This window comes from Centruroides vittatus, unplaced genomic scaffold, assembly GCF_030686945.1.
Source record: "Centruroides vittatus isolate TY-2023 unplaced genomic scaffold, ASM3068694v2 contig_19, whole genome shotgun sequence".
Taxonomy (NCBI): Eukaryota; Metazoa; Arthropoda; class Arachnida; order Scorpiones; family Buthidae; genus Centruroides; species Centruroides vittatus.
In genome coordinates, this window is record NW_027121169.1 from 3,954,758 (window position 1) to 4,243,115 (window position 288,358).

Genomic DNA, 288,358 nt, shown 5'->3' on the forward strand with positions numbered 1-288,358 from the left:
CTCGGTACTCGACCGAACAATCACGACCCTCTAGAACAAATTTTCGATTAATAACAAATATTTTTATCTTAATTTTGTCATAAGTAGAAAAAATTTCTGTGATAAAAATGACTAACTAATTTAAAAATGAAATGAAACGTTAGTTTCGTCGTCGGATGGCCCTTTTCTTAATGCCCCGGAAGCTCCCTTGGGATTAAGAAAAGGACAACCCGACGACAAAGGAGTCAAGTGACCCAATGTACGGGCATCCCTGTTAGCCAGTCAGTTTGTGGATCAGTAATGAGCCCATCAGTGGCAAAGTGGATAAACCACTGAAAACTGGTAGTTGGTGGTGGGTTGGCGCCTCTCCAATGGCTGGCCACGTGAAATTTCCCGAGTTTTCTTCGCGTTTCTAACACCTAGATAGTGGCCAGTTTCCCACAGAAAATCCTTCCGGAAGGCATCCCCTAAACGGATCGTCGTAATGATTCAATAAAGGAATGATCCAATAAAGAAAAATAATTCCTACTCTTTAGGATTAGTTTCCCTTCTAGAATTTTAATAAAGTTAAAATATCAATTGTCAAATTTTTCAGTTTTTTATTGGCAATATATTATAATGCAGTTGTTAGTTTCACTCTAAATCTGACAATATTGCACTCTGGTCAATATACATTCCAATTAATGAAACTTTGTTAACTGCTAAATTGTAATAAATCACTTAATTAAAACGAGACGATTAGATATAAACTATTATCAATGGCATAATTGTTCGAAATTAGCAAAGCATAAAAGTTTTTAAGGTACACATTCCCGAACAATGAATGTTATTGGCATATAATTGGCATCATTAATTTCTTAGCAATAAGTTTCCAACCAGACAAAAGTTTTCACCAAGTGCTAATATTTTCTATTTAATTCCGCTTCAAAAACTTGAAAGAAAAATGAATTTTTAATTTCTAGATTAAGTAGGTGCTAATGATATATTTATTCCCATACAAATATATAATTGAAATCTGCTTAATATGTCATTTAAACTCGCTTAAAATATAATAAAACCAACATAATTTCTTCACAATTTATAATTTAAGAGATTTATTTTAAAAGATTTATATTCTTATGTATTTATTATAGTATAATACACGTACTATACACGCAAGACCAAGACAAACCTAACGCATAGAATACACACTCCACACACAAAACACATGCTCCACACACACACACTCACACAACACAAAAAGATAGTGTAAAATTTCATTTTAAATCTTTATTTATTTTTAAATATAATTTAAAATGATACAATTACAAGTTTAGAAGTGATAAATGAGATATTTTTAGACAAAACAACAACCCTTTATGTACTGTATTTCGACAAGTAAAACGACATTTATTATTGTAATCATATCAATGTAAACTGTATATTGGAACATAATACTAGATACACCGAAATATATTATTTAATATAAAAAAACAGGAGATAGAATTGTTAACGAATGTTTCTCTAGTTTTCTTACAAGATGAAAACAGAAAAGGAAACTAATAAAAGAAGTTTTTGCTTAATTAATTCGCTAGTATCAATTCGTATATTTAATAGGAATGTCTAAAAGTATACGAGTGTCCTTGGCCTTCTTATAGAGCTATTCAACCATTAAAAATGTCATGTAGAATTTCGTTTTCCACCCAGACTTGTCCAAATTTTCTAGTGTTCACTTTTTGTCAGCCACTACGCACAGAAGACTGTAAACAATAGCTGATCAAAAAATCTTTACGGGGGTTGCAGATAGGAAACGATAGAGGTATCCGACTTTAATCGGGAAAATACTTAGAAGGGGGTGAGTTGCATCTTGCATACCTTCTAAATCTACCACTGACTACATAGAAGATTCATTGGGTCATAGTGGTTTCCCGTAGTGGATAAGTGAATGTCGAACAGTTCGGGAGCCGTCTAATTGAAAAGTGGTATTTCGGTGACATTTTTAGAAGGTGGCTGAATGGCTTCTCAAGATCGGGATATCTAAAATGTTCTTTTTTTTTAACGTTCTGCCCGAAGTAGCGAATCGATACTAGCTTTCGAGGAAACCTTCTTATTTATTTTATATTTTTTAAGTATACAAATTAATGTAATTTAATACATTTTAATGTAGTGTAATCATTTATTTTTGTTTCGTGTGTTTTCAAGGCACACTATTATACGTAACTCGTATGTTATGTTATATCATATATTATCATAGCGACGAACGAACAAAAATTGAGTTTAATAATTATCTCATAACAAACATAACATATATATATATATTATATTTTAAATAGGTATATAATTACGTCACTTCAGACTGCAAAACACTTGTAACAGACTGTAAAACACTTGTAAAACTTGGCTTTATTTTACGTTTTGTGTTCTTTTATGTTATTAATTCTTGTCGTTTATTGAATAGAATAAGAGGAGCATAAAAAATAATCTAAAAATTGTTCTATTTAACGCTATTGTATGCGGTAGAAAGTAGGAATGTTTATAACACTGTTTTAATTGTTTCTTGATAGATTATTTAAATAATTGCATTGTATTTTAATTCGTTTAATTCGATTTATTTATTCCTCATTTACGGGATTAGTGACGTGAAGAACGAATGAAAGACGGGGAGACGTGAAGAAAGTTTTATAACCATCGATCGTCACTTTCCGATGACGTCGCATCACCTAACCAATAAGAAGGCGGTCGTGTTTGACATCACATCCAATAGTACCAGCTGGGGTGAATGAAATAAACGTCGACAGTGTTTACGGCAGCAGAACATGAGTAAGAACCGAGGATGATGTTTCGAATGTGTTTATGCATCTGGCTGCTAACAACCGTAACCGTTAAGGGGGAGGACGAGAGAAATACGGAAAAAACTGTGACGGAGACTTCCGAAAGTCCCGTTATCAAGACGATAACTTACGCGGACAATAACGAGGATAGAAAGTACGAATCTTCTGCCTCCGGTAACCAGCACCGCTTTCAAGTAACCACCGTCGACTTTCCACACGTCTCCACCCCTTTCATCATTTCGCTATGGATAGTCATTGCGGGTCTTGCCAAAATAGGTAAGCTTTTGTTTTTCTCTAGACACTTCCTCCCCCCGCTTGTACAGTAATTTCGTCACCGTCGGATCGAAACGAGCGCGACGATGACCCGAAAACAATCCGCGCGACCTTGCCTTAGAAAATAAGCGTTACGAAAGAAACAAAAAACACGAGGGAAAAAAATCGGTTTAGGTAGGGGTAAACAGGTTTTATTCCACTTTAAAATGGCCCGAGTTACGAGCATAACTTGTTTATACTCTAATATTATAACGATAATGGCCATCACTTCTTATGCAAACGTATTATTGTATCGATCGTCGTGGGGGGTGTAACGTGTACTTTTGTCTCCGGTGACCATCCACGTGCGTGATACTTCACGGTCACGCTATAGTCTTAGGTGACTGAGAGCATTAAAGTCGAAAGTCTCCGTGTTTTACTTGAGAAATCGGAAAGTTCCGACGTGTTTACCGCTTCGAATTAACTCAAATTATCTTTTAGAAGGAAAAATTTCTACCCTCCGACTACAATAGAAAGTGCATGCAAATTTACGTGATGCCGATTTATTAGTATTTGCGCTCGTTACTATCGTTACGCTCGACGAGATCTTCGAAAAGAAAAGTCTCCCCTTTTTTATGTATTGAAATTATTGGAGGTAAAATTTCTACTCAAAAAGCGAGGAATTTCTAAGGGGGTGGTGGAAGGATATCTTGTGTTTACTCCTCTAGCCAACTTTCTAAAGTTAAAGTGGCTTATGTAAATTTAAACTGGGTTAGTTTCGAACGAAAAGTGAGTTTCTGGAGTGTTAAAACTAGATTAATCGTTTCTATTTTTGAAGTATTTCCGTACAGTTTCCGCGCTGTCGCATGCCAGCTTCGATATACAGAATTACGGGGCGCGTAAACGGAATTATGCCACTAAACTGCGAAAAAAAATTCGCGTACGAAATAAAATAAATGACGAAAAATTATATCCCCCGCTATAACGCAATTTATCAAATGGGGAAAAAAAGGCGAAACGAGTTTTTCGTGTCCTTATTTCTCGAAATATGCGAGTTAAGTAAAGCATTCGCATAGTTTAAATTGGAGTGCAAGGGGGGAATATAGGTGTAGTAAACTTCGTTGTTTACTTTGTCAACCGTTGTTAATATTGACATTTAACTCGAATTGGATAATTGCTCTTTCGATTTCTTTAACGTGTAATCCTGTTGCGAAAATGTCGATCGTAGGTGTTACCATATCTAATATTGTATTATTTTAATTATTCGGTTGCACGCCTGAACCAAGTTAGCTGCTATATCTGGATAAAATATCCTTTGCGTAATTAGCTTAATTGCCCAACGAAGAATTATTATTAAATGACCATCGCAGGTCTAATTGTCTGACTAGTATTTAAATTAGTTTTTGTAATCCTTCTTGTATTCCCGCTCTTGATCGGTAAAAGGTAGTGTCTTCGCTTCTAGAGGGCGAATTTTATCTTAGTTTTCGGTAAACAAGCATCTTCTGTTCGTTAAAGCTTAAAAAATATATAATTTAAGACGTAAAATTTGTAAAAATTTACATAAACGTAACTGATTCTTCTCGTAAGTCGCACGTATGGGAAGTTACGTAAAACACTAGCCTACTGTTTATCGATTATTTACGTAATTTTAATTGTTACCGAGTAACGATTGATTACGATTTATGCAATAGTTTGTCTGCTTCTAATAATTAATAGAGTGATTAGAATGGGAGCGAAGTATACTAAGTTAAAGTGCATCGGTTTCCTGTACGGTGCAGAGAAAGCCTATATATATATATATACGCATTTGTGTTCACTCGGCACGATCCGGCTGTTCAAACTTTGAAAACGTATGTTTTATTTAATTAGTTTGTCGTATTGGCCGACGACAATAGCTTCCGTTTATCAAATTCTATGCACCTTAGGTCAACGGTTATCTCTCGATAAATAATTTAAACGTGTGCCTTGTTAGAGAGTTGAACTCCTTATTTTTCTATAGAATAAACGCTTTCGCTCCACTAATAAACCGGAACTTTTTAAACTTTCGATGATAAAAAAACCGGATTAACCTAATTTTAAATTTTATAACGAGTTAGGAGGAAAAAATGGGCATTTTTCTTCACTTTTAGAACTGTTTTTGTAATTAATAAAGAACGTTTTTGCGTAGAATCTCGAGTGTAGCCTTCCCGTTTTCTTGATAGTCTTCTCCTTAAAAGTGTATGGCTTTAGTCAGCGTGCTACTTAAATTATTGAGTAAATAGCAAAGTTTCTTTTTACATAACCTAAATAATTTTAACGAAATAGCTGGAGAAAAAACACTAGAAAGCGAATTTTCTTCCATTCCCTCCGCAGCTTTGTAGGCCATAATACGGGCTTATCCGTGGAGTACTGTCGGCTCCTTTGACAGAAAAATTACAAGAGAAGCAGAATTAGATTTACTTTTTTACATCTCCTGTTGAAATCAACAGTTAAATATGCTAATTGCCCAGTTAGAAATTAGAATTATCGTTTACAATTATTTATAATATAAAAAAAAAAACAAAGTCGATCTTTACTCAACATTTTATTATTTTATTTTATTGATTAAACGTGAAAATTGCGTAATTTCTAAGAAAAAAATATTTCGGCAAGTCACTCAAGCGATGCTAATTAAGCGTTGAATGACTAGAAAACGTGACATTTCGGTCGGATCGACCACAGGAAAAAAAAGGAAAATAAACATCTCCGGTTGATTGTTGTCTCGCCTTTGTCGAAAACAATAAATCAGAAAGGTGCATTAATTAATTACGTGGGTAAAACTACCTTTAGAAATCGATGGCCTCTTCTAAACGAGCAATAACTACCACTCTCCCAGTCCAGCGCTTAATAAATAATAGCAATTTTAGTATCGAATTCTTCACATCTTTTGTTTTCCTGTCGATGATGAGGGAAATTCTGTTAATTTTATCGCACTTCCTCCGTCTTTTCCGACCTTCTTTTCTACTAAAATCTGTTCTAAATTGTGCCTGTATGCTTTCCCTCCCTAAAAATAAGCTGTGGGTGGCTAGAAAAATCGTATGAAAAATCGAATTTTTAAAGGGATAATTTTAAAATATTGACAACCAGAAGGTAACACCTCATATTAGTGTGTGTTAGAATTGTGGTTAAGGAGGAATACTTTTGTTTAAAAATTATCGTATCGTACGCGGGTTATCTGTGTCTAAGACAAGGCAGATTATATTAAATTGCAATTACAAAACTAGCACCTGTGAAGAAATAAGCTGTTCTATTAGCGAGGGATGTAAGACGAAGCGGGTTATGCAAAGATTTTATTTCAGTTCTAACAGTGTTCTTCTGGTTATAAGTACAAAAAATACTTATTTCGTTTTCTGGTAACCTTCAATGAAAGGAAGTTAAAGGGAAAAATATCTAAGAACTATTTTTTTTACTTGTTAGTGCCTATTTATTTAAGAATTTCGAAATGTAGATAATGGCAGAATATTTTTATTCACACAAATTTTCGTAAATGGTACAATTACGAGACGTATTTCACGAATACGCCAATTATTTGATCTGTGGAAATTAACCAGTTAAGCAGTTTTTATGCAGGAAATACAGAAAAAACCCCCAAATTTTTCTGCATGTTCGTGTATGTGGGGAGGGACAGGATTTTGTTTTCACCCAATTCGAAGCTTAATAACTCCTGCGCCTTTTGTCGAAAATTTCTGAAATTTTGCAGGGAGGTTCGCGTATTAGGGGCATCGATGTTATTAAATTTTGGTGGTTAAAGGTCGACGGGGTGGAGAGATAGAGAGAAGTAACTTCTCATATCTCGAATAGAATTATACTTAGCATTTACAATTTTTCTCGTAAAACTTGTCTCTACGCTGAACATTAAGCTTTTTTTTTATTTTATTTTATAATAAAATCTCAAAAGATGGCGCCGTACATAATTTTTACTATTTTGCCGGGAAAGTTACACAACTCTGCTGGATTTTTTTTAATGTTTAGATTTCAGAGATGTAGTTCTGTATTATAAAGGGTCACTTAAACGATTGTTGCTCGTGTTGAATACTTTAAAAAGATGTAAAGATTATTTAACTGCATTCAGATTTAAATGTTATCTTCTCGATGGCTATCTCTCTCATTGTTTTCATCGTTGAACGTATTCTTCTTTCGGAAACGATACTAAAAATATTTGTTTCTACACGCTCTGATTGATAATTAGATCTGTCGACCCTCGTGACTCTCTACCACTATTAAGAACGTGAAATTGACAAAAAGTACTATTGACTCTATCTGTATCTTGCCCTATGCACTACATTTATTTAATGTCTTTCTGAAACACGTGGACTTTTCTTAAGAAGAAGTGGGACGAATGACCCAACGTTCCAGAATTGGGGACGAAGATAGTTTATTCTTTCTTTCTACGTGGGGGTTTGAAAACAAATTACTCGAATAGAAATATTAATTACGGAAAAAACCGTGACTTTTCTTTTATAATTATTGTACATCTTCGATTCTCTTGCCTCGATTGAAGGGAAAGTGGCGCAATCATTCATTTGTGATGCACTTTACGTCCCGTCGTCTTATGCATTACACAGCTTTTAATCCCTACGATAGACCTAATTCTTGACACTTTAATGAATTTCACAACAAATAATTTCCTCTTTAACAAAGTGAAAAGGCTATTAAACGTGATTAATTATCCGATTTTAACGCGGGGATGGAAGAATGGGCAAATCTTTTCGTCGTGATTCGCGTAAGGTTGCTGCTAAAAAAAATTGTTTTAGATAATTTCCTAAGAGAACAAAGGATCTTTTCCTATGAGAAACGTTCGATTCTGTGTTCCTAGAACGAAATTACAAATGCTGTCATTTGTCACTCCTATAAAAAGTTTACAATTTGAATAGGTCTACGATCGATAGTGGTCCATTTTATCTGTTTGGCTCAGTGATTTTCTATTTTTTGTGGACAGCGAATACAAAAACAAAACAAAAAAAAACTGCCGCGGACTAGTGAATATCACGTCACTTACCTCAGGTTATTATAATACTATTATATAGTAATTTTATCTTTCTTGAGTAGGGGAGCATTCGGAGAACCGCAGTTAGATTTAAAAAGTTATTTCTCTGTAAACATTAAGAAAATATGTTGAGCTTCGAGATAACCGCATGCATGTGTCACGAATCCAGTTAAAACTCAAATTTTACGCATAAAAAAATGAAAAAAATGTTTAACGAAATAAAATCGTTCACTTTCGAAACGTCTACCGTATTACTTAATTTTAACAAAGAACCTTTTAATTTAGAGCCATAACAACAAAAATTCTTGATCGTGTTTACCCCATATTTAATTTAGAAGTTGTTTCGTGAGAAGAGAGAATTTGGAAGAGCAATATTCTTGTCCAACTCGCTTTTTGTTGAAAGTTTCACAAAGTAGGTTACGATATCAATATTTAAATATTTAGGAATGAATCAATCTACTTTCGCAAGGTAAAGTCATTTCAATTTTATTAGAAATTTTATATGATCTAATTCGATTTTCTCAGAAAATCAAAATAGAAATCAAAGTTAACCTTGGGGTGTATTGAGGTTTATTGATAAATTGACAATTAAAGTGTATGTTAGAACAGGTCTTATCACATAGAGCCAGCTTGAAAAATGGTCTTATTGATCCTCGAATGATAAGATGTGTTATCTTATATTTAGAGTCTACGATAGAGCTTTACATTGAATCATTCGTGGATCAATAAGACCACGAATGATTCAATGTAAAGCTCTATCGTAGACTCTAAATATAAGTTAATGGTGAGGCTCAATGTAAAGAGAAATATATACGAATATATTTCTCTTTACATTGAGCCTCACCTTTACGTTCCCTGTGAAAAAGCCTCACGTTTACGTCTTCTCTGTGATAGCACCTTATGGAGCATTTACGAGGGTTCCAACATTTGTTACAAATTAAAATTACGAAAAAAAAATTACAAAATATTAAAGTAGAATTTATAAAATACATTGTTTCCAAACGAATTATTTCAGTAATTTGCGCAATATAAAATTCATTTCCGATTATTTCAACTAACGGTATTAAAAGAAATCTTTTTTCAAGACTGCTTTAATTAACTCGTAGGCATACCCTGTCACGACCGGAGGCCTCACCCTCTTAGGGCCTTACCCGGTCGCTCGTTATTAATATTTTTCTTCTATATTAATACTTCTATAATTTCCGTAAAGAAATTAGGCCGGGACCTCAAAGTTGCCTAAAACTGCCTCGTTGTTTTCTAGCGAGATATCTAAATTGGTCTCGATAAACAAGAAACGAAAACAAATATGTTCTATTATAAAAAGTATAAATAGTTATTACTACGCTGAGCCCAAATGAGGTAATGTTTTTAACCAATTAACCCGAATTTTGGGGCCTTTCTGTGCTCCTTTTGGTCTTCCTCTGTTTATATCTACTGTTATATGAATTAAAATGGTGTAGGGAAACAAAAATAAGGCTAAAAGCTTGGCAGAATTTCACATCATCGAGTTAGGAAGTATATATTTTAACTAATCTTCCTTTAATCTTTACGATATTTTTACTACTAAAGTTTCAAACAATAGAAAATATAACTGATATTATTTGAGTACAACGTAACATTCGTATACTGCAACGTAATATACTGAGGGGGGATGCCTCTCGAGAGGACTTTCTATAGGAAACTGGCCCTATTTAGGTTGTTACACGTGAAGAAAATCCGGAAAACTGCACACGTGACCAGCCAGTTGGATAGGCGCGATAGAAAATAAAAGCAGGCGAGATACAGGTACTGTGTATAAAAAGAGATGCCAGCTGATGATTTGAGTATTGGAAATCATAAAAATGTAGAAGAGTTATAGTTCTGTATCCATCGTTGAGACAATTCTAAGTGAAAAACTCGTTAAAGCGACTATTAGATTTGATGTATTTTCGTACAAAAGCCGCTTATTCTTCATACAATATAAGTACAGTATAATATAATTAATTTAGGGAAGGTAAACCTACAACACTGAACTGATTCCCGCTTTAAATTTTCTCATAATTCGTAATGGAGGAGGAAAGAAATAACCTTTTACAATAGTTGTGAGATAACGATAATTTCGATGTAACTCGACAGGACCAATAAAAATTCCTCATCTGACCTTGACCTGCGTCGTGTCAGCATCGGACACGTGAACTAGAAAGTTGAAATGGGTGGAGCTCGTCCTACTTTTCTAACGCTCGTATCAGGTATTTGCGCAAACCGAACGTCGATTATGTTCAAGACAATGAAAAGGAAAATATTCACATATTTACATTTACATAGAGAAAGAGTATGTGAAGGGTGATTAAATATAGAATTTCTGTTTGATGCTCGCTTTATTGCTTTAATTCATTTAAGAGCACTTCGTTTAAGTAAGGTTTTATTTTCTTAAATTTCTATATACAAGCAGTTATAAGATTCTAAATATAGGATGACTTATTATATAGGCTTAGTTACGTGTAATTTTATTGTTTACAATCACACTACAGTAATAATTCGTGTATAAACAATGGACAAACAACTGTTAGCCACAATGTTTTTCTTGGATTGATTCACGAGTTATTTCCACGGAGATCAAGAACCCCCCGGTTGGATCACGTGAATAACAGAAGAAGAAAATTGAAAATCCAAACTCGTTATTCTTGTCGGGAGAATCCGTTCCATCTTCTCCAAGTAAAATGAGACTAACGATATCTCCGTGAGATCTTCAGTTAACCCAATTTCCTTCCTTCACGAATAAGGACCTATGCGAAGTCCGTGGAGTGGGATGTCACTAAAATTGCACGCCATGGCGGTTACGTTAATTATTCACATTCTAAATATATAATGTGGGAACGACATTCGTTGGGCCGTTACTAGAACAGAGTGTAAAATGGGTGAACGACCACGTAAGACCTCTGCCAAGTTAGTAGTTACTCGGGTCCGTGCGGTATATGCGTAACGCTAATTCGTTGCATGCCGTAACCGATGATAGACTAGCTAATTCAGTCATGAATTTGACGTTTGGTAATTGAGTAAGAGAGAGAGGATTAATTGAGGAATGATGTCGACAGCACGTTCCTTCTCTTTCATCCCTCCACGACGCCCCGGGTTAAGATTAATTCGATAGAAACAAACGTTAGAGGGAGTGTAGACAATTAGAAAAATGCTAAATTGTAAAGCTGTAATGTTCTTGATAAGCTCTAAAAATTAATAAAGCGTTTCGATCGTTTATGAAATTGAAGGTGACTCAGCAAATGGCGAATTAATTGCACCACAACGAACTGTGGTACATGTTGGTGCATAATAATCTTCGAAGGAGCTGTCAACACAGACTTTTGTTCGGTCTCTGATCATCTTCTATTGTTTATGAAATATTTACTCTATAATTAACTCTAATCATGACGTAACTAACTTTAATATTACTCTTTCCTTCAGGCTAGCTGTAGAGGTTTCTCCACCCGGATCCTTCATCCTAATTGTTTTTTATATACATCTCCCATTTAAAATTACCTTAAAATATTAAAATGTACGATGTAATGAACAGAATTTCACGAATAATTGTATATTAACCACTTTAAATTCTTTTAAAGTATTAGTAGTTTTGAATGGACGAGTGAAATGCGGCATTATTTATTACTTTTGGAATGAAATAAATATTTTATAATTGAATTATTTAGCATTTCTAAGAATTCCTTGTTCTGTTGATAATTAATTGTAACTAAATAAATAATTTATTCGATTTGAAAATTCACCGTTTTCCTTATAATTTCCTAAATGATGAATAAAGTGACTCACTGGATTTGTCTATAGAAAATCACTTTTGTCTCGTTTAAAAAATTGTGTGGCATTGTATAACACCGTCATTAATTACGCTATTGATTAATTTTTAAGTCAGCTTTACGTAATTATGCAATTTAACCTTGTCTAGTGTATTATTTCTTACGAATTGTCTGTTTCCTGGAGGAACACGTGAACATGCAAATTTAGTTTGTCACGTTTCGGTTATATTTGGGAATTCGCACATCCTGTACGTTCGAAATATGTAAAAGAATTCGAGTTAAAGTGACAAGTTCAAGTTTTCTTCACGGAATGACCTTCTACATGATGTTTTTCCTTGTTGAAGATTTCCACTTTAGTACGAATATAATAATTTTCTCTCACTTTTATCGAATGAGGAAAACGTTTCTGTTGTTTTTCCTTTGCATTTTTTCTTTCTTAATTAAAAATTTCAGTTATTAGTTAAATTTATTTTATTTAATTGTACGTAAAAATGAAATTGGGATTAAATTGAAATGAGAAATTATGAAGTTTCGATGAAGTCCTTATAAAAAAAATCCAGCAACGAGTTGCATAACTTTTTCGGCAAAAACGTTAAAATTGTGTGCGGCACCATCTGTTAAGCGATTATATTTTGAAATCTTTTATATAATTAAAGATTATAAAATGTTAAAAAGCTTAATTTTTAGGGTGGAGGCCGGTTTTACAAAAGAGATTGTAAATGTAAGATCCGACCCCACTCGAGATATGACACGTAACTTCCTCTATCTCCCCACCCCATCGACCTTTAATCACCAAAATTTAATAGCATCAATATGTCTAATACACACATCTCTCTCTGTAAAATTTCACAGATTTTTGACTAAAGGTAAAGGAGTTATTAAGCTTCAAACTGGGTGAACAAAATCGTGCCGCCTGCACACCGTATCACATACAGGAAAAAAATATCCAATATTTTTTGCATTTCTGGACGTTTCAAGGTCTCCCGAGTCCAAAAAATGTAGGAATCTTGGGGCTCATTTTTTGCCAGATTACCTTATTTCCCCGTATTATATATAACTGTGGAGAAAGTAAAAACGTGAAGCAATAAAGTCGAACTATTTTGATCGTTAACGATAAGGACGAGTTGAAGAACATCCCATAAAACTATTAATAATTTCACACGCATTATTCTAATGAAATATTCTATTTTTAGGGAAAGTTTGTTAGAAAGTTAATGAATAGTCGAGTTTACTTTTTTAAATTCGATCGTTTAAAATTTTATTTTTTCGTGTTGTAATGTCCTTACCTAATTTTCCAAGAATAAACAATTACGCAAGTCTATTGTTGTTCGATTTATACAATTCTTTTAATTAATTTTACATAATACACTTACACGGGTAATTATTTTTATTTACGAAAAATATGTCGATTAGAGTTAAAAAAATTAATTTAAAATCGATAGATTTTAAGAAAGAAAGAGCGTAAGAATTATAGGCCCACCGACAATTAGTTTATGGTCCCATGGTATGAAGAGTCCTGGTTCAATGATTATTTGTAGAGCTCTACAAAGTTAAGTTTTGTTAAGTTATATTCTATATTTCTATATGGAATAATTGAAAATATGTTGTAATCAACCGGGCCTTTAAGTTCTAGCTATTAGTTCGATCCTCTACCGATGCTCGTTATTAGGCTTATATAACAATGGATTGCAGAATTGATGGGACGAGGCAACACAACACACGGGAGATATGCCTGCCGGGAAAATTATCTTTGAAAATCTGGCCCCTATTTAGGTGTTCGACACGCGAAAACACCCGGAAAACTCCACGTGGCCAGCCTTGGTCGGGCACGAACCTGCCACCAACTAGGAGTATTCAGTGGTTTTAGCCACTCGAGCACGGATGCACCCTCTGTTCATATAAATACATATAAGATAAACGGATGTATAACACAAGAAACTAACGGCTGTACAGTACCTTTTTTTAGGTTACGAAACTTTAAATTTTCAAAAATGCCATCTTCATTTAAAAGTTCGTTTTTTCTCGGATATCCAATTAAAACCGTCGGTTCTGGTCCGAAAATAGATAAAACGATTGCAATAAAATACATGTAGATATATTGGAAACTTCACTTTTAAGATAGTTTTATTATTAATTAGATAGAAGGCAGCCAGTACAGAAATAAGAGATTAATAGAACATTAGTCTATCAGTGAGATACTCGTATTGGCAGACATCCAGAGAACACCTCTGTAAAAAGTTCAAACAATTTCGGTTCGATTTGTTAAAGAAACATCTGCCTCTACCTTTCTGTGCGACTAACTTTGCATTTCTTTCATCTAAAATCATATTTTACCTACGTTATGGGTAGGTTTTTTAGTTTAAAATTTATGACTAAATAGCTAATGTTTTGTCTGAGTAAATGCATTTAATATTTTATGCTGAATCAGAAAAAATAATTGTAATACTTCTCGTAATTTTAAATTTAGTGTTAGTTGATATCTATGTAAATATAAAAAGACAACTTGGCTTTATTTTGTAAAATTTTAGTTCCTTAAAAACGTTTTCTTGGAAATCCGTTTGGTTCTTCTACTAGGCCTACTATAATTTCTTCTACTGCTACTGCCTCCACTTTAATTTCTCACACTATTTCAACAGTATACGTTTGTTAATCCGGCTCTCAATAATCAGGAATTCTCTGACAGTAATACGGCATGCTAGTATTATGCGCGCATGTAGCCTTTATGAATCGTGTGTATACAGTACGTGCCTAGAAAGTACATATTTTATGCGCATGGATTATTTGTGGGTTGACTTTGTGCAAGAATGCGTTCAATTAAAGTTTTTGCACAGTATAAACAGTGCTCTGTAGGGTTTTCAGACTGATCAAAGAGCGTGCGTAAACAAATCGGAAGCAGACAGGCAGCGGGCGCTAGTACGAAGTGTATAGCAATGTCTGAAAAAATGCAAAAACGTTCGTTAATCCCTCACCATTGTCTCCTGGACTCGTGATATCTTTTATTTAAATTTATATCATGCGAAGCTTTTTCCACAACATTTGATACTGAACAATGTTCAGGATCTTATATTCTGGGTATTCACAAGAGTATATTTGTGCGTATCTGAGGGTCGTTTAAAAGCCCAAGACTAAAGTAAAATCAGCAACGAGTTGAATAATTACCCCGGAAAAAATTTAAACTTGTGTATGGCGCCATCTGTTATGCGATTTTATAAAATTTTACGAAATAATATGTTTGGTACCGTGCGAATCCGGTTTACACAGGTTTTACAGTAGATATAATTAGGCCTTATGATAAAAGATTTAGAATTATTGTAGTCGGTGTCGAAACAATTTGTTATACTTATAATGAGGGGAAAAACGGCAGTACTCAAGTAATATACGAGATTCACCGCGTATAAGCATATAGAAGCTTTTATTATGAATAAATATCGTAAAATATTTAAAGCGGACACGCCTACTAACGGATGTGTGTCTTTAGACAATTATATGAAATTATGCTGACGATATCCTTTTAAAAATCCACAAAGAAATGTTAATTTATTTATATTTTTCCTCAAAGTGCACGCAGTAAAACCTGTCCCGAAACCTGCCAAACCGGAAAAATATTCGGTATTGCGCGATTCCGGCATAAGGAGGTTTTACTGTAAATTCTAATTTTCGATTTGAACTTAAGTATAGCATGCTCGGGTGTTAAGCGTGGAAGTTAACTCAAATTTTGATACCTCATCGTTGAACTTTGAACTTTTCTGTCATTCATTCGATTATATCAATATATTAGAAAAAGCTATATCCTGATTATACAGTGGCCCAAAAGTCAGATAAGTGTGTTAAGCCGGTTCCAAATGCACTGTACCCGTATACCTGAATAGTGCGCCTGTTCAGATATACAGGTGTACTTTTGTGTACCCGGCCTGAAAGATATACACTAGCTTAGTTTCATCAAACTAAAATTAAAACTAAGACTTAAATATTTGAATACGACGACAAATTAGTCTTTATAGTGGTTAACTGAGTTTGGGCCACCCTGTTGATTTTCCTTGACCTTTTTGAGAATACTTTTCATTCATTTCGAGTGTTATAAAAGTGTTATGAACTATACTTACGTAAGTAAACAAAGGAAAGTTTTTCTATCGAGTTTTCATCTTTGTTCAACAGAAAAGGAACAAGTTTCTTTGTATTTAACTGGATTCTTTTTGCTTGTTCTAAAAAACTTTTTTCTAGGAAATGACAGGAAACGAGCTCCTAGAACTTTTCGGTCCAATATCCGTAATCGATCAGTCGTTCTGAATGTTTTAAAACTGATCAATCGGATCGATTTTCTTCGATCTTTCCTAATTGCTCAGCTGATAAACTTAAGAAAACAATTTTGCCTTCGAAAATATGTTATAAATTTGTTAATCGAGTTATAACTTAAGTCGCTCGATCGAGCGATCGGTTTTTATCTAAATTCAATCGAAAAATGAATAATCGAAACGAATATTTTCTGATGTTGGCGCTTGCTTCAAGTTTTCAATTTCCCTAAAGAAGTGGATGAAACTTTAAAACAAGAAATGGGTACAATGGAATTCAGACTTTCTGGTAAGATTGGACAGATTGGTGCATCCTGCTTCTTGAAGAAGAAATTGCAAGAAAAACAGGAAGAGGAAGACCCAGGTGACGTCAAGGAAGAGAGCTCTTACATTGTTCTTTGTGGTCTGTGGGCCCACCAGTGGCCAAGCGGTCTTCGTTCCCTGAACACTGGGAGTTCGGTCGTGGGTTCGTGGAGTTTTCCGGGTTTTCTCCACGTCTGTAACGCCTAAATAGGGACCAGTTTCCCTTAAAATGACCATCCCCCTAAGCAGATCGCGTTGCCATAACTAAACAAACATTGTGGTCTGTGAAAATTAACTTGCTCTTACCAAATCGTGGGCAGAGATTCCTTCCGCTTACAGGAGTTCTGAGGGATGCTCGTGGTTGATGCTGGGCCCTCGGCCACTTAAAAAAGCCCCACATATATATTTTATCATAAAACACGGAACCGGTTTTGTCTAGGGTTGGTGGGCAGCACGTTACTTTCGTAGCCCACGTGTTACTTAGCACATTACTTTCCTCAATACTTGGATGGAGGAGAGAAAAAATTATTGGGTTTTTTAATATTTTAAGACCTAAAATAAATAATTTTTTGTTAATTTCGATTTTTCATAAGAATACAAATGTCCGGTTTCACAGGAGACGAATTTAATTAATTTACATTTTGATAACATTTTCCATTCCAACCTTTATGTAAAAAATGAATAACGAAGTAATTAAAATATTGCAAATTCATATTTTTAATGAAGGATGACACACAAATATGTAATTTATTATTAGTTCTGTGACACAGTTTTAAAATTCGTAACCAAATTTAACATTAATTTATGCTATTTAAACGATAAATTATTTAAATAATTATAATCTTATGATTGATTATTCTTTACAAGAATCGAGATTATTTTCGAATGAAAAATAGTTTGAGGGGTTTTAAATATCAGAAAGGTTAGGTGAATTTCTGTGTAATGAAAGAAATAATACTGTTCAGGTTGGATATAATTAGATACGGATTATTATTATTATTATTCTAATCGATAGAGCATTGGAATAGACAGGCAAGAAAGAAGACAAATTATTTGTTAATTTAACAACTGGATAGGTTGATTGATTGAAGCTCACCAGTTGTCTGATCGCGGGTTCGAGTGCTACCAACGGGCTGTCCACGTGGAGTTTTCCCGGTTTTATTTACGTTAGTGCACCTAGAAAGGGATCATTTTTCCATAGAAAGTTCTCTTGTGAAGCATTCTTCCTCGGCAGATCGGCCATGTGTAACCAAATAAACCAAACCAATTGAGCATTTTTATGTAGCTTAAAAGCCTTATACATTATATGTATATGCATTAGAAATATTATAATAAGATTAATTTTTGATAAACATCTTCAATTTATATATTTTTAGCTTATTTCTACGTTATCTACTTCTAGAATGGCTCCTACTTATAGCACACTATCCGTGTTCTGTACAAGAGCATTCGAGGAATATTTCGTTAATTTCTGGAAGAAAGTGGATTTAAATAACATACGCCACGAAATCGATGGTATAAATTATATTTATAACATAATAAATATTTTACAAGTTTGTTGTTACTTAAAATCCCTCTTCATCGCATGATATGATATGTTTTGTTTTGTTTGTATACGACATCGCGACGTGGGCGATCTGCCGAGGAGGTGCCTCCCGGGAGAACTTTCTATGGGAAACTGGCTCCTATTTATGTGTTACAAACCTGAAGAAAACCCGGGAAAACCTCATGTGGCCAGTCCGTTGACTAGGGGCGAACCCACTACTAACTATCAGTGTTCAGTAGTTTAATCCACTGATGGGCTCTGAAGTTTTATGAAAAATATATTTTTTCGTGAAATTTAACAAAAGTTATTGGTATTAATTAAAATCGTACCATTTTTTTTTTTACTTTTAAACAAAATAATATATAACAAAAGGTACGAGAGGGTTCTTTATACCTCCTTCCTTCACACTATAGAACCAAACAGAATCTACACAATTAATCTTTAAATATATATATATATATTTATTTATAAATAATATTTATATTTATTATTTTAAATTATAAATATTTAATATACAATATTAAATATTTATAATTTAATATTATATATTATATTTATTTATTAAAATTTATTCGTGATTTTAAATTATTAGAATTTATATTTGTTCATTTGTAAAGCAAAATAAGTTTTTCATATTTATTCATTCACGCGAGTCATAGTTTATTTATCATCATCCTTTCAATGGCCTTCATTATTCTACTACACTGAACTTGCTGTTAAAATGCAAACACTACCGTTATTCAAATTAGTAGTGACTTGCCCCCGTGCATGATACTTTTCCTTTAGGAATACAATCGTGTCGATCATCTATCTAACACCTCTGGGGGGGGGAATTTTTGAATTGAAACAACGGGAGTTATGATGTGCGTCGAAAGTTCGTATATAGTTAATCGGGACCTTCTGCCCCTAAGGTTTCCATATCTGATCTCGTCTTTCACCTATCTAACTCCGTTCTCGAGATTAAAGAAAGACAGACAAACGGATGGACGACAGTGGAAATTTATAGGTCTAAATTGCAGCCCAATTAAGTCTAAACGACAAAAGCATCGCCTCTAACCAGCCTTAAGCACAACTTTTGACACCAAACAGCAAATGTACTTGGTCTAATGAAAGTTTCTAATTACAAAGTTACGCTTCTGTACGACCGTTTAACAGTGTTTTAACCGTAACTTAACTATTGTCGATTATTCGGAGCGGTCAACAACCATGTCACGGTCGTCCAGAAATAGATCTTTAAGTTTCCAGTGTTTATAATGACGTTTCCTGCTTTCACTTTAGTCTAGAATCTTGGCAAATTTAAGATTGAAATTCTTTGCATATTTTATCAAGTTAATTTTACTTGTACTGTACATTCGGAATTAATTTTATTTCCTTGTGCTGTTCATTAACTAATTGGGAAAGCGTGAATGATAATGAAATGGGAGGTTATTTAAAGACTGCTATAAAGAGAATTATCGGCTTTTTCAAAATTAATTGTCACACTTAATAAGTATTGACCCTATATATGTGTCTATATATATACAAAGGAAATACAATGAAGTATTTGGGTGTGTGTGTGTGCGTGTGTGTATATATACACACACACACAGTATGTAAGGTACTGTTTTCTTTGTTAATCTATTTAATGTTGTATCTATATGACAACGCATCTTACGAGGAGGTATCTCCGCAGAGGACTTTCTATGGGAAACTGATCCATGTTTAGATATTACTAACGTGAAGAAAATATGGAAAACTGCGCGAACCCGCGACCACTGATGAGGGTGTAGATCCTACATTTTTATATTATATTTAAAGGGTTCGATACATGTATTACACGATTTAAATATTAAAATAATTGGAAACTAGCGAGCAAAATCTTCGTTCTTGATAACAAAAACACTTGAGACAAATACTAATTTGATTACTGTTTAAATAATCTTAATTCTTATCGTTGAAAGATCTCCCGGGAGGCTTAAAACTAAATCAAAGCAATAGGGCCTACATAAAATATTAAACCAGTGCGATACTTTGAGTAGTTAAATTAAGCTAAAATATTAATATTCAAGCATTAACTTCTAAAATAATTCTTCCTGTAGAAGATGAATAGTCGACATTCATCGTTAATCTTGTGGAATATGAATATTTTAACGAGAAACGGACACGTGTTTTGAAAGCCGACACCTCTAGTATTGCACTTGCCGAGTGACATCTCATTCTTTCAGATTATAGTTTATTTTAAATTAGAGTTTTTAAATATATATATATATATATATATTGCAATTATTCACCGTTTTTTTTCGAATTAACAAGGCATAGTAAATTATTCAAGTAAAGCGTGGCATAAGTCATTATCTCGAAATAAATTACAATTTTTCCCTTTTGCTTTTTACAGAATGAATAATGATAAAAAGTTTTTTTCCCTCTTTCCTTATAATGTGCTGATAATTAATATTCTATATTTGATTAAATGTAACTATAAAGATTTCGTTAAATTTAATGTAGAGTAGTAATTTTGCCTGTAACCGTTTGTATTCAGTAAAGTTCAAAGGTTAAATGGTTCGGTTTCTTTATCTATGGCAACGAGGAGGAGGCCTTTCTGTGGAGGAGACAGGCTCCTATTTAGGCGTTAATCTGCAGCATATTAATTAATTACTAGTTAATGCAGTAGCTTGCAGGCTAACTACTAGTTAGGGTAGAGAGTAACGGGCCGTATAGCAAATCAAATTATATTAAAGTAAATTGAACAAAAAAATATATATATATATATATATATTATAGAGGCCCTATTTCCTTGGGTCTAGTGAAATTTGCTCCTTTTGCACCTCACTGTCATACCTGGCTACGTAAACACGCTAGGTAATTGTGGCTATCCACTAACCGATTACTAGTTAACTAGTAGGCTATTCGGTCATTCACAAATACCCCAATTACGGGGAGGTTCGACCCTGGATGGGGTCGACCGGCGTATGTGAAGTTCAGGAAACGTTGACAGTTTAATAATACATTTTATAATGTAAAATAACTGTTGGAGAATAAATTCTTTCCCTTCAGTTCTGTTCGAAATTTTTTTTAGTTTTTGTTTTGATACAGTTATTGTTTTCTCACTCGGATTAACCGGAATGCTATACAAATATTCAATAGAACGTTTAGAAAATGCTCGGTCCAGTGCCAACGAATAGACAAACATTATTTACGATTTATCAAAGGGAATCGGATCGTCACGCTAAATTATCGAATATATTCAAAATATTGGGAAATTCAAAATAAATAAAGTATTATTTTAACCGTAGAACTTCCGCATTTACTTAGATCCAATGTATAAGTTGGGTCGTGCACACACCCATCGTTGGCCTAGTGGATAAAACCAGTGAACACTGGTAGTTGATGGCGGGTTCGCCCCTGTCCACGTAGAGTTTTTCGGGTTTCCTTCACGTTTTTACACCTAAACAGGGCCAGTTTCTTATAGAAAGTACCCGAGAGACATCCCCACGGCAGATCGCTCACGTGTCGAGTCGCGATAAAGAAATACATCGAACCAAACCCACTAAAACTGGATGACCAGGAATTTTTTCGTGGGCGTTCGGTCCCGGATTTGTCGAAATCCCCTTCCTCACCACCCGGTCGCCCCTATCGTGGGTCTGGCCGAATGCACTACAGATGTGGGAAAAAGTCCCTCTTAGTACCTGCAGAAGAAGGGGGCCCTAACAGGACTTTTACATCGGGACAACTTTACATTATTTTTTTGCAAGTGATCTCTAGGGCCTCTCGGAGGTCAAAAGAATGATGTGGACCACTTATTTTTACCAGGCCTCAGTGCGCTAACAAACAAAGAAAAATATAATAGAATGAATTCTTTGTAGAAAAAAACATTATTTTTGGATCCAGTAATTGGGTCAAATGACTGTTAACTCCACTGTGATAGAGCCTGCCTATATTTGTGCCTATGTAGAATATAATACCGAAATATCCATCTATTTATAATTGTAATTAATTAAAATAGCATTTTTCTCGTTAACAATTAAACAAATTAAGTATTTATGCACAAAATCTTTAAAATTATAACACGAGAAAGAATTCAAATTCAAGGTAAATACATTATTTCCAACAATTATACAATACATAAATAGTTATTTCAGGAATTTTTTTTATAGTTGATAATTTCCCTTCTGATACAGGATACATTTTTTTTCCTGGTCATATTTTAAGAATGTAAACTCCATTATACAAAATGGTAAAAACAATTCTTTTGGTATAGTGCCGTGGAAAACTTTATTACATTATGGACTTAATTTTAAATGACAAAGGAAAAACATCCGTGATCATCAGTGTCTAGTGGATAAAACTGCTGATGTCGTGGGTTCGAACCTGGCCGAATGGCTGAAGTTTTCCAAGTTTTCTTCACGTTAGTAACATCTAAATAGGGCCAATTTCCCTACAGAAAGTCTTCCCGAGGCATCTCTCGCGGCACATTACGTATACAAACAAAAAACAAACAGAAATGTCGGTATTCTTGTTTCCTCTGTTTCATTACTTTTTAAAGCCTTACTCATGATATAATTTAATTACCAGCTTACCTGATAGGACAGGCAGAGGCAGAGGGAGAGTTGAGAGAGAGAGTTGACAGGAGCGTTGTATAGGAAAAAAGGCTAATCAGTTATATTTATTTATTTATTTTCTTTCCTGATTTAATTGGCACGAGGGTTTGTGTGAAAGAATAAGAAAAAACTGGTTTAATTCGATACAAATTCAACTTGCCACGTAATAATTTAATTCAGCAAAACGTTAACTCGTTAAATAATTGAAAGGACGTCGAGTTAAATGTAAAGTTTTAATGAAAACTACTTTAAAATTTCATAAATTTATATAAAAAATTTCAAAAATAACGATTTATTTTGCTTATTTTTACTCGCGGAAAAAAATTAGCGATAGTCTCCGCCTCCAATCATGTGAGAAAACAAAGGTGTTGTTCTCTATAAAAGGAACCCTATTGTTTTCACAATTGTAAAAATATCCGCGTATTTATTTGTTTTTATTTCGTCTGATAAGAATAATAATTCGTGTCCTGTTAACTTAAACGAGCCGCTAGTTTATTTTTTTTTCTCCTCACCCTGTTTACAAAATACTAATGAGCTCGATAGTTTAACTCTATATTTTACAACATATAAGCAGAGTTTTTGATAGTTTCTGTGTATTTTAGCTATCAAATTTACGGAAATATTGTAGGAAAAAAACATTATATTATCTCCTATTTGCATAGGTGATGATGATATGTTTTTACTATATTTTCAATTCCCTAGCCGAAAAATACACGATATCTATCAATAACCAGACAATAAAAACATTAAGGGTTTAAAAATTAAATTTCTATTAAATTAATACACGGTAGCCCAAAATTCGGTTAATTATCGGCAAGGACATAATTAATGGTAAAAGAAAAATACCTTGTTTAAACTCAGTTGCGAGTGTACTTGAAATGTACAGAAACAAAACACGGTTAACTGACATCCTATATATTTGAGGTGTTGTTAGCCTGTTCGTGGAAAAAATAGCTTATAATATATGTATTTTTGTGTACAAGATTAGTCAGTACACGAGGAAGGGAGGACATCTGCGTGATTGAGATACATAAACAATGACTGAACAGAACTATCTGTACCTTTGTATAGATACTGTATACAAGGGCGTCGCCAGCCAATGGGCCAGGGGGGACAAGATGATATAAATTGATAGAGGATATGAATTGTATGTAGGTAAAATAAAAACGATTCATAAATTTTAAGAAGCTTAAAAAGATTATTTTAATTAAAACATAATCTTCTCGGGTTTTTCGCGCGGGAATTATAAATCGGGCAATAAATGACTTAGCATTTAAATAATTTTTTTCGCATGTCTAGGGAGGGGCAACTGCCCCTCTGCACCCCTCTTGCGACGCCCTTGACTGTATACGAACTATATGAAAAAAATACAGGTATTGACTGCTTTCTGTGTACTTAGTTTTGGCCCACTCTGTATATCACGTAACTTCCGCTTACAAACCGTTGTGCATCGGCTCCGTCGGATAACATTTTTCCTGTTTCAAAGTTGTGGTTGGATAAAGTTTTGGTGGATCCGTCTTGAGTGTTTTCTTAGTTTCTATACAGTTCTAGTCGAATTCTTTCCGATTATCAGTCTAATTGTTTCTTTTGTCCTCTGGTTTCCACAAAAGATTCATTTCATGTTCGCTCTGTCTTGGAGTACTTCTCGTAAAACTCGCCCACTCCTTAGAACTAATAGGAACCACGGCGACAGAACCCGAAACAAAAAAAAAAAAAAAAAAAATTGGTGATTGATGGCTTTAAACTCATTGCTCCTGCAGTTATGGATACTTTTATAAGGTTTATATTCTACGAAACATTCTATTCGAAATATTTAGTTTAAGGAATATCTTTTAAAAAACGTATACAGTACAAATCTCGTGTAATATTGGCACAGAGCATAGGATCTTATTAGTATCGAGTCTATATCTGTACTTTCTGAAGCCCGAAAAGGATCCGTCATTCAATACTGGTCGCGGGTTCTCACCTCTTCTTTCCATAAAAATCCCTCTTGGGAGGCATTCCCTCTTGGCATATCTCTCACATATTGTGTTGCCTCATCCCATTAAATCACATTAAACTGAGGCCCGAAAGCTAAAGACCTTAAGGTTATGTTGCCTATGCCTAAGACATCGCTGCTTAAATATACTGTATTCGTGCAATTAAATCAAAGCGTGGACAACACGAAATGCATTATTTTTAAATATTTGATAGGAACTAAGAATAGCCTGGCGCTTTTGTTTTCTTTTATTAGTTAACGAATTATCAGTTAACTAAGAATATTTTACGATTAAGAAAACTGCGGTAAGTGAGAGACGTGTGTAACTTTTAAAAACGTGTTACTAGAAATTGTATTGATGATCTCCTGTTTTAAAACAGTTAAAACAGGAGATCATCAACACGGTTAAAACCGGGTTTTGGGCCTCCTGTATTGAAATTTCTATATCTTTATTCGTTTAATTTGAATAAATTTCGAGTTTCTTTACTTAAATCCCATGAAATTTCACGTTTTAAATAAGGTTACGCGTGTTGATTTCCGACCATCTGTTGGCCTTCTGTTCTGAGATGAGGTTCACCCGAGAGGTTCTTTGTAACTTAAGAATCTATTTGTGAAAGTTAACCATGCTGTTACATTGGTCTGTATTAGAAAACTAGTGATTGAATAGAGCGTTCTAAAACAAAAAGCTCGCACCTTTTAATCAAAAAGAATTACGATACGAGACGTAAAAGAATCGCGCTAACAGAAACGTGACGAAAGTGTGAGGTAATACAAACTTGTTTCGAACGAACTCGTACCACGTGATACCCTCTACACGTTCGTGTTATCTCGAGAATCGCACCAGACTACAGACGTAGAATGCCTCTGGCACAAATCTGTATCTTATATCTCCGTTAGGCTTTTATTAATGCACTAAAGAGAAAATTATCGTTACAAAGTAATCAGCAACGAAGGAAAAAAACCTGTTTGTTACCTGTTCGTTAAACCTTTATGTACGAGAAAAAACTGAAACCTTATCGGTTTCAGTTTTTTTTCTCGTACAGTCAAGGCAATCACTTTGCTGAAATTTGAGAGAAACAAGTAATTCCCTGAAGATAAAACTACAGAGAAAGCTTATACTTTAAATTAGATATGAATTTTGTATGATTTATGTATAAAACAGTTAATTTCAATCGGAAATTTTAAAATGTATGTTTAAATTTGTATAAATATGATCAGATTCAACACAAAAAACGCGTTGTATGCATGTATCACTTCACTATCTACAAGGGATAACGTTATCTTATACTTGAAATGTTTACGAAAGAACTTATGCATTATTTATCACCCATCAATTTAATGGTGACAGTGATTTTCACCGGAATTGCCACTTATTAATTTGTTTAATTATTTATAAGTTTGAATTATTCATTTTAAAACGAAAAAAATCCGGAAATTAAAGTAATCTCCCTTGTCGAGTTGAGAGTTTACGGTGTAATTCCTTTCTGAAAAATGTTAGTGTCACCAACAGGCCATTAAGGAGTCAATAATAGTCAATTCCTTAATGGCCTGTGGTATACGATTGTTAATTTTTTAGCAGCGATTTTTTCAGAAAATAATCTGAGACTGGAAAAAAAAATCCAGGCAACTGAATCAGGTATGATTTTCCCAGAAGAAAATGCTAAACCAGAACGTGTCATAGAAGTTTAAATCTGTTTCGGTTGGTTAATAATCGTTTCGGTTCGGGTGTTCTGCGGCGGTGTAAACATTTCTCGAGACTACTGTCAAGAAAAATACCTAAAAACTAATCCCAAAAGTAATTTTAAGTGTAATTCGAATTGGGCGTTTTGATAGAAGAAGATATCTTAAGCGGAATTATCACCAGTCTTTCTGAGCTTTGAACACCACAGAAAACTGTAAGCCCTATGAATATTTTTGTAAAAACATAAATTATATGTTATTTAGTGTTGTTTTTGCCATCTTTAGAAAGGCTTTTTGAAATGGCATTAATTATAAAGTAAAATATAGTGCCATATACATGCGGGCATCTACGGAATACTTGAGAACGTATCTTTAAGAAGGGCTTTATTTTACCTTGAGGAAAAGGGTGTTTCTTTACAATATCTGTTTAATTTCCATATATAACTCACTAGTTTAATAGTTAACGATTTTAGTGAGTCGTTAAATGAGCAAAATGCTTATCAATCGAAGCGAATCGACAGTTTTTTTTTCAGTTGAAAAATGAATCTTCTAGTGTAATTTCAAATATGACCCAGAGATTTAATGAATTTTCAGCGAACTTTTCGATTGTTTATCAATGTAATTTCGAAAATCGCCACTACTACATACGCGAGTATTCCGTTTTTTCACTGTTTGAACACTGTAACTGTAATTTATGTTACACGGTTACGGCTAATGAAATTATGAGTAATCGACCATAATGCGTTGAAGATGGATGGGAATACTCGGATTACTCTTCGCTCCGAGGATTTGGAATCTTCTATTATTTGAGTAAACAGAGTATATATTCAACTTTCCTCTGATATTTCTTTTCCTAGTGTTATTAACTAGCAGAGAGATCGGAAGAAAATTCTTTATGACGAAAGCTACTTAAGAAAAATTGATTAGGAATTACGGCAATGGAAAATTATTCTACAAATAAATAATTAAATGAGCTATTCAGTGCGTAAAGCTGAAAATTGTTTATTTAACACTTTAAGAAAAAATTCGACATTATTGCAAAAGTGCTGAGTCCGATTTATATTTAAAATTAAGTGGAAATAATCTTATAAACGATAGAAAAATGTAGATATGACGACAGTGTTATCAGCGATGATGATGATGATTGAATCATTAATAAATATCAATCGTAATCCTCTCTTGTTTTTACCCGCAACCGACCCTTGTTTAGTTCATCTCCATGGCTTTTTTCAATTTTCACACCAGTGGTCGAGTAGATAAAACTAGTAAACAGTAGTAGTTGACCCCGTGGCGGTAGGAATTTTTCGGTGTTTCTTCACTGTTTCTAAGAGTTAAATAGAGACTAACTTTCCGTACAGGAGTTTATTTACGTGTGTAAATAATGGCTAGTTTCATATGCAGGAGTTTCTTCAAGTTTTTAACACCTAAATAGGGGCCAGCTTTCTGCACACGTGTTGGTTGGTCTTTCGTAGACTGTCTTGACAAATCCCCTCCCTCGATAAATCGTTGCTTTTTCCCATACAATTATTATTACAACTTTCCATTAATTTTTAGAAAAATATAAACATTAATAATAATTAATTTTAATGTTTGTTAAGATTATGTTTCTGATACCATTTTATTATACAGCAAGCCATGTAACATTAATCTGTGTTAAGTAGAGATTAAATATGTTTTAATGTTTAGCAACACAAAATAGAAACAATGAGATTTAAATCCATTTTTTAGATTAATCATGCACGATATTTTATTTATAGTAAACCTCAATATTCTCTCTCACTGAATAATTAAATTTTTATATAACACGAAGAGCTTAAATATAGTTTTAATGTTATTTTTACTCTGTATGTAAGTCTTACAGTATTTAATTAATTACGGTATCTTGTTAAAGATATTTTATAAAAATTATAACCTTTGTAACGCCTAAATAGGGGCGAGTTTGCCATAGAAAGCCCTCGGGAGGCATCGCCCCTCGTCAGTGTGGCATTGCCATAACCAAATAAATCAAACCTCTAGGCATAATTTATAACTCTTTTGCATTCATTTTGCGACGTCAATTTTTCTGAATATTTTGCTGCATAAGAAGATTAAAAATGTAATTCTTTGCCAGTTGATAAATGTATTCTCCTTGTTTAAATAAAATTTCAAGGAATTCTAGAAAGTAGTTTTACATGCCAGACCTACGTGTAAAAGACTATTAATGTAAATTCTGTATTTTCGCATACTCTTGTTATGCACAGATAACCATTCGAATCTACAAAGGGATGGAAACGACGGTAGATTTATTATATTAAATTTTTTTCCGTTAGAAATAATACCCTATCTAATCACGAAAATATAGAAAAAATTATTTTTGGAATTATATTTGATCCAGATATAAAATTTTACGCTTGAAAAATTACTCTTTATTTCGCATCTTTAACCTTTAAAATGTGATTACGCTCCGAAATTTGCGCATTTTAGGAAAGAAAAAAGAGGCCAGGCATTAAAAATAAATTTGTATTTAAAAAAATTATTTATTGTGACATCGTCACAATGCCGAGCTGCAATTTTTAATCATATTTTTAATGTATTTAATTTAAAATATATGCTCTCCACCTCAAATTAGTAGCGGCTTGCCCCTGTACACCATACTTTTTCTTTAACAATAGAGTGGTGCCGGACATCTATCTAACACCTTTCAGGGGAAAATGTTTGAATTGAAATAACTTGAAAGAGATGCACTTTCATTGAATTAAACACCGAAACCAGGCCCGTTTCGTGCAATTTTGCGGATATATTATACGGATACAGATGTAGAACAATAATATTAGTTACGAGCAATGAGACCTGGTGTGTCCTTACATTACCTTCGCTAATTTTCAAACACTCTTTGCGTTATATAATAATATATTTGATATAATTACTCGAAAGTTGACTTTATTTATGAGGATTAATCGTGAGCGAAAGCTTTATAAATAGATCGATTGCAGTTATTTTTAACAATTTCTCTTTATTATTACAAATACATTTTAATCAATCGACTTTTACTTACAATACTTATGAAAATTAATACAAATTTCGTATCTCGAGTAACTGTAATTACCATTATTATTATTATTAGATGATTGTCAGAATTTGTTTTCTATATACATAATTAATAATAATGATAATATTTCATAACTTGTAATTAATTCATAGCCTTGAAGTATTGTTTTCGAAATCCTTTCCACGCGTTATTAAATCTTTGTCATCTGTGATATTAATGAGAAGTTCCGTTAGTTTTTATTTTCTCCATGCAAGAATTTGTGTATCGTGGATAAGAGGTTCTAATTTCTTTCTTTATTATATGATTTAAATACAAATTATAATGCAAATCCCAATACTGAACAGTTTGTCCCTGGTTCGCGCCTAACCAAATGGTTGGCCTCCGGAGTTTTCCGGGATTTCTCCACGTGTAGAACACATTCACTTACTGTATAAGTAAGAAATAATTCAGTAATTATTAAATAAATAAGTGATGGATGCACACAAAATAATTATACTTCCGGTTGTCTTCTCATATAATATAATTTCTGGGAATGGCAAGTGACGAGTGAGCGTTGAGAAATGGAACATGATATACGTGAACACGCACAAGAAACAGCCTTGCGAAATCAAAACAAATGATTAAGTTCATAGAAGTGTGAAAGATTAAATTAGCAATTTAGGAATCTTTCCAAACTCCTTATTTATTTATTTCATAATAAAACGTTCTTAGTATCGTATAATATACTGAAGGAAGATGGTAGTTGGTCGTGGGTTCGCATCTCGCCAACGTGGCCACGCGGAGTTTTCCGGGTTGTATTTACGTTTGTAACACGTAAGTAGAGCCCAGTTTCTCGTAAAAGTCCTCGCTGTGTGTCGCGAAATGAACAAATGAAGTGGTTAAGACGTCAACCTATCGCTCTGGGTTTCCAGAATCGATAACTAGGTGGGCAAAAAACCCCAGAAACTATTTGGGATATATCGGGCCTCTTCTCTCACCACTGTCCATTGTTGGCCTGTCCGAATCCACGATGGACTTGAAAAATGGCCCATTTTACTACCCGCTGATGGAAAGAATAAAAATAACCAAATGACTGTGGGTGGCCTGTCCAATTATTTTAACAAGACTGTAAGTGAACTGCACGATTAAGCATCGAGAAGATATAACGTGTTAATTTTTACGTTTCTGTTGTTGTCTCGGACCCACTGACGGACGATAAATTACGACTATTAAAATGGAAGGCAACCCTTGATCATTCCGAGACCCGCAATTGTCCTATATTTGAGGAACTAAAATTAAAAATTTTATATTAGCATATACAATATACTTTTCATTCATTGTTCGGATACAGCCACGCAACACGTGGGCGATTCTTTCCGGGAGGGCTTTCTATGATAATTGGTCTCTATTTAGGTGTTACAAACGTGAAGAAAACCAGGAATCTCCAGCAAACCCATCATCAACTACCAATTTTCAGTGCTTTTATTCGGCCACTAGGGGCCCTACTGGTGTTCAGTGGTTCTACCTACTGCTAGTGAACCCTTATATTAGTGTATTAAGTGTACACAATAATTATACAATAATTTTATCCACTTATAGACATTTTGCGGGTTAGATTAAAAAAATAAGATGTCACTCTATTCGAACTATTCGCAGCCAATCCAAGGAGTATGGGATTCGATCCCTGATACCTCACAATAACTATTATGTGACATGGCAATTCGTAAACTACGAATTGCCATGTCACATAATAGTTATTGTCACTTAATAGTTATAAATTTATGTTTTAATTAGAAGTGATGAAATCAAGTCTATGAATATTGAGCATTCGAATTTCCTTCAAGATACTAAAGAGTAATAAAGAACAGAAACAAAGCAATACACGAATAAGTATTGCTTTCCCGGGTCTGTTATACATAACAGAAGGGGGGATCATTGTTTGATCGATCGCCATACTTTTCAAGATTTTTACATTTTTTGGACTCGTGGGACCTTGAAACGTCGAGAAATGCAAAGAAACAGTTGAGGGTTTTTCTGTGTGTATGGATATTAGTGTGTGTGCAGGGGCACGATTTTGTTCATCCTCTTTGAAGCTTAATAACTCCCGTGTTTTTTGACAAAAATATCTAAATTTTAGCGGGGAGGTTTGTCAGTGGTTAAAGATCGAGAGGGTAGGGAGATACAGGGGGTCGTGGTGGTCGTAATTAAAGTACCTTTATTAACGATATTTTGAGTCCAAATGCAATCAAATCTGGTATGGTGGCATTTCAAGACTTAAAAGATTCTTCAGTAAGAAAAAAAAAAAACTGTAGGCCTACCAAAACTTGCTACTACAGCAGTTTCAGTACTTCAATTAGCAAATATTTCTACGAGATACTCACGCTATTCAGAGAATTTAGGGATGCAAGGGATATTATTCAATATGATCCTCAATCTGAACATGTAAAACCGGAAGACGATGAACAATGTGTTGAGTAGCCAACTGTAATCGATCTTCTATGATAGTACCACACTGCATGTGAGAAGTATCTTTCGAAGCCCCCAAATTTGCGTCATGTCGATGTACCACACTTTTCAAATATCCTCCACAAAACTCCTGCTTTTGGCTGCTTGCAGTGCCAAAAGTACCGTAGTGACGAGTTTTGGTAAAGCATTTTATGGTAACGTACTTTGCATGTTCTAAAGTGTTACGTACCAAATTTTGTTGCATTTGGACTGCTAAAATACCCCCCTCTAGACAGCGAAATGGAGGTTCTTTAATTACGATCACCCGGTATGTAAACATTTTAAGCATCTTACCGTTCAATTTCAGAAAGTAGGTCTTCATAAGATAAACAGACACTGACTTGTGAGTTATTCTCAATATGAAGATGGAAAGAAGCAGATCTTAATCGATCCTAACCGTTAAGAAACAATTTTCCATCATCGTGTCTATCCTCATTTCCTAATTAGTAAATATATAATACACACAATGACCCAAAAGCCAGTTAAACATTGTAAAGATCAAATTGCTGTTTAATTTTATAATCAATTTTTAAGGGCGATAAAGCCTGAGTGGCTTCAACAAGCTGCCTTAACCTTAATTACATCGGGTGTTCGCAATATATTTGCAGTTATCCAGGAAATTCTGTTTGTGTTATTTTCAATACGGTCTTTAACTGCTTATGCAAACAGTATCGAACAGTCACGCTATTTGTAACTGTTTGCAAATACCGTATACATACAAGGACGTTTACTTGTCGCGTGTTCCACTTTCTTAACTAACTTTCGCTATCTGCTTATGTATCGGATCTGGTTACTTGGCATTTGTTTTGTATATTACATAACGTAACTTATAAATCCGAATAAAGAGCGGCCTACTAGTGCCGAGTGGATAAAACCACTAAACACTGGCAGGTGGTCATGGGTTCGAGCCTCACCAATGGGATGGCCACGTAGAGTTTTCCAGATTTTCTTCACGTTAGTAACACCTAAATAGGGGCGAGTTTTCTGTAAAGGTATCTCCTTTCGGCTTGGGTTTTATTTGGTTATGGCAACGCGATACATGGACGACCTGCTGAGGGGACACCTCCCTGGAGGCTTCATGGGAAACTGACCTCCTATTTAGGTGTTACAAACACGAAGAAAACCCGAAAAAACCCACGTTGCTAGCTCGTTGCAAGGCCCAAAATCACATCTAACTACCAGCGTTCATTATTTTTATCAACTTGGACCCTGGTGGGTTGTTCCCTCGGTAAATCGCCTAAGTGTCGCGTTGACGTATACAAACAAAACAATACAAAATTGAATAAAGATTACTTGTATCCAAGTTATATAAATTCTCTTAAATAGCTGCATAATAGGAAATTTGTTTCAGTTGATCATTAGTTCCAGAGTTCTTTAAAAGTCGAGAGAAGCCGGGGCCACTTAGCTTATAAGGCCTATAGCATATTAATGATTTATACTTAAAATACAAGATCATCATGAAAGGGAATGAATAATTTATAATAAGAGATCATTTTAAATATTACGATTATTAATACAATGATAAAACGTTTCAACACATTTAAATTGCATTTAAACACCTAAACGGGCCAGTTTCCTCCATAAAAGACCTCCCGGGAGACATTCCCCTGACAGATTGCCCATGTGCCACGTTGCAATAACCAAATAAACCATACTTGAATGATCATTGCTCGAATATACTTTCTGATAGTTAAAGGGGGGTTGTTATATACTAAACTATTTTCTTTTGCAGCCGATGCGTGATAAACGAATACAATGAGTCTTCATACATCACAATTGAGTAAGAAAAAGAACTATAATTTCTCCTTTCATCGGCTATTATGCGTTTTACAAAAATATGTGTCATTGATATGGGGTCAGAACGGATCGATTTACCCCGACTCCTCGATTCTTTTTTTAAAATTAATAAGTTCAAAAGGTCGGGTTGTGTCACACTACGATTTAGACCAGGTCAATATTATCTTACGTGATCGGTCGGACAATAGACGTAATCCACTTTTGCGCTCCAATTCCACTTTCCTGAGTAACATTCGAACTTCACCCATTTTACGAGAAATGAGGAAAATACGGAAAATTCTACCTACTTCTCGAAAATGGGTGAAGTTTTATGGGTTTCGAACCCGAAATCAGAAACTTTCAAGGATAAGTTTGTCAAAAAATAAAGACTTATCTTCAAAATTGTATTCTTTTACATTGAAATTCGGTATATATCCAGTTACATTTTTGCTTACTTTTCATTTGAGAAACGGAAAAAGTGTCTTTTATGACACGTTCTCTTATTCCTCGTTATAGCGTTTTCGTTATAACGCGATTTCACTTTAAGCGGTACTCTCTTAGAACCAATAAATTGCATAATGCGAGTGATACTCGCAATTTTTGAGAATAAATAAATAAAATTTTAAAAAACTTTTCGTTAGGCTATTGAAAAAAGTAAAGAGTAAGACAATTATTTACAATACTTCCCTAAAATATCAATTTTATTATTGTTTATTAATAATAATAATAATAATAATTGTTATTATTATTGCATAACTAAGATAATAATAATGTTGTAATACTCGTTAAAGTATATAACAAACGTTACATTTATTTCAAAATAAAAAAAAAGGAAAGTATTTAGGTGGAAGCTCACTTCCTTGTTTTTATGTTTATTACTATTCGCAATTGTTTCAATTAAAAAACTATAATGACGATGTCAATTTGTAATACACTTACAAAATGTCAAAAATCAGACAATAGTTCTTGTATTTCAATAGGAGGATACATTGTATTTCATACAAACTTAACCCGTGTACAGTAGCAGAATTTGTAATATACTTACACCAGAATTTAGTAATAACTCCTGTGTCTTTTGCGGAAAATTGTGTATTATGTGGATTGACGCTGTTATACTTTGGCGATTAATAATCGAGGGGGTTCATCTGCCATCTCGAGTGGGGACAGTTTGGCTTATTTGGTACGGACGTGGCGATCTGCCCAGGGAGATGCCTCCTGAGAGGAGTTTTATGGAAAACTTCCCCCTATTTAGGTGTTATAAACATAAAGAAAACCCGGGAAACTCCAATGGACTGGCCCTTTGGCTCTGGCGCGAATCCACGACCAAGTACTAGTGTTTAATGTACTAATCAGCTATTGTTGGGCCGATTTAATGAAGTTTTTATACGTTACAAGTATTAGCCTTTACAATTTTTTAAAATTCGTCTCTATTCTCGAAATTAAGCTTTTTTCATTTTATAATAATATTATATTTTATTTTTAAAACTTTTTATAACAGATGGCATCATACGCAATTTTCAGTGCTTTTTGCCGGGAAAGTTACGCAACTCGTTGCAGGAATTTTTGTATTTATCATTGCAGATATTCAGCTAAGAAACTGATAGTCTGGCTCACGAAAAAAATAAAAAATAAAAAATCAGGTACACATAACTCGTTATTACTATAAACGAAAGGCTTTTTTCGGGGCATAAAAAACTGACCTGATCTTATTTAAATACCATTAATCAGATTTTATAATTTCTGTAGCAATATAATAGTCGATATTGTGAAATTTTGTAGTTTATTCGGTTAATAGGCTCCATTTAATAATCTGCCCTTTTTTTTCTTTTTCTTTTTTAATTTCTAAGTATTTTCGACGTTTCTTTCGTAGTTTCGATAGTATTTATTCGTATTATTCTTCGAAAATAATTAATTTCCTTAGTGTTTGAGTAAATATTTATTGTAGGTTTATAGAAATAATAATAAAGCGTTTGTAATTATATAAGGGTTACTTACAATAATACGCACATCTTAAAAGCAGGAATATGTATTGACTATTCACGTATATTTAAGTAGACATATACACATGCATATTTGAATAATGCTGAATGCTTAACATTATTTATGGTTTGGTTTGGGTTTATTTGGTTACGGCAATGCGACACTCCCGGGAAGGCTTTTATGAAAAAATGGCCTCTATTTAGGTGTTACAAACGTGAAGAAAACCCGGAAAACTCCACTCGACCAAACCCGTTGGCCAAGCGCGAACCCACGACCAACTAACGGTGTTTTTATCCACTTACACGGTGTTGCCCATCGGTAACGGAATTCGCTAGGGCGAAGAATTCGGATCCCTCCCTCTTTTTTGATAGAGATAATCACAGTTACGTTAAAAACCGATGTAGTATTACTTTATCGTTAACTTATTTTTTTTTTGAGACAATTCTGGTCCACTAGTAGCCGAGTGGATAAAACCACCGAACAAGTCGTGGGTTCGCACCTCGCCAACCGGCTAGCCACGTGGAGTTTTCTGGGTTTTCTTCACCTTTGGCGTAAAATAAGTCTGGTGAAATGTCACGTTGTTATAGCCTATATACGTGTGTAATGTTAAACATTATAAGCATATATGCAAATGTCATATTTATGCATCGCGACGAGGTTTTTCCAATTAAATATTTGCGCTCTCATTGCATGAATATGCAATATTACACGCATTACGGTGCACGAAATAGCTTATATGAAATATTGGACTTTTTCTGTAACGTGTTCAGTATTTGTGAACGTAGCGCTTGATTGCACGTAGTAATCGTTCACGTTTCATTTAATGCACATATTTTTAATCAACATGAATTAAATTAAGAAGCTTTTCGAAGAGTCCGTGGTAATTTATGCAGCTTTCTAGAAATCTGCAAAAAGGGTCTAATGAAAGATAAGAGGGATACAGAGAGATCCGTAGCCGTTTTTTTACGTTTATAAAACGTTTTTATACGTTTATTTAACTCTAACGTTACTTACACTTCCATTTCTTTCATCTGACATAGACCCTTCCAGTTCGTACAGACTCGTGTCTACTCTATCGCAGCGCGGACTATAACAGATTTTAATAATTAAAAAAGCATTTTAATCAATACATATTGCATATTTTCATATAGTTCTTGGATAATTTTACAGTCATTAATGATATTATTATAATTACAGGATTTCAAGTGACTCCAAAATTATCGCATCTCTGTCCAGAAAGTTGTCTTCTGATCGTAATCGGAGTAATTATCGGTCTCCTTCTATTTTACACGGGATTGACCAAAGTTGGACCCTTGACTCCGACCATCTTTTTCCTCTTCTTGCTTCCACCCATAGTTTTAGATGCGGGTTACTACATGCCGAATCGCATGTTTTTCGATAATTTGGCAACTATTTTATTATACGCCGTGATCGGAACTGTTTGGAACGCCATCACCATTGGATTCTCTCTTTGGGGACTCGGACTAACAGGCTTGTACGGTGTACAAATGCCTCTCCTGGATACTATTCTGTTCAGTTCCATTATATCGGCGGTGGATCCCGTGGCCGTTCTTGCTGTTTTCGAAGAAATTCAAGTAAACGAAGTGCTCTATATATTGGTTTTCGGGGAATCGCTTCTTAACGATGCAGTCACTGTGGTAAGTATTCATTTATTTCCGTGTACGACCTCTTGTTTACATATTTATATCCACGTAAAAGAAATAGCATTAAGCAGAAATTACTTGTTATACCGCAATTATTTTTTTAAGTTCTGCGCGATGTACAATAGGGGATACTGAAGGAATCCTGGATAAATTTTAGTATTGCCACGAGACCCGTTAGGAAAAAACCTACATCTCTTTACATTAATTGATATTCCAACCTGTTGTCTACTGTATGGTTTATGAGATTAAGAAGTCTAATAACTTCTAATATAAAGCTAATATCAGCAATATTCGCCGGATACAACCTCTTATTTTTGTAACCACCAAAGAGGAGTTTGTGGGCAAATAGACAATTTTATTATTTACCAGACCGACGTTTACCAGAGTTCAAGAACCACTCAGAAGACAATTTTAATTCGCAGATCTTTATTTATGTGTATTTTCGATCGGAGTTTGTACCGATCCCTCCTCAGTATATGTGTACTCTGCGACAATTTTGATTTTTCTTAGTAACCTTACATCATCGACGTTAATAACTGCAAATGATGCTGTGATAAACATTCGCGGAAAGAGTAAATCTTTCGGAAACCACCAGCTTTCAGATGCACGAAACGTGACAGATAGGAATCGTCCCGCAATACGACAGTGCTGCCAACTTTTTAGTTTTACACTTTTTCGTTATCTCCAGTTTCCCCTACATGTCCATATCCATGTGCATCGTTGCTTTAGTGAGGGTCTATGTTTAATATACGAAGGCTATTTTTTAAATAAGGTCCGTTTTTTAATAAGAAGAAAAATACTGTAAATATCATTAAAATATATTTTTTTCCATATTCTACATACTTTTATCTACTTTTCTACATAATTTCCATTTTGTTTAAACATTTGTCATACCGCTCAACAATTTTTTGAATTCCGACTTCAAAGAAATCTGCCGCCTGTCAAGAAGCCCAATCCACGACTGCAGTTTTCACTTCTCCTTCGTCGTTGAAATGTTGACCACCAAGGAACTCCTTTAAGTATCGAAACAAGTGAAAATCACTGGGTGCAAGGTCTGGACTGTGTGGATGATCGTATCGCGTCAAAACGATAAAGCACTGTTTAATCTTTTTGTTTTGTGATTGTCAGAAAGCAGTCTTGGAACGCACCGACAAAACAATTTTCGATAATTCAGTTTCTCCGAAACAATGGTATACAAAACTGATCTTGAAATCTGTGGAAATTCAATTGATAACGTTGAAATCGTGAATCGTCGGTCCTCTCGAATTTTGTTATCCACATCACGAATCAAATCTTCAGAAATCAGAGAAGGTCGGCCAGGGCGTGGCTCATCATGCACATTAACTCGCCCATCCTTGAACATTCTTACCCATTTTCGAACTTTACTGTCACTCATAGCATTATCACCGTAAACTTCACAAATCTGACGGTGAATTTCCGCTGCTGCCAAGTTTCTTGCATTCAAGAATCGAATAACAGATCGTATCTCACAGTCGGCGGAAGACTCAATTTTCTTAAACATTTTAAACTTCTACAGCTCAGCATACAGACAGACGATATGGCTGCAAATGGCGTCAAAACGCGCGCCAAGCTTACTCGGAGCAGAAGCGCATGCATACTGCCGTGATTGCGCATTATTCTCACTTTCATTCACAAACGGACCTTATTTAAAAAATAGCCCTCGTACATTTCTTTGCAAAAAATATTTGTATAGCAATTTGGAAACCTGCAACTAAGGTTTCTCAAACGGGATCCCGGTTGTTTTTTAACCCGGGAAATATCCTGGGAAATTCCGCAAACTTCTTAAAAATTCACTTTTTTCTTATTTTGTGTTAAGGTTGAGGAAATTTTGCAAATAGAAAGTATAATTAATTCATAAACTGTCAAAATTAATTTGTATTTTTTAATTTTAAACCTACTTATTAGTTTTTTATTAGTTATTTTTGCTCGTTATGGAATGTCACAAATGGTCAATAATCAATACGTAGCTTATTTGCCGCAGGACTCTGAAAATTCTTTACTTGTCAGAACCTGTAATATCTGGAATAATTGTGCTTACGCTGTCTTAATTTTTAACCATGCTCAGTAGCTTCAATAACTGCGTAACGCCAGGTTGTGCAAATTGGGCAAGGATATAAACGAGTACGAAGTCTGCAAGTATGAAGTTTTTCTTCATAAACCTGATTATTAAAGACACATGAACTGCCAAATTATTGGACTGTGATGTTTCTATTAAAACAGTCGAGGTAGACAAATCAAGAACACTAGAGAACAAAAGAAGTACTACAATTTCGAAAACAAACTAGAAATCTTCCAGGCTACAGGTGAAAAATCACATAACATCTGTCTTTTCTTGAATGCATTAAAGACGATTCCACCCACACGGATTGAATCGGAAAGGGCATTCTCGGTAGCGGGACTTCTCATTAGTTAAATAAGAATCAGATCGAGTAATCGGGGTATTGACCACCTTTGCTTTTTAAAATCTTAATACAAAATATTATTGTAAATTTTTATAATATGTTTTATTTAAATAACGAAAATTAGATCAAACTTCTAAGTTAGAAGGTAAGTTCATTATTTTCTTTAAATTTTCAACTCAATTCAAAGACATTTTTGTTGTAAGCATTTTCCAACAAACTTTAATAAATTTTTTCTATTTGTGAACATTTCTACGTAATTCAAAGATAATTTTAAGACATATCTTACACAGCATTATTAATATGATTTTGGAGGTTGCAGAACGTATAATTATTTTTCATTTTTTAAAGTAATTTAATATCATTTGGTTTCAAGATATTTTGTGTATCTTAAAAATAATTAATTCTATCCCGGGATTTCCCGGAACAAGCAAAAGACCGGGAAATGAGAAACCCTATCTGCAACGAATGTAGAAAAGGCAATTAACACATAATTGCAGTTAATAAAGATTAAGAACGCATGCATAATTTGGTTAATGGTTCAGTAGTTGAATTACGTTTTGTAAGGATCTGATAATGATTGCATCGTCGTTGAAATTGCACGATCAATATAAGTACGATGTGTGCCAACCAGTGATCAAACACTGGTATTTAGTCTTGGGTTCGCTCCTCGCCAACGGACTGGCTACGTGGAGTTTTTCGGATTTTCTTCACGTTAGTAACACATTAGTAGGCAGTGCCGTCTTTAGAAGGTAAGGGGCCCTGGGCCAGAAGAATGTTGAGGGCCCCCATGAAGAAACAGAATCAATACTAGATTACAGACCTAGAGGTCGCTGGTGTAGCTAGCACGGGCGAGACCAGTTACGGATATCGTGCTATCACCCTTTTAACATATCCCACAGAAAATCTGTTGACCTTTTTTTTAGCCAGTGAGATTTTTCACCCTGTACTCAACACTTCACACCACGTGTTGGAGGAGTAATTTCAATCGTATTATTAATGGTTTCTTCATTTCAAGTAACCTATTTGTTTTCTTTGTAACTTAATTACTTTCGGATTCAGGAGCCCCTACGACCTCGGGGCCCTGGGCCCGGGCCCCGTAGGCCCTCCCCTAAAGACGGCACTGTAAGTAGGGGGCCAGTTTTCCATAGAAAGTCCTCCCGAAAGGCATGAAAAGAACTAATTTACAGTCAGAGGCCAGATGCCCAGCAATTGAGATGGGAGGCTACCGTTCTTGGGACCCGGGATCGTGTCTGGACGGATCAAAAAACCCCAGGAATTTTTCGGGGAGTGGTCCGTCTGAATTTATTGGCCATTGTTTCTCACCACCCGATCGCTCCATAGTGGGCCTGACTATAAAGGGCTTGCTAAAAAGAGGACGTCTTAGTGCCCATAGAGTGAAAATAGTTTTAAAAAAAAGACCCTAGAAAGAAAAAGGAGTGTATGAAAGATAATTAATCCACTACATTTTCTAGAAATTAAAATTAATACAAGTTCAACGATCTTTATTACAAAAATTTAATACGACAATTTGCCTCCCCAGGTTCTGTATCACATGTGCGAAGGATACGCGGACATAGGCACGGAAAACATCCTACCTATCGATTACGTGGCCGGCGTGGCATCGTTTTTCGTCGTGGCTCTAGGAGGAACGTTCGTAGGAGTCATATGGGGCATTTTAGCCGCATTCATATCTCGTTTCACTCATCACGTTCGCATCATAGAACCTCTCTTCATCTTTGTTTTGGCCTATTTATCTTACCTAAGCGCCGAACTTTTTCGGCTTTCCGGGATACTTGCGTGAGTTTACTTTTCTAAACTTTCTATCGAGAGTTTTTCGAGAAAATTCGATATCCAAGCGTTTTGTTTACAGGTTAACATTCTGCGGAATGACCATGAAAAATTACGTGGAGGAGAACATATCTTACAAATCTCACGTGACGGCGAAATACGGAATGAAAATGCTGGCCAGTTCGGCAGAAACCATTATCTTCTTGTTTCTTGGTGCCTCGACGGTCAACGAGAGGCACGAATGGAACACCTGGTTCGTCATCTTCACCATCATTTTCTGTTCCGTTTACAGAGGATTGGGTGAGTGTTCATTTCCACTCGACAGATCTTCGAAACGCCATTCGTTTAATTGAACCTATTGTATTTTTAGGCGTCATCATTTTTACCGGAATAGCCAATAAATTTCGACTTCATAAAATCGACAAAGTGGAACAGTTCATAATGGCCTACGGCGGTCTTCGAGGGGCGGTGGCATTCGCTCTGGTGCTAATCATATCTGAAGAGGTCATACCCACTAAAGATATGATGGTAACTACCGTCATCGCCGTCATTTACTTCACGGTCTTCGTCCAAGTAAGTGCAAATTCGCATTCGTTTCAAACACTCGAAACGGTGTCTATCAATATATTTTTACTTTGTTAAAGGGAATGACCATCGGGCTTTTGGTGAAAGCGCTGAACGTGTCCAGAAGTCAAAAGATGAGATTATCTATGAACGAAAGGATACATATCAGGGTATAGACACTTTTATTCGAATCATTCGTTTGTACCCGCCATCGTTGCATTAATTCCTATTTTCTTCTTCAGCTGATCGACCATCTAATGGCTGGAATTGAAGATCTGACTGGACATTTCATGGGAAATCGCAAGATAAGAGACAAGTCGGTATTCATTTCTCTTGTAATTTTAAAATGTTATTACACACACAGAATTTAAATTTCAGTTTCGGTACGGCGGAATAAATACTTCGTTGTATTTTACTTTCTCGCCTGTTATGTATACGTAACAAGGGAAAGTATTTGCAAAGTCGAGTGTCTTTGCAAATCTCCATGTTTTGAGACGCCTTCTATCTCCAAAAGTCAAAAGAACGGAAAAAATTCCGTGTGTGTGTTTCGTTTAATATTTAAACGATTAAGAAGCGAAATTTGGCAGGGATGTTTGTGTCTGAGGTGGCTAATTTTGGTGGTTAAAGATCGAGGGAGGTCACGAGTGGGGTCGAACTTATCGAAGATTTTACTGGTTATTAGCATTTACAATTTATTATAAAACTCGTTTCTATCCTCAAAATTGAGCCTTTTGCCATTTTATAATAATTAACAATATAAAGTTTTTATAGTGAAATCTCAAATAAAATTGCGTGTGGCGTCATCTCTTATGATTAAATACGTTTATCTAAGAACTAACAGGTTCTCATGTAAAGAATTCGTGCTGTATCCTACGATGGTATTGTTAGATACAAATTGCAATTAATAAAGGCATATGAACTCGCGGTTAATGTTACCTTAGGTAGCCAAGATGGCGGCTCGTCTCTAATTCCAGCATGGAAACAGTGGGACGCACGTTCTAACCTAACCTAACCTATTCTAATAAATTACCATAATTATTAGCAACCAAATTATTAGAATAGGTTAGGTTAGTTAGAACTTGCGTCCCACTGTTTCCTAGCTGGAATTAGAGACGAGCCGCCATCTTGGCTACCTAAGGTAACATTAACCGAACTCGCTTTCCTATTAATTAAAAACAGTGCGATCGATTTCCAATACTAAACTTTCATAAAAAATCGAATAATAAATCCGTAAATAAAATAGTTTCAGTGATTTATTAAAAGAAACGTATAATTGGTTGGAAAATTTCTGACAATTTTCTCTGCGCTCTTTACAGATTTCGCTACTATAACAACAGATTTATTCGTCCGTTACTAACGAGAGATTCCAAAAGTGCCGAACCGAAGATATTCGAGACTTATTCCAAATTGAATCTAGAAGATGCTATGAACATGGTACAGCAAAACGGTAACGCCATCAACTCCGCCATGAATAATTCCAATCCTTCCTTGGCCATGATCCTCAAGTACTACGAGAAAAATGCCAACAAAGGGTACGTTTATCTTAATTTTGATAAATTAAGCAAACGAATACAGTTCGAATTTCTCTTTTATTACGCGCAGACTGGACGATTATTCTTACACCGAAGAATATTCTCCTTATAACGACTATTCCATCCCGTATAATACGAATTTCGTCAACATAGACTTAGGAGAATTGCATTATTCGCCTTCCAATAAGCATTTGGCGGATGCGGAATTGCATCACATTTTATCGGACGCCATGTTTCAACCCCCGAGAGTTACGGTAAGTTATTCGAATTCCCTTACCAGTTAATACTAAATTTTGAAACTTCGAAATTCTCTCCAACAGAGACGACGTTACAGTCGAAGCGACGTGGAAGAAACCAACCCGGACACTAAATTTCGTCATCAATTAGGCATTAGAATGCCCATGAGGTATTTCGCGTCGGAAGGTAGCAAGAAGAAGAAAAAACCGAGATCGCCGCGCCCCAAAGAATATTCTCAATACCCCTCTTACGGAATAAATCCGGGATTCGAATTCGACGAACCCGTCAAGAACTACAAACACGGTGAGTTTATTTACGACTCATTAAATACCGATAGAACGACACTTTTACCACTAGTGAAATCTATTCCCAATCTGGTACACTTCTGTAGTGTACGAACAATACACTACGGCACCAGATCGCGAACAGTTGAAATGATTTATACAATTACACAAGGGTTACTTAATGGTTCCGTATGATGATGAAACTATTGATCTTTAACTAGAGTTTCCACTAGAGTAGTGTTTCCATAACAAACATCTGAATATCGTTGCAATAGGGAAGAAGTGTCCTGATATTCCTCGTGTCACACGGGATTTTACATCACCTTAGCGAGTCTTGGGTGCATCTTATTCAAGTGCAATCTACTTGAAACTTACGAAGGACCATACTCAGAGGACATACATATCTTCTGGAGCTTCGTAAAAAAGTTAGCAAAACAGATTTATTCGATGGTCGAATAAGTCCAGTAGTTTCAGGAGGAATTATCAAAATGTCAAATCACTAATTTTAAGTGCAGCTTCCTCAAACATATAATCTGTCGTTATAAGTAGTTAAGGCACCCAATAATAGTGCATTCCTTTCCGAACGTTACCGAGAAAATCTCTCTAAACAATATGTAAAGACCTCTTATGTTACTTCTTCTACATCAGGCAAATTATGTTTTTGGTTTCGTGTGGAGGAAGGAATTATTTTATACTGCAATGTTCCCTCTAAGTTTACTTTCCCGACTGTTATATATAAGAGGAAAAACACCCAAGATTTCTACATTTTAGTACTGGAACCCGGAAACGTCGAGAAATGCAAAAAATTAGGAAGTTTTTCTGTATGAATACTAGGTTCTGCGGAATGATGATTTCGTTTGAAGCTTAAATAAAACTTTGAAGCTTAATAACTCCTGTCTTTTATGGAAAATTTCTGAGATTTTGCAGGTAGTATTAGAGGAGTTGATGCTATTAAATTTAGGTAGTCCCTTGACCTTCATCTCGAGTGGGGACGAGACCTATTGATGTTACTCATTATTAGTCTTAGTTTTAAGGGTAGTGGTGAATTTTATTATTAAAAAAATTAAGCTTTTTGCCATTTTATAATCATTATCATCAAAGGTAATTTTAAGCGTTTTCGCGCCAGGAAGTTATGTAACTCGTTGCTTCACGATACAAAAACGTACATGAGCAAACGTTTTTACAAATTATTTTAATTGTGAAACATACAAATAACAAAACACTATTAACTGTAAAATGTAAATTTATTGCTATCTTTATAGAAGTCCATATTTCTAGACGTATCATTAACTAAATGTAATTTGGTTCTCATAACGTGGCTTAAATGATCTGAATTGCTTTTTTGTTAACTGAATTCATAGTGCTAAATCCTCTGTCTGCACTTGTTGCTTGAATTGTTCCCATATCTTTTTTTTTCCCCCTCCGTCTCTCTCTTTCCGCCCCGTGGACACTAAGAGGGCCTCTCTTAGCAAGTCCATTATGGGTTCGGCCAGGCCCAGAATGAGGTGGTGGTGGTGAGGGACGGAGCCGACATATTCGGACGGACCCCTCTCCTTCATAACCTTGACAATTCTCAGATTTAAGAAGTTGGATTTTTTGGGCAACATCAGAAATGCTCGTGCGCATTTGGACGTTTACGAGAAAGAAACGTGCGCTGTTTGCTATAAAAGTCTTGCACGACTTAAATGCACATTGGCGACGTCACTTTAGAGTTACATCACAAGGGCAACGCCTATTATTGAAGACAGTCACGTGACCATAAATTTGTCATTTCTTGAACCACTTCCTTTTCAAACTTACGATAATTGGCGAGTGGATTACGGAATTTATTAAAAATTGTTTGGAGTGATGATGGAGGAAATATGACGACGACAATGCTTACAGAGAAGCCGATCCTTTAATTCAATTTTGAATAATTTGGTGACGCTTCATCAGATAAAAGTTCGGGACACCGTCAACTGGGCGACAAAATAAGAGATGAATAATAGACAAAATACATTTGGTGATTTTTCTAAAGAAAACAAAACTTCTTTTCTATTGATCCGGTAAATTTAAATAATAATTTTTAAGAAACGAGTTGAGTTAAAAGAAATCTCAAAGGATAGTTGAGAGCTGCCCCAAATTAAACTTGACAGGGAAATGTCAAGTTTAATTTGGGACAGCCTGTATATTTATTAATTTTGCGGACTATTTTAGCAAAAACTATTCATCAGAGTCATGAAAGTTTAAGAATGCTTTAATAAGACGATGGGAATTTTTTCTAGAGCAAAAATAGTTCCAAAAACAATCAGTAGATGGCGCTCTTTAGGCTGAAATCGTGCCGTATTGGGTGCGTTCGTTAATACGGTCGCTCTGATGTTTGTAGGCATTTAGGGAACGACGGTGAAAGAAAAAGATGGCGGCGCCCGCACTATCGATAGTATCGTGATGGAGGAATCTATAATTCTAAAATATGAGCTTTTAAAGGCAAAATAAGGGTCCCAATTGTAAAATTTAAACAAAAAAATGAATTATTTGTTGAGAGCATTCAAAATAGCCACGAAAAAAATTCGAAAAGACCATCACGTGCACTGACTTGCGCTCTCACAACTTCTAAATTTTCATTCATAAAACCACATAATGGACCCCGAAACGAAACTATCCGAGCCATGGAAGACGTCATGTTGTTTTCCACCATAAACTACTGCTACAAGCGGCCGTTTTTGCCGTTCGACGACGCCCACTCCGACCGGAATTTAGGAGGGCGTTCCGCAGGAATTTTTAAACGGATGTCGCTCGCGCGGAGTTACGCGGAGGAATAAAAGAACGCACCCATTGACCAGCAAGATCCCTAGACTTTTCAATCCATGCGATATTTGATTATGGGGTTATCTCAAAGACTTGGTCTATCGTGATTCCATAACATCTCAGCAGCACGTCACGTGAGTAACATTCCAAGGCATACATTGCATACAACTGTTGAACATGCTGTTTTAGGCTTTCGGATGGTAGCAGACAATGGTGGTTATCATGTTTTTAGGGCATTAAAAATTGCTTTCTCAGATTAAAAAAAAATATCACCATCATAAGTATTCACTAATCAATTATTTTTCAAAAACATCTTATTTATATTGATTAAATTAATAAATAATAATTATTATTATGAAGATTTCTGCTGTGAGAGCTTTGTAATATAATAAATGTTTTAATAAATAATGATTACTTGCTTAGAAGACTACAGAAAATAATTTTCCTCTTCTAGTCAATGTTTACCTTTATCAGGAACAACAGCCATACAAGATTGCTTGAACATATTCAATATGAAAAATTCAATTGAAATTTAGTGCATATTTTGAAGTTATAAAAGCAATAATTATTACATAATTTAATAGTATATGCAGCAAACAGCATTACTTGTGTCTTTTAGTGTGAACATGTTGCATTTTCTGAAGTAACATTTTTAGTGAAATTGGAAAATAGAGATTTAAATATAAAATATTTAAATCTCTATTTAGTTGATAACAAAAATCCAGCATATAAACTGCTTTAATATTTAATTAACCCTGTTTAAATTACATCATCAAAGCATGGTTTCAGATAAGTACTTGTCTATAGACTGTTTGTGGTAAAGTTTTAGTTTTCTGATAATGTTATTACACAACCTATGTAACTTATTAAACAGAATACATGTTATAATATGTTTGTGGACTGAAAACATACTTTAAAATTTAATAGAGTAATTGAAATTAAAACTTTCAGTCATTTAAATTAATGTTTCATAATAATTGAGAGTAATGTAACACAGTACAAATTCCATATTCTAATGAATAATTATGTTGCTTAATAATTTTATTATAAAATAGAAATATCAACAACTTCAACTTTAGACAATACCAACAAATATACTGTTTAATAAATTTTTAGAAAATATACTTATTTAATTCTCTATAAATTAATTACATTTAGTTTATATGCACAACTTCCCTCATTCAGGAACTTTCTTATCTCTTGTAAACACCATTGAAGGTTTACATAATATATTAAGTTTGTGAGAATAAAATTAGATCAAGAGAAAAGAAAGGTAATTTATAAAAATGTTTGCTCTGAGCTCCTATTTGCAGTTTGCGTAATGCAAAAAATGCATAAGAATATAGAAAATTAAATGTATTTCTATTTAAAGAAATATCTCCAAATTTCTTCTCTAATTTTGCATTTCAAAACTAAATAAATTTATCTTCATACTTTATGTAAACCATTGACATAGGTTTTTATTTTGAAACCTATTTAATTAAAGCCTTTAATTATATGTCACAGTAACCTCTGAATGAAAATAGAATATATTTGAAATTATAAAAGGCATTCCGTGGTTCAAACTGGAAGTACAGTACACAACATGAAATCTATACCATGACCTTGAAACTAAGGACACAAGATCAGGACATAGTGTTTCCTATGGAGCTGCCATATTGAGTTAATCTAGGCCTTGTTCTATATAGAGCTATAATGCACCCTCTATGCTGATTTTTGGAACTAACTCTTTTTGCTCTACAAAAAAATTCCCATCATCTCATTAATCATTTCTGACAAAATAATTAATGATACTACATTACATTGTTCTAAAACATTGCTTTTTCCTAAAGACCATGACACCCTAGACAATTTTTGTGAGAGAAAAAGTCTAACATTGCTCGCTGTAACCAATGAGCATGTATAGATTTATCACCTGAGTACATCTTGTTTACAATACAAAAATAAAAATGGAGTCATCACCCGGTTTTCGTGTACCCAAAAGTTTTGCATTATTAAAAGGATCGATTTTCCACTACATTTATTTATCAAACTATAGCACAAATTGCTGCACAAATGCAATCGTCAATGTGTATTAGCAAAATATTCGTGTGCTGTTAATTTTGCTAATGAATTTGGGAGGAGCTTTAGATACGGTCTCTTGTTATGCTTGTGAATGTAAATTGTAAACTAACAGACTTTTGAGCCATTCTGCGTAAAGCTTAAATTACTAAAAGTGACAAGCCGACGTTTTTCTCTTCAGAAAAAGGAAGATTATCGCTACCTCTTTCGAGCTATCGAGGAGATGACAAGTCGAACGATTCTGGTCCGTGGACCACATTTAAAGCCATGAAACGTATAGAATCCAATTCGTCGTTAGATGATGGAATCATCTTTTCCGTTCCGGAACAAAAAGAGGAGGAGGAGGAAAATCAAGAGGAGAAATGTAAGTTACTAAATATCTGTTTATGATCTCTCTTTTATTAAATCAAACACAAACAGGCAAGCACAGCTGATCTTAAAAATCCACGTCAGATTAGTCATGAATTTTTCTAATCCATCAATATTAGTTAATTGTATTAGGGCAGAAAAAATATGGCAAGGTTATAAATAAACAACAACTAACCCATTATATATAAAGACCAACAACTGCCGAATTATTGGGCTAGCAAATGGCTATAGAAATATTAATAATTTAAGTAAATTTGTTACTAGAGTTAGGCATTAGGCGCCATCTCTTGCTAAATTTAATAATTAGAATTTTAATTAAATAATTTAAATAAATTTAGGCCTAACTGGAAGAAAATGGTCGTACGGTAATCTTATATCAACTGGAAGGGGAGATCGGACCGAAGGTCCGGGTAGCGTAACTGGTAACGTGTCTGCACGGATAGCAGAAGGTGTGGGTTCGAGTCCCGCTTTGGGCCGATTCTTTTCTCCCAGTTAGGCCTAAATTTATTTAAATTATTTAATTAAAATTCTAATTATTAAATTTAGCAAGAGATGGCGCCTAACGCCTAACTCTAGTAACAAATTTACTTAAATTATTAATATTTCTATAGCCATTTGCTAGCCCGATAATTCGGCAGTTGTTGGTCTTTATGGCAAGGTTATCTCATTTCTTTGGAATACTGTGATAATACATAGTTCAAGTTTTAGGACAGATAGGGCAAATTATTTAAAAGGTTTAAAAATAATTGCATTGAGTAAATAAAAATAACCAAATTAGAGAAAGCAAAGGTGGTCAGCAATATGACCATCAAAACTTTAAGGTGACATATATGACCACTTAATGTCGACATAAAAGTTTGTTGGGAATCGTTTCAAGTTGAATCATATTGTTAGTTGTTTTAGTTTCCATCTCTTCTCTTTGTAATTAATACTTATTTTGTAGCCTACTTTGATACAGGATGTACTGTATCAAAAGTTCTAAGTTTTGAAAATTACATTGTATCCTGTTCATTCGAAAATATAACACGTCAGACTGTTTGGGCTGTAATTTGAAAATAATTGTAGACTTATAAATTCCCACTGTTGTCTGTCCAACTGTCTGTCTTTCCTTAATCTTGAGAGCAGTGTTAGATAGATGAAACTCGAGACCAGATATGAAAAGTTTAGTGGCAGGAGACTCAATTAACTATATACAGGAGCAAGACATTACTAATTTGAGATGGACATCATATAGTTTAAATTAAATAAATTAAGAATGTGATTAAAAATTTCAGCCCGGCGTTGTAACGATGTCACAATAAATAATTGCTCGTGGGAAACGCCGGGAGGTAGGACGGAAGTCGGACCTCCTTGTTCTCGGCGAATAGGTCGGCAAGACCCGCCCCACTGTCAAGGATGGCTAATTTTGCGCGATATCCCGACTTGTCGGGATCGGTCAGTTACTTGTCAGGTCGAGTGGAGGAGTGTGTGTGGGGTCGTCGATAAAGAAAGGCAATATCCGTATAACAGGACAACACAGATAATGGTTTATTGGAACATAGGAACTACTACAGAAACGCTACGCATCCCGTCCCTAATCGCGGGAGAGAGAGAGCTCACAATTGTTAGGGGATTCATACCTCTCGGTGATCGATTTTGATCGAGGATGTTCGTCGGACTCGGGCGTTTTCCTGGCGGAGCGACAGGTGGGCGGCAGGATTGGCTTGTCGGCTGAGGCTTCGGCGTCTCGACTTGGCTTTCGAGTCGGATACGGTGTCGCCGGGCAGTTCGTCTTCTTCGGACGTCAGCTCCCCGTTCTTAGAGATCTCCCCCCTATTTATACTCTAAGTCCCTTCCGCCACGATCACCAATCGCGATCGAGGATGGTGACTTGAGTTCCGTGACTCAGGTCGGATCCTGAGAAGGAGGGAAGTGAGTTTGACGGCGGAAGATTGTACATCCTTCGAAACTTGATCGTTATCGTGGATCGCGATCGTTATCTCCCGAGAGGGCTTCGAAATAATTAAAATTTAACATTGGACCGGCCTAATACGGGTCTCACACTCGTACAAATTTAGATTTGTGAATGAAGATCTTGAAACTGTGTTGAACATATCCATAGAATGGCTTAGTGGGTATGGTGCATACTCTGAACAAAGAATTATGCTTTCAGAAGGCTTATTTCAACACAAAATCTTACTAACAGTTACCAAGTAAACCTATTTTGTATGAACTTGTTCAAAGCTTTTGTGAAATCCGGACTCTGGACTGGTTTTTTAGCCAACTCAATCCCCAGACTTAACTGTCATATTTCTTTTATTGGGGATAGAGTTTATGTAAATCAACTTATGCTATTTGGTTGACCTGAAATGCAACATTTCAGCAAGCATATAGATATCATGCCAATACTGTTACAACACATGAATACGTGTCTGCCAGTGGAAGGCAAACTTCCATCACTACCACCAAGCTGTACTTGAGATTTTATTTTGTCCATCCTGTATTTGTGTTTCACAATATAATGAGAGAAATGCTGTAGTTTTGTACTTTTATTTTTTATTCCTAACCTGTTTTGTGAAGATAGGAGGATCAAAACTAATTTCTTAAAATTTAGATGTAGCCTTTAGAAAAATGTAAAAAATTAAGCTTTGAGACTAGTCTAATGACCTTTCTAACTAAGTTGCTATAGCCAGTGATAGGTATAATCCTATCACTTCTCTCTCTCTCTCTGGATCTGATCCTCAGAAAATTTCATAGGTGGTTTGACCAACAAGTAAGTTAAGTTGGACCCATCTCTTGCAATGTAAAAGAGAGCAGACAGAAATTGAAGGTTCTTTGCAATAGAATCAAATAGCACATTATATAGCTGAAGGCCAGCTTACACCATGTATTTCTATTGCCTGAAATAAAACAACAAACAACATTGCTGCTGTTAAAAATTGAGGTCTTATCTTTCAGTTTGGCAATTTTCATTCTTCTCAATTGTGCACTTTCATTCTTCTCAATTGTGATTGCTGCAGTTGGAGCTACACTTACATAAGCTGGATAATTTCTTCTAAACTTGAGCTACGCCTTTACCTGCACTGAAGCTTTCTGCAAAGTGATATATGGTGTTGATGACTGACTTTTTTTTTAATATAGCAAGTTGTCTTTTGTTAGAACATCATTATTCTGATCATTTCATTCCAAGTCAATGAAAATTTCAAACATCCATTTTTCAAAGTCTAATCTTAATCAAAAGTTTTGATTTCTTTTTAACAAACTAAAAATACAGAGTAAATGATACACTAATTTCAAATGTCTAAAATCTTGAACACTGAACCTAGAAGAAAAAAATCATCATCAAGCTGACCAGCATACTGAACATGCTACTTATGTCTTTTCATACCTGTAATTTAGAAATGATAATTTTTAAATAATGTAACATTTAAAATAGAATTACAGACACTATGGCTTCTTCGTTTATACTGGAACAGTTGTCTTATGTAAAAGAAGAGGCAAACTGAACCTAGCACTTCCTTGAAGTAGTCTATATTGTTTGAGTTTTTAGAGAAAAATAGTTTAATGTTGAAAATGCCATATAAGAGTGGATATCTTTACAATTATCCATCATCCACTGAGATTTTGAAGACAAACTTAAAATAAAATGTTAGTTCAAGTACAACAATAATGAGAACAAACTAAAGAATACAAAAAAAAAAAAAAAAAAAAAAAAAAAGACAAAATTCACAGACAGACAATATTCTAGGCTACCATATGTAGTCATTTGCATAACTTACGACAACAGTTTCAATTATTCCACAAACAAAAACAATTCTAAGAATCTGAAACACTTGCTATGGCAAGTGTTTCAGATTCTTAGAATTCATATGATAATCCAGGCAACAGTGTAGGAAGGCACTAAACATGACAGCACCATAGTGCAAGAAGGAGAAAAATCAGTATTGTTAACTTCACCTCATAAAAATGACAATTCTTTGTGTTCTAGGGTTAAATATAGTAATAACATGATTGAGACAAAGTACAAGTTAGTTCACAATGGGAACATTAAAAAACAAATAGTTCATATATTAAATGTGAGATCTAGAAGATTTTCAAAACAGTCAAACAGGTTACATAGATCATTTCTCTGATGAACAAAATTAATTATAAACACATGAATGCATTATCCTAATGAATCTTCAATCATTAAGCTTTAGTTGCTCACAGTTGTCAGGGTTTGATCTACTCTCCCATTCGTTGTTACAAATTTTTGACATTTGACCTGGCATAGTGAGGCACATGACTCCATAAATCACTAACTTTGTTGTTGAGGATGAAGAACAATTGTAATTTAGGTAGGGACAAAGTTTCAAGCCCTACATCAATAGTCACTTGAAAGATAGAATTCTTTCCCCCTTCTCAAGTGACATCTTTAATATTCATGACGAAAGAACATTTTGAAAGAACATTAATATTACCAAGTTGTCTAAAATAATTCAAAATTGCTTTATTATTTTCAATAAAATCCATTCCTAGTAAACAGAGTGATGACACTCCTCTTTATTATAAGAAATCTTTGCATTAATTTTTTCCATTTTTGTATATAATGAAGCCAGAAAACTACCTATAGGTTTACATTGACCATTCATACCAGCTAAAAATAATTTTTCACCATTCCATTTGACATCTGACAAGTGAATTCCTGTAGAATAAACAATATCCTGTATCCATGCAAACTTTGACGTTAATACTCTCTATATTCGCATTTAATTGTGGGAGAATTGTTTTTTCACTTACCAAATATTTTATCATTGTTTTGTATAAGAAGAAATAACAGTCTCCATTCTGTACTATATCCAATTAGTTTAACAGGAGGGACATTCCTTCTGACTTCTGAGATTTGATCTATTATTACATTGGGCTAACTTTAATTTGAATGTAAACACTTCAATAAAAAGGGTTAATTCAAAAATGTTAGTCATAAAAACTTTTTGAATTAATCCTTACTGGAAAATAATTTAAGGCTTTTGATTGAAGTGTTTACTATATCATTCCAGTCCAATAAATGGTGTTTTAATTTGAATGCTTTGGTCATGTAATTTATAATTGTTCTATTCCTGTGTTATACAATTCAGATGTTCTTATTGCTTTGGTTTTGCTATGTAAAATGAAATGTTTGCAATGTAGCAATTTTAATTATTTCAATAAAATAAAGAAAGTGAAAAAAGTTAAATAGAAATCCCACCATTCAATTACTTTAGTTTCTGTGCCTTTGGTTTCCTAGATAAATTTTTCTGTATTCTCGTAACTTTTACATTTTTTTTTTATCAGAAACTTCTTTGACTACTACCACCTTTCAGCTGCTATTCAGAATAGTTAAATATTCCTTAAAATCCAGCAAAATTTTAAAATTGTTTCAAAATTCACAATACAGCAATGTCTACCCAATACTGCTATGGTAATTGAAAACTTAACCACTCAGCAGTGAGCGACGAATATATTCGTCAAAGGTGATCGTGTGGCAGTGATGAGGGACGCATATATTCACTAAATTCTTTTGGGGGTATCGCCAAAAACTACAGCAAAAAAAAAAAAATAAAATTCACATAAAAAATGAATTATGTAACAATAAAAAAAGACTTTTCTTTACTAGACATAACTGTTTACAAAATCTTTTTCCGAAACAGTAATGAGAAAAAACGTGTGAAAAAATACTTTAAAAATTTCCCATATTTCTTCTCCACAACTAAGTGGTAGTGCCACATCTGACTGTTCCACTGTTGAAAGGTTTATACATGTTTTGGAATGATACTTTTATTAAGTTAACATTAAAATCTGGCTTACTTAACTTCAGTTATTTGCAGATAATAATTTTCTGTGGTTACATATGTAGAATTGTGGACACTCCATCCTGACAGATGTTGATTCTCTAATGATATTCATATTACTGAACATGATGACTGTGTCCACTACTAAGAATCATTTATTGTTCCAGCTGACTGCCATTTTTCTTCAAGACACAAGTACAAAAGAAAATAGTATTACTGCTGCTAGTCAGAGGGCTACTACTGAAACTCTAGTCCTGTTTAGACCTTGCAAGATCCAAATTTTAACAAGAAATAGAAACCTTGCATCTGAGTTTGTTACGATATCAAAAGCTTTATTAAACTATAAATGCTAGTATTAGATGTTCTGACTACAAAACTCAAATGTTACAATAAAACTTATTGTTAGTAAAAATTATTGAAGAAAAACCCTTTGCCAAATTAATACAGTAAACTAGTCATTGGTGATAATTTACATTACAAACATGCTTACAAATTAAGCAAAACATTATTTCTTCTGTTTCTACTAACATGTATTTGCAACTATAAATGAAAAATTATTTAATATTTTAGTCATATTAATAAATCCTAAACTAGTGATAGCAATTCCATTCATTATTTAAATCTTACTATGGAATTATGCAAATTAAGCTCTACTCAAGATATGTTACGATAGCAGTTGAGTTTAACACAACTTGACCTCCAAGAGAGGAAAATAAGTATCGTAACTACTGAACACAACTATAAATCAAAAATTCTTGTTTGTTACCTCATATACTTGAAGAAACAGATCACAATTTTATGTTTTCCTTGAGCAAATATTTTCATTGACATTATAGTTATTCTTCCAATAGTTTTGCAGGCTTTTGCTGTAGTGAATGGGCCTCATTTGAGGTATGTAGCCCATTTATCACCATTTGGCACTTGTTGATAGGGATGACCAATCACATACAAGATTTGTGTATTGAAATGTTCCTAGTTTGGCTTCAGAAATCTATCCATTAAGGGTACTCCTGTATGGAATTGCTAACAGAAACACACAAGCCTACCACAAGTTCATACCCTTTGGGATGGGTATTGTTATTGGATTATGCATAAGCAAGTTTCTAGAAATTGTATATACCAGGGGTGGCCAACAAGTCGATCGCGATCGACCGGTCGATCGCCAAGTCAATTTTGGTCGATCGCTAGCGATGTCTTGACTTAATGTATTATATTTGTAACTGAACGCAACTATATGCATGCAGTTATGACTTGACTCATAAGCAGTCAGTGCACTTCGTACTAAAACAGTGTATAAACATAGTGTGTATTTCACACTTCCCCCTCCCCACTTAGACTATGCCTATGACAACAAGTCGATCGCGACACATTTTTACGATAAAAAGTAGATCTTATGGGCACAAAAGTTGGCCACCCCTGGTATATACGATACATAGACATTACATTATAATTCTGTCAAAAGCTTTACTGGCTAATTTGTGCACCAATTATAAATACTGTACTAAATATATTTATATTATTTCATTGATTGCCTGATTAGATTTTCTGGGCTGTCAAAATCACATATGATCCATCAAATGTTTTTGATAGTCACTGTAATAGAATGTAAAGGAAAAAGTGCATCATCAAGTGATTAAACAATTATAAAATATACTAAATTTTCTCATAGACTATTTCAAGAAATCTAAAAATACTATTTCTAAATTAAAAAGGGAATTTGCCAGATTGGACATGTCTCTATTTCACTTAAAATTTTTTACACACAAAACTTAGCCAATAAATAATGAATTTTAACCAAACAAAAATTTCTGACGGAAAATAATTGCTTTTTATCATTCTTATATTATCTATTCTTAATGCTAGACTATAAAGATTTCTCTTTTTTCAGCTGATTCTAGAAGTTCTTCACCCATTCCGGATGCCATGACATTACCATGGAAGCGCGATGAAGACTGTTCTGATGGAAAGTGTGTCAGGAGGCAGCAAGAGTTTCCGTCTTGGGTCCTGAATAAAGATTACATTCTCTATTCTTCTCCCACCCACACTTTTCTGGGTAATCTGGGAAAAAACCAAAAGAAATCTCCTGCCATTTTTGAAATATTCTCCAGGCACAACAAGGCTAAACTCGAAAGAATGGAATCGATACGAGAGACCGAAGACAAAGAATCTCCTGTTCAAGACAGTGACAGGGAGAGTGAGCACTCCTCAAAATCTTGCACGGAGAACCATAGGTTAGATGGTGACAAACGATCTGAAAGAAAAGCAGCCAATAAAGAAGTCGTTCTTGAAGTATCTAATGATGTAGATGAAGACACTAAATTATAGAATGAAAATAGACTATAAAACTTTGATACGTGCTATACTTAATGATGTACAGTGAATAATGTACTGTATAGATTTTTGAAATTAGTTTCTGCCGCATCTTTTTTGGTGGCCAATTCGTCGCGAGAGACTCTTTTGGACATTTTAAGTAGGTTTAGTGGACACAAGGATTATTGCCAAACTTTTTATCTGTTTTGTAGAGCACAAACTTGCACAAGTGTAAATCATTCTATTTATATTACAGAATATCGCGTATATTTAAGCAAGAATTTGTATCAAAATATACAGGCCTATATTTTTTGTAAATTTTAGCAGATGACAATTCTGTATATTATTTATGTGGAATTTTGGTATAAAAAAAAGGAAAGTAGTGATACTCATTCATCTGGAAGGCATGTTATTACATCATCATCACTCTCCATTATTTCTTCATCCATAACAAAAATATCATGTTAGAATTGTACTAAGTGTGTAAATCAAACAGAAATGCTGCTTTTTTAAAAATAAAATGTAAATGATGGAGAAATGTTAATAAAATTTAGAAAATCTTTCCAATCAATGACTTTTTTTTTTGTGTGCAGACAAAAACTATATATTTGGATAAACCAATGGGTCTTATCCAACTGGCATAGGAATAATAAGATGTTTCTAAGTAAAGTTACTTAAATCTTAGAAATAGATTACAATTTTCTAATACAAATGAAACACTTTAAAAGTAATTCAGATAAGAGTTACTTGACCTGAAACTCATTTTCTCTTAGTCTGAATTTGCAGCAGTCATTTTTGACAGCAAACCTTGTCATTAAATTCTGGAATGTAGAATGCAAATATCCCATTTGTGTTCTAATTTCAATTCCATAGTGAAAGGAGTATATTATGCAATTAATACAATATGCAAAGAAAGTTTATTGTCAAAAATATATAACTATAAACAAAAAAGGTAGAAAAAAAAAATCACAACAAACACAGAAGAGTATTTTTCTTTCTAGAAAAATGCTCCTATCATTAATGAGAAATAGTCTATATACTCAAATCTCATTTACACAAAGATTCTTTTCTCCTGAATCATTGCACTCACTTGAATTTGATATGTACAGACTAATTAATATAAAAGCAAGTCACTTCTCATTCTGATTAAAAGACAAGTTCTATAAAATCATCTTAACTAAATGGGCAAAGGTGACTCACACTGAGAACTGCATAAATATAATGAGATAGTTTCTTATGAGAAAGTAGTCAAACTCATGCATATGAAGCATATATATAGAAAATATTCCATTACATTAAGTTCAGTTCAAGCAAAAACTAATGATGAATTGCTAAGAAAGTATGTACAGGAGTTTGGATCCTAAACATTTAAAAATGAAGAAATTCCTGCCAGAAATGGTTTTCTGCTAAAAGCAGATACAAGTGTCTCAGCATGTTGAAACATCCTTCCATCAGCACAATACAAAGCATCAAAATGAATCAAAACAGCAGCTGATCACAGCAGAGTTCTAGTTGCACCAAAAATTAACTTTAATACAATTCATGATATCAGTTGAGAATGAAACATTACTATCAACTAATACTAAACTTCTCTATGGGAAACCATAATATTTGTACAGGGATACAAACAAAAATACAAGACTAGACCAGTGACATAAGACAAAGGAAACTAGGTTAACTTAGTCATCATGAAATATCTTGTAAACAATTGTATATATAGAAATATATCCAATAATGATTGATTAGATAGCATAGAAAGTTGTAAAATGTTATTGAACATGTAATTTTATTTATAATTGACTTGACTGTGCACAACCTATTTAAAACATTTTTAATATGTATTTTGTGACATGATAACTTTCAGATCCCTTGTGTTAATTATAATAGTACATTTATCCCCTCCCATCTAGAAAGTTTGATGCAACAGATGTTAGTAAGAAGTGAAGTATGCATCATTTCAATCTACAAATATTAGTGTATATTGCTGGTGGTTTTAACATGCATAATGCATATTTCAGGCATTTTAATAGGCATACACTTGCACATATATTACAATTTTAGATGCAAATAAATTCACCTCTTAATAATATTTTAGTCATACAAATTTAATAAAAAATTGTGTGTGAGATAAATTAAATATCAATCCATAATTACCATTAGAGACTTTTTCATCAACTAACCATTTCCATAAACTTTATCTTAAACATCAAAAAGAAAATTATCAACTAATGGAAACCAGAATGTGATAATTTTGTAAATATTACTAATAATGGAAAATTACAATATGTGTTTCAATGATATAATTTAATTTTACAGCATTAACATTACAAACATTTAAAAATACATTACATATTTTGTTAACTACAATATATTCAACAGACTTTTAAATTATTTACCATTCGAATCACTGTTTAGAAATCAATATTGGAAACCTTTCCCCTTCTGTACACATAAACCCATGCAGACATCGAAGAACATTCAAATAATTACTGTAATAATTTTTTTTAATGTCAACAAATTTCATTAAGCAAATGAATTAATTAAATACTCTGCTTACCTGTCTTTGGGATCCATTTGACACAAATGAGAAAAAACTTCATCATCAATTGATTTATATAAATTAAGAAGAAAAGACAGCCATTGAACATCCAACAACAAACTGTAAAATTGCCTCACTTCTTCAATGGCACCGTAATCAATTATCTCTGGGATGTCTGGAACTGCAACACAAAATGAAATCATTTTAATTTTACAAAGTTAAATTACAAAAAATGTTCAGAATTGGCATAATTTGATAGAAATGATACTTACACGAATTGTCCCAATGCCAGAGCCACTTTGGCATAAAACTGAATTCTTTAAAGTTTTCACTTTCGTACAACTGACCTGAAAATATATTTGAATTTTATTAAAACAAACTACCATATATTTCTGCAGATAAGACAATAGTTGAGTCATAAAAAAGGCCTCCAAAATCCGGGGTTGTCTTATAGGACAGATACAAAAAAATTAGATTGAAATTTATATAAATTAAAACCATTATAAAAAATGGACAAACCGTAATTATTTACTAGTAGAGAGTAGGGCATGTCCACAAAATAGAATAGTCAAGGTCATTACCCGAATGCCCAAATCAGTGTGAATGTTTGCAACAATAGCAATGCAGGAAATAAAATTTGTTCATTTGAGAAATTACGAATAGGACATATTTCCGTATACGCTATACAGTATTATTATCCAGATGATGATCGCTGAAATTCATAGGCCATTGATAGTTTGGAGGTCGTCTTATAGAACAGATATATGCTAAAACTATAAAACTTTGATGAAAATTTATACCTCGTCTTACCTGCAGAAATATACGGTATATTATTTCTTTAACACTTAGAGTTTAATTTACAATTTTAAAATGTTTTAACACTCATCGTATTGGAATTTAACTGAAAGTTAAGGATGTGTCATTTTGTAGAGCATTTATTATTTATAATGAGAAATTTCAAATCAATATTTTGAAAGTTTAATTTACTTCTGAATTAAAACCCGACTGTCACATGGTATTCAAGTAACAAATGTATTGAATTTTGGCATGTTCTAGTGTTATTTCATTTGGTTGTCAGAATATAATGGATCCGAAGATGGAATTATAGATTCCAACAATGCTAAACCAAAATAAATTATTTTTGTATAACTGTGTAATAATTTGCTGTAACAAATTCCAAATGGATTTTAAAATAGTTAATATAAAGTCTGTAGACAATAATGCAACTGTCAAACTTTTTTCTTATGTATTTTACTTGCACAATATTAAAAATATCAGATATATTGGTTGATAAGTACCTGCACATATCTGTACTATATTATTACAAGTTAAATTTTTATTAAAAATAACTTGATTTCTAAACAGATGAATATTTTCAGATTATAAATAAGTTAATTGTTAATTATTTGATTTGAAGAGAGGTATTTAAACCACCATCCTGGACCTTAAATTTACAATTTTTGAAATTACAAATTGTAAATTTAAAATTCTGGAAGGAACTGAAGTAGAATAGGACTTGAACTCACATCTACTTACCATGCAGATATAAGTATAAAATTAATCTGGTATTTAGATGTGGTTGACTATTAAAATTTCATTATGGTTTCTTAGTACAGTAGAGCATCAATTATCCAAATACCAATCAAGCAAAACATCGGTTAACCGAAAGTGTTCCAGTTTGCAAATCAAATTTCCACTAGTGCTTTGGTGCTGCAGCATTCTCCTTCTCCCTGCCAACCTAAACAGTAGGCCTACTTTAATGTATTACTTTATGTAAGATATGTATTTGTAAGATGTGTAATACAAAATATATATGGTACAGTTTTGTGTTTAATATATTTTTTTGTAAATGATCAGTTATCCAAACAACCCCAGTCCTGAATTGTTTCAGATAATCGATGCTCTACTGTATTCTTGCTTTATATATTTTTTATTTGAATACATCTAAGCATTTCTGTTTCAAATATACAGTAACATTAATCTGGCAAAATCTGATTTCTCACCACACTGGCCCAATATTATAGCAGCAATATACATTAATTCCATTATCTTTTTTGCATATATTGTGTGGGATATGAAAATTGTGTGCAACATGCAGCATTGAAGTTTGCTGAATTTAAAACAGCAACTCTTATTTAGATGATGTACCAATTGATGTCTTGACTTTGCAAACTCCCACTATTATGGAATAGTAACCGGTATATTAGTTGTTTGTAATGGGCAATAAAATTTCTTGACTTTAGAACAGTTTTAGGCAACAAAATCTAACAATTTTAAATTGGGTTTAACAGAAGCCTAATTGTTCCAGCATGCAAAATATTGTTTTCTTAGATACTGCACCGACTTGTATAATGTTTTGACAGTTTGGTTAGTTTTGATATGATATGTTTCTGAAAGATGAGGCCAGAAGCAACTGCAACTGCAGTCACAAAATAACATATGAATCATGTTTGAGACTATAGCGATAGCAAATCTGCAAGTAATGTACAAAGATATTGAATTGGCAGTACTGCACAAGCTCTTACACAAAAAGCTACATGTCAGGAAAACACCATGTTGATGGTTTTACATTTCTTGCCAGATCAGCAGATTTGTGTGGATTGGTGCCATTACATGATCCAAAAATTTAGGTCATGTATTAGGCAATAAAAAGCATGTTTGGTTGTAGCTTATGGTGAAATGTGGATCTGTGGTGACCACTGTGCAACTTCATCACCAGAGGATGCAGTATTGCACTTAGAAACTACTGTCCAGTTGGAAATTAGACACTTTTTGCTTTGTTCTTCTTGTCTTCACTATGTGCATGCTTCAACCTTCAACTCAATCCCTCAACAATCCCTGAACTAGTACCATTTGTGACAGTCACACCTTTACGGTTGTGTGTTGTTACTTTTAAGTTATAAAATAAAAACTTTTTTTATTAGTAGTGAAGTTTTCTAAAAGATTCTAAGCTACTACAGATCTAACATCACAATCAAGAAACAAAACAGTAATTATTAACACTCTGGGATTTCTAGATTAGCCACTTCCTGTGAAAAAAGTCTCACTAGAAGTATCAATTGTCAAATGGTGGCACATTCTTTGGCCAAGGCAATCCTGTCAGAACTGTATGACTACATGATCAAAAGATTGTCACTGTCAATTGGTATGTTACATAGGTCTATCACAAATCTTTAAGGAAATTCATCAAAAGTGGCTAAAGAGTAGACTTTGTGTTCTTCTGCTTTACTACAATGCTTCAGCGTACAATAGCAATGAGGACATCCCTGGTTAAATTAAACATTCAATTTTTTCTATAAATCCAGATCTGGTATCTAGTGACTACTTTATATTCCAAAACTGCTTTGTGGATAGCATTTCCAGAATGCAGAAGAGGTAATGTCTGTCTGCAGAGAGCAAAATGAAAGCATTTTGAAAATTCAGCATTGTGATTACTTCTGTATTTGGTTTAAAAGGATTAACCACTGTCAAGGATGGAACAACAAGGAGTCCTTCAAAAATTAAAAAAAAATCATTATATACAAATTATATTTAACAGTTTGCACCATCTTAAAATTTTTCAAGTTGCTGACATGTATGTATAGCTTTGGCTTAAAAACACTAAGAAAAATTCACCAAAGTTTGGCAATTCTGTATGAAATTAATAAAATATGAGTAAGCTTTAGGCATTCTGACTATAATAGTCAATGTAATAATGAATTTCTAAGATAAAATAAAACAAAATAATAATAATAAAAGTAAAAAAATTTATTACCTAAATCACAATTTTTCCCTTAATTCATTTTCATCTTCCCAAATTTCCATCTTTATTTAGTTAATGGAAGTTATAATTCTTATATAAGAAACAGCAAAAATATTGCATTTTCTAATGAGTTAAAATGAAAACAGATAAATTCTAGTTAAGTTGCAAAATATTTAAGTATTAAACATCAATATTTAAACAAATTTCAAAGTAAGTGGATTAACACTCACAATTAAGCTTCCTTACAACAAATTCTTTATTCTTTAAGGCAGAGTTAAAGATAATGCAATACAGATATTGTAATATATAAATTATATTGCCATCTATCAGGTAGACAGAGAGTGAAGTACAGTAAGACCCCACTTAACGTGGAGGATGCGTTCCTAGATGGCAAAGCACTAAACGAAACAGTGTTAAACGAGGTCATTTTAACACAGAGTAAATGGGAATAGGGAACACGCAACCAAAAATAAACAAATTTTACTTTAATTTTAAGTTATTTTTATATTAATTTGTGTAATAATATATGTTAAATAACACAAACACGTACACAGAAATGTAAAGTTCATTTTTTGTGATGAAGGCCCTGACTTTTCTGCTTTTTTTATTTTTTGTAATAAAATTGTGAAGTTTTGTTTGTCACTGTTTTCTTTCCTTAGGCAAATGTCAGTAGCAGAAGATCCTTCACATCCAAAATGCCTCGTTTTGCTTTTACACTCTTTTCAAAGTCTGGATCATTTGCTACAGTTTGATCAATAATTTCGGTTATCATTACCAAACTTTTACTAAGGAAATCTGTAGAGAAATTTTTTGGGTTCTTTCGTTTTTTGGAATCTCTATTTTCCAGTTCTACGCGAATTCCTTGTTCTACCAGTTCTTGAAGGTCATCATTGTAAGACTCTTGCCAGAAATCTCCAGTAACTCCTCAATATTCTGCTCATCTACATCTCTTAGTCCTGCTGTATCGATTAGGTTGAGTTTGGTCAACCTAACGATACAGCGATAGGTTCTTTTCGTTGAGAATTCGTGGATACCTTCAGCCATAACTTCTTCCACACTTCATTCATGCATTTATCAGTTAATTCTTGCCAAGCGAAGCCGATATTGCCAATGGCATCCATGATGTTATATTTTTTCCAAAATTGCACCAAACAAACACTAGATTTTAAAAAAAGTACACCTTTTTGCCACCTTTTTCTGATTGATTCATGTTTGTAAATAATTGTATTATATACGAATCAATAAAATGCCGTGATAATTTAAATCAGTGTAAATTTGAGCTTTTTTTCTAGGCTTCAAGCAGACCGCATTATATCAAATCAGTGTTAAGTGAGGCAGTGTTAAGCGGGGTCTTACTGTACATGGAAAATTAAATGTCAGAAATAAATATTGGAAGTTGAGACAAGAAATGTCAATGGTCCAGAGAGCAAAAGAAGTTTAACTAGGTGCAATTACTGAAGGGATTAGTACCATATATTTATTTAACAATGAAGTTTCTCATAGTCATAAAACAAAAGGATACATTTTCTAAAAGTTTAGTCTCAAATCTTCCAGCATAATCATTGTTTTTCTTCCAAAAACTTTGAGCTTTCGATCTTGCTTGTAAATTTAATTCTACAGCCCGTTTTAGTCTCTTGGGAATTTCTGGGATACTAAATATGATCAAACACCATGTATAAAAATATATTTTTGTAAATTCTGTACTAATTCTGTAACAACAGCATAAATTACAATAGTTTTTATAGTATAATTACAGTAAATGGTTTTATGACATTAATTAAAATATAACATATAGAAAGTATTTAAATACTCACACAATTATTTCAGATTTACCAATTTTTGCAGACTGAGAAATATTCTTGCTAATATTTGGCATCTGTTTATTTACCGTTCTTTCTGTAGTGGTACATGTTACTGAAGGCTTAAATCCGACAGTATTTAAATTTTCATTAGACTTTTGCAGTTCTGTTTTTAGCTTGACAAACTTACTCCTGGGCAAAACTGCTGTTGTAATATTCTGCTTACTTTTCTGAGATGAAGTAACAGTTTGTGATACCTTGTCACAACTCTTTGATGCACAAGTAGCAGTGAATTCTCTGTTAGATATCTGGAGTCTGTTTTGTTTAACTTGAACCATAGACTTTTTCTGAGAACTCTTAACAGAAAAAACTTCACTCTGTTTATTGTCATTTGTTTTGGTATTGCTACTCTGTAAATTAAAAATCTAACATTATAGTTTATTAGTGGATTAATCCTTCTTTACTAATTACAAGTTTACATTTTATTTTCAGTATACACTAACACACTTAGCAAATTTTAAATGTTAATTGCAAAGTACAATATAGTACAGTAATTGCATGCACTTATGGCCATGTACTGCATTGTACACAAATATTATAAACAAAAAAATAACCATGTGGCTGACACATTAAGAAATAATACTCATATGCTTAGTACAAGTCACAATTCTAATTTTAAAAATATTTACAAACAAGTAAAACAGCAAGGCCATATTTGGGACAAGACTATATCTCGAAGACTCACTACTAAGCGAGATCACTTTAATGCTCACGGCGGGTCTCATTCTCATTTTCCAATCATCTTTAGTATCGCTGGTTTTGAGTGCAATCATTCAAAACTTCGCCGACCACAGCCATGACCACAAGGTCATCCACAATGCATTTTCGGTGAAATTAACCTATCAAATGTTGAAATTTCTCTCCGTTGCATGATCCCCGAGGTTGAATTTTTGTCAATGCAAAAATTTCCCGTTTTTGGAAAAAATAATGGTGGCTATTGTATCGTTCGCCAATTAATTTTTTATTTTGCACAAATGAAATAATATTATATATATATAATAAATAAATATAATATATGTATATATATTAATAAATGTAAAAAAGAAAAAAAAATTCTATTTTGGAAGTTAGTTTTAATATAAAATATATAACGACGTGTCATCTAGTTTTAAAAAGTTCTGATAATGAAACGAGATATCTCCGGTCAATCGGTCAAGGTTAGCACTTGGTGACCAGAAATATGTGGGAATAATACGGGACAGGTAAATGGTAAATGGGTTTTTTTCAAAGATTCGTTTGTCAAAATTCAATTTCACAATATTCGTATTTCCAACTTACCAACGAGCAATGCATGTGCAAATCTCGCACTACTGCCTGTTTGTAGAATGTTCCCATTTTGTATTTTATTGCGTTTCAGTTCTCAGTCCCCTGACAACCTACAAGTCTGTTTTTTTTTTTTATGCACGCACCTAATACTCTGTGCCAAATTTCAACTCCTGACATGTACTCCATCATACCTCTAAGCTGATAAGACAGCAGGCAGTACGATTTTATAAACAAGACATAGTCTTGTCAATAAATGTGTTTGGCTTTAATTGACAGCTAAATGATAATATTTTTGATAGCCCAAAGACAAATTTCAACTAAGGCCCACACAGTGTCATTCTAAAAGGTAACTGACATTAAAAAACATTAAATATGCTATTTTTAGACACTTTACAAAACTTGGCACTGTATTATTTTTCTTTGTAAGACTGCATATTAAGGACACCAACTTAATTGAAAAATGTAAAATGGAAACATCACAAACTTAGTCTTAGCAATGTCAATATTTGTTAAAATTTCAAAATGTATACTACTCAGAATACATAATCAATTATTTGTATTTTCATTTTAAAAAAATGTAAGTTTTAAGTTTTTATTTAAAAAATATTCACAACTATGATAAAAATATTGTATCTATCTATGTAAACAGAAAAACTTTAATTTGAACATCTTTGAATTTATATTCAAGAAAATATTGACAGAATTATTAATATCTCAAATAAAAAGGGAAGAACAAATTACATTCAACCACTATAAATAAATGAGAATATTAGAAAAATCAAAAATAATTTACATACCTTATACTTTTGTTTAACTTTCTTAGCTTTTACAAGAAGATTATCTGTAAATTAAAAATTAAAAAAGTTAAGTAAAAATATTAAATGAAGTAAAACTGAATAAGAATTGTCTTCATTGACACATGTAAATATGAAAAATTTTTGGTGTGTAAAGTCCAACCAATTTGCCAAAAATTTATTCATTAACTTTAACAACTTGTATTTTATAAGTGAATATTGTCTTTAACTCCACTGAGAAAAACAAACTCTTGCTGGAATATCTGTCACAAAAAGGAACAATACCTGTGTGCAGACAATCATTGACGAAACATATCAAAGCATGTCAAAGACAGACCATTATTCATATGGTTTAAATGGTTCAAATGGTCCTTAAACTTCTACTGGAAGAGATAACTTAATTCCAAATTTGAATTGTAAGAAAAAAAAACTGGATGAGAGCCATTACTACTACTAGGTCATTATTATTATTATTATTATTTTGGGTTTAGTGGGTTATACTCGGTTGACACCGGTGGCAGTGTACTATGCCAGACCAAAGTCAAGGCATAGCAACCAAAACAAAACTAAAATTAAATAAGTGTATCAGTGTCTGTATTCAGGAATTTCCTAACAATATGGCATGTATTCAATATAATGGCCTTCTGTAGTGTAATGTATGTATTTCTATTCAATTGTAATGTTCCCAGGCTTTTGTGTAGTGTGTGTGGTATCACACCTGTAGAGGAGAGAACAACAGGTACAATAAGCACCCAATCCATCCTCCACAGATGCCTTATTTCCTGGGCGAGTCCCGTGTACTTGCTAATTTTTTCAGTGCATGCGTTTTGTATATTGTGAGTGTTTGGAATGGATATGTCTATAATGTATGTGATTTTATTGTGTTTGTCAATGAGTGTGATGTCTGGTCTGTTGTGGTAAATTGTTTTATCTGTGATTATGGCTCTGTCGTAGTACATTTTGTGCGTGTTGCTTTCCAATACTGTCTGTGGAATGTACTTGTAGTATGGTTCGTGAATGTCTAATAATTTGTGTTTCTTTGCAAGCTCTTGGTGTATTATATTTGCTACTTGATTATGTCTGTGTAAATAATCTGTCTGTGCCAAGAGCTTGCAACCAGAGGTGATGTGTTGTATAGTTTCTGGCATGATGTGACATTTTCTGCATGTGTCATTTGTGAGTGTTGCATCTTTGAGTATGTGTTTTCTGTAGTTTTTAGTATTTATGACCTGATCCTGTATGGCAATCATGAATCCTTCCGTCTCCCCAAAGAGGCTATCCCTCCGAGCTAACCAGCTGTTTGACGCAGTTTTGTCAACAAAATCATGGGCCAGATCATAAGGATGCCTGCCATGGAGTGCCTTTCGAGCCCACGATTGCTTAATGGTGTCTATGCTTTTTATATGTTGTGTTGTGTCCATATGATGTGAGTGTAAGTTTAATGGTGTGTTATTCGAGTCTGCTAGAGTTACTGCTTTATGTAATTGTGATGTTTCTTGTTTTTTGTAGAAAAACTCTCGCAGTGACTGTATTTGTTTGTAGTGAAGGTTAACTATGTCAATCAGGCCACGTCCGCCATCTTTACGTGGAAGGGTTAATCTTTCTGTGGCGGATTTAGGATGATGTTGTTTATGCTTAGTAAGTGTTAGTTCTTGTTTTCCTTTGGAGTTGCTCAAGATCTGTGTGAGTCCAATGTATAACTCCAAAAGAATATGTGAGTACTGGATGACATATGTGTTTATTGCTTTAACTGTGTGTTTTGCATTTAACTGTGTTCTGAGAATAGCATTTAACCTACTTTGGTATTCTTTAATTAATCTTTGCTTTATTTGTGTATGTTCTGTTAGTTTGGCCTGTTGGAATCCTAAATACTTGTAGAACTCGCCCTCTTCCATGGATTCAATAACGTCTCCATTTCCAAGTGCAAAATCTTCTTTCTTCAGGATTCCTTTTTCTATGTGAAGTGTTTTGCATTTATCTAGGCCAAATTCCATTTGTATGTCCTTGGTGTATGAATGTGTGATTTGTAGGAGTTGATGAAGTTGTTTTTGTGTGGATGCATAAAGTTTTATGTCATCCATGTACATGAGATGTGACAGTGTAAACTGTGTTGTTTTTTCGTGTCTGATATTGTAACCATATTGCGTGTTGTTTAACATGTTGGATAATGGGTTCAGGGCTAAGCAGAACCAGAGAGGACTCAAGGAATCTCCTTGAAAAATTCCTCGCCTAATAAAAATTTGGTTTGTTTGTATAGAAGTGTTATGGACCCTGAGATGTAGTGTTGTTCTCCAGTGCTGCATAGTGTTTTGAAAGAATGCAATGAGTGATGGATGTATTTTGTACATGTGTAGAATATGTAGCAGCCAACTGTGTGGAACACTGTCGAATGCTTTTCTGTAGTCTATATATGCCATGTGTATGTTTCTGTGTTGTCTGTGTGCTTGTCGTAGAATGACTGAATCTATGAGTAACTGTTCTTTGCATCCCCTGTGATTTCTACGGCAACCTTTTTGCTGTTCCGTTAGAATGTCGTGTTCTTCAACATGTTTGTATATTTTGTTTGCAATACAGGATGTCAATAATTTGTAGAGTGTTGGAAGACATGTAATTGGTCTGTATTGTGTGGGGTCTGTGGTATTGTTGTTTTTAGGTTTCATGTAGGTGATGCCCTGAGTAAGAAAATTTGGCATGTCTTGTGGATTGATGATGATGTGTGTTAGGTGTTTAGCTAGTTCCTGGTGCAGTGATGTAAACTTTTTGTACCAGAAATTGTGAATGTTGTCTACACCAGGTGTCTTCCAGTTGTGTGTTCTGTTAACAGTGTATTGGAAATCATGTATGCTTATTTCAACACAGGGCATAGTTGGTATGTTGTGTAAGTTTCTGTTCTCCTCCTCGATCCAGCCTGCATCAGCATTGTGTGTGACAGCACTGGACCAAAGAGAAGACCAATATGTTGTGAGTTCTTCTTCTGTTGGTGTGCCACTGTGCTGTGTATCAGTGTTTGCTTTGTTATTAATTTGTCTGTAAAAGAGTTTTTCATTGTTTGTAAATAATTTATTTTGTTGTTTTCGTAGTGTACATGTTTTGTATCGTTTGAGTCTACGTGCTTTGGCAGCAAGTTTTTGTTTTAGTGTATCAATGTATTCTGTAATGTGTGTGTTGTGACGTTCATGTTTTGTGTGTGTTTTTATTTTCTTGAAAATGTTTTTGAGCTGTTTCCTTAATTTGGGTGTTATGTTGTTTTTAGTGTATTGTGTCAGCCTGCCTAATTGCTGTCTAATGTCATTTATTTGTGTTTCTATTCTTCTCTGCCAGGCAGGCTTGTGATAGAATTGTGTTTTCTGTGTATTTGTCTGTGATTGTACTTTCAGTCCATGGTGTGTCACTACTGTGACTGCCCCAGCATAAACTAATGTATGAATGTCTGCGAGTGTAGAAATTGAATGAATGTAGTGTGGTAGTAAGTGAGTGTTTACATAATTTAGTGTTTTTCCTACTTCCTTCGACGTGTTGATTTTTGGTATTCGTGGTCGTTTGTGTGGGATCTGTGCCTGTATATTTAGTGAGTGTTTCCTGAAATATAAGTGAGAGCGTATTAACTAAATCCATGTCTATGTTATCAGTGATGGATGAGGAAGTGTCTGTAGTATCATTAGTGCTAATTGTTGTATGTGTGTTATTATCAATGCTTGTTGCTGGATTATCCTGACAGGTTACATGATCTTCATTAATGTTAGATGTTTCTGTCTGTTGATGTATTTGATCAGCAACCTGTTGTTTGATAAGTTCAAGTGTTGTTTGTGGAATAAGGTTGTTGTGTATAATTGTTCTTTTTTGATCAACAACCCTTTGTTCGGTGACAGTGAGATGAGGATACTGTTGTGTGAATCTATGGTGTAGTTGTTGTCTGTATGCTGTCATGTTTGTTTCGAGTTTTGTGATCGTGTAGTAAGTACGGATGATAAACTCATTCATTTCTACCGTCCATTTCATCCGTTGGCGTGGTTTTCCAGCCTTTGTGGTCTGTGGATGCATTGCCACAGAAACACCAAGGCTGGGTTGGTTCCTCACATCTGTTGAGGGCATTGCAGTAGCCATGCTTGGGCCGGTGCTGCTTTCGCCACCGGTAACCAAAGGAGACTGTGGCCTATTTTTCGAACGTGAGCCTCTGCCTAACTCACGAACGCAGACCTTGTTAACCCGGGCGACGTCCGAGCCGGTATCACATTTAGATCTGGTTACTACCATGATACATATCTCCGCAGAATGTGGGTGTGTGGTCACTCTTAGCTTCATTTCTCCCCATAGACCTTACTGGCATGGGTGTCCCTACCAGGAGCTTGTGCTCCAGCCTGCATTGCCCTATGGATCAGTAAAATTACTGGGCTCTCCCACCACATCTAGGTGGTGACCATGGGAGAGTTATTATTATTGTTATGTTGGGTTAAGTTAGATATACTCGGTTAACACCGGTGGCTGTGTACTATGCCGGACCAAAGTCAAGGCATAGTAACCAAAACAGAAATTAAAGAAGTGTATCAGTGTGTGTGTCTGTATTCAGGAATTTTCTCACAATATGACATGTATTCAATATAGTGGCCTTCTGTAGTGTGATGTATGTGTTTCTATTCAATTGTAATGTGCCCAGGCTTTTGTGTAGTGTGTGTGGTATGACACCTGTAGAGGAGAGAACAACAGGTACAATAAGCACCCTATCCATCCTCCACAGATGCCTTATTTCCTGGGCGAGTTCTGTGTACTTGCTAATTTTTTCAGTGCATGCGTTTTGTATATTGTGAGTGTTTGGAATGGATATGTCTATAATGTATGTGATTTTATTGTGTTTGTCAATGAGCGTGATGTCTGGTCTGTTGTGGTAAATTGTTTTATCTGTGATTATGGCTCTGTCGTAGTACATTTTGTGCGTGTTGTTTTCCAATACTGTCTGTGGAATGTATTTGTAGTATGGTTCGTGGATGTCTACTAATTTGTGTTTCTTTGCAAGCTCTTGGTGTATTATATTTGCTACTTGGTTATGTCTGTGTAAATAATCTGTCTGTGCCAAGAGCTTGCAACCAGAGGTGATGTGTTGTATAGTTTCTGGCATGATGTGACATTTTCTGCATGTGTCATTTGTGAGTGTTGCATCTTTGAGTATGTGTTTTCTGTAGTTTTTAGTATTTATGACCTGATCCTGTATGGCAATCATGAATCCTTCCGTCTCCCCAAAGAGGCATCCCCGAGCTAACCAGCTGTTTGACGCAGTTTTGTCAACAAAATCCTGGGCCAGATCATAAGGATGCCTGCCATGGAGTGCCTTTCGAGCCCACGATTGCTTAATGGTGTCTATGCTTTTTATATGTTGTGTTGTGTCCATATGATGTGAGTGTAAGTTTAATGGTGTGTTATTCGAGTCTGCTAGAGTTACTGCTTTATGTAATTGTGATGTTTCTTGTTTTTTGTAGAAAAACTCTCGCAGTGACTGTATTTGTTTGTAGTGAAGGTTAACTATGTCAATCAGGCCACGTCCGCCATCTTTACGTGGAAGGGTTAATCTTTCTGTGGCGGATTTAGGATGATGTTGTTTATGCTTAGTAAGTGTAGTTCTTGTTTTCCTTTGGAGTTGCTCGAGATCTGTGTGAGTCCAATGTATAACTCCAAAAGAATATGTGAGTACTGGGATGACATATGTGTTTATTGCTTTAACTGTGTGTTTTGCATTTAACTCTGTTCTGAGAATAGCATTTAACCTACTTTGGTATTCTTTAATTAATCTTTGCTTTATTTGTGTATGTTCTGTTAGTTTGGCCTGTTGGAATCCTAAATACTTGTAGAACTCGCCCTCTTCCATGGATTCAATAACGTCTCCATTTCCAAGTGCAAAATCTTCTTTCTTCAGGATTCCTTTTTCTATGTGAACTGTTTTGCATTTATCTAGGCCAAATTCCATTTGTATGTCCTTGGTGTATGAATGTGTGATTTGTAGGAGTTGATGAAGTTGTTTTTGTGTGGATGCATAAAGTTTTATGTCATCCATGTACATGAGATGTGACAGTGTAAACTGTGTTGTTTTTTCGTGTCTGATATTGTAACCATATTGCGTGTTGTTTAACATGTTGGATAATGGGTTCAGGGCTAAGCAGAACCAGAGAGGACTCAAGGAATCTCCTTGAAATATTCCTCGCCTAATAAAAATTTGGTTTGTTTGTATGGAAGTGTTACTAACCCTGAGATGTAGTGTTGTTCTCCAGTGCTGCATAGTGTTTTGAAAGAATGCAATGAGTGATGGATGTATTTTGTACATGTGTAGAATATGTAGCAGCCAACTGTGTGGAACACTGTCGAATGCTTTTCTGTAGTCTATATATGCCATGTGTATGTTTCTGTGTTGTTTGTGTGCTTGCCGTAGAATGACTGAATCTATGAGTAACTGTTCTTTGCATCCCCTGTGGTTTCTACGACAACCTTTTTGCTGTTCTGTTAGAATGTTGTGTTCTTCAACGTGTTTGTATATTTTGTTTGCGATACAGGATGTCAATAATTTGTAGAGTGTTGGAAGACATGTAATTGGTCTGTATTGTGTGGGGTCTGTGGTATTGTTGTTTTTAGGTTTCATGTAGGTGATGCCCTGGGTAAGAAAATTTGGCATGTCTTGTGGATTGATGATGATGTGTGTTAGATGTTTAGCTAGTTCCTGGTGCAGTGATGTAAACTTTTTGTACCAGAAATTGTGAATGTTGTCTACACCAGGTGTCTTCCAGTTGTGTGTTCTGTTAACAGTGTATTGGAAATCATGTATGCTTATTTCAACACAGGGCATAGTTGGTATGTTGTGCAAGTTTCTGTTCTCCTCCTCGATCCAGCCTGCATCAGCATTATGCGTGACAGCACTGGACCAAAGAGAAGACCAATATGTTGTGAGTTCTTCTTCTGTTGGTGTGCCACTGTGCTGTGTAACAGTGTTTGCTTTGTTATTGATTTGTCTGTAAAAGAGTTTTTCATTGTTTGTAAATAATTTATTTTGTTGTTTTCGTAGTGTACATGTTTTGTATCGTTTGAGTCTACGTGCTTTGGCAGCAAGTTTTTGTTTTAGTGTATCAATGTATTCTGTAATGTGTGTGTTGTGATGTTCATGTTTTGTGTGTGTTTTTATTTTCTTGAAAATGTTTTTGAGCTGTTTCCTTAATTTGGGTGTTATGTTGTTTTTAGCGTATTGTGTCAGCTTGCCTAATTGCTGTCTAATGTCATTTATTTGTATTTCTATTCTTCTCTGCCAGGCAGGCTTGTGATAGAATTTTGTTTTCTGTGTGTTTGTCTGTGATTGTACTTTCAGTCCATGGTGTGTCACTACTGTGACTGCCCCAGCATAAACTAATGTATGAATGTCTGCGAGTGTAGAAATTGAATGAATGTAGTGTGGTAGTAAGTGAGTGTTTACATAATTTAGTGTTTTTCCTACTTCCTTCGACGTGTTGATTTTTGGTATTCGTGGTCGTTGTGTGGGATCTGTGCCTGTATATTTAGTGAGTGTTTCCTGAAATATAAGTGAGAGCGTATTAACTAAATCCATGTCTATGTTATCAGTGATGGATGAGGAAGTGTCTGTAGTATCATTAGTGCTAATTGTTGTATGTGTGTTATTATCAATGCTTGTTGCTGGATTATCCTGACAGGTTACATGATCTTCATTAATGTTAGATGTTTCTGTCTGTTGATGTATTTGATCAGCAACCTGTTGTTTGATAAGTTCAAGTGTTGTTTGTGGAATAAGGTTGTTGTGTATAATTGTTCTTTTTTGATCAACAACCCTTTGTTCGGTGACAGTGAGGTGAGGATACTGTTGTGTGAATCTATGGTGTAGTTGTTGTCTGTATGCTGTCATGTTTGTTTCGAGTTTTGTGATGGTGTAGTAACTACGGATGATAAACTTGTTCATTTCTACTGTCCATTTCATCCGTTGGCGTGGTTTTCCAGCCTTTGTGGTCTGTGGATGCATTGCCACAGAAACACCAAGGCTGGGTTTGTTCCTCACATCTGTTGAGGGCATTGCAGTAGCCATGCTTGGGCCGGTGCTGCTTTCGCCACCGGTAACCAAGGGAGACTGTGGCCTATTTTTCGAACGTGAGCCTCTGCCTAACCCACGAACGCGGACCTTGTTAACCCGGGCGACATCCGAGCCGGTATCACACTTTGATCTAGTTATTACCATAATAAATATCTCCACAGAATGTGGGTGTGGTCACTCTTAGCTTCATTTCTCCCCATAGACCTTACTGGCATGGGTGTCCCTACCAGGAGCTTATGCTCCAGCCTGCATTGCCCTATGGATCAGTAAAATTACTGGGCTCTCCCACCACGACCAGGTGGTGACCACGGGAGAGTTGTTGTTATTATTATTATTGGTGGTGGTGGTGGTAGGTGGTGGTAGGTGGTGGTGGTAGGTGGTAGTAGGTAGTAGTATTCATTATCTGTTATCATTCAACTAAAGCAAAAAAAAAAAAAAAAACCTTTATATCACTGATATCTGTCATACCACATTTGATTTTGTAAAGGTATTATTCATTTTTATAACCTGTTTCTCTCTCTCGTATATACTCAGGAAAATGAATGTGTTTGTTTTTAAAGTGTAATAAATAGTTGTTAAATTTTGTGCGCACATGTGCCACTCCCTGTTCTGATCAAAGTGACATTCATCTTGCCCAAAGACATGTCAATTTTAAAGAGAGGTTTCTATAGGCTATCCACTTGGACCTGATCACGACCACTGGAAATCTCACAAATTCTATAATTTGAACTAGGAATTTTGCTCCTATATTCAAGAGCTCATAAAAATAACTTTTAATATTTTTATTTATTGTTGGAACGTAGTGACGACTAATACTTGACTTCGTGCATTCCTTGTCAACAAAATAACTCTGGAATGAGTTGTCTGATCTTGATGAAATTTTCTTGGACGACTCATCATCACTCAAGGATGAACTGATTAAAATTTCAACTTTCAAAAATAATCCGTTTTTGTAGAACTGGAGATAGGGGTTTTTCTTCAGTATGGATCCTTTTTGAGAGTTGAAATTTTAATCAGTTCATCCTTGAGTGATGAAGAGTCGTCCTAGAAAATTTCATCAAGATCGGACAACTCATTCTAGAGTTATATTGTTGACAAGGAATGCATGAAGTCAAGTGTTAGTCGCTTCCTGCACGCACATGTAGAAGCGTCATCGAGTGGTTGGAAAATATGACAAGCATTAAAACGGTAATTTTGAAAGGTAAATGTTATTGCTAACTAGATACACAACAAGAAATATAAAGAATCTTTATAGAATAATAAATTTTAAAAAGTTTTCTTTTTAAAACATGGAGCAGCAGTGATCAATATTGATGGCTTTATGATCCATTCTTTTTCGTCTTCTTATCGTTAGTACAAAATTTCGATCTCTGAATGGAAAAGCTGCACAGAGATTCCAGATTAAGATGAAGTCACTCAAATTCATCATCATCAATGAAATGTCAATGATTGGTACAAGAATGCTTTACATGATCGGGAGAAGATTGAGGGAGATAAACCCTGAGAAAGATGAGCTGTTTGGTGGATTCTTTGTATATCTGTTTGGTGATTTTCATCAGTTTCCTCCTGTTAAAGATACTCCTCTCTACTCGAGTGTTTTTTACAATGTAATGTCCCAACAAGATAGGGACCTTGTTGAGACATTACATTACATTTGCAGTTGATTCTTTTGAGAAGTTCATTGAACTTAGTAATTCTCATAGACAAAATAGCGCAGATAGTTCCTTCACAGATGTCTTACAACATCTTGCTTTGGGTGATTTCTCTGATACAGATCTGAACATTCTGACGAAAGAAATCGAGTCTATTTATCCAGAGATGAACTTGATCAGTTCCAAACGGCTATATCCAACAAATGAGCAAGTTAAACAAAGCAAGGAAGACTACTTGCAGTCAACTGGGTACCCTGTTGCTTACATAGCATCTGAAAACACTCCAGATATTGCCCTGCCTTTGTCCAAAGATGACTCAGCTCTTGGTCTCTCCAAGTATATGAATCTCTCAGTTAATGCCAGAATCATGCTGAGAGTCAACTTATGGGTGCAAGGAGGTCTCGTCAATGGTTCACTAGGAACTATATGCTACATTACATATGCTCCTAATGCTTGCTCTCCAGCTCTTCCTCTGTTTATTTTAGTGGAATTCATCTATGGTAATCTGTTTCCAATAATCCCATAACACGCTCTTTGAACGATGGCAGTATATTGCGATCTCGTAGACAGTTTCCCCTTACCTTAGCATACTCGATGACTATACATAAATCACAGGGATTAACTCTTCCAAAAATCAAAATAGATATAGGGGAAAAAGAGACAACTATCGGTCTTACCTATGTTACATTTGAGTCGAGTGAAAAAAATAAAGTATTTTTAAAGAGTTACAATAAAGAACTGACTCAGTATTTTTAAAGAGTTACAATAAAGATTGCTACGAGTCAATCTGTAAGTCCAAGGCCCATAGTGATAGACAGAATTTCGTGAGACATTGGCATAGCAATTAATTAATGGCTTATTCTGACCTTATATTTATACCTTTAAATGATCCAATAAAAATCAAATATATTGTTGAGAACGAATGATTCTTTGTTTCTTTTTTCCTCATAATCTAGAAAATAAAGGTGTGAGCAGCTTCGTTCCGACTACACGCTGATACAGCGTTACTTAACTAGTTTTAAAATATTTTTAAAACTATTTTTTAAAATAATTATTCTATTGCATTTACTACAATCTTCTCTCATTTATATTTAATGAAGATCATATAATAATCAAAATGTTTGAGTAAAGTGATGTTTACCAGTTTGTTTAATAATGTTAATAAAGTGAGTTATCCTGAATTCATACTCATTAAATTAATTTGAATAATAAATAACTATTATAAGAAATTCCTAACAGTAAGATGCCAATCTTCTACAAACATTTTCTTATAGAAAAAATTAAGATTTTTCCTATTAATAATAAACTTTTAAGTTTTCTGAAAGTAAAAGCCTGGTGACTTAGTTTCTTTATTATTATTATAATTAATTATTCAATTATAACATTGTTTTAAACATTATTTTAATACATTGATTAATAATAATCAATTAATAAATAATTCGGATTTGAGATAAAAATTATTTTCATTATAACTTATAAATATAGAATGTTAAATTCTAAAATGTGCAAATGATAATTTATCATTATTTTATTCAGAAAATAAAATGGAATCTTAAAGTCTGTTCCAGTACAGTTATTTACCAACAGTTAGGTTATGTTTTGCAAAAAAAGACTTTTGTAAGATTCAAACTTCTTAAAATTTTTAGTGATCAATAATTAATTTTGAATATGGATAGTTTATTCTGAAAATTATTGTATTTAGATTATATATACTAAATATAAATATAAAATCATTTATATTAATTTAATTAATATGGTTAAGAATTTAACTTACCAACTTTATCATCTGGAGAATATTGCTGAATGTTTTCATTCTGATTGGGAACTTGTTCCTCAGTAATTTGAATATTTATCTTCTTAACCCTATTTGAACACAAACACATTTAATTGCTTAAAACAAATGATAAATAGGAAAATGAATGATAATAATAATAATATAAAGGAAAAATTATTATGTATATGTATATACACACATTAATACTTAATATATATATATATATATGCACTAATAATAATATGTATATACAGGGTGAACCAGTTAAATCAATTCAGTGGAATATCTCAAAAAGTATGCATCCTAAAAAAAAAAAAAAAAAAAAAAATATTAACCAAAACTGTTGGACTCCAAAGAAGCAACAAGATGGAGCTATCTGAAGCTATCATTTTCTTAAATAGAAACCTCCATTATTTTTATTGCATATTCTGATTCTTCATAAAAAGTAAACAAACTTTTGTCTACAACATTTTTTTGAAAGATGCGCTAATCAGAAGTTTATACTATCCAGAACCAACAGTTAGGTTATGTTTTGCAAAAAAAGTAAAACCAGTGCGTAAAACATATACAGGGTGCATAGGAAAGTCCCTTTAACCAGAAAATTCTTGCAAACAGAGAGAGCTACAGCTATGCAAGTGAGGTAACGGTATAGTAAAACAACTATGCCCAACCTAATGCAAATGACAGCAGCGCCCCTAGTGGCGTAATTTGGAAGATAGGCAGTGCAAATTGAAAACGAAAACAGATAGAGCAAACTTCCCAATTAGAAAGTTTTAGAGCATCAATTAATTAGTACAAAACGACACGTGGTTCACATGGATAAGATAAATTGTCGCCTGTATACCCAAAAGTGTCCAAAAGCGATGCACACCATTTTGTATGAAGTTTGAAAGGAATAGCTGTAGGTATGAAGAAATACGCACAATTTATTGCATAAAATATGTACTTATGTCAATACAGTTTGATAACATCACACAAAAAACAATGGAAAGGCAAACTGTCACACAGTGATAACATGCTAATGTCGAGTATGTTCAAAAACTTATCACTGTGTGACAGTTTGCCTTTCCATTGTTTTTTGTGTGATGTTATCAAACTGTATTGACATAAGTACATATTTTATGCAATAAATTGTGCGTATTTCTTCATACCTACAGCCAGTGGTAATATTCGAAATATTTAACAAGGGGTTCGCTAGCAGAAAATTTTTCCCTGACAATCACTGACAAACGAAATGGAAGTTTTAGCTAGAAATAAATACAATACCTTTTCTTGTGATATATCTAACAATCAGTGGTGTATTTGGAACGTAACGTGCCCTGGGTGAAGACCAGGTAACAATACTATTTTAATGCTGTCGACCTTTTCTTTTTTTTGTTTTTTAAGCAGAGAGATTCTTAACCGCGAAATGGCACTCCTCCTAATAGGCAGAGGTCATCATATCTCGAAATACATTATCCTTTTTCTTTCGCTGTCCATAGCACAACACGTGTTCCACAGCCATCTTGTATTATCTCGCGCGCGTGAGATTGTGGGATCTCTCTTATGACTGGATCTAGTTTCAAGAACTCTCTTGAATCGATCGCGATTAAACCTCGTTTCGGTCGAAATTGAAACGGTCGAGAGAGATAGCACCAAGACATAGTCCCCGACCTTGCTCACAATCTAGATTGAAATGCTCGGTGCGAACGGGGTATAAGGCCCTAGTTTAGTAGTATTACAAAGTATAATACGTATATTTTAATATATTTAAAAAAAAAAAAAACAAAACCACTGAGAAATGTTCCGTGTGTTTAACAAGGTTTGGGAAACTGAAAATTTTAACAACAGGTTCGGCCGAACCTGTGCGAACCCGCTGAATATCACCACTGCCTACGGCTATTCCTTTCAAACTTCATACAAAATGGTGTGCATCGCTTTCGGACACTTTTGGGTATACAGGCGACAATTTATCTTATCCGTGTGAACCACATGTCGTTTTGTACTAATTAATTGATGCTCTAAAACTTTCTAATTGGGAAGTTTGCTCTATCTGTTTTCGTTTTTGATTTGCACTGCCTATCTTCCAAATTTTGCCACTAGGGGCGCTGCTGTCATTTGCATTAGGTTGGGCATAGTTGTTTTACTATACCGTTACCTCACTTGCATAGCTGTAGCTCCTCTGTTTGCAAGAATTTTCCGGTTAAAGGGACTTTCCTATGCACCCTGTATACTATATATATAGTGCGGTTGACAAATGTTTTTGAGCTATCACTTTGCTCTTCCTCAGGTCAAGTGGTTCCCTGGATAGAGTGTACGTCGTTTAGTGGGATCAGGTGTCTTTCTGGTGAAGCGGGTCCTTCCTGTCATGCGCAGTTGTGTGCTGGATGGAAAGTTGTAGGGGGTTGGCATCCAAAAGGGATTGCCAGGCCTGAGACAGAGTCATCTCCTTTTTCCGGTTAACGCATGTTGCTGCCTGGCTGGTGTTGTAGATGGCCGTGGCCTCCAGCCACCTGAGATGCTCTTGGTGGGGTGTGTTGACTATAACAGCAGCTTTTTCGAACTGCGCCTCTATCTCAGGATCCGACACATATGTGGCCAAAGCTATGGTAAATCTCCCGTGTTGGACATCAGCTTGGTGCTCCCGCAAACGGGTATTTAACGAACGCCTGATTGAACCAATGTACCATAAGTCCTCATTCCATCTGTGGTCTCTGATTGGGATAGAACAGACCCCGGGGAGTCTGGTACGATCGGGGGGGGGGTGTCCTTTTCATTGAGTAGGATACGAAAAATCGTAGGGCATCTTCTGTATGCTATTTGTATCCCATGTTGGCTAGCTATCTTCCTATGTACAGTCTTAAGGTATGGGTTGAATGTGATGGAGACCCATGGAGAAGCATCTGGCTGTGAGTCAGCATTATTATTTGCAGTGGAAGCATCCTCCAGGTGTTGGTAGCGTCTGATTAGGTGGTGTGCAATGGTCGGAAATCTGTTTAATGCGGGCTAATTCTGTTGCTAGGGCTTGCTTGGTCGACGAGTGCAAGAACGCCCTTCTAACTAGAGCATTAAAGGTGGCCACCTTGTAGGAGAATGGGTCACATGAACTGGCTGGTATGTACGTGGGGGTAGCAGAGGGAGTGGTATATGGATGTGTGGATGCTGGGTCCTACAACACTTATTCTAATGTCGAGACGATGGAGTTCCTCCGCACTGGCCTGCTCCATTTCAACTGTCAGACCAAAGGGGTTGTTGTTGATGGTTTGCATGAAGGATGCCATGTCAGGGACCTCTCTCCACATGATAAGAATGTTGTCCACGTATCTTTTATAGAGTAGGAGGTTGGAAGAAAAGGTGGGAGGACCTTATTCTTGAGTTGCCTGATGACCATTTCATGGAGGTCTCCTGACATCGAGCTACCCATCGGTACACCTCTCTTCTGTCGGTAAATAGTGCCGTCAAACTTAAAAACAGAGTTGTAACACATGAGATGGGCCACCTCGAGTTTCTGTTGGTGTAGCACACTGTCTTGAACTAGATTAAATAGAAAATCTCTAAGGGAGCAGAAGACTGGGGGGGAGCTCCATTGAAGGGTACATAGAGTTGAAGTCCAGGACAGTCATAAATCATGGCAGGAAGGGTAGATCATGCAGGAGGCGGATGAGGTCAGTCAGCTTATTTATGATGTGGGGGGTAGTCTTCCAGATGGGGAGTTAGGAGGTTGTGAATTGCTTTCTCAAGTTTATGTGTGGGTGCTCTTACTTTGTCAACAATTGGGCGTAGCTGTTGGCCCACTTTATGCGTTTTTGCATAGGCAAAAAGCCTAGTTACGTCAGGTGAATCGATAACTATGTCGTGTAGTGTTAGGCATTTGGCTGATTTAGAGTTAGCCAGCCATCTAATTTTAGCCTGAATCCTGTCTATTACATCGTCCTTTTCTTTCTCACATATGGTACCATCAATGTACTCTCTCAAGCCCTGCAGGTATGAGCTATGTTTCATGAGGACTAGTGTTTTGGACTTATCGGCTCTAGTGAGAACTACTCCATTCCGTCACATCCATTCTGCTGTACGTCTCAGCTGGCCTCTAAGCTCTATAATTTCCAGTTGTTCTTTAGCTTTTCTGATGCTTATCAAAGATATCCATCTAAAATACTCTTTCTGTGTGTCTGGTAGGGTCTTTATTAGGTGTTCTATGTCTGGGATGAGGTCTCTGCCCCCATCCTTGGGCGGTGAAAGTGCGAAAGTCGGGCCATATCGGAGCACGTCTACTACGAAGGTAAGTGGTTGAATGTTGTCCCAAACGACGAAGGGGAATGCTGGGCGTTGGCGAGTCTTAGGTACTTGAAACTTTAGTACCCAATTCAGCTTCTTGTGGTAACATTCCTGCAGGTAAGCAGATAGGTGTTCGTAGATAGGAACGAATTTAGCATTTTCCATGGCCAGTACGACTGGATGTGTGTGTGGAATAAGGAGTCTTAGGTCACTATTAGTCCTTTCAATATAGTGAAGATCTGCTTCCTGGAAAAAAAAAAAAATCAGAAGTTATAGAAGTTTCAAGTTTCATGTGGCTGCGCCATATCATGCACATGCAAATCTGTGATGTCTGTGAATTTCACTGAAAAAGAAATAATAATACTTAAAAAGATGTTAGGAAGCAATTAGTATTTAGTGGAATCATTCTTTTCATTCAAATAATGAACTGATATAAAAGTAATGCCACATTACGTTAAAACCATCAGGCTTGTGATAAAAAGATGATGTCAATCTTGATTCCAACAAATAATAATTTCCTAATAACTTTTCCAATAGCCCGACAGCCCAATCTTGTGGCCTCTTTGAAGTCTAAATTTTTGGTTTTTTTGTAGGGTGCACATTTTTTGAGTTATTCCACTGGTTTGATTTAAATGGTCCATCCTGATAGTCATCAGAGAGATAAAATAATTTTATCCTGGTATAAAGATCCTCAAATACTGATTATATTACTAATAAAATGACTCAGTTTTTAATTTATCATCTAAAATTAATATTCAAAAATTTCCTAAAAAATATATTACCGTATTTACTTGCTTATAAGACGATCTCGCATATAGGACGAGGTGTGACTTTAAAGATCAAAATAAAGAAAATTGGATTTATTAATACAATTTTATTTTATTTTGTTTAATCACAAATAAAATGTCAAATACACATATATGAACACATTGCCGTGCAAAAATTACTGGCATTTTAAACTTTAAAGAAAAATCTTGTAAAATCAACATAATTTGTTCATGTAAAGCCGGACAATCGGGAACCTTTTTTGCCAATTTTTAACAGTCAAATCCACTTATGAGTTTCTTCAAATTCTGATTTCCTAACAATCATCTGATTTCATGTGGGAATGGATTAAAACTTAAATCAAGCTCCTGTGTGATTTTGGAATTTCAAATTGGAATTCAATTCAAAAGCTTTGCTTTTCCTATTGCTATTCATCTTTACTCCTAACAATACACAAAAACAATTGAAACAACCCAGATAAAATACTTTTGTTTTTTGAACAGCAGAGGGTGAGCATCTGGTAAAAAATGCAAGCACACAATTCACAAAAATTATTGCAAAAATACAAAGAATCCTTTGCTCACCTGTATAGGATGACCTAGGTTTTTGAAGCAGTGAAAAATGGATAAAAACCTCATCTTATATGCAAGTAAATATGGTAAATAGAATGTTTGATACAAAACAAGACATGTAAGGAATTATAATAATGCCAGAGAAAGTACAAATATTCTGGATAAGGAATTATCTCAACTGAAATTAAGAACTGTTAACAATTGGAAATTAGCAAAAAAAAAAATATGAAATTAAATAGTGAATAGCAAATATTGGGTATTAAAAAAGTAATTTAATGTCTTCAAAAAACAACTGGTAAAAGAATAGAGAATTTACAACACTTTGCAGGTTCTGTCAGTCCTCAATCATATTAACTTCTACACAAAATGGAAAAATTTTTCTGTTGCTAATTTATAACCAAACAACAAACATAAATGTATTAAAAACATCAACAATTAAAAACATCAAATGGATAGTATCCATTTCATGTTTTTAAAGAATTCTTTTAAAGAAAAATGTTTTTATAAAAGTAAAATTATTTATATTTATGTTTTTCGTATAAATATAACAAAACAAATATATAGTATTTAAACATGAAGTTAGTATTGTTTAATTTTATTAAGCTGAAATTAATAATTAGTAAAATTGGGAAGTTGAGGTGAAAATTCATTTTTAAAATCTTTACAAATTTTTGAGTTTATTGATCATTCTGTTTGAATATCATTAAACTGATGAAGTCTTAAAATGAAATAGACAGAAGTGCTTTTTACATAAAATATTATCACATTCTGTTTATACAGTAAGGTATATATCACAATGTTGTGATTCCACATATTTACTAAACTCCAAAACATTAGTACTAATGGACACACTTAGTACTAATGGTAGGTTCATAAAGTCAAATGAGTTAAATAAATTACTGACAAGGAATATTTCTTTTAATTTTTCATATAGCTGCACAGTGATGAAATGTAACCAAGCAAAAAATTTTCAGAAATCTGATACATGTTCATATGATCTTTTTTTGCTGAGAACCAATCAGAATTATTAGGATCATCATGAATGTTTTGTATGTTGATGTCCAGCTGTTGGCTCTGAGCACAGGAAGTAAAAGCACCTTTGAAATTCCATAAAATCAGTGTGCAGCTGTGCATGAGAAATGCTGCTGACAAGACAGTCTCAAAGTTCTAGTTTCACTCATTACACATGCTTCAAGTTAATGATATTTCACACAAAACTCTTAAAAAATTCATAAAAGAAAGAGTTCACATTATGAAGAAAATGGTATTTGGCAATAATGACATTTCTAAATTCACTCAAGTGTACAATTGATGGATTAAAAGACAACTTATGAAAAATCTGAGGAAAGCATTTAAGATATGACTATGCTAACAATATTCAATTTTAGCTTTAGAAACAGCCATTTTATAAATAAATTGATCAAATGTCCACCAAAAGATAGAACAACAATGAAGTCATTCTTGTTTAACTAGTTCCACTTTACAAACAAACCCTACATGTATCATATATTATTAATTGATATAATGTTTATAAAATTGTCTTTTTGGTATTAAAATATAATGTGTACTAGAATTTAATGATTTTCTATTCTTAAGTACTGTATTTTCAATATTTGCTTTTATATTGTGTTCATAACATTATGATGCGTATGATAGCACAATTATAAATTCAGTTAATGTTACTTATGGTAGCGAACATGGCAGCTTGTCTCTGAAACAGTGGGGACGCACATTCTAACCTAACCTAACCTATTCTAATAAATTACCCCTATTCTAATAATATTAGCATAAATATAATAAATATATATTAGCATAAATAAAATTACCATAATTATTGCCAATAATTATGGCAATAATTATGGTAATTTATTAGAATAGGTTAGGTTAGGTTAGAACGTGCATCCCCACTGTTTCAGAGACGAGCTGCCATGTTTGCTACCATAGGTAACATTAACCATAAATTCAACCTATTTAATAACATAATGAGCACAAAACAAATGCAATTTTAAATTTACTTGATATCAATCACCTCTCAAGTTTTCACATTATGGAATTTTAATAACTAATTTTTTTACAAATAGCTGGTGAACTGCATGATTTATAAGCTTATAGTTTATTTAGAACTGTTCTACTTGATAAGTAAGTTTTGTTTCCATTTAATTAATAAAATTTCTCAAAGATATATTGTTTACTATTATAATGAAGAAATTTTCTTTTATTTTTACTCTCACATCAGAAATTTATCTGACTAAAGATTTAATAAATGCTCCTGATAATGATATTTCTTTAAAGAATAAATTAATTAGACTAATAATAATTTATTTTACTTACAATTTTTTCATTAAATTTCTGTAATCTTCACAAACATGTTCTACTTTTAATCTTTGAACATCACATCTATACTGTGTTTCATCAATCAGATGAATTATTCTATAATTATAAGAATTTCTTAATAAATTAAACCTATAATAATAAATTTAAATTTCTAGTGTACAAATTTTATTTTATTTAAATAATAATATAAAAATTAAACTGATAAAGTATAGAAAGATTGAAAAGACTGAATAAAAACTAACAACACCACTTATGACAACCTGTATTTTGTGTTAAAAATGCTGATTTTCATCAAATTGACAAAATGATAACAAAATAAAATGCTTGTAAATGTTTAGATTTAAGATTCTTTTGAATATTCCACATCATGTAAAATGTTCATTACAATTATTAAATAATTTTAATCTAAAGGTGGCTCCACACATTCGATACTTGCTGAGTGCCAAATCATTGCCTTTCCCCAAAATATTTGTGATGTGGCAAGCATATATGTACATATATTTGATCACTTGCGAAGCATCAGTTCCTTATGGGAATTAGAAATGTTTGTCTGAGATTTTTTTCTTACAATATACTAAAAAGGAGTGAGAAATACCAGATATTTGTCAAGTGAAGTCACAAGTAAATCATCCACACTACTCTGTATTGGCCAAATGTTTGCTCAGCATTTGGCAAACACAGAATTTGTGGAGCCACTTTAACAACATTCAGCCAAGTTGTTTTAAAATAACTGCTTTATACAATACAGGAAAGGTATGGATTATAATATATGAACCATCTAAAGGATACTGAAATTCCATTTCATTCAGCTAAGAACAAATTAATAAACATCATTTTAAAAATTGTTACTGTCTTCTCAAAGTATTAAACAATTTAAATTTCACTTTTATATTAATATTAAATTTAATTTTACATTTGTTTAAAACAAAACAATTAAAATGGAAATGAGATCATTTTTAGTTGATTAGTAGAATGGTATATAGCAGGCATGGGCAAATGCGGCTCCAAGAGCAGCATGTGGCTCTTTTTGAGATGCATGCGGCTCTTGCTGAAAGTGTTAATTTCTGTTTTTTATTATTATTTTTACAATTTTATTTTTATAATTTTGTGAAAATATGTTTATTAAAAAATTCAATATTTGTTTTATATTATATAATAAAATCGTGCGCCTTACCATACTATTTGCCACGACAGTACAGAACTGCGGCTCCCATGCATTTTGCAATACCTACATTTCGGCTCCCACTGAACTCTTGCTTGCTCACTCCTAGTATATAGTAATATTAATGATTATAAATAAAAAAGCATGAAGCACTTAATAGCATAGTCAAGTCAGGATTCTTATTTTAAAATGTGTATAATTATTTTGGATGGTTATCTTGCAATATTTTTAATGAACTTTTCCTGCTTCTTGATGCATCTAATTGTTAAAAAAGAAAAATCTAATTACTTGATAAATAATCTTTTTTATTGTACCATATTGCACAACTACGTCAATACTTGGGGAGTCAGTGCCTATCTGCCATCTGCATCCTCTAAGTAAATTATACCTTGCTAACCTGATCTGATTACTGCATCCATTCTAGTGTTACATATATATTATAATGTTAGATAAGCCTTTTTTCAAATTCACATCAGCCAGGAGTGTTCTTAACTGTTATGCAAGGAAAAAAAAAAACAAGAAAAGACAACTGAAGACAACCAAAACAAAATGCATACTTTTTCAGCATATTCTTAAAAAATATGATTCAATTGTATTTTCTTAGAAAAAAGGAAATGAATCCAAAATCCTGTGAACCTGTAATGAAAGCCTTACAGACTGCACAGCATTGGTACTGTTGCATATTCAGTCTAACTTCCATTGAATTTGTCACAGACATATTTTCTAACAAAGAAATCTACAATACAATCTCACGTAGAAAGTTAGTGGAACTTGAATCAATTGTTACCACACTGTCTGGTAAAATGTCTTTAATACAGCTATACTCTATTCACTATAACTTTGTGCATGCTTCTGCAAGAAACAGTACTTTCTTAACAATTGTCTCCAGGACTAAATTTCTAATTACTTACAGATGTTCACATTTTTATTAGAACCCCTACTGTTGCTTCTAAACAATAGATAACAGGAAAAAATATATTTTGTAGCATATGGCCATTTTTCATTTCATGCACAAAGTTACAGTGAAGTAGATCCAAGTTGTCAAGGCCATTTAATCTGCAAAGCAACTCCACCAGATTTGACAGCATATGGATATTCTTCCACATTGTTGATTATAGAAAAGTCGAGTTATACCAAATGTTGAAAGGACAATCGAAGGTCTCAACCAGGTCCAAAAAATTACCTCCGACAAAAAACTTTCTTTGCTATACATAAATGTATAGCTAACTCATCCTTAGCTAAAGTACTCAAATTAACTAGGGCCACAATCTTGGCTCCAACTAACGTTTTCTGCATTTCCCAACATGCCAGCATTGGTTTCATAAGTAAAATACTACCAAGCTGCTTTACTAATGTGCCCAACTGCCTACCACTGAAAATATACCTTTGGTTGAATATAAACAAAGATTTATTTTCAAAGCATTTGACGTGTGCATTATGCACCATTAAATTCGTTTATTATTATTATTCACGTGATGACGCAGTTAGGTTATCTGATTAAAAAAAACAACTTTCTTACATATTTCATTTGCTGAATTATAAACGAATTTAATAACGAAATATATAAAAACGTGTACAATTTTGTCCATTTTTAACACCCACGTGTTTATATTGATAAAATCAATTCTCACTTTCTCAAAGTATCCGCCAATTCCATCTTTCCATATTTCAAGTGTTGCCAACTGAGTAAAAAATTACTATTAAATTTATAAAATATTATAAAAAGAATTTTAATTATTCTAATTAACTCGAATTATTTAATTAAATAATTTCAAATTTATTAATTTAGATTAAATTAAATTATTGCTAGTTTTGTATCCTATGTGACTGCAAAATGTGCTTTTAATTACCGGTAATTTTATTTTTTAAAAAGCTTTAAAGCTTAAACCTTTATTAATTTAAAATTACATTAATAAAATTTAATATATAACAACTGAAAAATATAAAAAATTTTATAAAACTTAATCAATATTCGATAAGAAAATACAGCAATGTGAATAACATACTGTTTTAACGGACGCCATTTTATGTCCAAGGAAGAAGTTTCGAAATAATTTTTTTCGAAAATATGATAATTTAACCATGAAATCACAAAATTCATGATTAAAGGGGCTTTGGCATTCTCTAAAGAAAAAGGAAAACAAACACTAGAAAATTTTGCAAAAATCTTTTCATAAGTAAAGTTTATTTCTTTATTACATTGTGTCATGTCCTCTATTTCTATACTACTTATGAATTAGTGGTCACATAAGATGGGAATTTTATTAAATTCGCATTAAAATTTTTTTTATCCGTTCAACTCGGCTCTACCAAAATTTAATTCTGAGTGCGCCACTAATCCATAACATCGAGGTCGGGCTGTATAAATATTGGGGAAACGGGGAAAATGAGTTAGGAAAATTTATCATTGTCGAGTTTTGAATGGATATACAAAATAAGGTGTATTTGTTGTGTATAGTACTCTTTTCTACTTCTAATCTGGTACAAAAAAATATTGGGGAGCTGTGTTTCCTCTATCCCATTTCAATCGACGCAATACTGATGCATCTGTCCGAAAGAATTATATGAAAATATGACGCACGCAAAGTAAATGTTATCTGTATGGAAATATTTCTCTACAGCAAGCAAATCAAATGTTATCTGCTGCTGCGATCGACGGATGGTGGTTGATCGCAATCAGCATTGCTCAGCGATGAAATTTTGCTTTCTCTTGCAAATATTTAGCTACGGAAGCTTATGAAATGTTAAAAACGTAAACAGTACAGAAATTCTTTCACACGATCCACGGTATTTCGATGATTTAAGTATTTTAAGGTGTTGTCTGAAGGACGAAATCAATTCGAAGCACAGAAATCTATAGTTCTTCAGTCAACACTCATGGAAGTGTTAACTGAAGAACTTATTAAGCGTAACATTGCTAGAGCTTCATTATAATCGTCGTCTCTCGTCTTCGAGAAACAGTCCTTACGCTATAAAACGGTAATGACTGTTTCTCTGTAAAGATTGCGAATGATAGAACTACGGTTGCTACTGGAGCTGGACCGAGCAAGCAAGGATAAAGTTATTTCTTGGATATCAATATCCATGTACAAGGGACAAATATTGTGACGTCGGTCTATCGTAAATCGACTTTCATTTCGTGTTACATCCCGGCTTGGTCATGTGATCCCTACCCATATAAAATTGCAGCTTGTAGAGCCCTCATTAAATGTTCATATACCTATTCTTCTGCCACATGGTTATGTGATGATGAGTTGGCACAGGTAGAAACTCTAGCCCATGGATATAATGCATCACTGGTGCGTAGGATAGCTGTTAGACCCCCCCGAACCACTGTAAGGGCCAAATGGGCTACGTAATGATCGCAAGGTTAGAGAGGAGCGTTGCGTGGTAACCTTTCACCCCTCGAGGTCGGTATTTAATACGATAGCCAGAAAAAAGGACATAAATATTACTTATAGGAGATGTCCCACTATTTTTGCTCTCCTACAAATGCGAAAGACCCGCCCAATCGTTCTGCCAAGGAGCTTGTTCGGAAGCCGAGTTATGATACGACAACCGGAGCAAATATGAGTTTAAAATTTTGTTCCTGAACCAAATTGTTCGAAAAAGCGAGGTTTGGTTGTATTCTAGCGTAAGATATTTCTCAATTTTCAATAGATGTCAATTAAAAATGGCAGACGGTAATACACACTTTAAAAAATATATATACATAGAAGAATACTAAAACGTCTTCACTGAAGCGCGACTGTTTGGTTCCTGGTGATTTGGTTCTTTTGTATATATATATATATATATACAAAAGAATACTAAAACATCCTCACATATCCGTCTTGACCAATCACCTGGAACCATATATATATACACATATTACACGGTACATAATGATTTATTAAATAATTTATACAACATTGAACAACTGTTTAAAATATTAATAATGATTTTTATATATTTTAAATACATTGAATACAAACAACATTGGCGTATGCCATAAATACAAGGAGCTCTATAAATAATTAAATTGTCATAAATAAATTAATGCAGATTTCTTGTTATGGTAGTACTTGTTAGTATTCATTATTACAGAAGCTGTAAATTGATATTTTATACAATATTATTGATATTATTTATTAAATAAAGCATTAATGATTACCCTTATATAAAATTTTGTCGTTTACTTAACAGCTCCTACGGAATAACCATTGAAAATATTAATTGGATTATACAGTACTTTATATACCCTCTACCTATTTTGAGAAAAATAAATTATTATTCACTGTATATAAAATAAATGTGAATTGATGATAGAGAATGAAGAGGATGATTAGAGAAGATAATTGTTTTTTAAATTATAGAAAATAATTTAAATATTTTATAAAATATTCAGCCTAGAGGCTATGGCCATTCAATATCTATTGGATATTTTACAATTGAAATAATTTCAAAACATTTTTATGTATTACTTTATGGTATATTAATTGATGCAATTAAATTTTATAAAATATAAATAAAATAAAATAAGAATGCAATAAAAAGCAGCAATCTTGAATTTTACACTTCTTCATTACGAGCAATTGGAAAATTTGGCTTGCAAACTTAAAAGAAATGAAGCAATTTCTTCAAAATACAAAATACTAATTTCTCTTACATTCGCTTTTAAAAGTGCACATTAAAAAAATATTTAAAAAGTTTTAATTAAACAAAGAACGACATTTTTTAAAAAATGGATCAAAAACATGACTTTCTCCACAAGATTCAAAGTTCAACTTTAGAACATCCGATTGAAAATTATGGAATGCTTGTGGATTAATGTAATGTGGAGGGATACTAGAGAAAAGATAAGGTGATTTACAGGAAATTTCGCTTAGTTTTACTTCGTTGCACATGGCACAATAAACATTATCGTATCCGATCCCTCCTATGAATACCGGTGCGTGATATTCTGTACAATTCTTTTCTAGTTCGGAGTTTTGCCACGAATCATAACAGGTCGATATCAAATACGAGCAACGTCGTAAGAGGGAATCAGGAATGTGATAACTTTCGGGGACGAAGTCTAAGTGGCATTTACGAAATACTTTTCTATCATTTGATAGCCACACTCCCCAGCTATCAGCAGTGGGATTATATTGTAAATGATTCTGCAAATATTCTAGATTTAGATGATTATGCGCATGTTTAAGAGGGCAGGTTACGGTTACGGTCCAAAATAAAAAGTTTTCGGTGACGTCGTTGCATACAGCGCAATAATAATTTCTGAAAGTTTCGGCATTGTCTAGGGACGTCACGGGTACTGTAGACAGAGGATCCGAAAGTTCTGAATAATTTTCACACTTTCTTCTCATAGCATCATCATCCCAAGTAGGGAGGCAATGGGTTTTTATATAAATATTCTTGACACATAAAGTCTTATGTTTCTGAGTCGAATTGTTTGAGTAAGGAGAATCGTGGCAGCAGTCTCCATATTCCGGACATTTGGCATCGCATTTGCACAATTTTTTCTCGTTTTGACAACTGTTTTCTTCCTTGCATCTTTCTTCGTTGTTCGAAGGATGAATAGAGTGGCCAAATATTAGAATTTCAAAGGAAATAATGATTAATAAAATTCGTATATCTCGAAAGAAAATCATGGATGCAGGGTTGTTACAAATCTGTAAGGGTAACAAAATATTGAATTTAGTTGATTGTAAATAATTAACATAAGTACACTACATTATTTTAAATCATCACTTATATTATTTATTGAAATTAACGGGGTGAGACAAAAAAAAAAAAAAAAAAAAAAAAACGGATTGAGTTTAAAACATAACTTTTGAACTTAAAAAGATAACTTTAAAATTTTCACGCCAAAAATTACAACATTACACATGTTCAGTTACAGCACATGAGGTTTTCGAACATTCATGAGTCAGTTCGGAAAAATGGCTTCAAAAGAGGACATATTAAGAGAACGCGTTACACAAATGTACTAAAAAAATCGATGATGGAGAACTTTTTAGCCGAAGGGAATAGCAAATCAACTGTGTATAATGTTTTGACGAAGTATAAAATATCTGAAACGTTGGAAAGAAGGCCAAGAAACGGAAGAAAGCCGGTTGTTACGAATGCTAAAAACCAAAGAGCATTGCGACAAATGTTTGACAACAAAGATGCAGTTAGCCAGGTGGAGGCAGCTAAAAGATTCAATTGTCATCGAACATACGTATGTGAGACACTTAAGAAGATGAACATACAGAAAAGGAAGAAAAAGACCCAATAACACACTGCTGAAAAATTGCCGAAATCTGAACGCAATGTAAATGGCTCGTAAGAAATTTTGGACGACGAGAAGGACTTTTCCCTATCCGGCATGCGAAATGGAGCACCTCCCGAAGTGAAGTACAAGTTTAAGAAGAAATACGAAACGAAAATCATGCTATAAATTCTCATTTCATCAATAGATATTTCAAAGCTCTTTTTTAAAGTAGGGATACCTAGAAATCAATGCTGACACGTACCAAAACGAATGCTTAAAGGAAATTCTAATTTTCTTAAGCATCACCAAAATAGCGATTTTACCTTTTACCCCGGCAAAGCTTTGTCTCACTATGCAAATTCGACAAAGCCAAAAACATTTCTTTTGTATCTAAAGAACATAATCCGTCAAATCTGTCACAATGACGGCCAATTGAGGATTTCTTTGGATATTTGGCACAAATAGTATATAAGAAAGATTGGAGAGGAAAAAAAATATCGCACAATTGATCGGAAGAATCAGACTTTAATTTTAAAAAATAGAAATAAAGGCCGTCCAAAGGAGTTGCGAATCTATCAAAACAAGCTTATGATGTAACGCCACTATGGACTATATGATTGTATTCATTAATTATATATTGTACTATTGTAACTAAAATTTCTTTTAAAATGATATAAAGTATTTAGTAGTTATTTCAATTTTCGATAAAATATTATGGTTTAAAACAGTCCAGACTTTTTGTCTCACTCCATTAGTAAATTTATTTAGATAATTGTAGCTTAACAAAATTTTTCTTGGGTACATATATTAGCATTCACAAGTATATCTGGGGGACACGAAACAAGACAATTTTTAAAAACGAATGAAAAAAGTTAGCTAATTCTAAGCTAATTGAGTAACATACTCAAAAAAAAAAAAAAAAAAAAAAAAAGGTATGTGCCTTGTACCTCAGAATTTGCCTCAAGAAACATCCATATTCTCAAAATTGTTTTGTAAAGATTTAAATTTATCGCGGAAAAAATGTAATTTTATTATCTGTGTAGTAGCAGTGAAGTATGGTTCTAGGAAGACTGCTTACGTAGCTATTGTATTCATAGAAGTGTCTCCACGAGCGCAATAGTTATCATTTATGATTACCGCCTGACCTTTCTGTGGGCGATTACTTCTTTTACGAATTTACCCGAAAAGTTAAAAATGTTACTTTAGAGCAACCGAAGAAAATTCGAAGGAAAACACCGCTATATCAAGAAACGATAAAAATGAACGTCGAAACTTGCGGTACCATACTACATACTTCTCGAGGCCTGAAACTCTACGGTCTTGCGAGACCCCTTTTAAGATACTGGAATACTGGAGCAAAGGAATTCCGATTTCTTCTAGCACCCATCCCAAATAAACTACGTGACCTTCATATTTACTACTGTAATATTTACGTAATAAAGTTTCTGATTTGTGTGGTTTACTTTTAGTATCTTATAACTCCTATATTTGCGACTGAATACGATTAACAAGTAAGTTAGAACGTAGAAAAACATTTCTAAGGATTTTGTATGGTTGGTTACGAACATAGACTCATGAGAGTGACCTATGCGTTACAATGGGTGACTCAAATTTTAGTGATGCTGCTGCAACAATTATTGAAGAGTGCTTACAAAATGGTGGGCACGGTATAAATGATGTGCTATTCGATCCCGGAGTTCTCGAAATTTGGCACCAAAATTGTGACGTATTGCAGCACAAAGTCTTTATAATAAACGACTGAAGACAGAATGCTAATTATTTTTTCATGTAGTAGCATATAATTTTGATCGAATCTATAACAATAAACTAAATTTGACATTAAATTTCCTTGCTTTACAAATATTTGAAAACAGTCAAGAGTTTTCCATTATTAATTTAAACATAATTTATTAATTTTTTCTATGTAAATCGATCAAACTCAGTGCTTAAAAAATTCACTATTTTTGTTATAGAATAATTTAATAATCCCAAATTCCTGCTTAGCTTAACTCGTTCTGATGCATCAGCATATTATGTAGTAGCTTTAATCGTCAATGGGGTCAATAGGAATCATTGAGAGGCGAGGCTTTTATTATGAAAATATCAATATTTATATACACTTATTATGAGACAATATTGTTTTTAAGATGCATATACTTGTACCTGTATATGTCTTAGAGACTTTTAACAAATATTTGTTTAAAGTGATTTATTCCTTTGTATTTCTTGTATATTAAGAACAAAACCTTAATTTAAAATTTAGGCTCGGCTTCTGAGACCCAAAATTTTGTAAATTATTTTATTTCTATTTTCATGCCTTATATGTTATAAAATTATTATACACTGTACTTCATATTTTATACCATTAATATATTTTTCTTGATTAATTTTGACATAAGAGAAAATAAACAAAAAAAAAAAAAAATTAAATATACTTACAGATAAACTGTTCTAAAAATATATAAATTGCATATAAAATTTTATTAAATCGTTTATAAAAAGGCAAATAAAATAATTTATATATTTTAAGTGCATTTCTAAGCATAATAATTTTGAATATAAATGATGAATGACCTTATATTTTATTTAAAAAACAATAGAAATCACCCTTTAACTAAATAACTAAACCAAAATTTCCATAAAACTAATAGAAAAACTCCAAATAATCAAAGAAACTCATCTTAAAACTGCAAATCAAATAAAAAATCGAATTTTAAATTTTAAACCTTATTTTTTAATTATTATTTAATAATTTTTAAGTACATAAACATTATAAAATTATAAACGTTATAAATTTCTTACCAAATATTTAACTTTACAGCACTCGAAACAAACTGGAAGTAGAATGAAGGGCAGCAAACAACCTGTTCTGCATCAGCACGATGTGTTGGTCGCTTCCTTTTCCGGTATCCCTGGGGTAAGGTCATTCATTTCTTCAATAACACAGTGAACTTGCTAGTCTATAAACAACTTGATTGTGTTATTGTTACATATCAAAGGCTGTTTTTTTATATTATTGATCAATGATTCAGGTAACAGGAGAAGGAATACATTATATACGTAACGTTGATCATGTGAGAATTAATTTATACAATTTTTCAATACTTTAGTACTTTTTTAATACATTTATAAATAATTTCTGGTGTAATATTTTAAAAATTTCAACTTAAATAGGGAGAAAGATGGATAATTATTATGACTCTCTGCAGGACATCAGTATGAGGAAGTTAAAACAATGTTTATTCTATGGGATTTTAGGCTGTCAGAAGTTTATATAAGGAGGTTAATTTTCTAGAGTTATCCCTCTTATATTATGAAATATTTAAATATTTCATAACATAATATAATATAACCATAATGAATAAGGAAGTGCCTTGGGGAAAATTAAGGCTCTGCTGGTTAATCAATTTATCAATAATTTTCATATTAAACTATAAGAATGCCGTTTACGTAATCATTAATTCATAAGGAAAATGGTATTAAAGATATCTTTAACTAATAATTTATGAACTTGAAGACGTAATCGATTGTATGAGGAAGAACAGAGTTAATATTAACTAAGTAATTAGGATTTACTGTAAAATTGTAAATTGAAGGCAAGTTCTTTTAATTTATTATGATACAGTTTACATGGTATTAATTCCAAATTAACGTTATCAAAAGCATTAGTTTAAAAGAATTAATTGTCATCAATGACAAGAAACTGGTTAATTACGTTTAAATGGAAAAAGAATCGATAAAAAAAACAGATAATTAAAATTAAATAAATTAAAAAGATAATTTTGGTTCATCATTTTACCATTTAATAACTTTATCAGTGGCTTTCATGGTTATTTAGATAGTTATTGTACTTAAATATTTGGATTTTAATATTTAATCTTAAGTAAAATATAAATCATGTTAAAGCAAAATGTTTTATTGCACAAAATTCCTGTTTCACAATATAAAACTTCTGAAATTATAAAATAAAAATGGGACTTTTATTTAAAAAAAAAATTAATTTTTTATGAAAATTGTAGTTAGAAGCACAATAATAAGCACTGAACACATTGATACATGTTCGTTATTGATCGAGATAAAAGTAATCTTACAGATTTTTTTTATTATTATACTTTGTCTTTCTATTATGTAGTTTTAAAACCTATTAAATTATTTTGACACTTTCCTCCCTTAGACACTAACAGAGACAAGTCCATAAAGGGGCAGCCAGGTGGCGAGGAAAGGGACTCGACATATCTTGGCTGACCGCTCCCAAAAACCTCCTGGTGTTTTTCACCCGTCTGGATTCTATCTCAGGCTCTCCAGAACAGTAAGTCGCCACTTTAACCGCTCGGCCATCCGACCAAACGCGACATTACTGTACCTTATATCAGCGATTCTCAACCTTCTTAGCTCCGCGACCCTCAAATAGTAAATATACCGTATATCTCGGCGGATAAGACGATAGTTAAATCATAAAAAAAGGCCCCGAAAATCCGGGGTCGTCTTATAGGACAGATACAAAAAAATTAGATAGAAATTTATATAAATTAAAACCATAATAGTAAAACGGACAAACCGTAATTATTTACTAGTAGAAAGTAGAGTATGTCCACAGAATAGAATATACGATGTTTTTGTGAATAATCAAGGTCATTACCCGAATGCCCGAATCAGTGTGAATGTTTGCAATAATCGCAAGGCAGTGCCGCCAGATGCAAGAAAATAAAATTTGATGTTCATTCGAAAAATTACGAATAGGACATAATTTCATATACGCTATAGTGTCATTATCCAGATAATGATCGCTGATCTAAACTAAATTCATAGGCTGTTGATAGTTTGGGGGTCGTCTTATAGGACAGATATATGCTAAAACTATAAAACTTCACGAAAACTTCTACCTCGTCTTATCTGAAGGTCGTCTTATCCGCCGAGATATATGGTAAATAAAATTAATATTTCGCGACCCCCCACCCAAAGGAATAATAACAGTAAGCCTTATTACTAGGCCTAATTGAAATTTGACTGTAATTATAAATGTAACTTTTGCCACGTCTTATCTCTGTGAAAAGGGTTTTTCGTCTATGGTTGCACTAAAAACTAAATACAGGAATAGTCTTTTATCACTCGAAAACAATTTGCTTTTGTGTGTTTCTAACGTAGATCCACGTACGGAGAAAATTTTAAATGAAAAACAAATGCAACCATCACATCAATTTCTTTTCTTTACACGTGTACCTATTGTAAGTAAAATGTTTATATGTTTATAATAAATGCTTTTTTTTTTCATAAAATGATTTCATTATTGTTTCGCGAATTCCCTTTAATATCACCCCGACCCCCAGGTTGAGAAACGCTGCCCTATATTGACGTTGATGTGCCTCGACACCAATAGTAGTGCACTTTCAGGAAACACGTCTTCAAATAACTAAACTTCAAACCAATTCTCAACAATATTCTAATTAAACACCAAAACCATACTACGTCACACCTTATAATAGAAGTATTTACATAAAGTCTGCGTGTTGTGGAGCTTCATCCCATCAATCTAACTATGACCTTTTCATTTAGCAAAAACCTTTTATATTACATACGTACCGGTACATATTTTCTGTTCTAAATATCGATATTGTTGTTAAATACTTACCTATTCAAGTTTTTATTATCCTGCTGCAACACAGTAATATCAACACGTAACTGCTTATTATTATTTTCTAGAAAATTTAATTCTTCCTCCATCTTATCAAATTAGTAGACAGGAATTCAATGGAACAATGAATCTCTCTGTTAGTTTCTTATTAAATTTCATTTCGTCTGCAAGTTTCCTAATTGTTTCCGTATCATACGCAAGACAAAGATGCTGTTGGGGTGGATGTAACAACTGACCTATCTTTAGCGCTTGTTATTATCAATTAAAATAGATAAATTACCTTATTCACTCGAGTCTTCTTTCTCGTCTCGGTGTGTGTGGATGGATCTGTACATGGCAAGAGTTTGTTCACCCTCTTTGAAGTTTAGTAACTCCTGTGCTTTTTGTCGAAAATTTCTGAAATTTTTCAGGGAGGTTTGCGTATTAGAAGCATCGATGCTATTAAATTTTGGTGGTTAAAGATCGAAGGGATAGATAGATAAAAGGAGTCGTGTGTCATATCTCGAGTAGGGTCGGAATTAATGGAGATTTTACTCGTTACTAGCATTTACAATTATTTTTATAAAACCCATTCCTATCCTTAAAATTAAGCTTTTTTCCATTTTATAATAAAAAACTTTTTATATTTTTAATTAAAGTAAAATATCATAACAGATAGCGCCAGACACATGATTTTAAATATTGCCGGGAAAGTTGAGTAACTTATCGATGAATTCTTTATTAATAGAAGCAATAGTTAGAGTTACGTGTAAGTAAAGTGAGCTAAAATCGTGCAGCTAATAGGATCATAAACAACTTCAGTAGGTTTCTACAATAATTTTAATGTCTTCTATCATTCTAAAAGACTGTGCCAATTAAAACTGTTGGAAAATTAGCATAATTAATAATAATTGATGATTTCATATTACTGTCAACAGATTTAGAATTCTAACTTTGAGCTTTGTTTGACCTTGAAGATTTGGCGTGCTATCCTGGCTATTTCCAGGTAAAAACCTGGAAATAGCCAGGAAAACTCCAAACACATTGCGATGTGCTAAATTGTATAGCATACTGTGCAATTTAGCATAGAAATCTGTGGATTTAAGTACTTAACCTAAACCAATGTCCTTCACTGAGCAGCAGTTGATGCCAACAATGCTATTTTCGCTGCTGCATTGTTCACACCTTTGTTGTATTAGTAGCATTTAATACTAAATTTAAATATGCTACTGTCTAAATATTCAAATTTGAACTAAATTTACATTTTTATTTTATGAAGTTGTACATTAAATCTTAATTATGTTTTATTTCATCAAATGGAAGCAAAATGGCATCATTAAGACTGTCTAATCCATTTCAATATAATTAATTAAAGCCTGTTTTGGTAGTCTAAAAAAGTCATTTCTGGATCAGGAACAAGAACCTTTTATTACGAATCTTCACTTTGTTGAATTTAGCATTAAAAAATATAAAATAAAAGAAAATTTAACTACATTTTAAACTGTTAAGCATTTTCTCAAATTTTTCAGGAGAGGGAAACACACTAATAAAGTAATACAATTGCAAAAAACAGAAGAACAATATATCTTTATTTTCTCTTCCAACAATTTTACTGTCTTGCACACAACATGCATAGACTCTCTTTCAGATACATTAAATACTTGTGTAATAATCTTTAAATTCTTTTCGGTATTTACAGAATTACAAACATATTAGAATGGTTACATCACACATACATTTCAGTTGAGAGAATTTCAAATCTACAGTTGAATAATTTGCATTTATTTTCGTTTGCTTTTGTTTTTGTCTTGATCAATTTACTTTAATTCTTTGGTGATATGTTCATGTTTAGCCTTGTACAAATGACATAGAAAATGAATAATTATTTTACGCATTTTATATACTGTATATTTATATATATAATTTCCATTTGAAACATTTATTTAAGATTTGAAAAACTGTTAATAATGCATTCATTAAGGGAGAAATCTCTTTGCCATTTTTGAAATTCGACAGAAACTGACATACAAATTATATATATATATATTTATATATGTATATATATACACACAATACACAAAAATAACGTACATACATACATAATTTTACATATGTTTGCATCACATCCCTATGCAGGGAGATTTGAGGTTGACTGGATTGTCAAAGAGGGATATGAGATTTACACACATACTTCAAAATCTCCTTCCTTTATGATGATTCATACGGTAAACATGGATCACGTTTTTTGCAATTATTATTATTTTTATTTATTTATTTATTTTCCCACAATATTCGTTTTACTTTGAATCAACTGTTTACCGTATTGCTAAACCGTTAATTCCATCAGCGGGTTGCAAAATCATGTCTCTAGTAAGTCGGTTATTTGACTTGTAAAGCAGGAACTTGTGCGTACATTTGCACCATCCTCATAATTATTTTCCGAACAATTGTTGCTGTAAAATTAATTATATTTCAATTAAATAGGAAGCAAATTCTACAAAGGACTGAATGAATTTTACTTACTACACCTGATCCTATTTGCTGCAGAAAGCTAGAGGCTTGATTTGCTGGACTTGTGCCACCACCAAGTCCAGCACCGCATATGGCTGCAGCAGAATAACGTCTCATACCCGATCTACCCGAACTAAAGAAGTCTACACCTAGATTAGGACTTGTCTGAAAAGAAATTTGCGTGATTTCAAACAATATTTTGTTATTTTCTTTCAATTTTTTGCATGAGATTCATTATGATGATGAACTTACTTTTGTATCCTGCATTGGTTTGGTATTAGAAAATCCAGTAAAAGCGGGAAACGAAACCTGAAAGTAAAGAATTAAACGTATATACGCTTAAAATAAGCATTATATAATATTTTTAGATATTGGTATTAGTTCTCACCACAAGAAAATTACAAAATCCAATAATCTAATCGTTTTATCTACACACAATTTCATATAAATTCATAAGAAAAGTAAATTACAATTATGTGACTTTAGAGGGAGTATAATACTATATAAATTTCTTTAATACAATTTGTGATGCAATGAAATAACAACTAGCGAATCTCGCATATAATTGCATTATTTGCAAACATATTTCAAACTAATGACGTCTTTGTTGTTTCATTAAAATACTAACATACAATTGAAAAACTAAAAGTTCTGAATAAAAATTAAAAGTAAATTACAACGTATATTCAATATGTAACGTGTACATGAAAGACGAATGGGTTGTGATATCTCGTCGCCATGAAAAGCAAATGGTAGTAACTAACAAAAAGCACATTGCACTGCCCAAATATTGCATAATTTGCATTGAAAACTATCTCTATAAAGCATTCAAATATTGATCAGAGTTTTTCATGAAGGCCCAGATAGGATTCAAATTCGGATCAGCAGAACAGTTTGAAATATCATTTCTGATATTTCATCTGTGTAAGTCACATGTATTAAGAGTCGCGCCTGCTTATAATGAATACAATCAACATTTATGCTGATGTCATAAGTTACAAAATCAAACAAATCTTTTAACTGTAAAGATGGAAAGGAATCTTACTTTTGGCGACGAAAAATGGAATCTACTATCTTGTGGTCCCACGCTGGAGTGTCGTCTTACTGGTAACATACCCGCGCTAGGGCCTCTTGATAGGGTCCCTTCTGGGCTACAGGGTGCAATGAGGATTCTAGGAGGTTGGATAGTGTTATCGGAATGCCGACGACCTGGCAAATTAGCTTGAACCCGCAGTAGATTAGAATCAGGTGACGATGACGCTGAGGGAAATAAAATGAATCGGATTAAATTGACATAAACGAGTGGAAAATAAAGGATATTTTAATTTTAATTAAGAAGAAAATTATAGTTTACCGGAACTTGCTGTTCTTCTCACAACGTCATCGACACTAATCGAAGTTCTTCGCGATTCCAGACGAAGAGATGGTGGTCTGTGAGGATAACCAGTTGATTGTTCCATGCTATATTGTAATTGCACTGGCAACCTGAGGGTAATTTCGAGTTTTATCACACAAATTATGGTACAATTTACTATATTTTCTATAAAAACTAATATAGTTACATGTCAGTGGAAGGTATAGAGAGTTTTTCAAGTTTCAACTTATTTCTTTGGCTTTTTGCAACATGTTGAAGCATTTCTTCCAATAATTCGATTAAACTAGTAAACTGCAACATATAAATAAGTTTAATTTTTAAAATCACAAAATTTTCAAATATATATTTTAAAAACACAATAGTATATTTGTGAATCGAAAGATGGCGCTACAATATAAATTTTCATCTTTCCATAGAAAGTACATATTTCATATACTGTTTTCGAGATTATATTTTATAACAATTCATTTTACTCTATTATTAAAAATATTTTATATTAAAATCTAACTTATATAATCAAAATGTGATTAAAATTTTATGATCATGTTCAGTGGTGTAACCAGAAATTTTAGTTTCTTAAGTAAAATATGGTACAGGACCTCCTAGTGGCTACGCGACACAAGGACGATTCTACAGAAAGACCTCCTAGAAAGTCTTTCTGTAGAAAACTTGCCTCTATTTTGTGTTACAAATGTGACGAAAAATTCCACATGGCCAGCCCATCGGCTAGGCACGAACCAGTGCCCAGTGGATAAAACCACTGGGCCATTGGCGAGCCATACATTTTGTTTTATGAAGTATATTAGGTACTAAAATAATATATGCTAATAATATATAGATAAATTCTCATCTTTTCACTGATCAATGTTCAATTCAAATTTAGTTTGAATGTTCTTTGTCACGAATATCAGCTTAATTGGGGTTGCATAATGGCACGAGACAGAAAAACGAGGAAATAAAATTACGGTGCCAAAGCCTCGAGGACCACACATTAGGACCTCGCGGTCTCATGGCTGATTTACAGCCAATATTCTGGTTACATAATTAGATTAATGGGTAATAAATATAGGTTATAATAATAAGTTAAATTTTCAAATTTATGATTTTTGTTAAATATATTTCGTATAAGTGGTGTCATTGGACAACATATACAGGGTGATTTTTAATTCACACAAAACTTTAATAACTTTTCAACTAAATGAGATAGAAATAAAATTCAAAAAGTACTATGTAATACAATATTGAATTATTGGTAAAGAAGTTTTATCCAAAAATGCTTGTTGGGCATAATCATCGTCATGTTCGGTTTATGCAAGATGGTACAAGGTCCCATTGCATAAAGCAAGTGTTTAAAAGCCTTTACAGCATGTTTGAATAGCGTGTAATTGGATTAGATTACGAAAAATATGCCGGTAGTGTCGTGAAGTAATTGCCTTATAGCCCCGACTTGAATCCATGTGATTTCTTTTTTATGGGGCTATCTTAAAGATAGGAGCATTGTGATATATTCTACAACTATTGAAGAGTTGATGGACACGATAAAAAAATAATAATGGTATTTCCAAGAAAGACCTTTATTACCGTTATTGAATGTTTCAAAAATCGGTTAGAAACTTATTGCGAGCGAAGGTAGTCATTTTGAAAACCTAATTTATTAAATGGAAATAAATTCTGTATAATATCCTTTTTGAATTTTATTTTTATAAAATTTTTCTAGTATAATTTTAAAAAAATTCATCTTTATACTGTTCCGTAGAAACAGTGACCAAACCAGGTTCTGAGCACTGTTAAAGCGTAAGATCCCCTTTATGTCATGGGCCCTTACGCGTTGCTTAACAGCGCGTAATAGTAGGGCCACTGATCGTATTTCACGCCACTGATCGTATTTCATTAGCAAGATTTAAATTCATAAATATTTAACTTCAAGTATTAAATTGGCAAACTGAAGCTTATAGAAAAAGGTTAGTATACCGATCATACTTGGTGCAATAATCATCAAAAGAATCTTACCTGATCCAGTTTTAAAACAGGACTTACTACTACTGGAATTAAGGCAGGCATCACTTTAGTTGCCAGAAGATTTACTGTCAAACCGTACCTTTTATCACCGAGCATATGCTTGTAAATTCCTAAATAAAAATTTTAAAAAGATTTATTTTAATCTTATATAAAAGTCATTTCCCGCAGTGTTAACACTTAACATTAATATTAAAATGTCGAGGGATTGTCACTTATTAACTTTTTCCTACAAAGGCTAGGCTGGAGAAAATAGAAATTCTGGATTAATTAATAGTCATAGAAGTTCTAGAGCAGGGGTGGCGAACCTATGGCACGCGTGCCCAAAGTGGCACGTAAGAGAAATCGTCTGGCACGTAATGCATCATATGATTTCTGTCCTTTTCAATCATCCTTTCTGTTTATCACCTGATCATCCTTTTTTCAATCAGAATTTTTACATTTATTTGAATTAAAGCGTATTCGTTTAATTTCTTTAAATATCATTATTCGAAGTCTAAGACTTTGGCACGCATTAACATCTTTAAAGCTAAGTATGCTTACAATATGGCACGCAGACTCAAAAAGGTTCGCCATCCCTGTTCTAGAGCATTTATTTTTTTACGTGGTTCATATAATATAAAAACTGAACTATGTATTTATCTCTAAATGTCTTTGCGAAAGGTTATGGAATAGTTTTAAAATTATTGTAAATTAAAAATTAAATACATTACACAACGAACTGAATTACGTATTAGTGAGTATAATCTTACTAAATATTATATTATTATTATGTATATTCCTTATAATTATACTAAATATACATCATAATGAATACACAGGATTATTAAACTGATAATGTGATATTTATTATACAATATGCCATGATAGATTATTCTATAAGCAAATTAAGTCTTTGTTTGGATTGGATTAGATTGAAGGCATGCGGCAATGAAACATAAACGATCTGCCAGGGGTATGCCTCCAGGTAAGCCCACCAGTGGCCGAGTGGATAAAACACTATGACTAAACACTGATGGTTGATGGATTCGCACCTCGCTAACGGGCTGACCATGTGGAGTTTTCTGTGTTTTCTTCACGTTAGTAACATCTAAACAGGGGCCAGTTTCTTTTACAGAACTCCCGAGAGGCATTCCCTCTTGGAAGATCTCCCATTTGTCGCGTTACCGTAACCAAATAAATAAACCAAGAGACCTGGGAAGACTACAGGAAACTGGACCTATTTAGGTGTTATACAGGTGAAGAAAATCCAGAAAATTCAACGCGACCAGCTTGTTGGCCGGGCACGAACCCGTGACCAACGGTGTAAAATAGAAACAAGTAAAACGGCAAGGCCGTATTTGGGACAAGACTGTGTCTCGGAAACTCACTACTAAGCGGGATCACTTCGACTCTCACAGCGGGTCTCGTTCTCATTCTCCAATCATCTTTGGTATCGATGGTTTTGAGCACGATCATTCAAACTTCGCCGGCCACAGCCACGACCACGAGGTCTTCCACGATGCATTTTCATTGAAATTAACCTATCGAATGTTGAAATTTCTCTCCGTTGCATGACGCCCCAGGTTGAATTTTTGTCAATGCGAAAATTTCCCGTTTTTGAAAAAATAATAGTGGCTATTGTATCATTCGCAATTATTTTTTTATTGTGCACAAACGAAATATATATATTAATAAATGTAAAAAGAAAAAAAATAATTATATTTCGGATGTTAGTTTTAATATAAAATTATGACGCGCCATCTAGTTTCAAAAAGTTCCGATGATGAAACGAGATATCTTCGGTCAATCGGTCACGGTTAGCACGTGGCGACCAGAAATATGTGGGGGGAATAACACGGGACAGGTAAATGGATTTTTTTCAAAGATTCGTTTGTCAAAATTCGATTTCACAATATTCGTTTTTCGAACTTCCCAATCAGCAACGCATGCGAAAACCTCGCCTGTTTGTAGAGAGTGTCTTCATTTTTTATTTTATTTTGTTTCGGTTCTCGGTACCCTCACTACCTACAACTCTGTTTTTTTTATGCGCGCATGATTTGGGCACCTAATACTCTGTGCCAAATTTCAACTCCTGACATGTACTCCTTCATACCTCTAAGCTGGTAAGACATCAGGCAGTACGATTTTATAAACAAGACATAGTCTTGTCAATACGTATGTATTAAATTTCATTTACACATATGAAATTGGTTAAACAAGGGGCTCCAAAATTATCGATTAGAACATCAAGATACGATAACCGAGGTAATACACTAGCCAGTCGTTCTACGAGATCTGACTTCAAATCTCGATTGGAACCTCAAATTTTTAAGGTAAGCATAGTCGTATGTCTAATTAATTGGTCCCCTCTAATGAGGGCTTGAAAACAATTCCGCTTAGTGCTCTAAAGAGGTAAAGAACGAAAAACTAGAAAACGTTAAATAGTTTTGTATTATGTAAAGGCTTATTCAAAATAATTTCTAATTCAAAAGAAAAAACAAGCCTCAACGAGTTGCTTGACTTTCCTGGCAACAACATTTAAAATTGCTGATGATGTCATCTGCTATGATATTTTATTTAAAAACTTTTTATGTTTTTAATTATTATTAAATGGCAAAAAGTTTAATTTTAAGGGTAGGGATGAGTTTTACATTAAAAAGAATTAAATGCTAGTAAGAAGTTAAATCTTCATTAAGACTCGAGATAAGACAAGCGATCCCCTATTTCGCCCCACCCCTTCTACCTTTAACCACCAAAATTTAATAGAATATAATCCTCTCTGGAAAATTTTCAAAGATTTTCGACAAAAAGCACGGGAGTTATTAAGTTTCAAAGTGGGTGAACAAAATCGTGCTTTCCCCAAACGCATTAATATCCATACATACAGAAAAGTTCCCAATTTTGTTTCTTTTTTTTTTTTTTGTATTTCTCGATGTTTCAAGGTCCCGAGCCCAAAAATGAAAAATCTTGAAGGGGTGATTTTTTAACCCATAGTCATACTTTTCCTCTGTTATATATAACAGAGCCAGGAAAGTAAAAATAGATATGTCTATGTATATTCTAAAAGAGTGGAAGTATTACATTCCAAATTAACAAATCGGACTTTATATTACAAAATGAAAGGTTAGAATCGATTTCCAGCTATAGTTTTGATTAGTTTAGTTCATTGCTACAATAAAATGTCAAGCGTTAATTCATTTTAATTGTAATCGAACAAAACTTTCCACTATTTTGATCTAATTTATTATTTTTAAATAGAATATTATAAAAATAATAAAAAACAATTCTTCAAATAAGATACAATTCTGAGAAACACAACTTTCGTATAAATAAGATTTTTAAGCATAAAAGCGGATCTTAGCAATATACTATGATTTAATGCAGAAATTATACAGCATTAATAAGTTTCATTGGTTCATTGGTTAACAATAATTGGCTAGAAAAGTGGTTGTCTGAACAGTGATTGGTGGAGAAAGTAGAAAAACAATTTTAAATCGTATTTAAAATTTAAAATATAAAATATCGTAATTTTTAATTTTATTAATTATTTTAAGAATTGTAAAATGATGTATATAAAATAAACTTTTAAATTTTTTATAATTATTATCTTATATTCATTTCTGAATCCATATATGTTCATGAAAACCAATCCAATATTTTTTGAAAATATAATTTAATATTGATGTCAATCGTAAAGATTTGGCAAAAGATACATTATGATTACATAGCAACAACATGATATCATACGAAAACTTACATCAGTACAATGTATTTTGAATGGATTCGATGCTGTGAAATTGTGATAAAGTAAGAGAATTTTTCGTTAATAAACTGTAATTAAAAAGAATTGTTTTATCTTTAGAATAAGCAATTGAAAACTTTGACCTCAAATTGACGTAAAAGTATGCCTCACCACACACATAAACCTAACAGAAATACAGTATACAGTATATTACATTACAGTTTAGTACAAATTTAATATTAGAAATTAATTTTTGGAATGATTACAGTCAAACCTCGGTATTTAGAACGACTCACTTTTCAAACAAATCGGTTCACAAACAGAATTTCCAACTCATAATTACATTCGGCAAGAGCCGACCATAGATTAGAGAGAGGAAGAGGGTCAACTCCTTCTATTCCTTCTTTATGTTAAAGGGTAAGAAAGTCGATGGCCCGACCAATCAAAGATAAGACTACCGATTCAGAAGTTAGTGGTGCTGAGATTCGTTTGACGTCATTAGACGTCACGACACGAATTATCGATGACGTTGCGTATGTAAATTAGATTTCAATGCGCGTGCGGAAAAGATACTATTTCCGTTTTTCGATGCTTTTTCGGCTTCATTTTTTGTCCAAACAGCATCTATCCCTAAGGTCAATTATAAAATAACGTTGCTCATTATTAAAAAAACAACTAAGACATGGACTCAAATTACAATAAAACTTTGGCTAATCTATTTTCGTTTAATTATATCCGTGTGTTCTTTCCTTTATACAAAAAATAATTATATTTTGAAGTATACATTCTCTTTATATATATATATATATAACTTTGGAACAGCCTATCAATCATTTGCTTTAGAAAAATGATGATGTAAAAAATAACTTTCACAATCTATCATTATTTAAATAATGATAAAGTAGAGAGAATTTTTTTAGATATTTTTGTTCTTTTGATAGTTGGAAGCGGTGTTGGAACTCATCTGTTCCAACGTCGCTGCTTCCAACAAGCAATTTTCAATGTTTAAACAAGTCATAAAAAAATACTTCGTATTTTTAGATATAGTATAATGAAATTTGGAAGTTCCTAGGTTAAAACAGTTTTATTCAACCCTTTAATTTTAATATTTGCTTAATTTCACAGTGCAAGAGTTTTTACAAATTGATTTTCAAAAGTTTGTGTTCTTTTGCTTTCATATGTGAAATTTATTTCATAAAAAGTAAATTATTGTTATAATTACAAACTTTAGGGTTTATTTATTATACAATAAATCATAAGAGATAAAAATAATTCTTACTAATCATTATCTTTCAACAAAATACTGTGTAGTAAATAGCTGCTAATTTATAATATATTAATTCGTATCAGAAAGTTAAATTTGATTTTGAGTCAATCTCACATTTGTGATACATTTTAAATAATTTTGTAAATTTATTAAAAATTTTTTTATTAAAGATCCATTTTATATTTATTTTCAATTATTATTTTATCTTATTAAAGTATAAAACAGACTTAAGTTAGTGTAATTGAAGAAAAATAAGGAGGAAGGAAGATGAAGTGAAAGATATGGGCAGGAGAAAAAAAAAAAGATTAGGAGGAGAATGGAGAACAGGAAAAACAGGAGTGAACGATAGAAAAGAGGATTGGATTGATGGTATAAATCGACGCGACGCACGATTGAGACGATCTGCCAAAAGGGATGGTGTCTTCCGGGAGAACATTATATGGGAAACTGGCCCCTAGAAAATATCTGAAAACTCCACGCGATCAGTTCGCTGAGACAGAGAAGAAAGAGGAAGAAAAAAAAAGAAAAAAAAAAGAAAACAAAGACAGAAAGAGGGGAGGAGGAGAAGGGAAAGAAGGAGAAGTAGTATAGAAGTTCCAGAATTATTCCATGATACATTTATTCAAACAATTTAAAGTATTTCTTAAAAAGTTTTTTAAAAACCTCGCAATTTCTTTGTTTACAATATATATAAAGATAATCAATTGGAACAAAGAAAGAGAAAATATATATATATACAGAAGGATTTTTAGTAATTATCAAAAACAATTTCCTACCCTTTAACAACAACAAAAAGAAATGAACTCTAGTTAATGAAATGATTATATGTCGATGACAAGAGTCGAATCTATCAAAACTCTGAAGTATTCTTTTTATGTGAACGTTCCAATTTTCTGTTCGACGTTCCCACTTTACCACTACAGATAATGACAAATCGAGATATTTTCTGAAGTAATCGAAATCAGAACTATTGACTTAATAAGAAAAGAAAAATAATAATTTATTCTAATATTTTATCATCATCATCATTTACCTTAAAGAAGAATTATATCATAACAATATCGCTAAAATTCCTTACCATTTTTACTTCATGTAATGTTAATAATTTATAATAAATATATGAACTTTTTATGCGATTTAAAAATAAAATAAAGATATTTATAACATATAAATAATGTTTCCTAAAATCAGACAGAAATAATTTCGAAAAAATTTGAATTTTTTAGAAATATAACGATAGAATGCCACTCAATATATAAATTCTAGTTTAAAGAACAGTTCAGAAGTTAGATATCTGTATTCAGAATTTGGAATTACGTAAATAAGAGCATGGTACCGATGTGTCACGTGGTACAAACTTGTTCTTCAACCCATTCACTGAGAAGTTCATACCATGTGACATACTTATCATGTTTGTATTGCTACTCGCGTACTCGAAACTAGGCATTGAAAACTGTAGTTTTCAGCCTCTTTCTTTCAACAGAAATCTTCAAAGAAAGATCACGAAGAAACTATATTTGATCTCTACTCGAATCATTAAGATGAATAAATTCTAATAATTTAATATACAGATAAAGTCATTGGTTCGCTTCCCAACAACGTAGAACCTTTTCCGTAGAACTTTGATTTCTTCTATTAGCAGGATATTAAACCTATATATGAACTTTACTTCAATCCCTTATTTAAATAATGTATGTGCATCCTGCAAGAAATGTCTTTAAATATGAAGAATAAATATACAAGAAGAGCCATTAATCAATGGCACAATGTTATTTTTCTTGGAGTGGATAAAAAATTACAATTTTTATTTAAAACATTATTTATATTTCAACAAATATTTATAATAAAGCGTTAAAGATAATATTTATCTTCGTATCAGAAATAAATGTAACATGTTATATATAATAAGATAAGCCTAGGAGAAAGTGAAACGAGTACCATGGATCCTCGCGAGTTACAGGTTGAGTAAACATGCAATAAAATTAATTACTATATTCATAACAATTATCTATAATTGTTTTATTTTATAAATACGAAAAGTATATTTTTTCTATAAATTATATAAAATTTATATAATACATATAAATAACAGCTATCTTAACGAATACTTTACATTTTCGTAACCAGAGCCAGATTTAAACTTGTGTCCTTAAGTTATAATATATAAGTAGTCTTTCCCCTTTACCATATAAAAATGAACTTGAAATTCTAAACTGTAGCCTCATACAGTGAGGTCCTAAGCTATAACTTGTTTAACTTGCAAGTTAACAATGTTTAAATCCAGCCCTGATCATAAGTTTTATGAAATTTTAGCAACGATATCGAAGTTTCTAGCGGTAAAAATCTGTAATTTATATTTTAAAAATTTAATATTCAAAAATAAAAAAGAAAAATAAACATTTTAAACTGAGAAAAATCGATCAAGAACAAGTTACTTACTTACAACTGGTACAAGAATAATTGGATCCTGTAACTTTGCTTTACCTAACATCGGTAATACTTCGTCCAAGATGTCAGTTTTTTCCAGTTTATCGATAATCTTTTCAACACACGTAAGAGCATTGGCCTGCACCTGAATAATGCAATCTTCCTGAAGTTGTGTCGATAAGGAGAAGATAAACAAGGAAGAAAGGAAATTTAATGTGTGCACAAGCAAAATTTAGCGGTGCAAAAAAAGATTCAGCGAAGAATAACATGCTTTTTTTTATTATAAAAATAAGATGCAAAAATTAGTTTTTTTTCCTTAAGAGAAGATTGGATAAGCAACAGACAGTTTCAGAATTGATAAATAACAAGTCTGATAAGTATCTTAAGAGGTTGCGATAAGGTAAAATGTGCTATAAATTGACATAAAATCATGCAAAAGAGTTTTCTACAATAAATTTAAATGTATTCGGTGAATTATAGCATTTCTGTTCGTTTAGTTGGTATTATGCACACGTTTACATCATTTTTTTTTTTTTTTACATTTGATCGTCATAAAATTGAAACGTTAACGTCAAATTGGCATAAAAATATGCACAATAGGCACAACAGCAACCAAACGAACAGACGTAGCTATTGAGTTTACGCTTCATCAAATGACCAATTAGTTTTGTTGTTTGTTGCATGTCCGAAGCCGGATTGGTCATTTCAAAAAACGTAAACATTATTTAAGTTAAATACTTTTTCTTTTATTTTGATAAGAATTAATACTATATAAACGTTTGAAACAGTTTTAATACATTTTTTAAATTAATAATCGCCAAAATTAATATTAAATATACAGGGTGAACTAAAAGTAGGTGGAATAGGGTTTGTGTTAGGGTTATACAATAACACTGGTATATATTTAATGTGCTTATGGTTAAAAAATTACATCAGAGATGCATTTCAAGAAATTAATACACAAAGATATATGTGCAAAAAAGTTTGTCGAAGAGCGAAACGGTGAAATGTAGACTTCAAAGCTGTGTAAATTGTGATGAACAGCAGTTTGAGCACCTGCGTTGATAAAATTGTATTGTATTAGTAAATATAATTGTATATGTAATCTCAATAAATGTTATCATTTACTGTTCACCTACTTTTGTTTCACCCTGTACGTTTAACGAATTAATTGATAGCGAATGTTTCAACTCTATAACTTTCAGTAGCGATTTTCTGTTGTGCGAGGCAACAAAAAAGTAATGATTTGCGAGGTTCTTTTATACAACATTATATAATTTATAAATCTTATATCATACTATACTTGATACTGTACATGATCTAGGATTCTGGCTACTAACTCACTAGATCCAGTATCGAGTATATTTGTGAGTGTCTTAGGCCTCTAAAAGCCCGAGGACCCGAGCAAAGATCTAGATTGTTTATACCTAAAACTGCCACTGACAACTTTATACAAACAAGTTTTATTTTTCAAATTTAATCGTACTTTTTCAAATTTTAGAATTGAATCTTGAAAAACATTTTAAAAACAGATTAAATTATTGAATTTTCTCGTTATTTAGCATTTCTTTGGTTAAAAAATTACCTTAACTCCCGAATTATTTTCAAATACTTGCTTTGTCCTGGGCAGCACCATTTTTCTAACCGCTGTTTCTTCTAAGTAATCAGCAATTTGAGCTACTGCGTGCAATGCAGCACACTAAAAAATTAACAGAAAAAAATATATTTAATAAATTTCCGAAAAAATTTTAAAGAATTCTCCAACGAATTTCATTTTATTTTCAAAACTTTTTACTTACTTGAATTTGAGGCGTTGTCGAATCAAATGCATTATAAAGCATTGGCAATACTTCAGCTTTTATATCACTTTTCGGTGTTTTACTCATAATAATGTCGAGATTTTCTAATAAAGTTACGGTTGCCTGCGATTTAAATAATATAATTTAATTAAAATTTAGTTATATTAGTGTTAAAAGTTGCAATTATTTTAAGAATTTTATTATTCTCTTAATGGTTGGTTGCCAAGATCGGCTCGCGGGGATTGCAAGAATTTTTGTGAATTGCTAAATATTTCGTGTCGAGAACATTCTAATTTAAAATATAGCTCCATTTATTCACGTTTTATTATCTATAAATTTAAATTATTTAACGTACCGAAGATAAAATCTTATTCGACGATTCTTTTCGAAGAAAATTTGAATATTATGAAGATAAATTGGTGGTTTCTGAATTAAAAATATTAATTTAATAATGATAGTCATCATTAGTCTAATAACTTATTCGCATCATTACGCATTCATAAAACATCGAAAAGTAAAAGAAAAAATGCTGAAAAGACAAATGAATAGAAAGAGAAAAGCTGTGTGAAGACACAAAGATGCCACGTGAAGTTTAAGACACAAATGTAACCACAATGCAAAGAGGAGAAGAGAAACCGCAGTGTGAAGAAGACAAGAAAGACAAACGAAGAAAGAAAAAGACAATAAGACAAAAGAAGAAGAAACGACAATAAACACAATTAAAGAGGACGAAAACTGACAAGTGATGAGAAATGTCATGAATAGTCAGGCGATTTGAAGAGGAAAGCCAGATAAAACGAATCACAGGAATTGTCTGAAGACGATAGGAAAATTATGAAAATAAACACACAAAAATGAAACGGTAAAATTTACCTAAAAATTAATTATATATATATAAATTAATTATAATTAGCATACTAGAGATTGTTTAGTTGCTGATTCACCATAAGTTGGCAACTAAACAGTGGCACCTGCAGACTATACGAAAAGGGCACAAGCTATACAAAAGAGCATATACATTATGTAAGAAGCTTCAAATTATGATTAAACGTTGGTCAAGTTTTGGTCAACATACGACGAAGTTGCATCAGACAATGATAAAAATAGACTTACTTTTCGTAAATATGGAGTATACAAAATATCTCTGGCCTGTTTGAGCTTGTATGATTAGTAGGATAAGGAAATACAAAACATATCTGCTTAGGAGAAGAGCCTCCAGGAGAGACTTTCTATGGAAAACTGGCCTCTATTTAGGTGTTAGACACACGAAGGAAACCCAGAAAATTCCACGATAACAGTCCATTAGTTAGGCGCTAGCCCACAGTGTTCAGTGGTTTTATCCATTCAGCTATTGGTGAGGGTGGCCTGCTTACCCACGACTTATACGCAATTTTGCCCATCAATCGTAAAGTTTAGGCATCGCTGGTTTATACAAAAACATTAGACACAAAACGTTCTTAAAATTGTTCTTAAAATTATAAATATATGTGATACACAAATGTTTGGCTTCAAAAAATTATTACATGTCTACCTATTCTTACCGAATTTACTGGTAAAAAATCAAATTACCTGCATATTTACTGATGCATTTTTAATTGAACCGGTTTACCAATAATGTAATCCCTATTCAGTAAACGAGTAACTACTGTATGCCTTTTAATCTCTTCCACGTTACAGAAGAACAAGAAATAAAAATTATTTTCACATTTCACATAAGATTAGCCTTTAAATTAAATAAAGTAATTAGTAGAGGCCCTTCTCCTCTATTAAATACTAAATTTTAATGCTCGAGGCTTTAGCTGTAATTTCGTGGAGTAAAGCCTTAAACTGTAGCTCCTATCATTATATTTTCATAATAAATTCGGAATCCAATTAAAAAAGAGAAAGCAAAACTTTGATACCTCTTAAGTAAACTAATTTCCAAGAGATAATTTACAAAAGAAGGTATTAAATTCATTAATAACATCACTTACTTGAAAATTATTAATCTAATTAATCTTAAGCAACACAAAAATCAAAGCAGAACGTCAAGAAAATCTTCCTCATCCAGTTATCAATACCGATTTTCCAAGAGAAAAAGAAACTAAAGGCAAGAATGAGTAATTAAATCAGCTTAATTAAATATCATAAGAGGAATTAATTTTCATTAATTAATAATAATAATAATTCTTATTCCATTTAACAAAATCTTTTCTAAATTAAGTAAAAATTAGAAATATTTAAAAGCTTGTTTTTCTTGTTAATCTCTTCCCTTTCTAGAACATGTTCTACATCATTAAAATCGTTCATCAAAATATACTTTTACAGACGTTTACCTTTAATCGCTTTAAAGTAAAATATTAATTAAAATAAATCCTCTTTAAATAACAAAATTACACGATCAATTACTTGTAAATTAGAATTTCATATTTATCTAAAAACACAAAAGTAATGGAAAGTCTTGGGCATATGGCCATGAAACCTAAACAAACTTCACCAATTTTTTCAGTTATTTTTTGGGGAAAATGTGTTGTTTCTATTTAAACAATTTTTTAAAGGAATTAAAAATAATATTTATTTTTTATGATTGAAGATAGAAATTTTTACAAAACTTAAATTTTGGTGGAAATATGCTGTCTGTCCTTCAAAAACAATACAAAAAATCTTCAAAATTTAACAAAAATTAAAATAGTTTTTTAGTTTCTTGGAGAAAAATAAGTTATTTGCCATTGAAAAAAAATATGTTTTAATAGAAAACACCTAAAAATAATCAATATAAAATGAAACATTGGAATATTTTTAAAAGGAATTTAAAAAATGATTTTCAAATATATCAATTAAAGTTTTTTAAATATAATTCCTACAAGAAAATATATTCTTAATGTCAACAATACATGTTTACTTAAAGCAATACAAAGAGACTACTTTACTAACAAGATAGCTTATATCAACAAATAAATACTTTCTTAGATATTTTTAAATATAATTGAGTTAAACTGAACAGCAAACCTAGATCATGAAACAGTAATTCAAGATTTATCTTTAGTAATGAATCATTAGAAATATTCTGGAATTCTGTGTTCCAGAATTATCAGAAAACCCCAAAATTTGTTGCTCGAATTTATTTTTTGTTTATTTAGTTTCTTTTTGTTTTAAGTTTCTGATTATTCAGTCAAGAATAATTGAAAGTTAACTGTTACAGAATTTAATAACTTATTTAATAAAATAAAGCACTTATAAAGAAAATTAGGGCAGATTTTTATATGTGGCATTAAGTAAATTACCTTTTCTAATAAAATCCCCTTTTTTGTTTTTGATTAAGAACTTGTATACATTAAGTGAAAGGTGTGGATGACATTAATAATAAATTATAAACTTTGTAGTGGGAAGACATTTAGAAAAGAGAGTGTAACCTTTTTAGAATGCCTTTATCTATCATACCATCACCATAAAGCGATTATTTAGGAGGTTCCTAAGGGCGTTGTCAACTTTACGGACCCAACATGATGTTTTTATGGAGAAGATAAATGGAATCTTTAACAATATTCCAAGAAAAATATGACATGTGAATACAGTTATATTATTATTGATGATCTTTTCATTGCAGTTGAGGGATGAATTGTTTTGAGTTGAAAGTTTGTAGAATTTTTCTATATATATATATAAGACTGACCTGTACTGATTTTGGCATACCGAAAACACTTCTAAATACAGGAAGAATTAAGCTCTGATATTCTTCTGGTGTGCTTTCTTCAATCATGAATAATAAAGGCTGAAGAGCAGCTGCCAATACTTCAGGTGATTGTAATTCAGCCTTCAAAGATGGAAGAACATGTTGATACCAAAGTTTCTGCTCCAAAAATACGATTTTGTAAGATACACTTGTAATAAATTGCTTAAATTAATGAAAATTCACCGCTACTTACCCTAGGAATTGTTGGTAGAGCACCTTTTAAACTATGATAAAAATGAGATTTGTGTGTGGAATCCTTCATCTGTATAACATCTAAATATTGAAGAGCATGTACAGCTGGATCCATAAAGTATTTGATCTAAAAATTTTAATATTTTTTAGTCTGATTTTATGAAAATTTATGGATTAAATTATAAATGCATACCATTGAGAAATTCTGTGCATTTGGCCTCTTCCATGGCTCTATTTGTAGTAATCCTTGAAGTGGTTCTTGCAGATGATGAGGAAGTCTATCCAACAAGTCATGCAAAGTGTGCTCTAGCTGATAAAGATCACACAGACTAAGGCCTTCTCCTGATAGCCAGAAATACTGGAAGGAAGAAAATTGTAGGAACTCCTACCTAACTAGGGATATCCCTCGATCCCTGCTCTAATTTATCCCCATTCATTCACTAAATATTACTATTAACTAATTAATTATTATAACATACGCTTATTATATTAAAAATTTAAATTTTGTTCCCCTAGCCTAAATATTAAAAAAATCTTCCTTCTGTATTTTATAAATGTCTTTTAAACAAATCTCAAAAAGTTTTGCAAGAGAAGAAATTAAGCAAAATAATTAAAATAAATATAGGATGTCCTCCGTGAATTATATAAAATATAAAGCAGAAGAGATCTTAACAACGATTGGCTGAAAGTATGGTTGTTTGGACGATAATTGTATTAAAGCATGGCTATCTCAATCAAGATTGGTGAGATCAGGACGTAAATTTCATTTAAACCAATCATCGTAAAGTTTTTAAGCTTGAGATCGTATATATATCGCAGAGGACAACCTATATTTATGAAATATTTTATGTTTTAATTTAATTTTTGCTAATTATTTATATTAGGCCCTATATAAACTTCCTAATTTTTCTTCCAATAAGTAATGTAATATAAATTTAAAACATTTCTCTTTTTCCAGACACTTTTTAAAAATTAATTAATTATTTAATTAAATTATAATTAATTACCCACCATATCTAATTGTTTATTATAATTTGTTGAACTTAAATTTGCTTCGATTAACGATCTTCCATTATTAAATATGGCACATATTAAGAGTCCTAAAGAGAACATATCACTTAAAGGTGAGCAGGTCGATGTCGCTTGTACCTCAGGTGCTGTAAAATCTATATCAGGCTGGCCCATTTTCGGTAACTTAGAAGTAAACGGCTGACAAGGCACGGGACTCTGAAACGTAAGATGAAATTCACCCCTTGAGAGTAGCAAGCATTTACAACAATTGAAACGTTCGAAATGGTTAATATTTACGGTGCTACAATTAAAGTGTAAACTGCTAATGAATAAGTTAATTCTGTGAGGGAATTAAGGTTAAAAATGCCTTCGATTTTAAAGCATTTATGATAGGTCTATTCGATTGGTTGGATTATGCACATTTTTTACGTAAATTTGACGTCATTCTTTAGAACTTTTTGTTGTGAAACTGATCCGACGGCGTCAATTTGACGTAAAAATGTACACAATCTCATAATAAAACAGACTCAGTGCTTCTGAATTTTAGAAAGTTACCAATTTTTCAATTTAAATCGTTAAAGACACGCCCATATTTTAATTTTGATTTCAACAATCGACTATCATTAAAATTATATCTTCAACATATCACAGAATACCATCTATATTAATAAATACATTTATATTTAATTTTACCTAGTCTACAACTCCCAATCTTATCGTATTAACAATCTACTTCCTGTGTATCCAAGTAAACTGCTAATGAATACGTTAATTCTATAATGAAATTTAGATGAAAATCTTAATTTCATCATAGAATTACAAAATTAAATCAAATAAATCGACCTTAAAATCCTATCATAACTGGAAATTCACCAATTTTTAAATCGAGAAATACACGCTTACACCAACACACGCTACTTTCATTCTCAACAATCAGCATTATTAAAATTACATCTTAAAAATATCGCAGAGGACCACCTATATTAATAATTACATTTATATTTAATTTTGCCCATTCCACAACTCTCCAATTCATCATATTCATTATCAGTGCATTTTATTTACATATAAAGTAAACCACTGATGAATACGTTAATTCTGTGTGGTAATTAAGCTTAATTAAAATTACTTATGAAAACTGAATGTTGGAAAACTACCAATTTTTGAAATTTAAATTGATAAAGATCCGCCTACTTAATTTCAATTTCAACTAATTTCAAATTGAAATTAAAAAGTAGGCGTGTCTTTAGTCATTAAAATTATATCTTAAACATATTGTAGAGACCCACCTTTGTTAATAAATGTATATATCTTTAATTTCGTCCATTCTACAACTCCCAAACTCACCATATCCATTAGCAGTTAAGTATATATATATATATATATAAACATTAAACATCTTCATCATGCAAATTGCAATATAATAACCATCTGATTAATGACAAATCTCGAGAAAGTTTTATCTGTTATATGTTTATCTATTAACCACTTAAAGCATTAATGAAATTAATAATAATAATATCTCGCGAAGAGCATAGTCAAGTTATTAAATGCGAATAAAGATATTTGAAGAAAATTAATTACCATTAAGTCCGATTCATTGCATTTTTCAGCAAACTCTAATCCTGATAATTTCCAAGTGCCTCGCCTGTTGATGATCACAGATTGTGGACATAAATTCCGATGAATTAATTTACAGGAATAATGAAGAAAGGATAACGCTTCAGTTAACTGTAAAATGTAAGAAAAAAATTATTTATTTTTATGTAAAAAAGAATACGACGAAAATAATGTTTAAATCGATATTTCACCAAAAAAATATTACAATTATTCTCTTGTTATATAAACCTCATAACAAATGATGATCAGTATTTATTCATTGATTTTCTTAAGGTTTTATCTAAAATATAAATTGGAAAAGTAAATAAATAAATAAGACAATTGACTCGCTCGATCTAATCAATCTAATTAAGAAGCCTTTTTTCTTCTTCTTCTTCTTGGATTTATTCTTTTAACAATCGTGCGACCACTAATAGGAATTTAAGTCATCGAAAAGGCTTTGTTTTTTTTTATTTTAACACAATTTTTTCCTATTTATACACACACTTTTTAAAGTTTCCTCCCTCTGCTTATATATTAATGAGATTCTCAATTTTTAAATCTTGATTAAAGACGTATCAAGCTTTGTGTTTCTAATGAGTAGGCTTTAAACAGTAATAAATTTTTGTCAATTTTAAACAAAAAGACTACTAGATATCCATTAGACAGCACTTATAAAGAACGTAAAGAGTATACCTGAAGGAGGCCATATTTAATCTCTATGTCTAAGAAGGTGTAATCTCTAACGGACGATGGGAGATTCTGTGGTAATCTTTCTTCCAAACATCCCAGGATGTTGGCTAAACTTCCCAATACAGGTTCCGTGGCGAATGCTAGAGTTTCACTAAAAAAAGAAAAGGACTAAAAATATATTTAACTTCTCTTTGTTCTTCTTAATGTAATAACTAGTTTTAAGTGCAATTTGTTACTCTGTATACACAATTCTTTCGATAGATTTCTATTATATCAACAAATATAAATCTTTAAAAGGTATTTTTTTTTAAATAGAAAAGATATAAATAGAGTAATTTAGAATTGTTTTAAGTTTAAAATTGATTATTTTGTTGTAAGTAGCAATGAATTAGGATGTAGTAGATAGTTTTTAAATTTATTTTTGGATTTCTTGACCTGTACAGATTAATCAATTCAATTTTATACGAAGCAGTTCACAATTTTATTACTTGCACAAGAAACAGAATTATATATATACAAGAAACAACAAATTGTACAACAAACAGAGCTGTTTCTTATACAATTTGTTATTTATTATTTTGTCTATCTGTAAGCCTACAACCTTCTTGTACAAGTTATTGTTTCTTGCACCTACATATAATTACTATTTTGAATTTTTTACGACATAAATAGGAAAAAGCCATAATAATTTTTAATATTTAGCAAAAAAATTTATTAATTTTATCATATTTTCGACATAAATTACACTTATAAGAAATTTGTCATGCATTTTTGCGATAATTAAACGCTGAAAATTGTGCTTTAAACGGTTCAAAAACGTAGAAATTAGTAACATTTTCAAAACAAATTTAATTAAATATGCTTTAAAAAATAGATTAAGAATATTTTAATTGAAATTAACTTACAAATTGAATTAACTCATGCAATTTAACTAAACGTCATTAAATTGGTTTCATATATAAAAGCGTGCTAATTTGTTGAAATTCGGAATTTAAATTCAAATATTCAATTAAAAAAAACTACAAAACTAGACAAATTTTATAAGATATTTAAAAAAGCAAACAATTATTTATAAGTAATTGAAATGCATCGTGTCATTGAAAATATGTCAATTTATTATTATTCGAACGTGATTGGTTGATTTAAAATTTTTTTAAATTCAAATTAACGAATCAATTGTAAGAAACGTCCAATCTACAATGGATAAATTCAGAAATTTTAAGATGAAAAATAGAAGATTATTTGTAATATGATCTGCAATCTTCATTAAACTATTATATTTTCTGAAATAATTCTAAAAATCTTGTTATTCAAACTATCCTTAAAAGATAAAGATTCGTTAAATTATAAAAATAAAAGTTAAAGTAATAATGGTTAACAAATTATATCCAATTTAGATTAAATATCTGGCCAAAAAATTGGATATTTCTTGTGCAGAAAGACAGATGGTGCTACCAGTATTGACTGTGATGGTTTTAAAATTCTGCAATGCTCCAGGTACAAATACAAACTTATGATGCCACTTTGTTATACTATATAACCCATATCATACAATACTTAGAATCATAGAAGGTCTACTAGAGCCAGTATTCTCAAGCACGTATTTGTGCATGTCTGATCACTAAAAGTGCGACACTCTACATAAGCGTGTATTCACAATGCCTCTTTTATATAAGTAAAAAGCTCATATTACATAACACTTGATGTTGTACAATGTTCAGGACATAGCTAATACTGGATTTTTAGTATTGCATCAAGATCGATTACCGATAAACTTATGTCTACGCCTCTAAAAGCGCGAAGACCTAGATAAATATGTAGGGAAAGTAAGCCCATATGTAACGTATCTCAAACAAAACAAGCGTTATCATGCAAACAAATGTGGTTTCAGAAAAATTTAATATTATATACACAAACAAATACATGCCACATTGAATGATACCTTTCTGACTAGGCTTTTGTGTAAAGAAATGATGATAAAAAGGAAATCTCAATGTGTCATTATGCCAGAATACTTGTGGGAAAAGCGACATATGCCACTATACATAGGCGAAGCTCTACTCATTGTATAGATCACAAATGTTTTGGCATGGCAAACAAGTTCAGCACATTCCATATGACTCAATTTCTTACATTTTGTTCACTTAATCCAAATCTCCTTCGAACGAGATTGAAGATACAACTCATTGCAATGAATTGTATCTTCAATCTCGTTGGTTACTTTCCATCTTTGGACTTTTTTAAGCCTAGATCTTACCTCGTATTGAAAAAGTAAAACATTTTATAAAGTTAATTTGTATTTTTTTTTTCTTGCCCTCATATTTTTACCCTGTACTCTTTTTCGCAGAGTAGATTGTGGAAAGTGTTTGCATCTACCAACCGATTTCTTTATTCTTTATCTATTCTTTCTTAATTGAAATTGATCTTTTCATTGATTCACTAGTAAGTCGGTCGCGGGTTCGTGCCTTACCGACAAAGTGGCCCGCGTGTGTTTCGGATTTCCTTGGCGTGTCTAACATCTAAATACGGGCTAGCTTCCCACAGAAAGTCTTCCGAAGAGTTCTCCGCTTTGCTGACTGCTCATATGTTGCATCGACTATCCCACTAATCTTGCAGTTCTTTTTATTGATTTCGAAGACCAATTCTGCCAATTCTGCATACGGCTCTTTCTTTTGTAATTGTAGGAAAAAAAAAAAAAAAAACAGTTTACATTAGGGTATGCAGATGCAGATGTAGTCTGGAGATGCATAAATACGTTTAAGGGCAATTTGCCTTTTACTGCACTGTCATTTTGCCCGCAGAGAGTAGTTTATAAAAAGTTGGCAGCACTAGCCAAACATCTAATGCGACACGATTTTTCTCTTTACTAGTCTGTAGCACCTTTCTGAACAGGTGAGTGCCGTAGAGACAAACGAATTAATTGTGTTATGTATTTTTTAGTTCTGGGTGAAGTTTTATGCTGTACTTAATTAAGTTTTTAAAAGCTGTATATATACAGTTTCTTATAAATTACGCTATACCTATACTTGATATTTAATATAGTAGAAGATCTATGATCCTACTATCGAATTTCAAATACAGGCTCTAGATCAGAGACATAGGCTAAGCAAACTGCAATATAGTGCCTCGCGTTATGAATCTATAACTAAGGACTTCACATTTTTACATGTTTCATTATTTAGTAGAGGGAAAGGGCCTGTTATATTTTATAATTTACGGCTACAAGTCTAAGTCTACCCATGCTCTAGATCGAATAACAATCGAATCTGTGCCTGTCTAAGGTCCCTAAAAACACAAGGTGCTAAACAAAACTTTAAACTTTTATAAGACATTTTGTAATTTGTTTTTAGCCAACCGAAATTAAGAATATATTATTAAATGATGCAACGAGATAAAAACTTCAAAGATGATGAACGTATAAGACGTAATGATGGAGATTCTTGAAAGATAAAGAACCCAATATAATATATATATATTATATCATAAAAATAATAACTAAATTATTTGCTTAATTGCTGTAGAAGATAACAATTTTTATGATTAGACTCATAAAACTGTCGTTAATTTTTCAAATAGTCAATTTAATGAGCTCATAAAAATATGAAACTATCGTTAATGATTGTAAAAATCAGTTAAAGTTATATATTAATAGTAAGTATAATGCTATTTTTAAATATATTTGATTAATTATGAATGAATAGCTTTGACATTCATAAATAAGAAGTGAAACTTATGTAGAAAGGCAATTATGCAGCAATCTTTGCTTCATTTATCGAGAGATAATAATTTTAAAATTATATAGGTTTTTCAAGGTTAATCTCTAAAATTTTCTTCTCGTATGCTTATATTATTAAAAACATAAGTAAAATTAAATAAATATTAAAGACAATATCATAAATTAAGTTTAATTAAATCAATCATTACATAATAATTTCTGCTTTAAACAAGAAATTAAGCTCCCGTAAAGCAAAAACAATCGTTTGGACTTAAAATTGCTTACTATAATCTCGAAAATCTTGAACTTCCAACTAACCAAACACTATCGCTCAATTCATAAAATTTTACATAGCACAACCAGACAGAAGGACAGACAAAGCAAAATAATCAAATTATTATTAAAAGAAGACAATTCAATTCGATTTTAACTCTGACATTCAGCTCTTCAGAACGAATATCAAAGTTCAAGAAGAAAACAAGATTTAACGTTATTTACGTAATATATATCAATTAATTTTAATTATTTATATAAATTAATTTAAAACAATTATATATATATATATATATATATATATATATATATATATTATATTATATATTAAAAATCTTACCTGGATTCTTCGATTGGGTGATAAAGCGTTAACATCTTGGGATGTTTGAAACGATCTAACTGCCTTACACTAAATCTTAATATTTCTGTTATTGTTTCTTTTCTTTTTGGTTTATGAAGTTTATCAGCTAATCTCTTTTCGAAAAAGAAAACAGAAGCTTCCTATAAATAATAAAAAGTTATAAAATTATAATTGATTTTGTCTCAATCTCTTACGTAACGATATATGAGGTTAAATCAGTAAATTATACATAGCTATAAACCAGCGGTTCCCAACCAGTGGTCCGCAAGAGCTAAAATATGGTCCGCGAAAGATTTAAAACTTTTATTTATTTTAAATTATTATTTCCATATTGATACAAACTGAATTTAATTTTTACTAAAAATGTTATGTTTTCTATTATAATGGTACTGTTAAAGCAAAAGTCTTGAGTTTAACGATTACTTATATTAAAAGTTTTGATTAAAGTTTATTTTTCTTAAACCTTGTGGTCCCTGCTAACAACAATGAAATCAAAGTGGTCCCTGGTCAAAAGAAGGTTGGGAACCACTGCTATAAACATATACACAGTTACAGAGAGGTGAGATGAGACCCCTGTCAGTCACATATAAAGGCCTCCATCCCAATGGCGCATTATATCTTCGTGGAACTCAGGAGAATTTGAATTAGGGAGCCCCAGGTACACCGTTACTTCAGACATTTTTCTTCAGGAGAATTTTTTTGGGGGGATATTCTCTTATGAAAGATTGGTTTGGGGGCCTCAGGAAATTGCCCTATTCGCCCGTAGGGTAATTCGCCACTGCATCACTCCTTTCCTAAAGCAACGAACAAAACAAATAAAAGCAGATTCCCTCCACTTATCAAAAGAAGTGGAAATTTATTTTTATTTTATTCTTCTTTAATTTAGAATTTAAATTTTCGACCTTTTATTGTCCTGGGCCTAAACTAAATGGTTCTTTCTGTCTAAATCTGTGGGCTAAGTGATTCTACAGGCCCTTCTCCATCTATAGTATCTGGACTTACAGGCTATACATCATATGCAAGGCCTCTCATAGGTAAAGAGAAGCACTTTCATTGACTTTATGAGGCCCAGTATATTAAATCGAAAAAAAAACATTACAGAATTGCACTATATTTTATAAATAATAAAATTTGATAGAGTATACATAAGTATATATCTATAAATGGCTCTGTTGGCCCCATCCATAAATGACTGTCGGCTCCTCTATCTGGATCTAAAGAGCCAACAGAGCCATTTGGTTCGGCCCCAGATATTCAGAAGAACCCAAAATTTTCTTCAGTATAGAAGTAACATATCATTAAAATTACCTGCTCCCTACGCATAATTAAAAGATTATTAATTTATTTCATTACAATAGGAAACGAAAAATATCTTCATTTCTCGTATAATGTTAAATTATTGGCATATTGGAGAGCCTCGCGTCGCGTCGCTTGTAAACTTTTAACGTTCTATTTACATGTTTTATTTTTGAAATAAAATCAAACTTTAAGCATTGGCATGTTTTAATAGAAACAAAAGTGATTATTAAGTTTTCATTAATTATGTTGTTAATATTTAATTTATAATACATTATATTAGTTGCGCGGCGAGAGCACGTACGTCGCGTCGCGAGCATTTAAATTCATATTTATTCGTTTTCTTTTAGAAAACTTTAATAAGTTAATTTCTGGAATTTCTGTATAAATACTAATAGACACATTTCTAATTTTAAATTAATTTTAGATACGCGTGGAGAGAGGCAAAGCGACGCGACCTTCGCGTATCACTTCACATTACTTATAAAGTTCAGTCAACTTCTACAGACTTTGAAAAAAAATTAAAGCTTATATAGTTATTTATTACTTAATTCGAAGGCGTTTTAAGTTAATTAAACGCTTTTTAAAATTAAAATTACATTAAAAAGTAAAAAAAAAGTCACAGTGAAAGATTATCTACGCGCTCGACTTAGCAAAATTTTCCTTTAAAAAACGCAACTAAACTAATTAAAATGAATTTAAAAACATACAGATTTATTCAGAAATATATTTAAGAAATTAATGCATAAAATTTACATCAAAATATCATTTAATAATTTTTAAAAAAACACTGTTTTTTAAGGTTAAAACTCTAAAGATGTTTATAAAAGTTGCATTTTTTTCCAAACAAAATGAAAATAAATAATTTTATAAAAACAATTTTAATAATTCAACTATTAATTATTTTTATATAAATAAGCTATTATAAAGTTTATACTTATATCAAAATTAATATTTTATCTCATAATCAACACAAAACTACACGTTAAGGAGTAAGAAATCAGTCGAGTACTCCCCACTTATTAGCATCTCGACACTTGAATACCAGTAGATGTAGAGTCGATATTAATTCATTTTTAAAAATAAAAATGTCACCGAATTAAATTATTTTTTACTAATTCTTTAAGTCACATTTTCTTTCTTCTTTTTTCCTTCCCATCTTCTTTTCTAGTCGACTATCCTAAGAGTTTTAGAAGTAATTGTTTGGGTCAACGAAGCCAGTGCAAAATGTTCTTGTGTCTCTGATGAAGTCTTTATCTCACTGTAATTGGCAACATGTAGTCTTCTACTCTCTCTCTGTTGCTATAGTAACAATCTACCTTCACTTCGTAAACAGGTATTAACGCAAAATGTTCTTGTAGGAAGAAAACGAGAGAAAAATGGAAAAGGATTTTTTGTAACACTTTCATAAACACAAATTTAAATTGTTTAAACAGGTAGGGGAGGAATAAATATCCTATTTTTTTCTACTGTTTAACGCTTAATTTAACATAATAATATTCAAGTATTTACTGAAGCTCCCTTACAAAAAAGGATATTAATTTTTTAAATCATGGACACAAAAATGCAACTTGTTAATGATGTTAATACGTACTTTTTTAATTCTTTAATTAAAATGAAATTATTTAAATGGTTTTTATGGTATAATTTAACAGAAATAAGTAAATTTTTAATGAGGAGAAGACATTCGTGTGATGAAAGATGCTATTTTTATAGATGAAAGGATAAGATGGAAACATTGTATTGATGGCATTTAGAGCGAAAAATTAAAATTATAATTAACTTTAATGCAGTTTTTATCGCTTAAAACCGCAAAATTATTAGTGGAAAGAGATGGAGGAAAAGGGAGAATGATAGATAAAATACATTGTATAGGACGTTGATGACTAATGAATTACCTTCTGGCAGTTAATTCCCTCTCTACACAAATCGAATAGCAAGTACCAATGACAAATACTAACTCAAGCTACATAAATATAATGAGATTAGAAATCATCAATACACTAATTGATGGTTTCTGTGGCGAATTAAATAAATAATTCTTCCGCATCCTCTCAAAAAAGCAATAATTCTAAGTTAAAAAATGAGTAAATATTGTGCAATTTTTAGTGTATTTTTTAACTTCAAATTAGATTTTCTCGTTGTACTCGATATATAAAAAGAAAACTAACACTGCAGAGATGTAATGTGATTTGTGTCTTTTTAATGTCGATCTCTAAAAATGCTCTCTCCCTATTCAAAAAATAGTAATTCTAACTAAAATAAATTATAAAAGCGTAGAGAAAAATCATTAAAAATAGATTCCTAATCTTAAAATATTTAATTTTATGGCCAATTTTATATAATGCACATTTAAATTCGTACCGTTCCGAGCGATTTAAAGGCTATTCTGCTTAATGAAAGGCATTAAATTAATAAAAGTAATAAAAATTAGTGATAGTATATCTTCAATATACTTTATAATTTTTAATTTAAGTTTCTGATGCACTCAAATTAAGAAAGGAAACATCATGATACAGCTATGATTAATTATTCCAATTTTCTGTAGGGGATGAATTGCTCTTTCTAGACTCAAAAAAAAAAAAAAAAAAAAAAAAAAAAAAAAAAAAAAAAAAAAAAAAAAAAGATAATTTCAAATAAAATATAATGGAAAATGCTATTATTAAACATTACTAAATATATTTCCTAATATATAATAAATTCAATTATTTTGCTTTACTGCATTTTAATCAGTAAAATATAATTTGAAATGACGCACTTTTAGCAAAATTCGATATAATTTAGAAATGCTTTTTTGATTAAAAAAGACCAAAATTTCAATAAAAGCAATAAACATCTAATAAATTAAATACATTTTATACATTAATTTAAACTTAATTTTATTTCATTAAATCGATTTATTTGATTTAAACCACGCGTAGAAAATAGAAATTGAACTACGCGTCGCACTAAATAAATGCCATTTCCAGGCTTAAAAGTGCCAGGAATCAATCCAAAATTGATTTAAACAGATAGAAAATATCATTACGTATATTCAGTAACCCAATTTTATAAGGTTTTATTATTATTTTCATAATTTAAATGAAATAATCTGAAGAAAGTAGCTTTTTTTTACTAACACTCCGTAAAGGTTTCCGGATAGAGAAACTTAATTCCAATTAAAATATAATTTAAATCGACATGTAATAAATTAAATTTACTTTTTTTGTAACAATTACAACTTGATTCTTATTTCTTTGAACTGATTTAAGAACGAAAATTAATTAAAACCGCTCACAGAAACCGACAAATCAAAGCACCGCGCTTAAATAAATGCCATCTATGGATTCAAAAAGGCCATAAACCAATCCAAAAATAGCTTAAATCGATAGAAAGGAAGCATCATTCGAATTTTTTAAAAAAAGAGGTAAAAAATATAAATAAACAAATTTTAAATCATAATATTTTTCTACAATAAACCTCATCCTTCGCTCGAGGTTTACAATTGTGATTAAAGGTGGTAAATGGAAGTTATACAGATTGCGGAAATGCATGTCACTCTGGAAAATTAATTATGGCGTAAATCCACGATAATTGATTCTGAACTACCTGTCTATCAACAAGCGGCGATAAGAGCGGGTATTAAATGCAAAAACCAGGTTTTAAAATTAACGTTTAACCGAATATTTCCTCTTCATTCCGCTTCTACTTTGAAGTTTGTTACTAGAAATCACTTTATTTTTTTCTTTTCTTTTCTTTTTTCTTTTTTTTAAATCTTTCAATAATTCAAACATCTGCATTATCTTTCGGCGTTTATAAATTGATTTTTCTCTTCTTCTGCGGTTAATTATTACTCCAAATTAAGTACTAATCTAAAACAGGAAGTGCCTCTAGTGAATATGAAAATATAAATTTTATTCTTCTAGATGATATTTGATAATAATTTTTACATATTACTTTAAATATTTAAAAATAATTATTATTTAAATTAAATTTTAAATTTGTCAGACGATAAATAATTTTAAAATAGAAAATTTTGTAATTACAGAAAAAAAAATAAATAAATAAAATTCAGGTGGCGCTATAAACTATCGGGATTTTTTTAAAAAACGGCGCTAACTGCCATTAAATATGGTATAAAAATTGGGTTATTGATAAATATACTTGTGATACTAATTGCAAATTACCAAAAGAATATATTTTTAATTGTTTATAAATTAATTATATTTGAAATTTGGCAGATAATAAAACATTTTGAAATAAAAAATAATTTTATGTTTATAATTTCCAGGTAGCGCTATATATTATCGCGATTTCTTTTGTAAATGCCGGCGAGTATTATTGTTTTATATGGCGTTACTATTGAGTTATCAATAAAAATATTTCTAGTATGAAATTGCGAATAATAAAATTTCCTTTAAAGAGAACGTTGCGAATTGAGTTTTCAGCAAAAATATTTTTAGATGGCGTAGAGAATTGCGTTAACAATGAAATATGTTTCAGGCGGCACATCGACGTGTCCGATTTAGCAGTAAACTACATTTTAGTAACTCTGAGCTCTATGCACTTTACATAAAAAATAAAAATTATATTTTTTATTTATGCAGCTCAAATATTTCAAAAAATAATTCGTGAAAAATGCTGATTGAAAAATTGATCATCTATGGTCATTATAAACTTTATGACACAGTTTAGCAAATAACTGCATTTATAACTACTTTATTGAATGTAAAATAAATTTAATATAATTTTTCACAATTTCAACTGCATATGTATTGATGTAACTAATTTCAGTTTCCTACCAGCGGCCGAGTGGTGGTTCGTGAACGGGCTGGCCACGTGGAGTTTACAGGGTTTTCTTCACGTTTGTAACACCTAAGTAGGAACCAGTGTCTTATAAAAGTACCCCCGGGAGCCATCGCTTAAGTGTCGCGTTGCCGTAACCAAATAAACCAAACCAATTGCAGTTTTTATTCAAACAACATTTTAAAATAATTTTTATTAACAATTGGCGATTTAAATGTTTTAAATAACATTTAAATCGCCAATTTAATAAAACAAATTTAAATAAAGAGGAATTACTTGTTACTTTGTTAAATTTAATAAAGAGCCAGTTGAAAAGAAATGAATAGTAGACACCATTGTGTCATCAGATGCAATCACTGGTTTATTATAATAGAAGAGAACTGAAGATTGGATTTCTGTTTGTCCCACTATCTCCAATATACGAATGCATCTTGGATAAAAGCTACAGAGTACATTATTTTCTGTTGTCCAGGATATGAGACTGATTTCAATGTTGGAAATTGAAATACTTTAAAAGAGATGACTTCATTTTTTTCTCCCTAGAAATTCATTCAGTTTTAAATAATTCTATAGAAATTTAGTTGCAATTTTTGAAATTGGTTCGAAACAAATCTCTTGAGGTTCATATAATAAAATGCGGTTTATAAATTACAAATCTATCCAAGAAATGAAGCAAGAAGAAGAGAAAATAGAAGAGTTTAAAAATCTTTCTTCTTCGTCCAAACAAGAAATAATTTTAAAATAATTTTAAGCACTATTTAATTACTCAAAGAAAGATTTTTTAAATTGATATGTTATGTAAGTATATCGGACGAGGGTTCGATTTCTAGCATTATTCATAGATTAATCATTTCAATTAGAATAAATTATACATATTTTAGATGGATTTATAACTGCTAAACGCATTTTTGTGAACTACTTTCTATTATATATCCTACTCTTAGGTTAGGAAGGACCATATCCTATTTAAGATTGATTTTATTTCATATTTCATTAGTACACGTTCAGTATATATGCATGGGATATACGCTAATTTCAAGCAGGTTATATACATATCTAATAATATTTAAGCCATATCTTATTACTTTAAAATTAACAAAAAAGTTGTGGGTTCTGTTCCGACTTAATACACAATTTAAATAGATAGTTGTTTATTGAAGATAGAATTCATAGTTTACCTGCTATCCATCGTTTAAATTCAGTCTCTGTCTTCATTTATTCATTTAAAACATAACAATATGTTAATAAACACAGTGAAGACATATAAACGAACAACTACATCAAAATATCAATAGAAGAGAAAGAAAAAATAATCATAAATTTGATCTGTGAGCAATTGCCTGACATTTAGAGAAAGCAATTCCATAAACAAATTGGAATTGCATCTTTCCTAGAGAGATTTTTAATGTTGTTTGTGGACGTACAACATACAATACCTGTCACTCTTCTGAGAAATTGGTTAACATTGAATTGCCCTATATAAATATAGTATATCATATACTTTCTAGGTATATATACATGTCAAATATTATACAGTAGTGGCAAGATGTATAAGATTTTCTTCAGTATCTAGTAAAATATGATTGGTTGTCATTTCAACAGGTTCTTTCATTCAACGTTGCTATAGTAACAACATCATTGATCGTTCTCTTCAATATTTTATTGCATACAAGTGCAAAGGAAAAAACAAATTTTAAAGATTAATGATTTTTTAATAAAATATGTGTTCTAATAATAATAAATAATTATTTTAATACCGAAATCTCAACTGTACGATTCACATTAATGTTTTTTTTTTTTTCAATTTTCAATATCTCATATTAAATATTAAAAATTTATTTTTAATTCTCTGATAATATATTATAATAAAAATATTCTATAAATATTTTATAATTATAATAAAAATATAAATTGAATATTTCTTCTTTGAGTATAAACTTTATGAATTATTTTGGATGAGAAATGTGACCGTTAAAATAGTTTTTATTATACTTTTCAATATTTTAGATAAATCTTTGATAAAAATTATTTCAAATTTATTGATGTTACTGCATTATTCAATTATTTACTTAGGTTAATAATATATTTTAAGCACTTTTGTTACAATGGAGGAAAGAAGATTCGCGTTTAAATCGGACCATTTTAAGCAGTAAATTGGCATTTTTATTAATAATTATGACTTGGATATTTTAATATATCTTACGTGTGCTAAATTCAATTTTTTAGTTATGCTTACATCTTTAACAACCGAATACATTTCATCTTTATGCTTCAAGTATGTTCGAACCATATGAAATATTGATCATAAAAAAGCATAAAAATTAATAGAAAGTGCCTAAAAATCTGTCACATTATACTGATATTCAGTATAATCTTCAAAGGAAAGAATTAGACTTCATATTTTAATATTTATTAAAAAATTCTACTCTTCTTTTAAGAAGTTACGGATTTTATTTCCGCGACAAACTTACTTCATACGTTTAATATTAATTATCAAATTCCTCAATTGAAGAAGAGAAAGAGATTCGAATTCGGATCCTTTCGTCCAGAGAATACGATAAGTTTCAAAACTAGTGTCCATGAGATGGCAAATATATTAAGTAATATATAAAATTTTATGTAACGTTATGTTTAAATATACGTTTTGAATTCCGGTATTATCTGAAAAATAATAATAACGCGTGCATTCAAAATTAGTGCGCATTTTAAAGCGTTTTTCAAATTCTTCTGTCGTGTTAGCTCTAACATATAAAACGAGTTCAAGAGAAACTAGAGCGCAAAATGGCAAATTATTCATAAACGTTTTAAAATCAGACTCGTGTATCTAATTTCAGTTATGCAAGTAGCAATACGAACTTGTAATGATTGAATTGGACCGATCAAAATAAGGAAACTCAGCAAATGGGAGATCTGTCAAGGGGGTGCCTCCCGAGAGGACTTTATATGGGAAAATTGACTCCTATATAGATGTTATTTACATGAGAAAACCCGGAAAACTCTACATGGTCTGTCGCGAACCCACGACCAATTACCAGTGTTCAGTAGACGTGGGTTGGCGCATTCATTCACTAATAAGTGAAGGTCGCTAATTCCAACTGTAAAAGCAATTTTAAGTAATAAAATTCGTGACTTCCCCCTTAATTTTAAGATAATAAATAATATCAACTTTATTTCAAGACATTTTAATATAAATTATTTATAAATTTTATTTAATAAATTTTAAAATTTCCATCTAACTTAATGAAAAATTATTTTTAGTATTTTATATTTAAATATTTTAAATTTACTCAATAATATAATAAAATAAACATTTTTAAATCAGTTTTTTATTTATTTTTTAATTAAGAAACTATTATTCATATTGAATTTTTAAAATATCGAAACAGATAATAAGTCGATGAATTACATTTTATAATTAAAATTTTAAATCAAATATTTTCAATACTTACAAAGTTATATTAATTAAAATGCATATTAATCAGTAAAATTTATATTTAAAATACTTAAAAACCAATAAAATAAAAGCAAAAAAGTGTGAAAAAAACACTAAATATTATTTTGTGTGTTTGATGTATTATATTTAATTTTATAATTATTTTATTAAATATTTTTAATAATATCGCCTCTACAATAATAAAGTTTATACGTTTTAAATTTAAATTTTCAAATCAGCCAATTAGCAAGATTCGTTTTTAAATTTAATTTCTGGCGCCATCTGTAGAGGAAATTCTGCTTTGCATAATTTGCAATAATTATAATGTATTTTAATACTATTTTAAAAAGTTAAAAATTAACTTTTAATTATATAAGTTTAAATGTTTTATTATTAAATAATATTAATTTTACTAAATATGTTATTATTACAATATATAAATGTTATATTAAATTTTACTAAATATTTCAACTTAATTAACATTCAATTATTTCTTTAATTTTTTAAAGTAAATAATTATTCATTTAAATTGAATTTACTCGTGGGTCAATTTCAAATAAAACGTTTATTATTTGAATTTTTGAAACTAAACTTTGCGTTTGCATAAAATTTTAATGACGTAACCTAATGATAGACATTACGTCACGCCATTTGTTTAAAAGTATAGTGTTGCCAGATGATGTTTTCCGAATTTTTTTTAAATTAAAATTTCATTCCACGGGAGATTTTTCAAAAATTTTGAAATTTGTCGAGATAATTTTCAAGCAATATATGTATATGGTTTAAAATTAACTTAATAAATTTCAAAAATTAAATTTTAATATTATTATGTACCCTCTTGTCCGATTTTCTGACTGCTTCGTATACTTTCCATACCAATTCAGGACCGGCGCTAGCGATTTGTCTTCCTATCTCGTAATACTGAGTGATAGGATTGGCTTCTAAGGGGGTAGGTGGCGATGGCTTAAACTTGGAAAACATGCTGACACTGAGTTATCTGACACCTTTGACCATCCAGTCTACCTTCGGATCAGGTTCCGGCCATTTCTTAAGTCACCTTGGCTTTCATGTGTCCAGTAAGCCGCTACTCTCTCTCTTCTTGCTGTAAAAATAGACATTATCGATTCTTTCTTCTAGATTATTCTTCTTAAGAAATAAAATAATAAAAAAGGATTTTTTTAACAATGTAAAATTTAAATTCATTTTGTCTAAATTTAGAATATTCACTTTTGTGTAACCTTTTGGTAAAGTTAAGAATTTTTGTAAAAATCTCGCGTTACTAATGGATAAGTGTGATTCAATACAATTCTTTGTTCCCTAGAGTGTCATTCTATACCCTAGGGTTACGTTGACCTATTATTTGAAGAGCAAAGTGAATCATTGGTGTTTGTTGAAGAAAAGACTAAGCGCGCAAACAATTTATCATAAGAACGTAATGCGAATCGTAACAACAGTTTTTGTTTGAGTGGGTGTTTTTACAGATAATTTCAAAAAGTTCCAGAGTAATTTATTTTTACAAAGTATTTTTTTGACCATACCGATGAATCTATATTGAGAAAATTAAAGGGTTCGCTAATGATGTGACGATTTTGATTTTTTTAATCTCTCTCTCTCTCTCTCTGACTCTCTTAACAACGATTCAAAAAGAAAAACAACATTTTAATGCGTTTATATGTAAAATATCTCAAAAAATAATATATTACTACTAAAAAACGAGCAGTTATTCCATACATGCGGCATGATTACCAAGTCAGTTCTCAATAAATCATCTTTAACCAGCTGAGTGATACGCTATATCAAGATTTTCCAGTAAACTTCAATATAGCATAATCAAATTTTTCGTATATCTCTTAGTATCAGTTGAAAGATGAAAGACCATTAATAAGCAAATATCTTACCATTTGAATTTAAATATTGATTTTATATAGATTATTTTAAACTGATTCTCGTACTTTTTTTTTAATTTTAATCTTTTTGCCCTGAAAGCGGCAAGACAGTAGTGGATCCAAAAGAACCCGAAGTGAGAGGTATCTCAAAAATTAATAACATTTGAATAATTAATAATTGCCTTTTATTAACACGTGCACAACGATGGTTCGATAAACCACATTTGCAATCATAAATATTTTTTAAAACGTTTTAAAATTTTAACAAATAAATTTTATTTTTCTTGTGTCAATGGAGAGGAGATTTTGTAGCCCCTTTTACAGAGCACTTTTTCATGCCTTCACGAATTCAATGAGATCCTCAATAGGGACAATCAGATAGTGAAGGATGGACCTAAATTTTCATGAATGTTTTCATGAAAATTTCTGAGATGCCGACTTCAACTAGAAATCAGAATGTCAACTTGATGTCTTTATCACATTGGTCATCTGGTACGATCCCCTACGATACATTATAATCATTCAGAATTGATCATACTTATAGAGAAAGAGCTTGTCAGTGTAAAATAATATATGACGTTCCTTGTTAATGTCCAAAATGAGAGAAAGAAATATAAATATATGTATGCATTTAAAATGCATATAAATAAAAGTAAAGACTTGAGTAGTTCAATCTATTTCTTAACTTTTATCATTTTTAGTTTATAAAAATACTTTTGACCTGACCACTGGAGAGCAAATATACATTTACTATCGGCCCTCTAGCGGCTACGACAAAATTACGTTATCACATTTAATTTTTATTAAATTATAATTTTTACAACTTAATTTTAATTAAAAAATTCAATTATTTAATGTTAAAATTATATTTTTTTACTTAAATATGTATTAATTTATTCAAATAAATTAAAATTTTTGACAGTTAAAATATTTATCAAATTTCTGTTGGAACTGTTTCAAAAATACCGATAACGGCTGTCGAGATATCAGTCAAGGCGAAATGTTTTGATATTTTTTATATATTTCTTTAAAAAATATATTTTTTTAAAAAAATCTCTAGCCGTCTGGCTTGTATAATTTTCAAATGTATAAAAAAGTAAATAGTCGTTTATGTTGAACCTTTGCGACGAATATTGCAAGCATTTCAATAATGCCGCCTTTCAATATTCTACAAAATAATGCAAAATTTAAACAGTTATAGTCAGAAACCAATAAATAAATGAAGAAATAATAAAATATAATATAATATGAAATTAATTTTTCTTCTAAAAATGTTTTACAAATTTCTATAAAATTAAAAAAAAAAATGGCTGTTGTATTCTTTCTACATGCAATCAGTTATAAAAACGGATCAGCTTCACCCCAATTTACAGTAGCGATTTTTGTTTAAAGAAGTCCTAGAAAAGCGTGAACTTGAGGTTTTGTATGAGTTGATAGAATGTAAAACCCGTATCAAATTTTTAGGTACAAAGTTAACGATACTATTCAGGGCCATATTCTGGTGTAAACTAATCAAGCTACAGCTTAGATCTCATGCTATAAAGCTACAGATTACTGCCTCGCTTTTTAAAATTTATTATTTAATAGAAGGGAAAAGGACATACCTTTTACTGGTTCTGATTTTAGCAAGTATTGGATTGCAAGTAGGCCTACTCAACCAAGGAGTATCGCAAGTACATTCTAGTATATATGTATGAAGTTTCTAGAAGTACTAGGCACTAGATAAGAGCTTATTACACCATGCCAATATACCAAACTCCTTATAATACATTTCTGTATTGGATCATTAAAAAACCACAAAATTATATCCATAAAATCATCCATTTTTCATACACTTGAATGGATATATTAGACTAATCTCAGACATACAGAGAAACAAACCGACATTTTCAAAGCAATGCAAACTCCAATCAAGACTTTTTAAAATATTGTTTACTGTTCAAAATCCCATTTTCCCCGTGTGATTTTTTACATTACCACCATTGAGAAAGCTTAAAAAATTCTCAAGTTCATCAATTTTGTATAAAAAAAAGTTATATTTTAAACTCTACCCTCCTCTTTCAATCAGAAATTATCAATCTATAATTATGATGACATTGTTAAGACAAACAATCTGAGAATGACATATCCAATCCTCACACTTCTAATAATATCCATTAGATGCTGATTTATCCTTTAATGCTCCTGTATTTGAATGTAGATGAAGATTATTGGATTTGTTTCCTTTCATCACAATTAATATGCATGATTTTCAAATAGAAAATACTTTAAAAATGATTTTTTTCCTTACATAATTAAATTCGTTATGCAATATTATTTAAATTCATTAAGAAAGTAAGAAATTCGTTCTATTTTTTCCGTTTTGTTTTAATGTAAAAACTTTAAAAAAATCAATTTAAATTTGAAAATAATCATCTAAATTTTAGAATTTTTAGGGAAATTTGCTTGCAGCAATGTACGTAATTATATACAATTTCCGGAGTGTCGGTTTGTCTGCCCGCTAACACTATCTCAATACTTATAAATCATTAGAAATACAATCTTTCTATTAATATATAATGGTAATTTACGTAAACTGTTTCGATTTTCTTCGATTTGAGGCAGCGGCGGGTAAGAAAATCGTCTGAAATAACGAAAATTTTGGAATGATTTAAATACTTTTTTAAATCTAAAAAGGATGTTTTGGATTCATATATTTTTAAAAAATCGATTATTTTATCGGTAATGTGTTCTTTTTTTACCAAAAAGTTTCAGTAAATCGCTTTCAAACTAACGATTTATCGACATGGCAAAGTGTTTATTATCCTTATAAAGTTTTATAATGTTATACACAAATTTAAATTCGTATTTATTTTAAATCTGTAATTAAATCTTCGATGAAAAAGAGAAATAATAGCGGAAATTCCGATTTGCTGGAGTTCTCTGTTAGACTTGTTTGATTGACGGAGTATAGATCATGTGCCATACGCTCTCATACATCATTATAATGACTTATTTACAGTATTAAATAAATAATATATATATATGCTTCTTATCTCTAAATAATTCAACCTAAATAGGAAATTGAAATGTTAGAAATATCTCGAATTTTATTTGTCTTTTGGTAAAAAGGAATTTTTCTATTTGTGTAGCAAATCCCTTAAATAGAATCATGGAACGTTCCAAAACTCTTTTAATTAGCCAATTCGATTGACTTTAAACACACAAAACGACTTGTGCAAACAAAATTGAACAATTACTTAAAAGAATTTTAAAGTTTTAATCTTTTAACATTCCTTATTTTTTAATTGGTAAATAATTAGACGTTATTAAATAATGTAAGAAGAGAAAGAAGACACAAAAAAGGTTTTTGTTTTGTGACGCAATTAAAGATATCCCTGGACATAGTAAAGATTTTTTTCGATTTTTTTTTTACTAGGCTATTTATGAACCGTATATCTTTTTTAGATAGCCATTTTGGGGGCAATCGTCTCGACACATTTGGACACTTTTTGAGACAAATGCTTCTCGTAAAGATCATTCTTTCAACGTAATCGAATTCTATCACTAAATTTAAGAATTTAATGTATCCGCTTTAAGTTTTCTTACACAATCTTAATTTAGATTCGATGTTTCATGTAGATTTTAATTTTTGATGAATGAAGCATCATTAAAAGAAGAAAATTTAATTTATACTTTACTTAATTAAGGAAAAAATAAAAAATAAACAAATGCGCTGTAATACGCAATAATTCGAACTCTCTTCCCTTAGTAACCGTCGTTGAATGAATCATAATTAAAACCAAACGATGAAAGTTTAATTTACATTTTACACCGCTAGGGAGAAATTAGCGTTATGATGCACTATTAAAAAGAAGCTTTGAACAATCATACGATGATTATGACACATTAATTGTTTATACTGTGTGCTGTATGTTAAAATATATTATTTACTATAAGACAGTTGAGTAACTTTCCCGGCAAAAGTTAAAAATTGAGTGCGGTGCCATCTGTTATGAAATTTTATTTTAAAAAGTTTTTATATTATTAAATTACTATAAAATTGCAAAAAGCTTAATTTTGAAAGTAGGGATGAATTTTATAAATAATTATAAACGCTAATAACGAGTAAATTCGTCGTTAAGTCCGACCCCATTAGAAATATGACACATGATCCCACTCCATCCTTCGACCTTTAACCGTCAATATTTAATAGAATTAATGCCTTTAATACACAAACCACCATGCAAAATTTCAGAAATTTTCGACAAAAGGCACAGGAGTTATTAAACTTCAAATTTGGCGAACAAAATTATGCCTCCAGGCACTAACATCCATACATTGAGGGAGGGAAAAAAGCAATTTTTTTTTTTTTTTTTTGCATTTCTTTACGTTTCAGGGGCCCCTGAGTCCAAAAGTGAAAAGATCTTGGGGCTCACTCTTTCACCGATTGCCATACTTTCCCTCTGTTATACAGTACATCAGCTTGTAAAGTAAAATGAAGAATTTATATGCAGAAAGCAACTACAGAGATAGTTAACGTGTGAAATTTAGCAAATATTAGTATATGAAATATACAATGAATACTTTAAAATCTTATTTATAACACGATTTATAAGTTACTAAATGGTCTTTTCAAAAAAAAAAGAAAAAAAAAAAAAACTTATTTTCTATAGCAATTTTAGAGATTTCCGTCATGATTTTCTTCAAATATTATAATATACTTTTTAAAAATATAAAATTGTCAATCTTAATTATTAAATTTGTTTAAATTGCAGAACTCGTCTCACTTATTTCCTACTCTTATAGTATTAAAAAAATATAAGCTTTTATAATAAAACAAACAGAAATGAACAATAAAATATGAATGAATTTCGTCAATACTAGAGCATCTTACCTTCATTAAAATGATGAGTTCGATTTTGTTATTGATTTATCTTATATTGACTACTTAAGAGTTAATTATATTAAAATGACTTAAATATTTTAACGAAATAATTTATGTTATTTTGTAACATTTCCAAATAATTTTTTTTTTTTAAATTTGTGTATTATGAAAGGGAACGCCCTTCAAAAACGATTCCTTTTGTTGATTGGATAAGAGAATTCGAACTTTCTCGATTAAAGAAAAATTTCACCAATCACAAACTAATATATTGCTAAAATAACCACGCCTATTATTCGTAATATGATTTTCGACCAATCATCACAGAGTAATATTTGTAATTAATTTTTTTTTTCAAAATTTTGAATTTAAATTTATCAATTGAGTTTTTTAAAGTTATTTTTAAGACGAATACATCAATATATAATCTTAAAAATTAAAATAATATACTGATTTAATTACAAAGAAGTAAAATTAACGAATTCAAAGATCGAAAAATCTTATTTATACATGCCAAATTGTACAAAATAGCTTTATAGTCAAATATAGCAATTATAATTATTTTATTTATTTAATTATTAAATTTGTATCTATATGTTTTGCTAAAACACATTTTACATACAAAATAACATTTATGAAGCTAAATTGTTACATTTAAAAGAGGAAAAAATAAATAAAATTTAACTTGTAATTGAAATTTTTAATGATAATAATTTGTATTTTAAGTAAAAATGAAAATAAAAATAAATTATTAAAGTAATTTAAACTCTTATATACGAATGAAAATTACACTTTTACGCCATTAAAATTTCTTTATACTCGCATATAAAATAAAGTAACATTGACAAGATGTTTACATTCACAAAATCTTTATCTATTAATGGAGGAATAAAAAACAAAAGAAGATCATTTTTATTACCATTTTAAATTACTTTAAAGTAATTTAAATCGTATTTGAACCTTTGATATACTTTACAATGATATTCAAACCATTCGCGCACATAATGCAAACGAATATGAAATGCTGTCAATTAGATACACGAATGTCAAATTACACAGTATTATATTTGTTTGCTTGTATATTAAATTACTTAAATAATTAATTTTCTCATAGTAGGTAGAATAATATGTCTTGACGGGTATAATAAACATAAATCAGAGATAAATACAAAGGTTAATATGATTCTAAATTACAAAAACGAATTATTGTGATTTATAAAGTTTAATGCTTTAAAATGCTTTTAATGGAGAAAAATTAAGGGTTTTTGATTATCTATTACATTTTAAAAATTCTTTATGAAGCATCAAAAAGCATATAAATCGTAATTTTGTCAGCGAGGTATCAGATGAGAAGTGAAGAATTATGTTAAAATTCACCATAGAAAATGCATGCAAATTCTTGAGATTTTAGACAATGCTTGATTAATTTCTAATGAATCAAAGAATTTGCAATTATTATGTAAAAGTTGTAAAAATCTCATAAAACTAGGTCTGTATTGTGTTTCAATCAAACAAAAGTAAGCATTTTAGTTAGAAATTATTAAAAATTAAAAAATATATAAGATATATTAATAAAAAAAATTAACAAAATCTAATCAAATCTACATTAAATTTGACACAAAATTTGCAAATTTTCAAAAAATTTTGTAGCTAAATTCAATTAGTAATTTAATAAGAAAAATTGTTAATAAAATATTAAAAATTAGAATTTATTTAAAATTTAACAATATTAAATTTCGCTAATTATTATTTAAAATCATTAAATTGTTAATAAAATTTAATTGTAAAATTTAAAATTATAATAGATTTATATATTTAATTAAACCTTTAAATTCATTTTTCATTGAATTTTTTCTATTCAATTGTTATAAATCAAATTAAAGTCAGGTAAAATAATCTGATTATGTTTAAATATTTTTATTAAATCTGATTATGTTTAAATATTTTTATTAAATCTGTTAAATTTTTATAAAAATTTATTTTAGGAAAATCATAAAATTTTTAAAAATAAATTTACTGAAACCAAAAGTTATAAAATTTTATAATAATTTTAAATAATTAGAATAATAATTATAGAATAATCTATTATAAAATTTGCATCGAATATAATTATTTTTTTACTCGTAGAAATATGATAAAAATAGTAATAAAAAACAAATTAAAGACAATAAAAGAGAATAATGTAAATATTTTAAAATAATTCCAGTCAAATGAAATGTTGAATTACGATTTAAGAAATAAATAAAATTTTATTAAAAATAAACAAAAACTTAGCAAATATATCCTAAATCAGGATCAGAAATAAATATTTTATAATTATTTTTTTTCTCGAGCGTATAGAAAAAATAGAAAATGTATGAACAATTTTCACGATTTTTTACTTTAATCTTTTTTATGTAACACATAAGATAAAATTTATATTTTTAAAATATATAAATGCAAACGTAAGACATTTTTAGTAGCTAGAGTCAATTTATAATAGTGAATAAATAGAAAACGAAATCGATGTGATCAGATTTGCATGGGAGACACTCAAACTAAATTTATTTTTGGACCGTCCCTTTAACTAAATCCCACTTTTGTGTTATACTTATAGATAAGGCAAAGAACTATCGATGTACAAATTGAACATCGTATTCAGATAACGCAGAAAGGCGTGGGTTCGGTTCTGATGTGAAAATATATCTATCCCGCACGAGAGTTTACATTCTTACATTAAACTGTGGTTTCCTGATATCTTAAAAAAATAACTGAATATAATATTTAAAAATTAAATTATTTTAGGTTTTTCTGTAATAAATTAATGAAGATGTCAAAAATTGTTTAATTTTATAAATACAGTAGAGCGTCGATAGGTGGAACGTCGGTAAGTGGAATGGCCGGAAAGTGGAACGATTTTCAGTCGGAGTGTGTCGTGCTGAATCGAATGTTTTTGATACTAAATTTACTTCTAAAGTATAATTTTCATGTTTTTTATATTCTTTAATATATTTATTTTGTTTGTACAAAATGCAGAAATAATTTTTAACGATACGATAGCCTCGATTATTATTATAAAAATTTTCGTTAGGCTTAAAATCGACGAAAGTTCAACGCGAAGCGACACGCAACGGAGAAAAATTCAACAGGAAGCGATACGCAACGGAGAAAAATTTGAACATCGGACAGGTTAATGTATTTTTTCGTACAAAGTCGGAAACTGGAACAAATCATTAACTGGAAGGACCCCAGTCCCCAATTGGTTCCACTTATCGACGCTCTACTGTAAATAACTCGGAAAGCATGATGTAGATGTTAATGGCTGTCTTCCGAATTATTTCTTCGATATCAAACTTTCCTGATCGAAATCGATTGATCATGAATCATAAATTTAGCGAATATTCAATCTATAGAAATTTATGTCCGTAATAATTCTTGTAAAATTACAAAAGTGGCATTGTTTCTAGTATAAACAGCGAACAAGTAGAAAACAAAATCGATCTGATCGAATATGCATGGTCAACATTAAAAATTAAATTTATTTTTGGACCTTCTTTATAGTAGAATCCCAAATTTTTATATTCTAAATAAAGATATTATAAAGAACTATTGAAATTAAAATTGAATAGTGTATTAAGATGAAGAAGAGAAGCATAGATTCGGTTCCTACATAAAAATGTCTCATATGAGATTTTATGTACAGTACTTATAGTTTTTCTAATCTTTCAGCAAAATAACTGAATATAATATTAAAACATTCAATTTTTCTGATATTTTTGTAACAATTTAATTAAAAGATGTATTTTTAAAAGGCGTAATTTTTTAAATGAGTAGTTTTTATAAATTGGAAAGAGTGATATAAATTCTAATGGTTCTCTTCCAAATGACTTCTTCGACATCCGAAGTTTTCGGATTGAAATCGATTGATCATGAATCATAAATTTAGCGAAGACTCAATCTAAGAAATTTATGTCCGTAATAATTCTTCTAAAATTACAAAAGGGGTGTCATTTTTATTAGAATGAAAGATAAAGTTCAATGTGTATTTTCTAAAAAACTCATCTCCTTTCCTGTTATTTCGATCGTAAATAAGATAAAAACCACTTAGAATCAAACGTGACAGATACAAAATTTCATTCTTTAATAAGAAATTCAGGCATTTTATTAGTATTTTTTGAATTCGTTGAGTTCATATTTTATAATAAAACCGATTTAAATACCTTATAAAACCCATCACGATTTAGGTCAAGCTTATTCGTATCAAATATAAATCTTTATCAGGAATAAGGCATAATTTACGCCATTAAGAAATTTCGCGTCATTATTAATTAAGCATTTTAATGCAATAATTTATTGCTGGAGGACCAACTTTTGAATTTATAAGGTTTGAAGGTATTATTTGGACTAATTTTAAAATGTACATTATGAGATAAGGAGAAAGAAAAGGAATTGTTAAAAGTAAATTTAATTAAAAATTAATACTTTAAATTTCATATTTTAATAGAAGAACTTTAGACGACTTAAGATTTATGTCTGTTTTTAACTACGTGAATGAGTTTCTTTAAATAGTTATAACTTAATTATTATCCTCTGAATTTTCTTCTACTATTTTTTATCGAATAAAAACCAAGCAAATGTCTAGAAATTTGGTTGATAAATTAGTTTATAGTACAATTTAAGATAAATATTTTATTTTACACTAAATGTGATTTTAAATTTAAGAAAAATTACTCTTAAAAACAGCTTTTAGAGAAAAAAGTATTGAATTTTGGTGCTTTTTAAATTAAAAATTAATACCTAAAACTTCTAAATTAGTTAACGTATTATTCATTTATGCTAAATAAACTATACATAAATAATCGCTTTCTGTTTTTAATTGAAATCTTCGCTTAAAGTAACGTAGAAAATTTTCAATAAGATAGGTGGTTCTCTGCATAATTTATGAGAAATCGAGTTTATAATTCAATCGACGATTGTTGGTTAGGCAAATGAAAAAAGAAAAGTGACTCGTTCGTTTAATTTCTCAATTAGTTATCTGTCAAATAAATGCATTTCTAAGTAAATGTGGGTAGAATTTTTTTCTTGTTGCTATCTTACAGATTTCCCAAAGGACCACCTATGTTTAAAGAAACTTTTCGTATATTTTTACGATTTTAAAAAATGTGACAAAATTAAAATTTACTTAAAATGAGACTGTTTAGGATTATATATTGTTGGTGATAGTATTGTAGCCCTCTCCCAAAAACATTCCAGCTGGTGCTTAGTTTCTTCGTATGGTTACACAGAAGAGCAGTTCTATGTATAATGTGTACAGTACGTGCTCCATGTAATTACTATGTGTTTATTAGACTATTTATTTCTGTTAAGCATTCTGTCTCTTTACCACGTTATAACATTAAGCAACAACTACAACATATAGCCTATACACTTGCATAGTTTTATATGCTTTATAACTTTGCAAAATATCACTGTTTATATAGCCTAACATGTTCATACTTAAATTTAAAATAAAACATCAATTATAAAATTATTTTATTTATTTGAAATATTTCTAATTTATAACTAACTTTTAATGAAACTTCGATTTAAATAATTTAATTTTTCCTATCAATTTAGTGAAAAAAAATAGACAACAAACCGAAAAATGGTGCCGGCATCTAGTGGAGAAAAATGAAACTATTAATTAAATTAAATTTTAATTACATTAATATTGAATCTAAATTTAAAAATCATATTATTAAATAGCATTTCAAATAAAAAATTAATTAATCACAATTTGAAATTTAAAATTTTGAGGAAAAAAAATACAGTTGAAAAGACAAGACTTAATATTGGATTCCTCAAAAGATTCAAATAATTCTTTGCATCAATAATGTTAATTAACAAGAGCATATTTAACAGATGTATCTATTCATATAAAACAATTATTTTAACAGACATCTAAATAAAAATTTCTAATGAACAAGAAAAATAAAATTAATTAATTAACATTGCCGATCTTTAAAAACAAATAATATCGAAATTACATTAAGAAAATGAGAAGAGAGAATATATTTTTATCATCGAACAAGTACAATAACTATTATTTTAATTAAATATTCCATTATGAAGAAAACTTTCATTTATGTAATGAATTCGAATTTAATAACTAAAGAATCAATTTATCAATATTTACTCACTTCTATTTCTTGCTCTGACTTGAATCACGGTAAGCAATCTTATTTCCAGATAAGCCATTCAATATCTTTAACGGATCAATAAATAATTCAATTGAGATTACCGCGTGCCATGAAAAGTAACTAAAGTGCCTTAATTGCATTCTGGGCTTCGTTTATGTCAGTTGAATTAAAAAGAATGTCAGTTAAAATGTGAAAATAATTAATTTTTTGTTGTCACTCGTTTTACACTTTTCAGAAATGTTTACTTGCGGTAACCTTTCCTATTCGTCAACTTCAAAAATTCTGTATAACCTACTTGTAAGGCCTCATTCTTCACCATTCGGCTGCATCATTGTAGACGTGGCCGGATCTACGAATCCTCTTAGTATCCACATGGCAGGAAACGTCCAAAAATGGAAAAGAAACGAGAGTATTAAAGTGAGATAGGGTCGTGTAATCTTCCTATAAGTGGAAGTGAAGTCGAATCTCACTATCTTAATGTAAACGGAAGTAAAGTGAGGTTTAAACCCGTGGCTTAGAAATTACCATGTGCCTTGAAAAATGACTAGTGTTTTAAACTTTTAGCATCACTTATGTAAGTTGTTCGAATTTTAAAAAAATGTACAGTATTTACGCGTGTTTAGACTATACTTTTTTTACTCTAAATTTTTTGTCCAACATTAGGATGAGGCATATACTCGAGATAATAAATAATTTAAAAATTTGAAGCAATTTATTATCATTAATTGTCTTTACATACCTTAGGACTCGTAGCAAGATTATTTGGAGGTTTTCGGCCATCAGAAGGCGAGAAGTAAGAAAAAGAAAAAGGCGCGAAGAAAAAGCGGAAAAAAAGGAACTAGGCCCAAACTAAGCAATGACGCTACAGGACTATAAAAAGTAGTCAACGTCTTCATTTGAAACTGACAGTTATTGTTTGTTCTTCACTTGAAACTTCACTGTCACTACCAACGGCCCTTAAGTCTTCATTCTCAGATAATGCGATACACACTGGATCATCTTCTGACTTGTCCATCGCGTTGGAAATGACGTGACTTTGAAACTTTTGGACACCATTTCTTCTGATATGTTTCCATGAAACCACAATCCATTCGCAATCTGAGACAGAGACGGTTTTCTTAGCCTCCCAGTTAGTGGTGAATAAGTCGCAGTGCACCTCCAATCACGGTAGAAACGTCGCAGATGAGCTTTAAAAGGACGGTTGATGAATACATCAAGTGGTTGCAGCATTCCAGTCATCCCTCCTGTTATCACAACCATGTCACTTTTCTCTTTCCTCCTCATTTTTTTCACGATTTTGGTCAGATGACTTCGGAAGATGTCAACCAACATGGACTGCCAACGTAACAGTGCATCTGGACGCCGAAACCATATTGACTTCAGCCAATCCATGTACTGTTGTTCTGTCATCTAGCCTTGATTTTGAACTCTTATCAATGTTCCAGGCGAGGGTTTAGGCAAGATTTTACACTTAAAAATGACGTAAGGTGGTAGCTCGTTTCCGTCAGCGTTGATTCACAGTGCACCTAGAGTAGAAAAGGAGCCTTATAGTGCAATGTTCCATTTCTACTCCCGTTGTTTGCACTAGAACTGTTTTTTCACTTGCCTGATTGACCGTAGTGTCACTTGGCATATCAAAGAAAAAAGGCATTTCGTTAGCATTGCCCACTGCCTTTAAGTCGTAGTCGAGGGTCTTTCTTACGCTGAGGACATGTTTCTGAAATGCGAGCAGTTTCTTTTCGTAGGTGTCAGAAAGCCGCTGCACCGTTAAAATTCGATGCCAAGTCACAAGCTCATATTGTGCCATAAAACGTCTTGCCTAGCTGTACCTTTCCTTAAATTCACTTTCGGAATTTTCGTATGTTGAGCAATTAATCGAACTGAATCATATCAACAGACACAGAATCGGGATCCGAATTTCAGGACCCCGAATTCTGTAAAAGAAATTTTTGAGTTGGTTGACCCGAGCAACGCATGAGAACGGATATGGATATGGTGAAAAGACTCTTTTGGTACCTCAGTTAGAAGATAATTAAAAACTAGATACTCATTACGGTTTGGTTTAGTGCGCAATGAAAGACAATCGGGATGTTGAAATACAGGACATGACATTCAGATTGACCAATTGTGGCAAATTGTGAACCGATCCAGATTTTCAACCCGGATCTTCCAGAACTGTGAGTTAGTGCTTTTATTGTCTTGTCCATGCAGTCATCAAGAAAGTGAGACTAGATCTCTAATCTTTGTATAAGTAGGAATGATCTCAGGCTGGAATATGCGATTAAGCTCAGGTTCCAGCATAACTTCAGTCATACAGTACAGCCTTTCTTAATGAGAAAGGTTGCTGAAAATGTATGCATGTCTTCATTATGCTTGTTTCGGGATCCACGAAATTCAAAAGTTAGTGATTATCATTGATAACAATTGCGAATTTTTGGTAATAATTCAAATTTTATAGAGTACTTAACATTATAGAACACGTATACTTTGCTAGTATTAACACTTTTTAATTTATGTGGAGGATTATTATTCCAGGTTTCTCTTTCATACGCTACACTGATCGAATACGAAGGTTGCTTACAAAATATTAAGCCATTTTTAAAGCAAATAACTTATTTAGAATTTAATTAAATCAAATTAATGAAAGTCTTTAATATTTAGAATAATTAAAATGAACACTTCTTAAATGTTAAGCAGCATAATCGAGTAATACAATTCTAATTATAATTATTTCTTCATACATATCTTGTAATTATTTTAATTATGCCAATAAACAAGTGACGTAATAATAAAATCCGTTACGTTAAACTTTAATGGATTCAATCCACTTTTCATTATTAGCAATTCTAATCCTCATCTTCAGTACGAAAGTTAAATTTAGTTAATTATTTTGGCAGCCATTTTAGGGTTTTGATAAACATTAATTTCTCTAATGAATAAATTTATTTATAAAATAAATTTAAAAGTAGGATGCATTGAATAATTTATACGTTGACAAACTATCCAAGTTTTACTATTCACTATTTAAATATTTGAATTTGTATCACGTGATTTAACGATTCTTCGACATCAAATAGAAATTTTCTGTTAAACTATTTATAACGGAAAATCGTTATAATAATAAACAGTTAAAAGCCCTATCCAGAAATTGTACACTTCAACGTCAATTTGACGTCATCTCTCGAGTTTTACAATAAACAAATTTAAAAAATGACGTCAAAATGACTTAAATTTAACGGTTTCTGAACGAAACGAACAGATCTAAAAATTCATTATTATTTTAAATATTTTAATTGTTATGTATTATTGTCATTTTGTGAAAATTTAAAATTATTTTGTGTTTATTTAATAAAAATTTATTTTACTAATTAGTGAATTTTTTAAATATAAAATGTATAAATCTTTAATAAATTAGGAATGATAAAATAAGTTAAAAATAATGATAAAAAATTTTGATTATAATCGAATTTAAACCTTAAATTTTGAGGCTTTTTACTGTAAAAATGAAATATTTAAACAGTTATAAATGGCAGAGAAATGATTATAAAAACTCAGTTGTTTTTTGCATTTTTTCGGCTACTGTACTTAATTACTTTGAATTTTTTTATACTTAATTGAAAGATTAACTAATATAATTTATATAAAAATTGTTAATTCTACGTCCAACATTAAATTATGCAAAGAAAACGGCGTAGAAATTCCTCCAATTCCAAAAATAACAACTTCAGACATCACGTATGTCTATAAATCAACGTGAACGAATGATCGTTTTATCTCTCATCTTAACTGCGTTACAATCTTGATTTTATTCCTTCGTGATTTCACTCTATAAATTAGTTTTACACACTTTCAACTCACACCAAAATTTGCTGAAAAATTCACAAAAGCTCCCTTTCATCATTGAAAAGCCTGCTGAATGCAGATCTTGAGAAATGATTTAATTTAACTTAAAAACTATTTTAAATATTTAAAGTTGGTTATAATTTAAAAGAAATATATATATTACTTTCTCGGTTGTTTTATATACAGAGGGAAAGTATGGCGATCGATCAAGGAATGACTTCCAAAGACTTTTACATTTTTGTACTCAGGGGACTTTGAAACGTCCAGAAATGCAAAAAATTAGGTGATTTTTTCTGTATATTTGGATGTTAGTGTGTGTGTAAGACACGATTTTATTCATCCGCTTTGCCTGTATTTTTTGTCGAATGTTTCTGAAATTTTGAAGGGAGGTTTGTATATTAGGGTATTGATGTTATTTAATTTTGGTGGTGAAAGGTCAACGGGGTGGAAAGATAGAAAGGTCATTTGTCATATCTGGAGTGAAGTCGGACATGAAGGTTATTAGCATATTTTTTTTATTTTTAATTTTATTATTAAATCCCTTTCGCACAATTAAAATCTGTCATTATTGAAAACCTATTGTAAAAATTCCTAATAGTGACTTAATTTAATAAATTTTGTAAATTTTAAATTAATTAAAATTAATTTTAAGTCTTTGAAATTGCGTAAAATTCAGAAAATATAAATTTATTTTAGTTTTTCAGCAATAAATTATAGAAGTTTGTACACTACTCATCGAAATTTCTATACGTATAATGAATAGACTAAAATATATATATATAAATATATTTTACATTTAATTTAATATTTAAATATAATTCATTTATATTTTAATTAAAAAGTTAACATTTTTAGATCTAAATTTTAGCAAGAGATATTCATTTATTTGCGTAGAAAGAGGAAAAAATTAAATACTTTTTGGGAACAGAAAAACTCTTTATGAACTTTAAATTAAAAATATATATATATGTTTATAGTTTAAAAATCGACTTAATTTCTTTTATTTTTTTATTTTTTGACATCAACTTTTCCATATTTCTGTTCTTTTATTTATAAAAAGTTAAAAGATCGTTATCGATTTCGTGTTAAGTCGTTTATCGAATGGTTAGAAATGTCAAACTACATCAAGCAATGTCAGAATGTTAAATAAGTCGTGTAACGAAAAAATATTGTAGTGTATAATATAATTTTATAATAATAAATGAAACAAAACTTCTAAAACATTTGATATATATACAGTATAGCACCTAATTAAGTATCAATCTGGACAGTTTTCTTCGTTAGAATTTACTTTTTTTAATCTTTAGATACAGGAATCACATTTTAAGTTAAACCTATAGAATTTTCTATGTAAAATGTTATATTTTTTAGATTTAAAAAAAATTTAAAAAATAGAGAGAAATCATCTAAAAATTCATAAACTTAGTGCCTAATTAGGAAGTATTAATTTTCAATGGTTGTTTTTAAAATTAAAATTTAGTTGATTTTTTCTATGCTAAGGAATTATAATAATTAGTTTTAAGAAGTTTTTAAAGTTTATTTTTAGATAAAATTTTAGTAAAATTGATCAACTTTGTTTCTTTGCAGCAAGGGCTTAATCCTTTATAACCGAATGCATTAGTAAAGTTTCATTAAAATCGGATAATTTCTACAATTTTCGGCCTTGAAGCTATAAAATGTAAATTTTATCCTCCTGAAGATTAATACAAATTTTTCTTTTAATTCTAGATTTATAATTTAAAAAAATAATAAAAGTTTCCAAAGTATATTAATTTACTTAGATTCTAATTAATATATGTAAATGTAGAAAAATTCACAAAATTTCTAAGAAAATTAATAAAGTGAATGATTTTTATTTAGATAGGTCCATAAAACACAAAAGATGCTATAAATATTATTTAATGTGGTGGATAATCTAGTTCCATGGTGTGTAAAATGGAGTGTGGATTTCACTTACTGTTTCTATTAATGATCCGCATTACTTCGAGATAAAATGCAAGATAAGAAACAAAATAATGTATGTAGATGCATTGTTTGCATGATTTTGTATGTAGATATTTATAGATGTATCGATTATATGTAATACAGATTTACAGATTCGCATCTGTATATACTTTGTGTATACAGATGCGAATAGATGTATGTGGAGGGGCATGAATAGATTATATACGTGTTCAAATTTATCGTTTCATAAATTACGCTGTTTTTATACTTTTTAATTCCCACCCACCCTGCGTGTAACGCTTGGTAACGCTGTCACATACCTATCTCCAAAATCGTAACTCATACCTTCCTTTTGTACACAGGATAATAAATAGGCTCCACAGCATGGGATATCAAATGTTACGTTATTTTTTCTTTATTAATTACGTGTATAACGTATAAAGCAGGGATAAACGATACTATTTGCAATACAAAATGAATTATTGAGACCCTATGTAACATTTTTGTAATCATCCATCTTCTTGTAAGCATCGTAACGATTGCCTGCATACTTATCTACTCACATCTATGTTACGTAATTTATAGACAGCCACATGATAGATAGGATTATGCTTACTGGTATGTATGCATTTATCTACACTAGGTAAATTACGTTTAGTTGTTTATACTGTGTATATACATATGTATTTGTTTGTCTATATTTGCAATAAGTAGAATGTAGTATAAGTAAGTAGAATAAATACATATACGTTTGTATATGTATTTATTTGATTCTAGTTGTAGTATGTATATGCAGATATACGTATATGATTGAGTGTGTATGTGCAAATATTATATAAGCTATATATATATATATATATATATACAGTATATATATGTGTGTGTGTGTTTAGAATGATACAATTCAAACATTTTAAATGAATAAAGAATAACAGAACTTAATTAGAAATCAAATCAATTAAAATTCAACAATACTAAATTTAATTAATTTCTAAATAAATATAACATTTTCCTCATTTTATTTAATTATAATTATTTATTTCAGAAAACATTTCCATAAAATTAATTTTACGTTTTCTAATCTATCCAGACAATTTATAGAAATCTATTTATATGATATATTATTAAATAACAGTTTTATATATAAATATATCGACTGAACAAAGTTTTTGAAAGAAATGAATTCATAGAAAACTTATATTGCTCTGAGCAACAATTAGAGAAATGTTATATAATAAGCTCTATTATCCAAGTATTTCTTTTAAGAATGGTTGTCAAACAAACGAACAGACAAACAAACAATCGCTTCAAAATACATAATAGATGCATTACTTTAAACGAATTATATGTCACATAGCTATTGGAAAATATATATATATATATATATACATATTTTAGTTAACATAATCGATTTTGCAGATGTTTAGCAATTAATAAAGGTAAAAATATATTCGTACTTTATCTATTTATAACAGGAAAATTGTCAGGAAATTAAACATTTAGCGAACAATTACTTCACTGTACGGAGATTTTCATTTAGTTCTCTTCTATTTTGGATTCCCTGTGACAGACATTTTGTGATTTTACTTAAATTTCATGAGTTTTCTTTAAAAATGTCTAAAAATTTACGAAATTTTTAAAATTCTTAATCTGAGTTTTAATTTTTAATTTTTTAAGTTTCATACTTATTTATATTTAACACCTAAATACGGTCAGTTTCCTATAGAAAAAACTCCTGGGAGGAGCCCCATTAGCAGATCTTTTATGTGTTACTTTGTCAGATTGCCCATGTTTATAGAGGAGAGTGGTTGCACATAGAATACGAAAATTTAATAAAATATGCTGATTTAAACACAAAAAATACATAAAATTTAAACATTAAATCTAATTAGATTATTCTCAATTTCAGCCTTACAGCTTGCAATCATAAAGTACCAAAATGGCGGATATTCTAAAGAAATATCCGCCATTATAAATACAAACAGTAGAATAAACAAAGAAGCATTCGAAATTAATTTTAGATTAAATTTTAAAAAAAGTTATTTAACAAAAATCACAATTATAAAAGCATAGGAAGCCATTTTTTTGAACTTCAGAATGTTATAAACTAGCAGAGATGACAGGGAATTCCTGAAAGATAATGAAAATTCGATAATTTAAAATTTTAAATTCAAGTCGAGCAGTTAACGATAAAGTATTTTAAAGTAATCTAGATAAAATACAAGTAATAATTTAATAAATAATTACAAATATAAAGTGAAAGAAACCTCTCTTACATGACTTCAAAAGCTTATCAAGAGAAATTATCGATTTTTAACAATTCAAAGTTATAAATTCAAGTAGAGGAATTAATAAAGAAGTATTTTAAACTAATTTAGATAAAATACAAATAATAATTTAACAAGTAGTCATGAGTACCAAACGTAAGGGAGCCATTTTATAGGACTTCAAAGAGTACTTTAATGGAGAGAAAATGATTTCTTTACAGTTACATTAGCTAATAACTGATATCGAATTCATTGCAGGATATTTATAATAATGTAAAAAAATATCTTGAACTCTCTTCTTAAGTGTAAAACCGCATTTTTTTCATCTGTAAATAAAGTAAAAATCTTATTTTCTAACAGAAAATCAAATTATTTTCTTTTTCCCCCTTCCTCGCTCAATGTGTTTTTTTTTTCTATAGTGTTATTTGAATTTTTCATCCCATCCTATCGATTCTTAAAAATTTTATTTCATTTCTTTAGTTTTTAACTAAAATACTTCAAGAAATATTTATGAAGAATTAATAAAAACTCGAATTTATAAGAAGAATTTTCCTTTAAAAAAATTCAATTTAACTTAACTTTTTTCCATACTATTTTATAAGAAATTAGACTTAAAAAAATAAAAAAATGTAATAAATTATTATTATTTTAGTATTTATTATACAATTTATTATTAAAATATTTTATTTTTGAATTTATAATGGAATAATATATATATATATATTTTTAAAATTTTGTTTGCATTTTTAATATAAAAATGCATTAATAATCATTGTATAAATCAAAGAATCATAGATAAAATAAAGGTTGAAAATATAGAAAAAAATTAATAAAAATTTTTTTAATAAATTATTTAAAATAAATAAATAAATAAATAATTTTAAAATTTAATTATTTTTCAAACACTTATGGGAAAATTAATAAAAATACAAAATATATTTAAAATTAGAAATGAAAATAATATATAAAAAATTTGAAAACGTGCAAAAAGTAAAGAAAAGTAAGCAAAAATATGTGCAAAAAACTAAAGAAAAATACTTTCAACAAAATCAAATTGAAAGGAAAGTTATAAAGAAATGGTTTTAGAAAAGGTTAACCACTTCACTCAACCAAGAAGTGAAAGTGTTCTATTATAAATCATGCTGCCTCACTGGAAATATATAAAGATTTAATTTATAAAATAATTATTTCTTTTTTTGTCGTTGTTTTACTTCATATAATTTTATGCAAATTTAGTTCCCACAGCGTTAAATTGTCCGAGAGAATATTTTTATAAAGAGCAACTAAATTAGTGGAAAATTGCGGTTTATTTAACAACAAAAAAATTGCTAAATTATTATTGTTTTAATTATTTAATAAATATTTTTACATGTATTATGAATTTTTTTATAATATAGAAATTCATATATTAACATCTGTCTGTCGCGCTCTACATCTCGATTGCTGTAGAATTCCGTTAAGGAATTTTGTTTATATACTCGAAAATGTTTTATAAGAAATATTTTAGTTTTTTATTGATTCTATGAAACAAAATGGTAAATATAATAAGTTTGATTTTGTGAGCGATGTCTCGTAAGTAATATTAAAGATATAATTCAAATTTCTTCCTGCCGTAACGTAACAATAATTAAATTACAGTATAATATAAATACATTCTAAATTGCCTCCTTTTTTAACTGATTTTTTAATTTTTTTTTTTTAATTTTAAAACAAAAATTTTAAAGGAAATTCAACAGTTACGCACGCAAAAGGAAGTGTTGTGAGTTACATAACTTACCATGCAACAGAACATTTAATATTTAATTAATTTATCTATATATATAATCGAGACGAGTTGATAATAATAATAATAATAATAATCAGCGCAGAGCCCAAACGGTTAGGAGTTGAAAGTTGAAATTTGGTACACAGTTAGGGTACGTCACGAAAACGCACACTAAGAAGGGATTTTTCGAAATTCTTCTCCACGGGGGAGAGGGACAGGATTAAAACTTCTATATACATTATCGAGATGTGCCTAAACGGTTAGGAGTTGAAAGTTGAAATTTGGTGCGCAGTTAGGGTATGTTAAGAGAACGCACACTAAGAAGGGATTTTTCGAAATTCCTCCCCACGAGGGAGAGGGACAGGATTAAGTCTTAACACTTCCATCAACAATGGAAGTGTTAAGTAACAATGGAAGTGTGAAGCAACAATGGAAGTGTGAAGTAATAATGGAAGTGTCAACAATGGAAGTGTTAACAATGGAAGTGTTACGTAACAATGGAAATGTTAAGAGCCCAAACGGTTAAGAGTTCAAAGTTGAAATTTAGTACATAGTTACGGTACGTCACAAAAACGCAAACTAAGAAGGAATTTTTCGAAATTTCTCCCCACGGGGAGAGGGACAGGATTAAGGCTTAACACTTCCATCAACAATGGAAGTGTTAAGTAACAATGGAGAACAAGAGAAAGCGACGTGCAAGATTCACGGGCGCTGGAGGGGAAAAAAAAAGAGTAATATGTTAAAACATATTTTATTTTCAAATTTAAACAGATTGATTCGGTTTTTCTCGACCCTTCTTCTTTAGAACATTCGATGAAAATCGAACGATATAATCAGAACACGTCGTGAAAATCGAACAATATTACAATATTTGATTTTCAAATTCGACCTTTCATTAGAAATATTTAGTTTGTTGATGAAATTACTCTTTTTCTTCTGTGACTATAACGTAATAATATTAATCTTCGCTATCATTACTTTTGCCCGAGCAACGCCGGGCCTATCTGCTAGTTTAATAATAATTACGTAATACGATAATTAAATAAAACATTTAACTTTTTAAATATTCGATTATTTTTATCTTGTTTAATTAATAATTATTTTAATTATAAATATTAATCAAAGTAAAAATCAGAAATTTAAGCATCTATGGCATTACAAATTAAGCCAAATCCTAAATAGTTTTGGTGTATCGGAGTCATTATTTAAAAATAACATTAATGATTGGAAATTTGGATATTCACTTTTAATAAACTCCGCAATTTCCCAGGCAATAAACAAAGATCAAAATTCACTATACCAAAGTACTTATCACCCATGGTATATTGATTTATTACAAATTCCGTCTTCACAACCTTGTATGTCACAACTAGTTAGTTTAAATGTAAAACGATTAATAATTCAACTCCGTTTAAATAAATATACTCTTTTTATTAATAATATTTATATTGATTTAGCAAGATCTTATTGCCCTTTATGTAATTCTGAAGAATTTTCATTATATCATCTAATTCACAATTGTAAGAACTTCATAACTTGTGTGACTATTATAAAATACCTCAAATATGCAATTATAATTCATTACTCGACTTCCAACTTAATTTAAATAATCTCAGTAAAACGAATCTTTACAAAATATGCAGTTATTTTGTTAAAATCTCCGAAAAGTACTATTTGAAACATCAAAATTAATGATTGTTATTGTATTCATTGTCTTTGTAATTATAGATGAAACATTATGTATGCAATCATAAAATCGTTGTTTATAGTGTTTATGACTTATCTTTGTATCTTTGTACTTTAGATTTGCTAATTTGTAATCCTTCGAACCACTTGTATTATTCCCCCATAACAGAGAAATTGTTCTCTTTTTGTATTGCTAATTTGTATTGTATTATTTTTATGTTATTAAACTTTCTGTAATAATAATTAATAAAATGAGTAAAAAATAAACAGAGTATTTAATTAATAATTATTTTTACTTAAAAAGTTTATAATCTTAAAATTATATTATTAAAAAACTATTTAATTATTTAATTTATTAGAATAATTTTTATTAAATTAATGATTTAAATGTATAATTATTTAAATACAATTTTTCATTTGTAATGAAGATTAAATCGTTTAGAATTTTATCCAAAATGCAAGATTTATGTTCATAAATGGCGCAGATTTTATCATTTACATAATAAAATTCGTACAGTTTTGGTTATAAATCTTATATCTCAGATTAAATTATTAAATAAAAAATCAAAGAAAATTATTTATGCATTTAGAGTATACAAAAAAGGAAGAGAAAGAAACACATCAACAAGAACCAAAACATGGAGTGAAAGTCCATAACATCGTATTAAGAAAGAACAAAATGATGCTATCAACTGAAATTGGTTTCTCAATCCGAAAACATAAATCACAACAACTAACTGCAACCAATTATCTTCAGGTATTAATCTAGAAATAAAATTAGATGCATTTTCTTTCATTAATAATATCAAGATAATAACAGTTATAAATTATAATTCACTTCATTTAATCTTAATAAAAATCTACTCAACAATAAATACACATTATAAAGTAATGGAAATAATCAATAAATTTACTTAAATCTGTTTAAATTATCTAAGTTGAATCACAGTAGAGAAATGCAATTAGTTAATTTTTTAAATATATTTAAATATTTGTTATAAGTAATAACGTAATTTTATAGGAAAGTTCTGAAAAAATTTCAATGATCGCTTCTCTTTCAATATGGTGGATATTACTTGCTTTAAACAGTACATTTACTGTTTTCACTAAAACAAGTTTAATTGAAATGCTATAAGTGTTTAAATTGTGTAACTAGAATGTAATAGAAAAACTTAATTCAGATATTTATTATTATTTTTTATGTAATAATATGATTTAATACAAGTAACAAAGTTTCAATGAGGTATCTGATTGCACCCCTTAAATCGCATTACAATTTTACTTACGTTTACAAAATTATAATTTTAAAAATACAATTATGTTTTTTCTCTTTTTTAGATTTTTTCTTTTATAATCATTGTCAATTGGTTTTTATCGGATTTCGAATGACTTCTCTTCTCTCTCGCGAATTGACTGATGTGACCAGAAATATCTTGGATGCCATTTTGAGATGATAGAGTGAGAAGGTCACAGCTGCTATATGACACTTTTTTCTTTCTGTTTTTTTTTTTTAAATTTTGCACTTGATCCTTTTTCAAAATAAACTTATTTGTTCTAAATTCCCGATTTAAATTTAATAGAAATGTTTATTTTCTAAAAAATAGTCCGATCTTCTTTTTGGAGTTCATTTTTAATGTTGGATTTATCTGCATGGGCAAAAAGAATTACGTACCAAGGAAGAGACGTTGGAGTCGAATAAAACTTTACTGCTGCGAACTTAATGGCGATGGTAATAAGTTATTACAATATTATAGCAAAAGAGTCAATTTTCTGTGCAACAACGGTACAATTTATTGCAACCTTTAGCATCTTGTAGCACTTTCTGCTGGCTGGATATATGCAGCAATGCGATATGGCATGGAGATATACAGGCAGGGGAGGATTTAGGGGTTGTGCAAGGGCAAATGTACTCTCTTTTTGAGAGTTTCTTCTTGGTAAAACCGAGAATGTCATGTAGTAAAAACTTTTAAAGCATACTGTTTCCTTTCTGCCAGTGCCATCTTTAGAACGTAAGGGCCCTGGGCCAGGACCAAGATGGAGCCTCCTTAAGAAAACAGAAACAATAGTATATTACAGACCTAGAAATGCATTATTTGTTTCCTCTCGTGGAGTATATAAGATTTTTCACTTCCCTTGGCCAGGAAGTGGAATTTTCTTTCAGCGCAGCAGGAAAAAAGTACCGTTTTCGGCCGAGGTGTAGTGAATAAGAAGTATCAAAAATTTTTTAAGTTTTCTTACTCTAAGAATTAAAAAAAATATTATTTTAAAAATTAAGTTAATATATTGATCATTGAGTTTTTAATTTTAATCAAACTTTTTAATCAAACTTCAATTAAACTATTTCAGTTAACTTATTTTTTATTTCTAACTTTATTACTTTCGGATTAGGGGGTCCCCTACGGCCTGCCCTAAAGACGGCACTGCTTTCTGCGCCTCTACTAAAAATTTTTGGGGCCTTATGCTATCATGTGACAGATTTTTCTCATAGATGTTGAAATTGCCGGTGAAAATTTTTCACACGTAGAAGGCCAATGCTGGTGTTCCATCTCATCCTATAAATACTCGATGGACAACAAATCTGGAGACCGGACAGGAAAACGAAGCGCGGAAGCGTGATAGAGACATTCCTGGGAAACCTAGCTATGTTCTGCCGAATATTTTCTTGCTAGAAAATATCTTTGCACCGAAAAACAATATTAAGGGCGGAGAGTTTCTTGAACGTACCGCTGTGTCTCAATGTTGCTCGTACCGGCTGTGATGTAAGATGGCTCGTTAGATCAGCAAGCCAGCAATGGGGGCACAGTGCTGCTCATAGATAAGACAGGAGCCGCTACTATTGAAGCGCTTAGCAGTTGTCATCTTCACTCTAACACGTGTTCCAACAGAATCGAAATTCATCGCTAAAAACAATACGTTGCCAGTTCGTAGCAGTCCACGCTTCACTGTCATAGCACAACTTAAAATGAAACCGACGATGTCAGGGTGCTATAAGCAGGACGCATAATGGTCGCCGTGAATGTAAATTTGTCGCTACTAGTCGCTTTCTAACTGGACAGGAAGACATATGGATCTAGCACGGCTGGAAATCTCTCTCCTGTATCCAAAGACAGATGGAAGCGAGGCCTCCATCTGTTCTGGATGATAGACAAAGACTTCGTCCATGTTCGTACTTGTCTCGTGATCAAACCATCACGAGACAAGTACGAACAGTTTTCAGGTGATTCTGTTTGGGGGACCAGAGTTTGCCTGCTGTTTATATGTGCCTTTCGTAGCCACTGCTCCAATAGCTTCTCCCAGTCAGGTCAGAACAATCTACATGTCGGGAAATTCGGCAATACGGCCATTGTGCTTCCCTCAGCCCGATGATGCGGCTCCGTTAGCTGTGTATAATGACTGCATTCCTGGTGTTGAAAAACGTCCAAATTAACCGATAAAACTGAAAATTGTAAACACAGTGTGCCTCTGCGAATATTTCTGTAATCAGACAATTCTATCCAGATGATTAGCTTTATTATTTATTATTATCATTTTAGTTTTTATATTTTTTAATTATTTACTTTTTGCAAATGTCATGCTCAGCTAATACTGGTTCCAAGTGCTCTGCCAGACTAAAATCAAGGCATAGTTACCCAAACAAGCGTCACATTAAGTTTAGTTGTTATGGTATATATGCCAACAACTAGAAACTTCCTAACAATGTGACATGTGTTCAATATTGCAGTTATAATTATTATTATTATTTTATGAATTAGTGTATTTTGTTTAAACATTTGAATAATTTTTAGTTAGTTTTAAATAATTAAACAGAATAAACATAAACTTTAATTTTTCCACTTTATTTTAATTGCTGTAATCATTTGAATGATTAATGTATAAACATATTTTGTTTTGAAGCAAAGAACTTTAAACTTTTCAAACTTGATATTCGATGACAGTGAGTTACTTCCATTAATTTAAACTGAAATTAATTCATTTACATATCAAAATTATCAATTAAAACATGTTTAAAAATAATAGAATACTTAATAAACCAGTGAATAAAAATAAAAAAAGACCTTTAAAGAAATTTCAAAATTCTGGAAAACTTTACAACTCAAATTCTTATATATACAGGGTGGTCCAAAAATCAGTTAACCATTTTTTATGTATTCCAGCTACACATGTAAAACTATTAAACTGAATTTGTTAATTGTTATTATTCATGTATTAAACAAGAAAGATGTCATTTTTAATCATTTCTATAAAGTTTGTAACAAATAAAGTACAGCGAAACTTCTGAACAATGGCACCCCCAGTGGCCGAGTGAATAAAACCACTAACACTAATAGTTGGTGGTGGATTTGCGCCTTACTAACGGGCTGGTCACGTGAAATTTTCTGTGTTTTATTCACGTTAGTAACACCTAAATAGGGGCCAGTTTCCTATAAAGACTTCCCGGGAGGCATCTTCTTCGGGGATATGGCCCACGTGTCGCTTTGGGTATACGAACAAAACCAAACCAAACTGAACGATGGTAATTAACAAGAACAAAATATGGCCATTGTTCGGAGTTATTTCGCATGCATTTTTGTTCAAATTTCTGAATAAATAGCTGCCGCTTAGATGTGGATATCATTGGAAGTAGCCGTTGTTTCCGGTATTTAAATAAGGCAACGATTTACTTAACTGACTTTTAGACACCTTGTATTTAATGTATTAGGTTCATTAACGCAGTTTATATAGCAAGGAAGGGGGGAATTAAGTGATAAAAACTTCAGGAAGTTCATCGGACGAATTTCTTAATTTTTAATCATTCAATTATTTTTCTTCGCTTTCTTCAACTTTTTATAATTACTTAGAATAGTTTATTGATCTCACAATCAACGTGCCTAACCAAATTATGAGCTTGAACAGTCAATAATCTTTTTATACATAAAATTCAGTTGATTCAAAACTTTAGGGGGGAAAAGCTTTGTGCAATTAAATTCTTTAAAAGTTAAGTTTATGGATTTGTATTTAACTTTTGGTGTTTAATTTTCATTAAAAAGCTCGAATTTCATAGAATTTACACACAAAATAAGAAATATATAAAATAAAATAATTTACAAAGAATGATTTATTCCTATTCATTTTAATTAATTAAAGCAATTAGCGACTTTTTTAGATAAGTAGATAAGTCTTCGTTTGTGACAACGTTCGACGTACAGTACGCTTTACGTAGAATGTCGTCATAAATGGAGTAACGTGACTACCTATCAGGTTACGTGACACATGGTTGACAAGCATGTCCCCATTATTTATTTTCCAATTTTGTCGTTTAGGAAAATGGATACAAGACAAGCAAGACGTTTCAAATCATTTACATTTGACATTTATGTTTACTAAAAAATATTCTCTAAAAATTTTAAAGAATGGCGCCGCCTTAATTACTCATTTTAATTATTTTTAATTTTTGATAATATTAAAATTTAATATAATTTCTTTTAAAGATATAAAACGTAATGAAACATTTGATAGATCTTATTAAACACTAATTATCTTTGCAAGTTATTGATTTTTCATTTCTTTTTTAAACGTAAAAAATCTCAAATTAAGTCACTTTTCTGAATATTTTATCCTTAAAATTCATAAATCCTTATGAAAAATAGTAAATTAAGTTAATCTTAAAGAGCTTAAAATTTAGGAACCCATAAAATCACGTTTTATTTTTTTAAATTTAAAAAATTCTTATATCCTTTTCCTTAAATTCCCATGGAAAAAAATCTGAAATTAAGTAACTATTATCCTTAAATGTTAGATATTTTTTTTCTTTTTTTTTAATTATTATTAGGGGAATTACTACGTCAATTTAACGTCACTCTTTAAGATTTCTAAGAAACAAAGACGAAATATGACGTCAATATGACATAAATCGTTTCATGGCTACATTTTATGTATAAAATTTTATAAAAATTATTCATTAGTTTAGCAAGTGTCAAGCTGTTACGATATAAAAATATACTCTGGAGATTAAAAATAAAAGCGTGTCAAATGATTTATAACTAGTTTACATAAATGGAAAGCTTTTTATTTAGTTTCAGATAAAAATTATTAAATTTAAATTTAGAAAAAAAAGAAGCAAATATAATCTTGCGACTGGCTTCTTTCTTTATAGAATTACTAAAATAATAAAATTTTTGAGGTTTATTTTTACTAAACACATACAGGGTTGTCCAAGGGTTAGTTAATCGAGATATTACCGCCGCACTTAATATAACACGAATAATAAATAACCTACAATTGTTCCAAGCTAGTTTTAGTCTACTTAAAAATGTATCTTGGTTAATTGACTTTGGGCCACCCTGTGTTAAAACTTATTAAATCCTTAAATCTATAGTTTTCAAGTAAATAAATTCCTATACTTCTTTAATTTTTAAGATTTATTCATTTTTTATTTAATTCTTCAATTTTAGTAACTTATTCAATTCAAATATTTGTTGATAAGGAACTAATCATGTTTAATGCAGCAACATAAAACTGAATTTGTCAACTTATTTTTAAAAAAATTAACTAAAATTTGAATTCTGTTTCCGAACTTAATTTTAAATTGTTCAGAAAAATATTTTTAAAATAATAATAATTATGAAATAAAAGTAACAATTAAAGTTAGCAATCAAAATTAATTCAAAAATAAAATATATTAATTAATCTTCACACATGTTACGTATTCTGCGATTTAAGTATGATACAGTGCGATGGTAAAATCTCTTTGCAGTAGGTGGCGTGGCCGAGTGATGACCTCATCTTACTTTAACTCTTTCGACGTGCGATCTGCCTGTGACGCCATTCGTTTCTGAAAGCTCCTCCCGTTTCTCCGCCCACTGAGGACGGACTTTATGATCGCACGGTATAAAACATCAAAATTGACAGTGATGATTGGTTAGAAATAAGTTTGAATTAACGAATAGAATAATAGAAGTGGCGTGCTTATAAATACTATTTCAATAACCAATCATCGTTAAATTAATCTGTATCCAACGAATCATCGCTTAGTGTCATTAAAATCTTTAAGATGTAATATCTTGCGAATATAATGGAAAACGTTGTATATTTATAATTACTTTTTTCTATATAATTTTTAAAATTTTAAAGATTTCTGCATGCATTAAAGTTTCTTTCTTGTATAATAGAAATGATTACAAATTCCGGAAATTAATTAATTTATTATGTTTAATTGATTATTTGTTTATCATTTATTTTATAAATGTACTGTACGAGACATTTTTCAATATTTCTGAGATTTCGTCTTTACGGTGCAACTTCTTATCGATTATATGAAGCTTTGATGCAAGTATCGATTCGAAAAATCTTTTATTTGTTAAATTATCTTCTAATTATGATATATTAAATGAAAATAAAGAAATTAAGCCACTCTAAAGTAATAAGTAAATGTCTGCATTTGCTAGTAAATAACTGTATAACGTAGGAAGAGGCTTAAATGTCAGTTAAACAATATATATATATATAATGTAAATAATCTTGGTTAACCGACTTTTGCGCCACAATTCACTTTAAAAACATGGAAATAAGCAAAGATCGAATTCTAATTAATAATAAATTTAACTATCAGTAATTATAGAAATAATAGAAAAATATAGAAAATTTTTAGATTTTTACACTTGAAATATTTTTCGTAGATTTCAAACCTCTATTTAGTATGATTGAATGTAAAGATTGTCCTCTTGAGCCTCGTGATTTAAAGAAATCGCGAGAAACTTTCAAGGAGAGTTGAGAAAATCTAAAAAGGGTGTAGCAGAAAATATGTTTTTCTTGCTGTGAATTGAGTAGTGACGTTTATAAGGCAGAGGTAAAAATCAATCACAAAGAAATTATACCAAAGTGTATTTAAAAAATCCCTCTTTTATTGATCCAGATAATCCTAAATGACGCTTCAGATGAGCAAATAACACGTACAGTAAAACCTGTATAAAACGAAATCTCACCGGTTCTGGTTTGGCAAGTTTCCGTTTTGTGAAGGCATTTTTACATAGAACAACGTTCCGTTCCGACAATTTTTTGGTTTAAGCAGGTTTCTGTTTTGAACAGGTTTTACTGTATATATTATGAGAATTGAAATATAAGATTAAAAAATCACCTAATTAATGAAATAAATTTCTCTATATTGACAGACAGGCAGACCGATTAAATAAAACACTTTTCAAAGAAAATAATTAACTGTAAGACACACACACCTTCATGCTGAGAACTTTAAATTTAAATTTAATCATAAAAAAACAAACGTTTTCGGCCACTCCACTGGCCATCATCAGGTTAACTATATTCGAATACTATTTCGAACAACCCGTTCAAAATTGAAATAGATTACAATAGAACTCACGCGCTCAACTACGTAAACCAAAAGTAATATAAATAACATAGAAAAATAAATAAAACAAAATAAATAAAATAAATAAAACATGCCAATGGTACATGTAAACATAGCAATATCTATATATCTATAGGCAATCTTTTGCGCCTAGTTAATGTGTTCTTGTGACTTTTTTAATTAGAAACTTCCAAGCTGATGGTAAAATGGTCGCATCATTAAAAAAGTCACAAGAACACATTAACTAGGCGCAAAAGATTGCCTATAGATATATAGATATTGCTATGTTTACATGTACCATTGGCATGTTTTATTTTATTTTATTTATTTTGTTTTATTTATTTTTCTATGTTATTTATATTACTTTTGGTTTACGTAGTTGAGCGCGTGAGTTCTATTGTAATCTATTTCAATTTTGAACGGGTTGTTCGAAATAGTATTCGAATATAGTTAACCTGATGATGGCCAGTGGAGTGGCCGAAAACGTTTGTTTTTTTTATGATTAAATTTAAATTTAAAGTCCTCAGCATGAAGGTGTGTGTGTCTTACAGTTAAATAGAGTCTGAGTGAGAGTAGGAGAAGAAAATAATTAAATAAAGAAATTCAATAAAAATCCCCAAAGCCTTATAATTTTTATACTGCATACTTTAAAAATAAAATTATTATTATTTAGATAGATTTAATTACAGAATTTAAATTTAGATACAGTATTTTATCATTATTTATAAAGTGAAAAAATAAAAATATAGCCTATTATACGAAGCAGTATGGCCCATATTATAAAGCCTTTTCTAACCACAACGTAATATTTTCCAAATAGAAACCGAACCCAAGTTTTTAAGATTCGAAAGGGTTCGGTTCTTGTAATAACACGAAAATCAATTAAATGGCTAAAAATTATATTACAAAAATTAACTTACTGTATTTTAAAGCTGTTTTCTTAATTCAAGATTATTATGAATAATGTTTGCTTAATATAAATATTTTTGAAAATACTATTGCCATTGCAAATTGCCATTTTGATATTTTGTAATAACAAGAAACATTCATGAAGAGAAGCCACAGTAATAATAGTAAAGATTAACTCAACACGTGGGAGGAAAACAGATAAAAATAGAGCGGCAATCACACTTACATAAGCATAAACTTTGCTGTCAATCTTCACTTTGTTTATTATATCGCGGAAAAAATTATTAAATACAATCATTTTAAGAAAGAAACCAAAATTATAAAATATGTGTTTAAAAATTTGTTTAAAAATTTTAAATGTTTTAACTTAGATTGGCTGACTGTACGATTTTCTGAATGATGATTGGTTGCGGAAATAGAAATAGGCAGAGATGTAGGTGTAATTATTACAATGAACTCATTTAATTGTTGTTTTCGAAAATCCAATCATAGAAAACGAATTTTGCACAGATAAAGGCCATATTAAAACTTAAATATATATGTTACAGTCAAAACCCGTTTTTAGTTAGAACGCGTTTTAACTAGTTGAAACTAGTTTATACTGGATGTTTTTGTTAAAACCCGTTTTTTTCTAATTAAAACTAGTTTTAACTCAAATTCATTTTTGACTAGCAGTAAATTTTAATTTTAACTAGACAAAACGGGTTTTAACAAAGACATCCAGTATAAACTAGTTTCAACTAGTTAAAACGCGTTCTAACTAAAAACGGGTTTTGACTGTAACATATACATAAATTTTATATATTTTTGGATCTACAGGTTGGCCCAAAAATCAGTTAACTGGGATCCATTTTAGTAAATGAATCAGGAATAAAATGAAACTGCGACAAATATGTTTTAATAGATCTTAAAATAATTTTAAAAAGATATGTTTCTAATAAAAACACGCTTTTATAAAATACGGAGAGTTTGTGACCAAATACCAGTATAACATTTCTATCACTCTTAATGCACATAATAATGTGCAAAATTAATTTTAATTTGCAAATTATGTGCATATTTAACGTACAGTACATAAGAGCACACTCCAATGGTGTATTTCTTACACGTTTTCAAGGAAAAAGTACTGTTTTTGTTTTTTAAGAAAACTGTTTCTATGTGAAAGAAAATATGTTATTTTTAATACGAACTGAACCACGTGTGATTTTTTTTACACTTTTTCTTTAACAAAATAGAAGAGTTCTTCGAGAAATTCGTTATATCACACTGAACTCATAAAAGAGCTATGATAGTGCGAGTATAAATTAAACTTGCGTATAATATGCATAACTTTAAAGTATAAAAATAAACATAATTTTTTTATAAAGTTATCCAAAGAGTCGCTCCATCATCCAATGATACCGAAGTGATACTTCAGACTAATTTAAACTTGTGCATTCTATTTGAATGGCGACATAAAATAAAATTTTCTAGATGTACTCCAGAATAAATATTTCCTTAAAATGCGTTCGGAAATACTCCAGGCTCCCATCCTAAAGCCGTTTGTAAAAATTTGATCGAGTTTAGACAGATAATAATCCTTCTATTGCATTTTAAAAAATCTGAGATGAAGGAGGGAAAAAATTGTCACAAGAAGAGACGTTTGTGGTAGTTTTTACGGCTCCTAATCGAAATTTCGATATCTTCCTAAACACTTATAACCTATAAATTTCATTTTTTTAGACGATAAATGCGTTTTTTTAACTTATAGGAGTAAAATAACGAGATTTTTAAAGATGTTTTATTATCACCCTTGCTGTGAAGTCCGCGTACAGGAGCTTTCCAGGAAAAGCTCAATACCGTTTGCTTTATACTTCTAATTTCCTAAATGTCAGTCAGTCAGTCCGTCTGCTAGTCTGTCCGTCACTTTCTATCGGTATTTAAGATGAGAAGAAATTTATTTTTCTATGAGGAAGGAAATTTTAAGTTATTTTGGCATCATCACAACGTGGGGCAGTAACGTTTGACCATACTTAAACCAAGCTTTTTACATCTAGTTTCAATTTCAATAGTGTCTTTTTCCTGTATATCATACTTTACCCTGAAAACAACAGAATCACGACCTTTATCTATGTAACTCCGCTCTCAAGAAAATTTTTGAATTGAAATCACCTGATTTCCGATCCAGCCCGGAAATTCGAATTTCGGGAGCTTTGGTCTGAACTTTCTGCATCTGGTCTCGACTTTCAACTGTCTATCTCCGTTTTCTAGATTAACGAAGGACAGACAACAGACTGACAGTGGGAATGTATAGGTCTGCGATTTGAAAATTGTAGCCCAACGATTTTCTATTCGCTCCGCCATTTTATGCAGTTTAACTTTGAAAATAATATAATAAAGTGATGAAAAAGCTATATTAGAATTATAAAAATGTAATTATTAACGAATTATAACAATTATTTTTAAGTATAATTGAATTTATGAATTGAGTAATAAGTAACAAAAATAGGCATTTAAGTAATAAGAACAGAACCAAGGTCCTTTATAACCCTGCCTAAAAAGTATTTAACTCGTTAATTTGTTTCGTACAACTGGGTTCTAATCTCATTCGACTTAAACGTGTGGGTTTTAATCATTTCTATTCAGTCAAGCGTGCAGTTTTTAATCTTATGAGATCAGAACCTACAAGCATGAAGAAACGTGGGTTCTAATCTCTTAGTAAGTATATTATGTTTTATAACAGCAATTGGAATCTCGCAGAAATTCATTAAATCTTAACTACTCGTAACTCAAAAGCGTGAGTTCGAATCTCAAATTCCAACTCTATTTTAAGTAACTAAGCTTACAAAGTATGGGATTATAATTGTAATTGTGGACTTGAAATTTGTAATAAAACAGGGCGACCCGAAGGTCAGTTAATCACTGTAAAAACTGAATTGTTGTCTTGATGATTACAAATTATTCAGTTATTCAAAATAATATTGCTGTTGTTTGATGTAATATTCGACTGTATCAAAATAAAACGAGTCAATTGACTTTTGGACAGCCCGAAACTTACTCAATAACTTTACGCATAAGTTCTAAATATTGCAATTACGTTAAATCAGAATTTACGCTTCATATTAATAGCATAAATCTCAATGTTACGTACTGTACATCTGTGAAGCAAATTTACGTATTCAAACACTCAAAACGAACAGACTTAATGCATTAATTTTAGAATTATTCAGTTGAAAGTTATGAAATAGATAATGAACTACATAAATGTCTTCTCAGTTATTTTCCCTATAGACTAATCTTTTCCATTTGATAAAACTCGCACCAATTCTCTGCAACTAATTCGCAGTTTTAACTGCAATCTGATACGAAAATATGAGTTAACACACGAGAGAAATGGTACTACATTAGATGAAGAAAATAATTATTTTAGTATTTAAAAACTGAATTTTTGAATGAAAACCTTTTCATTACTCCTTCGTAGTTTGTTCCACTTGTCAATGAGATGAACCATTTTTAATTCAGTAAAAGTGATTTCTTAAGGTTTATTGAATTTTGGGAGACGATATGAGTGACCTAAGATGCTGTGTGATGCATTTAACTCATAAAAAATACCTTTTAAGGTACTGCAATTCATTTAAATGTTATTTATATTTAAAATATCCAATTTATGTTTATATAAATATAATATATCACAAAAATTTCATTAAATGAAATTTTTAATTGCAATTTTCTGATACATTTTAGTATCCTTTACAGTTAATATGAGTCAGGATGGGATATGGATGTCAACCAAAAGGATCCTTATTTGCGTGTTTTAATGAATATTTCACTAATTTTCATTTATAAAATCTACCGGAAATTATATAATAAACGGAAATAAAATGTAGGCCTAATTATAATTAAAAAAATTCTTTTCGTAAATATTTTAAATGATAAACTAATTTAAAATTAATACAGCAGAAGATAAATCATTTCGATATTTCGATTTTTTGCTTTGATTTCAGATTTTTAATCATTTTTATGCTTTAAAAGTTACTTTCAAAGGTATCCTTTAACTATATATTTTACTTTTTAAAGTATTTCTAATTTAAATATTTATCAAAGTAATGTTGTTAAAGTCAGAAAAATCTATTTATTTACATGTTTAATGATAATGTTATGCAATAAACATTGGAATTTTCCATAACTAATATTAAAATAATACAATTCTTCACTGAAAGATTGAGTTATTAGTATATGAGTATCTCTAAAAATAAAAAAATATTCAAAGAAAATTATATATAACGATGCTAAACACGTCCTAAATTATATGAAAATACAATCCTCATAGGACTAAGAATTTAAAATTTTTCAATATCTTCAAAAGAACCACATCAAAGATGATGCAAGCGTATTGATCTCTTCATCAAATCAATCTGCCTTTATGAAATTGAAATTTTCTCGATTTTCAGGTTCAGAATTCTCAAAATGAAATATAAAATAATGTTTTGAGAACAATAATTATAGTCCCTTTACACAGAAAGCCATTAATGCATGTTATCTTCCACGTTATTCTATAGAACAATTCGACTCGATACAAATAAATCCATTAGCGCAAAATTAATAATAGTAATAAAGTTAACTAATGTTAATTAATTCCTATTGTATTTGTACTAAAGGGTTCCATTTATATTAAATTTAACAGCTTTGAATATCTTCGCAATAACCCAAAGCATGATATTAATGGTGTAAAAGTAGACTTCTATAATGTGGATTCAGATATACCTTTTGACCACGAAAGTAGATAATAATCATCATTGTATTTAATTGATGTAAGCATCCTCAAACGTATCTTTTAATCGTTTCTGAGAGATTTTTAATAACTATTAGTTTATCAAAAATGACCGAAAACTGCTGGAAATCGGTTCAGTTTTCAATATTTTTAGTGAGAAAACACACACAAAAAAAAACATTGTATTTTTAAGAGAAAATTATCTAAAAATTAGAAATTTATTATAACATTGATTTTATGAAGAAAGGGTTTTAAGTGGAAGTAACTTTTTGAGGAAAGAGCCGTGGATCAAAATATGGAAAGATGATGTGATACAAGTAGTGAGATATTAGATGAAGAAAACACAAGATAAGAACAAAAATATTGCGAATTTTACTGATGTAGACTGAAACTTAGAGGTGTTATAAGGTACCATACGAACAAGAACGAGATATAACTTGTATTCTGTAATGTTTGTTTCCCAACCAACAGAATACAAAATAAAATTCTCACCGAAAAATCACTTTAAAGCTATTTACTTTCAGAAATTTTTTTAGAGAAAAGAAATTTATGACTATCGAATTTCTTTCATCACGTGTTTCAGAGCTTGGTGCATTCTCACGAGAATGCACCAAGCTCTGTAATCCAATGGAGTAAAAGAGCGACATAAAAACAAATGAAAAATTTATTATTTAAAAATTAAAATATAAATAATGATATAATAATGATATATAATAATAATGATAAATAAGATGCAATAACATGTCTGCTAACCTGATTATATCAGAATTCGTATCACAATAAAAAAAACTTAAATTTTCAATGTTTTCAATGTTAAATTTTCAATGTTCAATGGCTAATTCGCAGGCATTTTGAAATGACAATAATCAACCACCATTTCTCGTAACATGACCAGCACGTTCACCAGACCCGAATCCATGTGAATTTTGACTTTGGAATATCTAAAGAATGTTGTGTTTAATTGACACATTACAAATTTAACGGAACTGTAAGCCATCATCACGCATCATATCCACAAAATCTCTACACAAATACTCAGATCTGTTGTTTAACATGCTATTTTGCGATTTCAGATTGCATTCGAATGCGAAGGACAGCATATTGAACATTTGTTATGTTACCCGTAAATTACCTCAAATCATTATCAAATCAAAACTTATAATCACCCTATATTTTAAAAATTACAAAAAATTCTTTCATTGATAAATTTTTTCCAGTTTAGGAATGCTAGGATGGAACCACCACCACCATTCTTCACCTCATATCGAAAAACATGAGTAATAAACTCCAACATATACATTCCTGTGGTGTATTTACAAACACCACACACACATCACAACTAATTTCTGCATTTGATTATGTTTGTCAAGTTTCAGAGTGGAAAGGATGGGTAAGGTGGGCCACTCCCTGAAATATCATTAAAATACATTGTCATGGAACAGGTATGTCCTCAAAGTTTCAGTCTTCTATCTTAATTAGAAGTGAATGAAATTTGAGTTGGAAGATTTGAGGAGCTAATACAAAGAAAGTTAAATAAAAGCGTTTAATAATACATAATAAAATTCAGAAAATTCCAAAAACAAAACTTGAATTTGCATGTATTTTAAATATTCTGTGCTTCTATGTATTTTATTCCGGGATATTAAACGAAAACAATCGTGTAAGAGTTGAAAGAAAGAAAATATTACGTTGTTGCTGATTCGGTATGTACACACTTTCTTCTTGTCATTACTCCCAAAAAAATACAGCATAAAAACTATTTACATAGCATTTACATTGTATTAGGTACTATAAGTAATCTACAGATGATTTAATATATACAGGAGGAAATGAGTAGGTTATATGCAAATACTACGCCATTCTATATATGGGGGTCCTGAAACAAATACGCAGCAGACAGCGAGGTACGACTGTATTTGTATTCTCCAGAAAGAAAAAGACATCAAATCCATTAATGTAAATATAGTTTTTATAATCTTTTTCTATGCTGTATGGCTTTTTTTAGATAAAGCATTCGTATTTTCCTAATATATTGAAACTTCTAAATAACGGCACTGACAGGAACATTAAAAAAGACCGTTATGGGAGGTTTGACTATAATTTAAATTGACGTTACACATTTGAAACACAGAAAATGGATTAAAATATACATATTGACTTAATTAGGAGGACCCCACTTAATTTGAGAGAGAAAACAGTCGAAAATATACAAATAATTCTCTTGAAGATGATGATGATTGGATTGGAGAAACAGCAAAATCGTAATTAAAGCGTATAGAAAATCGCTCATGTTCGGAATATTATTTATCATCGGATCCATTTCGCAAACCGAATTGTGCCCATTAATGCCGAGTGGAGAAAACCACTTAGCACTGGTAGTTGGTGCTGGGTTCGTGGCTCACCAATGAGCTGGCCACGTGGATTTTTCCGTGTTTTCTTCACGTTAGTAACACCTAAATAGGAGCCAGCTTAGAAAGCCCGCACTGGAGCATCCCCCTTCCGGATGATCGTCCATGTGTCGCGTTGTGTAAACAAATAAACCAAACCAAACCGAATTGCTCATTATGTATTCCCATAATCTGTTTATTTACTTTTATATTTAAAGCATGTCTGAACTCCTTAAGTGAACCTTCATCTTAAAAACTATATCATATGTTATAAGACAAACAACAGAATCATGCTACAAGTTCACGTTATTTCAAGTTTCAAATGATTAAATATTACTTGAAAAATCTTTGCGTGTCTTATAAATTTCTGTAGAAATTGCTAACAAAGTACTGTATATTCTATAATAATTTTGTACTAAAAAACAAGCACTTTTCAATGAAAAATAAAGAGATGCCATCAGTTGAACCATATTTAACGGCATGCAAAGTTTATAATCCAATCATACATCTATCCAGTTCACTGTAATGTTTTCACAGTAGCAAACGACAAATTTCCCCAATCGGCGAATATTTAAACTATTCTTCTATTGTTTGTTTAATTATCATATCTTTTGTGTGATAATTGAACAAAGTATAATTGTTCAACTATGTACACTGTAAGTAGCAAAATTTAAAAGCAAATTTAATGTTGATTACGTGTTAATACACACACTATTCACTATATATATAAAAATTGAAAAAAAAATGTAATTCAAATCTCAACTTTTTATTAATTAATATCCATAACAAAATACAATTAAAATATCAAGATAATGAAGTAAATAAAAATTTTACTGCGTGTAAATTAATTATTATTGATAATTCAGTCATTTATCAATGACTTAATTAGCTCAACTTCAGATTATTATAAATGTATAGATCTACATAATTGGATATAAATTACTTTTTAAAGATTATATAAAAACTTTTTCGTCTTTCTTGTCATAATTATGCTTATTATGACATCGAGTTTGCATTTCAACAACGAAGAGAAGTAATATTAAGACACCGCTCCTTGCCAGAAAATGAATGATGCAAATGAGATTTTGCTATCGTGACATTTTAATGAATTTATCAAAAGGATAAATTGATAAGTTAATTAACAACGGATGTTTTGGTCGCAATTGAAAAGTTTCGCTGAAGCAATTTCGTTAAGAATTCGAGCAATGAATAAATTCGTTAAACAGAATGTAAAATTATTAAATTGAATTAAAAGCTTAGTATTATTTGTAATATAAGGATTTGGAAATGTTTTTCTCGTTTATTGTGAATTTATTAATTGTAACTCGTTATTTGATTAATAAGATAGAACGTGTCACACAACGTATCAAAGTTGGAATAAGGCGTAATTTTTGCAGGAAAATGACACTAATTTAGAGAGTTTATATTATCATTGCCTTCTATTATGAATTATTTTTCTGTAAACTTGAAAAAACGTCGAATTTTAGAGTAAAAAATAAATAAAAATTGATTTATAAACGTTTGCCGTCCTCCGCGATATACGTGAGATTTAATTAAAATAAATATAAACGATGATTGGCTGTTAAGTATGTTAGTTGACAAATAAGCGGACGTAATTTAATTTTTAAATATTTAAATTCTTTTCGACCAAGTGTTATTTAGATAATCTATTTCTAGCCAATCATTGTTAAACTTTTTAATCACCTATGTTATACGAATTGTTGAAGTCAGCTCATGTCAACAGCAAATTTTTATTCGATTTTATTTCAGTTTTAACGATTATGCTTGCATAGTTATGCTTTCTACGCGCAATAATTATACCAGAAAATCATTTACAATTAATAAAATTCTCGATAATTGAATAATAATGCAAACAAAAACATAATCATCGACAAATTAATGGCAAAAGTTAATTAGTAATTTAGTGCATTGACATACAGATAATATAATTAGCTTTAATTAAATTAATTGAATTTAAATATTTATACAAATGAATTTAGGAAAAGTAATTTTTAAGTTTTATTATTAAGCTATTCGCTAGTATTCAAATATTTTCATAGTAGTATTTTGTATATCTTACAAATACAAGAATTCAAACATACTCATTAATTTGGTATTAATGTAGTAATTTATGTATATAATTTTAATACATAAACATTAACAATTACTTATTGTGACATAGTCACAATGCGGAGCTGCAATTTTTGAGGTGGCAAGCGTATATTTTAAATTAAATAAATTTTAAAAATATGCTCGCCACCTCTAATTAGTAATGGCTTGCCCCTGTACATCATACTTTTCCTGTTAACAATAGATTCATACTGTCATCTATCTAACTATCATTTCCACATCTGGTCTTAGTTTTTATATATCTAACTCCGTTCTCGAGGTTAAGGAATGACAGACAGACAAACAACGGACGAACGGACTGACAAACTGAGGACAATGGGAATTTATAGGTCTACAATCTTTCTCAAATTACAGACCAATTATTAAAATTTGAAAGAACACGCTCATTGTCTCTCCTTCATGGAGAAGGAGAGACAATGGGGGTGTTATAATTGGAGTCACTTCTATTAATCTAAAAAGTACTACATGAATAACTCGCATCATGTATCGAAGGTACTGTACATTGTACAAGTAACACTACAGTGCTAAACAAAGGGACAAAGAGACATGTATGTATAAGTTGTCTCCCAGGCAAACCAAATTCCTTCTCACCGTAAGCATTGACAAATTACCTTTAAAGACATTAAGAATTACATGAAGAAGTAGAATTATAGCATTATATTCAATGAAATTTAGGCCTATCCAAATATAAAGTTAATGATCCAAGTAAAATTCCCTCCTAAATTTAAATAAATAAATGCTTTATATTAGAATTTCTGATTAAATTGACAAAAAGCTAAATTTTCACGAGAATTCTTCAATAAATTAGAAATACCGACAGAAATTTTTATGCTTCATTATCAACATCTTTCGAATAAATGGAAAAGAAAGAAACTCAACGTTTAATCTTAAACTTTCATTTTACTTACACTGAAAAATATTTTAAAAATTATTTAATTATATATATATATTTTAAAAAAATTTTTAAATAAATATTTCAGTTAAGACATAATTAAATATTAATTTATTTAATTCTACCTTTACAAAATACGAATGATATTGATCTTCTACTCGACTGATTGAACTAGTGTTTATGTGGTTTTAATGCGATTCCAGAGATATTTGGATATTTATATTCAGTTTAAATCATTCAAGCATACTTTCTACAGAAATATTTAAATCATAATTTAAAGTAATTGCATAATATGATCTTTAAGATTTAAGCAAAAATTATATCATTCTGGGCAAACAAGATTCTTTCTCTTAAGAAGAAACCGAAGAAATTCAATTACATTACTTCCATCAAGCGTGAAATTTCATTATTTTCTTAATGTTAACTTTATGAAAGAATATTTTATTTGTTAAAATATTTTATTTTATTAATTTATCTTTTGTTTAATTCTTTATTTTTGAGTTTTTTCGTAAAGAATTTAAAGCTCATGATACCATTTCAATCTCTTATTCTTTTACACAAAGATAACTATTTTTGGAAGAAATAATCTTTCTAATTTATCTTAAATTATGTATTTTTTAAAATTTTAATATATATATATTTTTTAATATATAAAAGGTTTTTAATTACGTAAAAAGTTTAAATACCACTTACAAATGACATGCTCCAATGAAATCGAGCATCGAGTAGTTTCATTTGCGAAAAAAAATTCAAAACTTTAAAATTTTATAAAACGAATTTTGAATAAATTTCGATTATAATTCATAACAAAAATGCATAAAATCTTTTAAAATTTAGTTTATAAATGAAGACTTGTGACATCCTTTTTTTTATCATCCATCCTGCCGAAGTAACGTAATATTTTTAGATGAAACAATCTTCCTAACCCGTTTTAAAATATTAAAATTATATAAATTTCTTCAAATTAAATAATTTTTTGAAAAATTAAAATATTTTTTTTTTCTCATTTAAAAGTGTAAAATGTTAATTTGTGTATACAATAAGTAAAAATACCACTCACAAGTGATGATCATTTCTATGTGGTTTTCATTGATTAAAAAGAAAATTTTAAATTTTAAAGATGAATTTTGAGAAGTTTTCGGTTAAAATATACGATAGAATTCAATAGAAAAGTAAGTAATTTTAAACTTACATTTATTTTATTCATTAATATGTTATATAATGAATAAAGTGTATTTAAATATGGCTACAAATTTATATTTAAACTTTTTTTTAATGTAAACGATTCAAAAAGTATTTAATTTTTTACTGCAGTAATTACTTTCATGTTAATAGAAACAACAATACAACAACGAGTTGCGTATCTTTCCCTGGCAAAAATTTTCAAATCGTGGTAGCGCCATCTGTTATAATATTTTATTTTAAACCTGTTTTGTATTTTAATTATTATTATGAAATGGCAAAAAAGTTAATTTTGAGTGCAGAGACAGAGACGAGTGTTATTTTTTTTTTAAATTGTAAATGCTAATAAGGAGTAAAATCTTCATTAAGTCCGATATCTCTCGAGATCTGACAAGTGATTCCTTTCTATCTCCCCACCCCTTCGATCTTTAACAACCAAAATTTAACAGCATCAATGCCTCTAATTCACAAACATTCTTGAAAAATTTCAGAAATTTTCGACAAAAAGAAACAGGAGCTATTAAGCTTGAAAGATGGTGAACAAACTCATACCACCAACCCACATACACACACACTAACATGCATACATACAGAAAATAAAACAGAAAAATAAATGTTTCTGTTTTATTTTCTTTTTCAAAATTCAAAGTTCAAATTTTTTCAAAATTTTTCAAAATTTTATTTTGAAAATTTTTGATGAAATTATTGAAATATTGGTTGATAAATTTACTCGAAAATTATTTTAAAATACTTAAAAATAAAGTGAAAATTAATATTCTTTTAGTACTGAAAAGCTTACATGAAGTGGCATCGAGATGCTGTTAAAGTGTCTCAAATTATAAAATATTTATTAAATTACATTATAAAACATCGTCTAATAAAAAACCTTGAAACAGTAAAGCAATTCTTATATTAATTTAAGAAAATAAATAATGTTTTATCATAAGTGCAACTGTTAACGTTGGATTCTCTCGAGGATCCATTCTAAGTTTTCTTCTCCTGCATCTTCCATAAAGAATCTGATAAAATAAGTTAATATACAGTATATTAATTTAAATTTATAATTTTTATATTTAAAATTATGTTTAGTTATTAATTGATAAATTATTTTATTAATAGCTAATTTGACATTCACGAATATTAAGATGGATGTCTTATATTCAGTTATATCTTAAATATATATTACTACAGTAAAATTAATGCTTTTAAAACTATATTTTATGTATTTTAAAAGTTAAAAATGCGAAATTAACTTAACAAATTCTCATTTACAATAAAAATTCGATTGAGTTAGTGTCGGCCTATAGATGACTTTGGGTTAATTTTTAGACTCAGGACACCCTAAAAAATCCAGAAATGCAAAAACATTGGGGATTTCTATACAGTATGTATGGATGTTAGTGTGTGTGTGAGTGGACGATTTTATTCACCCAATTTAAAGCTTAATAATGCCTGTACCTTTTGTCAAAAATTTCTGAAATTTTGCAGGGAAATTTTATATCACGGGTATTAATGTATTAAATTTCGGTTGTTAAAGGTCAAGAGGATGGTGCGATAGAGGAGATCATGTTTCGAGTGGGATCAGACTTAATGAAGATTTTACTCATTGTTATCATTTGCAATACATACATATATATTAAACTCGTCTCGACTCTCATAATTAAGCTTTTTTTGCCATGCTATAATAATTAATAACATAAAAAGATTTGTAAAATAAAATATCATAACAGAAAGTGCCGTAAACAATTTTAAATTGTTAAGCAACTCGTTGCTAGAATTTTTAATGTTTAAATCATAAAAGTCCGTATTAATACATTGTATAATTTTGAATTGTCATTGGTTTTTCATTTTAAAGCTTAAAAAATTCAAATAAAGCTAATAAATTCTTAATAATGAGGAAAATTTGATCAACTATATTTCCAAACGCCGTAGACTATACAAATGAAATGATGATAGTTCGACCAATCTTATTCAGTTTTTTAACATTTAAATGATAAAAAAGTGTAAGTTTAATATTTATAAGTGCAATCTTTAATTTTAAAACGTAAATATATGAAATTGACGACTCATTTATAACGAAATTTCGATCGAATATATTGCAAAGAGCTACGGAGCACCAAACGGAATGACGATATTTCTTAAAATTGAATCCAAATTTTTAATATTTAAATTAGGAAAAACACCATAAAATTTACATTCTATAACCTTAAATTTATACTTAAAATGTGAAATAAAGGTTAGAAATGACATTTCTAATCGAAAGTTGGTTGAAAATGGTGTAATGAGCTATGGAGTGTAAAAACTTTTCGACAAATTCCACATAATTTTTAATATTTAAACGATAAAAAAACTGTAAAAAATACATTTTAAAATCTACTGTTATTATTAACTTTTAATTTTCATAGTTTAAAGTTTTAAATAAAGCTAATAAATACGAGTACTTGCTTATAACGAAACTACACGAAATAGTAGCCTATATAAATGGAATGATGATAGAAATTAATAAACTATGTACTAATGTAACTAATGTACTAATTTTGTCCAACCTTTTCAATATTAAAACGTTAAAAATCTGTAAAATTACTCTTTAAAATAAAAAGTCAAAGGTATTTTATTATTTTAAAACTTAAAACAGCAAATAAATTCTCATTTATAACAAAAATTTGATCGAACAAAACTGTTTACAAATGATAATCTTTCCTCAAATTTCATGTAATTTTTTAAAATATAAACGATAAAAAACGTTAAAAATGCATTTCTATTATAATTAATGCATATTCTATTATAATTAATTTTTAATTAATTTTTAAAATTAGCATTAAATAAACCATTTAAAGTTATAAACAGCGTAGTATTGTTCGTGTAACAACTAGAACAATTTGTATATTTAAAGTGCCTTGCAAATAAAATCATTAACGTGCTTGCAAGATAATTACAGAAACATTATTATTAATTTTTAGTGATAATTTTAGAATGAAAAATTATTTGAACACATGAATAATTTAAATCCGTTTAAAAACTATATCTTTAATTGCATTCTTCTTGGCCTTTAAATTAACATTTTTTAAAAATTATAAACATTTAAAAATAAATTAATAAAATTATAATTATAAAGAATAAGAACAAATTATTTATATTTTAACATAATTTATAAGTTTAATAATTTAATTTATATAATTTAATCCGTTTAAATTGAAATTTATGCAATTATTAACTTATGAATTATTTAATGATATAATAATAATATCTTGCAAATATAAATTTTAATAAATAAATTTTTATTTGCATTTTTTATATTTTTTACAATTATTTTTAATAATACTATTCTAAATTATAAACTGTAAAAATTGTATTTTTATAATTTTATTTACTGTAAATATTACAAATAACTCTTTAAAGCAATTTTTCTACAAATTTTTAATGATTTTTAATGAAAAAAGTCATTAAGAATGATTATTATTTCGCTGTATATTATTTTTCATACTTTATTTTATATATAAAAAAGGCAATTTTATTTCACAATTTTTTAAAATTAATTATTACTAATACATTTTTTTAAAACCATTAAATAAGGCGATAAAAAATTCTAATTATTATCCATATAAAATTAGTGAAGGAAGGAAATCCACGATCAGTAACTACATCAGATTTTAGTGCTTTTAGTTGATGAGAAAAGACATTTGTGCCAAACGTCGACATTCATAAAGCACTTGGATGGGGTGAAAGTTTGAAGCATAATGAAAATCGCTAAGATAATGGCTACTCTGCCTCATCCATTCCATAACTACTTCCAAGAATTCCTTCAAACTTTTATCTGATGGCATCTCTTTGTTGACATCTATAATTTTTAAAAGCAATTTTTTGCTATGTTTAAAAGAATAAAAGAGCAGAGTAAGTGCACTTTTTTTCTTCCTTTAAGGAGGATTTTTTTCCGTTTTTATAACTGTTTAGAGTATAAAAAATTAAAATTTTTGCAAAATTAATGTACGGGTATCATAAAACTGCGTTTATAATTAATTATTATTTTAAGGTTTGATAAAAAAACAAAAAAAAACAAATTGGATATTTTATCAAGGAGTAGATTGCGGGCTACGTTTCCTTATCTTTTAATACGCTGATAGGATATTCTCTACGGGAGGTTGGGAAGTATTGTTTAAAAATGTCGTCTTTTTATTTATTTATTGAAAATTATTTCATTTATTCAATTTATTTTTATGTTAATTTATGTATACAAAATAAATTTTCGTATACCTGAATTTTTGAAAATAAATTTTAAAATTGAATAAAGTAATTACTTTAAAAAAAAATTGCCTTTCTCATTCATCATCTAAACTTATAGTCATTTTAATAGATAAATATTTAAAAAATAAAAAACTATGTTACAAATATTTATCTAATAATAATAATAATAATAACTCTTTGTAATACATGATTATAGATTATTATTATTTTTATGCAATTAAGAAGAATTTTGTTACGTTTGAAGTTATGATAACGTTACGTTACGTTAAGTAAATTCTACTACTGTCAAAATTAAATTATGTAATTAAATATTCAAAAACTTAATAATTTAGATGCTTTTATTGTAATTTGATCAATTTTTATTATAAAAAAATTGATACAGCCTCCTCCACTTTGAGGAGGTGAAGGATGAGGATAAAGACCAAGATGCTAAATCTGTAAGCACTTTATATGTTTCTCACAGTAAATTAAATCATTAAAAATGTTATAAATTATATTTTAAATTATCCAAAAATTAAAAAATTTTGTCACTTTCTCTGAGAGAAAGCAAACTTTGTTGAGAAATTCATTTAATTATGATGGATCACATCCAGTATCAATTTCTCTAACTTAATACAAGAATTATTAATTAATAAAATTATAGATTTTTTAAATAATATTTTTATTGTATTGTATACAGGCACAATGAAGTGACATTTTTCTCAACACTAGGCTAGTTGAATCTTTTATTTAGTTAGTTAATATTTTTATAATTTAAATTAGTTATATGAGAAAGAACGAATTCAATTCTGTAAATTAAGTAATTATAGGGTTAAGGTTATATTAATCATTTGTGTATCATTCTTCTTGATAAGATAATGATAAATATTTTTAAAAATCAATTTTAAAACGTCGTGACGGGAAAAATGATTGGTTTATTAGGTTCACTAGTGGGAGTTCTTATTTAATTATGTTTTTTTATAATTCGAGAGAATGTAAATAAAATAGAAAATCATTTAATTCAAATTTTTTATTCAGTAATTGATTATTTTTTTATATTTTTTAAAATTTATTACCAAATTTTTGAAAATTTTTATACTTAAATATGAAAAATGTAAAAAATTAAAAACAGAATATTGTTTTTTCCATTCTTTTGTTGTTCTATCGCTTCAAGAAACTACGTTAAAATTGAAAGAAAGGTATCATAGATAATTAAGAAACAAAATACTACATAGATACACTATACTATATTCAACATCATGATAATCAATTTTATGTTTTGAACTCCATTTTTTAACAATTTGATTAATTCTAAATGTCTCCCCCAACCTCTTCTGTCAAGATCGTTATTGGCATATTAAAGTACTGATAAATATAGCTCGCGATCTACCAGTTAATAAAATAAAAAATAAACACCATTTACATTTATAATATACAGCTAATTATTTATTTATTACATGATTTTTTTAAGAATAAATAGGAAATTTTGTGTATTCATTTATTTATGTAAACATTTATTAAATGATTATTTATACTTTGGTATATTTTAACGAAGGGCGGGTTCCGTTCTTTTCCTATAGAACTTATATTGAATTTTGCGAAAACACCATTTTACAGATTTATTAAAAATAGAAATGATATGAAAAAAGTTATAAATGAAGAATCTATATATACAATTGTATCAATGAATTGTAACAAGAAGAAAAATCAATGCTCTGAAAGTAACTTTGAGTTATTGAAGCAGATATAAGTACGTTAATGACATCTAATAATTAATTTATTTATACTAGCTTTAAATATTTGATTAATCCATGCTTAAATCTCCTTCGCTAATAACTTGTACAATTTATTAATTAATCAGTAACATGACTAGGTATGATACAAAAAGGATTAGAATTAATTTATTCTTTGCCGGAACTTGATATAAAGTAGTTATTTTGTCTCCTAATCGCATAAAATACGCATAAAACTTAACTTGAATCAGTTTATTTGCTAGTTTATTAATTGTTTATGGTTTATCTTCTTGTATTTTCACTTGATGTTTGGTCGTAAACACTCATCGAAAGTTTCTAGTAGGTTGTTTCCGGCTTTTCATTACATGAGAATTCGATGAAAGAACATCGAATAAAGGAGCATAAAGTTTTATTTAATGTTAAATAAAGTATTTTTGAGTTAAATGTGTCTTTAAGTAAATAATTGTTTACTTGTAGGACTAATAAAAAATATATATAATTTTAATTGTAATTTTTAGAATATAAATCGCATCGAAAATCCTGGGTATGTTGATTTTTTGACCGATCGCCACACTTTCCCTCTGTTATATTAAACCTTTATAACAGTCAGGAAAGTAAAAATTGCATTTCACAGAAATTTAGTGTTATATATGTAAACTATGTAAAAATATGTGTATAAAGAGATAGCATATACCCAGTGGTGATATTCGGCGGGTTCGCACAGGTTCGGCCGAACCCGTTGTTAAAATTTTCAGTTTCCCGAACCTTGTTAAACACACGGAACATTTCTCAGTGGGTTTGTTTTTTTTTTAAATATATTAAAATATGCGTATTATACTCTGTAATACTACTAAACTAGGGCCTTATACCCCGTTTGCACCGAGCATTTCAATCTAGATTGTGAGCAAAGTCAGTGAGTATGACTTGGTGCGATCTCTCTCGACCGTTTCAATCGAGGTTTAATCGCGATCGATTCAAGAGTGTTCTTGAAAGTAGATCCAGTCATAAGAGAGATCCCAGAATGCCACGCGCGCGAGACAATACAAGATGGCTGTGGAACACGTGTCTGGCTATGGACAGCGAAAGAAAAAGTATAATGTATCTCGAGAGATGATGACATGTGCCTATTTCTAGAAGCGCCATATTGCGGTAAAGAATTTCTCTGCCTTGAAAAAAAAAAAAGGTCGACAGCTCTAAAATACTATTGTTACCTGGCCTTCTCCCATGGCTCGTTACGTTCTAAATACGCCACTGATTGTTAGATATATGGTTGCAAGAAAAGGTATTGTATTTATTTCTAGCCAAAACTTCCATTTCGTTTGTCGGTGATTATCAGGGAAAAATTTTCTGCTAGCGAACCCCTTGTTAAATATTTCGAATATCACCACTGCATATACCGTATTTTACGGACTATAAGAAGCACCTTAATTTTTAAGCAATTTAAAAAAAAATATCTATAAGACGCTACGGACTATAAGACGCACCTGAATTTTGGAGGCAATTTTTCGAAGAAAAAAAATGCATCTTATAGTCCGTAAAATACGGTAAATAAAGATACAACATATAAGAGGTCCTTCTATTCATCAAATAATAATGAAGAACATGTATTATTTAGTTGAGAAGAGAGTGAGACCCTCTCAGCTTCTTATGTGTATGTGTATCCGACTCTGCTTATATGGCACTCAATTATATAAAGACATGTATATATAGATAGGTATAGATATAGATGCGTGACATTTCATATAAAATTGAATCCAGATCCGATACTTTTTAATTAATGAATATAAAATAAAGTAAACCCAGATCCAAACTTATTACTTTTTCTATGGTAAATAAATTCTTAAAATTAATTATACCCTTTAAAATATGTAAAAATGTTTTAATAAACAAGGGAAAAAAGCTTTTGTTAAAGTTTTGAGTTTTTCCATGTGTTTTGAATGAATTCGGATAAACATTTTGATGAGAATTCTAAATAAATCTATTTTATTCAACAAAAATAATTAAAATAGAGCCAAAAAATAGCATTATCTCAAGCAAAATCATTCATCTAACCAAGAAAATAGCAAAGTTTATAAATTTTAATTATTTCTCTTAACATATTAACAATATTAAATTTTTAATTATAAACTTTAATGTAGTTTTCAATATTTAAGCGGTTGTAATTTTATAAATAAATTATAATTTATTAATAATTGTTTGTACGAAAAGTTTGTATAATTGTTTACTTTAAAGTTTTATAATATTTTTGTTAAAAAATTAATATTATGTATAGAAAATAATGCCAATATTACATTAAAACTTCATTAAATAAGACGGTAGTTGCATCGAAAAAATTTCTAAATCCATTCAGTATATTGGAAATTCGATCTTTTTCGAAAAAAACCTTTGTAATATTTACTAAATTAGATATTTATTTTATAGGGAAAAAATATCAAAAACATCAATTTGTTTACAGATTTAATAATTGTTAATATTTTTTTATAAACTTTAAGCTACGTGTCCAAACTCAAGTCTTTTAGTAAAATATATTTATACAGGAGATAAAAGTAAAAGATGTTTGATTTATGTAGAAAACAAACTAATGCCTTTCTGTAGCATTTACAATGTTGCCAAAGGGCTTGGGTTCGATTCTAGAGGGTTAAAGAGAAGAACTAAGAGATCCAAATAATAAATCTGCTTAAGTTCTACTATAGGCCTAAATTAACCCATACATTTACATTACAATGTAAAAATATTTCTATAAAATAAAGATTAGGTTCCTCTTTAAATTTAGCTTTTGGATTAGAAGAGAGTCAGAACATTGCTCTGTTTCCACTTTTTATTTTCTACAGGTCTATACTAAGTTATTGTAATTGTTCTAGGTCTTTTTTTACTGCTACTGGGGTTAGACAGGGCTGTGTTTTAAGTCCGGTATTGTTTAGTATATATTTAAATGATTTAATTGAACAAATAACTAATTCTGACTATGAAGGTATAGAGGTGAATGGCATTGGTATCAAAATATTGGCTTACGCAGATGACATAGTCTTGATAGCCGACTCTGTTAGAGGTTTACAAGGATTTATTAATATTTTGGACAAATATCTTTTAGAAAATAACATGAGTTTGAATCTTATGAAATCTAAAGTTGTTGTTTTTCGTAATGGTGGTAAACTTGCTAAGTCGGACAAATGGTGGTTTAGAAACGATGTGATTCAGGTAGTTTCTCAATATAAATATTTGGGTGTTGTATTTAAATTTAACGGAAATTATAAATCCCATATTCAGATTGTGAAAAGGAATGGTTTTATTAAAACTGATAGAGTTATTCAGATGTGTAGGTCGGCTAAACTACGTAATTTAAAAGATTGTTTAAAGATTTTTAATTCAATTGTCACATCATCTCTGTTATATGCTGCCGAGGTTTGGGGTTATCAATCTGATGAGTTGGATCCGGTCCTGGCTAATTTTATTAAAAGATTATTTGGTTTGCCTCGTTGTACCCCAAGATATTTGATTTTTATGGAATGTTCGCTATTACCTTTGTCTTTTACAATACTAAATAAGTGTTTGAATTGGATCTTTAGGACTATTGATTTGGATGAAAAGCGATGGAGTAGAACGTGTTTAGGTTATGTGTTAAATAAAAGGGATCTGCTGTGGTCCAAAGGTTTAAGGAAAATTTGTGCTGATAACGGTATTAATTTTGATGAATTGCTAAATAATTATCACTGTTGCGCTACTTTGAAATTAAATTATTTTGACAACTTTATCTTTGATTTAAATCGTCGTATTAATGTAAGTTCTTATAATGTTTGGTATAAGCACTTAAACAAATCTTTCTTCGACTGCTTGATTTATAACAATAATCTCTCTTTTAATATTTGCTCCACGATAATGCAAATCAGATGTAATTCTCTTAATTTTTTACAGAACCATCGCAAAGAAATTTGCATATATTGTCAGGGCGATCTGCCATTGGATGCTTTTCACGTGATAGCTAGATGTACAAACTTAGAAAAAATACGTGAAAGTATTTTTGGTATTCCTAGTATTCAGTTTGATAAGTTTTTGGCCCTCATTGGTAATGAATGTAATTTTGATTTAATTAATTTTGTTCAAAAAATTAAATTATTTTTTAGGTAATCTATTATTGTTTTATTGTTTCAGTGTACTTTTTGTACGAAGTTTGGCGTATATTTTGTGTTAATTTGCATATTAAAATATTTGATTTGACCGAAAGGTGGCATTCGCTTCTTTCCTTTAAAGTGTGTTCGTTGCAAGGGATTTTTGGGAGTCTATCCGCTGTTAGACGTGACTGCTTAACTCTTTTGCTTTTCTTTTTTAGGTGGGTGTGATTACTTTTTTACTTATATAGTATTCTTTGTTCGGATAGTTCTCCCCACATTTGTTTTCTTTATATATATATATATATATATTTTGGTTAAATATATAATGTTATCGTTTTGTGTAATATATTTCTTTATTTTTTGTATATGTTCAGTTTCTCTGTAAAATTTATGTATTGTATTTGTATATTAGTTTTGTTGTAAATGTTAAGTTTTGATTTTGTACTCCCGCATCATGGGTTCGTCCTAGTATGACTAAAAAATAAAAAATAAAAAAAAAAGTTATTGTAATTAAAGTGCATCTACTTAACGCTGTCTAAAGAAATATTAAGCAGTCCAAATTCAATTAAATCTGGTATAGCGGTATTTCAAGACATGTAAAAGACATTTCTGTAGAAAAGTTAGTACAAGAACTCGACACTATGGTACTTTTTGGTATTGAAAACTAAGAAAAAGCAGTTTCATTTGTGGAGACAATAAAAAAAAAAAAAAAAAGATTCCTCGATGATATGTTGTAATTGATTCTTTGTGATGCTTCTCAAGTTGCATGTGAGAAACATCATAGCGAATCAACTGTAATCAGTTATTGAACATTATTCATTGCTTCCAGATTTTACATATTCGGAATGGAAACCAAATTGAGCGGTATCTCCTGCATCGCTAAGGTCGCTAAGGTTTATGTATAGCGTGAGTGTCTTGTGCAAATAAAATGGTTGTTGCTTAAAGCGCCATAGTAGCGCGTTTTTGTACTATTTTTTTCTGAAAAAATGTCTTTCGTGTATCCTTAAAATATACCATACGAAATTTTGTTGAATTTCGACTGTTAAATACCTCTCTAGACAGCCTTGAATAGAGGAACTTTAATTACAATTACGCTATATATGGGAAGATAGATAGAAAATGTAAAACACTATCATGAACTTACACTATATTTCTATACTATTCTAAGTACAGTACTCAAAGTACTGTATACGAGAGTTAATATTAGAATCTATTAAGAAATGATTTCTTATAATTTAAAGTATTTGATGAATGTTTAGCATATTAAATTAACTACATACTGTATTATTATTCAATTATTTAAGAAAGTTGAATAATTTTCTTAAATAATTAAAGCATTTTAAACATTAACATTTCTCATAACATTGAAAATGCTTAATTTATAAATATTTTACTTGATGAATTAAATTATTTTGTGAAATTTTCTCGTAAAAGAGTAGAAAAAGTCTCGTATAAAACAATAAAATTATGTTTTGTAAAGTTAACAAGGCAATAATTTATTAACTTGTGTATTTATTACTTGAAAAAATGCAACCAATACCGAACCAGTAAAAAGTAATAACCGTTATTATGACTATGCAAACAGTATTAAAAATACACCTACGCTACTCAAAATGACAAAGAAAACTGATATAAAATGCAGAATAAGTTAATTATTATTTATTACCCTCAATAATTAAATACTCATTCCATATTTCTGATGTTTGAAAAATAATGTATACGCCATTAATTAATATAAAAACACTTAAATATTTTAGAAAAAGTAAAAATTAATTTTAAAATGGTTTTAAAATACATTTCGTCCCCGGCAGAATACGTAAGATTTAGTATATAAAAGATTTTAACGATGATTGGTTGGAGATACGATTGACTTAAAGACGATTGGTTGAAGTGTTTAAAATAATTTTAACTCCTCCTCCTACTGTAATTCATCGACCAATCTTCATTTAAGTATTAATGTAGTATATTAATAACTATGGTGATTGGATTAGTTAATTATTATTTAATCTTTAATTTTAATATAATTGATTTGCAAAAGTCAACTTGTATTCAATATTATTATTTTGCTAATTTCGGTTCTCTCTATTCTTTGTTTCATTAACTGTTATTCTTAAGTATGACCTCTTCTTCTGCTATTTAGACTTATGTGGAAAAAATTGAGTGGCTAGGGAAGTGACGTATAAATTACGTGACAAAATCGTAGAATGGGATGAAATGCCATTTATGTTGAAAATAACAATAGAATAGTTTTGAAACACCTAAAAACATTATTTTAGAATATTAAAATTGTTACCATCAAAGCATCAGTTACGTGAAAGAAAAATCAATAGTCACTATAATGATATAGACTGTTATTAATGAAGATGTATGAGTCACAAAACATTTAAAAATATCTAAAATCACATAATTCATATTTTATAGAAAACATTAAAAAATTAACGAACATTTTTATGGAAATTTCCGCGTGATAGGACTTTCCCCATAAAAACCAAGGCGTTTCATATCCAGTTTTACATGAATTAATAGAGAAACTCCCTGTATAAAGAAGAAATAATGACAAACATTAACAAAAAATTGCTAGAATTGAGCATAAATCTATATAAAGATCGCTAAGATTCTAAACAGCGCCTAATTATATTCCTATTACGTAAGAGAATATTTCTCTTAGTTATATGCACACTTGATATAGCCTATATACTAAAAATGTAGCTTTTAATTCAATATAATTTGAAAATTATATTCTGCATAATATCCCATTTCAAACTAATTATGTAAGACATTTTATGAACAATGTTCCATTGAAGGCTTTACATAATTATCTTCTCTTGACAGCTAAATTATTCTATATTTTCCTCATAAAAGCAATAAATTTTTATATTGAACTATTCCATTGATAATTAATTTAGCATAAACATTTGCATTGATTAAATTATTATTATTTTGAAAGATGAATATTAAAGGGAGTAGTTTTTACTTAACTTGTTTAAAATAGTAGGAATATTTCAATACATATTTTCTCTCAAATTATTTTTTAAAATGTTAAGAATTAATATATCAAAAACTATACAGGAAATAATATAAAAATGTTATTTTCAAAAATCTAATTAGGGAAATAAGTGTGTCTGTTGAGATCTTCCTGATTTTTAAATATACAAACAGTGGTATTTTTAATTAAATATTTTTCATCTTCTATATAAAACATTTAAGTAAAATCAATAGAATTTCATACAATAAACAGGTTTTTAATCCGCATCCTTTTATCCGTAATATGAAATTGTTACAAATTATTTAAAACGAATAAATAAAAGGCTTTTCAGATCTCAGTTTTACTGAAGGAACAAAATCTAAAATCATTTTTATAAAAATTTAAAAAAAATCATCTGAGTAATCAGAAATTAATTTTGAATCAAGATTTCATTATCAATTTCACAATAATTAAAGTAAATTAACTTAAACTTCACGAATTTCCCTTAAAAACTAAGTACATTCTTATGAAATTTACATAAAACTCGAAGATTTGAAGAGAAAATTACTTTGAATAGAACACTGAATGAAAAATTTTTTTTATCTTGAATATAAAATATTTTTATGCCTATAGGAAATAAGCAAATTTAATTTTTATCTTTTCCCGAAGATATTTTTATTATTTTATAAAAAAAATAATATATTTTTTAAAACCACTTTTATTATTACAAAATTTTCAATATTCTATAGCCATGATCTCCTATTTACCTATTCACAACTAAAGAAAATGGTTAAAAGTATGCAATTTTAAATTTCTTTTTAGAAAGTTATATTTGATATAATATATTTGAATATAATAAAATTGTTTTACCTCTGTCTACTTCAATAGTTTTCTATCGTAATATCGATTTTTCGCAATTTCGTTTTTTGGAATCTATCATTTTATATAAGAGAGAAATACATAAAGATTGCATTTCTGACTGGACAACACCCTTTACTTTGGTTGACAGCAGTTTACTAAATTGTTTTATAGGCCAAATCTTGGTAAGACATAATGGAAAAAACATTTCGGTCTTTCGAAAAAAGTATCTAGAATCCCAGAAGCGAGTTTAAATTTTCTAAAAATTCTAGACTTCAACAAAATATAATTTCGAATTCCATAGAGAGACGAAATAAAACCACCATTTCTATATTTCGTTCATTGTTTTAAAGAGGATATTTAGAGGACTTTTTTTATAAATATATTTTTAATTTATTGAATAATAAATATATAAAATGAAGAATAATTTATATATTTAAAATTAATTTTAAAAAAAATCTTATAGGCAGTACTCTGTGATATATGTAAGATAGTGTAATAATAAATTGTTTATTAAAATAGACGATAGGTTTTAAAATAAGATTACTTTAACGACGACTGGTTGCTGAAATTGATGTTTTCGCCTACTTTCATTTCTTTAACCAATTGTGGTTTAAATAATTACATCTCTTTCAAATGTCTTTAAAATATATATATTTTTTCATTTATCTTGCATTTATCACAAAGTCCAACCTCTGTTCATTAATTTTTCTTCTTAAACTTTTTCATTTCTAACATATATAATAATTATATTTATGTATAATTCCATCCGTAATTACATAATGCAAAATTATAATAGTATAATTTGCAAAAGACGTTCAAATAATCTATTTTAACTAAATTTAAACGTCTAAAAGTGCAAAAGTTATTTTAATTTGATAACGCTGACTTCCGTGATTAATTAATTATAATTTTAATTAACAAATTCTTTAAAACTGAATTCATCTGTAAGATTTTAGACATTTATAATTGTCAAATTAATAGCTTAGAGTTAATATGAAATAACAAAAGAAAAAAAAATTACTTTTCTTCGATAAATTAATTAGTTTTTTTCCTTCTAACGAGCATCTATTCATTATTGTTTGTTATATATTAGTATAAACAGCTCAAAAATCAATTTTTAATGAAAATTTTTATATTTAAATATAAGTAAATGAGGGAAAAAACACTTAAAAATTCATATTTAAGTAAATTTCTGGCAGATAGCTTACGAGAACTGGCAGCTATCACGTCACGTGGCAAAAATGTACAGTACTGTACGTCACAATTTTCGTATAAAACAGTGTGGTGCAAAATAACACAAATGAGTATTGTGATGTACAAATGATGTAATCATAAAATAAACGTATTTTTAGATGACTTTTTAAAAATTTATTTTATAAAAATAATTATTGAATTATCTACTTAAATAATGATTGTGTTATTCTAATGAAATAACATTTTCTTTTTTAGGTAAGTATTCCTTTCTTAAAACACATCTTATCCGTATCTTCAATGGTGTCTGAGTTAAAGATATCGTGTTTATTCATACGTGACGGTAGTCTAACGATCAATACTCTGAATGCTATTAACAATAATAACAATAAATAACTTTTATCATCTCGGAGGTCATAGTTTCACAATATTTTTAAATATTTCAATATTCCTCCAGTACCAAAATAGAATTTACAACTGTATATATCACACACACGATTTATAAATATCACAATAAATCGATCACATAACAGTAAGAGATAAACACTTAACATTTAAACACGAAGCCATATTGTTATTTGAATATTATAGAAATTAAATTAAATTTTTATTATTATAATTTTTTAATTAAATAAAATTACAAATACATTTTTATAATAATTTCTTAAAATATATAAATTTTTAGCACTTAAAAATGTGCTTCTCTTCCATTATTATTTTAAAATCGCCGAGATCCGCTGATTTTAACAAAATTCTAAGCTTCTGACCAATCAGCGAGCGAATAAATTTAAATTTTACAGATCAATATGTCATAATATAAATTACAAAACCAAAAATATTCCGTTCGCTGTAAATTCAATTACATGAAATATTACGCATTATATAAATAATTTAATTTTATTTATCATTAAAAACTCTCTAAATATTAATTATATTATACAGTTATGTTTAAATTCGTTCAAAATAATTCAAAAATTAATGATTAAACGGACATTATAATACGATTTTTGCTTTTAAAATTGTCAATTTTATCAAAAACATTTTATTTTTACAAGAAAAATGTATATATTCGTTCATGTCACGTTAGTTGCTTGAGGATTTTATACATTATATACACAAGACGAAGTCAATAATGCGTTACTTATCTCACCTCTTTATAATATTTGTTTTGGTTTCTCTTACTGAGTAACCAAACGAATCATATTACCATGTATCTTATATTGAAATTTTTTACATGTTTATGTGCTTATTTTTTATAACAGTGTGTACTATTTTAGTATTTCAGATATTACATACTTAACATTCAGTAGCAGAACTTACATGTGCATATAAAGACTTCTATTTTTAAGTCTTATTTTCAAAAATACTTTTTTTTTTTTAACATAAATAAATGAAATTTAGATATTTTGAAAGAAATTCGTGACTTGCTTTTCAACTTTAAGGTCATATATAGGATTATAAATCACTTTCTATAAGGTAATAAAATACTGTACTCGATGTCGCAATGGGTCGCGTCACTTGTAATATTTATTTTTAAAAAGAAGAATCGCATCATATTAACTTATATTTATCAAAATATTGGATTGTAATAAAAACATTTGAAATTTTTAATTGATATTCTATAATAAATAATAAGTAAACTATTTCAAATTTTATTTTAAATTATCATTAATCAGGCGAACGCGACGATCCTGCAGGAAGAGTTCTTATGGATAATATTTAATGTAGAATAAAATTATTAAAAGAATTATCTTTATACGTATTCTTAAAAATAAATTAACAGTGCTTAATATTCTCAACAATAAAAAGAAGCAAATATATAAAGATAAAAAATAAAAATGATCGATTTATATATAACGACGCGATGCCATGCGACGCGACGACGCGACGGCCCGACAACCAAAGAAAAACAAAAAATAATAATTTTTCAACTTATTTTTTAATGTATATCGATACAGTTTTGTACATAAAAGGTTATTATATATCAAATTTAAAAATTAATCAATAAGCACTGATAATTTCGTTTGATTTTTCAAAACTTAGAGTTAATTTATTAAACAAACTTCATCAGCTAACCCGATATACATTAAAGCAATACACCAACCAAAGCCGAATTATCGGGCTAGAAACGGCTATAATAGTAAAAATAATTTATAAGATAATTTGGTACTAGAGTTAGGGTTAGGCGCCATCTCTTGCTAAATTTAATAATTATAATTTTAATTAAATAATTTAAATAATTTTGAACTAACTGGAAGAAAAAAAATCGACCCGGAGCGGAACTCGAACCCGCAACTGTTATATTCATAGCGGGATCGCAAATTATCTTATAAATTATTATTATTATTATTATTATAGCTGTTTCTAGCCCAATAATTCGGCTTTGGTTGGTGTATTGCGTTAATTTATTATTTATTTTTCCCTTAAAAAGCAACAGTAAATATTTAGATTAAAAAAAGAAAATACAATTTTAGTTAAAATTTAGAATTTAATTATTAAAATAATAAATTTTAACTATATTTAAGCCCTAAATTGCCTAAATTAGTATATTTTCTATAACTTAAAATTAGTGTTTAAAGAAATAGCTAATTTACCTAACTTTTAAATTCTAAATTATTATAGAATTTAATGCATTTAAGCTGAAAATTTCAATTTATCTAATTTCTAAACTAGTTAAATTCTAAATTAACCAAATCCTGAAGTAAATTTATCTTAAATTTAACTATAAATTTTAAGTGATTTTAAATCCTAAATTACAATAGGACTTTATTTCTAAAATTCCGAATTTTTAATTAATCCAACTTAAAAAAATTAATTTAATTTAATTAAATCACCAAATCCTGAATTTAGGATTTAAAAAATTGATTGAACTAATTTTTAAGTTTTAAGTTTGTTAAATCTTAAATGAGATAAAATTAATTAATTTTTCAAATTCTAAATTTAGGATTTAAAAAATTAATTAGTTTAAATAATCCTAAATTAAAATAGGATTTAATTCTAAAAAATTAAATCCTATTTTTAAATCCTATTTTTAAGAAGAAAATATCGAATATATTATAATATCCTTTGAGTTTATTTAACATTCCAGGATCGACTTCTCTCTATCTTTTGTCTTTAATTGTGTGCTATTTGCAGAATGAATCGAAAGTAAATTCTAGAAATCATTGAATTGAAGAAAGTAAGAATAAAACTTTAATTTATTTTTAATATAATCTAATACTTTTAAAATATAATTTCGTTCATTATTCCATATATATAAACGAAAAATAGAAAAAGTCATATTTATATACTTGTATATTTTACATAAATTTAGTGCGAATTTAATGTAAACACTATCCAGAACAATGATTTTCAACTGGTATGCCACCAATTTCTCAAAGACGTGCTTAAAATGTCAAAAATTTACTGTAAAATACTAATTTTTGTCTATTTTTAAAATATTATTTGTGTATTTTTCTGTAGAAAGATGCAGGTCTTCAAAGACACTTTTCATTTACACATACAAAAGCATATTTGACGCCACAATGGCTCCCTGATGTGCCATTAGAAAGTGTGCTAAGTGTACAAGAATTTGAGAACCACTGCTCTAAGATTTGAAACTAGAATGTTCTAGAGAAAATAATTGTCAATCTTCCATAATTGGCATACCAATGAGCCTGTGTGGCATCAAAGACGGTCTTGTATCTATAAACGATAAGTGAATTTATAAAGCTGCAATTTTATATTAAAAATATACGAATTGAACAAAAATTAAACTTAAAATATTACCGTTTTTCAATTATATATTTAAATTTTGTAGCAATCCTATTAGAAGTACAGTATGTGGCACACCTGTTGAGAATCACTATTCTAGACAATGTATACACTTAAATTTGCACTAAATTACTAATTATTTTAGCTATTAAGGTTAAACCTTAATTAATTTAACCCTAACAAGATTTAAAAATTAGTTTAATTTACTTTAAATTGTTAACTATTTAAGTAAATTCTGTGTCTAGAAGATTCTAGTTCTATGTTCTTAAAAAATAATTTAATTTTACATAAAAATAAGAAAACATTTATATTATTTACGAGAAAATAACGATAGTATAATTTAGTCAACCGCTGAAAAATCTCATAAATAAATTCTATTTATATCGAAAATATTCAAAGAAGTAAAATCAAAAATTTATTATCTAAGCTGTGATAATTAGTTCGACAAATTTTTAATAATTATTTTTAGAAATTGTTATTAAAAACAATTATAACAAGTGAGTAATTAAAATTTATTTAATTGAAATTGTTCGAAGGTAAATAAATTATTTACCACGTGTGTTACAAACGTTATAATCAAGCATAAGAGTAAGAGACGTTCAATCGCAAATGTGATGTATAAAATCCCAATTTTATTATATTTTTACCATGAATATCCTTATAAACTTTAATGTTTTAAAGAGAGTAACAACTTAGGTACATTCATATTCAACCTTTTAGAAGTTGTAACTTTAAATACATGTATTAAAATAGCGAAATTCTAGACCCAACGACACATTCAAAGCCTGTTTGATCTTACGAAAATAGCATCTTTTGTGATGTTTAACCCTTCGAAATTGCTTTAAAACGCTTTTTTATACCCTAAAACCCTTCTACGGCTAAAAGTTACACATTTATCAAAATAATTAATCAAAAATTAAAATTTTTTAGCCTCCTTCATACCATGTCACCATTTGAAAGCACCGATAGATCGCGATCTACCAGTTGAAATTACTTAACTTTTAAAAAATGGCCAAGTAATTGTAGATTTACAATTACTTACATACTTTTTTTTTATTGCATTGCAACACGTATCAACGAAGTAGATTAATACTGCAGATTTATAACGATTCAATAAAGAGATTTGGATAATATCGACCTTTTCTTATTGAGTTCTGAATCAACATTCGCAATCTAATCTATCTAGCAAAAGTAAATAGAATTTCTGGATGATGATAATCATATCCATTACTTGTACAGAATCAATCATATATTTATAAATTATTTAATCACCTTTTTATCCACTATCTCGCTTTTTTATATTAATATTTATGAATTTTATATTTATCAAATGAGAAAATTAAGGAAAAACTTTGCTTCGAATTCGTACTTTTTAGTATAAATTACAATTTCCTGTACATAAAATTTTTGATTTTCTTCATGTATTTTTTAGATTGTTTCTATTCAAAAATTCTATCAATATTTTAGATTTCTTCACTTAAAGTTTATGTAATTTTTATATTTTCAGATTAGTTTTCATTGCATAAATCCTTGTGCATTTTTAGAATTTCCATAGGTAATTTTTTAATATACAGTGGTGCCTCGTGTAACGTACGCCTCGAATAACGGACGCTGCGAACAACGGACTTTCTGTTTGGCCGTTAAGTGACTCGAGCAACGGACTGGCTGCGAACAACGGACTTTCCGGCATAATTGGTGACTGCTCCATGGGTGCGTTCTTTAATAGCGGTCGCTCTGCGTCTCCCTATTACGGGAGTGCGCTGCTGTTTGTAGGCATTTAGGAACGACTGTGAAAGAAAGAAAGATGGCGGCGCCCGCACTATCGATAGTATCGTGATGGAGGAATCTATAATTCTAAAATAAGAGCTTTAAAAGGCAAAAGAAGGGTCCCAATTGTAAAATTTAACCATAAAATGGATTATTTGTTGAAAGAGCATTTAAAATAGACTCGAAAAAAAATTCGTAAAGACACTTACATCACCGCGTGCGCTAACTCGCGCTTTCACAATTTCTAAATTCTCATTCATAAAACCACATAATGGACCCGGAAACGAAACTATCTGAGCCATAGAGGACGCCAGGTTGCTTTCCACCGTAAACTACTTTTTTTTTTTTTTTTTTTAATTCTTTCCGCCCTGTGGGCACTAAGAGGGCCTCTTTTGCAAGCCATTATGGGTTCGGCCAGGCCCACAATGGGGCGACCGGGTGGTGAGGGACGGGGCCCGACATATCCGGACGGTCCACCCCCGAAAAATTCCTGGGGATTTTTCGACCCGTCGGGATTCGAACCCGGCACCGTAAACTACTGTTACAAGCGGCCGTTTTTGCCGTTCGACGGCGCGCACTCCCACCGGAATTTAGGAACGCGTTCCGCAGGAATTTTTAAACGGATGTCGCTCGCGCAGAGTTACGCGGAGGAATAAAAGAACGCACCCCATGTTCATTTTTTTTTTTATGATACAGTACGGTTATCTTATGCTGCGGAACGAATTAGATGTTTTAACATGTATTATATTTCTATGGGAAAATGCGTTTCGTATAACGGACGTTTCACTTAACGGACGTGCACCTGGAACGGATTAAGTACGTTATATGAGGCACCACTGTATATATTTTTAGATTTTTCTATCAGTCATAAACTTTTCCCATAAATTGTTTTTTGGATACTTTTACATACTTCTATACAGAAAGCCCCATACATTTTTTAAATGTTTCTTTAAATAAACCCTTTCTTATGTATACTGTATACCTTTAGAATAGCAGAAATTTTTACAAATATTTTCTGAATTTTCTGCATTTTCTACACAAAAATTTGTGATTTTTTGTGATTTAAGTAAATTTTTTCTGTTTATTTAAAAAAATTTTATACTTAAATTCTGTGATTTTAACTTTTTGGGTTATTTACCGGTATAACAGAGGGAAAGTATGGAGATCGGTCAAAAAATGATTTCCTTAAAATTTTTACATTTTTGGACTCAGGGCTCCTTGAAACGTCCAATATATATATATAAAATATAAAATCACGCTTTTTCCATATGAATGAATGTTAGTATGTGTGGGTAGGTTTGGATTCTGTTCACCTAATTTCAAGCGAAATAATTCCTGTGCCTTTTGTCGAAAATTTCTGAAATTTTGCATGGCTGATGTCTTTAATTACATATTTTAATAGCACCAATAACAATGATGCTATTAAATTTTGGTGGTTAAAAGTCGAGAGGATGGGACATAGAGGGGATTCGTGTGTCATATCTCGAATAGGAATAAACTTAATGAAGATTTTACTCGTTATTAGCATTTACAACTTTTTATAAAATTCGTCTCTACCGTCAAAAATAAGCTTTTTGCTATTTTATAATAATTAATAATGTAAAGAGTTTTTAAATACAATCTCATAACAGATGGCGCCACATACAATTTTGACGTTTTGGCCGTGAAAGTTACGCAACTCATTGCTGGACTTCTTATGCAATGCTATCCTTTACATTGCTTGTTATAAACAAATAAGCTATTCAAGCTACAGCTTAGGCCTCATGCTTTTAAATTTATTATTATTATTATGTTGGGTGTAGTGGGTTTTACTCGGTTGACACCGGTGGCTGTATACTATGCCGGACCAGAGTCAAGGCATAGCAACCAAAATTATTATTATTATTATTATTATTATTCGATAAAAAAAAGGAGCCTCTTATGTACTATTAGGGCCAAGAGTCTAAATCTGGCTCCAGTTTTACATAAAATTTTATAATATTTACGTGATTTTTCGTGTTTCTACTTTATCAAAACAATAAATACTAAATTAAATTCAAGTAGCTTTAAATTAAAAATTTTATTTTTTTAAATTTGAAAGAATAATATTTATATTAATTAAGAAAATTTTATGTATAACGTAATTTATTCTTGTTTACTTTTAGAATCGTTCTTCATATTTATCTCTGTATCTGCTCTATGTATTTTTACATTTTACACTTTTAGAATTCTTCCTGAAGTTAGTCCGTATGTCTGAGCTATGCCTGATATACTATATAAATGATTTTTATATCATATACTTGATATATTTACTTGATTTCCTTCCAAATATTTGAAAAATGCTTTGCAAAATGCGACGAATTTCACCAAAAAAAATTTAATTTCTTGACAAAATCTCGAATGTTTTCTCACAAAAAAAAGGTTTTTTTCTTCGTATTTAAACTCCAAACCATTTATAAATGTGAATTTCTTAGATTTGTACACAAATTTCCAAAAAATTCAATAATGTTGGAATGTTCTAAACACGTTATGTTTAAGTTGTATTTTTTTAAGGAAAAAAAATATATATATATAAATTAAATATGAAAAATATATCGACTTAATGCAATACATTTTGACAGAATGCAAGAATATATATTCTAGAATCGTATACTTTCATCATTTAAATCGATACACGAATATATCTCACGAAATATAATTTAGAAAAAACCACTTTCAGGTACAATTTAATAGTCTCATCCTAGAAAAAGAAGTATCAATTTGATAAAAATGATATTTATTTATATTTTTTTAAAAAAGAATTTCTTTGAAAAGATGTTATTATGAATATAGGAAACTTATAAATTAAATATAAAATACAAAAAACTTGGTAAATTCAGTAAAATAAAATAGATTTAAAGCAACGCTTTCTGATAAGATATTCAAAAATGTAGTCTTTCTCTTGCTTTGTGTTCAAGATAAGTGTTCAACTTAATTGCCTCAGAAATAATTTCAATATATAACCGCTTTAACAATGTTCAGTCAGGAATTTGTGACATTAAAGTGTAATATTTTCCACATGTTCAATGAAAATTAATGTTTAATACAGTGGTTCCCAACCGATGTTCCGCGGAACACTGGTGTTCCGTAAGCATCTCCCAAGTGTTCCGCAGATTTAGTCGCAAATCGGAAAGTGTACAGTACAATCGTATTCGAGCCGCCGAATATCAAAAAATTAAAATCATAAAATTTTCATAAACTTAAATATATATGTACGACTCGTACTTATGGAGTGTACTACTGTTTCGAATAAGATAAAGGCAATGATAAAAACTGAATGAAATATGTAAAAAACATCAGGCACAAGTTTCCCATTAAAGTTATTTAGGTATATTTTTTCCTGTCTTAGAATTGGCGTTAATAATATGAGTAGAGATTTTGAATTATAACTGCTCAATTCTAATAAAATAACTGATGACAAGCTTATGTATTTCATATTAACTTAAGTACGTGTTCCGCTAAAGAAAATTGCTCACAAAAGTGTTCCGCATCCTAGAAAAGGTTGGGAACCACTGGTTTAATACTTTGTTAAGGTGTAAAATGTTTTAAACTTTTCATACGTTGAAAAGTTTAAAACAAGTGTTATCATTCTAGTAACAACATTATAAAGCATCTTTTGAAGGCTGTTTATCAGTGTAATACAGTATTTTCAGATGTTCAATGAAATATCTACAAGTTTTGTCGCTATAAACATCTTCAACAATGTTCAATGGGAGAATTTACGATGATATTAATGTAATATTTTGAAATTTATGATGTTATATGTATAAATTTTGTGAGTATATTCGCTTTAATAGTATTCAATGAGCAAATGCATGCAGTTATCAGTGTAATATTTTGGAATCTTTAAATAAAGAAATCTGTAATTAAAAGCTGGCAAAATTTACGTTCAACGAGAAAATTTATAATGTTAGAGAAGTAATACAGTCAAACCTCTGAACAACGAAAACTGAAAGGAACATAAAAATGACCTTTGTTTGGAGGTTATTTTTGTATACATGTTTGTTTATCCCGAAAAAATGGTCACCATTTAGAGGTGGCCGTTGTTGAGAGGTGACTAGTATTAGAGGTTCGATTGTCTTTCCATATGTTTAATGAGAAATTTAAGTACTAGCAATGTGTTTGTTAGCTTCAAAAATGTTCAATGTTCAATTATATCAGTGCTGTATTTAAATATCTAATAGTTCAATAGCTTCGGGATGTTATTTCACAGTTTAAATTGTTATATTTAATTAGCAAATTGTTCTATTTAGTGTTGTTTAAAGTGTTTGAATTGAATAACTTAAAGTTATTGAACATCATTAAACTATTAAATTATTGTTCAACAAACTAATTGCTTAATAATTTAGCATTGAACAGTGCTATGTGTGTTGATTTAACGAAAAAGCGTAATAATTTAGCAGTTTTAGCAATGCTAAAAGGTAAAATACACTCGCCAATATAACAGTAATTATACTGTTATATTGCGATAATAGCAGATGCGTTAGTGTGCAAAATAACTGATTTAACATTGTCGACAATATTCACGATTACTGCTTCAACAATATTATACTGAGTATAGAAATTTTAACGGAAGTCATTTTAATACTACTACCAGCAATATTCTTTAACCTTGAACAATTACTTAATTAAATAATAGGCTACTCAAGATAATATTTCATTAATAAAACAGCTTCAATGTTTAAATTTCTATACTGAACAGTGCTCAGGATAATAATTTCAGCGATATTATGTAATTTTTGACAATTTCGACGATGTTAAAAACGCTTGAACAGTAACATTTTTCATTAATGTAACAACTTTAACAGTGCCGTGTATAGAAATTTAAAGGTTCATTAACATTCAATAATCTTAAATAATTGAAGTACTTTTTTTAAACGGTGTTCAGCGCAATAATTTTGTGAAAAATGTATTTTTATGAAAATCTCGAAGAGTTTAGCTTAATTTGTACAATTGCAACATTTTTTGACACTTCTGAATGATGTTCAGCATGTAAAGTTCACAAAAAATATGGAAGAAATGATCAAGTTTTGATCAAGATCTTGAAGATTTTAGCTTAATTTATCCAAATTTACGCAGGGTTTAAAAGTTATAAGTGTCTTTTAAGTGTAAATTGTTACGAATCTTCTTAAGTTTCATAAAATTAACATGTTAACAGATTAAACTGTAGGGAAAACAAATTGACATGAGACGATCACATGTTAAATCCCTGAAGGAAATACGACTAAAATGCAATAATTAAACATTTATGATGTGTTGTATATTAAATGATATACTTTATTAAATTTCGAAACCGACTCTTTGCTTTAAATAAGAATATATTATTTACTTTTAAATTATTTTAAGTTTTAGGTTTATTTTCTAAGATCTTTCTTTAAAAATATATTAAGACGATTTTTTAAAGTAATTTTAATGAAAGGATTCTCTTATAAAAACTAGAAGACTTTATTACACGAAGAACTTTCTCCAAAAAGAATACCTTACAAAAAATTCTTCCTACAAGAAGGTATTCCTGAAAGAAGAGTTTCCACAGGAGGTTTTCCTATAGAAAGAACCTAAACTCATAAGTCAGTATATACGTGAATATCATCGCATGTAGACAAGTAAAATGTCTATATAAATTTGGAACTTGTAACTGGCATTCATAAACGCTTCTGGCGTGAATTAAATGGATCATTTCATACATTTCATCTTTATGTAAAATCGAATTGTATTAATATATGGCATCTGTTACAGACATTATCGATCTTTAAATTTCAATCAATCGTGTCATATTTAAAATATATTTTCAATTTAATTGTTTAAAATATAAATATTAATAACGAATATTTAAAAATTATTAAAAATTAATGAGAAATATACAAATAAGCGGTTTAAATTCAAAATCTCCGCCTGCTTTTATTTATTTAGCCAATGATCGTTTAGATATACATTTATTTAACCAATCGCTGTTTTAAAACGTTTTTAAACTTTACTTTATCAAAACTTTCACAGGAGACCACCTAAATTCCTATTTTTATTTCTAAATTCATCTTTTTTTAATAATTAAGGAATGCTTTATCTTAAATATACAAGTATATATAAAGAGAATTATATTAATATCAGCCAACAAATTCCTATAATTTTTTTATATTACTATTGTTTGTAAATCTAAGGATAGACAGTCAGACAAGCAAACAAACTAGAGAAATATATTTATTGATTTAGGTTCTGCGAACTACTTCGCGAATACTAAGCAGATTGAATCTTGCTACAATTATGTATAGGACCATCTAGAGGGGGCAGCAAATCAAATTATATCTGCCTCAGAAGGACTACAAAAAAAAATATATATAATTAGTTTTGAAAGATTGTACTACAATAAGACTTTCCTTCAAGAAGGCCTTGCAAGAAAAGAATTTTTCTTCTAAAAAAACCTTCCTGTAAGACCTTGTTATAAGATTTTTCAAGATCTTTCTACAAGAAGAGGATTTCTGTATTTAAAAACGGACCTCCTCAAGTTCATCATCGTACGAAGAAAAATTTCCTATTACAACACCTTACAAGGAAGATCTTCCTAAAATAAGGTCTTCCAGGAAAACCTTTTTCCTAAAAGATTTCTCTTATAGAAAAATTTGAACTAATTTATTTTGATAAAGTTGTAAATAAATTGAACTTGAATTTGTAATTTAAATATAATAAAATTATTATTTATTATTTTATGTAGTAGAGAAAAGGATCTTGTAGAATGCAGGAGCGGGACCTGCTTGTCAGTCGGCAGCTTTCGTTATGCAAAAACTGTATACAGCCTTATGTAAAAAGTTATTAATACATAAAATACAGAATCATCAAATTTAAAATTTATAAAAATTACGATTTTATCATTAAAAATTTTATTATAAACAATTTTTTTATTAATAAAAATCTAATAAAATAAGAACTTGATGAAGAAAGATGAAGAATTTCTGTTTCTTCAATAACTTTTTGTAAAAAAATAATTTTAAAAAATTTTATATTTTTTCCAATTACATAGATGATATAATGTATAGATGACAATACTAAAAAATTATATATAATTTATATACAGTATACACTTTACCATAAAAGTAATTTAACAACTTAATTAAAAATTAATTAAATAATTATTGAATTAATTAATCATTATAATAAATAATTTATTATATAAAAATAATTAAAATCATGCGAAGAAAAAAAATCTTTCACCGTTACGAAATGTCGTCATCATCAATTTCTTTAACTTTAACGGCCGTTTAATAAATTTTAACGGCCTAGAAATTTAAAAATCTTAAACCGTTACTTGTCAGTTATGGAATTTAAAAATATAACCGGCTATTTTAAAATTAAAAACTAATTAAATAAAAATTAATCAATCAAAAATATTCATTTTAATAATAATTTCAATATATTTTAGGCATAAAATTATTATAATAAATAATATTTATTGATATTTTTAGAATTTTCGACCTGATTATTATTAATTATTTTTTGAGCTTCGAGAAAAATTCATTTTCTAAATAGGTTTATGGCATAAGGAATTCGGAAAATTCGCCATTTTATCTACCTCTATCACGTATCAGCATTGAATTTAATTAAATTAATTTTTTAAAAATAATTATTTGCATAAATAATATATGTGCATACTTAATTACGTTTATAAAATTCTCTTCTTTAATTAATAATAAAATATTTATTATTTTATTTATTTTAATTTACGAAGAAATATTTAATTAATTTTTTATGTGCCATTAAAAGATGTCAAACGTATCGAAAATATGTTTTATTAATTACAAAAGTTCATATTCTTGATCGAGTAGTTAAATATTTAATTTTGAAAAAATAGTTTTATTTTTTAATTTTCTATAATTGACACTTAACGGTTTAAGATTTAAAATTACTCGGCCGTTAACATTTATTAAACGGCCGTTAGTGTTGCAAAGTTGATGACGACATTAATCGGTGGTTCGTAACAATGGAAGTTTTCAGATCACGTGGTCATAATACGACTATGTTAAGACCACGTGATCGGCCATGTTAGCTAGAAATTACATCAGTCGTCAGCCTCGTAGCATAACGGTCGTTAACACATTTTATAAATCCTGATAAATCGTTATGTAGATACAAAATAAGAAATCCGGATGTGTTACGTTCTTATCTTTATTGTTTGTCTGGCCATTGTTATATTCTCTTACTTGACATAACATAAATCGTTATTTGTCTATAAGACCTTTATGTATCTATTAAATTGTTACGTTTGTTGTGTTATTATAACATATCGAACATATATCGTAACGCTCTGTATTTATCATATGATACTTAATTATCGTGTTTGTGGAGCTTTAGCAGCTATTTGATTTACTAGATAGAGCGTAACAGACATACAGAGATAAAACTGTTACGTGAGTGTTTCTCCTCATAGAAACCATGTAATACTTGACTCTCGTTCTATGAGGAATTATGTAGTTATAATTAACAAAATAAATCACATAAAATATATTTTGTGCCATTATTTGTTAATTAAATTTTCATATAAAGACAAGTGTACAGTTGAAAGTGTGTAAAATAGGTATATCTTAATATACACATATCGATTATATTAAGTAACATATACAGATAGTATGTGCTTATGTAACGAAGTGGACCATAACAGACATATGATGTTTATTCTGCTCTATTTTATTGCGATTATAACGTGTTATGATCTTTAAGCTGTTACATATCAATATATGTTGTCCTTATCATGTACTGTTACGCTTATGGAGTACTACATTAGCTTGCACTCATCATGTATGTATTGCGTGGGGATAAAATATGTAAAGTATAAGTCAAACCTCTGAACAACGACCACTGGAAACATGACGGGAACATTAAAAAATGACGTCGTTCAAAGGGGATTATTTTATATGCATTTTTATTTTTAAATGTTCCTGAAAAACAGACCACTGTTTAAAGGTGGTCGTTAATGGAAGTTCTACTATCTTATATATTTGAACTATAACGATTTCTTTTATCGATTTAACACGTTTTATAAGCAGAAATATAGGTATATTAAACTTGTTATATCACTTTTTACGATATAAACATAAAGTTTTTCAATTATTTAACAGTTCATAACCATTTTAAAGCAAATCCAAGACTGTTTTAACATTAAAATACATCGAATTTCGGATAATATTGAAATACAAATTCAGTTTTAATATAAAACATATAAAGTGTTGCATTATCATAGATATGATATAAAGTTGAGACATTTTCCACATGTTTAAAGTTATTTCATTTTAAACATTAAATTAATTTTAATAAAATTCTTTATACATATATATATATTGAAAGAAAATAACTGTAAGCAATTGAAAAGAAGATAAAAGAAACAATAAAAAAATTCCCTATGAAACATCGAATAAGAGTTAAGGTAAGCGTGAGATTGATGTTGTAACCTGTAAATGAATTCAATTCCCTTAAGGGAATTCACACAGTTCTTGACCTTTCGTGACCTTTATAAACATAAATGAAGAAGAGAGGAAAGAAAAAATATTTTCGGCAGCTTCTCCAAAACAAAAATGTCAGCACAATGGAGATATATTACAAAGCATCATCCACCACTGAATTTTCTTAAAGGCATCTCTTGAATACACTGTTACTATAGTAACAATCTCCGTACAGATTACACGTACTAAAGCGAATTAAAATTTCTTTAAAATTATATAAATATATTTAAATACAAAATTTAATTATAGAACATAAATATTTTTTTAATTTGATATTTTAAGCGATTTTTTTTAAACTAGGACTTATCATTTATCCTATCAGATTCCATTCTCCAAGATCCGCATCTCGCATTTTCTACTTTACAGGCGTGAAAAATAATGTTTTTAATATATTCTAAAACTAATTTTTGTCTAGGAGAAGTGTCAAGCTTAAGTAGAATTTATCAGAATTAAAGTTAGGTTGCATGGTTGCTAGAAAATAAACTATCTCCTTAACTATATAACGGATAGCGTAATGATGCTCTAGATCACTGTAAAAATTCTATACAAAGTATAGAAAAATATATAAAAAAATATGTGATAAAGGATTGAGGAGTGTTACACATCTGATTTAATGGAAACATTTGTTAGAAGCGATGTTTATTTGTTTTCATACACGAATTTTTCTTGATCAATAAATAACATTTAGGAGAAAGTGCTGCTTCACTGCATGACATTTTTTAAAAAAGTTTTTGTTAGATTAAATTTCAATTTTTTGAGCTTATATTTTGTGATTATTAATAACGAAACGTAAATAGAATAACTTAGTTTATATACAATTAATATTATTTTAAAACAATTTTATTTAAAATTGTTTTCCCCCTCCTTTTAAATAAGCTTAATCCCCGTTGAAGAATGTCAAGCTTATAAAAACGCATGTGATTAATTTTAATGGATATATAAATAATTTTTAAATAGAAATTGTTTAAAACTTAAGTTAAAATATTTATATTAAGGTTGGATAGTGCGTAATCTGCTTTTTAAAATTGTGGATTAATAAGTGGAAGCGAACATAATCGTCTTTTTCCTGCCGTATTAAAAGTGACGCGACGCGTCGCTCAGCGCTACCTGATAAACAATGTGATATTTTTAGTTCTCTGATCAAATAAATAAAGAGATGCTTTATAGATTACATAACAGCTTCAGAGTAGATGTATGGAAGATGTCAATGAAACCAAATCTCTTACTGTTGATAAAGGAATTCGTTAAAGAGATAGTATATTAACTCAGCGTGTAAGCCATTGACAAAGGAAAGAAATCGGTTACAGACAACAATGAAGAAAATCTTGTGTTTGACAAGATTCTTCTATCTTTAAGAAGTAGATATCAAATGCTCACATTTCTGTGGTTAACATGTCATAGACGTCTGTTTGAAGAACCATTTATTCGTTAGTTTTTCCTATAAGATTCCAGCTATTCGCAACAAACAAATAATATATGACTAGAAAATACGCATTTTAGAAAGAAAAATTGTATGAAAGTTAAAGAATTTTTAGAAAAGTTGTACTTCTAAATATGTTTAAGCTGTTACATGTGAAATAGAAGCAATTTTTTAAAGTGTATTTTTAATTTTATTGCATTCTACTGGTCTTCACCTGTTGCAGTGTAGTAAGGAATGGTTTCACGAGATTACTTCTTTTAATTAATTTTTTTAATAATAAAATTTAAAACTTTTCAATTATTAAAAGTAAAATTATTTTTATTAAATGGCAAACTTTATCATGTGTTTTTAGATTTATCACCTCACTTCGTTTCTCGAGATTAAGGAAAGACGGACGGACGAACAGACGGACGACAGTGGGAATTTATTTTTTCAATTGAAATCCAATTATCACAAGCTTGTTTTGTGCAGAAATAAAACGATATTTTTATCATTTTATTTGAAGATAGTATCAAGAAGGATGAGGAGCAGAAAATGCATTTTTATGAAATAATCTCTCAAGTATAAATTCTATTAAAATTAATATAAATAAAATATAAAACATATTAAATTTTAAGAATTTTATGAGTTTTTATATAAAATTTCTATTTAATAATAAAAAAAGGAATAAAATGAATTGATTTAACAGAAAATATTGTCTTAAAATATAATTCTTATTGAAAAAATTTGCAATTTATATCTACACTTTACTGGAAAATAATGACTTTTTTCGTCATACCTTCAGGGTATAGTTCGATAACCAATTATGTAATCGACCAAGTACGTATTTTTAATGTACTTATCGATTTTTTGATTTTTTAAATAAAATATTTTGATTATATCCATAACAAAAACGGAAATTGATTTCTATTAAATATATGGTATATATTGATATTATATTGATATCTTGGTTTAGAAATAACTTAGTTGAGAGTATTTTTGCTGATATAGGCTTAATTATAAAAATAAAAATATGCTTTAAGCTGTATTCAAAATCATTTTTAGTTTTTACTTTCCCTACTGTTATATACAGGCTGTCCCGTCAAGACCGCATAAACTCTACAGAGCTAAAATAGAAAAATTGACCCAAGATCTATACCTCTATACCTCTATACCCATAGTTTTCGAGAAAAATGCAAAAGAAAAAGTATGACTTTACATCCGGTACATGGAAATAAGCTTTATTAGAAACATGAACATTGATACTTGCGTATGGCATGCTTATATAGGAAGATGCTCAAAATTACTACGAGATAGTGATACAAACCAGAAACAGTTAATTTTTCATGCTACGTAAGATTTTCTTTTGATAACTTTCTTTACTAAGCTTCTCACAATATCCGGCAGTATATCATAAACTAGAAACATTGATTTTAACAGCCCTTTATTTCTGTTAATGTCTAATAACAGCAGTTATCGAGTTTGAATGGCCTCGTAAAGGCCATACATACTCAGCCATGTTTGTGGAGTAATCTGAGATATGAGAAAAGTCATTTTGGTTTGCTCTATCAAATAATTCAAGTTTGTTTTAAACATTTTCAGAGATATTTTGATTAACTAGTTAATTAAATATAGAAAAATTCACAATTCATTAAAAATGTTACAATCGTTAATTTAATTAGGAACGTTGATAAATTTGAATAAAAATTATCAAAGATTTTCGATTTTGATTCTAAAAATGAGCGAAACTATTGCATGAATATTTTGAAAAGCATCAGACATGAAGTTTTGGATTTTCTTATCATTCATAACAAAGAAAAATCGAAACTTTATCACGGTGTTTGCTTGAACTGATTTGGCGTTCATGTCCATTGCAATCGTGAAATTTCCATCGATTTTCAATAATTAATTTATTTATTATCGATTAATACAATTTTCTTTAAAGTTTTTTAGCCTTGAGATAAAAATGTGATAAATAATTTATATTCATTGATATTATCCACAGAAGATTAAGACTAACCACAATTAAACTCACTTTTAGAGACCTGACCTACAATGGGGTCGACCAGATAAATAGAAAATAGGAAACAATGTCTTGACTCGTACTAGTTATGAAATTATGGAAATCTGATTGGGTTCGAACCTGAAATTTCATAATTTATAATCCATGCAAATTACTTAAATCGTAAGGTGGAATTATAGATTGAAGATGAAGAAGACGATAGGAAGGGACTGTCACGATCATCTTCATCAATACCTCTCTTCATCAAATCGTACAGTCATTGACGATATAGAACCCGCAATAAAGTAAACTTTAATGTTAAAATGAAGTCATATTTTTGTCATTAGAAGCAAAATAGTATAAGAATGTCAATAAATTTATGTTAAAATTTTCAAATATGTGATGTCCTAATTAAACAAACGATGTGCAGCGATAAAGTAAGGATAACTCTTATAAAAATTATCAGAGAACATGAAGAAGTAAAGGATGAGAGACGAAGGATCAGAGATGAAGTAAGGGTTGCCCTGATAAAAATGTAAGTAAACAATTAAAATATTTTAAAATGCAAAGCAAAAGTTAATTCAGAGTTAAGAGTTCAGCACGACACGTGTTTCTAATAAAATTAACTTTCCTAAAATAATTTTTTCGTAAGTTAAATTTGTTCACATTCTTCTTCATTTTTAATAAAATTCAGTTGTAATGAGAACTGCAGCAATTGAAAAATATCACTTTCTAATTTTTATTCTTAATTCTTTAGCTTTATGTATAAATTTAATTATGATAATTATTAATTATTTTGTATTTTTAAGTTTCACTTTGGACGAAAATTACTAATTAGATATATTTATTTATTTAGCAATTCAAATTAACAGAGTTAGTAATAAAATTATAAATAGAATATATATTTTAGTGTTTATTTAAATATTAATAAATAAATAATTTAAATTTCATTTCATGAACTAAGAATTACGTACGAGGGGTATTGTACAGTACATACTATAATTGAGACTTAGAGTCGAACTCACGTCCATCGGTAATGACAAATTCAGCATACCTAATGGAATCTTTAAATACAGACATGTTACAGTACTTAACTATTAATAATCAAGTTTAATATTAAATTTCTAGATAAGATTGCAAGCAAAACATTCTTAAAGTTTCTTAGGTTTGGCTTGGTTTATTGGTATACGGCATCACGACACTTGGGCGATCTGCCGAAGCGGATGCCTCTCGGGAGGACTTTCTATGGGAATTTGGCTCCAATTTAGGTGTTACGTGAATAAAACCCGGATACCTCCAGATGACCAGCCCATTGACGAGGCAGGAACCCACGACCAACTATCAGTGTGAAGTGGTTTTATCCACTCGGCTACTGCTGGGCTCTTTAAAGAATAGAATTTAGAATAGGATTTCTTCAGAATTTTTACAAAAGAAATTTTATATTTATTTTTAAAAAAATTTTACAGACACAATATATTTATATATATACATAAATTTAAATTTTATTACTACTGAAATCATATTGAAAATATTTTTAAAATAAATCTTAAAAATCTTCGAATTATAAGTTAAAATTTAAAGTTTAAATTACAATTTAAAAAAATACGTTAAAAAAATTAAAGTGATGAATGTAATCCTCAAAGTACATAATTAAATTTACAATTTTACTTTCATAATTCTTTGAAATGTTTAAAAATTTCTGCCAAGAAGCTTTAAAAATATTTTCAAGATATTTGAATATCATGGTTTCTCCATGCGAGCACCACCCCTCACCACGGGCAGAACCCATAATAGGGATGAAAGAAAAACGCTCCACAAATGGCCGAGTTGATAAAACCACTGAAGACTGGTATTAATAAGGTGTAAAATTAAAAATAAATTTAAAAAAAACTTAAAAATTATGATGATTAACTTTCTCCATTAAAAATATTTTAAAAAATGATGATAATTTAATTTTTTATGCTCATTAAGTCAGCAAGACCGTGTATCAAACTAGAAATGTATTCGAAGCAATCATTCTTCTTGCACTTCAACGGATCATAAATTAAAAAAGGAAAAAAAATGTTAAAAACTCGATTTATAAAACTATTTTTAGAAATAAAGAATTAAAAAGAAAACGTTTTTCGCTTCGAATTTTCGATTTACGTTAAAAAACATTTTCTTTTTTCGGTTTCATTTCTCTTCTTCACTTACGTTTTGACATATCTTAAACAAGTTTAGTCCTTTTTCTCAATAAAATTTCTTTCGTTGTTTTAGATTTTAAGGCATTTTAGAAATTAGAATTTATTGAAAAATATATTAATAATAATACAAATTTTTTAAATAAAATAAAAATATATAATTATTTTTAATACGTTAGCGAATTTAATTTAAAAATTCGTTTAATTTTTGAAAATCTGTAGGAGCTGATTCGTTGAATTAACATGGAAATTGAAATCGTTAACCAATGAGAAAAGCGATGTTTCATTATTACGTCACGTCCGGTTATATTTGAATTACAGGTAATGACGTAAAACTATTTTTAAATCAGCTTTAAATTCGCGCCAATTTTCATACGAAATTTTAAAAAATTTTCTTAATCTGTTAAATTATACATTTTTTAGTCATTTTAATGGCTAATATTTCATGTCGACAAACAAATAATTTTTTCAATCAATTAATTTGATTATATGTGTATTTATTGCTAATTATGATTTAAGAATTGAATATTAGGTTTATAATTTGAAAATGTGTAAATCAATCATACCAAGAATGTTCTTAAATCTATCTTAACTTCAACGAGATCAATTGTGATACAGTATTTAATTCATTAAACTCTCCTCTAATTAGCGGCGAGTTTACTACATACGTGGCCTCAGGCAAGCTTGAACTTGTAAGGCCTTTTATATAATGTAAAGCCCACATCATGTAATACTTGACACTGAACCAAGTACTTGATCGAGTATCGACGAACATATCAAGGTCCGAGGCCTCTAAAAGCGCGAGGTCCTAAATTGTTTATGCCTTAAAATGCCACCGCTTCTAAATCAAATAGCTGCTTTCAATATCACTCATTCTCTCAACATTTAAATTTAAACTGATATTTTAATAAACTAGCCAACTCTTTCAATTGATACTTTGAAAAGTTCTCTTTACAGCAATTTGCAGTCGTGGGACATATTTATAGTTCATTCTGATTAATATGATTTGTCTATGACATTTTTCATAAGTTAATGATACCATTGGAGGGGGAAATAATAATTTTTACATCAAATAAATACATGACACTACTACTAAGCTGACATGACTTGTATAATATCCTCCATTTGACACCAGCAATATATTTTGTGATAAAAAAAAACTATAAAAATAGCTTCTATTGTTATTTTTTCCTTATCATTTTTACTTCCTAATCCCCTTTATCGGGAAATAAACCATAAAATATAATTACTACTTTTATGATTATTTATGTCCATTAATTAATTATTGTTACTTTTCGTCATTGAAATGAATGTGCTTATTCCCCTTTGAAGTTTCTCTGTAATATTTTATTAGTCATTTATTATAAAGTTATAAATCTTGAAATATTCAAAACTCTTTAAATGTTTTCAAATGGTTCGACAAAATTTCTTATACTACATAAGAAGGGATTTTAAAATAGCCCCAAGCAATCTTTCTTTACGCAAGTTTCTTAGAGTAAGAATATTTCAAAATTTCTTATGTGAATGAGAAAAAAAAATATTATAAAAATATATATTTTTTCTATTTTATAAGAGATTATATGAGGTTTATGTTTTAATTTTAGCACCTTTTATTATCTATTACCATGCAACTTGAAGATTTCTTGGCTTCTTTATCTCATTTGTTTGGCTTCAAGATATTTTAGAATTTTGTTTTAATATGATTTTATGGACTATTTCGAGTAATTGATAAGAGCTTAAAGTATTTTTTTAAATAAGTACGTAAATTTATTTATAATTACATAAAATCATCATATAATGATTTTCCATCAATTGTTATTTTGATATCTCTACATTTTTCAATTGTTTCCTGCGTTAATTAATTCAGAGATATTATGAATCTTTTCCGACAATTTCACTTAAAATTCCTATGCAAAGTATTTCCAAAAATATTCAATAACCTCCAAGAATTCTATGTAAAATGTGTAAAGACAACTGGAAGTTTGCTCACATAACGTTCGATGATGATATATTTTATTGAATTATATATATTTATATTATTTATTTTATATAAAATTATAAAATATAAACACTTTAACTTTGATGTTTTATAAAAGTTATTCTTTAAATTCTTTTACACCTCCAGGAATTTTTCAATGGCATCTTTTCTTCAATAACTTTACCAAGAATTTACAACGCTCTCATTTTATCGATTATTTATCAACTGGTAAGTATTGATACTTTGGATTTTCTACGACTTCAGTCTCTAGAGATCTTTCTTCGCTTGTATAAGTTTTCTAAACCTGCTAAAGTATATTTCATTTCTAAAATAAGAAGAATACCTAATATATTTTTCTGAATGGTACCGAAGAGTTAGCTTTTTAGTCATCGAAGGATCTTCTATAAAATTGCAAATTCTTTAAGAATTTAACAATTTACGAATATATAACTTATTTATTCGTCTTTTACATACTTTCAAGAATCGTTATTTTATTTTCTTATTAAAATTTTAGTAGAATTATTTAAATGCAAAGCGCTTAACCATCGTCTTACATAATGATGGCTACGTGCTTACAAAGAGGAGAAATTTCTCATAAATTTCATACAAGAACGAAATGTATCTATTATTATATTCGTATAATCTTACTTTAATTCTACTCACAAGTCGGAGTATAAAGACAAATACAGAGGATTTAAAACCGTGGATTATTGTGAAAATCCTTTCCATATACAAGCGTGATTTAACGATTTCCAATACGCGAATATGACAAATTACACAATTACTAATTGAACTTTTACTTCTAATAATTCTGTTTAAGGGACTAGAGACGATAATTGTTAGATAAATTTTCAAAACTTTAGTTAATTTGTGTATAATGTATGCTATACCTATCGAATTCCCTACAGTTACATGGATTTTACTAATAAAACTATCGTCAAAAGTATTGAACAAAAGATAAATTAGCAACAAATTTTCCTGATTTATAATTACTTTAATATATGTATAATTATTCTAAAGTAAGAAGAAAATCGCTATATTTCAAATAAATTTAAGGAATGATATATATCTTGATAGATAATTTTTTGATATGGTATATAAAAGATACTTATATTTTCCTAAAATATAGTCGATGTTTTAAAGATATAATTAGGGATTTTGAGTAAATTTTAAGAAAATATAAGTAACTCTTAAATAGAATATTTTCTTACAATATTAAACCATTTTTACATAAATTTTATATTATTCATTGCTTTGAATTAGAATGATAAAACTGTATAAATAATACTAGAGAAAATTTATACTTTTTACATTCTTTCAGAGTTTAAATTATATTTAATCATATTTACTAAAATAAATGATCAAAATTAAGCTTAGGATAAGATCTAGAAATGAGAGTAACAAGTGCATCACTTTCCTGTTTGACGAACACAGATACAATCAAATCACCCAATATCAATAACACTGAAGTATTTTGGTCCACCATTTACGAACAAGTTGTGGGTCGATAAAAATTAAGTCGATTTCTTTCTTGTCATTGGCTGAAACGTTTGTGACCTTCAGAATCTAATCAATGAGAGGAAGCTTCTGAACTTTAATGGACTACGACTTTCTTTTCCTAAATGATTGTACTGTACATAATGCTTATGTATCGTGCAACAAACTCTGATTTTTACCACATTAAACACTTACCAGAACTATCGTTATTATAATGAGTAATTCCATGAAAGTTTACTGCTAGCGAGATTAAGTTTATAGTTTTCTTCTTTCCACACAATTATACTATTTCGATCACGATATATTTTGATTTCGTCACACATATCCTTATGGTGCACGTGCGGAAACGTACAGTACATGACGTCTCATATCAAGATAAATGTGACACTTGCTACATTCTCACGTTTTCTTTCACATATTACGTGAAAAACGCCAAAAATCCCAAATTTTGACACGAAATCATCGAGAGATGGTCTATTTTTTTAATTTAAAGAAAAAATTTTATATTCTGACTTTCAATTTATTAATAATTTTTATAAATAAACAATGCAAGATAATGAAACATTTTTATATAGTTTTTAGTACGGAAAAATAATAACAGCTAAAAAATTATTTCTTAATTAATTCTTATTAATTAAGAAATAATAAAAATTACATTCTAATAATAATAAATAAATTATAAAAGTTTCATAAACTTAAATTTTCTTAATTAACAAAGTTTTATTTTAAAAACCAAATTAAAAAAAAAAAACGTTTTAAAGGATAAAAGAAAATTAAATATTAAGATCTTTTATAATTTTTAAACTAGCATTTATTTGTTAAAAATTTTTTAAAATAATTTAAGTTTTTTTAATTAGAAAGAGCCAGCAGCAACTATAAATTAGACATGTTAGCGAGTCATCTTTCAATCTCCACTGACGTCAAATGAGAAATTGAAAATTTCCACCAATCAAATTTATAATTATAAATTTAAAATTCGAAATAACGGTCATTGAATTTTATTCGTTTTTATACATCGTTCTACAAAGTTTTTGCAGTTTTTTTTAAATACAGTTATATTAAATTTAATAAATAAATTCATTATATATAATATTTATAGATTTTTTTATATAAAAAATAGTCAATAATTTATCTATCGATCAAGTCAGCAACAGACGTTTAATGAAATATTATAGAATGATGTGAAGAAAATTTAATTCATAAAATAAGTCAATAATCTTTGTGATATTTATTATCAAAATATAGCAAATAATAGGTTTATTAACGGTTAAATCCGTTTATAATTTGAGTTTAATAGACCCTAAAGGCAAATTTTCACGTATAGTACAGTATATACTTTAGGAAATATCACGAAATTTAAGGAAAGATGAATTCTTTAATTTGGTACGAAATTAAAATTAAAAATTTATAATCTAAAAACTATAAAGAGAATTTTAATTGTATAGAAAAGTTTAAAATCACGATAATCATTGGAGAATGAAGAGTATGTATTTAAATTTAATGTTGGTTTGAAGTAATTAAAATTTAATTTAATCATATACAATCCACCACTCTCTTAAGCTAAAAATAGCAATTTTAATGACATCACGCATTCAAAGATCAAATTATCGTGTAGAATTTAGTCAAATATTTCTTTACATTTTATAATCTTGCTTGTATATAGTCAAACCTCCAAATACGGCCATTTTTTTTATGTTCCTGGCAATAACTGTTATTCAGAGGTTTGACAGTATATACATTTTCTATCACATAATAACCATAAATATTTCGTATAATTTTTTCCTGTGTTATTTATTATGTCTTTTAGATGTATTTTAAACGCCATTTTAAAGTTTTTTTTAAGTTAGTTATTATGTTCTATGTTTATGATTGCAGTCTGTAAGCTCATTTAAATACAAAAAAAAAAAAATTCAAAAATGCCAGTGGCAGTTTTAGATTCTGAGGTCTCAAGTGTAGATTCACAGAGCCTCTTTTATATAAGTTTAGATAAAAGCCCTATCACACTTTAACAAATATTCTACTTGGTTCTGTCAGGGGCATCAGATATTTTGGTCATATCCGAGGCCCCTGAAAGTATGAAGTTCCAGAGAAAAGTCTATATCGCTTTAGTCTATATCGCTTGCCACTATACATAAATATGCACAAGTATATACAAGTAGACCAAGATAATAAATATGTTTGTTTGTGGTATAAGTATATAACTCGCTTTATATGCATACCTGTTTATTATCGATGTATTTATGAATGTGTCTGCCTATATACAGTGACAGAAGGCGCATGGATGAAGAGAAGGCTTATGCCTTTTCTCACTGTATGACGTGTGTTTTTATGTCAAACATATCATCAATAATCACGTACATTATATACGTACAGTATATATGCTCATATCTACGTTTTACACGTATTTCTTCTTATTGGGCTGCAATTTGAAAAAATTGTATAAATTTTACTGTCGTCCATTGTCTGTCCGTCTTTCTTGAATCTCGAGAAAGGAGTTACAAAGATGAAAACCGATATTAGATATGGAAAGCTTAGAGGCAGGAGGCCCGATTAACTATATATGAACTTTATGCAAACCAAAGTCACATTATTTGAATTCAAAAATTTTCTACTGTAAGATGTTAGATGACCGGCACGAGTCTATTGTTAAAGGAAAAGTATGATGTACAGAGGCAAGACACTACTAATTTGATGTGGAGAGCTTATATTTTAAATTAAATTAATTAAATATATAATTAATTTAAGCCCGGCATTATAACGATGTCATAATAAATAATTGCTCGTTTTCTATATATCTGTATGATATATGCGTGTCAGTGCATATTCTTATGTGCAACTGGAAACAAGTGGGAATTTTGAATTGTTCAGTGAAAATCCCATATTTGTGCAGTAATTAATTGTCCGATTCTGGGCTCTGTAAGTACTGTATTTCTTTCTTTTTGTTATGTTAAAGTTAAAATATTTACCTAAATTACAGAGTGTATATATTATTTAACCCACAAAAAAAAAAAAAAAAAAAAAAAAAAAGAGCTACGGAAGGAACGTTGGTAGGATTTGCCATTTGTATCGAATACATACAATAGATATTTTTTATGCAGCCACTTTAAAACAATAATCCACAACCACAGTTCATTTATCGTACAGTAAATTATATCATATGCAAGCGCACAGTGCGCACTGCATATTTCTAACAATTAAGATTGAACGATGATTGAAATTAATAAATAATTATACAGATATAGGATTTGTATTATTGTCCTTATTTTTCATTTATGAACAGCTTATTAACTCCAGGATTTATCGGACAAAACAAAACTGATTCGTGCAGTAGGAAAAAGAATTTAATAAAGACTTTTGCTTAATTAATTTAAAACTAAGATTCTTGTAAAGCAAATTTTATTTGAAAGTTCATGTAACTTTGTAAAAATCATATTTATATTTTAATACATTTGTTTTAAAAAAATAAACCTTAGAATAGGACTAAAGTATGTCTGTCTGTCTTCTATTAATGCTAATTTATTATATATGGGTCTATGTATTTTATCTGTTATATCACCAGATTTGTTATGGATATTTCTGTTTATTAATGTTAATGATTGTAATTTGTGTGATTATGTATGCATGTACACTAATTTAATATATTCGTCAAAACTAAGAATAATATACGAATTTCTCAGAAACACTACAGTGTGTGAATTACAAGAAAATACTCTTGCTCGTTGGAATGTCAGACAGTAATGCTTGCAGAAAACAAACAATTACAGCCACGTGTTTAAATGGTAGCCATATTAATTTTTGTCCAATAAAAGCTCTTAGGAAATGAACGATGCAAATTTAACAGAATAGAATTGTTATTTATAAGTCTAAATAACAAAATAATTTATCATCATCACAATACAGTAGGAATTATATTTTTATAGTGTGACGCAAGATTTGCTGTATTACACAAGAAAAAAAATAAGATCAACACTCAAAAACATATTATGAAAAAGCAAAAATCACGTGTTGACATGGCAGCCATATTGATTTTTAGTACAGAAAGTCCAGTTTAGGAAATGAATGATACAGATTTAACGGAAGAGAATTGTTATTTATAAATCCTTTGTTAGACTATCGACATCGATCTTAGTTGTGGATAAAGGTAACCTATGATCGTAGTGATGTACGGGGCGTGACAAGTAACATTCTGTCGACACATACACATCCTATCTACTCGTTCTCACGCGATATGTTCCATTAAGTCGTAACACGTTTTTCCTTTTCTGTTCCGGCCTCTAACCTTTATCTAAACAATTCCTTGATACAAAGTTAAATATTAATCAAAATAAAGACTTTTTTCTATTTTAAACACCAAATTACACTATAACGAGTTATATTTTAATTAAAATTTCTTCTTATAGATGTCAGACTACTTAATATATCTTAACATCTCGTAAAGCGTAACTGGGTCATTTTAAATCTTATAATATTTGATACGAAAATTTCTACCTTTAATGCGATTTTATTGTTACTATATGGATCATTATGCCTTCAGAAAATTCTTTAAAATATTCTGGAAATGTTAATCTTTGTCAATCTTGTTAAAGATAATTTGAAGCTTCCTCTTAATGCGATTGTTCTTAATCTTCTTCAAAACTTATTTTCTCTGATATTTTTTTAAAAATATCTTCTAGATTTTATATTAAGATAATTCTTTTACGTCATATGACTAATAATATATATAATATGAAACGATTTTATGAGAGTTTGGGATTTTAAATTGGATGAAAAGTTTGTTAATGTCGACGCCAACGGTTGTGACAACGCGCTGATACGTAGTAATCGCTTTGCGTAGCTCTTAAAGGTTAAAAAAAATGCTTATTTTAGGTTAAAATATGTGAATTTTGCGGTTAAATTTCAAATATTTCACTTTTTTCGTTATTTAGTTGAATTTAATGTAGTTAGATGCTATGCGACGCGACGAACGATCGACTCGTCGCGTCGCTCGAATTTTGCCTTTCTAATAATACGCTACTTCGCGCGTGACGTAATGAGAACTTATCGACGTTTTATGGTAACAGTTACCATCTGATTGCCTCAACTTATCGTTAACGTAACGTATTCACGCTAGACACCATCCATAACCACTTTCTAGAACATAATATTGTTCAAAATTTTTATATTCAACAATAAATTACTCAACAAGAGTCATTGTCACCACATATTGTAGAATTTCACAGTTACGTAACAATTATATCAATCAATATAACTAATTTTAATATTGTTTCCAAGAATACTTTAAGGTTTCTTAGAAAAATTTATCTATTCTTAAATTTCTAGTATATATTTAATTTTTTTGTAATAATTCAAGAATGGCGCGTTTTAAAATTAATTAAAGCAATTTAAATTTAAAAGTTACGTTTTTCGGCATTACAAATATTTGAATTTTACGCGTACTGAATAAAGTTTTGTAAAGAAATATATATATATATATTTTTTTTTTTAAGAGAGAAAAATATTTGATTCGAGTATTAATGCTAGATTTAATCCCTAGCAGAGAAAATCGCGTTGTTATCGTGAGTCACGCTTCGTATACAATAAATTCAGTAAGCGTAGGCGTAATGTTTACTTTGCACACAAAATTTCTTACTTCCCTTTTCTCAAATAAAAAATATGTTTTATGATTCTGAAGTCAGTTACTTATGCAAATAGTAATCAAACTATTATCAATATTGCCTCCATCCTATACAAATATTAAATGGATTTTTGGAATGTGTTACCTGCCACTTGTAATAATATATTTTTCTCTCCAATATCTGTCTGTCTCTCGTGCTCTGTTTTCAATAGTAGAGCGTGAGAGACAGACAAGCTCTCTTAATATAATACAGCCATAGAGTTCTTATTAATCGTATAAGTAAGAAACAACGCGCAGAGATCTATTATCAAAAGTACAGCGTGAAAGACAGACAGAGCTCTATTATTAATACTAGAGCGCAAGAGACAGACACAGCTTTATTATCAATAGTAGAACGTGAGAGACAGACACAGAGCTCTATTATCAATAGTGGAAGACTGGCGCTTATTGGAACTATGTCAAATCTACTCATAGGCGGAAAATAAGGTTAAATATCCAGTTTATACAAAAAACTCTGAGATGTGTTACGTGAATTATATTTATTCCGATAATGTATGTCTGTCTCGCATGCTCTATCATAAAGAGAGAGAAACACCAGAGATAGTCACAAATGCTATATGAGAATTATTTAGTTTTAATCATATTTTAAAACTAAACAATTATTGTATTTTGCGTTACAATATTTGTGCTATATATGTGTAACAATTCGGGGTATCACTTATTTGTCTGTCTGTCGAGCTATGCTATTAAGAAATATTAGAGACAGCTGGACACTAAGTATAATACTAAAATCTATGGTTAATACCATATTTTGTATATGATATTCTGAAATGTATTATTACATATGAAAGATAACGTGTTTGTTTCGCCAATATTTGTCTGTCTCTCATGCTCTACCATCATGAGTAACAAGTGAGAGGTAGTATTTAACCACACATAATCTTGAAAATTTTGCAGATAACGAGACGAGTGACATCGTCTACTAATAATGACGACATGTAGCGAAGGCAGCAACGGAAACAAACTAAAAACTATTATATTATAAAATAAAAATAACAATTCTAATGTTAATTATATAATATAATAATATCAAAATTAGTGGTTATATATTAGTGGATTTTAATTAAAAATAATGGTAATGTAACAGTAGACGTGTCGCGTTACGAAGCGAAGCGTTGCGACATTCATTCCAACAAGAATCAAATTAGAAAAAGCAATAAATTTATCTAAAATCTTTTTAAAATTTCTATTAATTTGTTTTGAACAATATTTACGCTCCAATTAATAATAATAATAAATCATGTTTATTTTCATTTTAAAAGAAGAATTATGAATTTTTTACAACCAAAATTCGACCAAAACTTTGAAATTAGTTTAAATTCAATTAAAAATTTTTGGGTAGGCATTTTATAGGCATTTTTCTTCTCATTTCGAATGTCTAAAAGCCATCAGTAAAGGCAGCCACGGATACCTAATTAACATTTTCTCGACAGGAATTTATCATCACATTCAAACCAGATCGTCCATCAAAACAACTTCAATAATCCAAAACTTCTTCAAGGTTTTAATTATGTTTTCGACGTATTGAACCGATCAAGAAATGAATTTTCTCATTTATTCCAACATTATCTTCGATTAGAAATCAATAAAATTATTTTTCTAAATATTTAAAGTATTGAAAATACGTAACAAAGAAGCGTAGTACTGGGTCATCAAGTCCTCAAGTTACGTATAGGCTATATGCACTGAAGCATTATATCTACGAGTTTCTCTACTATCTTCTCATGCTATGAACGTTTCTAAGACGTTTCCAGCACAAAAAATATTGTTTTTTTCTGTTTTATACAAGTTACGTTTATAGATTTATCCACAGTGAACGGATCTTAAACCGAGAACGACGTTAGAACAGCTGCTCTCGAGTACGAGCCACAACCCTCTTTAAATAAATTCTTAACGGAAGAAGAATATGGCGGAGAGAAGAGGAAGTGGCGCGAATATTTATCATAAAATCAAAAAAAAAAATGAAGAATAAGAATGGATATTAGCCCATTTGAATTTCGAATATCGAAGAGCGAACAAAGCTTTATTGCCTTTATATATATTTATTTATATGTATTTTTTAAAGGATAAAATTGTCGTACAGAAAATAATTCACCAAAACGTAATTAAATATGAATTACTGTATTTAAATAAATCATTCTTTAATTATAATTAAAACAAAGCGAAGAATCTTCAGAGCAATTAACAATACCAGTAAGCAAGCATCTAAGCAAAGGTTTGATGGAGAAACCAACACAACACTTGGGCGATCTACCAAGGGGGAATAACACTGTGGGACTTTCTACGAGAAACTAGCCCTCTATTTAAATATTACAAGCGTAAAGAAAGACCGGAATACTCCAAGTAACCAGCCGAGACACCAGTGTTCAGTAGTATTATTCATTCTGCGACTGGTAGGGTGTGTTAGAAAGAGCGAAGAATGCTTTATTATCTGTATATCTGTATTTTTAAGGAACAAAATTCTTGTATAGAAAATAATATACCAAAGCGTAATCAAATACGCATTTTTTAAATAAATTACTTTTAATTATAATTAAAGCAAAGCGAAGGAACTTCAGAGTAATTTAGAAATTCGATAAGCATACGTTAGAAATTTTTATTTTTTATCCTTTTCTTTGATATTACACATTTACATCAAATATTCTACGTTTTATGTAAACAAATTAATATTTTTTCCTCCTTCCTTTCTTAAATCACAATAGCAATTGTTACACTTTTGTTACAAATGGTATTGTTTGTCTTTCTATTCACTAGAAATTTACGTCCATTCTGAGGCGTGTTTATTTAACTACTTTAATAAAAAAAGGAAAAATAAAAATTTCTAATCTTAATATTTAATTATTTAAAAAAAGATAATTAAGAAAAATAAAACTAAATTAATTCATTAAAATGTTTGGTAAGATGGATTCCGTGTAAAACTAAATTCGAATTCTTGGACAAATTTCTAAGAAAAAAATTGGCTGCAATTTGAAAAATTGCAAACTTATAAATTTTTCCTCGCATCCATTTGTCTGTCCTTCCATAATCTCGAGAACGGACTCAGATAGATAAAAATTGAAACTAGATATAAAACCATATGGGCAAGAGACCCTGATTAACTGTATACGAACTTCCTATGCAAAGCGGAAGTCACGTTATTTCAATTAAAAAATTTCCGCTGAAAGGGTGTTAGATAGATGACCGTCACGACACCATTGCTAACGGAAAAGTATGATGTACAGGGGCAAGACACTACAGTACTAATTTCAGGTGGCGAGCATATATTTTAAATTAAATTGATTCAAAATATAACTAACGAGCAATTATTTATTGTGACATCGATATAATGCCGGGCTGCAATTTTTAATCACATTCTTAAATAATTTAATTTAAAATACATGCTCCCCACCTAAAATTAGTAGTGGCTTGCCCCTGTACTGTACATCATACTTTTCGTTTAACAGTAGACTCATACCAGTCATCTATTAACTACTTTCAGGGGAAAGTTTGAATTGAAATAACATGTCTTCCTGTTTGCGTTGGAAGTTTATATACAGTCAATTGGGGCCTCTTGCCTGTAATATTTCTATACTTCTGGATTTTTATCTATATAACGCCTTCTCGAGGTTAAGAAAACACAGACGGACGACAGTGGGAATTGTAACGATGTCACAATAAATAATTGCAAGTATAATAAAATTAGTTTCTTAATATTTACGATGAATATTATTATATCATTGTGAAGAATATATAATAAAATATTTAAAAATAAATTTTTAAATATATTGATATTTTCCTGTACAACTAAAGCAATGTGAAGGACTTACAGAGCACTTGAGAATATAATTAGAGTAATATGAAGCAATGTATCTTTAGAACAGGTATAAAATTTTTTAAAGTAAATTTTACAAAATATTACGTGATTTTACTAAAAATTCCTAATATTTAAGATTTTCTTTTAAAAAATACAAGTAAAGCAAAGTGAAGGACCTTCGGAGTACTTAGAATGTTTAATTAAAACAATATAAATTATTTTTCAGAGCAATTAAATTTTTTACACTTAACATTACAAAGTATTAAATCTTTTTCATTATTAATTTTTATTTTTTTAAATAAAAAATATAACAGTTTCTATAATATTTCAAGCAATACACCCTTACTTGAATGTCAATTCTAGGAGTTTGATAAATCAATAGTTTGATAATTTTATGATAGAATTGATCATATCCACGTGCATATGAAGCAGAATTTATTATTGAATCCTATAACAATAGGATGTGCTACTTAATACATGGGTGCCATAAATCCTATAATTGGATCTCATAGTAATAGGATCCACACATCAGTTAACAGTCGATACCATTGCTCTTAAGATTAATTTGCGACATAGGAAGAGGATTAATAAATCCTATTATTGAATCCTATAATATCATCATCTAATTATCACTTAATAGTTGGATACAAAAGAATTTTTCAACAATAGGATCTTATATAGTAGATACAAGCGTGCAAAATTAACATTTACAATTAAATTAATAAATATAAAATTATCTTAAAATTAAATATTAAGTATGTAAACGCTATAAATTATTAAATTAATATTTTTATAACTTAATTTTTAATAAAAATATTAAATTTAAACTCGAAAATATTCTGTACTTGCGAAGCTCAATACGGAAAATGCCTTCAGGAATGTTGTTTTTTTTAATCCTAATTATCACCCCCGTACATAAAAAATACATTACAGATATATTAATTTTGCTTAAGAGATGCTATATATTTATTAATAATGTTAGATTATCATGTGTAACACATCAAAATTCATTTTCCCCTCCATCCTTCCCCCCTCTCTCATACCTTTAACGTCCGCATAGAAGATACCATTAAGTATGGTTCATTTATATTGTTAGACGGCACTCTTTGTGCTCTCAGTAGCAAGAAAAAGAAAGAAAGAATGTTTCTCTTTACTTCGAAAATATAACGTAGCAAAAATACAAAAAAATAGTTGCAATTTAATAAAGTTCGAAAAAATACATGTAATGTGCAGTCAAGGATTAATGAATCATGCAATTATTAACATGAAACATTGTTAAATTTGAAAAGAATATTTGTCAGGAACGGTGAATTTAGTCGTTTTTTATGATATAAAATTTAAAACATTTATCTTATTCTGGAAATTTTATAATAGCCTTTTTAAAAAATATCATTTTCTCCACCCCCTCCTTCCATATTAATTCATGAGATATGACAGTATGATAAATGTACTACTTTATACACATTCTACATCAGTTATCTGCGAGTTATCAGATGATAAAAATTAAACAAAAATATCACTTTAAATGTCATAATTTTCTCTGTAAATAATTCTTGCCAACAATTTCAACATAAATTAACGAAAAGGATTAAAAAAAATGTTTTTCTGTATAGAAACAGGCTTTTCTCTATCTAAAAAGATTCAACTTTTTACAATAAAATATTATAATATAATCTTTTAAACATGTTTTTATTATTTTGACTTGTTTTTTTATTTAAAAAATAATAAATTTGATAATATAATGAAATAATTTGCATATCTTTGCTCTAGATTTATCGCTTGTACTTGATTGATCGAATGGAAGGAGCAGAAAATTATTATTTTTTAAAAATAATAAATAAAAATAATTTACTTTAACTTTATTGGTTTTTTTTCCAAAATAGTTTTTCTGAACGAAAAGAATTAGGATTTGAAGATTAGGAAACGGCACTCTGTTTCCTAACAGAGTGTCGTTTCCTAATCTTCAAATCCTAATTTTTGATGTCTTGCTTTAATACTTGTTTCTAGTTTTATATTTTTAGTTTCATAATTGTGCTTGCTTATAGTACTGTATATGAAAAATTCGCACTGTCCATTCCAGTCCTGCATTGGAAATGCTTCAGCATAGAGTACCAAGTGATGCGGAATTCCAAATACTTATAGAAGTTTCTGATAGTGGTGAAGAAATTTCTGAGTGTGAAGACCACACAAGTGAAGGGTCTAAAAATAAAAATTCTGACGATGACTCTGATAGTACGGCTGTGGGACGTATAATATTTTGTCAAAAGATCGGAAAATGGAAGGAAAATTAGAATCATCCCAGCAAAACGGTGGAAATAACCTTGGAGTTATATGTTTGCAGCAGAATCAATGATATATAGGCTTCATTTGAAGCCATATTTTGTCAAACTATTGAGAGTAATAGAAATAATAAATATTCAAGGACAGCGTATTGTTGGTCAACAATGGAAAAATCTAGTCAGTGTTGTTTTACATTGTTACATTGATCTTCTGTTAGCTGAAGCTTGTGGCTCACACAATTCAATGAATATATAAAGATCTTATGGGATAAAGAAATTGGAAGAATTGGAAGAAGGTCGCTTGAAACTTTCTGTATGATTCTTGTAGCTTTGATGATAAAGCTATAAGGGTGAAAAGACGACGAACCGATACTTGGTCCTATCCGAAATGCTTGGAAAAAGTAGGTGGAAATCTATGTTAATTACGCGAATTAAAAATGCTTAAATGTAACATTGTGTAATGTAACTCGTTACTCTTAACAGTAAACGATGATAGTTTATAAACTACTAAATACAAAATGTGATCTATTTAACTGAACAGTGTTGATATTAGTAAATCGTAGTACTGAATGGAAACTATTTAAATGCGTTTATGCAGTGAATATTCTGATAAAACAAAGTAGCCTTTAGAGGTTTAGATATTAGCACCATTCATCAGTTGGTAAAGGCTTATCAGAGAATATGTTAGCAAATACGGAGAAACTCGTGAAGAAAAATACTCTCCGACTTTAAAAAAAGAGACAAACTTCAAGAAATTACAAATAATGGTTCTTAAACTTGCATATAATACTTTCAAACACGTATGGAAAGGGTTGCAAAACTTAATCCTAAGCTTAAATTATTATAATCATTTTATTTTTATAATGATAATTCAGTAAATCCTCCGTATCACTTTCCATCATCATGTATCAGAATCTCTCAGCATCATCTTCCATCAGTGGCGAAATGGATAAAATCACTAAATACCAATAGTTGGTCGAGGGCCCACGCCTCACCAATGGACTGACCACGTAAAGTTTCCTAATTTTCTTCACGTAACATCTAAATAGTGACAAGTTTCCCATAGAAAGTCCCCCCTTAGAAAGTCCATCTGCCAAAGGAAGGGAACTTCCCTTGGAAGATTGCCTATGTATTGTCTTGCCTTACTCTATCAACCTTTAATCTATCATGTCAAATGATAATGGTTACGACGATGATAATGACATATGAGTAGAACTGGTGAAAACGAGAAAGAGGATGAAGAATGTGAACTTGGAAATTTTAGTTAAGTACGATAAGAAGAATAAGAAGAATAAGCAAAAGATTAAAGTACTGAAACAGCTGTGTAACTAAAGTATTCAATTAAAGAAAACAATTAAGGAAGTTTATTAAATTAAGAATTGAAGTTAAATATTAATTTAAGTTTAAAATTAGAATAAGCTTCTAAAAGACGAACTTTAATGCAACAATTTCAGTATCTCAGGATCCTTTGAGAAAATGTTATTGCTTCAAATTTTCATCTTTAATTTCAAGGATTATCTAGGATTTTTATTTAAGTTTTATTTGTTCGAAAAGTTAGTTACTAGAAGACTTTTACTGTTCTTAAAGAGTAAGGAAATGCAATGACTTTAATTAAGAAAGTGTGATCCTTTGGGGACTAATCTCATTTCTTCTAATGTAGTAATTTTCTGTAATTTACCAAAGCAATTATAGCAATTCTAATGAAATGATTATGTTTAAAGTAAAATTTAAACGTAAGGAAAAAATATGTTTAAATTCATATTTAACATCAAAGATATCTTTCGATTAAATATTCATATTCATTCAGATAAATCCGACATCGAAAGGTTTTCATCAGTTTTTCTACAAATGTATTAAAAGCTAAAACATTTTTTTAACTTTAAACTTAATTTTTAAGTGTTTTTGAAGAAGTTGAGGTTTTTTTAGATTTAACTTTTCCTCGAGATACTAGAAAAGTTGAATACGAAATCCAACTTATCCAACTTTTATACTCTTTTGAGGACTATTCTATTCATGAAAAATTACGCGGAATTAAGGTTTTTTTATTCTTAATTTAAAGGGATGAAGAAGACACGCTATAGTTTAGATACAGAATTAAATTTCTAACATTTGAGCTATGAAACAAAGCTCATTCCTCACTAGAAAAAGAAAGATGGTGAAAGGTATTACCACAGATCCATCATCGTTTCACGTTACGTTGCGTGTTACTGCCGATGCTATCACTGAAATTCCATCACTAAGAGTACTAACGACTTACGATACAATTTTAAGACCAAAAAATATAATTCAAAACATAATTTGACACGTTACGATCGAAATTTAATGTATTCTAATCATACTCTAAAAATGTGATTACCTTCGAAGAGTATAATATTCTTTAATTTCCTAGAAGAAATATTGTGATAAAATGATTTCCTAAGAGCTATTTCCTTTAAAAAATTTACCAATCTAGAAGAAAATATCTCATAATTTATTAATTGTACGGGTTTTTAAAGGAATTTAAGTGGGTTTTTTTTTGTTGACTACACAAAATGCCTCAAGAGATCTTTCGACTGTCGTCCATAGTAACCCGTTACCACTCAAATTTTTCAAGTTTAATTCGGGTTATTTGTACTGGTTGCTTGAGAACGAAGGTACTTCGTTAAGAATGTTTAAGTTTGGATTAAATTAAATTATTTATTCATACTGTAGTTACATTGAATCGTTTCGAAGATCACTTCTTCATCTCTGAATCCTTATCTCCTATCTTAAAACGGTGGATAACTTAGATTTATAAGAATATTTCATTACATAACAATCATAAATATAATTTATAATCTCGAAAAGTTGAATAAACTGGATAAAGGATTTATAACCAACCAAAATTGCTTTCTCTACCGAAAATTAAAAAGTTAAGCTATCACTTGAGTTAGTTTTCTAAAATTTTGACCTCTTCACATAAATAAAATGAGTAAAAATTATCATATTTGTTTAACTTAAGTAGTTATTTTTCATATTTAAAACATTATTTTTGATAAATTTCTCTTTAAAATTCATGAAAAGAGTATGAAATGTGTGCAGCAACGAAGAGGTGCTATCACTAAAAAGCTATGAAATGAGCGGAATGATATTTTTTTGTTTTTCGTAATATAAAACTCACTAAATTAGGCATAATTAACTGTTTTTATGATAAAATAATAAATTTAAAACGCTATTTTTGATAAATCTCTTTAAAATTCACAAAAACCATGCGAAAGTGTCTCCAACAAGGAAGAGGTGTGCCATCACGAAAAAGCTCTTTACACAAGCGAAACAATACTTTTCAAACGTTAAAATTAGCATAAGTAATTAGTTTTAAATTTAAAATCGAAGTTTTAAATATTATTCTTTATAAATTTCACTTTAAAATTCATTTAAAATATACATATCTGCAACGTAAGAAAATCCTTCATACGAGCGAAATGATGCGTGTTTCAATTATTTCAGCATAATTAATTGATCCCATACGAAATAACAAACTTAAAAATTATATTATTTACAAAGGAAATTTCAAGATTTCTCCATTTGAAAAAATCTTCATGTTTCATTACAGGATTTATAGATATAAGAACTGAAAATCAATAGAGAAAATAAATCCAGAAGAAACAAATCTTAAAATAATTTTTTTTTCAAGAAAATAAAAATAGTTTTATAAGATTTTTAGATAAAAATAAAGAAAATAGAAATAAAAAATAAGAACTTTCTAACCGAAAATATCAGCTGAGATCGGCAGAAAATAACGCAATAAATTTATCAAGATAAGGGATACAGAGCAGGCTTCTTAAAGGATATAATTGATCCTATTAACGTTAGGAAGATTGTCACGAAAGATAAATCATCAATGAAGAGGGAGAGAAAGAGTGAGAGCGCGTGTCCATTATAAATCGTAAACACTGTAACCACGGGCCACTAATGAAATTTGTATAGAGTTTACAAATTAACGTTACGCAATGATCATCTAAAGTAAAATTTATTTACGTTACGCGTTTTTAACCGATTATTACCTTATAATGAATAAAAAGAATAAAAACAATTTTAAAAATTAAGTTAATTTTTGCAGTTTCTTAGAGGAGGCGCTGTACGATGCCGACATTGTAGCAGAAAGAACAAGTTAGGCGATTTACATCTGAATCGATCTTAAAAATATAAAAGAAATTATTAAATTTATCCATTTTTAAAACTTTCTCCCGTATTTTAAGCTTATAACTATTTATGAAGAGCTTCGCCATGTGTCTTTTATGTTGGCTTCGCATGGCGCCCTCTTAATAAAACAATAATCATAAATTTATTTAATTGTTAGTTCGTAAATTGTAGTTGTTGAAGAGTAGTTTTATAATATAAAAATGTGTATAAAATTATAAAATTAAAAAAAAATTAAAAACTTAATCTTAAGACGAATAATTTTTGTTTTCTTTTGCTTTTTTGCAAAAGAAAACAAAAATTAATTTTTTACATTTTTTTAAAAGAGGCGCTTTATGATGCCACAATTGCAGAGCATGAAGCAGATAATTTATATATAATTAAAATTTTAAAAAATGTAAGAAAAAAAATATTAAAATAAATTAAAAATTTGTTAATTTTCTGCTATTTTTAACCTTTTTAAAAATAATAATTATATATTTATGATAAAACTTCATTATTTGACAACAATGCTAGCGTCCTCAATTCAAAGTTCATTAAATTTACTTTTAATTTCATAAAATATCTGAAATACTAAAGCCAAAACATTAAAATTAGCCTTATTTATTTATTTATAATATTAAAAATGACAAAAATACAAGAGATTTTAAATATTATATAAATAAATTTTTTAATTTATAAGTTTCATAAAGAGGGCGCTACGTGATACGCACATAGAAACCAACGTTTGCTCTACGAATTATTTATATTTCCAATGTGTTTAAATATGTTTCTCGATACCGACTAGAATACCTAAAGTGTTAAAATCACTATGGTTCCTTTAGGCCATACGTATCGATTACTCTTTACGCACGATGAAGTTGAGGCGATGTCGACACTCTGCAGCACTTCCCGGCGTGCTTCACGCGGGGTCACGAGACTCTAAAAGTATGAGAACGTCGCCATTAGTATGTAGGCACCGAACTTGTATGTATGTCGTACATACCAAGAGTTGTTTCTTGGTTCGAGAAGGTTCACGAAATGATGAGTTCTCGTCACGAATTTCCCGGGCATGTCAATTTAATGTCCAAATATTTTGATTTATGCGGTCCAAATTCGAAATTTTCGAGTTGAATAATCTTGCCGCGAAATTAGCTCAATTTTCGCCCGTTATATTATCGTTTTCCCTTAACAAAACGAATTTTTTTTGCATACAAAATGGTGCGACAATTGAATTTTTTCATAAAATTGCATTCTTTAATGCAAGTTCATCAGAAAAGTTACATTTAATAAATATTATACAAGGAAAACGCTTAGATTGAATAAAATCTCGTGTTAAAATGCTTATTTTTTTGAAATTTCACACGTGGTGAGAGTTCGAAAAAATACACAACCGCCATAAAAATACATAGATAAAAAATAATATTTACCAAAATGACGGCAAGGGGGGGATATTTTTAAAAATTCCGAAAAAATATCCCGTGATTAAAATGATGATGTAGACAGAAAAAAAAATACTCACGGGGGTTGCTTTAATTTCGAAATTTCATATAAAGTTAACATTTTATTTGTGTTTCGATATTGCAAAACTTGTTGCGAGTTGTTCGAACGTGCAACAAGTCTCTCTCGCGCTCTCTCCACTTACCTCGAGTGCACTGTATGCACCTTCGATTTGTGTTTATCTTATCCCGTGAAGGGTCTTCTGTTAAACCATAGTTTCTACATCCCAGTGTAACATACACAAAGCACTGTTTGGGAGTGGGACGATGATGACGATTGTCAAACGTTGAGTTAAAACGATTGATGACGACTAAAGTCGAATAGTCATAAGGTAACCGAGGATAGAACACTGACAAACGTTTGCAACCAACGTTTGCTGGGTACGCAATAACAGCGCCACCGTTCGTCAAGGTGAACAGGATCGAACCAAACTGTTAACAGGGAGGTACGATGGATGCGTTTGTAGAGACAGACAGGTAGGTTACCTGTTCCATCCAACCGTACGTTTCTTCTTTATAATTAAACTTTGCTGAACATCGCTGAATTTAACTGTAAATAAAATTGAAATTTATACATATATATAATGTTTCTTTGTTATGTTTTTTATGGTGTTGAAATTCTATTTTTTTTTATTAATTTGCATTATTTATGCTGTATTTTTTACGGGAGGAGATGAAATTCGGTTACTTTTAAGTAATTTTTATTTAGAATATTTAATCTTAAATTTATGTTGCTTGAAGTTAGACAAACAGACGGGTTATAGAATCCATAATTAAATATATTAATTATCAAAAATCGTTTAAAATATGCAACGAAGATAGAGAAACATACATGAGATATTTGTATATGGCTTTATGTATAATACAAACATACAAAGGCATAGTCTAGAGTGGAAGATAGCTCATGCCTCTCTTTCTTTAGCTTTTTAAGATTTATGTCATTTTAGATCAGTCTACAAAAAATTTACGCACATACACTCTTAATGATGATATTTTGATACGCCTTTATATATAAATACGTTCACATTCTCTCAAATATAAGCATATTTTTAAAGATATGCATACTTACAGACAGCCTGACAGGCCATATAAACTATATAGAAACTAGTATATGATTCTGTATAGGAACATACATCAGTATATACCTACGTTATACGTTTATCAGTATGTACTGTACTTGCTCCTATGTACAAATATGTATTGATGTATGTACAGTACATGTAAACATATTTAAATCGAAATATAATCTATATACGAGCATAAATACAGGTTCTGTATGCCGTTTCCATACAGTAATAATTACAGTGCATACTTATGACGTTTTAAGCATAAAGTAACATTAATTTTATACGTTTTGTATTTAAAATAAAATCTTCCTATTTTATAAAAATACTTATTAATTAATTATGTGAGTGGTATCTTTTTTTAATGTTGAAGTAAAATAACTCTAAATTATCACAAACATTTTAGACTGTTAACTAATTATAGAAAGGGGTTTTAATTCCAAAAACATTGTTAAATGTATCTTTTAAACAAGGTATAGACTTATAGAAACCTTTAAAGCTATAGACCTGTAGAAGGTCTTCAATACTTTTAGAGGTTCTCTAGAAAGTATAGACAATGTTAACCTTCTAAAAAACCCCTAAGCGTGTTTTAAGAAGTTTAAGTTATCATAACTTTAAAAAATCCCTTTTAAAGCTTACAAAACTAGATATTTTACATAAAAAATACATATTAATTATTGCAAATTTATTTTCATATATGTATATTCTTTATTAATATTTTTTTTCGATTTTTCAGAAGAAAAAACTTTATTAAGAAGCGCAAATTAATCTTTTAAGCACTTGCTCATTAACGTTAAGGATGTTTGTTATTCTGCTAAAAATGGATGGAGTGAAGAACGTGAGAGTTTGTAGGACGAAGATTAATTACTTTGAGCTTATTCAAATTTTGTCACTTTTACGTTCTTATAATTTTCTCTCTTTCTAATCGTCTTCCTTGTCAAAAATTTCTTTACTTTCCTTTTTTTTTAATTTCTAAATAACATTCCTTCCTGTTTTAATCTTAATTTTTAAAAACGTCAAACAAAATGATATATACAAAATTCATTATTCGAATATTATATTTAGGCAAAATAATTTTGCTTTTTCAATGTTCGAATATAGAAGCGAAGTAATTCCATTATTTCACTTTATTTTTCAGCATTAAGTTTTGAATTTTTCTTTTTTAAACAGTTTTGCAATTTTAAGTTGTTTATTTGTATTTGAAATATTGTTAAAAATTTAAAATTTTTCATTTTGAATGTAAGAAAGAAATTGTTTTTTCTTCGCTTAATTCTTTCATAAAATTAGATTTTTTTAGAAGTAATTTTGAACTTTTTCTAAAATAATCTTTAAAACAATTTTTGGAATATATTAATTTAAAAAATTCAAACTGTTCATTTTATTATATAATAGAAAAACTTACACAACTTTCCTTGAAAAAATATTAATATATAATCTCGATTTAACGTCTTATTAGAATATGTTAGTTAAACTCGTGCATTAAATGCGGGAAAATGTAATTGAAATTAATATAAGAGTAGGAACACATAAGAACAATAACGCAAAAGGTAGAAGTTTTAGGCGTGTTACATCAGGGTCAGATAATGTATAAATAAATTACTACGCAAAATTTTTAAGTGAATATTGTATAAATTTGATTTAACATGCAACTCAGAAATAATATAGGCCTATATTATATCTGGGAAAATATAACTGAAATTTAAAAAATTATTAAACTGAAGTAAACTATTTAATTATAAAGTCTACAAGACTATAAACAGAATATACTATATAAGAAAATGAGAAAACGCAAAATGCGGAGATGTTAAATTGAGTTGTACGATTGGAGTTGCATAATTGAATTGTATAATCTGCCTGTCGTTCGTTAATCTAGAGAACGGAGTTAGACAAATGAAAAACGAGACTAGATATGGGCTTGAGGTCCCAATTAACTATATATTAATTTTTTTAATAGACAGGAAGTCACGTGATTTCAATTCAAAATTTTCTCGAGATAGATGACTCTATTGTTATCAGGAGAAGTATGATGTACAGGGGCAAGATACCACTAAAATTGAAACCAAATATGAAAAGCTTAGGGAAAGCCGGAGATCTCGATTAATTATATACAAATTTCTGATCCGAACCGAAAGTCACATGATTTTTTAAAATTAAAAATTTCAGCTCGGCATTGTGAAAATAATTGTCCCGTATGTCAAAATAATAATTGCTCTTTTATATATAGAACTATGTGCTGAAAAACTGTCTGTTTGATTGAATTACTACAATATTAACTGCTAAACTGTTCTATAACTTAGAAATTATAATGCAAAAACTTGATTTAACGTCCCTCGTTGATTATGTTCCTGCATTTTACGTTTTTCTATCCCTATAAAAATATTTATTTATTTATTAACTGATATAATTTTTTACGATGCGTTAAATGCAGGGTCGATAAATCGAGATTGGATAATATAATTTATGTTAATTTCTTACTTAAACTTGATGATAAATTATATACTGATAATATTTTCTATATTACGGTGCGTCTACTTAACGCCACACACTTAGCATTTCCCGCATTTTGCGTTTTAGAATCCTTGCATACGCATAGTAAGTATTGATAGATAATTTAAATTTAAATTTTAAAATAAACATGTTTTATTTCTTGTTTTTAATGAAGATTAAAGAGATTTACGTAATACAGACAGACAGATGTTTATGAAATTTGTCATATATCTCATTAACTGTCTTATTTTGTTAAAAAAAAATGTTTCATTAAAGAAATTTATAAAGTTTACTAAACAGAAATCGCTTTCATGTTTATCCAATATTTTATTTTTATAATTAATTTTAATTTTAATAAATACATTTTAAAGTTTATAATCTTTGTGAATTTCACACGTTTAAAGAGAATTTTTTAATAAAATTCTTTTATACCGCTACGTCCTCGTTATAACGCTGAGTTCGCTTCGTAAAATGACGCATAGAACTTCTTTATAATTCATGTTTTTTATTTAAAAACAACAATTTTTATAATTTAAATTATGTATTAATGCAAATTAAGGAGAAGAAACCTTTATAAATTACATATATATTTTTTAAAAAGTTACATTTTATTACTTTTTTTTATTATATTTTCTTAGGAAATTTACGATTTTCTGCCTCGATCAATTGAATTTTTTTGTTTTTTAATCACGAAAATTGATTTTTTTTAAAACTTTTAATCATAAAAATCAAAAGAAAATTGAATTTCTTTTAATGTAAAATAGTTTCAAAATATTTATTAAAGTATTTTTTAAATTATGATAATTGATTATTTTCGGTTTATAACGAATCTATGGAGTAGCCTCTTGTGTAGACTGATACAGGTATGCAGCATATTAAGAAATGCAGTAAAAATGCAGTATAATAATATAGTTTATAAATTTTAAAATTATTTAAAAACTTAACAAAATATTATGCAAAATTCGTAGAATTATGTAAAAATTTAGTAGATAAAAAGAGTAATAAAATGCAAAAAAGTAGAAAGCATATAATAAAAACGCAACATAAAATATGTAGTTGATAAAGTTAGAAAAATTATATAAATTTATGTATTAATAATAGAATTATTGTAAATGAATTAAATTATACATAAAATAAACTATGATAATAAAATTAAACTTTAAATAAATTAAAAAGTAGCAGTAATAAAATGCAAACATAAAGCACATTTAATAAAAACGCAACGATAAAGTGTAATAAAATGTAAGCTTTTAATCGTTTATTAACTTTATATTTTTATTTATATGCATCTTTTGAATTTTCACCGTTAATTTACTGTATTTTATATAATTAAATTTAAATTTTACTGTTTTAATTTTATTCATTTTTTAGATTAAGAAATAATGATTTTATCATTGTAAATACAGTCGATCCTTCCACAGCGGCAACCTTTAAACACGACCATTTTTTGTATACAAATAACCTTCGAACAAAGGCCATATTTTAATATTCTCGTCAATGGCAGTTGTATTGAGAATATAAATCATAAATTATCTTTTATTGTTGGATTTTTATAACAATAAAAATTATTTACTATTATTTCTTTGCTTAGTATATTGTTAGAAAGTTACTAACCGATTGTTATATATAAGAGGGAAAGTATGACGATCAAAAAGCGACCTCCTGAAGATTTTCACATTTTTGGATTCAGAGGACCTTTGAAACATCGAGCGAGAAATTCAAAATAAATCGGGGTTTTTTCCTGTATGTATGTCTATTAACAGTTGGCACCATAAGCAGTTTTTAAATGTTTTTAATTGTTTAATTGCTATTTAATATTGTACTCGGATTTTTATAAAATTGCAAAATTCAATTTTGCATTTTCTCATTTCAAAAGTAATTAACGTCTTTAATGTCTTTATATAATATATTTATGAAGCTACAAATATGCTTTTGCATTTTTATTACACATTTTTTTCTTTATGTAATTTTATAAAGTTACAAAAATACCACATTTCTTTATATTTATTTAAAATAAAATTACAAAATATCTGTATGCATTGTTTCGTAATAATGCATTCAACATGCATTATTACGAAACAAAAAAACACAGAAATTAAATTTTGTTTATCATTCTGTTAATTGTTAAATAATTGTTCAATTTTGCATGCATAAACATACTAATAATTATATCTAACACGTGACTTATCTACGCATGACAATACCTTCATTTATCATTTATTAAAAATAAATCAAATAGGTTGCTTTATTTTTATAAAATGTCAATTTTTTCCATTTAAAAATTGTTGCAAGCAAAGAAAGAATTCAAGAAATTGAAAACATTATTTTGCATTTTTTAATTGTTTAATAAAAATTGTACAAATCGACAGGTTGTTTGCGTTTTTTAAAAAATAGCAGTCGTGTAATCGACATTTTAAGTAATGTTATTATCCGCAATCGTTTCGTCATAATATAATGTTACGTAAGAATTAAAAAAGTGTAAAATAGCGTAATTTTTTTGATTTTTTCTCATAATTGTTCAATTTTTACAAGCATAAATACACCAACAATTTATACTTGGAAAAGTACTCGTGACAATCTATCTTAACGATAGCTATGCTAACAATCGAGTATTAACATTTGATATATCTATTCACTTGATTAAAACTTAAGAGCATAATTGCAATTATATGATCAATGTATAAATATACAACATATATTAATATTAATTTTAATTGATGCACAAGTTGTAGTATGTAAATATATATATATATATATATCATGGCTTATTTATCATCGTTTTCTAGAACAAGTTACAAGTGTTCTACTGATTATTGATTGCAACTGTCTCTTGTCGTCATTCACATTATTGATTTTCATTCCTCAAATAACTATTGGAATGTTAGTGACTATTAACTAACTCTTAGCAGGTTATGTCCTTATTATATATATAATAACGTTTATTTCTCATCTTTATCATTAATTTTTTTATGAAATTTTGACGTTTATCTCTGATGAAAATAACAATAATTAAGCATAATTTTATATGTTTATTGTATTTTTGGGAGAGAGGCGTTTTGGGTGACTATTTTGCTTTCTTTTTAAATATAATAATGATATTAAATATAATTTATTAAATTTTAACAATAAAAGATTAAATAAAATTTATAATTTTCTGAGTTTTTAAATAAAATAGCTGTTTTTTTAATTCATATTTTTAATGATAGAATATTAAATATATTTAAAGAATACATTCCTCATTTGTTTCTTATATTCTTTTACTTTTTAATTGTTTTATTTATAAAAATAAACTTCGTCTTTTATAATTTTTTATTTAGTTTTAATGAAATAAAAATTAAATTTACGAAAATAAAATTACATGATTGTTATTTTTTTCAAATAAACGTAATAAAATGTTTTTTATAATATAAATTTTTAAAAAATTTTGATTTTTTGCGTTTTTCTATTGTTAAAGTTATCAGATAAAAATAATAAATATGAAAAATTCTGCGTTTTTTAATTGTTACGTAATAATATATAAAAAGTGTCAATTACGTAACCGATATAGTTACGTGATTGGCACTTTTTATATATTATTATGTAAAATAAATTAATGGCTTTTTTAATTGTTACGTAATAATTAAAAAGTCATTAATTTATTTTTCTTAAAAATTCAATACAAAATCTGCATATATATATATATATTTTTTTAAAAGGTTAATTTTGTTTTATAAAGAAAATATCATTTTGAATATTTTTATTACAGAGTAATTTGCATAATTTATCAAAATTTAATTATAAATTAAGGACTAGACAACAGGATTTATTATAATAACAATTAAACTATTATACATTTAACTTAATTTTAAAATTCGTTAAATTCATTTAGAAAAGAAATTTTTACGAATTCACTTCAACCATTCAGTTCCTATTTGGAGAAGACTTTGAGAATTTGATTCTATTGAAATACTTTTGGAAAATTTTGCAAAATTCTGTGTAAACATTGCAAAGTTTTCAATCTAATTAAAGGCAGTTTGCATTTAGAAAATTGAAATTTGATAGAATTATTTGATAATTTCAATCATTAACTTATGAGTAAAAGGTTAATTAAATTATATAAAATTAGTTGAAATCTTTTATATTACTGTTTATATTTCATTTTATTATCTGAAGTTAAGTCGATAGGAATTATATTTAAATAAATAATTCATTTATAAAATTAAATCAATATAAATTAATATATATTTTTTGATTTTTTGTCTAGCTGTTAGTTTCCTTTTTTGAACTTTCTGCAGTATTTTCTTTAAAATTTTTTAGTAATTAAGATTTTTTTTTGTATTTTAAATTTTAGTTTTGTTTAGTTTAAATTTTATTTAATTTCGATTTTTAATTTTTTTTCTTTTTTGAAAAATAATGTAAATAGTGTTATTTTTCATTTTGCGTTTTTTAATTATTATCGTTGTTAAAATGTCAATTACAAAACTGCTGTTTTAACAAAAACGCAGAAAAATGAAGAAACTGGAATATTTTCTGCGTTTTTGTTAAAATAGCAGATATGTAATTGACATTTTTACTAATATATTATAACGAAATAATAAAAAAATACACAAAAATTACATTACTTTTTCTATTTTTTTTTTTTTTTGGTGTAATTTTTCAGCTTTAACAAAATCGCAAATTTGGAACTAATTATTATCCTAAATAATTTTTTAAAATATATATTTCTTAAAATGTGAAGATCAGAATAAGCTATTTTATTCTTATATATCTCTGTCTTTCTTTAAAATAGAGTTACACAGTTTGAAGGATGCAATCTATTTGTATACTTTATAGCAAAAGATGAAAAAAGAAAAAAATCGCATCTCTTTCTAAAACAGAACATAAAATATTCAAAGAAAACATATTTATATATAAAGTTTCAAGTATAAACAGTTATGCTGGCAACAGTATCGGGTTAAAAAACAACATTCTAAGGGTATTAAAACCGGTAAGAGGCTAAAAAAATGCAGCAATTGTAGATCATGAGAATGACTTCTTCCTAAAGAATTACATTTAAAAAATTCACTAAAAGATTCTTTCGTACCTTGTAGATATAAAATAACATTTTAAGTAACTAGTTTAAGTTAAGTGCCATTTTCTAGAATGGCTCGTAAACACGTGAAGCGTTAAAGAAGGAAGTCACAGTAATTATGACATTGTAATGAAGAGACTATTTAACTTCCAATATCTAATTGAGGTGTTTACGATGGTATATGGTAGGCAAAAATCATTATGTCTGCTGTTTAATGGCGGGTCGATAGTGGCGACCTCCTTCGACTATTATTTACCACAACTTCTGGTCAATAATATCGATCAGACACACACACATACACACACTATTCTATCAAGTTTTAGGAATTAAATGTGTTCCATTAGTCCACTTTGACACTATTTACTACTTGTAATTAGATGTTCTTGTGATTAATACTCTATAATTTCTTTAAATTTATGTATTTAAGGTCTTAATAATGTATCTTTAGACATTTTACTGATTATAATCAGGGATTTTGAAGCATATGTTATAACTTAGGTACAACTTGTGGCATTTTTATGGAAGTGTGTGCAGAAACTATACTTTTCTCCTATTATTTTAATATGATAAATATTATTGTCACCTTCCTGTTGTCGATTTATCATAAGGAAAACCCTTCATGTCTTTACCATTTGCTGAAACGATTTGTTCTTTTTTACTTCTATAAATCGATAAATAGACAAAAGTGACAAACGTGATGGATCCATAAGGACTTCTTTTATAGTAATTCTTTATAACAAATGTAAACTTTTCATATTTCTATAGATATATATCTCTTCATCACATAATTTATTACCTTTTACTACTTTATAAGTTATAGAATATGGCTTTAATCCTTGATATGTTCCACTCTTGTTTTCTCTTCTGTTCTATACTTCTTTCTGTTGTTTTATGCGTGTTTTATGCGTGTCTCTTCTTAAGTTCTATTTTTGGTTTTTTCTTATACCATTTCCCTTGTTACTTCTTACGTTCTATCGTTGTTTATTTCTATGGTTTGTCCTTCTTTTTTCTAGTTATATTCTTGTTTTTTAAGTCCTGTCCTTGTTTTTCTTGTTTTGTCACTCTCTTTTTGCATCGTATTCTTGTTCCGTAAGTTTTGTACTTGTTCCTTCTTATTTTTTAGTTGTCATCACTGTCCATGATCTCTTTGGAATCTGATGCCATTTTTACCATCCTTTTCTATCTATATCTGTCTAGGGCTTAGTGAACCAGTTCCTGAATACTGTTTCAAATCATCAATCCAATGTGACCTGCCCTCCTATTTGTCTCCTCCATGATTTCAAGTGTTATAGTTTTAATTGCTCTCTTGTCACTTATTCTAAAGATGTGACCAAAAAGGCCGAGTTTCCTCTGGGTGACCCTTTGGAATAGAGTTTTCGCTGGTTGGAATCTTTTATAGACTCCGTCGTTTGTGATCCTATCATGCCAAAATACTCTGAGTAGCTTCCTATAGCGTTTTCTTTTAGAAGCCGTCTTCTAGCTTTCTGGTGTAAAACCCATATCTCACAGCCGTAGTGTATGCCACTAAAGTTGCATGTGTCCAGAATTTTAAATTTTTTTTTATTGTGATGTTTTGACTTTCCCAAATTTTGTCCAAGGCTTTGAGATTCCCAAATCTTTTGACTACTCTTGTATTTCATTTCTTCAAGATAGTCTATATAGTCTATATATATTTTTTAGTACTTGCACATATTTGCACTTATGAGTTAGCTTCTGTTTTTTATATTATATTCTTTAAGAAATTATTTTAAAAATCTTTCATTATTTCTATAGAAAAGTTTTTATAAGATAGAATCAAAAATAAATTTTATCTTTTGCTACGCTTCATATAAGTGGAAAATCTTTGAATTCTAGACAGGATAACATAGGAATTACGACTTAGATAAACTATAGGATAGATAAATAGGATTAAGTAAAGGAATTAAACATGTTTATAACATTACTTCAGTCATAAATATGGATTAATTCTACAATTTTGATGAAATTTTCTTTATGAAGCCACAATTTTCTATATATTTTAATAATTTATAGGTTCTAAATCTTAAAGATTCTGAATTTTGAAGCATAAAATGTTTCCATATTTTTGGATGTCTATACTATATTTTAAAGGTCTGCAGGGTGTTTCTATATGTAAAATTTATTTATTATTACTTTTAGAATATATGTTAATTTAATTATTGGTTGCATCTTTGGAACAATACACAAGAAAATTAATTTAGAGCCCCACAGTAGTAAAATGATGCGGTAGTATTTAATGGTTTCCTTAAGGAAAGTTAGATTTAATTTATGATATTTTAGGATTTTAAAATGAGCACTATTTTAAGGTGAAATATCATAGTGATATGTACTGAGTTTGATTCATACCTCAAAATATAGTCTACTATGATAAAGAATAGACTAATAGGTAAACGAACAGACAAATAAATAGAAAAATTGAATAACTTAAATAAAATTATATAATTTATAGGCGTACTGTATATTGAAAGTCCTCACGTGATATATTCAACTAAAAATACTATTAATCATATGTTTAAATGCAAAATTGGGGTTTTTTCTTATGTAAAAATACACCTAAAATTTTAAATAAAACTACGCTAAAACGTGTAATAAAATCTTATATTTATATTAATACGTTTATAATAAATATCAGCCTAATTTTAATAAAATAATCTTAAAAGTTGAACAGTTTTTGTGTCTTATCGTATTAAGAAGTTAATAATTTAAAAATCACGTACGGAAAAATGATGTTATGAAATCAAAACTGTTGCAAACGATGATAAAAATCCCTTTTATTTAAAATATGTCATCACAAAATTCAGCAGGGAAATATTTTACACTTTTTATTAAGAATAAAGTGTAAAATCTGCATTAATCTAACTCGTCATCCACGTATCAGCTTACAAGTGTTCAAGATTTTATCGGTAAAAATTCGAAATTTCCTGCTTTTAGATCGATTTTTTAGAATAAATTCATAAAATAATAAGACAAGTGTTTGCTAATAATTTAAAATATCCGATATCTCTGTACATAAGTAAAGAAAAAATGAAGGCAATTTATAGGAATGTCACGCAAGTGCTGTAGGGAAAAGTCACCTAAGTCGTACCGGTTCTTAAATCGTACCCCAATGATTTCAAAAGTACTTTATCCGCCATACAAATAGCAACAGTGTATAGTTATTCGGCTCAGTTGTACTTATGCACATAGGCAATACGCATCAGCGTTTCAAGGAATTAAGACTGTTTTTCGTAAACAAATTAATTTATAGTCGTTTGAGTGTAATTTTCATCTGGTGTGTGGAGGCTCCTAAATAAGAAAACACTAGTTAAATACATTTTGCTTTTTTAGTATAAGTTATATATCTATTAGTGATTTGTTTGCCTCTTACAGTTTTGTGAAAGATTTTTTCTAAATAGTTTTGGGGCTTTATGAACTGACATGAACGCTGTGTCTTATATCGTACCCCCTTAAAGAAGATAGGAAGCAAAATTCTGTTAAACGTAAATTACAAAAAGAAGAATGTAAAACGAAAAAAGAGAAGAATACTAAAAACAACGATTGGTTTTGTAAAATATGCAACGATATCCGTGAAGAAAACATGATTCAATGTTTAAAATGCAAGTCTTGGATTCATGATGTATGCGGCGGAGTTACAAAACAAACAAAAACATATGTTTGTATTGACTGTAAAAGAAAATATAGTTGTGTTAATAAAATATACTCGTTTAAACCATATATTTATTTTATTTTAGTTTGAGGTACGACTTAGGTACCTCAAACTAACTAGGAGTTTGAGGTAGGACTTAGGTAGTACGACTTAAGGTACTGGTTTCCTTAGTCATACCTATTTCAATTTTTTTAATTTTATGAGTTTAAAGAAAATGTGCGCAGACTATTTAATTTTTTTGCAATAAATAAAAGCAGGGTTTACTAAGGTTTCCAACGATACTCGTAAGTGTGCGTTTACTAATATATTCTCTGATTTCTGAGAACGTTTTTTTAAGGGGTACGACTTGGGCAACCTTACCCTCCCTACAAGAAATGAATATCACGCTACATTCAAGTTTTACTTTTATCTATATTTTATAATATATTAAAGTTATATGTTAAGAAAATTATGGATATTGAACATATGTTACTTTTTCCTTAAATATTAAACAAATTTGTTGGTAAGATTTTATAACAGTATTGAAAATTGAAAGTGTGTTGTGTGTCGCAAGTTTCCAGAGAAAATATTGGAAATTGATTGTATGTTGAAATGATTACAAGAGGAAATGACTGGGCATTGAACATGCATCGGGAAGTTTTTAATACAATATTGAATACTGAACACGTGCTCTCTGTCAAAGATTATTCAGTATTAACAATATTAAACAATACACCATACAATTTTCTAACGATAAAAACTTTGTTTGTTCCTATAGATATAAAATTTTACCCTAAAGAAATTATTCGCAGCATTATTAGGTTTTAAAACTAACAGGGGAAAAATATTTTGATAGAAATGCTTTTAAAATTTTGATTTTCATGTCATCGACTATTAAAAAATATTTATACTTGAATAATCAATTTACTCCATTACAATCATAAGAAGACTATGATACATTTAACCATGAAGAATCTTGTTTTCTTTCATTATTTAATAAGAGAGAAAAAAATACTGACATTTATAGATTAAGATTGGCAGAGAGGTAAGCTGATGCTATTTGTGAATTTTCTATGATACAAATAACTAAAATTAACATTAAATTCAAGAATTGGATTGGGTTGATAGAAGAAAGAAACGAAACAACCAAAGAGAAGTGTCTCTCGAGAGGACTTTCTATGAGAAACTGGCTCCTATTTAGGTATTAGACGTGAAGAAAACCCACGGCCAATTATATTAGCAGTTTTCAGTGATTTTATCCACTACGACATTGGTGGGCAAATTCAAGATGATGCTAAACCTTTATATTGGCAGTATTGAATTCAGCATCTTTCAAGTGAAGATCTATTCAACTCTAGATGATTTTACTAAATAAATATATGTGAGATCATCCCTTATCTATCGTTTGTAGTCTCTGAAGGAATGTGAAGATGGAGAATTCACTATAAATTTAAAGTTAATGATACAAGAAGAGAATGATGACACATTTCTTCTTACTTTCATTCTTACTTAATTAAAGAAAGAAAAATTTGAAATTTTACGGGTAGTAAAGTAACATAAACTTAATTACTGACATTTAAAGATTAATAGGAAGATTATCAGTTTTAGAAACATCAAAGATCAGCATAAAATTTAGGAAATATGCTGAAGTTCTATATTAATTGTATTGAATATCAGCATTTTTAAAATGATCTTATTAAATTTATGCTTTATTTATAAGATTATTAGCTATAATTTTACAACTCTCGACTTTCTTATGATACAAATATACCATCTTCATCTATCCTTTAACTTCTCTGCAAAGATCTCAAAACTGTAAACTTCACAGCAAGTTCTATTTTAATATAGGCGTAGAAATGGCAATAAATTTGTTAAAATTGCAATTTTTATAAAGTATAGAAGCTTAGAAACTCGTATAATTGTGCCTATATGTGACTAAACTGTGTATTAAAACGAGAGAAACGTTAACACTCTCTCCTGCTGCGTTAAATCTCCAATTTGTCATTAGTAAACGGATGCAAAATTAAGGAGAATGATGTTGTTGGACGTACAATTTGCATTAATTGCACTAATATACTGTAAGGCGATATCATTAACTAATGCTAAATTGAGCAATTAAATTTTTAAAGTAATTTTTCAACGTGTTGCAAGCTGTAATTAAGATCAACGAACAACTTTACGTCATCGTGATAAAAATCCATTTTCCGGAACGTTATGTAACGTATAATAGAACATGACGTGTACCAATCAAATTTAGGTTTGTTTACCTTCACGAAACGTCACAGAATGATCTTGGTTATCTCCTATAAGTGAATATCGAGTGGAGATTCGTGTATCAAATGTGATGTTGTGTAGATATGGATGGAAGAAAAATGAGAAACTATATCATAAAAATTATAATATAAAAGCTAATAGTCTTAAAATTAGGGAAGAAAATTTACCAAATTATTAAAAATTTTTAAACAAAATATTTGTAAAAATTAAGTTTAAAATTCATCCTTAATTTTTTACGCACCACTTTACAATGGAGGATCTTGCGTCGCGTCGCGTCGCGTCGACGTACGCGAAATTTCCAATATTTCCTTAAATTTTTTTTCATTTATAAAAGACAAATTATAACAGTATTCTTATATTTTATAAACGGAATTAAATTTGAATCTGTTTATTATTGAAAACAAAACAAAACAAAACAAAAAATAATAATAATAAAACAAACTCGCATCATCCTATCACGCTCAGCGCTAAGCGATGACGCGTCGCGTCAATGTGTTAAAGGATGCCATCGTCGTACATTATTCAAAATAATATTCTAGAATTCGTCAAAATTTTCTACAATTATTATAGACTTTGTTATAAGTTAAGTGATAAATCTATATAGATATATAATTTAATTTTAATGCTTTTACAGTATATAAGGTTGATACTGGCACGAGTAAGAGTAGTTTTAATTAATATTTATCATGCAATAATAGGGAAGATTTCAAGAAAAATACACAAAAATACCCGCATGAAAATCAGATTTCATTTTAATAAAAAATTAATTCTAGCATTCGTGCATGATATAGAAAACAATCACGAAATTATTTCAGTTTGAATAAAATTTAATTGAATTTCTTGCGTGAGTAACTTGAAAAAAATACATTTAAAATCTCTATTTTTTTAGTTTTAAGTGAAATAATTTTTTAAGAATCCAAAATTAAGTCTTGGTGAGTTCTATTTCATGTCCATGTTTTTGTTATTTACAAGAAAAACTTACTCCGTAAAGAGAATTATTTTAATATAGAGCGTTATAGACGGAAAAGATACAGAAGTTTGCTGATGTGTCTAGTCCTGTAAATTGAAAATTTTTAATTTTAAGCGAATTTAAAGCCTTAAATATTAAGATATCGATAAAATCAAGTTAATAAAGTCAAAGGCTTCTCTTGCCATTTGAAAAGGAAACAATTGGGAAGTGAAAGAAGCCTGTGGAAAAACAGTAAAAAGGTACAGAAGGAAAGAGGGGAGAAAAGTGATGAGCAGTTAAAGGTATGGAAGAGAGCAGTGAGATGTAGGAAATAGAAAAAAATAGAAAAGAATACTAGCAGAAAAAACAAAACAGTAAAATCTGTGAAGCCAGTGGGAACAGTGAAGGTAAATAGAGAGCCTGAGGGAAGTAATAAACAGTAAAAGAAATAGAAAGAAACGAGTGGTAAGTGCTAAGCAGAAGGTAGTGAAGGATTCAGTGCGATGTGATAAACAATAAATGATAGAGAAGAGAACTAGCAGAAAGAAGTAAACAGTAAAAGCTGAGAAGCCAGTGGGAAGTGGTAAAAAGTAAGAGGTAGAAAAGAAGGCGAGTGTTGTGCACGAAAATGAAAAATTGAAAAAATAAAAATGGAGAAGTCTAAGTGCTAAAGAGTATGACAAGAATGAAGAAAAAGATCATTTTCTTCATTCGAAGTAAGGTATGATTGTTCTATTATATAACACTGAAATTAAACACCTAAGAAGAAAAAGAAAAGTTAGAAGTTTATATAATTCTTGATTAATGGAAGTTTCTCTTTATATATTTATATATATATATTTAATCCGGAAGGAGTCAATGAAGTTTAGGTTTCTATTCAGTCTGTGTTCAGTTTTTAAGTTAAAAGGCTAATTGCCTCGTTATAACAATTACTTTCGTGATTCGATAACCGAGATGTTTACAAGTTGACGACATCTATGTAATTTTGTAAGCCATTCTCTTCGTGTAATCTTATCGTTAAACGAATTATTAAAGATCAAATTTTTCGTTGAAAACTAAGAAGAATAATATAATTATCATACAAGTCTTTAATTTTTATTAAATATACATTAATTTCCTTATTATAATTTCTTTGTAATAATAAAGAGTGATAATGACATCAACTGAATATATTCATCAGTTTATTTTTTTCTGGTGGAAGATAGAATTTCTTAGTAAAGAAAACCAAATTTTTAAAGTAAAATATGAAACTTTTATGGAATAAAATTTACTTTTTATTCATATAATTTGTTTTTCGGTTAAATTACTTAAATTTCCTCCTGTTTTAATCGGAAAATATTTATAATTTAATATGTAAGAAGCTGAATATAAAAGTCAATTTTTTTCTTAATTTTAACACAATAAATGTATAATATCTAAAAAAATGAATCCATCAACGGGTTGCGTAACTATCCTGGAAAAAGTTTAAAATTGTGTATAGCTCCATCTGGTATACGATTTTATTAACAAAACTTTTCATATTATTTATAATTATAAAATGGCAAAAGGCGTAATTTTGACGATAGAGACGAGTTTTATTTAAAAACGAGTTAAATCGCCATCAAGTCCGACCCCCTTTATCTCCCATCCCCTCGACCTTTAACTACCAAAATTTAATAGCATCAATGCCCTTAATACACAAACTTCCCTGCAAAATTTAAAAAATTTTCGACAAAAGGCACAGGAATTATTAAGCTTCAAACTGGGTGAACAAAATTATGCACAAATCCCACATCCATACAACAGAAAAACACATTTTTTGCATTTTTTACATTTCCAGGTCTTCCGAGTCCAAAAATATAACAATATTGTAGGCACCAGTGGTCCAGTGGATAAAACCACTGAACCCTGGTAGTTTGGCTTGGGTTCGTGCCTCACCCGGAGTTGTCCGGGCGAGGCACGAACCCACGATCACGTAAAGTTTTCCGGGTTCTCTTCAAGTTTGTTACATTTAAATATGGGCCAGTTTCCCATAAAAGATCTCCCGGGAGGCATTCCCTCGTTAGCAGATCACCCATGTGTCGGGTTGCCGTAAACGATTAAAAACCAAAATCTTGAGGGTCATTTCTTCACCGATCGCCATGTTTTCCCTCTATTTATTATACATATAGCATAGAAAGTAAAATGTGTTATTCTCTATTAGGATCTGAACCTATATCTTTAAGTATATTATCGAATGTTTTAATGGGTAAGACAACGCAACATGTGAAAAATCTAACAAGAAGCTGTCTCCTGGAAAGACTTTCTATGAAAACTGCCACTAAGTTAGATACATGACGAGAATTCTAAGAACTCCAGGCAGTCAGTGTATTAGCGAAACGCGAACCCACGACCATCAGCGTTCAGTGGTTTATCCACTCAACCACTGGTTGAATAAGAAGATATAATTATGTAAGCATCATGCTCATAAGAACTGGATCAGATAATGCTAATGGAAGAAAGTATGGACAAAGAACTTATAAATCTCATCTGAACAATTATTGTGTCTTTCATCACTGTTGGATTTCTTACCAATAATTGATGAAAGAATAAAAAACTTTAAAGAAAAGATTATTAATTATCCGATCATGTGCCACTAGTTTACTTTATCTCGAATAAGCAGGCTGACGCTGGGACATATTTCTTATGGAATTTCTCAGAGGAAAATTAGATTATTTTTCTTGGAGTTTTTATAAATGATACTGAAAAGTCTATATGTTTTATTTTTTTTTTTTTTGCAATTTTTCTCTTATTTCTATGGATAAGTATTATAAATAAATCACGAGTTAAGTAAATATAGAAAAGAATGGTTATGCTTTATGACATGCAAATAAATTAAAAACATAAATGTATATAAAATAATACACACAATATTTGCATAAAGTGAAATTATTTACTAGTACCGAAGAAACATTAAATTCACATTAAAATTAATAAATTAACGACTAGGATATTTATGAATATTAATTTAACAATAAAATATTTACGGACATTTGGAAGTATTTTTTTTTTGTATAAAATAATTATACGATTCTTTATTTTTATAATTTATACATGTGTGCCCCCTGACACAAACACTCACCCATACTTAAACACAAATAGAGAAACACGCACAAACTATTCTACTGATTCTAATGACTTATTACTTTTTGTATAAAATCTAAATATTATACCTTAATAACAATATTTAATAGAACTCCTATCAGGATTACTAAAAGATTGAGCAATTTGTAACTTGTTTAACTGTAAAGAGTCAATAGCTCATTGTCTAATTGTCAAGTAATTTACAGTGCGTTAGTAGTTAATTATGAGAAAATGTCTTAGTTCATTGAGGAATTTATGGTGACAATAAACTGGGTTATGTCATTCGATCAACGAAGTGAAATTTCTATGAGCTGTTGCCAAACCAAGAGTTTTAATTGAAAGCTATGATTCATCCTGGGCAATATGCCAAGAGGATGCCTCCCGGGCATATCTACGGAAAAGTGACTTCTATTTAGGCAAGGAGAAACCGAAAAGCTCCACGTGGTCAACGCATTAGTGATGTGTGAGCCCGCGACCAACTCTCGAACCCTGCGGTTTTATCCACTCGGCCACTGATGGGCTCTAAAACTGATCAAGCTAGGATCTATGATTTAAAACTGTAATTAAACAGGGATCAGTGATTGAAAATGATAATGAAATTGTAATCTGTAATTCAAAAATACAATTGAAAACTGTGATCACAGATCAAGATCTGAATTAAAACTGATATTTGGATTCTCCACCGAAAATAAAATATAGGAATTGAACATTTAAACCTATGATGAGAATAGAAGCTAAATTAGAATCGAAAAACTGTAATATAAGACTGTAAGGTTAAACAAATTGAGAAATGTGATCTAGAATTAGGAAATGAGAATTTTAAATGTCTATTTATTTAGCATCCAAAAAATCTAACGGATAGGCAAACGCACAAACAAATAATTTCTTTAAATCGCTCTCTAAAAATATCTAATAAACAAATCTTTCTAAAATTAATTAAATTGAATAATTCTATTTATATTTTTGTTTTAAACATAAAATGCAATTTCTCATTAATGCATTTTTTTCCAAACTAACTCATTAAAATACACTTAAATTTTTTTCCTAATTATTCAATTCTTTTATATGAAAAATATTCTTATTTATTTATTTTATAGAACTAAATAAATATATTAAAATATCTTCTTTCAATTTTCCAACTTAAAATATCCAGCAACGAGTTGTGTAACTTTCTTCACCAAAGTTAAAAATTGTGTGTGGCGCCATCTAGTATGAGATTTTATTAAAGTTTTTTTATATTATTAATTATCATAAAATGGCATAATTTTGAGATTAGATTTGTGGAAAAAAAATTGCAAATGCTAATAACGAGTAAAATCTTCATTAAGTCCGACCCCCCTCAATCTCCCCAACCCTTTCACCTTTAAGCACCAAAATTTAAAAAATTAATTTATTATTTAATAATACTTGGAACATAATATTCATCACAATAAAAATATATTATAAAAAATCACCTGAATAAATTTACTTTTTGATGTCTTAATTCATGTCTATGAATTTTAAATTCAGTTTTTTAATATTAAAAAATAATAATTCTTACTGAACATACTTTCATGGAAAGGAAACATTATCAAATATAGAAAAGATTTGGATAAAGCAAAGTGAATGTAAATCTAATCTAAAAAATGGATTCTCTTCTTTAATATCTTAGAATATTGACAGAACGCTTCATTCCATTTATGCAAGATTTTATTTATATTTTATATATTTTTTTAAAAACATTCTACAGCTTTATGTTTACGTAAACATATCTGAAGAGAAATATTTAACGAAAAATATGTTTTATTAAATAAAATTTATACATTAAATAATACAATTCATAAATATTAAAAACTATATCTGAGTTTCTAACGTGGTTACACTTAACATGTTACTTACTTCCTGCCTACCTACTTACCTATCAACTTTATTATTTACCTGTCTATTTGCTTACTTACACTTTTATGTACTGTACCTGTCTATTTATTAAGTCTTTTCTCTCCACCAAATAAATTTACATGTAAAAGTGTGAGACCATAAGATAGACTCATAACCCAAGGCCTAAGCTGCAATCCTGTTTAGGTTATATGCAAACTCGTCCCTATTGTGTTTCCTCAAACACGTGTCTATAATGCATAGACACGTGTTTGACACGTGTCTATAAATACAAGAAATGTGTATAGAAACATGGTTTCTAAATTGTAAACCAATATACAAAAGCAGAAGCCCTATATAAAAATACCACATTTTGCTACAAATGGAGAAAGTTTTGAGAAACTGCAACTTTTTTCTTTTTAAATTTCAACCCACGCTTTCAAGAAAAAAGCATTTTTTGGTTAATGTTACCTTAGGTAGCCAAGATGGCAGCTCGTCTCTAATTTCAGCAAGGAAACAGTGGGACGCACGTTCTAACTTAACCTAACCTAACCTATTCTAATAAATTACCATAATTATTAGCAATCAAATTATTAGAATAGGTTAGGTTAGGTTAGAACTTGCGTCCCACTGTTTCCTTACTGGAATTAGAGATGAGCCGCCATCTTGGCTACCTAAGGTAACATTAAACCATTTTTTAATCATATGTTTAAACTTTGGATTACATTTCTTTAGAATTCGCTTGTGTGTGGGTGGTGTAATCATTAATAAATTATATACCATTAAGTAAAAATTTAGGAAAAACTAACTTTATCTATCATTATCAATCAAAATAACTTTATCTTAAGTGCTTTCATTGATTATAAATTAGCTAAAAAAGTTAAATGTGGAGTGATCAAATTGATACGTATTTGACATATTTGAAAGAATTTAAAATTTTAAAAATGTATGCCAAATAATAAATCTAGTAGTGACAATTCTACAAACTTCTTCAAATTTTAATATTACTTTACATATATAACAGAGGGAAAATATGGAAATCAGTCAGAAAATGACCAACCCAAAATTTTTACATTTTTTTAACTTGGGATAGCTTGAAATTCAAAGAAATTCTGGGGGTTTTTCTGTATATGTGGATGTTAGTGAGTGTGCTGGGCACGATTTCTCATCCTTAATAACTCTTGTGCTTTATGTCGAAAATTTCTGATATTTTGCAGGGAGGTTTGTGTATTAGGGGCATTGATTCTGTTAAATTTTGGTGGTAAAAGGTCGAGGGAATGGTTAGATGAAGATTATACTCGTTATTAGCATTTTCAATTTAAAAAAAAAAATAAAACTTAGCTCCACTCTCAAACTTAAGCTTTTGGTCATTTTATAATAATTAATAATATAAGAAGTTTTGAATAAAATCTTTTAACAGATAGCACCGTAAACACTTTTAAAGTTTGGCTGGGAAAGTTACATAACTCGTTACTTGATTTTTGTAATAGGAATTCAAATGGAAATATCCTATTGCTATAGCGGATCGGCATTGTTATTGATGTTAATGAGTAGAGCCTACTCAATGGTTTAGGCTAAAGAAAAGAAGGAGAGAGAAGGAGAAAGAAAATAAGTAAGAGAACAAATTTCAGTGAATCTGAAAGTACGGAAATTAATACGAAATTTGTTGAAACATGACGATATGACAAGTCTCATTGAGTGTTGGGCCCAACTTGTCATAAAAGCATCGCGTATTGATGTTCTGAATATTTTAATCAATTAATAACGAAAAAACGACTTCAAATAATTTTTATACATTGCCAAAGACAAGAACGGACATTCAAATCTAGGTGAAAAAGCTCAGAAAGAGTTTAATTAATATATAACTCCAGCACTAGAGGCACTTTTACGACTTTTACTCATATTTATTCTTATTTGTTTCAATAGAGTTATATATATATAATTTATTTATATAATATGTTATAAACTAATAAACGTATATTTAATAAAGATCAATATAAAATTATTCATCATTAAAGCAAAATAAATTGTTCTTTATTTGTTTCTTTTTTTCGTGTTTTTGTACAATTCAAACGTAATGTGTTATTCTTCCGTTAGAGGTATCATTAACATATACATTTAGCATAAGTCAAAATAGTATAGCCCAAAAATTGCAAAATAACATTAAAATTTAAACACAGAAGCATTATCTCTATGATCAAAATAATGATTAATAACATTTTTATTATAATTTTTATTAATTTATTTAAATAGTCGTAAGCATGAATAATTGCGAACCACTCGCACGCCAGAGATTAGCTTAATGATTGATGTGGCATAGGCATGAAACCATCTCTTAAGCCATATCAATCTCCAAAATAGCAGTTTTAGTATGGATTCATTCAACATATCATTGTTTGTTTAATGTAATGAGATCAATATATGGATGTCGGCATGCATGAGAAATTTCATCTTATCTGTAATGATAATATAAATGCAAAAACTACTATCAGCGATACAAATAAATTCAATAATGGAGATACGAATTTCAGAAAGTTATGTTGTGTATTCAGCGGGTATGGGTTAATGTAAATGCAGTTAAATCAGTATTTTTGAAAGAAAATAAATTGAATACTGTTATTATGAGGTTGATGAACTTGATTCAATACAAGAATGAAAGGTAAATTTATCAAGAAAATGAAAGCTAGACTGGTTTCTCTTATCTTTGATACTTCACTAAGACGTGAATGCCTTGAAGGAAATGCTGTATTATAAATAACATCAGGTAAGAATGTTACGAAATCTATATGAGAAATTTGGAGCGTAAAATAAAATAACAGAAAGAGTAAATATATTTAACTTTAAAGTTTGAGCCAATTAATTTATATTATTTAGGTAATTTAAGCGTACAATCGTTTGATGTGGTTTTGTTTGTTAAGCTACGGCAAACGCATTATAATTTGCCAAGGGGGTACTTTCGGGAGGAAGTTTATGAGAAATAACCCTATTAAATTATATAACCATGTGTTAGACACGTGAAGAACGCCTTGAAACTCCGCGTGGCCAGCGAACTAGCGACCAGCATTCGGTGGTTTTATCCACTCGGACCAATCAGACGAAAGGTTCTCCCTGTTATCTGAATTATTTACAACATTTGCGTTACATATAAAATTAAAATGTGAAAGTTTTAGATATAAAAAAGCCTCAAATTTATTAATTTATGTAAGAAACGAGATTTAAAAAAAACTGATATAAATGAATTGCTTTTATATATGTAGAAGGGCTCAGGCCCAATTTTACTTCATGCAAGGCTCATTACTCTGCTATAAGAAAGAACGTATTCGACGACACAGTTCCGTATATTCGTTACAATTGTATAAAAATGTATCATCACAATTGTGATGAAATTATTTATTACTAGAGATTTTCCCGTCAGGAATGACGAGATACTTTTTATGAGAAAGTAGAAATTGGAGAATTGAGAAGAGTAGATATTTCAAAAAATTCAAGAAGAGTTGCTAATATTTCTACAAGATAAGTAGTTTTCGCAGCCCTTGACAAAGCCATTCTTACTCGATGTTGCTCAAATCGGACTTCACGGTCTTCACGAGTTTCGGTTGTTCCAGGGATGGAGAGTCGGAGTCGATTTTAAATAATACCGACTCGAGAGTCGTGTATTCTTCCGCCGACTCCCCATCCCTGGATTGTTCTTATTCTTTTAGATCTAGAATTTGACAGACCAATTGTACTCTTACACTTTCAGGGATCTTTCTTTTTCCGACAAAATAGCGAGTCTTTTTAATTCCACGTTGATAAAACAAAGATGAATTGTATGCAAAGTATTGTACAGTACATTAGATAAACAATAACACTTTCTAAATAACGGGCTTGTTAGATCATTACTTCTGATTGTATAGTAGAACGTCACGTGGTCACTATGGAAATATTTTAAAAAAATATTGTTATAGAAGTGATACAATGCGGCTATTATTTTTTTAAAGTTTAAATTTTAAATTTAATGAAGTAAGTTTAAAACACGCCATTTGCTAAAATTTTTAAAATGAAACTAAAATGAAACAAAGGAGAATTCCTTTGAGCACGTGGTCACTGACATCAAAGTGGGATCACCGATCCCAAATCGATAAAACGTTTATTCTACAGCTAATATTTCCGCAAAATAAGTAACCTATACTTACCGTCAGAACATAAAACGAATATAACCAAAATTTCACCTGAATTGGACAAAAATTGCAGGAATTATAAGAAATTCACATACACACACACACACACACACACACAGAGACACACAGACAGACAGACAGAGAGAGAGAGAGAGAGAGAGAGAGACGAGGCTTTTATATTAGTAATATTTGCACACAGAAAAGAATAAATAATAATATTTTTACGTACAATAAATCCAACATTTTATCCTAAATTGATTTTCAAGGAGTATATTGATCAAAATGGCCATCAATGTGATAGAAGTAAACACAATGCAATTTACTACACAAAAATTTCATTTAAATTCTATTATTTTAAATATATAAAATTGAGTCTCATATTTCTGATAGGTTTAGTGTTATAAATTGAGAATAGAAATTTTTACATAGCAAATTTGGCCAATAAAAGTATAAAATTTATTTAAATTATAATAGAAAATTTATAGTGGAGGTCTATCCGTCAACGTTTTGGCCAAATAACTTATTAAACAGTGAATATTCGGAAAGACAGACAGACGGAGTTAAATTTTTTATGATAATAATACACAAATATACATTTTATACAGCAAACCCTTGAACAAAGGCCAATGATGGGAACTTAAAATATGGCCGTTGTTTAGAGGTTATTCTGTATTCATATTTGTTTAAAGAAAAAAATGGCTGTTACTAGCGGTCCGACGAGATTATATTTGAAAACATTTTAAAATAAAAATTATTTTTTGTATACCGGTAATTATCATTTACTTTTGAAGGTTATTAGCAATTTTAAATATTAAAAAAGATTCTTTTTTGACATTTAAAAATTGAAATGTCAAAAACCAATGTTAGTTTGCGAAGCGGAAATATTTTAATAACACTTTTTATACGTATAAATATTTATAACGTTATTAATATTAAATAAAAATAAATAAAAACTGTACTTATTCTATTTTTTAAAAAAATTAATACTCTAAAAATTGCAGTAAAAATTTATATTTAAAAGCAAATTTGATAATTTAGTATTCGATTTTTCTTCCTCTTTATATCGATTTTCCTGGCAAAAACATCAGTTACATTAAGCTGACTTAATATAAAATATAACTTTAAAAAAGACTTCAATTTAATTAGATTAATTCCAGATTAAATAGAAATCGTATAATGGACGGCATGTTGTAATAATTTTTAATTTTTCCATTAAAAATAATATTATTTTATCTTCTCTGTTCGTCAGTATGCCTGTTTGTATCTCTGGTGAACACCTCTCATGCCACCAACGCACTAAAATTTTACAATACGTTGTAATTGATGTTTAAGTAGTAATTTAACGGTAGCCATTTTAATAAAATGGCTGACATCTTAATTTGTTTTTTATTGGAGCAATTTATTAACTTTTCAGTAAACTTTTCAAAAATTTTAATGTTATGTGAGGAATATCAAGATGTATAGGATACACTATAAGATGTTTCATTCAGTTAGGTAAGATGGCGGCTTTAGTCTGTATTTGAGAATTCCGAGTAAAATTTGTTAATTAAATGTATTCGAAGTAAAAAAATAATAATCTGTTGTATGTTAAAAATTAGATTATAGTAATGAAATAAGCACCTTAAACCATTAAAATATTAAAGTTTTATAGATTGTGTTTAAAGATTAACGGAGTCCATTTTTCAAAATGGCTGCCGTTGATTTATAAATTATTATATTTTCTAAACTTTCCGGTATATTTTAATGAAATTTTGACATTATATAATAACTATCAAGATAAATATACCGTACTATGGAACGTTCTTTTGCAATTGGATTAAACAAATTGGCGGTGGTGTTTTTATTTCAGTACATATCTGCTAATTTTGAATAAATTTGAATTCTAGATGCATTTTAATTATAAAATGATATGTTTTGCATTAACATTTATGTGTATGTAAAGAAATATAGTGGATAGATTAATTTTAATTCATAAACTTCAAAGAAAATTATTTTGGTTTTATGTTTATCCTATTTACAATTAATTTTGTCACTGATTAAACTTTTAGTAACGAAATATTAGCATTAAGAAAATTTTAAATGTGATTTTTATTGTTTATATTTATATACATTAACATAATATAAGAAGTGACGATGCTATGAAGGATTAGTTATTATCATGTCACACTCAGAGAAGTTTATATATTATTCAAAAACATTAGGTATTCTAGCTGAAAATGGAAAAAAATTATAAATCACTACTTTAATACATGATGTCTTAAAAAATTTATGATTTTACAGCTTTATAATGAATAAAACTTGATAGACTGATTGCAACAGTAAAATATTAATATATATTTAGCTGTTTAGAACTTAAACGTTAAAGAAATACTTAAAATTACAGATAAAGCATATATTAATGATCAATAATTCATAGAATTTAAAGTACAATACATTAATAATTAATAATTTTTAATACTTGAGAAAAAAGTATTTTATCACATTCATCTTCAGCATCACCTCGCAGCATCTCTCATTTGCATTATATATGATAGCAACATCTGGCATCAGCTCTTAAAATGGATATCTTAAGAGGAATTTCTGCACATTTTTATGAAAAATGCGGTAATAAAAAATATTAAAAAAATACATTTTAATGCCTCAAATTTTGTAAAAATGCCTCACATTTATTTGATTTTTAAAATTATATCCGAATTTTAAAAATCACATAAAATATAAAATGGAGATATCTTTAATACATTTTAAATTGAGTTTTTCTTTAGTAAACTAATTAAGATTTATGATGATTTTCTGATGCGGAATTCTTTCCAACCTCCCTTTTGATCATAGATAAAAGAAAAATTCTGTGTTCTTGTCTGATCGATATCATATATAGGCTATTATATTTTATATATTTTGACTCTTCTTTCTATTATTTAATTAAATTTTTTATAAAACTACAATTAATTAAAAATATCTACGCTCGGGGGTATTTTACGCAAGAGAAAACGTATTTTGGGGAGTTCAATTTTGAGTTTAATAATAAATTTATATAAGATTCAGCTTATGTGAGTGATGAAACGAGCGTGATTGCATCTTCAAGTTCTTAGGAATTTTTTGATTTTCCTTTAATAATAGAGGAATCATAAGGCAAATCGTTAGTCACGAGACGACAGACAGATGATATTTTCTCCCCATTCAAACAAAGAACAAGACTTAACTATTAAAAAGGGGGGTTAAGAATATAATATCCTGTTTAATTATCGATCACTTTGATGTATTTTAGAGTCAACAAATATATAAATATAATCGAAAATAGGGATCTTATTCTTTCGATATCGTTGAATGAGTCGAGCAAAGAGAAGAGACACTTGTTGTTGTTACCAAGGCAACCGCAAGGTAGAGTTTACCTGTGTGAAGCAGCAGCCGGTCGATTCGTGTCTGTATGACGTCGTCCAACTCGACACCAGCCAAGGGAATAAATTCTTTAGACAGCTGCATTAAATTGCTTCCATTGTTAGTTGGATACAGGATATTTCTTAATTTAGATAGGCAAATAATAATCGTATATGAAACGGTGTCTTTTTCGTCGCCATTTTGTGTTTTTTTTTATTTTGTTGTTTTTTTCCATTTTTTCGCTGAAAATTATAATTTTTCTGCTTATTCTTATATTTATCGTTCTGTTTGTGTGTGTTGATGGCTTCCGACTTTGTGTAAGTGACGTCTTCGATCTGGAATCAACTGTGAAAGATTGTGACGTCAATATTCTACATACACCAATGGCGCATCACGTTCTATTCCTGTATAACGAGTACTTATATTGCAATTAAAATTTGAAAATAAAATATAAAAATCATTTATTGTTAAAGTTTAAAATGTCTTTTTTCATTTTTAATATATGACATTTATTTTTAACTTTTATAACTTAAAAAATTAAATTAAATTAAATTAAATTAAAATGTTGCATGGAATGAGAAGCATCACTCTTTGTAGAGAGTTTTCTCAAGAAAAATGTGCTTAATCTAACTATTTAAGAAAGATAATTACTTAATTTGTACAGAATTATAAAACATTTAAAACTATATTTACTTTCGACTTCTAGTGTAATTTAATAGTAAAAATTATGTTTTTTAAAATAAATTTTGTTCCAAATCGTATGTTTTTGAGTAAATATGATCAATTAATAATATAAAATAATTATAATTAATTTTTATATACATTACTCTTATATATTGCCGAATAAAAAGGCAAATTACTCGTGTCGCGTCGCTCGGATAAGCCCCCCCCCCACGCAACTACTTTTCAACATTACTTTAATGCTTTACCATCGACTATTCAAGTCGTCGCTTCGCTTGCTCAATATTATTATTTGCAAACGTCCACATTTTATCTTTGTTAGAAAACATAATTATTTTAACATCTTAAAAAAATAAATAAATAAATTTAGCAGTAATATATCAGATTATGGTACAGATACATAATTCATTCGCATATAGTAATGTGTAGGGTATTCCAACAGTTCCGGATATAAACACGAATCGTAAACAGATTTTAAAAAAAAAAAACAATCTGTTTCTCTTCCTGAAAATTGTTGGAAACATTATTTTAAAAAACATGATTAAACATTTCAGTAAGAAAGTAAATTTAATCTTTAAAGCGGTTAACTGATATCTGGTCCAGCATGTATTTTTAAATTTTCATATCACATAACAGCTGATTAATGTCATTAAATTCGCGACAATTGAACGTAATGAAGTGTTACATGATACGCGAATTAACAAATTATATAGCTTTAAATGTTATATTTTAATATGTTTTAAAGTATTATAAATATAAAAAGAAAGAGTTATTAAAAAAATGCTTTCAAATCAAGTATAAAATCACGTAGAACTTGTCAGTTTGTTTATTTATTTTTCTACCAAAAAAAAAAATTTATCGTAACTTTGCTTCTACCAAGAAAAAACAAAACAATATTTCAAAAACATATTCCAAATGTTTTCCTAAAAAATAAATTATTTAATTTCTTTATAATTTTCTTTCATAATTACAAAAAAGCGAGAAATAAATCTAATATTTGATTTTATTTTTTAATTTATATAAAATAAAAAATATCTTACAAATTACCGTAGAGCATCGATTATCCGACCCCGATTAACCGACTTATCGGTTAACCGACCGAATTCTAGTCGGCAAATTCAAATGTCCGCTAGTGATGTGGCGCTACAATATTTGGTTGTGTCTTGGCTACTTTAATATTATTTTTGTTAAATTTTTGCATGTTTTAGCTGGCAACACTGGCTCTACCATGAAAGGGAGGCTAGTATTTAAACCAGGCCTAATATACTATACTAATAATGTATTTTTTCATACTTTTCGGTTATCCGACTTTTCAGTTATCCGACCAACCGCAGTCCCCAATTAAGTCGGATAATCGATGCTCTACTGTACTTCATAAGAAAAATACTCTAAAGTTTTCTGTAAAAAGGTACTTTAACTGGTAAAACTTAATTCAAATTAAAATAAATTAAAATTAATATTACATTACAGTAATTCTTAATTGTTACACTAATTTAATTTTACTTTTAATTTTGTTTATGTTTTTTTTAATTTAAAGTGTATTAGAGTAATTTTTTTACTTTAATTTAATTTAATTTATTTTATTTTATTTTATTTTTTTTTTGAGTTTTCTTCTCACTTTGAGTGAAAATGCTTTGAACAAATCGTAATGAAACGGTACTTTAAATTAAAACTTTAAAAGTATTTTCTTGTATTCTTGGGTAAATTGTGAGGGATGGAAATCTATTGTCCATCCACAGTCCCGATTAAATGTAAAATAAATAATAAATAAATATACTAGATGCATTTAAGTTATTCGAACTTGTGAGGGGGTGGAGATTTGAGAGGTCGAGTTTAAAGAGGGTGATAAAAACAATGGTCTTAGTAACTAAAATGTACATTTATTGAACACTGTAGGTGGTGGTGTATTGGGAGGTGGTACCCTGATAAGTTTGTCCTATAGACTTTACATTGTACTTTGCCACTTTACCTATACTCGAATCATTACATCTTTCTCAAATCTCTCTTAAGCTGCATCATCTGTATGGTAAGACTTTTAATCTGATATCTGAACTGTATTATAGACCTCAGCCGTTTATTCAAACTGTGTCGGACGAACTGAAACACACTTTCAATTAATACATAAATTAAAGGTATTCTTAAGGCATTGTATTGATCTTTAAAACATTATTCTGTATATATATTTAATTAGAGTGAGGGAAATATAAGGCAATATTTCACTCTAAACAAACAATATCTTATAATAAAAATGCACTAGAGTATACACAAGAAATATACAAAATAAAAAAAAAAAACAATTCTAAAGAAATAAGTATTTCCTGTGTGTTTCTTGTATGCTCTAATGCTCCTTTACTCCAAAGTAAATAAAATATATATCTTAAGAGTTACTCTAATGCACTTTTACTTAAGGTTAAAATACTTTAAACTAAAAGTATTTTTACTTTAGAGTAAAAAATATATTTAAGTGTTTCATGAAATACTTTGATATATTTTGCTTTAAATATATATATATATATATATATATAAAGTAATTCTTACTTAAAGATATACTTTAAAGATGTATCTGTGTAATTCTTAAGACATTTAGAAATGTATAAGACTATTTGTTAGTTTGAAATATATTTATTTATTTATTTTAAATTTTACTCGAAAATGACAATAAGAATTGATATTTTTTAAAGAAAATTTATGTGTTTATTAAGCTATCAAAATGTATATGTGACAATTATAATAAAAGAAACCACACTTAAGAATGGTGAAAGTGTAAATTATTTTATCTGCTCGAACGTTTATTTGTATTATTATTATTTTATTTTATTTTATTTTTATTGCTCCTGTGTTATTGTTGAAGTCACAAAGGAGAAATAAAATACATTTGACGTTGAAATGCGTAATTGAAAAATCTTTTGTGTAATTCCGGAAAATTGTATAAAAATTTTAAACTTTGGATTTGTTATTATTTTTATTATAACATTTAAATTATTAATATAAATTTGAAGTAATTGAAAATATAATATTAAAAATTTAGAAGTGCAAACCGAAAAAAGTAAGATATCTCTTGTAAAGCTAATGATAGTCTTTTATAAAAATATCAATTTTGATTTGTTTAAAAATTATACATGTACTAAATTTCTGTGTCAATTATATACCCGCTAGATTTTTTCAAAAACTAAAAATAATACAGGTGAAAAACTTTGTCAAGATATAAAGGATTAAATTGATGGAAAAAAGGCAATTCAACACATTTGCGATTTGCCAAAGAAGGGTTCCCCAAGAGGACTTTCTGTGGGAAACTGGCCTGTATTTAGAAGTTAAACACGTGAAAAAGACCCGAAAAATTCTATATAGCTAACCTATTGGTCGGGTGAGAATCCGCGATCAGTGTTCAATGGTTTTATCCACTCTACCACATAGGCGATATATATAAAAAAAATATGATGATGGTTTTATGAGGGAAACAAGTTATATTACTAAATTCGTGTTAATTGTTAGGTCAGTTTGAAATTCTACAATTATATCCCTGGATCTTTAAGGGCTAGATATGTTGATCTCCATTCTTCAACTTGCCGTAACTCTGCAACAATTGGAGGTATAAGCCTCAGCCTTAAGTGCCGCACAACGCAACATAATTTTCAATTTTTCTAAATTATTATAATCGTAAAATTAAATGATGCTTATATATATGCATATAATTAAAATATAAATAAGCCAATTCCGAATTGATGTGTTAATATAAATGCCATATGTTTCTTATCAAATCAACAAAGGATCTGCAGTTTAAAATGCTTCTATTCGATTTTTCTTTATCTTTTGGATTTTTCACGAAAATATGTTTGTTTCGAATAATTAATAATAAAATTTTACACCTTAATTATTTTTCAACATAATATTGAAGAAGATTAAAATGTATAAATTTGAAGCTTTCTAGTTAAACTCCATTTTGTCACACTTGGCGTATCGAAAACGAAGACGATCAATGCAAGTGAAACCAAGCAATTCTTATGCAATTTAATCGAAACGCGATACAATTTAATACTTTGAAAGGGTGTTAACAGCAATATTACACACACTACAATTGATAAAATTCCAAATTTACATAATTTTATACAGCGAATTCAATTTGAAACGTGATAAAACTTTACAATAAAGGTAAGAATAAGTTTTATTGACTGAAAATATGTAAAATTTGAAAAAGTATGTATAGTATATATTTATATGTATCAGTTAATGCGTATACCTAACGTTTTTAAAACAATATATATATATTATTTGTTTAAATAAAATATGGCATTCGACAATGTAATCTATATAAAAAGCACTATAAAAGTTTTCTAGACTTATATTTTGATATATATAAACTGTCTTTTCTCTAGTTTTATATCTGGCAATACGTTACGCAATGCATTGGTATGACACGAAGTGCTATGATAAATGCTCTTCTCGTGAATAGTGAAATGTCAAAGTTAATTCACGTTGTAAACGAATACGAAAATTTGTGTTCAGAGATGGCATTGAATTCGAATTATTTCGAATGCGATTGAGATTTTTGACGTCACGATCCTACCAGTGGCCGAGTGGATAAAACCACTAAACACTGATAGTTGATCGTTGATTCGTGCATTGCCAACGGGTTTTCTTCACGTTTTTGACTTCTAAATAGGGGCCAGTTTCTCATAAAAGTCCTCCCGAATGGCATTATATGGGCAATTGATCGCGATGCGAGACACATGGGCGATCTCCCTTGGCAGATCGCCCATGTGTCGCTTTGCGGTAAACGAATAAAATCAAACTTTAACGTCACTGATGATGTCGCAAACTTCGCCATCGCCAAAACTTTGTAATTAAGAGCGATGTTGGTTTATTATTGGTTATTATTATTATGATGGTTAGAACTAGTTGTGCTACGGAGATTATGTGCCCTGAGGCTGAGGCCTCGCAGTCTCCTCTATTCTTTCTGCTTTGGTGTTCTCGACTTATTAATTTATTTTTTTCTTTCTTTACGGGCTTGAAATACATAAATTGAGTTTTATTTTATTTTGATTCTTTACGCATATGAGCACTAAGGCCTGTTTAATCTTATCCAGTATGGGTTTGGCCAGATTCATAAATGAAACCCGCTGTATTGTAAGAAACGGTGTCCGATATATCCGGGACAGTTCACTCCCCGAAAAATTTTTGGGTAATGATAAGTTTCGTAAATTGCTATAGGAATTAATGATAACAGTTCTAGCCTCGTCCAGCAGAAATATTTTATTTATTAAACGTTTTCGGCTGACTGGGCAGCCATGACTCTGGATCATCCATTAACAGATTGGAATAAGAAATAAAGAATACATGGCTGCCCAGTCAGCCGAAAACGTTTAATAAATAAAATATTTCTGCTGGACGAGGCTAGAACTGTTATCAATTAATTTTTGAATAGTAGATTGCTTGGATTCGATTCCGGGTTCCCCAGAGCGGTAGGATGACGTTTCAACCGACCTCCTCGTCCACAAATTGATTCTGTAGATCTTACAATTAAAATTTAATTATACAGATTCTTACTTGAATTCCATGACTACAGAACCGACTTCCCCTCCCTCTTGTCTGTCCTTGATCCTCGCAACAAACGATTAAACAAGCAATCTAATTACACGGTTTATTTCATAAGAAACGAATTTCCATAAGGATTTACTTGCTTAGCTACTTGTTACGAAGACACACTGTTTATTTATGGCCATCATGTTGTCATCTCTGCTTGTTGTCATCTCTGCTTGTTGGCGTTAATTTAAAATGAATATAGTTCTAACTGGTAAATATAGATTTAAATAAAAATTGTTTATTTATTACAGTAAAATAATAAATTTTATTTTAATTTAAAGCTTTTGAATAATAATTTACTGTAAACACCAATATTTAATTTAAATGTCACGTTCGATCGAATTCGAACGTTACGTCACTAACGACTTGACGTAAGTTCGTAAAGCGATTTCAATTCAAAAAGGGAAACCGTAGCGCCATCTCAGTGAAATAATTTTACGAAAATATTACATATTTTTATACAAAAAAAAATTAAAATATTTTTGTATTTTTATTTATTTTAATGTAATTTATGACAAATTTTTAAAATTCATTAAGGTTCTTTTGTTAAGATAATCTTAGTTTAATTTATTGAAAATTTTATTGAAGAGTTTGCTGATTTCAATAGAAAAACGTCAAGATTTAATTACGAATTTTGTGTTTCATGACCAATATTATTATCTCATCCATCCATAACTATTTTTATTGATGATCTTCATCAGTCTATCGATCATTTTATGTACGAGAAACATCAAACTAAGTAAAAAAAGCTATTGTTCACATATGTTTTCACATATGAGTTTCTACCAGTGGTTTCTTATAGATAAATATTGCATATCATATTGTAAAGATAAGACTTTTAAATATTTATATTGTAAATTTAATATTTTTAATTAAATTTAAACCAGAAAAATAAATACAAACTTTAAATAAATCCAATTATTAATATTTCATAAAGCACAGATGTAAACCGATATAGAAAGATAAATAAATTTGTTTGGAAGGAAACGTAAACCAAAGAATTATAATTAATTATCAAATTACACAAGATATTTTCTTTTATAATATATTTATTTTTATCTATAAAATAAGGAATAGAAGTTTGCAATTCGACTCTCAAAATATTGTTCTTTAAGCATGGATATCGTGTAGAATTTTTATTCTATAATTGGAAAAATTGTGTTTTTTTTCCCCTTATTCAGAAAATAAAGAGAAATTTTCGGAAATAATAAAAGAAATTTTACTTGATTATAGGAAACTCAGATATAGCAAACATAATGCTGTTCCGTCAAACAAACGTTGGCAGGACATCAGTAATCACTACATCACTATTATTTTTAACTTTTTTTTTCTCTTGACGGAATCAAGTATTCAAACAGAAATTTTAAAACAAGGCTTTCATCTTAAAAAAATTATTTTCTATTACATTGTTTTCAGTTTTTTATACATAAATATGATGTCGAAATCCAGTTCTTTTTGCGAATTTAACGGATCTTAACGGATCTGTATCTTATGGACGATGCACACGAGCAGCAAAATCAAGACGAAAATAAGCGTCAACAACAAGCTTAACCGATCATCTCATTCTATTTTCAAGATCAAAACAGAAGGTTGGTGGAATTAATCGTTGGCGTTGATTATCTTCTTAATTTTGTTACCCCTGCGAATCGGCCTTTACAGATTTTTTTTTCAAATTTCAAAAAATGTATCTATTTTAAAAAAGTATTTATTTGTTTTTATGCTAATTTCTAGTTTTTTTAATATATAATATTCGAGTTTGAATTCCTATTTGAAGCGTAATTGTTGCATGGAGAAGTTTTTATTGAGTTAGAATGAAGAAACAATAGGGAAACAACTTCATCACTCTTGAACATAGCTTGATCGATGATGACCGTTGTGTAGTGAGTAGTTTGCACTTCAGTCCGCAGTTAGGCAAATATTTTGACAAGTGGACCATTTCATTAATTCCGCTAAGTAACGTGCGAAATTGTAATGGTTTTATTTTGTATATTCAACCCTAAAAATACAAAATGAATAGGACATTTAATGAAGTACAAATGCCTATTATCTGTAGAATTACAGTTAAGTTGTAAAGCAGTGCTATATTTTATTAGTAATCGATGCCACGTCTTCTTTAATGGCTACTCTCAAGTTTACAAAGATAAGCGATTGTCAGGCATTTTCTGTTCTTATATAGGCCTGTATATATTCAAAATGAGAAATTATCTTGTCGACAATGTTGTATACAGTTTGACATTGTTTATAAGAAATAACTCATTTTCAAATATTTAAAACTTGATATTTCCTCATTATTACTTTGCTTCTATAAGTGTTCACCACTTTCTTCATGTGTCTAACACTTAAATACAGATCAGTTTACCATAGAAAGTCCTCCCCGTTGCAAAGCATACAAGTGTTCTGTTACCTTATTGCATCAATCAAATCCAGTAGGTAAGGAAATCTTATTTCAACTCTCTCATTTTTGCATATATTGACCAACCTCATTGCGGGACAGGCCTACAGTAATGATTATATAATTATGCCTATTACAGAGGGTGTTAATTGTAATGAGGTTGCTATACAGTTTTTACTATTTTTTTATTGCAGATGTCAAGATTATGAAACCAGAACAAAAAGCTGAGCAGAAATTTTGTAGAAAAAGATAAATATAATAACTTTGTTTTTTCCTAGTTAAAATGCGATGCCTAAAATGTAAATAATTTTAAAAGTCGACTCCTTGATTGAAGGCTTGTTTCTGGTGTAAAAATTAATATCTTTATTTTATAAATAAGAGATTACAAATATTTAGAAAATTATAACTTTTGTATATATTTCCATAAAATTTAATAGTTTTATGAAAGAATCTACATTAGATAAAATACAAAACTTCCCTTAGAGATTGAAATCTTCATTGAATATCAATTTTACAGAAAATATTCATTTGCATATGGAAAAAGAAAATTTGCATTTTCTAGTTTAAAAAAAAAAGTTTTAAGTTTCTTTGACCTCTTTCTTTTTGAATAAATTGTCGTATTTATTCACTTTTTAATGAATGAAAAAAGTCAAATTGTATATAAATATATTCGTAACATTCGGCGATTTATAGTCAAATTGGTTAATTGTGGTAGAGAGAAGTCAAGTAATTTGCAGTAAAATATGTTTGCTTACATTATTTTACAGCTAAACTTATTTATTTGCAGAAAAATAACTTAATACATAGTAAAATATAAAAGGATAATAAGGAAAGAATTCGATTTTATCAATTCATTAACCATCGAAATGACATTTTTTCACGCACAAGATTACATTAGAATTCATGAATATGTAATATTGCATTTGATAGAAATCCATATTCATACGTGGCGTGTCGTATATCTAATAATCGGTATTAAAATATGAACTTTTAGTCAATATTTTCACTATGATATAATAAAACCTAAATATTTTTACATTTGAAGATGACGAAGTACTCAGTAACTTCTATTGATATATGTTACTATGTTTAGCTTGATGTAAGAATGAATATAACATATAAAGAAATCTGAAAGTCAACAACTTCTATACAACAGTTTGTAAAATGTAATTTATACGTCTGTAAACATGTCGATGACTAAAAATAGTGACTTCATTTAAGGTTAATTTAAAGATCAGAGAACGTGTTTAAATCTTAAAAGTAAATGTAAGGCAAATTTTAAAGTATTACATGTCAGAAATCAAGAATACCATCACGAAAGTGGGCCATCAGACATTCATCGATGTCTTTATTATTTTACAGTTCTTATAAAATGGAAAATAAATATTTTCTTCAAAAGGTAAAGATTGTAACATTGAAAAATTATTATAAAGATTAACAAGTGTATACAAAGAATATCTAATAATTATACTGTATATAAATTATTCAATTTAATGTATCTTATTTATATTTTTATTTTTATCGATATTTCTTAATTTTATTCATTATATATTTACAATATGTTCTGCCGCTTCCATTCTGGCAAGGAAGAACAAACATCAGTCGAGTTTCTCTGCCGGCATCAACAACTGCTGGTTGTGTTTGATCTTATAACAATATATCAACTTTCTCAGTACCACAATTCATAAACTGGTTTACGAAATTTACACAGAATTCTGTAAGTAAGCTCAATCAAAAGCCCAATTTAAAAATTAAATAAAACATATAGAATAGAAACAATGTGAAACGAGCAAGCAATAATTGTTGAAAACAAACTAAATCCATAAGAAACAAAATAATACTTTCTGTACCTGTGTTATAGGATACCCAACTGCAGTAATACTGCACTTGCATTACTGTACTCTGCAACACTAGTCATTGTTCAACAAAGGGTGTGAACATCTTCAGCGACTTGTGAAGTAATAGGTTTGCGCCCTTGCCGGTTTGAACACTTGGAAGTCGTTCCTTAAGAGTTCTGGAGTCTTGGCATAAAATCTCACGACGGCGAAATTCCAGAAATGTTGTCATATTTTCATAAAACAGCTCCACAAGAAATGCACATTACTGCAAGGTGATAGTATGGTAGTTGATATAAATGGCATTCAGCAGATGTGGCCACTTTTTTATAGAGAATTTGGCCGCAACAAGTGTTTTGTGAAAAAAAAATACTTTTCATTGCAACTTAGCAAAATAAAAATTAACCAAATTAACTAGCGCAGAACTGCCACATTGGTGAATTTTGGTACTAATTTCTTTGTTTTACAGAAATATTTTTCGCTCATTATGAAATGTCACATTAAATTTGGACTGCTAAATACAGCATTGAATGAAAATACTTCAATTACTATCACTTGATATTTTGTTTGGTATCTAATTAACTTATTTCTTTATTAAAATTATAAATTAAAATTAAAAATATATATAAAATTTGGATAAAATCTTATCTATCTTTTTTCTTTCCGACAGAAATATATACATAAAGAGTTAAGAGTAATTGCTCCTATCCTTTTTTAATAGATTTAATTCAATTGATTTAATTTTATTTTATAATAGTTGATTCAACTTCTAATTCATCCAGAGTATATTCTTATAATTTATTGAACTTTTATAATCAGAAATCTTTAGTATTTTTTAAAATTAAATCTTTAAAATTAATAATAAAATTAATCTTTTATTTAATACCATTTAAGTGTAGCTAAATAAAATTAGAACGTAGCAAAATAGAAGTTTTGCTAAAATTAATCACAGTAATTTTGTCTTTTATGAAAACAGTAAAAATACTTTCTTCCATGCCCACCTTTAATATCTCACTCATTTACTTGCCCATATATCCGAATGATCCATCTATGGAAATTTTTGAGTCGGCTGAGCTCGAATCCAAATCACCCAGAATGGCAAGATCTCCTCGACCATTCAGCCGTCTTAAATTTTGTCTTTTTTCAATCTTGTTATAACTTCCAAACAAAACTTTCAATAGCAAATTTGACAAATTTTAAAAATCTAAATTTTTCAGAGAAACATTATCCGTATCTTCTGTTAAAAATTAAACATTTAGTACAATTGTCTTATAATAAATGTCGTTCAATTACCTTCGCGTTAAAATATCATTGCAATAGAGGATCCACGTTAGAACTTTTCCAAATCTGCATAATTCATTATGAATAATTCAGATCGGTAAGTCCTATCTTATATATTCTGGCCTATCCCATTGCGGGTCGGCCCACATGTAATAAGTGTAATTATGAATAGCGTATAGCTTTCATGTGGTGATTTCTCACGTTAATCAATCAGTTAATCCTTTAACAGATACTATCTTAGAAATGGTAGATTGTTTAAAGATATCCAAGCCAGTAAATAATTAACATAAGTAATTATCTACTCCTGATCTCATTTTTACTATAAGAATGTTACATTGAACAAAAAATTTATATATATAGTTACAGTTATGATTTATATATAGTTACAGGTATTAATGTATGAATAAATATTACAACTTATGCATACTGTGAGGATCTCTCCAACTTGAATTCTTCAGCAAAAGTTCCAAGAAGTATCTTAAGAATTTAAAAATTATTTATTTTCTTGTTTCAAGAACATTCTGAAAAATGTCTAAATTCTTGACTTAATAATATTACATTTGAGTATTTTAAATTACAACTCAAAATTTCTAAATACATTAAAGATTACGGACAATTCTTTACCTTAAGACTTGAAAGAATATCTGAATAAATATTTAGTCGATTCGTTGAAGTAAAAGAGTGTTGGAATAAGATATAAAGTTATAGTTGTTTCAAAAACATAATAAAATACATTCAAACAGCTTTTCAAAATGAAAATTCTTTAAGAAAGTTTCAATGATAGTTCTATGCGACGATTCTTCAAGAAGATCAGGAAATCTTGATACTCGAGAGATAAAAGCGAATTATTTGAGATTACTATAAATTAGCACATTAATTTGACTTTACGATCATTTAAAAGTTACGCACTTAATTGTTCATTATTATTAATAGTTTCTAATTACTTCACAGATTTTCTAGGATTAAATATCGAAATTATATTCTTTCAAATATAATTTTAAAAATTTTGAAAATGTAAATGAGAACAAGAACATTTAAAACATTACTTTCTAAAACTTAACATTGAGTAAATACAACTTCGATTTATTTTTGATGTTTTTTTTTCGAAATTTACAAAGAAGAATTGACTTGGTAAATCCGTAAATGGAAAAGATATAGATCGAATTTAGCTAGTGGGTCAACATAATTTCTCTCTCTTTAAGATGCTGCTGATATTTTACTTCTCCTAGAAGCAATAGCAATAGTCTTTTTGCCATAAACAAAAAGCTTTTCAGCAAATTACTTTTATTGTTAAGACGTAAAAGACTTCAGACATTTCATAATAATCTTACGAAATCAAACTTGTGCTTTCAATTTTTTTCTTCGTTTCCTGAAGAAAGCAATCCGCTGCTACATATAAGAATTCGGGATCATTCTTTTTTGTTTCCCTTGAATTTATTCTACTTTTTTCATTATAGTAGCGCAACATAAGTTTAGAATAAGAATAGGCAGAATGCACAGAAGGCATTCTTCCTATTCTTCAAACTATATTTTCAATTCTAGGAAAGAACTTTTTAGTTAAGAGAGCAATTTGAACAGTTTTGTTAGAGCATTTATCCTCTAGTCTGACAAAGGAGTTCATAGAGTTACAAAAATAAAAAAAAAGAGAAAAAATCTTATGATTTAATATGTGGTTCTCGGAAAACATCGCCATTAAAATAGTACGTGTCATTGGATCTGTCATTTAGTTGTACGTGTTAGATTTCGCTCACGTTTGTTCGAAGACATATTTTGATAGTGAAGAGTTAAATGTTACATTATTTTTAGTAAGTTCTGTCTAAGAAAATAAAACTTGATAAAGATAAAACGTATCTTTATCATAAATAATCTCTTGAAACTGTATATTAAACATGATCATAATTCAGTAAATTACTAAGCTGTAAGAGATTGATGAACCGACTTAATTCTAGTCTTTAACTTTCGATATATATTTTTCATGCTGAAAATTATAATAAAAGTTAAATTAAAATTAATATTTATGTTTATATAAACTAATAAACTTAAAAATTATTTTGTTATAATTTTAAAAAATAATCAAAGTGTTGCCAACTTACCATTAAAAATTCCTCTAATAGTTGGTTTTGAATCCCTAAATTTTATAAAATTTTAGTAAGATTAATATTTATATGTGTAGGATTTAAACAACTTAAATCAATTTTAAAATATATTTATTATTTTAGAAAGTAAAAAAACAAAATCACATCGTAAATTTTATTTGTTACGGCAGCGCCTTTTCGAATTACCACTAATTGAAGTAAATTTTCCCCTAAAAAAACCTCTGAATTTTTATCTATTTTGTTCTGTCTGCCTAGAATGAATTTTATAATTTTTAAAATATTAATTAATTAAATGTATTTTTATCATATATTTTAAAATTTATCATTCGATGAAGAATTCATAATTGTTTTATTCGAAAAATTCTTAAAAATATTAAATTCTGACCCGTTTTGAAAGTTTCATTGTTTGAAGTTTTTAAAAGCTTAAAAGACTATTTTAAAAATTACAATTATTATAGAAATTGTTTAGATTTATAAGAAATAAATCTCAAATTTTTGAAAATTTATTTGAAATATATCCTAAAAATAGTATATTGGCGTATTGATTTCTTAGTTTGACATTTGTTTGATCGGATTTCAACCTTATCTTCAGAAATGTATCATCTAATAAATCTTCAAATCGATAAATGAAATGATCAGAAAAAATTTTTAAGGTCATTTACTAATAATGCATTCTAATTAGTCTATTCCGTTCTCATTTTTTTCCTATAGTTCTTGAATATTCACTAGCATATTCTTTTTTTCTTTGCTGATTTCCATCCATGATTAGTATCTTTATCTGATACTTTTTTAAAAATCAATACAACTTTTTTTATTCCTTTTGCTCTATGGAAACCAAAAGGACCTTTTTAAATCAAGACTGGCGTGGTTCGCCCAGACTCACAATGGGATGGCCAAGTAATTAGAGACGGAAACGGACTACCCGCGAAAATTTCCTGGAATTTTTTACCGTTAGTATTTGTTTTTTGGTTCCCCAGTGATAGAGTAATACCTTAATCGCTCGGCTATCACGTCACTATTTTTTCCGCTATGGTTTCATTGATTTGGTGGTATAAGATAACACAAGGGGAATACTTCTTGGAGGACGTTCTATGAGAAAATGGTCCCTTATCTAGCTGTTAGACACCGAAGAAAATCCGAAAAACTCCACGTGGCGAGCCCGTTGGTAAGGTATAAATAAATATGTAACCAATTAACAGTATTCAGGAGTTTTCGACCACTAGTGTTACGTTTCATAGATTTATATTTTTTTTTAATTTCCATGCCAGAAATTATAATAGTTTCTGGCACGGAAATTAAAATTTACGGAGACATGAGAACTCGTAGATTTTTACAAGAAATCTGTTTCTTTGTTTTGGACTTCTCAATGCAACATTATCGGTTTTTCTGATTACTTAGACTGCAATAAATCTCTTATTTGTTCAGTTTTTCAACTTCTGTCTTGAATTTATATTGATCAGTTTTCTAAACTAAGGAGCGGTACTTTATATTCTTTAATAATCAAAAATTTCGAACAAAAGATGATGATAATGCTCTTTATGCTGCAGGACAGTTGTAGCTAGAGGAAAAAAGATAAAATTAGAAGACCTCCCGATTATGTAAATTATTCTGTACTCGGTACACTTGAAGTATTTTATTAATTAGTGCATTACTATTTACGTTTTAATTTACTTTAAAATATAAAATTTCACAGATTTGTTTATAGTGTCTACATCATTTAGAGCCTAAACAATTGACTAGAATCCGGATCTGATAGGGAACCATAAATCGATTTGTAAATTCACATATGAATAAAATTTTAAATGGATAGTGAACAATGTAAACATAGCATTCTTAGCTTTTCTAAGAGTGTATATTGTAAGTATAACAAGCAATTCTTGTTTCCGGGGAGGTCTGAATTGCAATTTCAGCTTAGGGCTCGAAATTTTCTTAATTCGCTTCTAAATTAAGATATAACGTGCCGTTTTTATTTTAATGCTGTTACTCTCGACACGCTTCTACATATGTCTTAGTCTTATATGTTATAAAAAAATCTGATTATCTTCTCATCTTTCTTGAAAAATCCATAGTTTGTGCAATAAGTATGACATAAAACTGGAAGATGTAGTTAAGAAACATATAAGAGAAATAGTTAAGATATTAAAAGGCTCTGATAGTATAAAAATATACTTATTAACTGTATTCAAAATAATTGTAGAGAAGATCTAAAACTGATAGCAATTTATCACGCAACTTTCAGTTTTTTTTTAATCCCAATGTGATGAAAACAAGGGAAAGAGGGTGGTCAAACTATTTTTTGATTAGGATAGCCTCAAGCTTGACTGATCAAACGAAGCTTTCCCTCGAGAAATGAGTTTTCTTTCGGTATCTAAAAACAAAGAACGTTATAGTACAGTTCACGATAAATTGAAAATACGATCAAACATAGAAAACTTCATTTGGTTGTTCGACTATTCTGTGTATATATAAAACAATAAAAAATCACAACTAAGTAAACAAGAAAAAAAAATTAACTTCTTAGTTTTATTCTATAGCAGAAAAAATATGGCAATTTCTAGTATTTTCTTGACGAAATTTACATAAAACGGCTTCGTAACGGTTTTTTTTTACAAAAAAATAATAAAATGGCATTAAAAATAAACTATACAATAAAAGATTTTTCTACATAAGATAAGAGAATTACGAAAGAGGGAATAAACTAAAGTAACATAAGACGGATCAAAGTAAGAGAAAGAAGATAATCCCATTTGAACTGGCAGAAACAAGCAGGCTGTAACACTTGTAGAAAGAAGGAGGAGAAATAAAAGCGTATACACGCTTGCACCTAAAATCAATGGAGAGTATTCCTAAGAGGTATGGAACTAGTACCAAAATACCAATTGCTAAAGGGTTCCATACGATTGTAATCTTAATAAAAACAACAACAACAGCAACTTATTTCCTGATTTTAAGTAAATTTCCGTGTGTCACAAATGTCTTGGAATGAAAAAAAAATATATGCTGAATGCTTATAACAATTTAATACAATATATATACAGTATATATATATATATGGTGCCCGTCCCTATGTCGACATGACTTGGTCGAGTCTGATGTCGTGTGCTGTCCTCCTACGCAAGCGGGAAAAAAGACGAACCGTTAGAGTTAGAAAAATAAGAAGCAACGACGTAGCACGAACGACATGTCCGCTTCAAGACGATTAATATCCGTTTAATAATTAGTATCAAGATGATTTGTTTAGTGTTCTTCGTTTTGTAATGTTTTCTGTATTGTATTTAAATATACGTCATTATATGTCATAATAAGCTCTTCGTATTCTTTCTTAAACTGCGTTCTGCATATGCTTCTTAACGCCCAGCCCAGCCATCTATAGACACATCTATATATTCGAAGTTTTATAAAATTTCTTAATTGTAATTGTAATTTTTTAAATTATTTTTTAAAAGTAATAATTATTTTTTGATATGATAGAATATTATAGTAGATATTTTATAAGTTATATAATGGATACTATGATATTGTAAAGTTCTCATTTTCAAGAAGTAGAAGATGAAGGAAAACCTAAAGAATGAAATATATTTTCTGTATCTTTATAGTCTTTATATATATATATATACAAGATACGTATAAGAAAGATACTCTTATACAGTCAAACCTGTTTTTATGCGGGGGATAGGGACCGCATTAAAAAAAACGCATTAAAAAAAATCTCACGAAACTTCACGAATGGCTGTAAATAATAGTTTATCGCAACACAATTAAAAAATAATTTTTTTATGCGGTCAACAGGGACCGCATAAAAAACAGTCTCACATAGAAAATAACTCAAACCGTACGAAATAGAATTTATTGACAACAGATGTCAGCACTTGACTGCATCGTCTGGTCTATCGTCTGTTTTACATATTTTTGTCCAGGTGGTGTTTTGTTGACTTAAAAAGTAAATTATTTCATTTTTTCGCATATTCATGCAATAATATTACTATAATAAGTGCATTTATGCATATAATAAGTTTATTTAGCTATAATAAGTCAACGTGAGACATGACGAATCGCACGAGACTAGTCGCCAACTATACCGCACAAATAAAAATTCGCATTAAAAAAAATCGCACAAATAAAAATCGCACATAAAAGGAGCGCATAAAAACAGGTTTGACTGTATATATATATTTTTTTACTTATAATCAAAATTAGTTATTTTGAGTGTAAGTACAAAAATCCCTTAATACACAATTGATGCTTTTTTTAACTCTTTCCGCCCTGTGGCACTAAGAGGGCCTCTTTTAGAAGGCCCATTATGGGTTCGGCTAGGCCTCCAATGGGGCGACCGGTGGTGAGGGACGGGCCCGACATATCCGAACGGACCACCCCCCGAAAAATTCCTGGAGATTATTTGAATCCGTTTGGATTCGATTCCGGGTTCCCCAGAGCGGTAGGCTGCCACCTTGACCGCTCGGCGCTATTAAATTTTGGTATGTAAAGGTTCAGGGGTTGTCATATCTCGTGTAGGGTCGGACTTAATAACGATTTTACATTTAATTTTTTTTTTTTTTTTTTACGAAACCCGCCCTACTCTTAAAATTAAGCTTTTTGCCATTTTGTAATAGTTAAAAATATAAAAATATTTTAAAATAAAATATCATAACAGATGGCGCAACCAACTGTTTCCGGGAAAGTTAAGCAACCCTTGCAACTCTTTGCTGGATTTTTATAATATACTGTAGTAAGAAGTCAAACTTTAATGTTTCGTTGTAGATAATTTACTGTATTGTATAACTGTCACTACAGTATTTCATTAATGTATATAAATCGAAAATGACAGTTATTATATGCAGGATAGTAAAATATTCAATCAGGTTTCAATGATTTCTGGGTGTGCCAGTAGCTGAGTGGATAAAGTCACTGAACACTAGTAGTTGGTGGCGGGTTCGCGCCTCATCAACATGCTGACCGTATGGAATTTGCCGGGTTTTTTTACGTGTATAATATCTAAATAGTGGGCATTTTTCCCAAGAAAGTCTTCTCGTGAGGCATCCCCGTTGGCAGATCGCCTGTGTTGCGCTGCCTTACACCATCAATCCAAACTAATTCAACTTATTTTCTTCATCGATCAGTTTTCTAAAATTGGTTCGATGTCGTTTCTTCAATCATACTTTATGACCATTTGACTTAGTCGAGCTTGCTTTTATGTTTTAAACGCCATATTTTACTTCTGATCCCTGTGATTTTGCACTGATTTTAATCACAATCTCGCCGTTTTACATCTAAAATTCAATAAAATAATTCACAATTGTGGATTCAACATAATGATAAAGATCAAGAACAGTCAGCATTATTGGAATAAAAGTATCTTAGTTGACCTGTCAGCAATATTTTGGCATTTCGGTCGGTATTCCTTTAAGCTACTGACTTTTGGTATGAATTATTAATGCTGATTATACATTTATAATGCTATCTTATGCGAAATGTTATCTGCTAAACACAAAATCGTCATTTTGGGTTGAGAAATTTAAAAGACTTGCTGATGTAAGTCGTTGACTGGTTGGTATAAACAATCAGTTTATCTTTCTTTTTTCATATACTTCTCTGGAAGTCAATAAAGTACGATGAAGTCAAATGTTTGATCTAAATAATAATATTCTTATTCATGTAATTTTACTGTATGAATATTTTTAAGTAACTAAATTACATAGACTTGCTACGCGTCCGGAATTTATATGGTTGTCCGGGATTTCAAAATTCTCATCAATAAGGTGCTTGGATTCACATCATGTGTTTTCGATATGCAGTGTGATAGATTTGATATACTGTGTATGTATATACCCAGCTCGATGTTCACGATCTCGTTTGGTATGATTGGATACAGCAATCTGACACATAGGCGATTTGCCATTGGGATGCCTCCTGGGAGGACTTTCTACCAGAAGCTGGTCCCTATTTAGGTGTAAAGAAAATCTGGAAATATCCATGTGATCAGTCCGTTGGTTTCGCTCGAACCTACGACAAATTACCAGTGTTTAGTGGTTTTATCTACATGGCCATGGTGGGCGTTCACGATTTTCTCATAAGATTTATGGCAAATCTTTTCATAAGCAATGTTAGTTAATATTAATTTTATTTTAATTGATTCAAGATGTTTTAGGGCAGGACTTTTTGATATCTTGCAAAGACTGCAGATCCGATATGAACAGATACCAACAGGAATCATACTCTACGACTCCACAAGATATTTCAATCAAAGTTATTCATGAAATTTAGACTTTATTTTAGGCTGTAATTAATGAGTACAGCAATTAAAATTGTACTCATTATTGACAAGTACAGTTTAATAAGGAAGAAAGTGGTGGTTACGATAAGTACATCATTGTACACGATGGGAGGGTGAGATCGATTTGTCGCATTGTCTATGTGGACTTTTTTTAATAGCATATGAATTTGCTCTTATAAGCTTACTCCCTTGTCATGTGAATTAACTATCAGTTAGAAAATATTTGCAGGACTTTTTAGTCATTTTTTCAATATTGGAGATGGTCCATGAGAAATTGTACACATGATTAATGGAGAAAAGGTTTTCCAAAAAATACATAATTGTACGTAACAGGAAGGAAGGAAGAGGTGCCTTTTATAAAATAGTGATAGTAAAAATATAACTTTTTTCCCTAATTATTTTTCACTTTCTTATTTGTGTTATGTTACTACAGATAATCGGAATAGAGCGTGAAAGTAGTACAGAGTCTACTTCCTCATCAATGATCAGTAAGACTAGCACTTAGTCGAATGAAATGTAAGTTTTTAAAAAATCATTTTTAAGGAAGTTTATTCGTCTTGTACGATTCTTTCTTTATAAAAGGATTAGGAAATTGTGTGTTAATGTCTCATGAATTTTCATTTGAACACTTTCATCTGTTAACTTCGATTTAAATCGCTTAAATTGTATTCTAAATGCATTTTAATGTATAGAAGTTCAATTTTATTAATTTGTTTAATGGTGAAATTGTATAGAAAGATTAAAATTTTGTGAATTACTTTGTCGGTTCGTAAAACTAAGCCAAATCAGAAAAAAGTAGCAACTAATTATTTTGGAAAAAGAAGAAGTTGGCTCTTTGTCTATTCGTAAGATCTGTTTCGATATTTTTGGTTAAATTAAATTTAAGGTATTATTGATTTAAAGCTAAATTAAAAGAGCAATTACAGTTTTTCTGTTATTCTTGATAGTCGAAAAAAATCAGGGCCACAAGGATATATGATCGTGTCCTGGATACAAAAGGATACAAAATTTATTGATTTTATTCAAGTATTTGCTCGTATATAACTTCTAAACAGGGATGAAGTCCACATTTGTGACTGATCTCGGCTTCATTTTACTGCTCTCAACTGGTCAAAGTAAATCCTTTCAATATCAAGTTCAATTCTTGAAAACAACATATAACCTGTTCAAGTTGTAATTATGTGCATATTATGCCTGAATTTGTCTGCCTCTGAGTACATTTGAATATTTACTTTACTTTTATTGATCAGAGCACATTATAAATTGTACCTGATACACTATTAAACAAGATTACATTAGTATTATGTCAACGGGTTAGTTGACAATGAATCATTATATTCACTGGCGTTTCGTGGGGGCTTTATATAATTAGAAATGATGCAAATTTTGAAATTTAAATTCAATACTAATATTATAAAAAACACAGAAAAAGAAGAAAATAGACAAATACCTACATTCCTGTACATTTTGTATTGTAATAACTTTATTTGCAAATGCGTATTCACTTATTATAGACATAAATCGAAGGCCAAAGACATCTTTCCAGCATTGGACTTCAGCGGAGACAAATACACCGGATATTACATTGCTATGACATGCTCCCACTCCACTGCTATCCACAACCAGTACAACCTGCAGAGTAATTTGAGTGGTGAAATATGTTAAATTTACAGCATGAAGAACCACAACGCTTTCAGCAAATGTGATGAACCGTAGAGCACTTTCTCTTGAAATGTGCGTATAACCGTCATAATTTGCACCACTGGGCACAGAGTTCTCCACGATGTACTGTACGTTTTGCACTAAATGTCTGCTGTGAAATTTAGGGTGAACAGCTTCTCTCTTCCGTATTCATTAACTCATTACAAACAGTGACCGATATCCGAACATCCTAACCACGACTATGGACGAATAGCTCAATGACTTGTCACTACTACAGAAGATTTGGTACCAGCACGATGGCACGCTAGTTCATTTCCAAACAGACATCAGTCGCTGGCAGACCGTGAATATAAAAACACCACTCCATTTTATGGCTACCACGTTCCCTTTGCATTTTTTCCTGCAGGGTCACCGAGAAACATCGCTATAAGATGCGTACCCAGCAGCGCTGCGTAATGTTGGCGACCTTAGAGATGACAGGCTCATAAAACAATTACACCAGGAATGCTACGTATCATTCATAATGCTACACTCAACTGTCTACATCGTTTTATTGCCGCTGAAGGCGGTTGTTTTGAGCATGTTCTCTGAACAAAATAAGGTTCACTTTTTGTATCATTTTTTCAATGTTGTCTTTATTCTTCACCGTCAGAAATTATTTGTATGTTAAGCTAAATCGTCTTAAATTGATTCCCTTATTGCAGTGCTGGAACAAAGCGTACACCACATGCATTCGTGCCATGCTGAAAACATCTCTTTCACCCGGGATAAATATCAAAAGTGTACACTAGTGCTTTTCCCGTAACCATTATATCTGACCGAAGTCGATAAATGTTTACATCAATATCCACATTTTGTTATATCAAAGGAATCTCGGTATCAAGTCCAATACCAATATCGGTATCAAAACTTTGGTTTAGCACAGCCCTAGTAGGCCTTGTATATTTCGCCATCATTT

General features: G+C 29.8%; 4 protein-coding genes across 7 annotated transcripts; 1 reads left to right on the top strand and 3 right to left on the bottom strand.

The window, feature by feature from the left end:
* The first annotated feature begins 2,599 nt into the window (after positions 1–2,599).
* On the top strand, positions 2,600–57,844 carry LOC136970157 (Na(+)/H(+) exchanger protein 2-like). The gene is made up of 12 exons (XM_067264562.1): positions 2,600–3,065; positions 36,667–37,127; positions 41,097–41,353; positions 41,427–41,644; positions 41,715–41,917; positions 41,989–42,078; positions 42,151–42,224; positions 43,225–43,440; positions 43,511–43,694; positions 43,761–43,980; positions 48,991–49,173; positions 56,856–57,844. The coding sequence occupies exons 1-12, from the start codon at positions 2,792–2,794 to the stop codon at positions 57,290–57,292; spliced, it is 2,817 nt and encodes a 938-aa protein (XP_067120663.1). The 5' UTR covers positions 2,600–2,791; the 3' UTR covers positions 57,293–57,844.
* Positions 57,845–59,562: 1,718 nt separating this feature from the next.
* On the bottom strand, positions 59,563–89,733 carry LOC136970265 (dynein heavy chain-like protein 2). Its single transcript, XM_067264687.1, has 10 exons — positions 89,693–89,733; positions 86,897–86,995; positions 78,975–79,063; positions 67,481–67,524; positions 65,373–65,767; positions 65,081–65,210; positions 63,571–63,620; positions 60,089–60,163; positions 59,835–59,997; positions 59,563–59,766 (listed from the first exon to the last, which is right to left on the bottom strand). The coding sequence occupies exons 1-7, from the start codon at positions 89,716–89,718 to the stop codon at positions 63,576–63,578; spliced, it is 828 nt and encodes a 275-aa protein (XP_067120788.1). The 5' UTR covers positions 89,719–89,733; the 3' UTR covers positions 59,563–59,766; positions 59,835–59,997; positions 60,089–60,163; positions 63,571–63,575.
* A 3,019-nt stretch (positions 89,734–92,752) lies between these two features.
* LOC136970232 (uncharacterized) lies at positions 92,753–93,691 on the bottom strand. The gene has a single exon (XM_067264658.1). The coding sequence runs from the start codon at positions 93,689–93,691 to the stop codon at positions 92,753–92,755; it is 939 nt and encodes a 312-aa protein (XP_067120759.1).
* A 7,819-nt stretch (positions 93,692–101,510) lies between these two features.
* Positions 101,511–238,032, bottom strand: LOC136970159 (SCY1-like protein 2). Of its 4 annotated transcripts, none has more exons than XM_067264568.1 (19): positions 237,787–238,032; positions 136,931–137,198; positions 126,562–126,722; positions 122,237–122,384; positions 121,526–121,672; positions 119,942–120,157; positions 119,124–119,240; positions 118,932–119,057; positions 118,679–118,855; positions 115,027–115,149; positions 114,813–114,926; positions 113,240–113,372; positions 105,804–105,922; positions 103,981–104,084; positions 103,773–103,903; positions 103,464–103,678; positions 102,671–102,727; positions 102,431–102,583; positions 101,511–102,360 (listed from the first exon to the last, which is right to left on the bottom strand). In XM_067264568.1, the coding sequence occupies exons 2-19, from the start codon at positions 137,075–137,077 to the stop codon at positions 102,340–102,342; spliced, it is 2,409 nt and encodes an 802-aa protein (XP_067120669.1). In that variant the 5' UTR covers positions 137,078–137,198; positions 237,787–238,032; the 3' UTR covers positions 101,511–102,339. The 4 variants fall into 4 exon arrangements, with proteins under 4 accessions (XP_067120669.1, XP_067120668.1, XP_067120667.1 ...); XM_067264567.1 differs by having other exon boundaries at positions 113,240–113,390; XM_067264566.1 differs by having other exon boundaries at positions 119,124–119,288.
* Between the last annotated feature and the right edge of the window lie 50,326 nt (positions 238,033–288,358).

What these genes read in the sequence shown, in the direction of transcription:
- LOC136970265 (XM_067264687.1), bottom strand. Translation starts at nt 89,718, where the DNA reads ATGGAATTGGCGGATACTTTGAGAAA. An exon ending in TTGGCGGATACTTTGAGAAA is followed by an intron (nt 86,996 to 89,692) that starts GTGAGAATTGAT and finishes TTATAATTATAG; the next exon opens with AATAATTCATCTGATTGATG. An exon ending in AAGTTAAACAAAAGTATAAG is followed by an intron (nt 65,768 to 67,480) that starts GTATGTAAATTA and finishes TTTAATTTACAG; the next exon opens with AGTAGCAATACCAAAACAAA.
- LOC136970232 (XM_067264658.1), bottom strand. Translation starts at nt 93,691, where the DNA reads ATGATTTTCTTTCGAGATATACGAATTTTATTAATCATTATTTCCTTT.
- LOC136970159 (XM_067264565.1), bottom strand. Translation starts at nt 137,077, where the DNA reads ATGTTTTCCAAGTTTAAGCCATCGCCACCTACCCCCTTAGAAGCCAAT. An exon ending in ATGCACAGAATTTCTCAATG is followed by an intron (nt 119,058 to 119,123) that starts GTATGCATTTAT and finishes TAAAATTTTTAG; the next exon opens with ATCAAATACTTTATGGATCC. An exon ending in AACCAATGCAGGATACAAAA is followed by an intron (nt 102,584 to 102,670) that starts GTAAGTTCATCA and finishes ATTTCTTTTCAG; the next exon opens with ACAAGTCCTAATCTAGGTGT.
- LOC136970157 (XM_067264562.1), top strand. Translation starts at nt 2,792, where the DNA reads ATGATGTTTCGAATGTGTTTATGCATCTGGCTGCTAACAACCGTAACC. An exon ending in TTAACGATGCAGTCACTGTG is followed by an intron (nt 37,128 to 41,096) that starts GTAAGTATTCAT and finishes TTGCCTCCCCAG; the next exon opens with GTTCTGTATCACATGTGCGA. An exon ending in AATCGCAAGATAAGAGACAA is followed by an intron (nt 42,225 to 43,224) that starts GTCGGTATTCAT and finishes CGCTCTTTACAG; the next exon opens with ATTTCGCTACTATAACAACA.